This window comes from Ostrea edulis, chromosome 9, assembly GCF_947568905.1.
Source record: "Ostrea edulis chromosome 9, xbOstEdul1.1, whole genome shotgun sequence".
Lineage (NCBI taxonomy): Eukaryota > Metazoa > Mollusca > Bivalvia > Ostreida > Ostreidae > Ostrea > Ostrea edulis.
This window is the reverse complement of record NC_079172.1, coordinates 4,845,088-5,133,445: the sequence shown is the minus strand read 5'-3', so window position 1 is coordinate 5,133,445 and position 288,358 is coordinate 4,845,088. Positions and strand designations below refer to the sequence as shown.

General features: G+C 35.6%; 6 protein-coding genes across 8 annotated transcripts in view; 5 read left to right on the top strand and 1 right to left on the bottom strand.

Moving 5' to 3' along the window:
* LOC125655084 (cell death abnormality protein 1-like) overlaps window positions 1-2,873 on the top strand; it is a 22,294-nt gene extending 19,421 nt beyond the window's left edge. The window contains exon 10 of the mRNA XM_048885249.2: window positions 10-2,873. Coding sequence (XP_048741206.2) covers window positions 10-257 — 248 coding nt within the window. The 3' untranslated portion in view covers window positions 258-2,873. The remainder of the gene's footprint in view (window positions 1-9) is intronic.
* A 4,355-nt stretch (window positions 2,874-7,228) lies between these two features.
* Window positions 7,229-12,455, top strand: LOC130050005 (uncharacterized). Of its 2 annotated transcripts, XM_056148325.1 has the most exons (5): window positions 7,229-7,582; window positions 7,841-7,907; window positions 8,128-8,361; window positions 8,908-9,052; window positions 10,884-12,455. In XM_056148325.1, the coding sequence occupies exons 3-5, from the start codon at window positions 8,165-8,167 to the stop codon at window positions 11,688-11,690; spliced, it is 1,149 nt and encodes a 382-aa protein (XP_056004300.1). In that variant the 5' UTR covers window positions 7,229-7,582; window positions 7,841-7,907; window positions 8,128-8,164; the 3' UTR covers window positions 11,691-12,455. The 2 variants fall into 2 exon arrangements, with proteins under 2 accessions (XP_056004300.1, XP_056004301.1); XM_056148326.1 differs by lacking the exon at window positions 7,229-7,582 and having other exon boundaries at window positions 7,588-8,361; window positions 10,884-11,956.
* A 54,701-nt stretch (window positions 12,456-67,156) lies between these two features.
* Window positions 67,157-67,828, top strand: LOC130049941 (transcription factor 19-like). Its single transcript, XM_056148193.1, has one exon. It carries the CDS (start codon window positions 67,157-67,159, stop codon window positions 67,826-67,828), a length of 672 nt encoding a protein of 223 aa, XP_056004168.1.
* A 2,906-nt stretch (window positions 67,829-70,734) lies between these two features.
* Window positions 70,735-214,934, top strand: LOC125672565 (protein draper-like). Its single transcript, XM_056148324.1, has 9 exons — window positions 70,735-70,906; window positions 193,489-193,544; window positions 195,429-195,560; window positions 197,611-197,641; window positions 199,630-199,685; window positions 199,809-199,937; window positions 210,152-210,266; window positions 211,761-211,798; window positions 211,906-214,934. The coding sequence occupies exons 1-9, from the start codon at window positions 70,806-70,808 to the stop codon at window positions 212,439-212,441; spliced, it is 1,194 nt and encodes a 397-aa protein (XP_056004299.1). The 5' UTR covers window positions 70,735-70,805; the 3' UTR covers window positions 212,442-214,934.
* Window positions 214,935-240,323: 25,389 nt separating this feature from the next.
* Window positions 240,324-244,267, top strand: LOC125663538 (uncharacterized). Of its 2 annotated transcripts, XM_048895789.2 has the most exons (7): window positions 240,324-240,533; window positions 240,646-240,695; window positions 240,810-240,938; window positions 241,134-241,220; window positions 241,426-241,534; window positions 242,666-242,709; window positions 242,820-244,267. In XM_048895789.2, the coding sequence occupies exons 1-7, from the start codon at window positions 240,439-240,441 to the stop codon at window positions 243,254-243,256; spliced, it is 951 nt and encodes a 316-aa protein (XP_048751746.2). In that variant the 5' UTR covers window positions 240,324-240,438; the 3' UTR covers window positions 243,257-244,267. The 2 variants fall into 2 exon arrangements, with proteins under 2 accessions (XP_048751746.2, XP_056004298.1); XM_056148323.1 differs by lacking the exon at window positions 241,134-241,220.
* Window positions 244,268-252,754: 8,487 nt separating this feature from the next.
* The window catches only part of LOC125659477 (tetraspanin-33-like), a 36,066-nt gene continuing 462 nt past the window's right edge, over window positions 252,755-288,358 (bottom strand). The window contains exons 2-7 of the mRNA XM_048891161.2: window positions 277,099-277,287; window positions 275,548-275,751; window positions 268,084-268,218; window positions 253,901-253,957; window positions 253,530-253,646; window positions 252,755-253,395 (exon numbers count right to left, since the gene is read on the bottom strand). Of these exons, the coding sequence (XP_048747118.2) occupies window positions 253,321-253,395; window positions 253,530-253,646; window positions 253,901-253,957; window positions 268,084-268,218; window positions 275,548-275,751; window positions 277,099-277,287 (777 nt within the window). The 3' untranslated portion in view covers window positions 252,755-253,320. The remainder of the gene's footprint in view (window positions 253,396-253,529; window positions 253,647-253,900; window positions 253,958-268,083; window positions 268,219-275,547; window positions 275,752-277,098; window positions 277,288-288,358) is intronic.

Sequence of the window (288,358 nt, the reverse complement as noted above, 5' to 3'; positions counted from 1 at the left end):
TATACCAAGGTGGAGCACGTGGTACATGCGATAAGCAGACGACATCTTCTGTTAGCAACCATCCATTTGACAAAACTGGTGACTCTTTATCGGAACATGGCGATGACGAAACCGATGAGGGGGTGTATAATACGCTTACCCTCCGTGTAACTGGGTATGAAGAACCCGTCAAACGAAACCAGCTGATCCGGTGTTACTCCGACGCCTCCTCCACATATACTAAAGGTTTTGCATGCAAATATATCCTCAACAACTGATGCGCTTCAATCTTTTCCAAACCGCAAAAGGTTTTCATCTCTACGTAGTAGAGATACAGATCGTAATGGCAAATACTCTTATTTTAAACCATCTGAAGCGATAAGACAATGGAGTGAAGAACCAGGATCTTCTAAACCTGATGACGAAACCGATGTCCATTTACAATCTGCTGATACTGATGATGTGATAGTTCTTGAAGACGATGGAAAAGTGGAAAATGTCAATTCTAGGCATTTATTCCTCAAAGAGTTATCTTCTCGGCTACTCAGTGATAGAAATACTGACTGACATTAGAATGCGGTCATGTACAACTTGCATGCATTTGATGATAATGTATGCATAATTTTATCAGGACCGCAAAGTAAAGCAAGATTACCACATGGTCTAATGATTATACTATAAAATTGATGGTCTTCAACTAGACATTTTGATATATCGATTGAGTTTTTCTATCAACAATACTCATTTTCACTCAGATGTCGATTCGATATATCCCAGTGAACTCGAAATAAAAGACACTTCCACATCTGCTACATTTGTAGCATTACATACCTGAACATTTCATTTAACATACATGTTGAGGGGCATGTACACGAGTTTGGTAGACAAATTATGCAGTTATTTGATTAATATGATAGTTTGATTCGTATAAAACATAGCAACAATTTCTAGATTTCAAAACATGACGCAAAAATATATTTGAGACATCTAAACTTTTCATTTTCAAAACTAGGCATAATCTTTGTTTATGTCTACTTGCCACATGACTCAACTATCAGCACGGTTCAAAGGGAGAGCTTCGGTGGAGGAAAAAATTAACAAAATTTTCTACTCGTGTCCATACCCCTTGAACGGCAAACTAACTATTTAACTTTATGACAAACGGGATGACTTCAGCTTCTCCATCGTCAACTTATATTTATGTAGCAATATACCATTGTCATTTGCATATGATGTTTATCTCGCAACTGATTCGATATGCACGAGCATGTTCTGCGTATAGTCAGTTTTTATATCTAGACATGGTACTAAAAATAAGTTGATGTTACTGGTGTTTTAACAGTCTCGTTTAAAGACAGCATTTCGCAAATTCTATGGTCGTTATATCGATCTAACTTACGAATACAGTATGCCATTAGGTGGAATGCTATCTGACATATTAGGCGGTTCTTTACATACTGATTTTTGCAGCAGATTACTCCATTTACCTGATCAATAATATTATGAACAACCACACGAACAATATCAAAATGTCAAACTTTCGGGACAACCTATCTCTTCTTCAATACGATAGAATATTTACATAGAAATGAAAACCTATTGAAAATGCAAAGTAACACTAAAACTAAACCACGTTTATATTATTAGTGCTTTATATATCTTTATTCATTTGACTTCTTATCTGGATGTTGAGTGTTGTTGGTTTTTAGTGATATATATATATATATATATAGAGAGAGAGAGAGAGAGAGAGAGAGAGAGAGAGAGAGAGAGAGAGAGAGAGAGAGAGAGATTCCATACATATGCAGATGCTACATGATATATCATATCTATAGTGCAAAAAGGTCATTATATTCAATATACTACTAACTGGTATTAACTTGTTTTTAATATTTGTATTATGCCCGTGGGGATCCGGGTTAGAATAGGTCCTCATTACCCCTTGCTTGTCGTAAAAGGCGACTAAATGGGGCAGTCGGATAAGACCGCAAATACCGATGTCCCGTGTCACAGCAGGTGTAGCACGATAAAGATCCCTCCCTGCTCAAAGGCCGTAAGCGCCGAGCATAGGCCGAAATTTTCCAGCCCTTCAACGCCAACGTCTACATAGGAGTAATTATTTTTTAAGATTGTCGAGAGGGACATCAAACAATATACAACCAATCAATAGCTGTGTTGTTTATTCTTTCATAGGCACCCTTCCTTGTAGAAATTAAAAATGTATTTTTAAAGAAATAATTGACTGTACAAAAAAACTCGGATGCGAATCTTTAAAGGAAACATTTGAATCATTGCGTGTCCTTTCCAGCAAATAGAAAATTATTCTCCACATTCTGGAATCTTTTTTAGCAATGTTGTGATCTAATTCTTTTGAATTAGAAGGTATGGCATCGCAGTCCAGGAAATTAAACAGATGTTCATGATTGATTGTCTATTGTTTAACGTCCATCTTGACAATAAGATGTTCATGAATTCCATGTATAGCATTACATGTAGCATATGATACTGACAAGTCACGGAGGCTTGAAACTAAGCTAGGAAAAGCAGTTTCGACTTATACGGAACCTTGAAATAGAAACTAAATGATGTGAAATGGCACATTTCAGTTAATTATCTATTTATTTCATAATACGTGTATGTGCCAGCCGGTGTCGAAAATTTGTTTGCTAAACAAAATTGATGTGAAAAACGCATGTATGATGGTGTGTCTATATTTAGCTCCACTTTGTCATCACATTTCCTCAGAATATACAAGTACATAGTAGATATCATTTGAAACCAGGAAGCGATGTGTTCGAATTTGGGAAATTTATCATAACAAATTTTTATGATTGTTTATCATTTCTTTAAATAAAAGTCATGTATCTTAATTAAGGTATATTAATTTTCATCGATATGACTATGTTTTCTTTTGTCTTGTGTCGTATGTCGCCATCAGAGAAGAAGTTGTATTTGGAAATTGTAGATACCTGTGATTAGTTTATTTTCCAGAAATCTACAGTATAGCATAAACACCATCAACAAATTATGTATGCACTACATGTTGTGTCCGTTAAATTCAATATATACTTTCATGAACATGTGATATTAAAGTATGTTTAAGCGTTTTTGACGTCATGATTTTCAGAAAAGAAGGAAACGGGAACAAATTATTCTCTCTTGACAGGGAACAATTTAAAGTTCAACACTTGAAATCCTGCTCAATGGCACGTTTGAAATTAAGCACTTCAATGTTGATATTTATAAAGTACATCATACTATATTCTACTTATTCCAAATACAAGTAGAGTACTAGTGGTTATAAATCAAAGTAGCATCTATAGATAGGAAACACCTGCAAACACGTTGATTGAATAAATGAAGTAGAAATAACAATAATATTCCTTCGAATTTAGCGGGCAATGTATTGATTTATTGGACAGTACGTTATCAGAGGAAAACGGGCGATGGATTGATTAGCAGAACTCTGCGTTATTTATGGATATCAGACAAGGAATCTGTTTACATGGATAACGGGCAAAGGTGAAGGTCGATTTTGGATAACGGACATTGGACTGTCGGGGCGCAGCTATGTTAGACACGACAATAAATATGTAATAATAAATCTATTTAATAAACAGGTTGAATCATTATTATACCCCCGCAACTGGTATACTGAAATCGGACTGTTATTCCGTCCGTCTATAGACGAAATGGTTTCCGGGCTCTAAAGCATTATCCTTTCCACCTAGAGTCACAATATCATACGTACGGACTACCCATGGACAAAGATGTTCCCTGTCGAATTTGGGCTCCAAAGGTCAAGCACACTGGACATCGAAGTAGCAATATGGTTTCCGGGCTATAAAGCGTTTTCCTTTCCACCTATAGTCACCATATTATACATCTGGGCTATCCATGAGACGAAGATGTTCCCTATCGAATTAGGGGTCCAAACGTCAAGCGCACTGGACACCGCAGTAGCAATATGGTTTCATCTCTTATCCATTTATCCCTAGAGAAGAGACTACCCAAGGTTTTGTCATGCTTTTCTTTTTTACACTCAGGAAAGAGGTAATTTATACCTATTAACAACACCCTTTGGAATATTTCACCCAACTCTCCTGTGACATTATTCCATATACTGTGTATTGACATTAACAACTGCTCCCAATCTTATTTTATCGCTCTATTACAATGAATGCTCCCTTGATACGCGTCTTTACATGTTCATTAAAAAGAATGTAGGAGTAGAAACATCTCTATATCAAGTAAGTGGACCATACACAACATGACACATGGTGTCAGAACTGTTAATACATTCTTCATGGTAAATAAAGCGTCATAATCGCCCTTCAAGATTCAAAACCCCTAAAATATCTAGTCAGGTGCTCTACCAACAGAGCAGGAAAGTACCTACCAAACTTGTAAATTTCCTAATCCCCAGAATGAGGTACTACCAAAATTATTATAGTCATTATTGTCTTTATCATTTGAAAGACTTCATTAAGATTGCTGATACGGTATAAAAACTAAAGCATATTTAGGAAGTAATTCGCAACCCCAGGGTTTTGAATCTAGGACTGGTCCAAAGCAGTCATTATAGTGTTAATGTTACATAATATAATGATAATAATAATAAATTTATTTTGTAAAGCGTAAAATCCACATTGCTCCAAATGCTATTTAAATAACAATAAAATAAGTAAAATAAGTTGTGTAAGAACAAATGATTAGTAGGTGAAGATAAGGAGACCGTTATGATTGCACAACATAGTAATCTTGACTTAGATTTCATCTGCACAGGCTAGTTGTGATGAATTGTAAACAGATGAGTCTTTAGTTTAGATTTAAAGATACAGAGACTAGCAACAGTTCTGATATCTTACAGTAGAGCATTCCACAGTTTAGGGCCAGCCACACTAAAAGCTCGAGTTTGAATCACAGATGAGGTGGTAAATGGCACTTGTAGTAGGCTCTGATCACTGGACCGCAGAGTTCTGGAGGGATCATAGGGTGTAATAAGTTACTGCAGATAGGATGGTACCATGATGTTGACTGTTTTGTACACTAACACCAATGTCTTGAAGATGACTTTGCTGAACTGGCAGCAATTGGAGGGAGCGTAGTACTGGTGTAATGCTGTCATATTTGCGGGTGCCTGAGATGATTCTGGCTGCAGCGTTTTGGATGGATTGGAGCAGCTGGATCTCCTTTGATGGTAAGCCGTAATAAAGAGAGTTACAGTAGTCTAGTGTTGTTGTTGTTATGAAGGCATGGACAACACATTCCAGCGATTCCCTGTCCAGATATCTCCTCAGCTGGCTCAGGTTCTTAAGGTGGATGAAGGCACCTCTGCACACTGATGATATATGTGCTTCCATGGTCATGTGAGAGTCAACATGTTATATTATTCATTTATTGCATGAATGTTCGGGAGATATGAAGATGTATTCACTCAAGAAAAATCATATTCCCCGAGGGCAACGCCTGAGGGGAATATGATTTTTCTTGGGTGAATACATCTTCATTTCTCCCGAACATTCATGCAATAAATTGTTTATTATACCGAAACAAAGCAAGACCACAAAATTGTATTTGAGATTGGAGTTTACTCATCTATACATCGTACATGTATGTAGCTGAGATCGCCCTAACAGTAACATCGCGCCGTCAACGTATATATAGAAGGTACAAACAGCGAAACACAGTGATTGAATAACCAGTTTTTGTATTTCCATTCTCCTTGAATGCTGATTTACTTGCATGTTTTTATATCAACCAAAATCAGTCGATTTTAAAACTGTATACCAGAGGCCCGCATATTTTGTGCCTTACGAACTATGAAAGTAAAATGACTTATTGTGACGTCATAATACACTTCGTCTACTTTGACGTTAAATTTATGGAAAATGCACGAAGCTGCCCAAGGGGAAATATGTTAGGGAGATATGATGTTTGAGAGGGAGATATGAAGTTATGTCTTCCCTGGTACATGACAGTCTAGACCAATCAGATTACGCGTTGCATAGAATTCTCATACTGAGGTATAATAAGAAGTTTTGTTATCCCTGGCATGTGACCGTCTAGACCAATCAGATTACGCGTTGCATAGAATTCTCATACTGAGGTATAATAATATGTAAAGTCTTTCATCCGTATGGACACTTTCGTCGGGGACATTCAAGTTTTAAGAACACATCTTGTTGAATATTACAATTTCGCTTAGATATGCAGAATAGGAATTGTTTTGCAGATTTTATAGCCTGTGTTGCTAATGATATTTTTAAGCTAATACACTGGTGATCAATAAGAACTGTGAACTTCCTCTTATATATATTCTCATATAAAATATTTATCCCCAGTGTGGCCCGGGTATTCTACCTAGGAGTCTTGATTTGAAGAGCCTTCAATCTGCCCTACCTAGGGATGCTTGCATATCAATACAAGAATCCATGGCCCTGCTGTAAAATCGTTGAAGATATTTCCTATACATGTATATTCCCACGTAAAACTTTGATTCCCAATTGTGGCTTCACTCTACCCCTGGGGACCACAATTTAAACAAACCTAAATTTGCACTACCTCGGAATGTTTGCATCGTCATATGAGTCACCGTCATATGAGTAATCATCGCCCTGTTGTTCTTGAGAAGATTTTTAAAGATTTAACCTATATATTGCTCCCTTGATATTACTTAATTTTCTGGAACGTCATGACACAAATAAATTCCTTGAAACACTCAAACATTCAACTGAAAATGAAAGAATATTATTTCAATTTTGTGTAGAAATGCAAGTACATGTAGATTGTTCTTACAGACATATAAATGTATATCGTCCATATCGATAACTTAGACCCCGTGGGGATCCGGGTTCGAATAGGTCCTCAGTACCACTGCTTATCGTAAGAGGCGACTAAATGGGGCGGTCCTTCGGATGTGACCGCAAAAGTCCCGTGTCATGATAAAGATCCCTCCCTGCTCAAATGCCGTAAGCGCCGAGCATAGACCAAAATTTTGTAGCCCTTCACCGGCATTGGTAACGTTTCCATATGAGTGAAATATTCTTGAGCGGGACGTTAAAGAATATTCTATTAATCAATAACTTAAAGTGGTATTGTTATAGGTCAGAATAAACCCACGACCAGGAAAACTCAATCACACGATTCAAAGAGTCCACAATTCATTTACAAAAATATATAATTAATTTCACAAAACAGTGTCCGTTATTTGTTCAGCGATTAGCTAAAGTCACACACGAGAATAATTGGCGGATCGCCGATTTTCGTGTAAGCCCCGCCCACCATGACGACGGTAACTAGCCCGACATTAAACGCATAAACAACATGGCGCGGATCATGTCGTTAAAGGACATACCAGACGATTTTTCCGCATCATACATGTTACATACACCGTCCCTTCGGCAAAAACAACAGGCTGCCGCGTTTATGAAGGAATCCTATGTTAAATCAGTCAAATTATATGCACAAGAGCGCGAAAATATGCTAATAAAAGCCGAAGTATATCGGAGTCAGAGGAAAACGGAGGACCCACACAAGATCAACATTGAGGCAACTTTGATGGGAAGAAATTAGACGATGCACATTGCAGTTGCAAAGCTGGGTGTGTATACGGTTATTTTGAGTTATTGAAATAATTTTTACTTGTTTATAATTTCAATTTTACGTTTTTGTTTATTTAAATTATTGTTCTTGAAGCGTATAGATCTACGTACATGCGTGCATCAGCCTCAAGTATAAATAGAGAGCGTTTGTAAACAACCTCACTCGGAAAAGTTTTTTCATATTTCATAAACGTTGCTCAGTGTTATTCTTATTCCTTTTTTTCAAATTTCATTTGTTGTATTTTTGTTCCTTTTAGTAACTCGGTGCATTTTACCAATGTTTGTGTTTCCAGTTACTTGCTAACTAAAGGGTGCACATACCAGGTCAGTGTAACTATGATTCAGTATCTTTACCAAATACAGGTACACACCTTTCCCAAAAGCCTGTTTAGATAATTATACTACACATATACATGTAAAATAATTTTGTATTGTGGTACATGTAGTATTATAATGCTATTGTTAATTTGATAAATGTATATTATGAAAATTTGGTGTGGGGATTGGTTTCTATTTTTTCATGTTGTCACGGTACATATTACAGGGAGGCAGGCCAATGTGCACATGTCTTAGCTGTTATCATGATTCTGGAGCAGTGGAAGATTTCTGGTTTTGTTGAAATTCCCTCAATGCTGTCATCAACTTCCCTACCCCAACAGTGGGATAAGCCAAGAGGTGACAAGATTCAACCAGAACCAGTGTCCCAGATGATCATTTCCAACCCATCAAACCTAAACAGAAAAAGAAAGCCAATTGTGGCTTCCTTTGTGGACACACGGTAAAAAAAAGTGTACATCTTTCAATCAATGTTTTCTCTTAAATTTTTTTTCTAATTGTTTTGCATGACTGATTGTCATTCTACATTTCACTCACATGGAGACAGTCTTTAAATTATGTTTTGGCCAAATTAAGGCTTTTCAGTAGAAAAGACTCACTTAGTTGTAAAGCACCTACAAGGACACCAGGGGTATGTTTTACAAAAGAACTTCAGACTTACGACAAAATTTTCAACTTTATCGTAAATCATTCTCTCCGAATGCAAAATTTTTTAAAAGAAAATATTGAAAATTTAGCCTTAGAAAAGTTTTAATTCATTCATTTAAAGTAATAACTGTATAATACAATTCAAGACTTGCCACAAGTTGTTTTGTAAAACGGGCCCCTGACCTCTAACAAGTTTTTACAGGTGTAATAATTAGGTCTCAGCCAAAAGACTCCAAACCACACAGCTGCCAAGTCACGCCCAAGTGTTTGGCACTGAACACTTGCTACAACATAAAGTTCTTTTAAATGGTCATTCAAAATTATTTTCAACAATTTTCAGGAAAACTGAAATCAGTGAAATGGATATGGAAATCCTGAAAAAGTTTAAACAAGCCCCAATTTCCTATCTGGTATCCACAGCAGCAGGACCAACTGTTGACACTCCATTCGGTGCTCATTACATAGGATTTCCTCTCAGCTATCATGTAAGTTACAAACTTTATTCAGACAAAATATATGAATTAAACTTTATTCAGACAAAATATATGAATTAAACTTTTTAAGGAGGTACTCTACAGTATCACAATGACTGACTTCCTTTTAAAACATGGAATGAAATATAAATATCAGCAATATTTGTCTTTTCATTTAAAAAATCATCGTCTAGCTGAGTAGCTTAGCATATCGACCGCTGAACTGTAGATCAAGGGTTCGAGTCCTGCAGAGGTTTTAAATTTTTGTTGTTGGTCAGATTGTTTTATACTAAAACTGCATATTGTGACTAAATGAAGTAAATTTTAAAGTTTTCAATTTCAAAATATTGTTGCAAATATCCTCACTTTTCATCCATATCAAATTTCTTTGTTGTAGCATTATACAGTAAATATCAATGATTATTACATTTTCCACATGCAATCGATTCATTTAAAAAAATCCATTTGTAGGAAAACCTCGTTGATATTATGAAAATTTACAACAAAACACATTTAGTGAATGAAGTTTAGCAGTTTTCTTTATCTTGAATTAAATATGGCATAAAATTGGTCAATACACAACAAGTTAACCATATCTGATCAACAATACTAAAAAGAGAAAGACTAATTTTGCCCGACAGTATTTTAAACTGTTTTATACGAGCAATAGCCCGTTCAACATGCACACGATGTTTGGCTATTTTGACAGTTTCTGTTACCTCTGAAGCTTTCATCTGTGTTGCACATGACGCAAAAGGTGGAATGTTTAGTCGAAGACCAATAGCTTCGATTTCCTTTTCAATATTAAACCCTTTGTCCACCATAACTCCATCACCATTTTGTAATTTCCCACATTGTTTAAGGTCTGACAATACTTTAAGGAAGCCACTCTCCTTTGTAATAACTTTATCAGATACTGATCCAGAGAATAACATGGAAGAAAATATTACAGACCCCCTTGGATATATGCCCACAAGTCCTTTCAAAGTTGTGCATGACTTATAGTCAGAATAACATTGACTCTGTCGATTGAGAGAACTGGGCTTTTGTACTTTTAACTCCGTACAGTCAATAATGACGAAAGTGTCTGGAAAATCTTTCTTATAATTTTCAGGCATGTTTTCGATTATTACTTCACGATGAGGCCATATATCTACACTACCTAGTCTAAAAAACATCAAATTAATCCAGTGGGTGAATATTGCACTGCAGTCTTGCACAGATATATCAAACAAATATGAAATATGTTTAAAGTCAAAGTTTTGTCTCAGTTTTATCAAAACAAGCAAGAGCTGATCCTTTGTTGACAACGATTTTGCACCTTTAAGAGTTTTACTCCATATAATAGGATCTTCTTCTGTTGGTACTAAAAATGAGTATAAAACATTGAACCGGTCTTTAGAAAACCCTGTATAATACTGATAATCAGTGTCCTTCAGTTTTTTATATCCAAATCGTCCTGAATCTTGTTGTTGCAGTTCAAAATTAATTCGGAGCAGTTTTTCCTTCTCTTCAGTTAATGCAGTATTGTCAGCAATAATGGCCAGTATTTCAAGTGGATTACAACCTGAAATATATTTAGAAAATTTAATATTATTATTTTTTATTTAGTATTCATGGGTAGTACAATAATGTAAAACATATATGATAAAAATAATCGTGAATGGTTTTTCATTAGACATGATTTATAAATTATATACAACTCAACATGGATCCCGATAGAAAACACACTTTTTCCATGAAAGTCAAATCCGATCACAACTCATTGGAGATCCTAAACATAACCCTCAACATTATATGTCATGTCTATCATTACAATGTATTTATTATCGCATAATTTCAGGCACCATTGATTTTACCTATTACAAAACCCCGTGCAGCAGAAAACTGTGGAAGTACTGTGTTCCCAAAAGCCCTTCATACCTGCGTTGACCTTGAATGCATTCAAAACCTTACACATGAATGGACTGAGCTGAATTTGACACAGAGTGATGCAATTAATTTGGAAAAATCAACAAGATCTCAGAGTCTGAACCAAATATGGCATACAGAACGAAGTAAGAGAATAACGGCATCCAATTTCGGACTAATCATAAGAAGAAAAAAAGACGTAAACCAGAAATTTTTAAAGAACACATTTCAAAAGAATGATTTCACATCTTCTGCTACATCATATGGTAAAGTGAATGAACACATTGCCAAGCAAATGTACATTAAGAAAACCGGACACCACCTTCATGATATAGGATTGATTGTAAACACAGAACTACCATTTCTAGGTGCTACTCCTGATGGCATAGTGTGTGATAAGTCTGAAAGTGGCTTGATTGAAATTAAATGTCCTTACTCTGTCAGAAACAAGACCATCAGTGAAGCATGTGAAACAAGAAATGATTTCTTCCTCCAAAGAAATGGCGACACTTTCAGCTTAAAACATGAGCATTCCCACTGGTATCAAGTCCAAGGACAGCTTCTAGTTACTGGAGCTCCATTTTGTGACTTCATTACATATACCAAACAAGACTTATATATAGAAAGAGTTTATCCAAACAAGTCTACTATGGATGTGTTAGTTCAGAAACTAGCTACGTTTTATGTCCAACATTTTAAGCCATTTATCCACAAATGTGATTCTGATCTACATGTATAATGTTGATTTACCACACCAACTATGAAAACAAGAATGTGTTTGTACCTGACATAATATGCCCCCTTCCCTCATAACAACAAGGACACAATAAACACTGACTCAGTGTGACAGAAAGATTTGTTTACAGGTCATTAATATCTTTGTATGGTAGATATATGTAGAGAGTCTTGGAGATAAAATTCTGTTTGCTGTCATACACTTAAATTTGTATATAAATGTACTAGATAATTCAAATTCAGTTGAGTGAAGTTCTCTTTACACTTTCAGTGAAGTATTTACTTTTTTTTTTATTTTGGTGCATAGATATCATGTCATTTGCAAATACTGATCCTTGATACTAATATTCAATCATAGAACATAATTACCAGGAAGAATTGGGTTCACATTTTCTGTTGTTGATGCTTGAGAACTTGTAGTTGCAGTCGTTGAAACATGTTGGATTTCAGAAGATGCCTTTAACACATCACTGCCAGCTTCATTGTGCTGATTCCTTTGATATGGATTACAAAGAGACATTTTTCTTACAAATATTTTTTTAAAGATGAATTTTTTGTCAGACTGGGTAAAGGTTTTGCTTAAATATAGTACACTGTACATGTGTTGTCATTTTTTTTAATGTGAGAATATTTACTTCAAAATGCTTTATCTTGCAGATGTATCATGCAATACTATATATATATATAGTTATAATTCAGGGTGTCAAGTCCCTATTTATTCCTATAAATTCAAAGGTTCTTATATATACCCTACCAGTCATTATAAAAATTCCTATAAAGCCCTATATATCCAAAAAAAAAAAAAAATGACAGTCCTATTTTCAAAAATGATAAAAAAAAAAAGAAAGAAACAAAAAAGAGAGAGCTGATGCTAGATTGATATTTAGTTAGACTGTTATGAAGAGAATAACTATGATCATTGTATAAGAACTGTCTGTTGGATGGAAAACTGTCCACATCTGAAAGGATTTTGTCTTTCTTTATGTTTAATATTATTTCTTCTCCAGAAACATACTATGCAGAAACAATAAACTTTTATACAAATTCTTTAATAAAAACCCTATTTATTCCTATAAATCTGCTGTAAAATCCCTATATTTGCCCTATAAACTGCAAATTGTTTTCCTTATAATCCCATATTTTTTAGACCCAAAGTGGCTTAAATTGACACCCTGTTGTATGTACATGCACTACAACTTACATATCAGTACTAGTGTCCATCAAAATCTGTCGCTTAGATGTAGTTCTCGTTTCTGAACTTGACCCTCTTTTGGTGGGTGGTTTTCGAGCTGGTGTCAATGCATCATAACTGACTGCAGACACTGGATCAGGATGAATCTCAGATGGTTGGCCATTGACAAAATGCTGATAATTGAAAAAAGGAACACATTAAAAAACATCCAATTTATCTTTTAAATATTGTAACAATTAAATCATCCAATTTTATATTAATAAAAATGATGACTAAACAATATGATGAAATCAAGAAAGCAGTGGGACATTATACATTAAATAAAGGGTATGTGCATATGTAGCAGGGTTGGGCGGTTAAAACCGCCCCCCGTTTTAACCGTCCCGATCAATACTCCCTAAGTGGTCAATACTGGTCAATTGAGATTTAAACTGTCCATTTTCCTATTTTTGTACATTTTTTGCAAAGATAAATTAAGTCTTTTCATTATAATATATGGATCAATTGGTTATCAATAATTTTCATTAGATAATTAGATGTAATTTCATAAGTTTAATATATTTGGTTTGCTGAAGCTGTGATCATAATATCTTCAGAACTATAAAAGAGGGTCACATATAGCATAACTAGACAATAGGAGACAGACCTGCTTATACATGTACCTGAACAGATTAAGAATAACAGGTAGCTGGACATTAAATAAACACAGTGATTTAATATGAATTGGGTGACAGGTGCTCTAGATAAACAATGCGTTGCAATGTACAGAGCAGGAGATGTACCAGAGCACAGGAAACAAAGTTGACAGATGTTAATTAGCATACTCTGGGACCAGAGAGGATCAGTGTACATGTTATTGTTATGAAAACATCACCAACACACCCCCTCAAATGTTTATTTAACAGTTAAATGAAGATTTGAAACAATAGGTAGTTCTTGATAAACTAAAGAATTTGAACAGAAATAGAAAACACTTCCCCCTTCATACTATCCCAATCTAACAGAGTCATTTACATTATTTATTTAATATTATGACTTGCAAGTATATTATAAACTGATAGTGCATGTTATGAATTACAGTATTTACCATAATGATGGCCACTGAAACATTTAAAATAACCAACAACACAGACTATAATGACCAAAGAATTTTCAATCAACCAGTATTGACCATTATTGAGCGGTTTTAACCAGTATTGACCACCGGCCCGGTCAATACTCATATTGACCACTTTTTTGCCAACCCTGATATGTAGTGCAATTTGCTAAAACAGAATTCTGGTTGGCATCATTGTAGAATATGTATACATGTTTCAGTATCCGTGTTATATGATTATAGAATACCTGAATCTACTGTCACAGTGATTGTGTACATGTATAGTACTTAAGTCTTAAAGGGACTGATTCAAGATTTTCCTCATAATTTTATTTTTCACAAGTTTTAGTGATCAAATTCTACTGTCTAATATGTTTAAAAGGTTTCACAAAAAATTCAGGTTATACATGACAGAAGCTTAAAATAAAAACAAAATGAATACCAATAGAATGGTTATTTTGCCAAAATTTTGATCCCCCTGTTAAAATCCTGGATCCTTCCATGCTATATTTAGTCATCAGATCAGGTCGTATTTAACTGCATGAGTTTGCATAAATATGTATAACATAATCACTAATATTTTGATATACCTACCTATTCATTTGCAGTTCATATTACCTAGCACTTTACATGTAACTGTGCATGACAAAAAACTTGTATTTACACGAGTCATCATGCACTGATGATGCAGTCGACCTGCACGGGCACCAGATCTGCAGCTAGGCCTATGTCCCCTTTGTACTTTCTATTTACGAGTTTAATAATATTTTAATGAGCGTTACAAGTATCGGTGAGCACATTACCTTTGAACACACATATAAATGTTTCGCTTTCCCTCTTTCTTTGAGTATATCTTCATTTAACTGATAATGGGGACGACCACACAAGCGTATCCACCTCTTCGCTTTTTCCAAGTTTCTTCCAGGTTTTGGAAAAGGAATGAACACTATCCCTCCTTGAAGCCGATCTGGGTATCTGCTATCAGTGTTACAAGTGCCCCAACAGCAACGTTTCACCATAATTGCGTTGTCATAAACCAATGTAAACAATCCGATAAAATGTCGAATTTTCGCTTGTTGTCGGGCAAAATGGCGGCGCGTCCTTAGCTTCAGAAAGCGCGTGTAAATGGAGCTCTCTGATTGGCTAATGCTCCCGTCACTCAAAAATTCGGCGATCCGCCAATTCTGTTTGCTGCGCTGCCGAAGTCGGTCGTGAAGTGATGTAATATTCAATACAAGTCTCCAGAATGATTACTGCCACAAAATGCAGTCCATTTATACTAAATAAACCTCTAGAAAATTCCATTTTAAACCATTTACAGTTCCATTAAACGGGTATTACACCATTTTTCAATTTAATTCTCCCAAACACCGTTCTAAACATTAGTGAAACGAAATGGTGCATCAGATTTTTTGAGCTGGTTTGCTTCTTTCAGAATCAACCGAAAAGGACTGTACAATTGACATAGAAGGCGTCCAATACCATCATAGCATCAATTCTAATCCGTCAGAACTTTACTATCATTCATATTGCCCCATTTTCTAAATTCTCTAGACAGTATGCAATTATCAAAACATGTTACGAGTGCTGTTTTTGTTAATGAAATCTAAATATAGCTTTTAAGTCAAGAGCACTTTGTGTACTGATGAATGCGTTAGGGGTGGGTAGAATGTTTTGAAAATAAGATAAGAACGATCCTTGTATCATCTTTGTATATTTTACAACCAGATAAAATAGTATAAAGTGAAAAATATAAATAGCAATATATAAACGAAAATAATATCATTTCAAGAACTGTTTTTTATATCGTATATGAAACATTGATCCGCTGAAATAACAAAATATTTGGAATTTAATTGTCTACTGTCTTGTCAGTATGAACGACTTTGAGTTTCAAAACTACAAGACGCTAAATTTCGCATTACAAAAATCGTCGCTACATTTTTTGATAAATAGAAATTGGGAAATTACATATTTTTTTTATATAGTATGATTTTGTGTGAGGGAGCAATGGTGAAATCAAGACTAGATGGTTGGTATACAATGTATTTTTAAGCCAAAAAAATCTTGAGGAATCCCGTAAAGCTCAAGATAGTTTTTGAACAAAAAATTATTCAATATACAGTGGTATTGGTACGTTTTGTACTGTAAGAGTTATCGCTCCTTCCCAAACGGTGGCGTTGACTGTCATTGATTGTGATTGTATATTACTTAACGCCCCTCTCGATAATATTCCACACATATGGAGACGTCATCATTGTCAGCGAAGGGCTGCACAAGTTAGGTCTTTGACAGCGCTTACGGTCGTTGAGCAGGTAGGGATCTTTATTGTGCCACACTTGAGATGTGACATGGTGCCTTGAATTTTTCGTTCTCATCCAAAGGACTGCCCATTTATTCGCCTTTTACGACAAGCAAGGGGTACTGAGGATCTATTCTAACCCGAATCCTCATGGGATGTGATGACATTGATTCATGTCTGAAATGTAATGAGAGCAAGACCCCCATGTGATATTAATACTTACTAAGAGATGAGATTGATCATTGTTCGTTATCTTCACCTTGCACTAAGAATACTTAAAGGCTATATAGTACAAGACACCCCTCCATGTGATATCAATACTTACTAGGAGTACTTAGGCTATATAGTGGAGTTTAGGGCCAATCCACACTAATAGACCCATTCCTTCTGTCAATAAAAAAGACGGATGGAACGTTAACGGAATATGAACCAACTTATGTGCTAGGTTACAAATCTAGCATAAATCGATATTCAAAACAGAAGGCGTATGAGTACTCGATCATGAATAACATTCAATTTTGTCAAACACGCGAAGTCTTGAAAGCATGTCATTTGAGAAGGGAAGTAAGCCATTTGCAGATGATGAACTGTCTGAAAATGAATTCAGAATTTTCTATGAAAAAAAAAATATTAGGAACAACACTCCCACCCCTTTCATCTCTCTAGCAAACGCAATATTTACAATTTGTACAAATCAGTTTGGAAAGAGGCCCAGAAAAGAAGTACAGGACTTGACATGGAGGACATTCAAATAAAATATGAATCGGTAGAAAATCTTAAATACATCGTACTCAGTCAAGATAGACAAACAAAAACAAGAACGGGTGTCAATCCATCAGATCTACGAAAAGTTAGGTCAGGGACGTATGCAGCACTAGATCACCCTGAAAAAGACCCAGTTTCACTTCACGAACACTACAGTGAGGTGCGATCCCATGGTGCCAAACAAGACAACTCCCATTTTTCTTGGCTGATGTGGGTTTCAAAAGAAGGATTCTTGTAGTAAAATGAAGTAATTTGAAATTCAATACTTATAGATAATGATTCCGTACGTTGTACCATAGAAAACCAAATAGAAATAAACATTTCAGGAAATCCAAGTTTTTAGTACAAAAGATATGCCTTGGAGATCAGTAAATTATATGGTTTAGTGAAGCAAATGAAGTTCTCTACAAGGATTAAAAGTGACAAGAGACTTAGTTTAGTTTAAACAATATTTGTTCAATGCATTTATGACAATATGTAATTACAAAATACGAGTAACAACAGAGATAGGAAAGCAAGCCATACAATGACTTATGTAAATCCGCTCTCAAAAGACTTACATGTACTATAATAATTTTAGTTAATTTTGTAACATTCATCATAGAATAATATTAGTATATGAATAATTACCAAATGATTTTTTTCAAATCATAGACGTCCTAAAATTTTGGTTTTCTTCATGTTATCATTTTCAAAGTAACACTAGCTCTCATTTTTGGTGTCGAAATTTTTTGTTGCAGAATTGTGATTTACTATTTCAATGACAGAAAAAATAAGGTATACAAATTTTTGTTATCAAATTTGTCTTAGAAAACCTATCCAGAAGCTTTGAATGAAGTAACATTACATCACTGTCTTACAAAAATGTATTTCTATATAATGCTATATACATTGTATTCAATAGAACCGAAATCTTTATTTTGATAAAATCTTGAACTTAATTTTGATTTTATCAATGGCTATGGTACAAAACGATCGTAAAAGCACATTTTTATAACAAATTAATTTTTTTAGATTGATAGTTATTATAACTTTAAAGCATGACAAAGCACTTTGTTCGGATATTATTAGTTATGTGGAGATACTTAGAAGGGTAATACCCCTCAAAGTGTCTACATAACGAATTCATCCTGCCTATGATCTTGCATTAATTCAAGGCATGTTGACATTATTCACTGCTGATGCTTTATTTTAAAATGCACACACACAAACGGTTGCAACATCAAAACCCACAACAACGGGGTTTAAACTACACGTTTTTCAGCAAACTGTAAATTAAGAAATAAAATCATTTGTTGTTAAACTTTATAGTAATGTTCTGTATCTGGCATCCGCTGTGTTGAAGGGACTGTAACTGTCTGTATACTAGGTCTGTTAGTCTCCGGCAAGTCATGGAAATCACATATGATATCGCTGATATAGGGTTGCAATGCCCGGGCATCATCTGAAGTGAAATTTGTAAAATAATTACAACTTTTTAAATTATTGCTGTTGATTAAACTATCATGTTTTCGTAAAACTTAAGATATATGTAAAAACCTTCAGATTTATCCACGACGGGAGCAAGGACAGTGCAGGTATTCGTTGATGGTGGAGCAGGAAGACCTTGTGAAGCTAAACGTGCTGTCTCATTTACATGCATGACAATTTACTGACCCATGGCAAGCTTTTCTGGGAAACAGCCAAAGATCTCACTGACGTATGTCCTGAAATTCATTCCATTTTAATTTTAATAAAATACATTAGAGTTATAGTAATGCATATATAAACGTTTTTCAGTTACTTCCCATTGTAAAATTTCACCCGAGAGGAGTCGTCTCTAACGTAGCCACAATTACATCCGTGACCGAACTCCGTAGCAACCATTCACCGGTAACATAAACAACTGTAATAGTACGCTCACTACCACAGTATACTATATGAAACTATTAGATGAAAGGTGAAGATAACGAACAGTGATCAATCTCATAACTCCTATGAGTAATACAAAGTAGATAGTTGGGCAAACACGGACCCCTGGACACACCAGAGTTGATATCGGGTGCCTAGGAGAAGTAAGCATCCCCTGTCGACCGGTCACACCCGCCGTGAGCCCTATATCCTGATCACGTAAACGGATTTACCCGTAGTCAAAATCAGTGTGACAAGAACGGCTTAACAATCGGTATGAAACACGTCAGACAGCATTTGACCCAAATGATAGGATATATTGACGAACTACAGTAAAATATCTGTATCTCGAATATGGTTTATCTCGAATACCCCGCTTGAGTCGAAGTCGACCGCCGGTCCCGGCCGTGTCCGCTATATAAATGATTAAAAAAAAACTTCTGATTTTTCGAACACGGTAAACTCGAATACCCTGCTTATGTCGAAGTATTTTCAAGGTTCAATACCCTAAATTCACCTGGTTTATCTTGAAGTGCAGTCGATTTTCCGCTCTGCTTACCATACCTGGCGTCATTAAGTCACACATTCACACCCGCGGCTACATCAATTATAACTAATGACCGCTAATCCACACTCGCCTTTTCCGGGCAGACCCAGGTCGCAATAAATGGTTCAACAGCTTGGGTGATTAGTGAAGCTTCCAACATTACGGCTAAAGTTCACCGCCAATTAGGAACTAACACACCCGATTCCAGGGATGGTGTTTTGAATGACACATGTACGCTCTATCATTAACATGTGGGTTAGATAAACTCACAAAATCGTCGAAGTACGCTTGAAGGTAATGCTCTTAATAACGATAATGCATTTGATAACACACGTTTCATCATTAAAACTAGTACTGAGAAAACACCAAAATTTATTTAATAAACATTTAAATTTTTTTTTAATCCCTTCATTTTTGTTTCTTACGTGATAGATTCTTTCATTACAACGCAATAACTACATCCCAGTCGAGCCTGGACATCAGTAAACTTAAAGTAAGCATACAGGCACGATTATCTTAATTTTGAAACACATTGTGAATTCAATTGGGTGTTTATATATATTATATTAAAAAAACCCGAAATGTTTGTCTTTGAAATTCCACAATATTGATTTATCAACTTGTATTAAACTATATGAAACGGCAACGGGGTTGCTGTTTATAATGCAAATCCCATACCATGCATCAAATATCCTCCTTCAAAAAAATATCCAAGATCGATTTTGGATATCTCGAACCCCCGGATATCTCGAAATTTGTTCGAGGTCCCTCGGACTTCGAGATAGAGATATTTTACTGTAGATCGTTATAACGACCATAGAATTTGAGAAATGCTGACTTCAATCGAGACTGTTGAAACCCCTGTACCATCAACTTGTTTGTCAGTAGCTTGCCTTGATTTAAACACTGACTATACGCAGAACAAGCTCTGGCGCATCGAATCAGTTGAGATATATAAACACCATATGCAGGTGATAATGGAATATTCCTACATAAATATGGGAAGTTGATGATGGAGAAGCTGAAATAATCCCGTTTGTCATACAGTTGAGTTGTCAGTTTGCCGTTAATGTCTACTTTCAATAAAATATCTAAGTATGAAGCAGAAGTGGACGACTCTGTGGTGTCCTTTATTACGAGCTCACAGGGATATATCGAATCGACATATGAATGAGAGCTATCATTATTGATAGGCAAAACGTCGTCGATATATCTAAATGTCAAATTGAAGGCCACATCAAGAGATTTCTTCTCGCGTATAAGTTTTTGAATAATTTCTGCTTCATATGAATATAGAAACAGGTCAGCTAACAAAGGAACACAATTCGTGTCCATGGGAATTCCAACAGACTGCTGGAAGACCTGATCACCAAAGACTACGAAAATATTGTCAATGAGGAACTCTAGCATATTTTTGATTTCAACGTCAGCGTACTTGTGCCTGGAATCAGAGTGGTGTTTAACAAAGTAAGTTTTTGAATGACTGATCACTAGATATGAATATTTACTTTTTCCATTTTTGTTGAAGATCTTTTGTTTACGTAAAATATGAAACAACATCAATGTATAAATGACATGGGTCGATTGATTTCGTCCCCAAAAGACGTCAAACACCAAGATGGAAGGATGATATTGACGAATGGCCACAAGTAGAGTACGGCGATATTTACAATTATTTGATTTTGAGTAGAGCTTGTGACGGCAAAGAAATGAAAAATTACAAATCGTTGGACAGTTATAATTATTTTAAGGGCGGCTCCGTTGGGGAAATTCTTCAGTTTGCCATCAAAAATGGGGTTGTTTGAAAATCAGAAGTGCGCCCGTCACAAAAGGTAAACTCAGACTTTCACAATTCATGGGTACTCTGTGACATGGTTGGCACGATTTTAACCGGTAGCTATTCACGTATGGCGGAGAACATTAAAACGTGTAGCAACGTAGATGCACTTCTCTGGAAAATTGAATATGCGGTTAAGTTAGGTCCAACAGGAAAGTCCTGTATTGAGGCAATGGAACAAGGGCTCAACGAGAAACCTGGAGTCGGGTGTACCTGAGTAGATGGATTTTAAAAACCTAAATATGGCAGTGATGTAAGCAACAATGCTGAAAACAACAGAACACAAAATCAGTATTCTCAATGTTTGTGTCTCATCAATCTCTGAAATATTTTGTGGAAAATTCTGAAGTTAAAGAATTATTTTTATTAAAAAATACACATTTAAAGACCAAAAAAAAAAAACACCGTACGGTTGCTCCACGGATCACTGAATGTGGGCGGAGCTTATCCATGGTCAATGTTATTTACCTGGAATTTACCTGGCCAAGAGATCGGTTGTTGTGTATATTTTTATGATATACACAGGAAATTTCTCAGGTTATTACAAATTATGCTTAGTGTCTTGATTTGTGCAAAAAAAAAAAAAAAATTAAAATTTCCACCTACATGCATACCGCATTTCTATTTCCCGTAAACCTTCAAACTTGGTCATATTTATGTATTGCAAATGACAGGTTTAGCCCATTTCTAAACCTTTGCTTTTTAAAACTTCTAATTAAATTGTTATATATCGTATATAAATAATTTCCTAAATATAATATTACCCGGCGTTTCCGGGCACGTCCTGGGAGTTCGCGGTGTCGTGGGTGTAGTAGGTAAAATATCCATGTTTCGAGAGAATGAATAAATCCAAGTAGATCTGTGTACATGTACAACCAAATGAAGAATGATCAAGATACCCCTCAATATGTCTGTAGGGTTTCTGTAGCTGTAGTGTTTGCGTAATGGTGGTATCCGAAACAGAAGCTGACACGAAGTCTACCCCCCCCCCTCCTCTCTCTCTCTCTCTTTAAGGTTTCTGTGGACGTAGTGTTTGTGTAACGATGGCATCCCAAACAGAAGCTGACACGAAGTCTACACCCCCTCCTCTCTCTCTCTTTAGGGTTTCTGTGGACGTAGTGTTTGTGTAACGATGGCATCCCAAACAGAAGCTGACACGAAGTCTACACCCCCTCCTCTCTCTCTCTTTAGGGTTTCTGTGGACGTAGTGTTTGTGTAACGATGGTATCCCAAACAGAAGCTGACACATAGCTAGTCTACCCCCCCCCTTTCTCTCTCTCCCTTACTCTCAATCATTGACTAAATGAGTAATTATTGTCATACACATGCAACACTATTGCCATGCCATATTATTTCATCTATATTATTGCTACAGTTTTACACATTTCTCTCTCTCTCTTCTCTCTCTCTCTCTCTCTCTCTCTCTCTCTCTCTCTCTCTCTCTCTCTATAAATATAAAACCGTGATAAATTATAAATAGCTCAATAACTCTCTCTCTCTCTCTCTCTCTCTCTCTCTCTCTCTCTCTCTCTCTCTCTCTCTCTCTATCTTTATAAATATAAAACCGTGATAAATTATCAATAGAAATATCTCAATAACTCTCTCTCTCTCTATATATATATAAATATAAAGCCGTGATAAATTATAAATAGAAATACCTCAGTAACTCTCTCTCTCTCTCTCTCTCTCTCTCTCTCTCTCTCAATATAAAGCCGTGATAAATTATGAATAGAAATATCTCAACAACTTATTTATGCTTTTTTTTTTTTTTCAATATTGTTTGATTTCTGATTGTGTAATTTATAATCCATGTGGTATCTCAAACAGAAGCATTTTTAACAGTTTTACGCATGGGCAATATAACCATTATACATGTTGATGTGCTGCGCCAATAAAGAATTGTTCATGTTTTTATAAATATAAAGCCACAATAAATCATTAATAGAAAATATTCCAATAACTTATATGTTTGTTTGGTTGTTTTTTGTTGTTGTTTTTTTTTTTTATCATTGTTTGATTTCTGATTGTTTAATCTATAATACATGTATAAAGATGGAGAGAGAAAATACGATGATAAATTGCATTGTATTGGGGACGTTATGAATTAAAATATTCTAGGTGCGAGTCAATGCTATCAAAACTCAGGTATACTGGGGTTTTCCTCGAGATCTGAAGACTGCCGGTCATCATTAGCCATGATTGTTATCAAAACATCTTTCTCGGGTAGCTGTAGACCACGGTCTCTGCAAACGTCAATCAACCTAAGCTCTATTGTTAAAAGTTTGATTGACCAGCGGCTTATCATTGATCGCGACACAGGTAAAATTTGGGGGCGTTAACTTAAAGTTGGGTCTTTAAGTAAATTTGTGCACGTAAAATGAGAGAAAACTCTATCTGAGCCTTCATCTGAACCCCATACAGCATGTTTGTGATTTATCATGTAAAAAGTGTAGTCAATTTTATAATAGGTACATAAAACTCACTGATGTTCAAATTAAATCAATATCAATGGCAACTATTTCACAAAGTGAATCAAAATTGTGGCACAACAGTAGAAAAATTAGAATAACTACAAACAGTGACAACTTCAAAGGAAACAAATTCACCAAGCATGGCGAGGAAGGTGAAAGTTCTTGCCAAACAACAATTGCGTTCATCAGGATTGCATATAGAAGATGCAGGTGCTATAATTTCATTTGAAGAGCCCTGGTTAAGTGTTTCCCTAGATGGAATAATAACTGATAATAAAAAGGCTAAAAGGAGCAGCCTAATGATATTCAAAACAAGGGATAAAACCACATACAATATCTTTAACTTTAATCATACACAAATATCTTGATAATAATGTAAAACTTAAACAGTACCAATTTTGATGCACCAGATGCGCATTTCGACAAATAATGTCTCTTCAAATAGATATGACATTTACTTTAAAGTTATGATAGCTCTCAATCTGAAAGTTTTATTTTGTTGTAAATATGTGCTATTAGGATAGTTTTGTATGTAACTTTAACCATAGTCATTGATAAAATCAAAATTAAGTTAAAGATTTTATCAAAATAAGGATTTTGGTTCTATTGAAGATAAAGCATCATATAGAAATCAATTTTGTTCGGGAAGACAATAATGTAATTTTACTTCATTAAAAGCCTATAATATGGATAGGTTTTCTAACACAAATATTAATTTGAAAAAATATAAACCTTATTTTTTCTGTCATTAAAACAGTAAATGACAATTTTGCAACAACAAAAGTCTGCACCAAAAAATAAGAGCTACAGGTAGTATGACTATAATGTAAGTATATCATATCAATGAAACTGAATTTCCAAATATGGTTGTCATTTACAAAGATTATTCAAATATATGTCCAAAATTCATTGGCATTTAAGACATTTCAAGGCTGTGAAAAAAATATAACATTATGAACTTGTACATAATATCATATTACAATATGTTAATGCATGCATCATTAACATTAGTGAAGCTGACTAGAGTTTATGAACTTGTACATAATATCATATTACAATATGTTAATGCATGCATGATTAACATTATTGAAGCTGACTAGAGTTTAAAAGTTCACCATAACCGTCCGTTACTCATCTTCATCTTTGATCAGGTCAGATCTCAGATTAATCAATGCAGCACAAACAATCAAGTAGTCACTGAGTTTCTTAACAGAGGTAACGGGAGCTACCTGACTAAGTATGCGGAACACTTTTAAACGTCTAATAGCCCGTCCCACATGAATCCGTACAGTGGCAATTCGTCTCGTCTCTGTTACATCCTCTTCCGAAAGTTGGTCTTTACCTTTCGTAAAAGCTGGAATATTAAGTTTCACTTTCAAGGGAAAGAGTATGTCATCAATAGCAAAACCATAATTACAAAGACGGTAATTCTTCTACAATTGCTTTATCACTAGATCTTCCCCCAAAGCCTTTAGATATAAATAGAATATGTCCATGTGGTGCAATACCAACCAACTACTTTCTTGTGTTGTTGGACTTGTAGTGGCTGTATGTTTCTCCTCTTGTCTTCAAGTTTTTTGCTCGTCGGTTGAAAGGTTCAGTGCAATCAATTATGACTGTGGTTTTCGGATAGTTCTCACGAAAAGATTTTGACATGGTGGCTCTAATTGTTTCACGTGGAAACCAAACAATTTAGTTTTTCGGTTTTGAAGCCATAAAAGGAAGTCTTTGATTGAAAATGGTGCATGCATAAGACTCAGATATTCCAAATATGTTGGCAAGATCTGCAAACAGTAGATTTAGCCTTAATTTCATTAGCACCAACAAAACTTGTTCTGACATGGTAAACTTCAATGGGTCGTCCATATTTTGCATTACACTCACAGATGTTCTGAAAGTCTTTAAAGGCAGTCCTATGTATAACAAGGCTAAGGAGTCAGATGATATGTCAACAGTGGTGAGACGTATATGCAGAGTGCTACAGTTTACTCCTTTATCCTCGGTCTCACTGGGTCTCGTTTGTGTTCCTGTATCCCTGGCTCCTTAAATGCACGGCCTAGCATATTCATCCTCATGTAGTGTGGGATCAATCCACTGTGTGCCTGCAGATCTGCTTTCTGTTATTCTCATCTGCGTTGAAAAAGATGTCATCCTTGGTTCAGTTTGAATAATGTTGAGAGTTTCAACATCATCTGCAGCAGCAACCACCATTTGTTGCTTTTCATGTTCACTCCTACAAATAAAGTGTACATTATAACATAACATGACAAAGACAAAAACAAAAAAACCTATCTGTATGTAAATCAATACATGTGGTATTGTAGTGTGTATCAATTTACACTTTCAGAGTTTTTTAAGGTCTTAATTTCAAGGGACTGGGCCTTTCCAATTCGGAGAAATAGTGACAATTGCATGAAATTTGTAAAAATGCTCTATGGATCAAAGAAGTAGGAAGAAAACAAAACCAGTGCATTAAATTTAAGGAATAATTGGACACCCTCTGACTTACATTTAGGTCAAAGCTTACCTCATTTAAATAAACAGAGGCCAAAAAAGTTGGTTTACTTAACAATTTTGAAGCAAAAATTGTAATCTGTGGGCTTTTGATGATTTATGAAGAATTAAGTGAAACCTAGTCTGTTTTTTTAAACTCAGGTGACCTAAAGCCTATCTATATTTCATGATCCCCTGGGTAGGAGTTATGACCCCAGGGTGGGGCCAAACTTGTTATATAGCGTTTATGTGTAAAACACTTAAATAGCATCTTCTTTAGTGCTGTTGATGCTAAATTGAAACTAAATGGATAGAGCAGGTAGTCTTTTACCAAAATTGTAAAGTTGATGATCCCTAGAGTAAGGGTTCTGACACCCAGGGTGGGGCCAAACTTAGTATATAGTATTTATGTGTAAGTTTGCTGATACTGTATAAAATCTAAATGCATACTTAGGAATAGCAGAAAAGGATGTACAAAAATGGTGAATTTCAATCAAAACCCAGGTTTATGACTTTAGGATGAGTCCAAATTAGTCATATGTTTTGATGTTTTAATGTTAATACACCTATTATTTAAAGCATTTCATCAGTGTATGCACTTTTGAATGCAGTGAAGTTTTAAAAACACATCTTGTTTTATACTGTTGCTGAACATTAGAATTTAGTTTAGATATTCAGAACAGGGACTTTTTTCTAGATTTCATAGCCCGTGGAAGTAGTGATACCTTTTCACTAGTATTCAGGTGACCGATAAGGCCAGTGGGCCTCTTATTCTTTCATTGTTTGGAAATTTCAAAACAAAAATTTGGAGAAATACTTGTTTTTAGCATTGGAAAGGGGCCTTGGGGGGGGGGGGCTACAAACCCTAAAAATCCCTGACTTTTCATGAATTGTTTCAGTGTGTTGTATTTATAATTTTGGAATAGTGTATCGTATGTTGCACAAAAATAACACCCCAAAACACTGAAACAGAAAGTGAATTATCCATCCATTAAATCCTTCTGATGAACTGCATGATTCACGAGTGAATTAGGTGTGTTATAGATCCAGTGCATGTACTTATCTTAAAATAATATACAGTGAAACCTCTCCAAACCGGCCTCTCAGAAAACCTGTACTCCCTGAATATCAACCGATTTTCAAAGTCCCGGCAGAAATCTTAACATTTCCTTACAAAGAAAGTCTTACAAAACTGGCCACTCCTGAAAACTGGACATCGGCCACTTTTTAAAGTACATTTGTGAACAAACATGTGTAATTTACCCTTAACATACCGCGCACGTTTTGAGGACATGAACATTTTGGCCTGAGGTTGATCAAGATCGTCCAGGTGTGCAAATTGACTGACCGACTAGCCAGGTGGGAAATCATCGACCGAAGGTGTGAAAAACACCAGTGGCCTCTTTAATTTCTATTTGTTTACCTGTCCTGTCAAGGTTGTTAATTGACACTTAGCTAATCCAAGTGACCCTTCCAAATTCTGTACAAAATATACAAAAACCCATGACTGTTAATGATAATTATTAAAAGATGACTTAATTTTCTTGGTTTCCATAGACTTAAAATTCCTAAGATATATTCAAATAACAATTATTATTGGACTTTTCAAAAACGTCGAAACAAATTTGTTAATTATATAAGCGATGCATGTAAATAAAGTTTTTATAGGTAAGAGGAATTCCAATATGCATCTGTGTTTTCTTTATGTATCAGAATCCTGTTATAGAGTTTGAGTTTGAAATTAGATGATTTCAGTGAGAATATTTCTTGTTAATTACACATGCATAATTACCGGTAGGTACCAACAGACTACTTTGATCTCCACTGATAATTGATCATTAGATCATCAGAAGAAAGGGAACAATACCTACTTTGTGAATATTGAGATAAAATGTATCTAAATGGTAAATTCTCGGTTAACCGGCCACCCCTCAAAACCGGCCGAGGTTTTTTTTTTCGGTTCGAGAGCCGGCCGGTTTAGAGAAGTTTCACTGTATGTATGTATGTATGTATGTCTGTATGTAAGTATGTATAGATAGATAGATAGATAGATAGATAGATAGATATATATATAGATAGATAGATAGATAATTACTTTTCGCAATCATCGGTAAAAGTATAGGTAAAAAATATTAAAAAGATACACGAAGACGTTAAGTAAAGCTTTAGCGCTTTCATTTCAAATCTTCAGAAGCTCAATACAACACGGCAGCACACAGCTCTTCATTTGTCTCACAACCAGGGAAAGTATTTAAGGTGGAATGATTAGTCCGGCTGATTAGTGAAAAAATTGCTCACTTGATGAGGAAAGCACCAAATGTGGCATGGTTGTGCATTTAGGTGTACTAAGCAATATTAGCTATGGACCCACTCTCAAAATTCAATATGGCCGCCAATTTCAAAATGGCCGCCATTTGACATATCTTTTTTCATCTTTCTTTGATAGAATCACTATTTTTGATACTAGGAGGTCAGAATTTTACACAATTGATCTATTGTGGCAGCTTAAGAAGCCCTAATGTTTGAAAGTGGTAATATTTCAATATGGCCGCCACATTCGAAATGACCGCAATATAGAATATCTGTTTGCGTGTTTGTTTAAAACAACACTACTTTTGAGGATAGGAGTTCAAAATTTTACACAATTGATATATTGTTATGAAAGTGAAAGCCTTAATGATTAGAATCGATAATAGTTCAATATGACTGCCATTTCTTTAAATGGTGCTCATTAGTATTACATTTATACATGTTTTCAAATGAGTTCATGGGAAGTGATGATAGATTAAAATTTTTGATATAGATTAATTTATTTACTTAATATATCAAAAAATTATAAATTTCAATTGAGCAGTTAATTCAGAAATTAATCAAGACAATTCCGTATTTTACATGTAACAATGACACACGCGGGCTATCGTACCTGAAATATTTGACATGAAGATGAAGCAGACGATGTAATTTTTACATAGTGTATGTAAGTTTTTATGTGTTTTAATAATTTATTTTCATAATTTCTTGAAGAGGTAATGAATTTTATAATGCAAATGCATATGAAAATCAGAGAAACATGTCATTTTATCTGGTGGTCTTCACATTGAAATTGCAGCATTTAGAAAAATTTGTGATTGGTTAAACAACAGTTGCTGGATCAGTACACGATGTCAAACTGATTTAGCAAGTTTAGGTACCGCCAATTCATTCCTCAAAGCATCCCACATGAAGCAGACAAGACACGCACATAAGGTGACTGCTTGCTCTTTATATGTTTTGTGATAGATGTATAACAGTACTGGGGCCCTGAAAATGATCAGCTAATATTCGAAGAATGGCGTGAACAAAGAGACATTGAAAGTCACCTTTTCAACTATTGGTCATTAACGTTGAGGTTTGAAATTCCAATATTAGTTTTCATCAGATCATTGATAGACGGCAATGTCCAACTGTATAAAGACCCAATTTCACTTCTTATTCCTTGGTTCTTTGTGCTCGATCATCCAAACTATTTTAGATGGTTACATGTACCTATTCACTTACATGACATGATTACGCCACATGATAATGCGCCAAAAGTGTACAAGGAGTTTCAGAATTGGAATTTTGTTATGAAGAAATCTCACAATAGATTTCCATCGATAGCATTAGATCAGGCACATGAGCAGAACAATAAGTTTGTGAAAGGAGATAGTGGAGCAATCGTTCTTACAGGGAATATGGCTCAGCTGCAACGGTGGATGGTATCAGGTCCACAAATAACCAGAGTAATAAATGATTCGGATCTGCTCAGAAACAAATAAAGAAAGATCAAAGCAAAGGACCAGATGTAAGAACAGCTGACAAAACACATTTGCAAAGCATGTCAAAGCTTTCTGTTCAGTTGTAGGATATATGGGCAATCCTTTTTTGGAACAGAGCGAGGATTTACTGATCTTGGACACATCGGATATTGTTGACAAAAAGGTTGCAGAAACAATTAGAAAGGTAGAAGATATTGGAAGACAGCAATTTCACCAGTTTGTGAGAGAACGATTAGAGAGTAACTCGAAGTCTGTTTACGAACCAATAAAACAAAATAAGATTTTTTTGTTTAGTTGTCATCAACCTAGAACAAAAGCTAAGGATAAACAACAAATTGCAACATTGAAGCAAAACTGTTCTAATTTTTTCACAGTTTTTGTTTCATGTTAATTTTGAAATGGCGATCTTGTAGGATTTTTCAAACGAAAATCAAGCTTATCCACCATCCCTATCACAATTTGGTGACTTAAATACGCCATGGATCAAAATCAGATCTTCTTGTACAACTAGAGAAAATTACAGAATCAAGCAGTGAGGCTCCGAAAGTCGATGTCTTGGTTATAGATTGTGTTGCCCTTATTAACATTAACATAAAACCAAGGGGGAGTAAGTGTTTGAAGATTACTTCAGAGATATTGTCGTACCATATATTCAGATTCAGCTTCGCTCTGACAGAAGAGTTGATAAAGTTTGGGACGAGTATTTCACAGATAGCTTAAATACAACGGAAAGGTCTAGAAGAGGAAAGGGAATGAACAGGAGGGTATTGCCAGATTCTAGAATTCCAGGAAATTGGGAAGCTTTTCTGCGAGTAGATGAGAACAAGATGGAATTGTTTGTCTATCTATCACAACAGCTGGTATCAGACGAAAGTGTATGTTGTGCTGAGAAACAGATCATCACTACTAAAGGCAGTTCCGTCAGGCGCTTAAAGCCGAGAGACACTAGTAAATTAGAATCATGCACACAGGAAGAGGCAGATACACGAATGGAGCTTCATGTTAAGGATGCAGTTGCTGAAGTTTTCCCTATATTATAATTAAATTGCACTGAATAGTGTTTTTGTTTCACTTTTATACCTAGTGAACTTTCACGTAAATGTTCATGAAACGTTCTAAAATTGTGACGTTACGTTGCAAAATTGCGACGTCAATAACAATCTGGCCAAAACAATGGGTACTTTGAACGTCAATAACAAAACAATTGCAAAAACATCGGAAAAAGGATAACATTTTTGAAAAATAGATATTCTTGGCTTCTCTCCCCGAGAATAATATCATGTTCTGACTAAGGGCCACTTTTGGCTATTCGTGGCTCTGGTTCTTTCTAGAAGTTGACAAAACAAAACAAAAAACAAAAAATAAACAAAAGGGAACATTTTTGTCTTTAATAATTAATGTCTTGTAAGACTTGTATGCAAAGAACGTGTTATAATAACTGATTATAACAATATTGAGGTATTTATGATTAACTACTTATTGTAATATTTCTTGTTTGTTTGTATTCACTTAGGCCAGTAATTGACTGCTTTGTGAACAAACATTTCTAAAATTCTGTTTCATTGCTCATACCAAATATTTAATTGTACGCATAGTCATAATTTAGGATGTGTCCACGAAGTCGAGTGAGTATTGTTCATTTTATCATTAGACTCTTAGCTTTCTCAAATGTTTTTCGCGCAATATCAACTTTGACGTTTATAATACTTACTAATACCAAATATTTAATTGTATGCATAGTCATATTTTAGGATGTGTTCACGAGGTCGGGTGAGCATTGTTCATTTTATTATTAGACTCTTATCTTTCTCAAATGTTTTTCGCGCAATATCAACTTTGACGTTTATAATACTTACTGTGACGTCATAGTACTTTCGTCTATGTAGTCGTGCGTTACGTTGCTATGAGAGATAAACCCGACTGAAGAAGACCGGTAACACGGTCGAAATATTTCAACAAAGTCTTTTGAGTTTTTTCTGTTTTTACCTCCAAAACAGGGACTTATAATAAAAATAATAAAGCCTTTATTTATCCAGGATTACATATTTAGCGATAACGCTAGTTTTCGATATGGTCCTGAATATAACATACATACAGATATCAGTAAAATAAACACAGATTAAAAGAAGTAGAATACATATAAACTTAAGAAATAATTATGAATGTAAGATAAATAGGAACAAAATGAAGCTTAAAAAGTATGGTGATAATCTCTCTTAAAACACGCAACACTTGTTGAGTTTCTTATATTTTGACTCAAGACATTCCACACTGTGCTCCCTGAAATGCTGAAAGATCTTTTATAATATTCTGTTTTTGCCCTGGGTATATACAATGTATTTGAATAAGAATTTCTAGTTTGCTTCTGACTGACTTCTGATACATATTTAAAAACATTTAAATAATCTGGCATTGAACCATGTAAAACTTTATACATTAAAATGACTTTTCTATAGACAAAGTAATCTGATAGAGGCAACCAGTTCAGTTCTGTAAACATGACATTAGATGGTGTTTCAAAATTTCTGATGTTAAGAATTACACTTACAGCTCGTTTTTGCAATATAAAAAGCTTATTCACATTTTCAGCATTTCTTGGATTGCTCCATATAGTACAACAATATGTAAAATGTGGAAAAATCATAGTATTAAAAATCTTCAGCAGCGCATCGTTTGACATAAAATATCTTATTCTTCTTAAAATGCCAATTCTCTTGGAAATCTTGTTCATAAGTGATTCTATATGACTTTTCCAGGACAAAGTTTCATCAATAATAATACCAAGTAATTTTGACTCCTGAACATATTCTATGACATTGTTATTTATCACTAAATTTAATTGTCGATACTTTGATAATTTGTGTGCCGATCCAATAAGCATACATTGAGTTTTAGACAGGTTTAAGCTCAATTTATTTTCCTTAATTCACATTATACTGCGCTGAAGATCTTCACACATCTTTGACTCAATATTTTCCACCGACTTATCTGTTACATCTTGTGAAGTATCATCTGCATACATATTTACATGAGAATGTTCAGTGCTTGTGGATAGTCATTGATATACAGGATAAAAAACAACGGGCCTAAAATAGAGCCTTGCGGAACTCCAATGGTTACATTTTTTTCATCCGATAAATTGCCTTTCCAAATAACTCTCTGTGTACGATTTGTTAGATATGATTTAAACCATTCAAAAGTATCATTGCATGCCAAATGACTTGAGTTTGTGTAATAAAACCTTGTGATTGACAGTGTCAAATGCTTTCCGTAAGTCTATAAAAAGTACACCAGTAAGTTTACCTTCATCAATATTTTTAAGCCATATATCTACTAGAAAAATAAGAGTACTTTCACATGAGTGTTTTGGCCTAAAACCAGACTGACAATCTGAAATTAGAGAATTTACTGACAAATACTCATAAAATGAATTAAAAACATGCCTTTCTAAAAGTTTGCTAACACAGGGTAAAATGGATACAGGCCGATAATTATTAACTAGACATTCATCCCCTGATTTAAAAAGTGGTACAACTCGTGCCTTTTTCCAGTCATCTGCACAAGTACATGAAGATATAGAATAGTTGAAAATAATTGCAAGAATATCACATACACTGTTTGATGAAATTTTAGAAGTTTGACAGAGATACCATCCAAACCTGTTGCCTTTGATGCAGACATACATTTTATCTCATTTTCAATAAATTCTGCAGTTATACCTGGTATTGTATAAGAATTTTTAGGTATTTGTTCTTCAACTGTAGGTAAAGTGTCATCAAAATCTTTTCCTAGCTCATGACTAATGTTACAAAAGTAATTATTAAAACATTCGGCAATATCCTTTGTATCTTTAAAATTAGATTATTGTCCTTAAGAAATGTACAGTTTGTATTCGTTTTCTTAGATGGTAGGAATTGCCTAAGTTTGTCGCACGTGTCCTTGGGCTTGTTTTCTGCCTGGGAAATTGCTTCCTCAACAAATGCATGTTTTGCCTCCCTGATCTTTTTCGTCACCCTGTTTCTTGATGCTCTGTATAGGTTCCACGCGTCATCATCATTACTGTGTGTCGCCTTTTTAAAGAGGTGTTCACGACAGTGCATTTCTGTAAGTATGTCATCGTTTATCCATTCTTCTGAACGTGAGTTAATTCTTCTTTCTTTTAGAGGAATGTGTTTATCCACCACTTAAAAAAATTAGAATAAAAGAATTACCACATAATATCAATATCCACCATTTCATATATGGGACTCCAGTCAATAGTGTTCAGTTCTTCTTGAAAACTGCTCTCAATTAAAAGTTTTTAAAATTTCTATATTTAATATGAACGTGACTGTTTGCACCGGCTCTAATATTACCATTTACAGAGTAAATCAAGTTGTGGTCACTTAATTCTATTGGGAATACTCCTGATGAAGAACATTTATCCGGACTATTCACATAAATATGATCAATTAAAGTACTGGAGTCTTTAGTCTCACGTGTAGGGTTTTTTATCAGTTACAGAAATCCAATGTTTTTCATGATAGTCTTTAAACGTTTTGTATTGTACTCATCCACATTGAAATCGTCCATAATAGGAATATCTTTGTGTTCTGCTATTAGTTGTTCAATCCGCCCCTCAAACTTCTCTACCCTTATATATATTATACTGAGATATAGAATATATATATATATATATATATATATATATATATATATATGCAAGGTGAAGATAACGAACAGTGATCAATCTCATAACTCCTACAAGCAATACAAAATAGATAGTTGGGCAAACACGGACTCCTGGACACACCAGAGGTGGGATCAGGTGCCTAGGAGGAGTAAGCATCTCCTGTTGAGTGGTCACACCCGCCATGAGCCCTATATCCTGATCAGGTAAACGGAGTTATCCGAAGTCAAAATCAGTGTGCCAAGAACGGCTTAACAATCGGTATCAAACACGTCACACAGCATTTGACCCAATGCGAGGTTGTATTGACGAACTAGATCGTTATATCGACCATAGAATTTGCGAAATGCTGACTTCAATCGAGACTGTTGAAATCCCTGTACCATCAACTTGTTTGTCAGTAGCTTACCTCGATTTAAAAAACTGACTATACCCAGAACAAGCTCTTGCATATCGAATCAGTTGAGATATATAAACACCATATGCAGGTGATAATGTAATATTGCTACACAAATATGGGAAGTTGACGATGGAGAAGCTGAAATCATCCCGTTTGTCATACAGTTGAGTTGTCAGTTTGCCGTTAATGTCTACTTTCAATAAAATATGTAAATATGAAGCAGAAGTGGACGACTCTGTGGTGTCCTTTATTTCGAGTTCACAGGGATATATCAAATCGACATATGGATATAGACTGAACTCTATGATTATGGATGTTGCCTACCACAGGCTCTATAAACCAGCACGGACCATGGATGATACTTTGCAGTGCTTAGATATAGACCATCTGATACGTAATCCACCAACATGTTCTTGTTCTTCGTCTTCTTTCAACTACAGTCCAGCTAGACATGTCCTTACTGGTGATGTTGATATAGTTGAAAATGAGGACCTCAAATCACTTATTCTTAAAGGTCCTAAATACAGAGAACCTCGGTCTTTTAAATGGCGACAGAACTTCATCTCTATTATGAGTTCTGTCGAAGATTATGCCAGACGATGGGTTAAATATGAAAAAGAAGAACTTGATACATTGTCAGAATGGGTTAAAAGCATAAGAGGGATATTGAAATCCCGCATTAGACACATGAAAACAAAAGTACGTACCATCTATCCTTCTGTGTTTAGTAATCCAGAAGTGATAAAAGAATTAGATAGGTTACATGAGGAATATGTTTTGGTTCCAGCTGACAAAGCTAGTAACAACATTGTCTTTGTTTGTAAGGCTCATTATTACAACTGTATTTTAAACGAACTTGGAATTAATTCCACTTTTGGTAATCATACTTATACTCCAACTGCCCTTTCAAAAGACGAAATTCTTCAAAACCATGCTTCAGTTTTAGACACATTTAATATTCCAGTCAATGGGTCGAATGAATATGAGTTACCGTACCTATACTGCATTCCTAAACTACATTAAAACCCTTACAAACAAAGATACATTGCTGGATCCAGTAAGTGCTCTACCAAGCCCCTATCTTTGCTCCTCACGAAAATGTTAACAGCTGTGAAGGAGAAACTTCAAACTTACTGTGCGACTACATATGCCAGAAGTGGTGTTAATCAAATGTGGATTCTAAAAAATTCTAAAGAACTTTTAGTAAACTTGAAATCACAGAATTTTTCCCAAATCGATAGCATTAAAACCTATGACTTTTCAACACTATACACGACCATTCCTCACGCTAAATTAAAGACTAGACTTTTTGACATCATAGACAGTTGCTTCTACAACAAAAACGGAAAACGGAAATATTCATATCTAGTGATCAGTCATTCAAAAACTTACTTTGTTAAACACCACTCTGATTCCACGCACAAGTACTCTGAAGTTGAAATAAAAAATATGCTAGAGTTCCTCATTGACAATATCTTCGTGGTCTTTGGTGATCAGGTCTTCCAACAGTCTGTTAGCTGACCTGTTTTTATATTCATATGAAGCAGAATTTATTCAAAAACTTCTACGTGAGAAGAAAAAATCTCTCGTTGTGACCTTAAAGTTGGCGACAAACTGCCTCAAGAGCCGTAAGGCAAAAGTGTTCGATGGAACCAATAGTTGATATATAATACGAGTAAAACATCAATCATGTTGTTATTGTCTGGTTGGTTGGTTTTGTTTGTTTTGCTGTTTTCGGCCACACTCAACTTCAACAATTTTTCAGTTATCTGGTGGCGCCCAGTTTTTATTGGTGGTAGAGAGAACCCAGATACAATGTACCTGGGAAGAGACCACCAACCTTCCGAAAGTAAACTGGGAAACTTTCTCACAGTTTACCGGTGCAAGCGGGATTCGAACCCGCACCGACCAGAGCGCGATGATCTAACCATTCGGCCATGGCGGCCATCTTGTCGTCCAATATCTTTTTTAAAATAGTTGGGAATAAATTCAAATGTTAACTTGAATCAATATATTGAAGGATCTGCCTTGTCTCCCACCCTTTGTTTCACTGTAAATAATTTTTAGATAATTAGGAAGACAACTTTTCTCCAGCTACCCACCCCTTTGAACAACAATGCTACCTGCCTGGGGAAAAAACTATACACATGCAAATTAAGAACCGGATACAAGAGCATACTATGTTTGATCTGAGCATAGATATATTTATGTTTCCTGGCATTAATTTCGTTTTCCATATTCCCTTATCGAATACTACAATCTCTCTATTTCCTTGAACATCCCTCCCCCCCCCCCCCCCCCCCGTATAAATACTGTGTTCTTTCCCTATATGCTGCCACATCGAAAAGCATGCCATAAAGAAGAAGTTTATCTATTGCTGAAATAAACCTTTTCATTCAGAAAATGGACTACTTCCACTGTCTTGTTTTGCAGGGTGTATTAGGAATAAACAAAATGCTGTTGACTCAACAATCAGGAATCTGCTCAAATACAACAGGGTGTGTATTCAGGTTATTTTTAAGGTGATAATATTTATCTTTAAAATTATCTACAATTGCTGTTATGCATGAAATATAAAATTATGAAGCAGTTATCTTTATTTATTGACAGAGAAGTGGTATGCTGTGAAAATTACTTCTTGACTGGAAATCTTTGTAAGGGTGAGTAAAGTACACCAAGTTAAATCTCTGTCTCTTTCTTTCTTTCTCTCTCTAATATATTAGAACTTGGTGTTATATATATATATATATATATATATATATATATATATATATATATATAAGCACTGAAAAGGCCACGACACTGTTGGTTATTTAAAACCCGAATTTATATAAATTTCTATACTGGCCTTGTATCTTCTCAGATCCGACACTTTAAGAAAGTAGGGTGTTGTTGGGTTTTTGTTCTTATATATATATATATATATATATTACTATCATAATCTTAGTATAAGTAGCCAATCATTGTTGATGAACCTAAGACCAAAGGGTATAAATAGAGCCGTCATGTCATCTTCAGTTAGTTTGTTGGAACTCGAACTCGATTGAGGTCTTTTGACTGGTAGTATTGAGTTGGTATTCAGGACAAGCTTGGGGTTGTGTCGGAAAGCGACAGAATTGTTAGCTAGGCCACTCAGCTCCTACACTTGGTCCTTTGTGTCTTTGTGACTTTAGAATTCTGTCTTGGTGACTTGTTTCAGGGATAGTGTCTCGGTGACTTTCCCAGGTGATAGGACGGTAGAGAGCTTAGGTTAGATGGCTGCAGACTTGTTATACCACTCAGTCTGTAGCTATTTAAGTTATACATGTATTTGTGATTTCTCGTATCGATTAGTCTGATTATTTTTTACTATTAGCTCATGGTTTGTTTAATGATCATCCAAGTAGGACCAAGGAAAATATTATTCCGGGTTTTAGTCAGTTAGCCTATCCTGGTTTATTTATTAACGTTAATGTTATTGTTCCTGTTCGTCTGCAACGAAGATAGATATGTGACAGTAAGTGTATTATAATTGAACTTAATTTCTTAGGAAGGAAACCTCAGCGAACTCATTGATTTTCTGATCATTTATTAGGTAAATACGTTACAATATATATAACTGTATATATATATATATATATATATATATATATATATATATATATATATATATATATTTCAATACTTGTATTCACCTGCGGATGGATGTTAAAATCCAGAAAGCGCTAGTGATTTGAATATATTTTGGAATTGCATATTTTATATGATATATATAATATATATAAATATTAGAACTTGGTGTAAAAATATAAATGTCAGGGTTTTATTGACGTACTCATTTGAAAAAGTTTCAATTTTTATTACACAGTTTAAAATCCGGGAATTATTCGCGCAATTTTCTGTTGGTAAATTGTCGATTTCGTCTACACCATCGCCGTTATCAAATGCTACATTATGTACGTTCGTCAAGTTTGTGTTCTGTTCGTTTAAAATTTGTCTTTCCCAGCTTTCATTGTAAATGTATCGCTTTCAACTGTCTCAATTTGTGAAACGGAAACTAATACAATGCCGAGTGATCGACCGGACATGGCCAGTTGTGTTAACTGCATATCATCACTGTCTGACTCGCCGAAGAGCTCCGAGAAGTCCACGAGGGGAAACCCTGCTTTTGGAAAACATAACGGGATTGTTACCGCTTTTGTTTCATTCCAAGAATGCATCGAATTCATCGATTAATTGAACCTTTTTAATGTCAGTTCTCGTCTCTGTCGTTAGGGGGAGGGCGCCATTACCTCGTGTGTGGTGCTGTCATAATTGAAAATTGCACCCCCTAAAAATCGGGTTTTATTTTAAACGGATCGCGACTCATCGCCAGTTGCACTCTTTTACTTACCTGTGGCTTCCCTTGAGACACCCTTTGTGTACACCGCGTGTGATCGACCGAATACCGACAGGTTGGTCATCGTGGGGTGGCTGGTTTAAATGCGATAATTAGAGTAATTACGAGCAGTTGGGGCCTCGTGTACACCGAATACAATTGAACGTAACAATTAGGGTGGTGTATCATCGAGGGGCCGGTTTACAAAGGATAATTTAAGTTAATTAATAACAGTTGGGACTGTGTAAGCCAGTCGATATACAGAATACGCAGTATCCGGAGTACAGGGAATTATTAATAAAGGATTTGTTAAAGAAATGTTAGGGACTATATTTTGTGGCCGGAATTGGCAGAGCGCCGGAGTACTCAGAGGCCGGTTTGGACAAATTATACTGTATATATATATATATATATATATATATATATATATATGTGTGTGTGTGTGTGTGTGTGTGTGTGTGTGTGTGTGTGTGTGTGTGTGTGTGTGTGTGTGTGTGTGTGTGTGTGTGTGTGTACGTGCGCGTTCGTGCGTGCGTGTAAGTCAAGAACGTCAGGTGAATTGCGGCAAGAGACTCTTTCTGGATGATATCTCAAATACTCTTTGATCTGTAGCAATAATTAATTATGATTTTCGTGTTTTAGGTTGAAAGTCAAGCTCAGATAATTATAGTACATTGTATGAAATGGTGTTCCGATGATGTATGAAATTATGTTTGAGCTTTAGCATTATAACTTGACACGAATAATCTTTCACAAAAGAATGCCCTATTTTGTAACGAAAATGCCATGCCAAGTATTTGTGAACAATTCTATTTTGTGATACCTGTACAGCTTTACACTTTTATAACAGGCACACGTACAAATAAACTTTATCTCGCATTCAATATAAGAAGTCCACGACAATGATGCAAATTATCGCTGGAAAGATGACACTAGGTCATTTATATTGTAAATTGATTTTAAAATGAAAATGAAAAATGTGTCTCTTTGATTTGATGTCCAATTGACATTTCCCTTAAAATCGCTTTTTATTGGCATATTTAAGAACCTGGCCTGGTCCCATTGGCCTGGCCTCAAAATTGGCCTGGCCCCAATTTTGGCCTCTAATGACGCCCCATCACAAATTTTGGCCTGGTCTCAAAAGTTTGCCTGGCCTTAAATTTGGCCTCTAAAATCTTTTTGGCCTCAACCCCAATATTTTCATTGATTTATTTTTGGTCTTAGTTTTTCAAAGTCATGACAGATAAATGATGTTTCTGGTGTTTTAGTTCATCATTATTTCAAAGTGTACATTTACAAAACAACAGAAACATCATATATCTGTTATAACTTTCAAAAACTAGAACTAATAATAAATCAATCAAATTTTATACCAAAACATTGGGGGTTTTTTTGGTTGAGACCAAGAACTTTTTAGAGGCCAAATTTGAGGTCAAGCCAAAATTTGTGATGGAGCATAATTAGAGACCAAAATTCAGGCCAAGCCAGGTCAGTGGGACCAGGCCAAGTTTTATAGCATGTTCTTATCTTTGAAAAAAAACTTCTTACAGTATCTAAATCCCATTCATGCCCGTTTGTAGTTAAGAATGATAGCGTTGTACCTTTGGTGGTGGGTACGAAAAGATTTGTTCTGAAAATAAGTATGGAATGTTTTCGTGGAAGATTGCAATTGTAAATCGGATGAAATATGCAACCGGGCGAAAGGTTATATTAGAGACGAATTATTAACCAGTTCCTTTTCCTTCGACATTCAGTGAGCATGACAACTCATATTATATAATTCAATTACTTATATAAAACATATTTGCTTTAAAGAGGTTCGCACCTGACATTTGGAGTAATGTCAATTTTTTGGGAAGTGTATTTTTGATTTCTACATTGAAGAGAATTAGGAAATTAAAAAGAAAAGCTTGGGTCGCAACGCTTCTTATTGAGCTATAGTGTTCTAAACATGACCTTTTTGCACTTAAAATTTATTCAATTAAACTTGGCATTTCTGTCGGTGTCAACACAACATAACCAACACAAATTAATCATTACACTACAGATAAAAATAATAAATTAATACTAGTAATGGAAATAAATAATGACCTTTTTGCACTTGATATACACAATTTTCAAGGTCTGGTCTTACAAATTAAATTGCAGCTTAAAAAAGTGGGGGTTGGAGATCAAATTTTTTAATTATTGGCGAAAATATAGAATTTTTACAGAAATTTTTCTAGTGAAAATACACGTATAGGAGTATAAGAATAAAAGATACATTGGATGAAACAGAAACTGTAATATCATGCAGAATGAGAACGTTTTGATTAATGAATCCTTCCGTCATAGAATATAGTCCCTCCCAAACCCTTTCAAAATTTGAATTGACAAAAATAATTCAACTGGATAGGGTTCATTAATAAATGTGTAATATGTTTGCACCAATGGGATCAATATCTAACCAGTAAATACTTAGTTGTAGCATCCTGCGCAGTTGTACTCAAAAGCTCAGGTGCTAACTTCCTTAACAAATTTTAATGGGTAGTAATTCTCATATTTTTAAATAAGACACCACTATGACTTTACATCCTCTACGAACAGAATTACAATAACTCAATTACGAATCCTGGACCACGGATGTACACGCGCCATTTTTTCCTCCAAACTATTGACTTCACCAAAAGCGATTTTTCACTACTTTATTTTTAGAATGTGAAATGAAAGAAAACAAAATAATTGCATTTTGTGTTAAAAGATTGATATTGTGCAAAGTGAACAACTGTGTTTTTCTGTTTGATACAGGTGCCGGAACAGATGGCTCGTCTGGTACGTTCATACAAATAGATCCGTGGGTAGTCGGGGTGTCCGTCTTCCTTTTTGCACTTTCTTCTTTTGGAGCCATTGGGTGGTTAAGATATTACAAACTAAGGTTATTTAGTAAAATTACCTATTGCTTCCATTTGAAACTATAATTTTATATGACGTTTAGAAATTTATATTATATTTCTTCCTGTCGAAAATACAGATTGCATACCCTTCATATAAATATCGGTCTAGGCAATTTGTTCGTGAGATAAATCTGAAACTTCTTCAAGATGGAAAACACTTGAATTTCGAAAAAAAGTTGACCAAAAACAGAAAGCTTCATCAACATATTTCCGAAAGGGAACAAGTAATGAAATTTACATCTGTGTTTGAAGAGAATGCATACGAGGGTTGTCTACAATTCACAGTACAAAGATCATCGTTAGTACCTGCTCTAGAGAAACATACTCCTCATTAAGAAATTCATTCATTACAAAAAGATTTAAAGATTTTGTTCTTACAAATATAAAGTTAAATTTTCATCCCCATTTTTTTCAAACAAATGTAATTCCTGTACTAAGTAATTAACACAAAAGTTTACTACTGAAAACTGTAGATAGTGAGGTCTCTAGTCACCATTTTATATATGTGTGAAAGCTCTGATCAAAGTAATTACTCGTAGTTGTGCTTTATTTCGTACTGTGTGTAAAAGATAAGAAATATATGTGGAGACAAACCACTTTAATTTAACGGGGCCAAGTCCAGTTTAAGATGTAACTTACTACTATCATTTCAGGAACCTTACTGAAGTATTTTGTTTTAAATACAATACAAACTTTTATCAATATAATTTATCTTAAAATATGTATGAATAACAATATATGTCGCGGCATGTTAGTGGTTAAGTCACTTTTAGACCAGGAGGTTCTTAGTTCGACTTTTCATTTCAACACATAGTGACTATTTGTTTGCAAACTGCCAGGCCTTATAAGCGAAAGTTATGCGTCTTTCGCAAATGACTTTCTTTTGTGACACTATTGTTTGCATATGGCTGGTCATCATTCCATTTGAGTTGCATGTTATGTCATTGCTCTTTTTGATAGCCTACCAATCTATCCGGTATGAAAATAATAATTTGATGTATCCAACAAATGAACTAAACAAACTACACGCTGCAACTCAAATGGAATGCTATCATTTACCATAATACTACTTACATTTGTATGTGCAGTTCTTTTTGTTTTTCCCTTTAGACAAAGGCGAAGTCATCAAGGCGTTTACTCTCAACCTCTACCGAGTAATTTACAATTGGTATCTATCTCAGAGGAAGAGCGCTATGAACAAATGGTTAAGGATACTCCACATAGAGATAAACAGGATCCACAGCCATCTCAGAAAGATGACGATTACTTAGAACTCCAGTCACCGTATGAATTGTATGTGAATCCAGATGACGGCTTACAGGAAAATTCAACAACTGACATGTATGAAGACCCTAGAGGACAAGAGGATGAAATGTATTTACACCCTGTATCAGACGGGTACACTAGGATATGTGCATAATCTACAAATATACAGGCATACAAGAAATTCATTTAGCCTTCAGGGAGGGAGAGAAATCGACAGAAGGAGGGAGATAGATAGAAGGAAAGAGAGAGAGAGAGAGAGAGAGAGAGAGAGAGAGAGAGAGAGAGAGAGAGAGGTATAAATCAGTAGCCTTATATCTGATTCAATAATTGATCACTGTTCGTTATCTTCACCTTGATAAAGCTCTTGTTGTTAACTGTGAATATCTTATTTGCAAGACTGAGGAACGTGATTGTACGTGAAGCACTTGATTGTAATATATTATCTTTGTACTGTATATTAGAGAATTGTAAAACGTCAATGGGAAATGTCTCTCTGAGAAAAGGTACAACATCCATAACATCACTCTCCATTGACTTGGATTTCAAATTTCACAATGCTTTACGGGATAAATTTCAAAATACGAGGACGAGTCAATAAGTACCAGCATATCCCATTTCCGATTGACCGAGACGGTCACGATTTTCATGCCTTGTTTCGATACTTGTTTTATACCTGGGTACAAAATTGCACGCGTATCGAGACATTCTTTAATAAGATTTTTAATGTCAAACATGGCTACTGATGTAAAAGCATGCTTTTCATCTAAAATTGAGTACCGTGCTATAATTTCACTTTGGTACTTGTATTTAAAAGATAAAACAGGCAAGGAAATACACGACGAGTCAGCCGATATTTATGGGTCTTCTGCACCATCTTATGCTCAGGTTAAATTCTGGTTAGAAGAATAGAAACGCAATAGAACGTCTTTAGGAGTTGAAGCCAGGTCTGGATGCCACCGACGAAGAAATGTGTAAGAAAATTCGGGATCTGGTATACTCTGATAGACGAATTCAGGTGGAAGAAATAGCGCAGGCATTAGGCATTTCACATGTTAGCGTTTCAACAATCTTACATGACTGTTGAGGTATGCGTAAGATTACAGTCCATTGGGTCCCCAAATCCCTTTGTGATGAGCAAATGGCAACCAGAGCATGAGTATGCAGCGCCTTGTTGAAGACTTTTAAGTCCAAAGATAATTTTCTTTTGCGTCTGGTGACTGTAGATGAGACTTGGGTTATTATTAAAACCAGAGAATAAAGCTCAGAGTCGTCAGTGGGTATAGGCTTGAGTCCCCGAGGCCAAAGAAGTTCAAGACGCAACCATCTGCTGGCAAAGTGATGACCACAGTGTATTGGAACGCAAAAGACGTTATTATGTTGGACTTTTTACCCAAAAGAAGTACGATAACTGGATTGTACTATGCAAACTTGCTAGACCAGTTGAGAACCGCCATCTGTGAAAAACACCGAGGTAAACTCTCTAAAGGTGTTTTCCTGCAACAGGACAACGCAAGAGTCCACACTTGCAAAGTTGCATTGGATGCTGTATAGCGGAACGGGTATGAATTAATACAACTTTCTGCCTATTCGCTTGACCTAGCTCTTAGCGACTTCTTCCTATTTCCAAACTTGAAAAGGGATATCCGTGGACGTCAATTCCGGTCTGACGAAGAAGTCGTGACGGCAGTTGAGGAGTGGACCAATGGAAAGGACCCTGCCTTTTTAGTTCTGGGCTGATGGTACTTCAACACCGTTGGTCTAAGTGAGTTCCTCATTGACAATATCTTCGTGGTCTTTGGTAATCAGGTCTTCCAACAGTCTGTTGGAATTCCCATAAGCATGAATTGTGCTCCTTTGTTAGCTGGCCTGTTTCTATATTCATATGAAGCAAAATTTATTCAAAAACTTCTACGTGAGAAGAAAAAATCTCTGGCTGTGGCCTTCAATTCGACATTTAGATATATCGATGACGTTTTGTCTATTAACAACAATAGCTTTCATTCATATGTCGATTTGATATATCCCTGTGAGCTCGAAATAAAGGACACCACAGAGTCGTCCACTTCTGCTTCATACTTAGATATTTTATTGAAAGTAGACTTAACGGGAAACTGACAACTCAACTGTATGACAAACGGGATGATTTCAGCTTCTCCATCGTCAACTTCCCATATCTATGTAGCAATACCCCATCATCACCTGCATATGGTGTTTATATCTCTCAACTGATTCGATATGCAAGAGCTTGTTCTGGGTATAGTCAGTTTCTAAATCGAGGTAATCTACTGACAAACAAGTTGATGGTACAGGGATTTCAACAGTCTCGATTGAAGTCAGCATTTCGCAAATTCTATGGTCGTCATAACGATCTAGTTCGTCAATACAACCTCGCATTGGGTCAAATGCTGTCTGACGTGTTTCATACCGATTGTTAAGCCGTTTTTGGCACACTGATTTTGACTGTGGATAACTCCGTTTACCTGATCAGGATATAGGGCTCACGGCGGGTGTGACCGGTCAACAGGGGGTGTTTACTCCTCCTAGGCACCTGATCCCACCTCTGGTGTGTCCAGGGGTCCGTGTTTGCCCAACTATCTATTTTGTATTGCTTGTAGGAGTTATGAGATTGATCACTGTTCGTTATCTTCACCTTGCACTAGAGGACAATCACATTGAAAAAGAAAAAGTGCATGGATCTCAACCGGAAATAAATTAGGCTGGTTACTTATTGATTCGCCCTCATATAATGAATCTATGAACTCACGAATGGTTAATGTATCTATATCACAAACATACATTTTGTATTTATTTATCTTATGTATATACATCGACATCAGTAATAATTTCCAGCATACATTGTAAATGCATTAATGGTAACCTTTCTCATATACGTCACGCCATATGAACTAAAATTCAATAAATTGTTGTCTCATTTCATTTTCATGTCTGTATACTTTATTTTGAGTTGCCACAAAGACTAAGACCACAAAGGAGAATGGATTTCAACCTAAAGTTTTTCTTATATTTAGATTACTTGAGGAAACTCAGTTGTCTATTGCAATTGGGTGTCGTACGTCGTCGTGCGTCGTCTGTTAACAATTGAACATTTCTGACTTTTTATAATAACTGTTGGTCCAATTCTTTTCAAATTTGGTATGAATCATCTTTTGGACAAGGGGGACATATATTATAAATTTCAGGATTCCTGCACCCATGGGACCTTAGGAACGGGGAAAATTGACCCATTTTCCAAAAATCTTCTCTACAACCGCACGAGTAAGAAAAACTAAATGCATTGTGATGTAGAGCAGGAAGACCTCTACCAAAAGTGTAGTTCTTATGACCCCCAGGGTAGGGGTTCTGACCCCAGGGCGGGACCAACTTAGCATACAGTGTTTATATGTAAAGCTCTTAAATAGCATATGTGTAAAACACTTCAATAGCATCTTCTCTAGTGTTATTGATACTAAATTGAAGCTAAATGGATATTAAAAAAGAGCAGGTCGTCCTTTACCTAAATTGTAAATTTGATGATCCCAGAAGTAGGGGTTTGGTATCAGGGTCGGGTTAAAATGGTCAGTTATTAAATGTGTGAACAATAGAAATTTTTAACTTCTTTTTGATAACTACCATTCCAATTCTTTTTAAATTTGGTATGAAGCATCTTTGAAACAAGTGGAACATAGATTGTAAATTTCAGAACTTTTGCATCCTGGGTGCTTTAGGAGCGGGATAAAACCTGCCAAAAATTGAGCAATTTTCAAATATCTTCGTCTCTACAACCCCGCATGTGTACGAAAAATTAAATTCATAGTGATGTAGAGCAGGGAGGCCTTTACCAAAATTGTAAATTTCATGATCCACGGTGAAAGTGTTCTGACCCCAGGCGGGGCTAAACTTAGTTTATGGTGTTTATGTGTAAAACACTTACAAAACATCTTTTTAGTGCTATTAACACTAAAATGAAACGAAGTGGATATTTAGAAGGAGTTGGTAGTGCTTTACCAAAATTGTAAATTTTATTATCCTTGTGGGTAGGGTTTGGTTTCATAGTGGTGTCAAAATTATTATAATGATTTGAAGGACTTCATTAAGTTTGCTGATACCGTATAAAACGTAAATGCATACTTGTACATCCATTAATAAAAATGGATGTACAAAAAATGGTGAATTTCACAACCTAGGGTTTTGACCCTAGGATGGGTCCAAAATAATCATATCGTTTAATGTTATATGCTAAGTACTTCGTTACTAGCTTGAAAATACGGATATATATTTAATTACTGTTATAAAATTTAGAAATTCATTTCAAAATTAAGGATTATCTCCCTCATGCATAGCTGTTATCCTTGGACGAATTTGGCTCCACTTGTTTGGCACGCTGTTTTTGGCTATATTTAGATCTAAAACTTCATAGTTATTTCGGATTTCAAACATTTCGGTTGAGCATCACTGAAGAGACATTATTTGTCGAAATGCGCATCTGGTGCATCAAAATATGTACCGTATAAGTTTTACATGTAATACATATATCATTTTAAGCCTTTCATCACTATATATACTTTTGAGGGCATTGAAGTTTTAAGAACATATACATAATTGTTTTTATACTGTTGCTGGAACGGGAATTGTTTTTCTTGATTTCATAGGGTATAGTGATACATTTACCTAATAATCTGATGATGGATAAAGCCTTTAGGCCTCTCGTTTTTTTTTTCCTCTCGTTTTTGTTCTAATTTAATTATGATATTACTCTCTATATCAAATACCACAAAGTATTTCGAATTCACTTCCTTTGCTCTACTTTATGTATTTTAAAAGAGTTTAGAATGAACTGCGTTTTATTTTCTTCATTAAGTCTCCCAAACGAAGTTTGGAGACATTGTTTTTGCTCGATTCTTCTTCTTCCTCTTCTTCTTCCGCTTCTTTCTCGCTCCTAAAACTGTCCGTTGCTGTTCTCAATAACCAGTTGATGAAAGTAATACATATTCAAGGATATGATAGGCCAATGTATCTAGATATGCAGAAATGTTTTTGTTTCCAGATTGAAGGGGTTTTTCGGGGAGATCAAATAGGGGTGAGGTTTGACATAGAACTCTATAGGAAAACTTTAATTCCAAAATTCAACAGATATAACTTGAAAAATATCATAGCTGAAGTCTTCAGAAATGAATAGAGAATGACAGAGCCTATAAATTAGTGTCAAGGTCAAATGACTCCAATGACCTTGACATCATACCATGAACATAAAAGCTGGTATAACTTTAAAACCGAGACTAATGGCGGCATGGGATCTTCAGAAATGGCAAGAGAATGACAGGACCTACAAACTAGTATCAAGGTCAAATGACTACAGTGACCTTGACCTCTGAACATAAAATTGGTGGTATTACTTAAGAGCTAAGTATGATAAAGAGATGTAATCTTCAGAATCGATAAAAGGATGATGGGATCTACAAATTGATATCATTGTCAAGTAACTCCAGTAACCTTAGAACTGGGACTAATAGAGACATGGAATGACCTAATAAACTAGTATCCCCAGTGACCTTGATATTTGACCTAGATTATAAATACTTGTATAAATTTAGAATCATGACTGATAGAGACATGGGATCATAAAAAAATGATGAGAGGATGTTGGGACCTGCAAACTAGGAGCAAGGTCAAGTGACACCAGTTTTACTTAATGTAAAAAACTGATTTTTTTTAAATATTTCAAAATTAGAGTCTTCGTGATCTAATTTTTAAAAAAAAAATGAATTCAAAATTGTCATCTGAAAGTAGGAAAATAGTAGTACTCAAAGAAAGCCTCTTTCTATACAGCCAGTACTTCGTTTGGGAGACTTTATGATCGGCAGATTATAATCATATCTTGTTAATTCTATTTATCCATAATTTATATAATCCAATATTTCAGATCTATAGATATCTATTTCCGATTAATTCTAAATCTTGTACAATAGTTTCCAAGAGTACCACACTGATGACTTTGTGACCTTGATATTTAGTTTGTGTTATTCTTGTAACATTAGGGTTCTCCAATGCTGCCACATTTGATGATGTTTTCACTTTGAGCCATCAAGAAAACGATATCTGAACTCTGCATAAATGGGATAGCTTTGATATTGACTCACCATAATCCTTGTGACTAGACCTCTCCGATGTTTTATCACCATGGGTTATCTCTTTGCTAAACACATTTTAAAGTCCATTTTAAAACATACCCCTAATTCGTTTATTGTTTTCTCTTCGTTTTCTCTTTGGTCGCCCACATTTTCTTTCTTGTTGATATTACCGAGTGGTTGGTGGTCGATAACTACCACAAAAGTTCAAATAGCTCATGGAATTTGAATAGCAATTGATCTAAGGTTAATTCTAACTACATGTCGCTTACATTTGTACATACTAATATATACATTACCTGATCGGGATATGGGGCTCACGGCGGGTGTGACCGGTCAACAGGGGATGCTTACTCCTCCTGGGCACCTGATCCCACCTCTGGTGTGTCCAGGGGTCCGTGTTTGCCCAACTATATATTTTGTATTGCTTGTAGGAGTTATGAGATTGATCACTGTTCGTTATCTTCACCTTGCATGCATTAGATAAATCATTCTGTGGAATTATTGACTTTGAAGTTTAGATATATTGAATCTGTGAAAGAAGAATACCAGTAAAACTGATGAATGCTCCCCGAAATGCATCTAACCAATGAACTACTAATATGAGGAACAACTTGTGCAATGATCAATAACTATTGAAATATTGTTGAAATGAAATGTGTTTTTCATATATAAGGTATATGTTGATTGACATTGACCTTTACAAAAAGACATTGAGTGACATTTGTTTCAATGCCATTTCCCTGCTACTTATCTGTGTGAGATATGATTAATAACTGTTTACTTATCTGTGTGAGATATGATTAATAACTGTTTACTTATCTGTGTGAGATATGATTAATAACTGTTTACTTATCTGTGTGAGATATGATTAATAATTGTTTACTTATCTGTGTAAGGTATGATTAATAACTGTTTACTTATCTGTGTGAGGTATGATTAATAACTGTTTACTTATCTGTGTGAGATATGATTAATAACTGTTTACTTATCCGTGTGAGATATGATTAATAACTGTTTACTTATCCGTGTGAGATATGATTAATAACTGTTTACTTATCTGTGTGAGATATGATTAATAACTGTTTACTTATCTGTGTGAGATATGATTAATAACTGTTTACTTATCTGTGTGAGATATGATTAATAACTGTTTACTTATCTGTGTGAGGTACATGTAACTGTTTACTTATCTGTGTGAGGTATGATTAATAACTGTTTACTTATCTGTGTGAGGTTTGATTGATAACTGTTTACTTATCTGTGTGAGATATTATACATTTATTGCATGATAGTGAGGGAGATATGAAGATTTATTCACCCAAGAAAAATCATATTCCCCGAGGGCAACGCCCGAGGGGAATGTGATTTTTCTTGGGTGAATAAATCTTCATGCAATAAATTGTTTATTATACCGAAACAAAGCAAGACTACAAAAGTACGTTTGAAATTGGAGTCCGCTCATCTACATTGTATGTGCTGGGGTCGTCCTAACGGTAACACCGCGACGTCAACGTATTACGGTAGAAGGTACAAACAACGAAATACAGTGATATGATAACCAGTTTTTGTATTTCCATTCTCCTTGAGTGCTGATTTACTTGCTTGTTTTTGTATCATCCAAAACCAAAACCATGCGATTCAACTGTGTATCAGAGACCCGCATATTTTGTGCCTTACGAACTATGAAAGTAGAATGACTCGGACTTATTGTGACGTCATAATACACTTCGTCTACCTTGACGTTAAATTTATGGAAAATGCACGAGGCTGCCCAAGGGGTAAATATGATAGGGAGATATGATGTCTGAGAGGGAGATATGAAGTTTTGTCCTCCCTGGCACGTGACCGTCTAGACCAATCAGATTACGCGTTGCATGGCATTCTCATACTGAGGTATAATAAGATTAATAACTGTTTACTTATCTGTGTGAGGTATGATTAATAACTGTTTACTTTTCTGTGTGAGGTATGATTACTAACTGTTTAAAAACCGTTGAATTATTATAAATCTTCATAAAATGAACAATATGGGCCTTGTCAAAACTATTATTAGTATAACTATCACTGAAAACCTACACAATTTTATGCTGATCATATTGTAAACCAATTGCATCTTCTCGGCTTGCTGGAAAGGTACGAGAATGTGCGATTGGTATGACGTTGCCTCGCTTTGTTCTGGAAATTTCCGTAAGGCTGATTCAAGAATAAAATCACAGATTGAAGAAACTAACAGGAATATCTTATTTATTTAACAATGATCAAAACTTATTTCTTCTGTAAGATCAAAATCAGACATCGATAAACAACGAATTAACTTCATATCGTATTATCTTAAGTTGTCTTTTTTTTTAAATGTCTTAGATCAGCCAATTTACTTTCATTTTTACTATTTCAGGGCAGTTTATTGAAAACGAAAGTAGGTTTTAAATTAATTTTATTCTATTTACCAATGAAGTAAGATTTTATTTTAGCTTATGGACTTCACCTCACATCTGAAACAATATTAAAGGTGCAATTAGTAACTCTGGGATATATGAGAAAAACATTTCAGAAGAGGTCATTGTAGATGAATTAAAAAACGGACAGTATTAATTCCACTATTGGTAATCATACTTATACTCCAACTGCTCTTTCAAGCGATGAAATTCTTCAAAACCATGCTTCAGTTTTTGACACATTTAATATGCCAGTCATTGGGTCGGGTGAATATGAGTTTCCGTTCCTATACTGGATTCCTAAACTTCATAAAAACCCATACAAAGATACTTTGCTGAATCCAGTAAGTGTTCTACGAAGCCTCTATCTTTGCTCATCACGAAAAAGAGACTTCAAACGTAATGTGCCACTACATGAGGAATATGTTTTGGTTCCAGCTGACAAAGCTAGTAACAACATTCTCTTTGTTTGTAAGGCTCATTATTACAACTGTATTTTAAACGAACTTGGAATTAATTCCACTTTTGGCAATCATACTTATACTCCAACTGCCCTTTCAAAAGATGAAAATCTTCAAAACCATGCTTCAGTTTTAGACACATTTAATATTCCAGTCAATGGGTCGAATGAATATGAGTTACCGTACCTATACTGGATTCCTAAACTACATAAAAACCCTTACAAACAAAGATACATTGCTGGATGCAGTAAGTGCTCTACCAAGCCCCCATCTTTGCTCCTCATGAAAATGTTAACAGCTGTGAAGGAGAAACTTCAAACTTACTGTGCGACTACATATGCCAGAAGTGGTGTTAATCAAATGTGGATTCTGAAAAATTCTAAAGAACTTTTAGTAAACTTGAAATCACAGAATTTTTCCCAAATCAATAGCATTAAAACCTATGACTTTTCAATACTATACACGACCATTCCTCACGATAAATTAAAGACTAGACTTTTTGACATCATAGACAGTTGCTTCTTCAACAAAAACGGAAATATTCATATCTAGTGATCAGTCATTCAAAAATTTACTTTGTTAAACACCACTCTGATTCCACGCACAAGTATTCTGAAGTTGAAATAAAAATATGTTAGAGTTCCTCATTGACAAAATCTTTGTGGTCTTTGGTGATCAGGTCTTCCAACAGTCTGTTGGAATTCCCATGTTCCAACAGTCTGTTGGAATTCCCATGGGCACGAATTGTGCTCCTTTGTTAGCTGACCTGTTTCTATATTCATATGAAGCAGAATTTATTCAAAAACTTCTACGTGAGAAGAAAAAATCTCTCGCTGTGACCTTCAATTCGAATTTTCGATATATCGATGACGTTCTGTCTATTAACAATGATAGCTTTCATTCATATGTTCATTTGATATATCCCTCTGAGCTCGAAATAAAGGACACCACAGACTCGTCCAGTTCTCCTTCATACTAAGATATTTTATTGAAAGTAGACATTTACGGCAAACTGACAACTTAACTGTATGACAAACGCGATGATTTCAACTTCTCCATCGTCAACTTCCCATATTTGTGTAGCAATATTCCATTATTACCTGCATATGGTGTTTATATATCTCAACTGATTCGATATGCAAGAGCTTGTTCTGGGTATAGTCAGTTTTTAAATCGAGGTAAGCTACTGACAAACAAGTTGATGGTACAGGGGTTTCAACAGTCTCGATTGAAGTCAGCATTTCGCAAATTCTATGGTCGTCATAACGATCTAGTTCGTCAATACAACCTCGCATTGGGTCAAATGCTGTCTGACGTGTTTCATACCGATTGTTAAGCCGTTTTTGGCACACTGATTTTGACTACGGATAACTCCGTTTACCTGATCAGGATATAGGGCTCACGGTGGATGTGACCGGTCAACAGGGGATGCTTACTCCTCCTAGGCACCTGATCCCACCTGAATTGTGCTCTATTTTTTTGCTGACCTGTTTCAATATTCATATGAAGCAGAATTTATTCCAAAATCTCTACGTGAGAAGAAAAGATCTCTTGCTGTGGCCTTCAATTCGACATTTAGACATATTGACGACGTTTTGTCTATTAACAATAATAACTTTCGTTCAAACGTCGATTCGATATATTCCTGTGAGCTCGAAATAAAAGACACCACAGAATCATCCACTTCTGCTTCATACTTAGATATTTTATTGAAAGTAGACATTCACTGCAAACTGACAACTCAACTATATGACAAACGGGATGATTTCAGCTTCTCCATCGTCAACTTCCCATGTTTATGTAGCAATTATCCATTATCACCTGCATATGGTGTTTATATCTCTCAACTGATTCGATATGCAAGAGCTTGTTCTGCGTATGGTCAGTTTTAAAATCGAGGCAAGCTACTGACAAACAAGTTGATGGTACAGGGGTTTTAACAGTCTCGATTAAAGTCAGCATTTCGAGCTAAAGTCAGCAATTCTATGGTCGTTATTACGATCTAGTTCGTCAATAAAACCTACCGTTGGGTCAAATGCTGTCTGTGTGTTTCATATCGATTGTTAGGCCGTTCTTGGCAGACTGATTTTGACAACGGATAATTTTGTTTACCTGATCAGGATATAGGTCTCACGGCGGGTGTGACCGGTCGACAGGGGATGCTTACTCTTCCTAGGCACCTGATCCACCTCTGGTGTGTCCAGGGGTCCGTGTTTGCAGAATTCTCTATTTTGTATTGCTTATATGAGTCATGAGATTTATCACTGTTCGTTATCTTCACCTTTTGTGTATGTTCCTAACTTTCTGTTAATGTTTATCTTATTTTCTCTCGTATATGATCCTAAATTCTAAATCGTTTGTTATTCTTATCATTAAATAGTTCGCCGTCGTGTAATCGTAAAATTAAATGATCAAGTTTTCAAACAATATCTTAAAGTGTTTAAACTATTTTCATATAACGCGTCATTCAACAATTATCTGAAGTCTTGAAATTCTCAATAACTATTTCTCAAACAAATAGAATGTTGGAGTTATCAAAAAGATATCTAGAGTAGACTCGATCAGAGTATAGGGTTTCGTGGACATCCGGGTTAGAATAGGTCCTCAGTACCCCCTTGCTTGTCGTAAGAGGCGAGTAATATGGGTGGCCCTTAGGATGAGACCACAAAATTCGAGGCACCGTGTCACAGCAGGTATGGCACGATAATTGGTTGATTGAGGTTTTACGCCGCTTTGACAATATTTCAGACGTTTTACGACGGTTAATTAATTGAAATATGTTTGGTTGTGAGCTATCCCTCCCTGCTCAAAAGCCGTAAGCACCGAGATTAGGCCTACATCTGGTAGCCCTTCACTGGCAATGGTGACGTCTCCATATGTGTGAAAAAATCTGGAGTGGGACGTTAAACAATATACAACTAAACAACAGAGTATTGGGAGGATGTATAACTCAAAACGAATATGCAAAATTACATATGTAGCTAGAAGCATTTCAACTAATTGCAGCAAGTTATTTAGAGGAAGAAATTTATTTGGAAACAGGTTGGGTTCAGCTTTAAGTTAGGCGAAAAACAATATGAATAAAATCAATGTATGAAGTGGACCAGAATTTGACTCCAAACTATCATATTTCCTACTAAAGTTACAACACAAGAAATACTCTAAATTGCATTTACCTAAATGTAAATGTGAAATCTATAAAAATTATTTTGTACCAACTGTTGTAAATGATCTTAAAAGACTTCGGCACAATTGTATATTAAACAAACATTTATTCCATTGTAAGATCATCGATAGTCCTCTATTTACTTTTGAAAGATCTGGTCCTTAAAAAACAACAACAAATATTGTCAATTTTAATTGCATACTTTCCGTTTTCGAGCAATTGTGACTAAAATTTAAGGTGTTTGTCTTTGTGCACAAATAATGGAGAAGATTGGTGCTTATAGAAAGTTAGATTGATAAATTGTATACAATGAGTGCTGTAAAATCTGATTTACTTGTCTAGCAGATTATCAATAAAATAAGTATTTTGATAAACTATTTTACAGTTAGAAATTGAATTCCCTGATGAGGCAGCAAAACCGTTTAATCTATCTATTCTGTTAAGGGCATTTTAACTTTTCTCGGGGTTTCTTTTACACACGAGGTCCTCGTGCTCCATTTGACAATCAGATGACGCTCGCTGCTTGAGAACTTGGTCATGATGGGGGAAATCTGTTTTTAAAAACTGAAATTCTACGGCATGTAGTGTACTTTTTCGAACTTTATCACACATTTGCTTGAAAACGTACACAAAGAATTTATCTTTTGTAGCTATTGACAAGTGAGAGTTTTGAAAAAATTCCGCTTGTTTCCACACTGAAATAAAATTAATGTACAATTCTAGATTTTATTAAGTGGACTGTGAATCTGGTGATTTACCCTAATTTCACATCAATTTCTGTGATTTGATGCTAGCACAAAGTAAATGTCGCCGTTATTAACGTTGACCAATTGCTTCCATTTTGATCTGAACTATCCGCGCAACTTAACGTCTCAATGTGAGTGAAAAATTCTCAACAAGACGTTAAAAAAATCAATCAATCCACGCAACTTACATGGAATTATCCTAATTTCTTTATCTTTTGCTGGAGGAAACTCGTCGGTTTGCGTAATGTGTACAATATCAGACACCGAAATTCACGAGGTGAAGGGATAATGATTAAAAATATACCATGTAGAGACCTGATCCGATGGGTTTGGTAAGTTGGAACATTTGTTCAAACATCGTATTTGATAGCCTCAATTAAATAAACCAACCAACAAACAAATTATATTAAACTATGGTACAAAGACCAACAGCAACTAATATTAATATGATTTACTCCACAAATAACAAATGATTTGAAAATTTAAAAAATAGAGTTGAAACAAATCACCTCATTCAAATAATTTACAATTGTTCATGAAAACATCAATTTTTATACTTTAAATAATCAATATCTTATTACCAATTTGCAAGACAAAATGCACTATGCATCATAAAATTAAATTTTACACTGTGTGATTCCGTGAAAACACATCGGGACATTCGGTGGACACGTCGTCTTACATGGAGGGCTAGCAGACAATTGCAACTTCAAAGGCGCCGACTATTGATTACAACGCTGTAATCGTATGCATATTTATGAATCGAGTCAGATAACATACCCGTTTTCGGGGATTATCTTCACGTATATAACACAAAATGTTATTCAAAACACTTTTTAGAAGCATACAAATATAATTTAGATAATAAAAACAACTCCATTTTCTTCATTTTTTGCCTGCAAAATTCTGTCGCTAGGACCCCCGTGTATATACAGTAACGCCCACTGTGGCGATAGCATAAGACAGTGGCTATAAATAGCAACCGTCTAAAAAGTACTTTAAAATGCTTTACAATATACTAAAAATACAAACATCAAATCCTCCAAATAATGAATTCACATGAAAATATCCAATTTCTAAAACAGTCTCGCAAAAATAAACGCTAAAACACTATTGACATCAATGTTCTAGGAAAGAAAGAAAATACACATAAACAACAAAACCACAGATCACACATTAAAACCCTGACGAAAGTGGTTGGTCAAGTTTCTGATTATTCCTTAGTTCGCATGACAGGCCTTTGTTGGATACGACGTAACAGTTCTTTGCGTATCTTCAGAATCCATGCGACACTTTTCCTTAGGGTGCAACATCCGTCGTTCCTTCTAGTATTTCTGGTGGTGTTTTGGCCATTGTTCAGCTGCAGCCCATAAAAAGTCAGGAGCCTTGATTCAGTAGTCATGTTGTATGAGCTCATCTGCAGAGAGTCCTCTTGATGGGTTGAGTTTGGTATTGATGTAGTGCCATTCACATGGTCTTGATTCCTCATGAATCACAGCGAGTCTATTTGCTACGAATGTTTGAAATCTAGACGTCTCATTTCCTATATAACGCAACACGGCCATGCTATATGTCCAGAACATACTTTCGTCTATAGGAATGTCTAATTCTACTTTCAACATTTTGTCTGTGCGCACGAGACTTGCCCATAATAAAAGAGAAATGGATTTCTTTGTTTGTGTTTTCTAAACGCAGGTATGAAACAATCCCATATCCAAATTCACTTGCATCCGCGAAATGATGTAACTGAACAGAACACAACGTTCCGAATCCAACGGGTTTTATACACCTTCCTATCGTGAAGTTAGATATTTTTGCAAGTCACTGAACCAGTTGTTCCACTGTATTACAAGGTTCTCAGGAATTTCGTCATCCCATCCAAGTTGAAGTTTGGAGAAATTTTGGAGTATTTTCTTTGCCCTCAATACAAATGGTGCCAAAAATCCCAAAGGATCAAATACTTGATAGAATATACTGTAAATATCTCCCATCACTGCAATCTCTTCTTGCCTGAATCTCAATAGTGTACCGACAAGTGTATTAGTCAGATTTGGTCCTGGTAGAAGTTGGTCATTCAATGAAGTGCCTTGATATCTAGCTGCACAATCGAACACCACTCTCAACTTCCTTTTCGTTGGGTGATAAACTCCGTGGTGTGGCAAATACCACACTCTTCCGTCATCTAGACCGAGTTCTTCAGCTGGTACCTTGACGGCGTGTCCTTCACTTATGATCTTGTCCATGAAATCACAATACTCTTTGTGAAGGATTTCGTCACGGTTGAATCGTTTGGCAATAAACGACAATCTTTGGACGGTTTGCTTCCTGTTGTTTGGTAAGTTCACATTGTCATACTTGAAAGGAAGTTCAATCGTATAGTGACCATTTTCATAACGAATTGAATTAGATACACGTTCTAAGAATTTTCTGTCATTTTTGGATGGTTCATGAACGTCATCAATTGTTCTCTCACTGAAATCATAGTTGAATTGGTCACGAATCTGTTCTTCCAGTTTCCTTACATCAATGCGATTGACACCGATGTACTGTAGTTGTCATTATTCGTAATCACTTCAAGTGGTCCGTTGATAACCCAACCTAGTAACGCTTTCACAATAAAGGGTCCATTACTAGCACTGGGAATTATTACCCAAGGCCCTAATGCTTTCGGCACATTTACTCCGATCAGAAGTCCAATGTCACAATCGATCACACTCAATTCAACACCATGTAAGTGCGGCCACTTTTTCACATCTTCCAGGGAAATCACATCCTTCTTGGACACTGGTAATGTAGATTGTGTAAAAACAGGTGGTAGCTCAATGGTATTTTCACCATTTAAGTCGCTCACTTCCAAACCACAAATAACGTAACTGTCGTGGACTTTTTCCTGTCCCATAGTAACTAAATTCAATTTGGTTCTCTTTCCTTCTACGTTCAACAAGTCGGTAAGTGATTCTATACAAAATGTAGCATTGCTACCAGAATCTAGGAAAGCATAAGTTGTCAGATATTTAACACTACATTTAGAATTTAGTCTAACAGGTACAATGGGGAGTGCTTGCTTTACGGAGTCTCCAGCCCCCATATGAGCAGCCACTGACAATGCTGTTGCTCCATTGCCACTGTTCGAATGACTTGGTATTCCGTAACCTTCATTTTTCTTCGGAGGGTCAACATGAAGAACGCTAGAGTGAAGTTTCTTACAATGTACACAATACAACTTCCGTTGACAATTACTCTTTAAGTGTCCAGACCTTAAAATCAACCGAAACACAGTCCTTTTGACTTCAAGATTGTATATCTGTCCTTCAGGGACAAAGTTATGTATTTTTTTTTTACACATATCCATGGTATGAGTTTCTTGACAAAATGCACACGGCTTTGTAAATGCGATTCCTGTCCTTGACTTGTTTTGTGTAGTGTTTTCGTTATCGCATACTTCTGAATCCTTAGATGGTTCCTTTGTTGTGATTGCAAAGTTTTTGTGTATTGTAGAAAACTTTGTTATTTTCCCAGTTTGGTTATCCTGTGAATTTTTAACAGCTGGCTTTGAAGTGCTCATGACTTCCCTTCCCTAAATTGGGTCTGTGGCTTTCTTTGCTTCTTTGTGAACGAAGTTGACAAGATGATGGAACTTTACGATTTCTTTCCTTTGCTTCAGTTCGTACACTATATTTCTCCATTTTTCTTGTACGTAATAAGGCAACTTTTTCACCAACTGTTTCAAGTTTTCTGAATATTCTAATATTCTGACAGCTTCCACATTTTGGATTGCGAACTGACACTCTTTGAGGAAAATTCCGTACGTGTTTAATGCCTTTGCACCCTCTGGTTTTATAATAGGCCAATCCAATGCATTTTCACATAAGCTTGGGCTATAGTATCAGGGTCTTCATATCTGTCCTTCTATTTCTCTAGTGCTGCATTGTAGCCACTTTCTGCATTCATGTGAGAAAATCCTAACGCGATTTTGTGTGCTTCGCCTATGGTGAATTGCAACACAAAATTCAGTCGCTCTTCATAAGAATCAGTATTTGCACAAATTCATGTGTTGAATTGTCGTAGAAACCTGTGATATTCCATAGGATTTCCATCAAATTTTTGTATTTCTGCCTTTGGTTTGTTCAGTTCACGTGCTACTGTAAGCATCTCATGATTACCATAGTTTGGCACTGGTAGTGGAAGTGTGGAACACGGTTGCTGATTTGGAGAAATGCTGTATATAGTATTTTCATCCATGCGAGGTGGAGTAGGAATATATGCACTATAATTATCTCCTGCCATATTCCTTGTTATTGTAGTGGTCCTGGAGGTTCTAGGCACGAATTGCCCTGCCACCTCCGATTACGTAGTACACTGATCACATACCTGCTGTGACGTGTAGAGCTCCTCGCGCTCTTGTCTGTTAACTGTCGACTAGGACACACGTGTTTCTGTCAGCTTACTATTGTATTGTATATTGTAATTGCGGGCACTGGAATAAATGGGGATTATTTTACCATAATGTTTCTCTGTTCCGCCATCACCGCACTTGGGTTTAAGTTAATGTAGAGAAACGCTATATTGGCGCTGCGAGCAGGGTCGTTTAGTTTAACAGCGGGGTCACACCTAGCCGGTACGTGGTAGTGCCCGTCGCCATCTTGGATTTCCGAGATGTAAGACAGTATCATTTATTTGTATTTAATTTTGTACATACGTTTAGTACTTGTGTTTGTTGTTAAGCGGACTAGCCGTTGCATGTAAATTTATATTTTGCCGGTTTGTGGTTGCCGGGCTAAATGGACCGAGATTTCAGTTCTTTGGGTTTGGGGAGGGGGACTCTGAGGCCCAGTGGGGACTGGGACGCTCGAGTTGGGGGAAATGACCAAGAGGGTCTGGGGAGTACCCCAGGAGGGCGCAGTCCGCGGGAAGTCCCGCCTTCCGGAAGCGTGAGGTTTGCTCCGGGTGTGTGTAGCACACCGATGCCATAGGGGGAGGGTGCCCCCGATAATGTCACCTGATATGGGGGCGGAGATATGTCGCTTACACGGGGAGCTGATTTTGATGGGTCTGGGGAGAGGCCCGGTTTCCAGCAATTTTATTCCCTGCTCCGGGAACGACAGACTATCCTGGAGGGGGTCGTTGACCGCATTCAAGGGGAAATGGGTCAAATTCGAGGGAATATTACCCAAGTTCAGGGTGACCTTGGTGCGGTAAACAGCAGGGTAGACAGCCTTGGTCAGGATGTTGGAGCTCTGCGTGGATATATAGGCTCATTAGAAGCCAATGTTACATCTCAGATGGAAACTTTGAGAACTGATGTGACCTCTCAAATGGGTTCCATGGAAACTAATATGGGCACTCAGTTAGGCGAGATTACTCAAATGCTTGCACGAATGCTGAGGTCTGACAAGCCTCAGTCAGCTACTAAACCACAACAGGTCAAGGTCACTGTCAGTCAGCCAGTAGGGACTAGTAGCCAGGGGAGTCCCTGGGTCCCTAGTTCAGTACCAGAGCAGAGCCTGCCTTTTGAGCAGCCTGTAGCTAGTGTGCGGAGTCCCAGGTCTGTTTCTGATCATAATCCTGAGGTGACGTCTGTTTTCGCGGCTCAAGGTCAGCCACTTTCTTCGATGGGCTACAGTAGTATGGGTTCGGGTTTACCGAGTACAATTGCACATGGCTCATTCTTATCGGGGAATACACTTAGTGGGGGGTATCCCATACATCCCAGTATGGGACAACCCGTTGCAGGTCATTTTGCTGGGGGTATGGGCATGCCTGTGACAGCGCCCACTGCCTCTGTGTATTCTAGTGTAGCTAACTTGGGTTGTCAGAGCTCTGGCTACCATGGTGGGTTGGTTGAGCAGTCAGCGGCACTAGGAGGTGGACAGTCATTTGCACCCGGAATAGGGGGTTGGTCTTGTGTACCTCAAGGTAACACTTTAATGACTACCGCAGATACATCCCAATTTCCGAGTTTAATTCCCCCTGGTACTCGGAATAGCATGAGCCGGAATATTCCAGCTGAAGTAAAGTGGATGAAGTACAATGGGGATGTAGAATGGGGACCTTTCTATTCAAAATTCTCCACAATCGCTGAATACCATCAGTGGAGTGACCCCGATCGTCTGTTCGCCTTAAGTTTGACATTGGAGGGGGCAGCGCTTAAATACTTCGATATCCTGCGTCGCAGGGGCGCTATGTTAAGTTTCCGGGAAGTCGTTCTGCGGATGGAGGAGAGGTTTGGGAAAAGTTCCTTAAGGGCAGCCTCGCAGCTGGAATTTAGTTCAATTGCCCAAAAGCCAGAAGAAACAATAGAACAGTGGGCGGATAGAGTCATGGACACTGCCCAGAATGCGTTTGGTAGTGGAACATCACCTGAAATATTCCAAGAACAGCTTATTGTGAGATTTGCTCTTGGCTGCAGTGATGGTGAAGCGGGGCAACAGTTAATCAATAACCCCCATGTACTCTGGCAGAGGCCATAAAACGAGTAAAAACTTACCAGTTAAGTCGCCAAGCAGTGGTCCGTCGTCCACGCGCTGTTAGGTCTGTTTCCTCAGAGCGAGACAGTGAAGGGCGGAGAGATTCTCGCTCGCCCCCTGCTCACAGGCGTAAGCTCTCGGACTACGAGTACCGAGACAAGTCAGAGAAGCGGAAAACTAGTTCCCCTCGTGACTCCCGGGAGAGTAGTAGGGGCCGAAGCCCAACGCATAGCCCTATGAGGGGGAAATCTACGAGCTCAGGGCGCTCAAAGAGTTCAGGGTCAGTAGTGTGTTATGACTGTAAGGAACCGGGACACATACGGCGGAATTGTTGGCGAAGGAGCAACCCGGAGTCCCTGTGCTCTTGTCTTAAAAAATCTGATGAGATTACGTCTAGGAGGCGTTCATCTAATTCTGCTAATAGGGTGACCTTTTCTGACACCCCAAATATCAAGGCCACCTATATTATTCCCTCTATAAGGTCGGGGAGCCAGGGTCTTAGCGCAGGTGCGTGGCGTATCCCTTTAACGATAGGAGGCCAACAAGTTAAGGCTACAATCGATACAACAGCCGACATTACTATTATCTCGGGAGAAATTTATAGGTCGCTGAGACCACAGCCCGAGGTTGTTAAAGACACTAATGTTAGGTTAGCTGGCGAGGGAGCAGGAATGACGGCTCAGTACCTCGGAAGTCTTAATTTGAGAATCGGGGATTATGACTTCGTACACCCGACATATGTTGGCCCCTTACAAGATGAAATGTTACTAGGGATAGATTTCCTGCGTGCACATGGTACCGAAGTTTCGTGTGAAGCTGGAACGCTCAAGGTCAAGGGCATAGACAAAGCCTTTGAGCTGAGTACTGAAGCGTCAGTGCCAGTACTCGATGCGGTTTCAGCCCGCAGAGTGCGAGTTCCTCCGCACACTGCGCAAGTGATCGAGTGTGACTTGAGCGCAGATATGCCAGAATTTATACTGGAGCCTACTAGTATTTTTCCGCCTGGCATAGTAGCTTCGCGGACATACAATGCCGCAGGAAATAAAGCCAAGTTATGTATTTTAAACCTGACTGACAGGAGTCATATTATTAAGACAGGTACAAACGTAGGAGAGGCAACCCCTGCTGTTTCGGTTGAAAGTACCGACCCCACAGTGCGCCGTATGTCAGTAGGTGGGGGAAACAGTCATCAGCATATTGCCCCACTCCTAGCGCAGTTAGGTAAGAGCGCGCCTGTGGAGGTCGAGTCCCAGGCTGTAGAGCTAGTTAAGGAATTTGCTGACGTTTTTGCTGTGAATGACCTGGATCTAGGAAATTTTTCCGAGATCAAGCATCGGATAGATACTGGTGATGCACTTCCCGTTAAGCAGCGGATGCGCCGCACTCCTGCTGTGTTTCATGGGGAGGAAGAGGGTCATTTAGACAAGATGCTAGAAGCCGGAGTAATCCAGACATCTTCCTCGGACTGGGCGTCAGCGCCAGTTCTAGTCAGGAAGAAGGATGGCAATGTCCGCTGGTGTGTGGATTACAGGGCTTTAAATAAAGTTACTGTTAAAGATACTTACCCTTTGCCACTCATAGAGGAGTGTATGGACACACTAGCGGGCAACCGCTGGTTCTCTAAGCTAGACGCCAATGCGACCTATTGGCAGATTAAATTAGCTCCGGAAGACCGGAAGAAAACGGCCTTCATTACAAAGTATGGGCTGTTTGAGTTTACTAGAATGGGATTTGGTCTGTGCAATGCCCCCGCTACCTTCGCTAGGGCCATCAACTTGGTGTTGCACAGACTGAACTGGAAAATAGTTCTAGCATTCTTGGATGATGTGTTAGTGCTGGGAGTTTCGGCACAAGCTCATTTAGATAACCTACGACAGGTATTTGAGCGATTCCGAGCGTATGGTCTCAAACTCAAGCCTCCGAAGTGCGAGCTCTTTAAAACTAAAGTTGAGTTCTTACGCAGAACAGTGAGTGAGCAAGGAGTTGAGATGGGGGACCAGTACATAGAGGCAGTACGTGACTGGCCTGTGCCATGTGATGTGAAAGGTGTCGAGCGATTTCTAGGCTTTGCCAATTACCATCGCAGTTTTATTCCCCAGTTTTCTCGGATTGCCGCTCCGCTGTATGCGGTGACCGGAAAGAGTGGTTTCCGGTGGGGAGAAGAGCAACAAGATGCCTTTGAAGAACTCCTTAAGTTAATGACTAAACCCCCAGTGCTAGCTATCCCGAATAGTACAGGACACTTCATCCTGGATACTGATGCCTCGGATTATGCCGTAGGCGGGGAATTAAGCCAAATCCAGAACGGGAAGGAGAGAACAATTGGTTTTGGCAGAGCAGTGTTATCAGCAGAGCAGCGTAGGTACTGTACTACCCGGAAAGAGCTGCTGGCGGTTATTAAGTTCACCAGACAATTCCGCCATTACCTGTTGGGCAAGGAGTTCACAGTAAGGACTGACCATCATAGTCTGGTCTGGCTGATGAATTTTAAGCATCCACAGAATCAGATTGCTCGCTGGTTGGAAGAGCTGAGCCAGTACAATATGCGGATTGTTCACCGCCCAGGGAAGAAGCATTTAAACGCTGATGCGCTATCCCGAGACGTACCTGATGATTGCCATAGTTACTCTACTAAAGTCAGACTACATGATTTGCCATGCGGTGGGTGTAGATACTGCACTCGAGCACATGAACGCTGGCATGACTTTAACACCGAAATTGACGATGTTATACCTTTATCCCAGCTCTTTCAGGAATCGCCTGTGAGCGCGGAGAGCCAGTCCGCTCAGGGGAGTAGCTGTGAAATGTTAGATCCTACTCTTCGTCAGGCCATTGTGACGAGCACTTGGGAAGATGTTCCGTTGACAGCAGGTGTCTCTGATTAACCGAGTTTTGAGATCGTTGTCAATGGAGTGTCGAGTTTGAATCCCGACATTGAGGAAGTTGAGCCTCGGATTTGTAAGGTATCTCAAGGTGACACTGCAGGAATTTCCCTATCATCATACAGTCCTGCAGAAATGGCTAGTAAACAAAAGTCAGATGATGCCATTGTATACCTGAGACAATATCTAGAGTCTGGGATTTTACCTTCTGAAAGTGACATGATTATCTGTAGTCCAGAGGAGAAATGTTATCTTCTGGAAAGAGACTGGAGTTATTTGGCGAGAACCTGAGGACTCGGACATGCCTCGTCGGTTATTAGTACCGAGGAGTCTTAGGTCCGAGGTCATGCACTTATGTCATGACATCCCGTCATCTGGTCACCAAGGTATCCAGAGAACCAAAGAAAAGCTCAAATAACAGTTCTACTGGTGGCGGATGGTCAAGGACATCAAGTTATATGTCAGAACTTGTGATGTGTGCGCCCGGAACAAGAAAGGTTCTTTGCCGAATGGATCGGAATTGAAAAGTTATCATGCCGGAAGCCCGATGGAGAGAGTACACTTAGACTTTCTCGGGCCGTTACCCCGAACTGACAGGGGGAATGAGTATATACTCATGATGGTAGATAACTTTACCAAATGAGTCGAGTGTATTCCACTCCCATCTCAGACAGCGGAAATAACGGCTCAAGCAGCCATTAACGACTTTTTCTCCAGATTTGGCTATCCTTACGAGATCTTTACAGACCAGGGCCGCAACTTCGAAAGTGAGCTATTCTGTAAGATCTGTACCATGTTGAGAATCCATAAGGCTAGAACAACGCCTTACAGGCCTTCAGGAAATGGCCAAGTAGAACGGTACAACCGCACCCTGATGGACGCGGTCCGTTGCTATATAGACGGTCAGCCCAAGACATGGGATAAGTACTTAGGTCCATTATCTGGAGCATTGCAGTCGGCGGTTAATCGCCACACCGAATATACCCCAAATCGGTTAATGCTGGGTAGAGAAGTTAACATACCAGCAACCTTGATGTTTGCCCCACCCCCTTCGGGTTCTTTGCAAAATGGGGGGAGGGTGAGGTAGACAGATACGTGCGAGATCTAGAGCAGAATGTTCAGAGCGCGCATGACATCGCACGCCAGAAGTTAAAATCTGCGCAGAAGGCAATGAAGAGAGCTCATGATCTTAAGGTCCGCATCCGTAAGTTCAAGGTCGGAGATTTGGTGTATTGGCGTCGCAATGCGGGAAAGAAAGTAGAGTCTATCTGGAAGGGCCCAGGTATCATTATTGAAGCCAAATCCGACACAGTATTTGTCGTTAAATCTCGGGGAGAAGTCAAGGTCATGCACCATGACAAGCTTAAAACATGCGAGTCTAGACAACTTCCGAAATGGTTAATCACATCTCATCGTAAGTTGTCTGGAGAACCAGCAGACCGAGACAGTGATAGTACTCCTGTGTGTGTTGTAGCTGAGCCGCTGGGGGCCACGGGTTCAGGGTTAAATCCTGGGGACCCGGGGAGTAAGCAAAAAACTAGAGTAGAACCGAAGCCAGCGGAACGAGTAGGTCCTTACATGGGTATCCGGAAACGAGTGAGGAAAAGGTTAAGTAAACCGAACAAACCTAGTACACCTAAGATACCTAAAGCTACTAAGGGAGGTAAATCTAAACAATACTGTTTATGTTTGCAGACTAAACCCAAGGGGTTAATGGTGCAATGTGATAGCTGCCGGGACTGGTTTCATCCTGGGTGTGTGGGTATAAGTGAGGCTTATGCCAAGTCCGTTCCCCAGTATACATGTCCTGAATGTAGTCCCGTCAGTGTCAGCAGTCACTAGATTACGGGATAGGGTCTCGCAAGGATGCGGAGCCATGTGCGATTGTAAATATTAATTAGTTCTTACTGCTAGGGAAGCAGGTATCTTTATCTATACAGGGATTTTGCCCTGATCATGATGTCCATTCAGAATTGTGATTATCGGTGATCTAGTTCTGTCGATTTACTTACCCGTGATGTCCGCACTTAGATGTTCCCGGGAGGAGAATAGGCAGATCTTACCAGTTCCAGGATGCAGCGTTCGCGACGGAGTCGTGGACGTGATGTCACGTTAGACATCATGTCTGTCCTGGGTTGTGATGTCCATGTCCGGAGGCGAGAATGGTGGATGTTGTCGTGTGACCACTTGGTGAGAGGGAGACGACGATGGACCTAGTGGTGGACCTGAGAGGACTCGAACGAGGGACGCCCAGGACCAAGGACTAATGTGATGTATCATATTGTGAACCATAGTATTGACTGTTAATATTATAAAAATGTATTATGGACATTAATGTATATTTTTTTTTATGTGGTAGGCCCTGCTAGGTTTTAAGTGTATGTATATGTTTGTATATTATAGTTTGTCCTAATGTATTACGGGCTGGGACGCCCTTTCTCAAAATGGGGAGGAGTGTAGTGGTCCTGGAGGTGCTAGGCACGAATTGCCCTGCCACCTCCGATTACGTAGTACACTAATCACATACCTGCTGTGACGTGTAGAGCTCCTCGCGATCTTGTCTGTTAACTGTCGACTAGGATAGACGTGTTTCTGTCAGCTTACTATTGTATTGTATATTGTAATTGCGGGCACTGGAATAAATGGGGATTATTTTACCATAGTGTTTCTCTGTTCCGCCATCACCGCACTTGGGTTAATGTAGAGAAACGCTATATTATGTATGACTGATCCTGAGATCTTCTATGAAAAGCACTGGTAAATTGGGGTACATATGGTGTACTTTGTGGCATTTGACAAGTGTCAACATTGGATGTTGCACATGACTGAAAATAGTTCCTTTGGTCTTCCCACGAAGGAGCGCACGGGTTAAGTGTCACAGTTTCCTTTGTTTCAGATATCTCACTGTAAAAATGTTCATCCTTGTTTAGAAGAGATTCATCTAATTCTTGGTCATTTGTTTCACTTTGTTCCAGTTCTTCTAAAATTTTAGCTTTAGCGTCTCTTATCTCAATTTCTGTTTTAATTTCAAGTTCTTCCTCCTTTCTTTTCAAATGGAGTTTTGCTTGTTCAATTTCCTTTTTTGTGAATAATGCTACGGCTCTGTCTACTAGTTAAGCTTTGCGTTGATGCTCCTTTAGCTTTTCTCTGGAGACATGACTTGAGGAGGTCCTTGAAGTTGTTTTTGTACGTATGGATCTCTTGTCAACAGGTGTTGTGTGCTTCAAAAATCCACTCTTCCACGGATTCCTTCACTGCGATGTGTTTTTATTCTTATGTTGAAATTCTTTATTGTCACTGATTTTTTCAGTTGATGGAGACAAAAGTTTCTGATATTCCTCATGTGAAAGAAGAAATTCTTCATAAACTTGCAACCACTTTGTATATTTACTTCTCACAACATTTTTATCAGGATTGTGTAACAGCAACTGTTCTATATTCTTACTTAAGTTGGAAAGCTCCTTATCAGCTCTCTGCCTGAACTTGAATCGATGTTCGAGATGATATGCCAATCCCTTTTCTGTCATGACTCTCTTTCGTTGTCGTTCTATAACTGGGTGTTCTTCACCATCACTCATGATTGTTCCTGTATACTTATTCGTATATGATGTACTGACCACTGTCCATAATGAATAGAAACAACTCGTCTCTGCGTATGAAGTTGAGGAATTCACATGATGCCAATCATTGACTTGATAATAAAATCCCAGGCATACGCATAGACGAATTGTTTCTATTCATTATGGACAGTGGTCAGTACATCATATACGAATAAGTATACAGGAACAATCATGAGTGATGGTGAAGAACACCCAGTTATAGAACGACAACGTGTACAAATTGGCGCAAAAATTTAAATGTCGAAATTGGCTGCTACACAGTATTGAAAAAAAAATCATCGGGGACGGAGACCAGACTTATAGCTTTCATAACGTACTAGGATTACTTTTCAAAATTTACGTCCAGTATTCGTGTTTATTATATATATATATAAATGAAGACAGAGAGTACGTACTTCATATTGAATAGAATGAATAGATATAAAAAAAAAAAAAAAAACAATCAACGGAATTCGAATTGACTGCTACCTAACATGGCTATATCTACAAACGTAATCAATTAGATATGTGAGTTTTCGGTTTACATGGGGCTTTAATAAATGTTTGGACAGAAATATACTGGGGAAATATATTAGGAATTTTTTTATATCATAATGCAAGAATACAGCGACCTGCGCCGTAAATCAAAGTTTTTTTTATAATGTGTGGATCTGTAGCTCTCTGGTATGACCAAAGATTTTCCCAAAGAGCTACTGATCTCCATTAGTGCATATGCACATGTAATTCCGAATTGTCGGTACGCTTAGCATGCACTGTGTTGTATCTGTGTGTTTGATCGAATAAAGCTGAATAACAACTTCATACATTTTTATGATAAAATAAAACGCAAAACTCCTGCATAATAAACTTACATTCGATTTGTCATGATGTATTGACTTTTTGTAAACTCGATCATTATATAAACGACCACAGGATTTGTGAAATTCTGACTGGAAACTATGTAATCTTTGTCTACTAAACGGGGTACAGTGCATTGAAAATGAACATCATGTTTCGAATATTTGCAGTCTATATAGTGACATTATGTTATGTTGTATTCCATGTTATCACGTGATGAAACTTTCAGGAAGAGAAAAAGCAATCAAATACAAGCATGAAGGATTTTAATGTATTGTATTTCCTTGTTTTGCGTTTGCGTTCTCATTGATATACGAGATAATAACACATTTGTAGACTGGTGTGCAACCATCTGATTTATAATGTGGAAATCTAGTTACATGTATTTCTTATATTTTGTGATTTGTGTGTTGCTCCTGTGTACAGAAAGTCTGAATAAAACAAATGGAGGAAACTGCGGAACGTAAGTTTTTGCATACATGTAGGAGTCCCATGAATGCCTGAATATACATTTTTTTCCATTGGTATGTAAATTAGAATTCAAAATTTGAAGATTTTAAAATAGAGGTTATCAACCACTTCCTAGAATCAAACTACATGAAAAATGTTTTCAGAATTCAATCTGACAAAAATTGAGGATGACATAATTTGCATTTGATAAAACTTCAGCTTGTTGAAAGCCTGTTATTTCACACCTTATTTATGATAAAACAGCAGAAGTATTTTATTACGGAATTTTAATGATTGATTGATTGTATCTTGCTTAACGTCTCTCTCGAGAATTTTTCACTCATATAGAGACGTCACCAAGACCGGCGAAGGGCTTCAAATTTAGGCCTTTGCTCGGCGCATACGGCCTTTGAGCAGTGAGGGTTCTTTGGCGTGCCACACCTACTGCGACATGGGACATCCGTTTTTAAGGTCATCTCCGAGTACCCGTAACATTTACACCTGATGCCAAGTGTTTAGCGATGGAACTGTCACTACCTGTTTTAACGACTTAGGTCTTTTGCGGTCGGGATTCGAAGCCCGGCCTCCCACATGCGGGGGGCGAACGCTCTAACCTCTAGGCCACCGCAGTGGTTTTACGGAAATTCAATATTTTAATACTCACCCTACATAAATATAAGACAATATATATAATCTGGTTTCCAGTGGTTTGCTAAAGCTGGTAAAACTGTTCGACAAAATTTGTATCTCTGCTTGCAAAATATTCAAACGTTAAGCCACATGCATACAATGCAATGTTGCCTGATATCCATTTATTACTAGGAAAACTGAATGCAGACGACACTCTCTATGAATATTGTGTTTTTCATAACCCTGGAACATGGGTTCTGTATAGGGTGAGACTAGCATGGGAATATCTCTAGAATGGGACCAAAATGTAGTGTTAATGACTGTAATGTTTTCATCTGTTGAAGGCACATAATTTTTGCTGACATTGAATATCAGTTTGGTTTATGTCAGTTTCCAGTTCATTGATTTCTTTTCAGGGATTATTTCTTCAACCCACTCCTTAGAGTATGTAAATTAGATTTCGTTATATAGTTGCAAAACTATGTTAACACATTGTCCACACAATTATTAAAGAATCTGGATCCCCCCTTACGTACACTTTTTGTGGTTTTGCTCCTTTTTTAAAAAACAATTTCACCCCCCTTACATAATTCCCTACAGAGCTTTGATAACCACGACAATGTTCATACCATAGACATATTATCTGCAATTTATCCATTTTTAAAGCTTTTCTACATACTTTTTGTGACTTTTTTGTGTCAAAATGTGTAAGTTTAGCATTGCACCTAGCATTGAGTTTCGTATTTGAAATATAACCCCCATATACTTTGGTATTACGAAGAAATAAAAGAAATGACTGTTACAAAATGGATATGCACAGAATGATGTTTTACAAGTTTATTTGTTTTATGTCCATTCAAGACTTTTTCACTCATACTCCAGCTATGAGTGAAGTACCGCAAATACACCACCCTCAGTTCTGTAACAGTATTCTTTATCGTACCAAACCGGTCGCAGTAGCGTGGCGAGGTTAGGGCGTTCGCTTCCCAACTGTGAGTTCCATTCCGGCAACGTGTCACACATAAGACGGTCAACACAGATAATGACCGTTTCTTCACGCTAAGCACCCCGTATTAGAAGAAAAGGAAGTCGCGGTTATTTCGGATATGACCTGAAAACGGAAGTCAGAACAGGTGTTGGCATGATAAAGAATAGCTCCCTCAAAGTTCAAAATGTGTGACATGAGTGACCTTTCTACACGCATCTTGAATGGGACGTGAAACAAATAAGAAAACAATCCTAATCGTCCCCACGCATTACTAATATGTCTGATTTTCTCTGAACTGATTTCTAATTCATACGATTAAGTGTGTATTTTGCAGAGACGGCGAAATCAACTGCTGCAATAATCACTACCAAGTGAAAAACACCTGTCTGGGTAAGATCAAACTCTTTTATAAATTTCATTGAAATTCATTATATTAATCACCACTATGTCTTCATGTCATTTCGTTTCTTGTAACAACATTGTCGTTGTCAGGCTTATTATTACAACTCTGTCTTAAACGAACTTGGTTTTAATTCCATACTCCAAGTTCCCTTCCAAAAGATGAAAGTCTTCAAAGTCACGCTTCAGTTTTAAACGTTAATGTGACGAACGGATATAAGTTACCGTAACTATACTGGATTCCAAAACATCACCAAAGCCCTTACAAATAGAGATATGATGTTGGATCCAGTAAACGTTTAACATCAAAACGTATTACCTTTTCAACACTGTAAACGACCGTTCTTCACAATGAATTAAAGACTAGGGTTTTTGACATCGTAGACAGTTGCTGCTTCGATACAAACACGGGGATATTCATATTTTCATCCAAAAACATTACTTCGTTAAAGACCACTCTTATTCTACGCACATGTACAAGTACTCTGAAGTTGATATTAAAAAGATTCTGGATTTCCACATTGACAATATCTCTGTAGTCTGGGAATCGGGTCTTCCTTCAGTCAGTAGCAATTCCCTTGTCCACGAATCATGCTCCTCTATCAGCTGACCTGTTTTTATATTCTTATAGGGCAGAATTTATTCAAAAGCTTCTACATGAGAAAAATATCTTACTGTGGCCTTCAACTCAATATTTAGATGCCAGGTGAAGATAACGAACAGTGATCAATCTCATAACTCCTATAAGCAATACAAAATAGATAGTTGGGCAAACACGGACCCCTGGACACACCAGAGGTGGGATCAGGTGCCTAGGAGGAGTAAGCATCCCCTGTTGACCGGTCACACCCGCCGTGAGCCCTATATCCTGATCAGGTAAACGGAGTTATCCGCAGTCAAAATCAGTGTGCCAAGAACGGCTTAACAATCGGTATGAAACACGTCAGACAGCATTTACCCAATGCGAGGTTGTATTGGCGAACTAGATCGTTATAACGATCATAGAATTTGCGAAATGCTGACTTCAATCGAGACTGTTGAAACCCCTGTACCATCAACTTGTTTGTCAGTAGCTTGCCTCGATTTAAAAACTGACTATACGCAGAACAAGCTCTTGCATATCGAATCAGTTGAGATATATAATGACGACAGTTTATCAATTGCTAATACTAATTTTCACTCATTTGCCGATTCCAGTGAACTTGAAATTCGTCTACACCTGCTTCATACTTTGAAACTTTATTGAACATAGACAGAGGTAAACTAACAACTCAACTTCATGACAAACACGATGACTTCTGCTTGTATATCGTCAACTTCCCATATTTATGTAGCAATATTGCATTATCACCTGGTGTTTGTCGCTCAACTGATTCGATATGTACGCGCATGTTCTGCGTATGATCACTTTTTAAAATTCTAGGTGTGTTACTGACAAATACGTTGATGCTACAGGAGTTGCAATAGTCTCGATTAAAGTTAGCATTTCCAAATTGTTTGGTCGTTATAATGATCTAATTTACAACGACAATCTGTCATTTGGTCGAATTCTGTCTGACGTGATTCATGAAATTGGAAGAGACATATTGTTAAGCCGTTCTTTACATACCGCTTTTGACAACGGCTGACTCCGTTTACCTGATCAACATATAGAGCTCATGACGGGAGTGGTTGGTCAATAGGGAATGCTTACCCCTGTTAGGCACCTTCTCTCACCTCTGGTCTGCCTAGGGATCCGTGTTTGGCACTGTTTGCCCCATTCTTAACTTTCTATTCTTTAAAGGAATTCTGATACTAATCACTGTTTCTTATCTTCACTTTCTTTCCACTAATTTTCAGAATGCCCAAATGGAACACATGGTTGGAACTGTTCACTGAATTGTCCGGAAAATGCATATGGAAAGAATTGTTTGAAAGCATGTAATTGCAAACCAGATGAAACATGCGATTCAAAAAGTGGAAAATGTTTAGGTACATTTTTATTGTCTAAATGTTTTGTACTAATTATGATAAAATAACTGTAAAATACCTGAGAGCTACCATTCAATCAGATCTTAAATGGTGCACACATATAGATGATTTCACTAAAACGTAAACGATATATTAGGATTCTTAAGAAGAAACTTAAATATTAACTCCGCCTCAGTAAATCAGACTTACTAATCTAAGACCGTCCTTAGAGTATGCCAGTCTAATCTTTAGTACGACCGTCCTTAGAGTATGCCAATCTAATCTTTAGTACGACCGTCCGTAGAGTATGCCAGCTCAGTGTGTGATCTTACTGTATTGAGGACATACGCAAAATGGAAATGATTCAGAAACGAGACGGACTGCTAGGTATATCAACACCTCTAGAAACTAACAGACAGACGCACGGCGTACCATGCCATACAAAATAGTCGTAGAAAGGTGGTCATACATAAAACAGATTCGCTCCCCTCTCAGATTCCACATTACATCTTGTAGAACTCGCGTTAGGCACCGTTGAGTCGGTTAAAGCAGCTGATTCAGTTTCATCTCATCACTACTAATTTATGTTTTACATTGAAAATAGCTTTAAAACATTTCTTTTTAATCTAGGAATCCCTACCCCTTAATAAGTGATAAATTTTTCAACAAGTTAAAGCAATACAACCTGTAACTGACGGTAAATAAATTGAAATATAAAAGAACAAATATTTAACATACTTGTGATTAAATGCATATAACTTAATCTGAAGCAATAAACCCGTCAAATCAGCAGACAATTTCGATTCATGAATCATTGTCATCCTCTGAGTAATTCCTGCTCGTAATCTCCGATGTGCATGACCTCGGAGGTCATCAGTTCGGAAAAAAAGCGAAAGAGAGGCACTGAGCACGTGTCAGATTTGTAAACAATTTAAAATGCCAATTTTATAGAAAATTCACAATCAAAATTTCATTTTAGTTGCACATTTGCTTATTTATTACTTTCTTACACTTATGGTTCTTCTTGTCATTCATGAAACGATGTAATATTTTAAACAAACGAAACTTGTAGTTACTCACGTCAGTTTCCATCTTTGTATATGATGTTGGTCTCAGCAACCCGATTATGTTCGGCAATCATCGTTTCTATGTCCGTGTATACGACACAATGGCGGTTTATACGAAACGCTCATTGTAGGTGTGCTCTCAAACAATGTTTATTTTGTTGAATTTTTCTGCAGATCTCGGGGATTATATCAGTTATACCGATAGGAGTTAATTGATTCATAATTTGATAGTTGAAAATATGCCGTCAGTTACAGCTTGTATTGCTTTAAAGACGATCACTCATCTCATAGTAATAGAAAATAAGAGTGATTATTTCCCATTTTTGATACAAACTCTATATTCATAGAAAACTTTTCACAAGACTTAAAAACAATATATGAATTAAATGAATACACATATTAGATTTAAACAGTTTGACCGCGCTCACATTGTTCATAGAAAAACTTATCAAAAAACTTAATACGATCCCGATCAAAATAAATGAATTAAATGAGAACACATATTAACGTAATACAGTTTGACCGCGCATACGGTAAAAATACAAAGAAATACTGAAACATTGTATTGACGTCAACGTCGATTGTCCGAGCTGATATTTAAGCAAAGCTTTCATGCAATTCCTGGATCCTGCAAACTGAAAAATTCCGTGTTTGATTTTTGTGTTTCCATAGGAATTAGCAGAAAATTAGAATTCATACATGATTTTAATAATTCCCAAAAAATTTGTTAAAACCCCAGAAGAAAATTATTTTTTCTATGATAGGTAATTGTCCTATATAGGTATTTTAATTTTCCTTAGAGATTCTTTTTTAAAATTAAAAGTGAATTTCTTACATGTCAGGTGACAGGCACGTCATATGAAAGGCGGGTACGGGGACAACATTCAAGAATTTATCAAAGTCTGGAAGAATTGCACATTTTATTATTTATTTTATTTTTTCATTTTATTATGCCATCCTTGAAAAAGGGAACATATTGGATTGCAACTGTTGGTACATGTAGGTCGGTCGGTAGACCAAGTTTTATCCACTATATGTCAAAAACTGACATTGAAATTGGTACGCTGCTATCCCCTCAGATGTAGATGTTTCCTATTGAGGTCAAAAGATAAAAGGTCAAGGGTAAAACTGGACATAGCAAGATATTGTCTGCTCAATATTTTTAGAACCCCTTCCATGACAGACGTCAAACTTAGTGTACAGGTTCTCTCTACAAAGGGGGTGTCCTCAAATGAATTGGAGAACCAAAGTTCAAGGACATAGTTAGATATTGTTTGCTCAATATCTTGATAACCATTTGCTAGATATCAATAAAAGTTGGTACACTTGTACATTTACAAGAATGAATGACTCCTATTGATTTTGAGGTCTCAATGTCAAGGGACATAAGAAAATGTTGCCTCTTAAATATCTGGACTAGAAGCCATAAGGACACTCAAAACCCTTTAAAGCCAATTGTATTACATTTAGTTAACCGCCGTAAATTGATTGAAATATTGCCAAAATGGCGTTAAATTAAAAAAAATCAAACAGGAGAACCTATTGCATGACATACATCAAAGGTCAACTGAAACATTTTTTTCAAAGTTCGTTTTTCAAGTAAATTTAGTAAGAAAATACCATTCCTAAAATGTTTTCACATAAGGAGAATTTTTATTTGATCATCCAGTTAGATACGACATCGTTAATTTCAACCCGGTAAATGTAAATATCCTTTGATATTAATTTAAATGTGTGATATATTTGTAATGCATTTCTCATAAGTGATATAAATAAATATAAACATAGTTTGATGTTCAGTTTTTATTTTGTATATAATATGTATTATCAATTTACATATTATATGTAATTTGGGTTAAACCCAAAAGGTTTACAGGCCCCAATCACCTGAGTTTGACACATGTTGGTAGGAATTTATGATCGGGGTAGGAGAATTACCAACAACATCCACTATATTAACCTCCTGGAGTTTCTGTATGAAACAAATTGATCACTTCCTGCATCAATACAATAACTTAATCTGAAATACAAATTCATATGTCTGATGATTTATATTAAAATGATAACAAAACGTTACAATTCAATGAATATGTACTTATTGTCTAGTATTATGAATATCCACTCACATACATACTAATTATATGGGTCAATTAAAAAAATGTACATGTAGATATTTGAGGTGAAGAAAAACAAAAAAATCCAATGTCGCAGAAAATTGATTTTCATATTAATGAAGCACTGTAAAATAAATGTCTATACTATTCAATGCCAATGTTCTTTAATATTTTATTCATTGAAATTGCTAAGTTATTCAAGTATTTCAAATTATTTAATGCAAATTAGTATATAAAAATGAAAATAAGTATGTCAATGGTCAAAATTGACTTACATGCAAAGTGAAGATAACGAACAGTGATCAATCTCATAACTCCTACAAGCAATACAAAATAGATATTTGGGCAAACACGGACCCCTGGACACACCAGAGGTGGGATCAGGTGCCTAGGAGAAGTAAGCATCCCCTGTTGACCGGTCACACCCGCCGTGAGCCCCATATCCTGATCAGGTAAACGGAGTTATCCGCAGTCAAATCAGTGTGCCAAGAATGGCTTAACAATCGGTATGAAACACGTCAGACAGCATTTGACTCAATGCGAGGTTGTATTGACGAACTAGATCGTTATAACGACCATAGAATTTGCGAAACGCTGACTTATATATATATATATATATATATATATATATATATATATATATATATTCCTCCTTTTTAGGTCACCTGAATGATTTCAGGTGACCTATTGCTATCTGTTTTTGTCCGTCGTCGTGCGTTAACATTTGAACATTTTCAGCTTCTTCTCTGAAACCCCTGAACCAATTTCAACCAACTTTGGCATATAACATCTGTGGGTGGAGGGAAACAAAAATTGTGAAATTCGTGGTCCCTGCCTCGCTGGGGCCTGAGGGGTTGGGCAAAAACCACCAAAATGAGTGTAATTTTAAAAAATCTTCTTTACTCCTGGACATTAAGAAGCCAAACTGTGGGCATAATTATAATGAACGTTGAGTCCTCTACCAAAATTGTGAAATTCATGGCCCCTGGGGCAGGGGTTCTTGTGTTAGGGTGGGGCTCTATTGGTCATATAGTGAAAATGTAGAAATTCTTTGAAAATCTTCTTCTCTGTCTCTGGGTATTAAGTAGACAAACTAATAGCATGGTAATGATGAGCAAGGGTGCCTCTTTAAAAATTGTGAAATTCATGGCCCCTGGATCAGGGGTTCTGGTGCTAGGGTGGGGTTCTATAAGTCATATAGTGAAAATGTATTATTTCTTTGAAAATCTTCTTCTCTGTCCTTGGGTATTAAGTAGACAAACCAATAGCATGGCTATGATGAGCAAGGATGCCTCTTTCAAAATTGTGAAATTCATGGCCCCTGGGTCAGGGGTTCTGGTATTAGGGTTGGGCCCTATTGATCATATAGTGAAAATGCATTTTATTTCTTTGAAAATCTTCTCCTCTGCTGCTGGGTATTAAGTAGACAAACTAATAGTATGATAATGATGATCAAGGATGCTTCTTTCAAAACTGAAATTTATGGCCCCTGGGTCAGGGCTTCTGGTGCAAAGGCGGGGCTGATTGATTATATAGTGAAAATGCAATATTTCTTTGAAAATCTTCTGTTTTTGTCCGTCGTCGTTCGTTGTGTGTTAACATTTGAACATTTTCAGCTTCTTCTCTGAAACCCCTGAACCAATTTTGGCATATAGCATCTGTGGGTGGAGGGGAACAAAAATTGTGAAATTCGTTGTCCCTGCCCCCCTGGGGCCTGAGGGGTGGGGCAAAAACCATCAAAATGAGTGTAATTTTAAAAAATCTTCTTCTTTACTCCTGGACATCAAGAAGCCAAACTGTGGGCATAATTATAATGAGCGTTGAGCCCTCTACCAAAATTCTGAAATTCATGGCCCCTGGGGCAGGGGTTCTTGTGTTAGGGTGGGGCTCTATTGGTCATATAGTGAAAATGTAGAAATTCTTTGAAAATCTTCTTATATTGGTTTTATCTAAGGAGTAAATAACCCTTTTCTTTATGATGTCTCAGACCTAGGTTTTTTAAAAAGGATTATTGATTGAACATAAAAATGACACATGTACTTCATGACCACATAGCTATTCAATGTTTCTTCAATCCAAAAGTAAAATTCTTATATTTAAACACAAAACTAATTCAAACATTGGAAGGTTGTTACATGATACTCAGGTGACCTATAAGGCCCCTGGGCCTCTTGTTTATTGATATATTTTGGAACTGTATATTTTCCTCCCTTTATATTGATGTATTTTGGAACTGTATATTTTCCTCCTTTTTATTGATGTATTTTGGAACTGTATATCTTCCTGCTTTTTATACGCCCGTCCTAAGACGGGACGTATTATGGTATGGCGTTCATGTCCGTCCGTCTGTCCGTCCGTCTGTTAGCTTTTTCGTGACCGACCCGTAACTTAAATACTACAAGGCCTAGAATCATCAAACTTTGTCTGTAGATACATCTTGGGTGTCACTGTGACTTTTCATTAAGAAGATATCCGTATGTCCGTCCGTCTGTTAGTTTTTTCGTGTCCGACCCGTAACTTAAATACTACAAGGCCTAGAATCATCAAACTTTGTCTGTAGATACATCTTCGGTAGAAGGTGTGTCGCACATTACAACCAGGTCACTGTGACCTTTCATTAAGAAGATATGGCCATATATGGCAAAAACTTGTCCGGCTCATAACTAGAAAACTATTAGACCTAGAATCACCAAAATTGGTCAACTAATGCATCTTAGGTAGAAAGTGTGTCGCATCCTACTTTAAGGTCACTCTGACATTTAATTAAGTTGATATAAAAAAATGTTTTAATGGGTACAATCAATACTGTTAACAATATGTGACGGGCTTATCATGTGCCGTGGCGGTGCACTTTATTTATTGATATATCTTGGAACTGTATATTTTCCTGCTTTTTTATTGAATTATTTTGACTGTATGATATCAACTCTTTCTATTTGGATTACACACACACACACACACACACACACACACACACACACACACACACACACACACACATATATATATATATATATATATATATATATATATATATATAGTGATACTGCAAAAAAGTCCATGGTGTAGGTAATTTAAAAGTAGAAAAAATATATCCAATGATGACTAAGTACATATGCTCCACATTTAATTAATCAATTGTGGATCATGAAGGGTAAAGATAACGAACAGTGATCAATCTCATAACTCCTACAAGCAATACAACGACACAAAATAGATAGTTGGGCACACATGGACCCCTGGACACATCAGATTTGGGATCAGGTGTACTTAGTCATGTTGTATGTATATATCATAAAGCCGATTATGTATACTCGACTAGTGATATTTTTATTGTACTTAGTCTACATCTTGTGTAGATTTTTCTATACCTATTTCTGGATTTTATATTATAATTATACTTGAGAGAAAACTCGGTACAAATATGTTTTAAAATTGTTTACCTTTATGACATAAAAATAGTATAATTTTTAGAAAAAATTACAATTTTGTCATGTTAGGCCAATAATTGTTGACACTGTATTGAGTTTGTACTCAGACGTAGTAACAGTATCGAGAGTAGCATCATGGACAAGGTGTAAAAAGTCTAAAGACCATGTATGCAGAACACAAGTGAAAAAATATTCAGATTTTATACAAAGTTACTTAACATGCATATTGGCTAAGACTCTAATTCACACATTTACAAAAGTTCACTTCAATCTAGAATAATATTTATAGATATTTGCTTGATATCCTTCACCTAACTTGTATATATGTGTATATAAATGTATACATGTATGTTACATGAACATTCCATTGAAAGTATCCATTAAATTTACATCAATATGTATAGTTTTGAAAACAAATTTGATAATACAATTCATGTCATTATGTGGCTCGAGTACAAATCTTGCAATTATTACATATGTGGTTTGTGTAGTCATTTCAGAAGTCTTTGTCCCATTCATCATTAAATCATTTTGAATGGCAGGATCATCAATGGAATTGGATGATTGTCTTGGAATTAGGGAGGTGGGGGATTAATAATCTGGACATTGGCATCAACTTCTAACTCATATAAACTAATATAAACAAATTAATAAAAGTAAATTCAGTTATGTGTCACTGAGGGGGGGGGGGTGTAATAACAATAAGCTTCAATTTGAAATAAGAATTGTGTGACTGGTGGGGGTTGGGAATATTCGTATAGAGAACAAATAAATCGTGTCATTCTATATTAATGTCAATAAAAAAGCCAAAATGATTTACCTCAAAACTTCCGGTTTTTTTCGCCACAGCTCAGGAAGTTTTGTTTTTGAAGGGGAAACTCCAAATCTGTATTCCGTTTTCGGCCCTTTTAGGCTTTTGTAGCTATGTGTAGCAGTTTGTAATCAAAGACAGTTGGGGTTGCCTTTTACTTTCATTGCATTATTGAGTGTTCCATGCAAAGACCATGCCATGGACGGCTTATTATGTAGGCCTAACAGTCCCCAATAGAGTGCTTCGACGGCCAATAATAAATCCTTTGTTGTCAATTTCCTCAGCCAACCTCCGCAATTTTTTTTGTTTGCGTAGGGAAACTAAACATTGCTAGTCTTTGTCCATATTAAACATTGCAGTTAGGAACCGCACATAACACAATATTTACACGTTGTTTACCGCACGTCACCTGCTGATTAGCGTCTTTAGTTGCAAAATGGCGGGTTCGTGTGAAAGGGCATAACTCTCGCAATATTTTCTGTTCCGACACTGGTGCGCTATCTTTATCCGTGCGTATCGCGCATATATGACCAAAGTTAGAGATCAAGTTTGAGTTTCGTCTCGGTCCATTTATTTTTCACTAAGTTATGGCCTTTGAACTTAGAAAAATAGCATCAATTATTAGTTTTCCTGACGTTTTCTTAACGTGCTTGTAGATATTCATTTTATATTTAATACATTGCTTTGCCATATAACGTTACAGATCAAGTTCGAATTTCGTCTCGGTCTTTTGATTTTTCATTAAGCTGTGGTCCTTGGACTTAGAAAAATAGCATGAATTATCAATTTTCCGGACTTTTTTTGGTTGTGCTTGCAGATATTCAATTGATATTTGGTACATTACCTTGCCATAACAAGTTACAGATCAAGTTTAAATTTTGTCTCGGTCCGTTGATTTTTCATTCAGTTATGGCCCTTGAACTTAGAAAACAAGCATGAATTGTTAGTTTATATCCAAGTTTCTTATCTCTGTAGATAAGAATACTACACTCATTAAAACTTTTAGCATAGTAATACAACAATATAGATAAATTATTCATGATCACTTACATATCACAATTTACTGACTTGGTTATAGACCTAATTATAAATTTCTCTTTTTTCCTAGGTCTAGTCTCTACTCGAATTTCCTATTCTGGTTCCGCAATTTTCCCTTTTACCATAACCTACATAATGAACTTTGAATAATGTTTGTGGTACAGTAATTTTTGCATCAGGTGGGGGACTATGTATTGCCATGCAATACTCTCAGAATGCTTGTTAATTTTGATATTAAGGGTCAAACTATTTGGATATCAGAAAATAATATCTTCGCAATATCTTGTGAAGTTTTGGATGACAGACATTAAACTTGGTACACTGATACCCTCTAAAGAGTAAGGGCCCCCGCCCCATTGGTTTTCAAGTCACAAATTCACTCAAATGACTTCTTTTGGAAATGTCTGTTCATTATCTTGAGAGATTAAACTTGGTATTGTGGTTGTCCCTGACTAGTAGACAATTTTTTTTACTGTCATTAACCTACAGACATTCTGAATTTAACCCTTTTCAATGTTGCCGCACGGGGTCATATATATTCTTAAAACAATTCTTGCTTTCATTATCTGTTTTTGAAATAAAGACCGAGTACGGGACTATTTGAAATATATACAGACACAATAATCGAACTGACTGGCGCAACCTAACATGATTACGTCATCAGATTTTTTTTTAAAGTTGTACACTTTCGGTTCGATTGAATGTTTTCATGGTTTTACACATGTATAGTGGGAATTTGTTGCGAAATTTATAGGTCACCTGAGTTACTTATTACTGATGGTCTGCGTCCGGATACGTGCTTTACAACCATTCCAATTATGTTCAACTTTGGTTTGAAACATCTTTGGGACAACAGGGGAGCATAAATTGTCAATATCAGGATCCCTGTTTACCTGGGGTCTTAGGAGCAACAATAACACTGCCAATAATTGAGCAGTTCTCAAAATCATCTTTTCTATAACCGCATATCTAACAAAAAACTAAACCCATCGTCATGTAAAGCAGGAAGACTTGCAATATATAGTCATTAAACTTGTATATTGGTGAATATTGATACTGGCTGGATATAGAAAAGCGAGTGCTAGCAAGAATTGCAGTGTAACAAGTGTTAAGTCTTATATAACGAAAACATTTGCATAGTTTTTTCTTTTTTTATCAAATCATTATGTTTAGAAACTAAAGAAGTATTGCACTTACATAAATGTATGCAGTATCATAGTAAAACACATTTCAACGTTCACTTAAACGTCATTGATCAATACTACTTAAATGTTATCGTCCTATTATAAAATCAAAATCGATACAATAACCGTCAAAAACGGCAACCAGGATTTATCAAACGATATATTTGTTTACCGGAAATGTTTCACGAAGGTGTTGTTCAAGAATTGGACACTAGATTAAGGAACCATTTTATCACTGAAGAATTATTGCTCACTTTATTGGCTATATGGTATGTATTGATATATTTACATCTCTTTTCAGTTAAACCTGGATATTGCAGAAACGGGACTGGGTATTTATTGTACTTCTTACATTACCTTTCGTGGATCGTATCTGTTTTAAGAGGCATTACAGCTTAAAATTGTATACATGTAGTTATTGTGTGTCATCCTTTTAGCGGGAGAGGAATCTCCGTGGCTGAGTGGTTAGAAAATCGCGCTCAAAATCACACGGCCTCTCACCTCTGTCCCGCTCGCGCCGGTAAGTGAGAAAGTTTCTCAGATTACTTTCGGACGGTCGGTGTTCTCTTCCCAGGTACATTGTATCTGGATTCTCTCTTACATCAATAAAAACTGGGCGCCACCATGTAACTGAAAAATTGTTGAGTGTTGCGGAAAACATCAATCAATCAATTTAGTGGGAGATGATAACGTACATGTATATGCAATTTTTGCAAATTTTGAACGTTAGATAGCATGCACAAGTAAAATCGACGATCAATGGAATTTAAAAGGAAAATAGTCTTCATAAGTATTAGTTACTTCAAATTTTGAGAAATATCATTTGTGCATGTATTATTTACAAGTGTAATGAATTTTACTATACATTACTCGGTTTACTTGATCAAGATATAGGGCTCATGGCAGGTGTAAAATAAAAAATCTTCCGTATGCCTTGATTTATATACAAACACATTGTTCAAAGTCTCATAATTCCGAAAATGTTTGTCATTGTATACTTCCACGTACATGTTCCAAAGAAGATTTCTATTTTTATCAATTATTAGATAACATGTCTTGTAGAAATATTGAAAATCCCTGTTGCAATAATTACTTCTACGTGAACACTACCTGTACAGGTGAGTTATTTTGTGTTGAAAATGGTAACTGTAAATATTTACAGTTTAATGTAAATTTCATCATGCATTAGCATTAAGGTTCATTACGTCACGTGTTGAATATTTCATCAATATCTAACCAAATTTTCAGAATGTCCCATTGGCACGTATGGTTTCAATTGTTCACAGATTTGTTCGAGTGGATATTATGGGAAGCTATGTGTAAAAAAATGTGAATGTCAACCAAATATAACATGTCATCCAAAACACGGATGTAAAGGTATTCTTTTCTTTAGCATAATAATGCAAATGATTTTGATGGTAGTATTGAATGATTGAATATTGTTTAACGTCCCTCTCGAGAATATTTCACTCATGTGGAGACGTCACATAAATATTTCGGCCTATGCTCGGCGCTTATGGTCTTTGAGCAGGGAGGGATCTTTATCGTGTCACGCCAGCTGTGACTCGTGACCTCCATCCGAAAAACCGCCCCATTTAGTCGCCTTCTACAACAAGCAAGCGGTACTGAGGACCTATTCTAACCCGGATCCTCACGGGACTGGTGGTAATACTTATATGTTTATTACTGTCAGTATACAAATGTATATTTGGTTGATCAAATTCTAGACAGCGATAAGAAGCTGAACCGTCTATGAGAATGAACAAACCAATATACATGTAAATCTGTATACAGTCAATATCAAACCTAATAAGTGAGGACCATTATGTGACATGAAGTCAACATACATGTATACACAGGAACTTATAATTAAGATATTGAATGTAATGACATGTATTAATTCTGTTTACCAAACAAAAACAATCCCAGATTTATCAACAGTATTTGTGTCTATAAACACTTCTAAAAACTGATATATCAGTAACAATGGCATTGTCCACGCTGGTATACAATTCTTCCACGTCAGTGTCTGAGATAAAAGGGTGATGAAACACATCCCTTCCCCATTGTTTCAGTTTCAGATAAAATATACCACAGAATCCTCCACATTTATTTCGTACTTGGATTAGCTGCAATAATGTAGCACTCTCTGATTTTTTTTTTTTAGGGAGAGGGCTACAACTCCTTAGGATCTCCTTAATGGTGCAAATGCGGGAATGATTCACTCCCGCAACATTTGCGCTCATTCTAAACATTTCCTGACTTTCTTTACGTAAATAAAATGATATTCCATGTTTCTTAGTCAATATATAAATTTACAACCTGCAACTTTAGATTTATGAGGCTCTATTCTACCGTTTTCAACAATTTCGATAAATTCCAATTTCTCCATTCATATTTGTGCGCCATGTTTGATGTACTGACGTTTCAACTTCCGATTGTCAAGTCGTTTGCATATGCCATATAATGTAGTATTTACATCAATGGACAAGTGTGGAGGCGAAAGCTATTTCGTCGGTATTGAAAAGGTTTGAATTTAATATCAAGTCAAAAACCGAACAGCAAAGTGTAAATTCTTTCTGCAACAATATGGTTTGCCTTTCTTTGTCGAAGTGGCTCGAGTAACTACATTTTCGCGCTGATTGTCAATGTTTAGGTTTTTAATTAGATCCACCTACGAGATCTTGCGATAACAAGCATGGCGGAGCAGACGAAGAATTTTGCATGCTGTACATTATATTTAATGAAAAACACCTTTATTAGACATGCTCGAGCACAAAGTTGGTACTCCTTTTGGTGTAAACAACATTTGGGACTAATACACCGAGTTTATTATCGGTTATTCATAAAATTATTTTGCACCATTACGGAGATCCTATGGAATTGTAGCCTTATCCCGAAAACGTCAGAATAAAAAAAATTGGATAGGGCTACATTATTGCAGCTATACTGAGATATTCTATTGAATATAAAAATTAACGGCAAAATAACAACTAAACTTCATGACAAACGGGTTGATTTCAGCTTCTCCATCGTAAATTTTCCATATTTATGAAGCAATATTCCATTATCACCTGTATATGGTGTTTATATCTCTCAACTGATTCGATACGCAAGAAATTGTTCTGCGTATGATAATTTTTAAAATAGAGGTAGGCTACTGACAAACAAGTTGATGTTACAGGGGTTTCAGCAGCCTTGTTTGAAGTCAGTATTTCGCAAATTCTATGGTCGTTAAAATGATCTAGTTTGCCAATACATTCTATCTTTGGGTCAAATGCTGTCGTCTGACGTATTTGCTATCGGTTTTTAGGCAATTTTTGGCAAGCTTATTTTGACTACGGATTACTCCGTTTACCTGATCAAGATATAGGGCTTACGGCAGGTGTGACCGGTCTACATTGGATGCTTATTCTTCTTAGACACCTGATCTCACCTCTGGTATATCCAGTGGTCCATGTTTGCCCAACTTTTAATTTTTTGTATTTAAGGTCCAACAGATCCTCTATATTTTCTAGTAGATGTTCTCTTTCTGATAAAACATTGAAGCAACTGATCAGGCATGATATAATATGAAACAGGCTTACTGCACAAAGTATGAATAATGTGGTCAACAAATCACGTGGAAGCGTCATTGGCAATATTAGGTTAGCAAGAGGCAACATATAAACAATAATACAACGATCCAATTTAATGTATACGTATAATCATCGACAAGATAAATTAGTTAATATACATAATTTGAGAGGTAATACGGAAATACACGGGGTCCTTGAAAAAAGAAAACATTGCTTACGACTCACTCAATATAATTTTTTTCGATCACCCCATATATTTCCGGATTACCTATTTCAGTGTCTAAATATCGTAGAATATAATATACGTTGTAACCAATGAAATTTCAAGATTTTTGTTAGATGCAGGATAAAAGCTAACACCTGTTTAGAACAAGATGCCAGCCGGCCTTATTGGTCACTTGAGAACTAGTGAAAAAGTATCACTACGCCCAAGGGCTATGAAATCTCGAGAAAAAATTCTGTTCTGAATATCTAAGCTAAATTCTAATGTTCAGCAACAATATAAAACAAGTTGTGTTCTTAAAATTCTACTGTCCTCAAAAGTATATGCATTGATGAAGGGCTTGACATATAATGGGTGTATTAACATTAAAACATAAAAAATATGACTAATTTGGACGCATCCTAAAGTCAAATCCCTGGGTTGTAATTCACAATTTTTTGTACACCCTTTTCTGCTATTCCTAAGTATGCATTTAGATTTTATACAGTATCAGCATACTTACACATAAATAATATATACTATGTTTGGCCCCATCCTTGGGTCAGAACCCTTACTCTGGGGATCATCAAATTTACAATTTTGGTAAAAGACTACCTGCACTTTCTATATATCCATTTAGTTTCAATTTAGTATCAATAACATTAAATAATATGTTCTTTAAGTGTTTTGCACATAGACACTATATAGTAAGTTTGGCCCCGCTTTGGGGTCTCATGAAATTTACCATTTTGGTAGAGGCCTTTAGTTTTACTTAAACATGTGTAGTTCTTGAGAGGAAGAGTTTTCAAAATGGGTCAATTTTGGGCAGTTTTTGCCCTGCTCCTAAGGCCCCGGGGGTGCAGGAATCCTGAAATTAACAATTTATGTTCCCCTTATTCCAAAGATGCTTTATATTAAAATTGAAAAAACATTGGAAAGACAGTTATCAAGAAGAAGTTAAAAATGTCTTTTGTTCACACATTTAATAACTGGCCACTTTGGCCCCACCTTGATACCAAAACTCCTAACCCTTATATGTAATTTAAGTGTTTTACACATAAACACTATATAACAAGTTTGGCCCCGCCTTTGGGTCAGAACCCCTACCCCGGGGATCATGGAATATATCATTTTTGTAGAGACTTTCTTGCTCTACATCACCATGCATTTAGTTTTTCTTAAAGGTGTGTGGTTCTTGAGAAGAAGATTTTTAACATTTGATCAATTTTGTGCAGTTTTTACTCCGCTCCTAAGGCCCCAGGGGTGCTGGAGTCCTGAAACTTACAGTTTATGCCCCCCTTGTCCCCAAGATGCTTCATACCAAATTTGAAAAGAATTGGAATGGTAGTTATCAAGAAGTTAAAAAATGTTCATTTGTTAACGCACAACGGACGACAACCAATTGCATATAGGTACATGTAACCTGAGTTTACTCAGGTGTCATAGTAAGAAGAAAAAGATGCACCAAAACTGTAAAATATGCAACCCTAAGGTTTTGGCTCTCTGCGTGTCCAAAATAGTCATATATTGTTAATAAAACATATTTTATGTAAAGTGTTTCATTAGTAGAGATACTTTCGGGGAATTTGTGTTTCAAGAACACATCTTGTTTTATATTGCTGTTGAATATTAGAATTTCCTTTATTTAGGTATCGCGATGTTCAAAAGATTATGAAGAGGGGTTGTATGAAAGGTGAAGGTAACGAACAGTGATCAATCTGTTAACTCCTATAAGCAATGCAAAATAGAGAGTAGGATCAGGTGTCCAGGAGGAGTAAGTATCTCCTGTCGACCGGTCACTCCCACCGTGAGCCTCATATCTCGATCAGGCGAACGGAGTTATCCGTAGTCAAAATAAGTGTGCCAAGAACGGCCAAACAATTGGTATGAAACACGCAAGAGAGTATTTGCCCCAATGAGAGATTGTATTAGCAAGCTAGATTGTTATATAACGTATGTTACGTTATTGGTAAGAAGTATCGTGTGAACGTTCGCTGATTTGATCAGATAGGTTTTATGATCATCTACACGAAGGAAAGTGTTCCTGTAAAATTGGATTTGAAAAAAGATTTTGGATGAAATACACCAGATACAAATGACCTTTCAAATTTTCAGGGAGTGTGTATTTTTGAATGACTTTTCCGTATCATCCACATAAGATAGCAAACTAGGACCACGTTAAGTAGCACTAATTGAATCTCATAAAAATATTTAAAGATTTGCTTTGATGATGTATGCAAATGAGAGAGAGAGTTAAATGTTCAAAACATTGTATGACCTTGACATTCACGTTCAAAGTGGAATAACCAAAATAAACTAATGACATTTTGTATACAATAGAATTTTTGATAGGGGAAATTGTAACCAACTCATTAATATCAATCGAAGCGTCGCATAATTTACGTAAAATAAAACTGTTTCTCAATCCACATTTTTTATTTTTTACATTTATATAATTTGGTATTACCTCCCTTTAAATAATCATGTAACACTTTGCAATTTCTTAGTAGGCCTGAGTACAAGAAATCTGATACAAGCAAAAACCACCTAAATTAAAGAAATCTAGACCTGTACAATTGCAATTAATACAAATGGTTCAAAAGACCAAAATAAACTCGCTGCTGCTGCAGTAATCACGAATGACGCAACAATTTATACCGCCGAAGCAAAGGCTATTCAACTTACTTTTGGGTATATTAAAATTTCTGATGAAACACACTTTACTATATTCTCAGACTCCTAATCTTTGCAGTCAATAAGCAACTTGACTATCAATCATCCATGCCTTTTAAAAATTCTAACCAGTATTATGTTCTAACCAAGCGACCGGTCAGTGGTAGAGCGTTTGCTTTGTAACTGGAAGGTCACGAATTCGAGCCCCGTCGTGCCATGGCCACGTATTACCTAAGACGTTAAGATAGGTAGTGATTACTCCTACGCCAAACGCTCGGCATTTAGAAGTGAGAATCACGGGTCTTTTGGATATGACCTTAAAAACGGAAGTCCCGTGTCGCGGCAGGTGCCGCCTATCTGTTACGGCCCTAGACCCATATTTACTAAAGTTCGTAGACGTAAACGTAGAGTAAATCTAAACGTAGCAAACATTCACATGTGGGACGGTATTCACTAACAGTCGCAGACGTAAGATTTACGTCAGAAATAAACGGAACTCTACGTGTGCTATACTAGAACACTAAGCTGATCGTAACTTTACAAATAAACTACTTGTTCATAACTCTCAAGAATGGCTCATTAGCTAATGACTGGAGACCTACCATTTAACACTACTGGCAGTGACTTACTGATGGGAATTGAACCCGCGATCTCCTAAGACAGTTAGATACAACTTTCAGGGGAATCAAGGACATAATTACAATTACACAAATCCAAGAACTACTTTGTTCATATATAAATGATGAATTTTTAGTTACTATATGGATACCTTTATATTAACACTACTGGCAGTGAAGTAGTCCCATGGTCTCCTAATTAAGGCAGTTAGATGTAGGTATAACCAATAACGGAACCGAACATACGAACTACTTGTTCATATGAACAGTATACTAGGATTCCTTAGAAGTGACTTAATTAACTCCACTTAAGTAAATTAGGCTTACATGTACTAATCCCAAGTAGAGTATGACTGTTCAGTGGGACTCATACTGTACTGAGGTCATACTTGGAATTGAAACGGAAATGGTTCAGAGACGGACTGCAAGGTATATCAACACCTTTACTGTCATCACTCACACTGGAGAAACCTACCCTTGACAGACGGGAGGGCCTCCGTGGCTGAGTGGTTAGAGCATCTCGCTCAAAATCACACCGCCTCTCGCCTCTGTCGGCGCGGGTTCGAATCCCGCATGCGCCGGTAAGTGAGAAAGTTTCCCAGTTTACTTGCGGAAGGTCGGTGGTCTCTTCCCAGGTACATTGTATCTGGGTTCTCTCTTCCACCAACAAGAACTGGGTGCCATCAGATAACTGAAAAATTGTTGAGTGTGACGAAAAACAGCAAACAATCATACAATCTTAACAGACGGGCGCACGGCGTACCATGCTATACAAAAACAGTCCATGAAAAAGTTACGATACATAAAACAGGAAGACTCACACATCCCTCTCACATTTTCACGCAACATGCATACACTTGTATTCCACATTACATCTTTTAGAACTCGCATTAGGCACAGTTCAGTCTTCCCGTGCATTATAAAATAAAACCCTGAAATTACATGTATTTCCCTCTAGACACAGTAATCTGCGACTCACGTGAGCATTCAAAGCAGCTGTTTCAGCTCATCAAAACTAATTCATGTCTTTCATTGTAAATAGATTTAGCTTTCAAATCATTTTAGACGCCCGTCATTATACGGTACGTATTATGTTATGGCGCTGTCCGTGCGTCTGGCTGTCCGTCCGTCCGTCTGTCCGTCCAGGGTAACATTTTCCGGCTTTTTTTCGTAACGGACGCATGTACAACTTAGAAATTTGGTCACAATTTCCATCTTTGGAACAAGGGGGAGATACATTGTAAAGTTCGGGATCCCTGTACCCCCGGATCCTTCAGGGCGGGGATAAAACTGCCAAACATTTCAAAACTCCTCTTTATAGCTGAACATATGTATGGTATACCTTATCGTCGTGTAGAGCAGGAAAGCTCTACCAAAATTGTAAATTTTACTAGAAATGGTTTTTAAAAAACCAAATAGCTCCTAAATTGGAAGTGCTCCAAATGACACCTCCTCCCCTTAATGAACTGTATGGTATGGAGGAGAAAGCATGAGCAGGAACATAGTCATTATGAAATCCGATATGCCACATCGGAGAAGTGTTCACAAACTATTTTACACCCTCCACCCTTCAGATCCACTATAACTCTAAGGATAACAATTGGATACTCCTGTCCCTATAATATGCACATCTGCGAATGGCATTGAATTATTGTACAAAATGCCAAGTCTATCGGATAAGCCATATAGGAGGAGAGGCGTTCACAAGCTATTTTAACATTCTTCACCCCTCTTGGATCCACTATAACTTTAAGGAGAATAATTGAACTCTCCCATCTCACCAATATGCACATCTACAAATGACAATGAAGCATTGTACAAAGTTTCAAATCTATCAGATAAGCCTTATAGAAGAAGTGTTCACAAGCTATTTTACACCCTCCACCCCACTTAGATTCAATGCAACTTTTAGGAAAATAATTGGACCCCCTGTCTCGACAATATGCACATCTACATGTAAATACTGCAATGAAGCATTGTTCGATAAGCAATATAGGAGGAGTGTTCACAAGCTATTTTACACTCTCCATCTCTCATAGATCCACTATAACTTTTAGGAAAATAATTCGATCCTCCTGTCCTGACAATATGCACATATGCACATCTATAAATGACAATGAAGCATTGTACACAGTTTCAAGTCCATCAATATAGGATGAGAAGCGTTCACAAGATTTTGTGAGACAGGCGGACGGACGGACAGAAGGTACAAAAACAATATGTCTCCCCCTGAAATTATATATTGGGTAGAGGTTGACTTCAACGTGGAACCAAACTTGTAATATAGTATCTATATGTAAAACATCTAAATAACACTTTTAATAGTATTGATACTAAATAAAAATTAAATAGATATTTAGAAATAGGATGCAGCCCTTGATCAACATTGTAAATTTCATCCACTCGGTGAAGTGTTTTGGTACCAGGGTAAGACAGTCATAGTGATTAAATGTCTTTTATCATTTAAAGGGACTGGTTCACGATTTTTTAGAAAAATATTTTTCATTTTTTATGTTTAACATTTAGAATATAGCTGATTTAATGTTGACAGCCAAAACAAAATTTTGACTTTCTGAACGCAAGAATAGAAGTAATATTTTAGCCTTAAATATGTGTTATGTAAATAAAGACTCGGGTCTTCTCATATATACAAACAAACCAGTGAAATGTTAATTTTGTAATATAAAGCATCTTAATTTTGCATACTCACAAATTTTAACTTTTAGATGACACATTTTACCCAAAGAATGCTTGAAATGTGAAAGATATAATAAACTTAGATCGATATCCATTTCTTTTGAAAATTTCGTAAACAATAATATACCGCAATCTTTGTGAGCAATCTTTATTTACAAAACAAATAAAACTCTGTAAAATAAGTTTCTTTGATAATGTATAACTTTAATTTGATGTGAAATCTTTTAAACACATTAAACATTAGATTGTGATCATTAAGAGTGAAAAACTAAATTTTGGAGAAAATCGTAAATCAGTCCCTTTAAGATAATTTTTCTTTAAGTTTACTGACACTGTATCAAACTAAATGAAATGTACCAAAAGTTTGACTGTTAAGTGAGACTAGAATTGTTATATAATATGTACAATATTTGAATGTTTTCGTAGAGAATTGAACTGATATATAATAAATATTGAATGCATTTATAGGTCACTTGAGTAAACTAAGATGAACTATTGCAATTGGTAGTCGTCCGCCGTCGTGCGTTAACAATTGAAGATTTTTAACTTCATTTTAATAACTATTATTCCAATTCTCTTCAAGGTATGAAGCATCATTGAAACAAGGGGGGGGGGGGGCATGAATTGTAGATTTCAGGACTCCACCACTCCTGGGGCCCTAGGGGCGGGACAAAAACTTACCAAAATTGGTCAATTTTCAAAACTCTTCTTCTAAAGAACCACACACGTGTAGGAAAAACTAAATGCATAGTGATGTAGAGGAGGAAGGCCCCGACCAAAATTGTAAATTTCATGATTTCCGGGGCAGGGGTTCTGACCCAAGGATGGGACCAAACTTGGTATATAGTGTTTGTGTGTAAAACACTTAAATTACATCTTCTTTAGTGCTATTGATACTAAATTGAAAGTAAATAGATATTTCCAGGGGTCCGTGTTTGCCCACCGCTCTATTTTGTATTGCTTATAGGAGTTATGAGAGTGATCACTGTTCGTTATCTTCACCTTTCTCAACACAGAATGTGATCATGAGCTTGATTTATATGATTTCTTCTAATCAAAATCCGATCCTCTCTCTTCCTACATCCTGTAGGGATCCGAGTTTGAATTGGTCCTCAATGGGTGTTTCCAAAACACGGAACGGACAAGAATTTAAGAATTGGAACGATTAATGTTGCTAAGATAACACCAAACATCGGAAGAAAATACTTTATGATTAAAATTAAAATTTTGGGAATTTCTTTACAAGCTTACAAGCGGTAAAACAATTTTCCCTTAAAATTCTGCATCATAAATTGATTAAGCGAAGTTGAACATTTTTATAAAAGTTTTACAAGAATTTTGAAATATCGGCACTTACAGCAGCGACACCTATGGGTAGAGAATGGAAAGAACACACGAACTTTAAATCCACCCCCCACCCCCCCCGCGTTGACAAAACGTCATTAACGCACATTTACGTGTATACTCACAACAGGAAGTGTGGTATGTATATAACAACGATAATTCATGATCTTATCAAGTCAGCAAATTAAACATCTTGTGTTTGATATATTATTTTTTAACTGACAGACTTTGTGACCGCAGAACTCCAATCCTAAATAGGGAGGACTTCTAGCAGTTTTTTCTAAACTAAATACTTGTATCTTAATATTTAGATTAATAATGAGATGACCTTTTAATTTCATTCAAGCATAAATTGTCTGTTAGTCTTTTAGCTACTTCATATCTGTTAATTCGTCATACTATGGATCTTAAACTTCACCTTGGTTTTCATTGGTTCTGTTTCAATCTTTCTTTCCCGCTGTATCTCTTCAGGTTCAATACTAATTCGCAGGACGTCGGTAAATGTACGAACTCTCACATAAATTCATCCCAATTTAGGCAAACCTTTTATACAAACCGAACTCTTTCGGTTTATTTGATGTTATATATTAATGCATATATGTATTATACCAGGCGTAGAACTAAGACAAGCTCGTTTTAAGGCTATGTTTGGGGAAAATTGTTGAAAAAATTATTTTATCTTTTACAATGTTCTTTCCGGGGGGGGGGGGGGGGGGGGCTTTTATTCATTGGATATAAAATTTGAAATTTCAAGTTGTTTTAGTGTGATATTTTTTTTATTTCTCTGATTGATATTTTTTATGGTAAGTTATTGATTAGAAAATACATATGCATTGGTATGAGGTATATGGAACGGTGGTTTCTGTGGATGACTCCCCGCTCTCACTGTAATTTATGCTTCCTTTCTTCATGATAAACCTTTGATTTTGCAAAATGCTGACCTTCTCATAACATTATTGCATACAATATTTTCCGTTTCGTTGTCCGCGTTTTAGCAACATCAGTCGTCAGTACCTCTTGCTTGTCATGAGAGGCGACCCCTCGGATGAGACCGCAAAACCGATTTCCCGTGTCACAGCACGTGTGGCACGATAAAGATCCCTCCCTGTTCATTGGCCATTTATAAGCGCCGAGCATAGACCTAAATTTTGCAACCCTTCCCCGGCAATGGTGAGGTCTCCATATGAAAGATTGATTGATTGTGTATTGTTTACATCCCTCTCGAGAACCTTTCACTCCTATGACCCTTGGACTTAGAAAAATAGCTTAAGGTCGATCGATCCTCAAGTGACTTATCAATGGTTAAAAGTGCAAAAACTGTATTAATTTCCATTCAATATAGTTAAATTTAAACAATAACCATAGAAAATGTGTATGTTGCCACATTTTTAAAGATGTCAGACATAAAAAAAACGGAAGTATATGTCAACATCAGAAAATCACACATTTTCGTTGTACAGAATAATTAAAATAGATCAAATCTTATTGAAATAACAAATTTTAAATGTCAACAGTTTAAGAAAACTGTTAATTCATAAATATGCATAAATTAATTGTGGATATTAGGGAAATCATGCATGATAGACATGCAGTCGAAGAAATACCAGCATAGGAGTTATTGCCCTTGACAACATTTTTTTTAATTATAAAGAAATGATTATCTATGGAAAATATACACTTTTTCAATATCAATAGTTTACCAAATTCTTTTTCTATGTAGTAAATAAAATTCCTCTGAAGATATATTTCTTTCATGCGCAAAGTTTAAATTGATAAAGATTTTTGCAAAAACCTATGACATCACACGAGGATCGATTAACCTTAAATTATCAGTTTTCCGGACTTTGTTTGGTTGTGCTTGCAGATATTCATTTGATATTTGGTATATTGCTTTGCCATAACAAGTTACAGATCAGGTTTGAATTTCGTCTCTGTAGATAAGAATACTACACACATCAAAACTTCTAGAATAGTAATGCAACAATATAGTTAAATTATTCATGATCATCTACATGTCACAGTTTATTGACTTGGTTAAAGACCTAAACCCAATTATAAATTTGTCTTTTTTCCTGGTCTAGTCTCTACTCGAATAGTAGTTGATTTCCAACCATTCCTATCCTGGTTCTCCAATTTTCCCTCTTATCATAACCTACATAATGAACTTTGAAAATTGTTGTGGTACAGTAAGTTTTGCAACCGGTAGGGGACTATGTATTGCCATGCAATACTCTCAGAATGCTTGTTTTCACACAAACAGACACATCTAGTATATGTGAATAAATCGGAAGTTAATTTCAATTGCGAAAAGGTTTACCACACCGCAGTACAAGCGATAACCCCCTATTGTTTTTAAATTTCACAAACCTCCTTCCTTTTAGACATTAAAAAAATGTTTTTTTCTCAAAATTGACAGCACGAGAAAACCCGGGTTCGAATCTCTTTTAAGGAAAACATTTGAATCATTGCTTGTGTTTTTCCAGCAAATAAAAAAAAAATTCTATATATTCTAAAAAAAAAAATTAGCAATGTTGTTATGCAAGGTGAAGATAACGAACAGTTATCAATCTCATAACTCCTATAAGCAATACAAAATAGATAGTTGGGCAAACACGGACCCCTGGATACATCAGAGGTGGGATCAGGTGCCTAGGAGGAGTAAGCATCCCCTGTTGACCGGTCACACCCGCCGTGAGCCCTATATCCTGATCAGTTAAACGGATTTATCCGCAGTCAAAATCAGTGTGCCAAGAACGGCTTAACAATCGGTATGAAACACGTCAGACAGCAATTGACCCAATGCGAGGTTGTATTAACGAACTAGATCGTTATAACGACCATATAATTTGCGAAATGCTGACTTCAATTGAGACTGTTGAAACCCCTGTACCATCAACTTGTTTGTGAGTAGCTTACCTCGATTTAAAAACTGACTATACGCAGAACAAGCTCTTGCATATCGAATCGGTTGAGATATATAATGACGACATTTTATCAATTGCTAATACTAATTTTCATTCATTTGCCGATTGCAGTGAACTTGAAATTCGTCTACACCTGCTTCATACTTGGAAACACAAATATGGGAAGTTATTAGGCAATTGACATTATGTTCCGGAAATGCGTGTATAGCATATGGTACTGACAAGTCACGGATTTTGGTATTGGGCTAGGAAAAGCAATTGCACTTAGACGGAACTTTGAAATACAAACTAAATGATACGAAATGGTACATTTGAGTTAAGCCAAATTGATTTCCAAAACACATACATAATGAATGTACATGTGTCTATATTTAACTCCACTTTGTCATCACATTTCCTCATGATACAAGTGCCTGGAATATATTGTCATTTGACAAGGAAGAGATGTGTTCGAAATGAAGAAATTTATAATGACATCCTCTATTGACAGGGGACAATTTTACGTTCAAAACTTCGTCGCAAGCCAGAGCTGAAATGTAGACTCCCCTCCCCTTTCACCCATGAGTCTCTGCGTGACAATTTTATCAATTTTATCATTTCTCGTAAATATACATGACGCGATTCTGCCATTCGCTGAGCTTCCAAGCAAACATTCGTCAGAAATTTAAACTGTTTTTAGAATGCAGGTATATTACTCTTGACAAATCACAACCAAACACAAAATTCGTATGGATACAAAATCATGACAACGGTCAAAGTGTGTTTGACACTGCCAGTTAACGAATGAACAAACCGACGTCTTGGCGCGTTTGATGAGGAATAATGATATGGGAAGTATCCATGCTACCGGGGTCGTTTCCAATAAAATATTCGGAGACTAATGACGACAAGCATTGTGTATTAGTCACGGGCGATTATATCGCTTGGGTTCGAATTTACTATTCAAGAGTAGAGGTATAGAACTCTAAATATAGGATACCCTAGTTAGCTGATGTATAAACAATAAACCAAATGGTATAAAATTCTACTCTGTATTCTAATATATTTATACATAATCAATCTACATTACTTCCAAAGTCAATCCTGAAATTCCGTATACTTCCCAAGATATGCAGAAATGAATTAGGAAAAATGTCTGTTATATTTTTGTCTTTATATTGATCGAGATTGTTTGCTCAACTCTTAATTTTTGTATTCGTAGTTTTTATTTGTTTGTTGTTGTTGTTTTTTGTTTTGTTTTTTGTTTTTTTTGGTTGTTTTTGGGTGGGTTTTTTTTTTGCGTTTTCTTGTTTAAGGGTGCGTGTGTGTGCAAAAGTCAAGAACGTCAGGTTAATTGCGGCAAGAGACTCTTTCCGGATGACATCTCAAATACTCTTTGAACTGTAGCAATAATTAATTATGATTTTAGTGTTTTAGGTTGAAAGTCAAGCTCAGATAATTATAGTACATTGTATGAAATGGTGTTCCGATGATGTATGAAATTATATTTGAGCTTTAGCATTATAACTTGACACGAATAATCTTTTACAAAAGAAAGCCTTATTTTGTAACGAAAATACCATGCCAAGTATTTGTGAACAATTCTATTTTGTGGTACCTGTACAACTTTACACTTTTATAACAGGCAGATATACAAATAGAAATTTATCTCCCATTCAATATAAGAAGTCCACGACATTGATGCAAATTATCGCTGGAAAGGTGACACTAGGTCGTTTAGATTTGTTGTTGTAAATTGATTTTAAAATGACGAATGAAAAATTTGTCTCTTTGATTTGATGTCCAATTGACATTTCCCTTAAAATCGATTTTTAAAAACCTGGCCTGGTCCCATTGGCCTGGCCTCAAAATTGGCCTGGCCCTGATTTCAACCTTTAATTATGCTCCATCACAAATTTTGGCCTGGCCTCAAAAGTTTGATTAGCCTTAAATTTGGCCTCCAAAAATCTGTTGGCATCAACCCCAAAATTTTCATTTGGTCTTAGTTTTTCAAAGTCATGGCAGATAAATGATATGTTTTTGGTGTTTTAGTTCATCATTATTTCAAAGTGCACATTTACAAAACAACAGAAACAGAAATCTGTTATAACTTTCAAAAACTAGAACTAATTATAAATCAATCAAATTTTATACCAAAACATTGTTTTGTTTTGGTTGAGACCAAAAACATTTTAGAGACCAAATTTGAGGTCAAGCCAAAATTTGTGATGGAGCATAATTAGAAACCAAAATTGGAGCCAGGGCAAAATTCAGGTCAGTGGGACTAGGCATGGGGCGCGTTTTACAAAAGAACTTACGACCAACTTTACATACTGGAATTTACCAGTTTATTGTAAGACCATTCACTCCAAATGCAAACATTTTTAACACAAATATTGAAAATTAAGCCTTAGAAAAGTTTTACTTCATTCATTCAAATGAATTTAACACTTGCGACTTTGTCGTGAGTTGTTTTGTAAAACGGGCCTCAGGTTTTATAGCATGCTCTTGTTATCTTTGAAAAGAAACTTCTTACAATATCAAATCCCATGCATGCCCGTTTGTATTTAAGAATGATAGCGTGGTACCTTTGGTGGTGGGTACGAAAAATTTGTCCTGAAAATAAGTATGGAATGTTTCGTGGAAGATTGCAATTGTAAATCGGATGAAATATGCGACCGGGCGAAAGGTTGTATTAGAGACGATATCGATCATATTAACCAGTTCCTTTTCCTTCGACATTCAGTGAGCATGACAATTGATATTATATAATTCAATTACTTATATAAAATATATTGGCTTTAACAAATTTTAATGGGGAATAATTCTCATAATTTTTAGATAAGACACAACAAGGACTTTACATCCTCTATTAACAGAATTACAATAACTCAATTATGAATACTGGACCACGGACTTACATGAAAACGCGCCATTTTCCCCTCCAAACTATTGACTTCACCAAAAGCGATGTTTCACTACTTTATTTTTAGAATGTGAAATGAAGGAAAACAAAGTAATTGCATTTTCTGTTTCGTTAAAAGATTGATATTATGCGAACTGAACGACTGTGTTTTTCTGTTGGATATAGGTGCTGGAACAGATGGCTCGTCTGGTGCGTTCACACAAATAGATCCGTGGGTAGTCGGGATAGTCGTGGTGTCCGCCTTCCTTTTTGCACTTTCTTCAATTGGAGCCATTGGGTGGTTAAGATATTACAAACTAAGGTTATGTAGCAAAATTACCTATTGATTCCATGTGGAACTATAATTCTATATGACGTTTATAATTTGATATTATATTTATTCCTGTCGAAAATACAGATTGCATACCCTTCATATAGATATCGGTAGGCAATTTGTTCGTGAGATAAATGTGAAACTACTTCCAAGATGGAAAATATTTGAATTGCGAAATAAGTTGACCAAAAACAGAAAGCTTCATCAACATATTTCCGAAAGGGAACAAGTAATGAAATTTACATCTGTGTTTGAAGAGAATGCATACGAGGGTTGTCTACAATTCACAGAACAAAGATCATCGTTAGTACCTGCTCTAGAGAAACATACTCCTCATTAAGAAATTCATTCATAACAAAAAGATTTAAAGAGTTTGTTCTTACAAATATAAAGTTTAATTTTCATCCCCATTTTGTTCAAACAAATGTAATTCCTGTACTAGGTAATTAACACAAAGGTTTATTACTGAAAACTGTAGATAGTGAGGTTTCTAGTCACCATTTTATATATATGTGAAAACTCTCATCAAAGTAATTACTCGTAGTTGTGCTTTATTCCGTACTGTGTGTGAAAGATAAGAAATGTATGTGGAGACAAACCACTTTAATATAACAGGGCCAAGTCCAGTTTCAGATGTAACTTACTACAATCATTTCAGGAACCTTACTGAAGTATTTTGTTTTAAATACAATACAAACTTTTTTATATAGTTTATCTTAAAATATGTATGAATAAGAAGATATGTCGCGGTAGGTTAGTCGTCACTCACTTTTAGACCAGGAGGTTCTGGGTTCGATTCTTCCTTTCAGCACGTGGTGACTGTTCGCTAACCGTCCAGCCTTATAAGCGACATGCGTCATTCACAAATGGCCTTGTGAGACACTATTGTTACATATGGCTGGTCATCATTCCATTTGAGTTGTATGTGATGTCATTGCTGTTCTTGATAGCCTACCAATCTATCCGGTATAAAAATAATAAATCGATGTATCTAACAAATCAACTAAACGAACTTCGCACTGTAACTCAAATGGAATGATATCATTTACCATAATACTACTTACATTTTTTTTACCGCCGCGGTGGCCGAGTGTTAGAGCGTTCGCCTCGCATGCGGGAGGCCGGGGTTCGAAACCCGGACGCGACACACCTAAGTCTTTAAAACAGGTAGTGACAGTTCCATCGCCAAACGCTCGGCATCAGGTGTGAATGTCACGGGTCCTCGGAGATGACCTTAAAAACGGATGACCCGTGTCATAGTAGGTGTGGCACGATAAAGAACCCTCACTTTTCAATGGCCATAAGCGCCGAGCATACGCCTAAAGTTGAAGCCCTTCACCGGTTTTGGTGACGTCTCCATATGAGTGAAAAATTCTCGAGTGAGACGTTGATCAAGATACAATCAATCAATCAACTACTTACATTTGTATCTGTTATTTTTTGTTTTTCCTTTCAGACAAAGGCAAAGTCATCAAGGTGTTTACTCTCAACCTCTACCGAGTAATTTACAATTGGTATCTATCCCAGAGGAGGAGCGCTATGAACAAATGGTTAAGGATACTCCACATAATGATAAATGGGATCCACAGCCATCTCAGAAAGACGACGATTACTTAGAACTCCAGTCACCGTATGAATTGTATGTGAATCCAGATGACGACTTACAGGAAAATTCAACAACTGACATGTATGAAGACCCTAGAGAACAAAAGGATGAAATGTATTTACAGCCTGTATCAGACGGGTACACTAGGATATGTGAACAATCTACAAAGAAACAGACATGCAAGAAATCCATTTAGACTTCAGGGAGAGAGAGAAATCGACAGGAGAGAGAGAGAGAGAGAGAGAGAGAGAGAGAGAGAAATCAGTAGCCTTATATCTGATTCAATAATTGATCACTGTTCGTTATCTTCACCTTGTTGTTAACTGTGAATATCTTATTTGCAAAACTGAGGAACGTGATTGTGAAGCACTTGATTGTAATATATTATCTTTGTACTGTATATTATAGAATTGTAAAACGTCAATGGGAAATGTCTCTCTGAGAAATGGTACAACACCCATAACATCACTCCCCATTGACTTGGATTTCAAATTTCCCAATGCTTTACGGGATAAATTTCAAAATACGAGGACGAGCCAATAAGTAACCAGCCTATCCCGTTTCCGATTGACCGCGAGAGTCACGATTTTCATGCCTTGTTTCAATACATGTTTTATACCTGGGTACAATTTCACTTTGGTACTCGTATTTAAAAGGTAAAGCAGGCAAGGAAATACACGGCGAGTCAGCCGATGTTTATGGGTCTTCTGCACCATCTTATGCTCAGGTTAAATTCTGGGTAGAAGAATGGAAACGCAGTAGAACGCCTTTAGGAGATGAAGCCAGGTCTGGATGCCACCGACGAAGAAATGTGTAAGAAAGTTCGGGATCTGGTATACTCTGATAGGCGAATTCAGGTGGAAGAAATAGCGCAGGCATTATGCATTTCACATGGTAGCGTTTCAACAATCTTACATGACTGTTGAGGTATGCACAAGCTAACAGTCCATTGGGTCCCCAAATCCCTTTGTGATGAGCAAATGGCAACCAGAGCATGAGTATGCAGCGCCTTGTTGAAGACTTTTAAGTCCAAAGATAATTTTCTTTTGCGTCTGGTGACTGTAGTCAGTGTTTTCGTTAGGAACCGACCGCCGGCCGAATTGACCGCCTCAGACAACTAAGTTGCCGGTTCAAATCGTGTTTGAAAAAAAAAATATTGCATCTTTTTTTTTAACTTGAAGTTAATTATTATTCTCATCGAAATAGCCAGTACTTATTAGTTAAAAATAGACTGTGTTTACTAGTTAAATATAGACGGTGCATATCACTTCCTCGTTGTTGAAAGCGGTCCGTATCGCGGATTTTCATTGGTTACGAATATCGTGTATAATCTATGAAGGATTTTCATTGGCTGTAAATTCCGAGTCGATGTTGCGTTTTGAATGAACGGGAATCTTCCCAAATGTACCACGCTGACCCACAACACTGATAAAAAACTTAAAAGATGAACGTGAAGAACTGGTGATGAAAAGAACAGTTAAAGACTATTTTCAAATCCAAAGCAGGCAAACGAAGCGATCTAAAGGTTAAAAATAAAACATATTTTAAACCTCAGGATGGGTCAGAATACAGGATTTTGCGTTCCTGATTTTCAAAATTTTCTGAGACTTAATTGATCATGATTCATTTTTATTTGAAAACAAACTTTTTGTTATAGATCTGAATTTAAATGCTGACGACTGAATGTCATATTTTATGCACTTTGCTGAAATACCGGAAAAAAAGATATATAATTTCACATATTTTAAACAACCCCCAGAATGCGCCAGAATGCAGGATTTTGCGTCCAGATTTTCAAAATTTTCTGGGGGGGGGGGGGGGTAGGGGGGGGCAACCCCCCCCCCAAATTTTTTGGGCCTCGTCAAATCCTTTATAGGCCTGTTCAATGAAAAGGAAGTGAAACCCCTGATGACCACAGTGTATTGGGACGCAAAAGGCGTTATTATGGTGGACTTTTTATCCAAAAGAAGTACGATAACTGGATTGCACTATGCAAACTTGCTAGACCAGTTGAGAACCGCCATCTGAGAAAAACGCCGAGGTAGACTCTCTAAAGGTGTTTTCCTGCAACAGGACAACGCGAGAGTCCACACTTGCAAAGTTGCATTGGATGTTGTATAGCGGAACGGGTATTAATTAATACAACTTTCTGCCTATTCGCTTGACCAAGCTCTTAGCGACTTTTTCGTATTTCCAAACTTGAAAAGGGATATCCGTGGACGTCATTTCCGGTCTGACGAAGAAGTCGTGACGGCAGTTGAGGAGTGGACCAATGGAAAGGACCCTGCCTTTTTAGTTCTGGGCTGATGGTACTTCAACACCGTTGGTCTAAGTGAGTTCCTCATTGACAATATCTTCGTGGTCTTTGGTGATCAGGTCTTCCAACAGTCTGTTGGAATTCCCATGAGCACGAATTGTGCTCCTTTGTTAGCTGACCTGTTTCTATATTCATATGAAGCAAAATTTATTCAAACATTTCTACGCGAGAAGAAAAAATATCTGGCTGTGGCCTTCAATTCGACATTTAGATATATCGATGACGTTTTGTCTATTAACAACAATAGCTTTCATTCATATGTCGATTTGATATATCCCTGTGAGCTCGAAATAAAGGACACAACAGAATCGTTCACTTCTGCTTCATACTTAGATATTTTATTGAAAGTACACTTAACGGCAAACTGACAACTCAACTGTATGACAAACGGGATGATTTCAGCTTCTCCATCGTCAACTTCCCATATTTGTGTAGCAATATCCCATTATCACCTACATATGGTGTTTATATCTCTCAACTGATTCGATATGCAAGAGCTTGTTCTGCGTATAGTCAGTTTCTAAATCGAGGTAAGCTACTGACAAACAAGTTGATGGTACAGGGGTTTCAACAGTCTCGATTGAAGTCAGCATTTCGCAAATTATATGGTCGTTATAACGATCTAGTTCGTCAATACAACCTCGCATTGGATCAAATGCTGTCTGACGTGTTTCATACCGATTGTTAAGCCGTTCTTGGCACACTGATTTTGACTGCGGATAACTCCGTTTACCTGATCAGGATATAGGGCTCACGGCGGGTGTGACCGGTCAACAGGGGGTGCTTACTCCTCCTAGGCACCTGATCCCACCTCTGGTGTGGCCAGGGGTCCGTGTTTGTCCAACTATCTATTTTGTATTGCTTGTAGGAATTATGAGATTGATCACTGTTCGTTATCTTCACCTTGCACTAGAGGACAATCACATCGAAAAAGAAAAAGTGCATGGATCTCAACCGGAAATAAATTAGGCTGGTTACTTATTTATTCGCCCTCATATAATGAATCTATGAACTGACGAATGGTTAATGTATCTATATCACAAACATACATTTTGTATATATTTATCTTATGTATATACATCGACATCAGTAATAATTTCCAGCATACATTGTAAATGCATTAATGGTAACTTTTCTAATATACGTCACGCCATATGAACTAAAATTCAATAAATTGTTGTCTCATTTCATTTTCATGTCTGTATACTTTATTTTGAGTTGCCACAAAGACTAAGACCACAAAGGAGAATGGATTTCAACCTAACGTTTTTCTTATATTTAGATTACTTGAGGAAACTCAGTTATCTATTGCGATTGGCTGTCGTACGTCGTCGTGCATCGTCTGTTAACAATTGAACATTTCTGACTTTTTTTAATAACTGTTGGTCCAATTCTTTTCAAATTTGGTATGAATCATCTTTTGGACAAGGGGGACATATATTATAAATTTCAGGATTCCTGCACCCATGGGACCTTAGGAGCGGGGAAAATTGACCCATTTTCCAAAAATCTTCTCTACAACCGCACGAGTAAGAAACACTAAATGCATTGGGATGTAGAGCAGAAAGACCTCTACCAAAAGTGTAGTTCTTATGATCCCCAGGGTAGGGGTTCTGACCCAAGGCGGGGCCAACTTAGCATACAGTGTTTATATGTAAAGCTCTTAAATAGCATTTGTGTAAAACACTTCAATAGCATCTTCTCTAGTGTTATTGATACTAAATTAAAGCTAAATGGATATTAAAAAAGAGCAGGTCGTCCTTTACCTAAATTGTAAATTTGATGATCCCAGAAGTAGGGGTTTGGTATCAGGGTCGGGTCAAAATAGTCAGTTATTAAATGTGTGAACAATAGAAATTTTTAACTTCTTCTCGATAACTACCATTCCAATTCTTTTTAAATTTCGTATGAAGCATCTTTGAAACAAGTGGAACATAAATTGTAAATTTCAGAACTCTTGCATCCTGGGGGCTTTAGGAGCGGGGTAAAACCTGCCAAAAATTAAGCAATTTTCAGATATCTTCTTCTCTACAACCCCGCATTGGTACGAAAAATTAAATTCATAGTGATGTAGAGCAGGGAGACCTTTACCAAAATTGTAAATTTCATGATCCACGGTGTAAGTGTTCTGGCCCCAGGCGGGGCTTAACTTAGTTTATGGTGTGTATGTGTAAAACACTTACAAAACATCTTTTTAGTGCTATTTACACTCAAATGAAAAGAAATGGATATTTAGAATGAGTTGGTAGTGCTTTACCAAAATTGTAAATTTTATGATCCTTGTGGGTGGGGTTTGGTTTCATAGTGGTGTCAAAATTATTATAATGATTTGAAGGACTTCATTAAATTTGCTGATACCGTATAAAACGTAAATGCATACTTGTACATCCATTAATAAAAACGAATGTACAAAAAATGGTGAATTTCACAACCTAGGGTTTTGACCCTAGGATGGGTCCAAAATAGTCATATCGTTTAATCTTATATGTAATACATATATCATTTGAAGCCTTTCATCACTGTATGCACTTTTGAGGGCATTGAAGTTTTAAGAACATATACAGAATTGTTTTTATACTGTTGCTGGAACGGGATTTTTTTTCTAGATTTCATAGGGTATAGTGATACATTTACCTAATACTCTGATGATGGATAAAGCCTTTAGGCCTCTCGTTTTTTTTCTCTCGTTTTTTTTTTAAATTTAATTATGATATTACTCTCTATATCAAATACTACAAAGTCTTTCGAATTCACTTCGTTTGCTCTACTTTATGTATTTTAAAAGAGTTTAGAATGAACTGCGTTTTATTTTCTTCATTAAGTCTCCCAAACGAAGTTTGGAGACTTATTGTTTTTGCTCGATTCTTCTTCTTCGTCTTCTTCTTCCGCTTCTTTCTCGCTCTTAAAACTGTCCGTTGCTGTTCTCAATAACCAGTTGATGAAAGTAATATATATTCAAGGATATGATAGGCCAATGTATCTAGATATGCAGAAATGTTTTTGTTTCCAGATTGAAGGGGTTTTTCGGGGATATCAAATAGGGGTGGAGTTTGACATAGAACTCTATAGGAAAACTTTAATTCCAAAATTCAACAGATATAACTTGACAAATATGATAGCTGAAGTCTTCAGAAATGAATAGATAATGACAGAGCCTATAAATTAGTGTCAAGGTCAAATGACTCCAATGACATTGACCTCATACCATGAACATAAAAACTGGTATAACTTTAAAACCGGGACTAATGGCGGCATGAGATCTTCAGAAATGGCAAGAGAATGACAGGACCTACAAACTAGTATCAAGGTCAAATGACTACAGTGATCTTGACCTCTGAACATAAAATTGGTGGTATTACTTATGAGCTAGGTATGATAAAGAGTTGTAATCTTCAGAATTGATAAAAGGATGCTGGTATCTACAAATTGATATCAAGGTCAAGTAAGTCCAGTGACCTTAGAACTGGGATTACTAGAGACATGGAATCTTCAGAAATTATGAAAGGGTGTAATGACCCAATAAACTAGTATCCCTAGTGACCTTGACATTTGACCTAGATTATAAATACCTGTATAAATTTAGAATCATGACTGATAGAAACATGGGATCATAAAAAAATGATGAGAGGATGTCGGGACCTGCAAACTAGGAGCAAGGTCAAGTGACACCAGTTTTACTGAATGTAAAAAACTGAATTTTTTAAATATTTCAAAATTAGAGTCTTCGTGATCTAATTTAAAAAAATTGAATTCAAAATTGTCATCTGAAAGTAGGAAAATAGTAGTACTCAAAGAAAGCCACTTTCTATACAGCCAGTACTTCGTTTGGGAGACTTTATGATCGGCAGATTATAATAATATCTTGTTAATTCTATTTATCCATAATTTATATAATCCAATATTTCAGATCTATAGATATCTATTTCCGATTAATTCTAAATCTTGTACAATAGCTTCCAAGAGTACCACACTGATGACTTTGTGACCTTGATATTTAGTTTGTGTTATTCTTGTAACATTAGGGTTCTCCAATGCTGCCACATTTGATGATGTTTTCACTTTGAGCCATCTAGCTTTGATCAAATTATCGAAAACGATAGCTGACCTCTGTATAAATGGGATGGCTTTGATATTGACTCACCATAATCCTTGTGACTAGACCTCTCCGATGTTTTATCACCATGGGTTATCTCTTTCCTAAACACATTTTAAAGTCCATTTTAAAACATACCCCTAATTCGTTTATTGTTTTCTCTTCGTTTTCTCTTTGGTCGCCCACATTTTCTTTCTTGTTGATATTACCGAGTGGTTGGTGGTCGATAACTACCACAAAAGTTCAAATAGCTCATGGAATTTGAATAGCAATTGATCTAAGGTTAATTCTAACTACATGTAGCTTACATTTGTACATACTAATATATACATGCATGAGATAAATCATTCTGTGGAATTATTGACGTTGAAGTTTAGATATTTTGAATCTGTGAAACAAGAATACCTGTAAAATTAATGAATGCTCCCCGAAATGCATCTAACCAATGAACTACTAATATGAGGAACAACTTGTGCAATGATCAATAACTATTGAAATATTGTTGAAATGAAATGTGTTTTTCATATATAAGGTATATGTTGATTGATATTGACCTTTACAAAATGATATTGAGTGACGTGTTTCACTACCATTTCCTTACTACTTATCTGTGTGAGATATGATTAATAACTGTTTACTTATATGTGTGAGATATGATTAATAACTGTTTACTTACCTGTGTGATATATGATTAATAAGTGTTTACTTATCTGTGTGAGATATGATTTATAACTGTTTACTTATCTGTGTGAGATATAATTAATAACTGTTTACTTATCTGTGTGAGATATGATTACTAACTGTTTACTTATCTGTGTGAGATATAATTAATAACTGTTTACTTATCTGTATGAGATATGATTAATAACTGTTTACTTATCTGTGTGAGATATGATTAATAACTGTTTACTTATCTGTGTGATGTATGGTTAATACCTGTTTACTTATCTGTGTGAGATATGATTAATAAATGTTTACTTATCTGTGTGAGGCATGGTTAATACCTGTTTACTTATCTGTGTGAGGTATAATTAATAACTGTTTACTTATCTGTGTGAGATATGATTAATAACTGTTTACTTATCTGTGTGAGATATAATTACTAACTGTTTACTTATCTGTGTGAGATATAATTAATAACTGTTTACTTATCTGTGTGAGGTATAATTAATAACTGTTTACTTATCTGTGTGAGATATTGTTAATACCTGTTTACTTATCTGTGTGAGATATGATTACTAACTGTTTACTTATCTGTGTGAGATATAATTAATAACTGTTTAAAACCCGTTGAATTATTATACATCTTCATAAAATGAACAATATGGGCCTAGTCAAAACTATCATAAGTATAACTATCACTGAAAACCTACACAATTTTATGCTGATCATATTGTAAACCAATCGCATCTTCTCGGCTTGCTGGAAAGGTACGAGAGTGTGCGATTGCTATGACGTTGCCTCGCTTTGTACTGGAAATTTCCATAAAACCGATTCAAGACTAAAATCACGGGTTGAAGTAACAAACAGGCATATTTTATTTATTTAACTATCATCAAAACTTATTTCTTCTGTAAGTCAGGCATCGACAACGAATTAACTTCCTATCGTATTATCTTAAGTTGTCATTTTAAAAAATCTGACTTAGATCAGCCACTTTACTTTCATTTTTGCTATTTCAGGGCAGTTTATTGAAAACGAAAGTAGAATTTTAATTAATTTTACTTTAATTTTTGCTATTTCCGGACAGTTTATCGAAAACGAAAGTAGGTTTTAAATTAATTTTATTATATTTACTAAAGCAGTAAGATTTTATTATAGTTCATGGACTTCATCTCTCATCTGAAACAATATTAAAGGTGCAATCAGTAACTCTGGAACAATCGTTTCAGAGTTTATTGACAAAAATTGTTAATTCATAAGTATAGATTTATTCCAAGTGATCTTGACCTTTCAAAAATGGCCTTAATCCAAAAGTCCCTGTCTCAAGAAACATTTATGATTATGTATATCAATTTATGATGAACAGTTTAGGAGATATGAGCACGGAAGGACGGACAGACATGATGGCGACAACAAAAATAGAGGAGTTATTTTTTAAAAAATGTCCAAGAATATTGAAAAGTTCAACAACTATATTTTGTTCTAAATCAGAATCCTGACAATATGTATACGTAGAAATATTTTCAAATGGAAAATTATTTGAAAACTGTAAATGGTGTTCGGCAGACACAAAGGTCTGCTTAAACATATCCGATTTATCGTATCAGAGGTCAACACACGATACAAGGTAATTCAGTCATTAGAACTTCATGATACACGATAAATGTAGGCACTCTATCTTGCTCTTGTTTACTAAGAAAGCATACATACCATCCATAGCGGAGGTCTCATCAAAGTCCATTCAACCTTTGGTCAACCAAACAATGTCACCATTTTACATGTACAAATTATATCACACCGTTTGACTATAATAACTATGAGACTTCGCATGAAGAATTCCTGCAACAGAAGATCGATCCCTTTGTAAGTAAAAAAAAAGGTGAAAGGCCAAAGATGAAATGTACACAATGTGTTCGTAATGAAATCTCATATATACCTTTGGTATATCCAGGGGACCGTGTTTGCCCAACTTTCTATTTTGTATGGGTATTGCTAAAACACGGAACGAAAAACGAAACAGAAGTTAAGAATAAAAATGATTAATGTAGCTAAGATAACACTAAAAATTGGAAGAAAATACTTTATTATGATTAAAATAAAATTCTGGGAATTCACAATTTTTTTTTAAATGTTGGTATTGATAGATGTGTTAGCGAGCAGCGACACCTATGGGTAGAGAATGGAAAGAACACACGAACTTTAAATGCCCCCCCCCCTCCCCCGAGGTGGCAAAACGTCATTAACGCACATTTGCATGTAAATTTACACATAATACCGTGTATGTGTATACTTAAACCAGGGAGTGTGGTATGTATATAACAACAATTCACGATCTTATTAAGTCAGCAAGTTAAACGTCTTGTGAGCTTTTCTGATTAAAACTTTCCGTTATCTGTTTGTGTAATCTTTTCACATATTAATCTTTTCCTTCTAAACCACTTGGCCAATTTCAAACAAACTTGACATGAATTATCCTTCGGTAAAAGGGATTCACGTTTGTTCAACTAAGGAACAACACCTTTCTCCAATGGGAGATAATAGTGAAATTACATTGACAAATTTTATAAATCTTCGCCAGAAACAGCGGGCCAATTTCAATCAAATTTGGTACAAATGATCCTTGGATGAAGGAAATTCAAGTTTGTTTACATGGAATCTTCCTGATATAGTGTAGAATCAAGTTTGTTAATATCATGGCCCGGGGGGTACGATGGTACCATAATGGGAAATAAAGTTTTACATGCGAATATTTAGACAAAATCTTTAAAAATCTTCTCTGATCTTAGGAACCACTGGGACAGACATGTTCAAAGTTACATGACGGCTTCCTGACGTAGTACAGTCATGTTTGTTAAAATCATGGCCCCCTCGGTGTAGGGTGGGACCACAATAGGGAATCAAAGTGTTTCTTGGAAAAAATCTTCTCAAGAACCACTGAACCCGACAAGTTCAAATTTACATGACAGCTTTTTGACATAGTTCAGATTAAAGTTAATTAGTAGCATGACCCCAGGGGTAGAGTGGGGCCCCAATAGGGTATCAAATCTTCACATGGGACTGTATTGGCAAAATCTGTTAATTTTTTTTTTTAATCTTAAAAACCTCTGGGCCAGAAAATTTCACATTTACGTGGAAGCGTTCTGAAATAGTAGAGATTCAGGTTTGTTAAAAAGCATGCCCCCCCCCCCCCCCCGAGGGGTAGGGTAGGGCCACAATAGTGGATCAAAATTTAGATGCAAGTATCTATGGGCTAATATGACTCGAGTGAGCGATGTGGCCAATGGGCCTCTTGTTCCCCTACACTTGTCACATTTGCAAGTACCCCGGAAGTCATGGGTGCAAAAATGATAAATTGGTTCAGAAATTCATTTTAAAGTATAAGGAAAAAATTATGATCGTGCGTGCATTCCATACCGAGATATTCACCGTCAAAGTTAGCTATTTTTGTACCTGCCCGAAATCAATCAATTGAACTTCCTGTTTTACTATACATTTGTATTTAGCCATAATGGCGTGTTACGTCACAACCCATCGGTCTCAAACAAGCCAGTATGGCAAATGCAAACGATAACTCCGTTTCTGTGCACGAAATCGACCTCCACATATCATTTGAAGCGTCTTCCTTTGAAGATTATCGTAACGAGTACGTACAGACATCGTCCCTCACCAATATGAGCCAGCTGCAACGGATTCTGACTATTTTGACGAGTTAAATGGGGAGAATGCTGAACGTGAACAACTTGAATATCGCCTCGGAAGCATTGATACGTTGTGCAATCTACGTTATATAATCTATCCAAATATGATTCAAATCAAGAATTTCAATTGAAACAATTTAATTGGATTTCCAGTTTTCGACAAATTATTCATCTATAAATGATGCCTCAGCCTCGAAATAACATATCTTCCTTTAGTATTTTTCTCGAAACTTGTCACATTTGTTAAAAGATGCATTAATTTATCCAAATATGAAACAAATAAAAAAACACCCAGATTTTAATTGGATTTTGCAATTCTTCATCATTAAATGATGTTTTATTCCCAACATAACTTTTCCTTTAAGGAGGTGCTCTACATCGCCATAATGTCTGACTTCCTTTTAAAACATGGATGAAGATATAAATATCAGCAATATTTGTCTATTCATTTCAAATATCATTGCTTAGCGGAGTAGCTCATTGGGCTGGCACGGCATCTGCTGAACAGTAGATCGCGAGTTCGAGTCTAGCAGGAGTTTTTAATTTTTATCAGATTGCTTTCTACTAAAACTACATTTTTTGACTAAATAAAGTGAATTTGAAAGTTTTCAATATCCAAATATCATTGTACTTATCCTCCACTTTCCATCCACACAAGATTTCTCTGGTGTAGCATTCATCCTTAATTTTTCCCCTAAACTTGTCACATGTGTTAAAAGATGCATTGACTTATGTAAATATGATATAATCAAAGAGTTTCAATTAAAACAAATTATAATTAAATGTTCGAAGAATTTCTATTAATAAATGGTGTTTAACCTCAAACTAACAGATTTCTCTTTTTTTTAATTCTAAACTTGTCGTATGTGTTATAGGATACATGTACATTGATGTATCTAAATATGATACACAATGTACAGTGTATAAAGCAAAGAGCTCAAATTGAAATATATATTTTAATTAGATTTTCCTATTGTAGTTGGTGTTATTTGCATCAGGGAGGAGCGAGGAGGCATAAATAATATTGTCTGTAAGATGATTACATGTATACAAATATTGCATGATCGAAATTAAATACTTAAGTACACTATATACTTACACGAATGTTGATTGATTGACTGATTTAGGTTTTACGCCGTTTTGGCAATACTTCAGCCATTTTACGGCGGTTAACTAATTTTTAATGTTTGGTTATGAGTGTTTGAGTTTCCCTTAACGGATTTTTTGCGTGCCAAGGGGGTTGTGATACTTGATACGGGACACTCCTTAATATCCCATCCGACGGACGTAAAAGTTAAAAAATACATAAACAGGTTAAAAAATTATTTCATCTACATAAACAGTTGTATTGTAAATGTTTTCAAATTTTTTCTGTAAAAATCACATTCTTGTTAATATTGTATAATATAACGATTGTCGATATTTGTAAAAAGTTCTTTCGTTCATTGCACATTATTAAATAGTCATAAAATCATTAGATTAAATGGGTGTAAAATCACTACACTCTAAAAAAAAAAAATGTAATGTATAGTTAATTGACAGTCACAAGATATGCATTCAGGCATCTCTGTTTGATAATTAAAAATGGGTAAAATTTGAATGTCCAATGCGTATTCTTGAAATAATCACTTCGTATTGGCATTTCATTACGATGTTACACTTTTTGGTGTTTTTTTTTTGTTGTTGTTTGTTTTGGTTTTTGAATAAAATAAAGTTTACTTGTGTCACAGAAATCCCAATAGATTTGCCAAAGAGAATTTACTTATAGTTTTATGAAATATTTCAAATCGGCATTGGGAATTTTGAAATGTACAATATCATCTTGAAGTGCATTTTTGCCACGTTGTCTGCTTTGGTGTTGCCATGCATACCAATGTGACTTGGGATCCAGCAGAACTCAACTATTTTACATTGTGTAGTTTACAATATCTAACGAACGTCTCGAGTCACTATAGTTGTGATCATGAATGACACAAAATCTAATTCTTTTATATCGTATATCGTTTAGGAGTCTTTTCTCACCGTTGAAACGGGGTATGAAAGGTGAAGATAACGAACAGTAATCAATCTCATAACTCCTATAAGCAATACAAAATAGAGAGTTTGGCAAACACGGACCCCCTGGATATACCAGAGGTGGGATCAGGTGACTAGGAGGAGTAAGCATATCTGTGGACAGGTCACACCTGCTGTGAACCCTATATTTTGATCAGGTAAACGGAGTTATCCGTAGTCATAATCATTGTAGAAAGACCGACCTAACAATCGGTATTAAACAAGTCAGCCAGCATTTGACGAAATGATATGTTGTATTTGCTAACTAGATTGTCATAACGACCATATAATTTACCAAATCCTGACTTTAAACGAGGCTGTTAAAAACCCTACACAATCAACGTGTTTGTTAGAGCCTGCCTCGATTTAAAAACTGATCATACGCAGAGCAAGCTCTTGCAAATCGAATCAGTTGAGAGATATAAACATCATATCCAGCTGATAATGGAATATTGCTACATAAATATGGGAAGTCGACGATGGAGAAGCTGATATCATCCCGTTCATCATAATGTTGGGTTTTTAATTTGCCGTTTATATCTATTTTTAATAAAATATTTAAGTACGAAGCAGAAGTGGATGACTCTGTGGTGTATTCTATTTCGAGTTCATAGGGATATATTGAATCGACATCACAATGAAAGTAATTATTGTTAATAGATAAAACTAAATGTCGCATTAAAGACCACAGCAAGAGAATTTTTCTTCTCACGTAGACGTTTTCGAATAAATTCTGCTTCATAAGAATATAAAAAGAGGCCAGCTAACAAAGGAGCACAATTCGTGCTCATGAGAATTACAACAGACTGTTGGAAGACCTGATCACCAAAGACCACGAAGATATTGTCAATGATCAGGAAATCCAGCATATTTTTTTATTTCAACTTCAGAGTACTAGTGCGTGGAATCAGAGTGGTGTTTAACAAAGTAATTTTTTGGATGACTGATCACTAGATAGGAATATTTTGTTTTCTATTTTTGTTGAAGAGGCAACTGTCTATGAAGTCATACGTTTTGATGTTGATTTGAGAAAAGCTTTGCGATATTAAGTTTACTAAAAGAGGTTTAGAATCTACATTTGATTTACACCACTTCTGGCATATGTAGTGACACATTACGTTTGAAGTTTCTTTTTCGTGAGGAGCAAAAATAGAGGCTTGGTAGAATACTTACTGGATCCAGCAATGTATCGTTGTAAGGGTTTTTATGAAGTTTAGGAATCCAGTATAGGTACGGTAACTCATATGCACCCGACTTAAATGACTTGTCCCGCGTTCGTAAATTATTTAAAAACTGCTGTGGGTTTTATCACAATACATATCAAAAAATAATTTATCGGTTTTTAAAGCAAAATTCCAGGTTTAATTTGACGTTTCAGTCGACTGAAATCGACATCCTGACTTTGAAATCTCTGCTAATGAGGATAGCGGGTCACGTGATGCCATGACGTCATATGCGACAATCTCATCTCTCGCTGATCATATTATTGTGAAGAAACCAGTTATTATTTAACTTCGTTTGATAAATTGTGGTGCTGGTAGATATGTTGGTTTTTTTTTACATCAATAACATATTTGTTGTTATGAGATGTTTTCCCTTTATTTTGAAAACCCTAACAAGTATTTGTCAACAAGAAAACGACGAATGAAACGAAGAAGGACGCAGCCTAGCCTACTGCATATGGTGCATACTAATGCACACACAACTACATTACGTTTGTTTGTATTATTCATAATTTACAACCATTCAATTAATTAGTCATGTACTTCGTGTATACAGTATATCTAAGATAAACAATTCTATATAAATGAATATTTTCCGTAATAATCCATTGAACAACCGCGGGTCGAGCATATGCTTAGCGAAAAATGAAGTAAACATGGCGAGATAAAAATAAAATCAGTTGCTAAAAATAATACGTGAAATAGACAGAGGTTTTTATAATCTTATATATGATTATTAATTATGAACGCTGTAATAGTTAGAATGGACACAATACCACCACCACCACCACCCCCTCTTTAAAAACTCTGTAAACGACGTTGCTCAATATTTTGTTTTGGTCCGAGGATGCGTTGAATAATGAATACCTGTTTTAAATATTACATTTATATATTGCAGCACAGACGGTTCAATTGAGAGTATACGGATATTTTTCAACAGGAACCGGTAACTTTGTAATAATGATAGTAGGTCTATACCATACCACTCCCTTGTAGAAAAAAAACACCACACACACAAACGAGACACACAGGTCTTATCGGTCACCCAGGTACTATTTAAAAGTATTATTAGTCCCAAGCGCTATAGAATCTAGAAAAAACCCTGTTCTAAATATCTAAGCTAAATTCTAATATTCAGCAACAGTATTTTAAAAAAAAAAAAGATGTTTTCTGAAAACTTCAATGCCCTCAAAAGTGTTGATGAAAGGCTTTGCACAATATAATTTATGCAATAACATTAAACGATATGACTAATTATGTCCCATCCTAGAGTCAAAACCCTGGGGATTGTAAAAATCACAAATTTTTTTGGACATCCTTTTCTGCTATTCCTAAATATCCATTTTTTATGGTATCTGCAAACTTATAGAAGTCCTTCAAGACATTATAATAATTTTAGCACCACCCTGATACCAAACCCTTACCTTACCCCCTAGGAACATTAAATTCAAAATTTTGGTAAAGTACTACCTATTTCTTCCAAATATTCATTTAGTTTCCATAGCACTAAAACAGATATCATTATGTTTATATATATGCACTATAAATACCCAACCCTGGAGTCAGAATCTCTACCCCAGGGATCATGAAATTTACAATTTTGGTAGAGGCCATCCTGCTTTATACCAATAATTATGCATTTAATTTTTCTAAAAGATATGCAGGTGTAGAGAAGATTTGTGAAAATTGGTAAATTTTTGCCCCACCCCTAGGACCCCAGAATTTACAATTTATGTCCCCAAGTCCCAAAGATGCTTCAAACCAAATTTGAAAAAAAATTAGTAGGTATCAAGAAGTTAAAAATGTTCACTTGTTAAAATGCACAACGGCAAACAATTGCAACAGGTCACCTGAGTTTACTCAGGTTATATAAAAATCCACAAACGCACACAGGAACCGGTAATTTTGTCTGCAATTTAAAAGTAGTAGTATCATACCATCTGTTGTTACTTGGGGTTCTTGAGTTTTCTTGTTGACCAAAATACAAACAGCACCAGGCATGCATTGAAAACTGGGTATTTTTATAAGATCACCATTTATTGAGAACTATTAACACCCAGTTTGATCTTGACATAAGCGATGTGAAAACAAACAAAAATAGCACATTGCAATATAGAGAAATATCTTTATCTGTAACAATAAAAATCTCAGAACATGTAAATAATATAGCAAACAACAAAAGAAGATCATCAACAAGTGTTTCCAAGATCTGATGCTTAAAATCATGTTCACGTTCTTGGGCCCTCAACAGCAACCAAATTGCCATGTGCAAACCGTGTCCGTCTTGTGGCAATGAGTTCATCCTTACTGAAACAAGCACAGGAGGAGGTAAGAGGTGGTGGTCTGTAACCTATGTCCTTACTGGCTTCTGTAGTAGCTGCTGGACATGCCGGAAACTGAAGACGGCGTTCCACCAAGTTGATGCACAGAATCTCCACATAGTCTGAAGATGAAAATGATAATTAGCATCAAAAGACATCATATCTATACTATTGAACATTATTCACAGTCAATAATCAAAATCAATAGAAGTACAATATGTATTTCAACAAGTCGAATATAATCATAGTACTCTAAAACTTATACGGTACCAATTTTGATGCACCAGATGCATATTTCGACAAATAATGTCTCTTCAGTGATGATCAACCGAAATGTTTGAAATCCGAAATAACTATGAAGTTTTAGAGCTAAATATAGCCAAAAACAGCGTGCCAAAAAAGTGGAGCCAAATTCGTCCAAGGATAAAAGCTATGCATGAGGGAGATGATCCTTAATTTTGAAATGAATTTCTAAATTTTATAAGAACAATTAAATATACATCTGTATTTTCAAGCTAGTAACGAAGTACTTAGCTACTGGGCTGTAGAGACCCTCGGGGACAAACAGTCCACCAGCAGAGGCCTCGACCCAGAGGTCATAATGTAAAACTTATACGGTACCAATTTTGATGCACCAGATGCGCATTTCGACAAATAATGTCTCTTCAGTGATGCTCAACCGAAATGTTTGAAATCCGAAATAACTATGAAGTAATATAATGGCATCGTTTGACTTGCGTATGATAATGCAAGGTGAAGATAACGAACAGTGATCAATCTCATAACTCCTACAAGCAATACAAAATAGATAGTTGGGTAAACACGGACCCCTGGATACACCAGAGGTGAGATCAGGTGCCTAGGAGGAGTAAGCATCCCCTGTTGACCGGTCACACCCGCCGTGAGCCCCATATCCTGATCAGGTAAACGGAGTTATCCGCAGTCAAAATCAGTGTGCCAAGAACGGCTTAACAATCGGTATGAAACACGTCAGACAGCATTTGACCCAATGATAGGTTGTATTGACGAACTAGATAGTTATAACGACCATAGAATTTGTGAAATGCTGACTTCAATCGAGACTGTTGAAATCCCTATACCATGTAATTGTATAATCACTTACCATAGGTAATTGGAGTCTTGTCAGGTTTCACAACTGCGACCTCCCCTTTACTTCTCTTTGGATAACTCAGATGCCACCGTGCTGCTCCAGTCGTTGTTGTAGCTTGGTGTCGTCTGCCATTTTCATTGAAGTGTAGGATGGCAACACACAATCTGAAAATGATACAGATTGTAAAAGTTTTTGTTTTCATTTTCAAAATACTGGTAACCTTATCTTCCTTGTTATCATTCAGCCGAAGAAAAAACACTCTTTATCTTTCATCAACAAACTTTTTTATGTAATACTGTCAGAATTTTCAGGGGGTGGGGGTGGGTGTTGAGCACTCGTTCCTTTGAAACTCGTCTTAGATTGTCTTCAACTTCAAGATTATAGATGTATTCCTAACATTCCAATCCACTTTTACTATAAAGGGGGGGGGGTGACTACATCTTAATCGGTACAGCTGTAGGTTTAATATATAGTTAATAAAATACGAGATATCAGGGTATCATGACTGATGACGTAATTGTCGTTTATCATTAGGTCTATTATCTTACGAATAAATATTCGCTCCTTATAAACAAATATACTTCATATTCTTAAGATTTAGAAACACTTACATCAGCTCGTTGTCGCTTTAAGAAGGCTCCTCGATGTTGAGACTTTGGGGCATTTTCAACTCCAGGAAGACGAAGAGCTACATCTGGTACTGCCTCACTTCGAAGTCGTATCTTCGCTCCCACGTAACCACTCGCCTTTAACTTCTCAGGATCTCGGTCTACCTGAAGTTTTGAAAAAATGTTCCGAGCACAATCGACTGTTTTTTGTTGTTGCATCAAACTTGTCTCACCGACAATAGATGGTCCATGCTTTCCTCCTAGCTACTTCCTTGGGAAAACTAAAAAAGCTCAATCCACACCCCTTCTTCTGAATATTGGTGCAACCGTATGCCGCACAATGCACCATAGTCCATTAATTAATGAATAAATGCAAAGATAACAATATTGACGCGGTTGTATTGATAAGATAATAGGATTAACACCTAAATGGTCGCCAGCTGCTTACTAACCGTTTGTCGCATATGACGTCACAACAATTTGGAGCGTAAATCTCCGATCGAAATATGCATATTGCTGTTTTACAATTTAAACTTGCAATATCTCTGGAAATATGCTCACAACAATTTTTTTTTGTATTTAGTATCCTTTTCAACTGTAGTATAGATAATATTTTTCATAAAATTATGCAACTTTTAAAATTACGGGACAAGTCCTTTAATGATTGGGATATTAAAATGTGTCTCAAACTGAACCATTCATCGCTTGAAAGTGCAGTTGGAGTATAAGTACGATTACCAATAGTGGAATTAATACCGTCCTTTGTTTAATACATTTACAATGACCTCTTTTGTAGTGGGTTTTTTTTTTTACATCTATCCCAAACGACCGAGCTCGTAAATTTGGAAGCCATGAAGGTACACCTGTAAATCGTGGACAGTGTTAATTACTAGAGTATAGCTTTTGTATATATCATGCATACACGATATTAAATAACATGTGGTGTGTCCAGGGGTCCTTGTTTGCCCAACTATCTACCATATAAGCAGAGTGTTTAGCAAGGATCTAATTTTGGCATTGTTGGCGAGAATAACGAGGTGGCTAAAACCGGATATCGCTAACAATTTACTCCATATCGGAAGCAATAGTTATCTTCCTTGGAGTTATAAAGTCGCTCAAATTTATTCTCGCTTAATACATATGCCCATAATTTATGGAAAATTCGCTAAATTTGCGTCTCGCTAAAAATACCACTTATACGGTATTTTGTATTGCTTATAGGAGAATATACACTGTTCGTTATCTTTCATGTGCGAGTCTAAATATATCATTTATGAAAATCTAAAAATGTACCAAGACGACATCCTCAATATTCTTCAATACTGTCATGTAAACGTCAAATTCCTAAGATGCTTACTCCTCCTAGACACCTGATCCCACCTCTGGAGTATCCAGGGGTCCGTGTTTGCCCAACTATCTATTTTGTATTGCATGTAGGAGTTATGAGATTGACCACTGTTCGTTATTTTCACCTTTCATTCAAAACGAGTTTTCAATATTATAGAATAAGATATTAAGCACTTATTTGTACTTATCCATATATCACTGAAGAGACATTATTTGTTGAAATGCGCATCTGGTGCATCGAAATTGGTACCGTGTAAGTTTTACATATACATGTATATGTATATGACATTTATTTTTGTTTGTTCATGATTGATGAGCGCATCGATGTTAAATTTACCAGGATTTCAAAATAAAATATACCTTTGATATTTGTACTATGCTTTGTTTAAACTGAATGTACTGTACTTGGGACTGTAGAACATACATCTTCCTGATTCCTGTTTATTTTGTTATTGAGTCATCAACCGACAAATTTTAAAGCGTGCATAAACAGTGATTTACAATCAATGATTCAGAATTAAATGAACCTATTCTTGAACAGATCATTGATATAAATATTTTTCTAAAACAATATGAGAGAAACAAAATAATCATAATGAAGCTGCATTCTTGATTTAAAAAACAGAAATTACATAAAAGTATAAAGGTAGTTTTAATTAAAAATGAAATACATTTATATTACGCCTTATCTAAAACGTACTTTAAAATGATTTACGGTATACTAGCAATAGAAAGATCAAATCCTCCAAATGATAAATACGCATGCAAATACCAAATTTCTAAAACAGTGTCACAAATATGAAACTTAAAACACTATTGACATCATGTTCTAGTAAATACACATAAAAAACAAAAACACAGATCACACATTAAAACCTTGACGAAAGAGGTGGGTCTTTACATCTCTTTTAAAACAGTCAAGTTTCTGAACATTTCTTAATTCACATGGCAGACCGTTCCAAAGTGTCGCTGCGGCAATGTCAAACCTCCTCTCTCCATAAGTCTTTGTCCTGGTTACAGGCATTGTGACCAGACAGGCTGATTCTGATCTCGCCGGTATGGATAATGTTATCAGTTTTTACAAATATCCAGGAACCATTTTGTCAGGGCACTTGAAAACAGAACAGAATTTTGTACTGAATAAGGTACTCGATTGGAAGCCAATACCATTAGATCTGAAAAGGTGTAATGTTTGTATTTGCCTGTTCGCATAACCACTCTGGCAGCAGTGTTCTCTACAGGCTAAAGTTTGTTCGTGTATTGTTTGTTCAGTCCATATAATAGGGCATTTCCATAATCTAATTTCGATGTTACCAAATAGTTCACAAGAGTCTTACATTGAGTGACTAGATCGGTACGCCGACTATTTACTATCCATTAAGTTTTTAGCGTTTAGATGATTATCAATTCTAGCTGAAGCTACCTTTTCAACAATTTTAGACACAAAAGGGAGATTTGAAACCGGACGATAGTTTTGTATTCCTGATAGGAGTTGTGAGATTGATCACTGTTCGTTATCTTCACCTTTCTATCTAATCCAGGTTTCTTTAAGACCAGAGGTGAGAGGCCGTGTGATTTTGAGTGCGATGCTCTAACCACTCGGCCACCTACCTGGGAAGAGACCACCGACCTTCCGAAAGTAAACTGCGAAACTTTCTCACTTACCAACGCCAGCGGTATTCGAACCCGCGCAGTCCAGAGGTGAGAGGCCGTGTGATTTTAAGCCTGTTTGATAATGTTTGGAACAGACGAATCACTAAGAGATGTGTTGATTGTTTGTTTGTTTGTTTTGCTGTTTATCCGTCACAGTCAACAACTTTTCAGTTACCTGGTGGTGTCCAGTTTATATTGGTGGAAGAGAAAACCAGATACAATGTACCTGAGAAGATTGATTGTTTTGTTGTTTTTCGCCACACTCAACAATTTTTCAGTTCTCTGGTGGCGCCCAGTTTTTATTGATGGAAGAGAGAACCCAGATACAATGTACTTTGGAAGAGACCACCGACCTTCCAAAAGTAAACTGGGAAAATTTCTCAGCTACCGGCGTGAGCGGGATTCGAACCCGCGCCGACCAGAGGTCAGAGGCCGTGTTATTTTGAGCACGATGCTCTAACCACTCAGGCATGTTGGTATAGGATCAATTTCGCAGGACATAGAAGGCGAACTCATATGCTTTAATGTGCGTGATGTAGGAAAGGGGGTTAAAAGCTTCCTAATTTCATCAGGAGATGTCGAAGAAATAACAATTACCGGATCACCAGTGGATTTTACATAGCTGATAAGACATGACCAGACTTTCTAGTCGTATCGTTTTCAGATCGTAAGGTTTCCCTGGACATACTAGAGGTGGGATCAGGTGCCTAGGAGGAGTAAGCATCCTCTGTCGACACGGTCACACCCGCCGTGAGCCCTATGTCTTGATCAGGTAAACGGAGTACTCCATAGTCAAAAGCAGTGTGTCAAGAACAGCCTACACGTCAGACAGCATTTGATCTAATGATAGGGTATATTGGCAAACTAGACCACTATATAAACGACCCATAGGATTTGTGAAATTCTGACTTCAAACTATGTAATCTTTGTCTATTAAACGGGGTGCAATACATTGAAAATGAACATCATGTTTCGAATGTTTGCATCCCGTGGGGATCCGGGTTAGAATAGGTCTCAGTACCTCTTCCTTGTCGTAGTAGGCGACTAAATGGGGCTGTCCTTCGGATGAGACTGCAAAAACAAGGTTCCCGTGTCACAGCAGGTGTGGCACGATATAGATCCCTCCCTGCTCAAAAGCCATAAGCGCCGAGCATAGGCCAAACTTTTACAGCCCTTCACCGGCAGTGGTGACGTCTCTATATAAGTGAAATATTCTCAAGAGGGACGATAAACAATATAAAATCAATCAATCAATCGAATGTTTGCAGTCTATATAGTGACATTAGGTTATATTGTATTCTATGTTATCACGTGATGACACTTTCAGAAAGATAAAAACCAAGCAATTATATGCATGAAGTATATTAATGTAATGATTGATTGATTGATGTTTTCCGCCACACTCAACATTTTTTCAGTTATATGGTGGTGCCCAGTTTTTATTGGTGGAAGAGAGAACCCAGATACAATGTACCTTCCGAAAGTAAACTGGGAAACTTTCTCACTTATTGGCGCGAGCAGGATTCGAACCCGAGCCGACAGAAGTAAGAGGCCGTGTGATTTTGAGCATGATGCTCTAACCACCCGGCCACGGAGGCTCTTATTATGTTCCCCAAACATAGTTTGGGAACATTGGTTTTACTCTGTTTCTTATTATTATTATGTCTCCGAACACATAGTGTCCGAGACATATTGTTTTTGCTCCGTTTCTTATTATTCTTATTTTTTTCCCCTTCTTATTAAGGTCTTCCGTTCCAGACGGAAGACCTTATAGTGATTCTACTGTTTATTAGGGTCTTCCGTCTTCAGCGGAAGACCCTTCTATTATTCTATTGTTGATTTTTCACTTTTCTTAGGGTCTTCCGTCTTCAGCGGAAGACCCTTCTATTATTCTAATGTTGATTTTTCACTTTTCTTCTTCTTATTATGTCTCCGAACACAAAGTGTCGGAGACATATTGTTTTTGCTCCGTTTCTTATTATTAAGGTCTTCCGTCTCAACGGAAGACCTTATAGTGATTCTTATGTTTCTTTTCCTCTATTATTATTATTATTGTTCTTTTTCTTACCGATTTTGTGCACGGGATTTCTCTAAAACAGCTGGATAGATTTTCCTGAAATTTTCAGGAAAGATGTAAAATAGGATTGTCTAGAAAGGTTTTGTTTGGTTTTGCAAAAATCACTTCCGGTCACAAGTTACGGCTGAATTTCCGTTTTTCAAATGACATTTTGTCCGGGCGTTTTCTCATAAATGGTTAAAGATTGAGACTTCAAACTTTCAGGGATGATAGATGGTGACTTGTAGCTATGCAATAGAGTATTATCATTGCCATCCGTCATTTCCGGCCGTCACCGGAAGTGAACAAAAGAAACGTCAAATTTCAAACTAATGCTTTTGACACAAAACTTGCATATATTAATTAGATATCTTTCGGCGTTTCAGAAAATGTTAGTCTTACTGGAAGTTTAACCAGCAACTTCCGGTTTTTAAAGAAAAACTTCGAAAAAATGGTCTTTGTTTGTCCTCGTATATCTCGTTTATTAATTAAACTTTTAATACGATATTTACAGATTTTAATGAGATTATCAATCTTAAGAGAACACTGTAACACTATTTCAAAAGTCACTTCCGGTCACAAGTTACGGCCGAATTTCCGTTTTTCAAATGATATTTTGTCCGGGCGTTTTCTCATAAACAGTTAAAGATTGAGTCTTCAAACTTTCAGGGATGATAGATTATGAATTGTAGCTGTGCAATAAGGTATTATTTTTGCCATCCGTCACTTCTGGCCGTCACCGGAAGTGAACAAAAGAAACGTCAAATTTCAAAATTATGCTTTTGAAACAAAACTTACATAGATTAGATAGGTCTCTTTCAGGGTTTCAGAAAATATTAGATTTACCGGAAGTTTAACCAGCAACTTCCGGTTTTCAGAGAAAAACTTTAAAACAACGGTCTTTCTTTGTCCTCGTATATCTCGTTTATTTATGAACCATTTAATACGATATTTACAGATATTATTGACATTATCCATCTCAAAAGAACTCTGCACAACTATTTCAAAATTCACTTCCGGTCACAAGTTGCGGCCAAATTTCTGTTTTTCAAATGATAGTTTGTCCGGGCGTTTTCTCATAAACGGTTTAAGATTGAGTCTATAAACTTTCAGGGATGATAGATGGTGACTTGTAGCTCTGTAATAATGGTTTATCATTATCATCCGTCACTTCCAGCCGTTACCGGAAGTGAACAAAAGAAACGCCAAATTTCAAAATTATGCTTTTGAAACAAAACTTGCATAGATTAATTGGGTCTCTTGTGGCGTTTCAGAAAATGTTAGTCTTACCGGAAGTTTAACCAGCAACTTCCGGTTTTTAGAGAAAAACTTTGGAAAAATGGTTTTTCTTTGCTATCATATATCTCGCTTATAAAGCAAGTGTTTTTGTCATTTTCAAATATATAATTGACATTATCCATCTTCAGAGTATAGTGAATTATTGTTGTTTTTTTTCAAAATTCACTTCCGTTCGTTAAATGTGTACGATTTCCGGTTTTTTTTCTCTCCAAGTGTTTTCTCATAAATACTTAAAGATTGAGTCTTGGAGCTTTCAGGAAAGTTAGATAGTGATTTGTAGATGTGACATACGTGTTTCAACTTTCTTCCTGTCACTTCCGTCATCCGCCGGAAGTACCATAAAAACATGTAATATTTCATTTTTTAAATTCTAATCCTCATAAAATTATTTAATAGAGTGTAATAAGTCATATCATTTCCACCGGAATTTGGTTGTTCGAAACCGGAAGTTGTCCAAAAACTCAGTATTTTTTATGGAAATTTTTAGTGTGGGTTCCTACGTGGTTCAATTGGAATTTTTATTCGTTTTATGGACTACCGAGATACTTGAAAGTGAATGTAACAAAACCGAAATTGTTTACAATTGATAAATCACGTCTTACATGTATGTGTTTATTTCTTTCATGTATAGTCGTTCTTCACTAATTCACTAATTGAATTCTTCCAGTCAAGGTCCTATCTCGTCAGCAATTGGACGGAAGACCTATTTGTTGCTCGCAACGAGATCATTTCTAGTTCTTTCTTATTCTTATTCTTTTCTTCTTATTTTTCCTCTTCTTTAGTGAGAAATTTGTCCGACCGATTTTGTGAAAGTGCTTTGACAGATCCACTTCAAACTTTGTGAGCTGATAGGGGGTCACTAGGAGGGGTGCATTCAACTTTTCAAATTTTCAAAATGGCCGCCGTTTCAAGATGGCGGCCAAAAAACGTCAAAAACTCAAGGTTGTCGGATTTCAACCAAATTCGATTTCTAGGGTAATATGGTCACCCCGAGTCCATTTCCACCATCAAATTTTTTTTTGAGCCGCCATTTTCAAAATGGCCGCCATATACCGAAATATTTCAAAGTGTTAAAATCTCTACAACATTTGGGTTCTGGGGTAAATGGAGGGTCCACAATTCATTTCTAGCATCAGTATTTCCTTCCAATCCATTTTCAAATGTTTCAAAATGGCCGCCATTGAGGAAAATGGCGGCCAAAAATCAAGTCCGTCGGATTTCAACCAAATTCAGTTTCTAGGGTTTTTTGAGAATCCTGAGTGCATATCTGGCATCAAAAAGCATTTCTGACATGGGGAGGTGTTCGGAGACATTTGTGTTGGCATCCCAACACAGTTATAGCTCGTTATTATTATTTTTATTCTTTTCTTTTTTCCTTACCGATTTTGTGCAGAGGATTTCTCAGAGATAAATAGATTGATTTACTTCAAATGTTTAGGGTTGATGCATTGCTATTTGAAGTTTATATCTTTATTTGGATTTTTGAAAATTCACTTCCGGTTGGAAGTTATCCCCTTTTATCGATTTTCAGTTAAAATGATTAACTTTTTTCTTATCCCCCTTTTATCGATTTTCAGATGACCATTTTGTCCGGACAAAAACTCAAAAACGACAAAAGCTAGAATGCTGAAATTTTCAGTGATGTTAGACGACATGTTGTAGTTGTGCACATCGGTTTTCAAAATTTCCGGAAGTGCCTAGTATGGAAGCTCGGTAGGGGTCGAAAATGGAGTTTAAAAAAGTGCCCAATTTTTTTCCACGTTTTAAATCAGAACTTTTTATTCGTAAATATTTTGTTTAGACATATATAACAAAAGTTGTACAGTTTATTGAGATCTTTCGTGTCATATCAAGAAATGCGCCCATGGGCCTCATGGCTCGCCTGAACCATTGAATTTCTGTTACAATGATTAACTTTTTTCTCACGAAACTTTTGATAAGACATGTAGAATGAAAGTTGTTCAGTTTTGCAAGATCTATCTAATGATGTCAAAAAATAGGCCTCCGGGCGTCTTTCTCGAGAAACTTTTGACAAGACATGTAGAACGAAAGTTGTTCAGTTTCGCAAGCGTTAACTAACGATGTTAAGAAATAGGCCTGCTGGTCTCATGGCTCACCTGAATAATTGGGTTATTGTTGCAATCTATTACATTTTTGTCAAGAAACTTTTAATAAGACATCTAGAACAAAAGTTGTTCAGTTTTGCAAGATCTTTCGAACAACATCATCAAAAAGGCGAACGGGCCTCATGGCTCGCCTGAACAGTTTGACTAGTGTCATAATTACTAACTTTTTTTCTCGAGAATCTTTTGATTAGACATGTAGAACAAAAGTTGTTCAGTTTTGCAAGATCTTTCGAACAACATCATCAAAAAGGCGAACGGGTCTCATGGCTCGCCTGAACAGTTTGATTAGTGTCATAATTACTAACTTTTTTCTCGAGAATCTTTTGATTAAACATGTAGAACAAAAGTTGTTCCAGTTTTGCAAGATCTTTCATACGATATCAAGAAAAGGCCCACGGGCCTTATGACTCGCCTTCACAGTCTGATAAATGTCGCAATCAATAACTTTTTTCTGAAGAAGATTTAGATAGGACATGTAGAACAAAATTTGTTCAGTTTTGCGAGATATATCTAGAATGATATCAAAAAATAGGCCTTCGGGCGACATGACTCGCCTGATCAGTCGAATTGTTTTCGCAGTAAATAACATTATTAACTTTTTTCTCGAAAAAAGGCTGACCCCTTTAATTAGTGGCCGAGAGGGGCAGAGAGTCTTTAATTTATAACACTTAAATGATCAATATTTATAAAACATTACCAAAGCTAAATTGTACGTTTAGACAATATATTTGTATCATTATTTATGAACGAAAATCTCAGTCAAATTCTTATCTCATCACATCTAAAATTGGACGGAGGACCCACTCGTTGCTCGCAACGAGATCGCATCTAGTTATTATTATGTCTCCGAACACAAAGTGTCGGAGACATATTGTTTTTGCTCCGTTTCTTATTATTATTATTATTTTCTTCTTATTCTTATTATTCCTCTTCTTTAGTGAGAAATTTGTCCGACTGATTTTGTGAAAGTGCTTTGACAGATCCACTTCAAACTTTGTGAGCTGATAGGGGGTCACTAGGAGGGGTGCATTCAACTTTTCAAATTTTCAAAATGGCCGCCGTTTCAAGATGGCGGCCAAAAAACGTCAAAAACTCAAAGTTGTCGGATTTCAACCAAATTCAATTTCTAGGGTAATTTAGTGACCCCAAGTCCATTTCCACCATCAAATTTTTTTTTTGACCCCCATTTTCAAAATGGCCGCCATATACTGAAATATTTCAAAGTGTTAAACTCTCTACAACATTTGGGTTCTGGGGTAAATTGAGGGTCCACAATTCATTTCTAGCATCAGTATTTCCTTCCAATCCATTTTCAAATGTTTCAAAATGGCCGCCATTGAACAAAATGGCGGACAAAAATCAAGTCCGTCGGATTTCAACCAAATTTAGTTTCTAGGGTTTTTTGAGGATCCTGAGTGCATATCTGGCATCAAAAAGCATATCTGACATGGGGAGGTGTTCGGAGACATTTGTGTTGGCATCCCAACACAGTTATAACTCGTTATTAAGGTCTTCCGTTTCCAACGGAAGACCTTCTAGTGATTCTACTGTTTATTATTATTATTATTTTTTTTTTTTCCCTTTCGTCTCCGAGACCGCTTGATGAATTTTCCTGAAACTTTCACAGGTTATAGAGAACGATGGTACCTCGAGGCATTTTTTTCATTTTTTCAAAATTCACTTCCGTTCGTCAGATACGTCCGATTTTCCGGTTTTTGAAAGAAAGTTTGTCCGGGGGTAAACTTGAAAACCACTAAAGATAATCGAATGAAACTTTCAGGGATGATAGATCTATTTTCTCTATGTTGCATGCACGTATTATTTTTTGTCGCCGTCACTTCCGGTCGTCACCGGAAGTGATTAAATAAATCATCAATTTCAAACTTTTTTCTTTCAAATTGAAACCTATATTGGTTTACTAGGTCTCATTCTAATTCTCAAAAAATGTTGACCCCACCGGAAGTTGAATCTTCAACTTCCGGTTATATCAAAGAAAGCCCACTCATTCTCTCATTTTTCAGTGCCATAAATCTCGGTCATGAAACTAGTTAATGAGTTGAGTTTTACATATATTATAGTCACTACAAATGTCTAGGATAAGGTCAAATATTTTTGTAAAATTCACTTCCGGTCGGCAAATACGGATTATTAGCTGTTTTCGTTGTCAAGCGTTTTTCTCAGAAACGGTAAAAGATAGAGTCACCAAATTTTCAGAGTTAATAGATCTCACTTTGTAGGCGTGCAGTAGGGTGTTGAGAATGTCGGCCGTCACTTCCGGTCGTCACCGGAAGTGATTAAAGAATCATAAATTTCAAACTTTTTTCTTTCAAATTGAAACCTATATCGGTTTACTAGGTCTCGTTCTAATTAAAATAAAATGTTAACCCCACCGGAAGTTGAATCTCCAACTTCCGGTTATATCAAAGAAAGACTATGCATTCTCTCATTTTTCAGTGCCATAAATCTCGGTCATAAAAGAAGTTACTGATATGAATTTTACATATGTTATAGACACTATAATTGTCTAGAGTAAATTGAAATATTTTTGTAAATCTCACTTCCGGTCGTGAGATATGGGGTGGACATATTCAAACCTTGTTTTTTCAGTTTCTCAATAATGAAGAAAGATAGACGCTTGAAACTTGTAGAGTTGATCAACTAACATTAGTCCATTGTACACATACATTGAATTTTTTTGTCCGTCACTTCCGGTCTATACCGGAAGCATTTGAAAAATTGTCGATTTTCCGATTTGTTCGAGTGATTTTTCAGAGATGGCTGGACATCTTTTCTTAAAATTTTCAGGAATAATGTCTTATGAAATGACCTTGCTATAATTATTTTGTTTTTACAAAATTCACTTCCGGTCGGATAATATGGCCGATTTTCTGTTTCTCAAAAGGAATTTTCTCGAGCATTTTTCTTGGAAAAGGTAAAATATAGGTTCATCAATTATTCAGGGATGATCAATCTCCCTTTGCAGGCGTGCAGTAGAGGGTTGAACATGTCGACCGTCACTTCCTGTCGTCACCGGAAGTGATGGAAAGAATCGCAAATTTCAAACTTTTTCTTGTAAATTGAAACCTATACTAGTTTATTAAATCTCTTTGAAAGTGTCAAAAGAATATTGACTCCGTCGGTAGTCAAAACAACTACTTCCGGTTTCTTGATAAAATACCTTTTTCTTTTCATCTCTTTGTCCCCCATAAATCTCGCTTATATTTGAAGTCTTTGATATGATTTTCACATGTCATAATAAAAGTATCAACTTCTAAAGTTTTGATAATTTTGTTTTTCAAAATTGACTTCCGGTCGGTAGTAAACTACTACTTTTTCTTTCTTTAGTCTACTTCTTTTTGTTGAGAACTCTTTCAGATAGAGACGTGAAATTTTCAGGAAATATAGATAGTAAAGAGTCGCTGTCATTTATAGGAAAACGCATCTGAATAGTACTTCCGGTCATTACCGGAAGTTACAAGAAATGAGTAAAAAATTCGATAATACACTTCTCATTTATTGTTAAAGTACATTTTCTGATATATTTGAATGGTTTTTGTAGGATCAGAAAACTCTTTACTGGAAGTGGTCTAACGGAAGACCTACTCATTACTAGTAATGAGTTTCTAGTTATTATTTTTTCCCTTTCGTCTCCGAGACAGCTGGATGGATTTTCCTGAAACTTTCACAGGTTATAGAGAACGATGGTACCTCAAGGCATTTTTTTCATTTTTTCAAAATTCACTTCCGGTTGTGAGATACGTCCGATTTTCCGGTTTTTGAAAGAAACTTTGTCCGGGGGTAAACTTGAAAACCACTAAAGATAATCAAATGAAACTTTCAGGGATGATAGATCTATTTTCTCTATGGTGCATGCACGTAATATTTTTTGTCGCCGTCACTTCCGGTCGTCACCGGAAGTGATTAAATAAATCATCAATTTCAAACTTTTTTCTTTCAAATTGAAACCTATATTGGTTTACTAGGTCTCATTCTAATTCTCAAAAAATGTTGACCCCACCGGAAGTTGAATCTCCAACTTCCGGTTATATCAAAGAAAGACTATTCATTCTCTCATTTTTCAGTGCCATCAATCTCGGTCATGAAACTAGTTAATGAGTTGAGTTTTACATATGTCATAGTCACTATAAATGTCTAGAGTAACGTCAAATATTTTTGTAAAATTCACTTCCGGTCGGCAAACACGGCTTCTTAGCTGTTTTCGTTGTCAAGCGTTTTATTCAGAAGCGGTAAAAGATAGAGTCACCAAATTTTCAGAGTTAATAGATCTCACTTTGTAGGCGTGCAGTAGGGGGTTAAAAATGTCGTCCGTCACTTCCGGTCGTCACCGGAAGTGAATAAATAAATCATAAATTTCAAACTTTTTTCTTTCAAATTGAAACCTATATCGGTTTACTAGGTCTCGTTCTAATTCTCAGAAAATGTTGACCCCACCGGAAGTTGAATCTCCAACTTCCGGTTATATCAAAGAAAGACTATTCATTCTCTCATTTTTCAGTGCCATAAATCTCGGTCATAAAACAGGTTAATGATTTTAATTTTACATATGTTATAGACACTATAAATGTCTTCAGTAAATTTAAATATTTTTGTAAAATTCACTTCCGGTCGTGAGATATGGGGTGGACATATTCAAACCTTTTTTTTCCAGTTTCTCATTAATGAATATAGATAGACGCTTGAAACTTGTAGAGTTGATCAACTAACATTAGTCCATTGTACACATACATTCAATTTTTTGTCCGTCACTTCCGGTCTATACCGGAAGTATTTGAAAAATTGTTGATTTTCCGATTTCTTCGAGTGATTTCTCAGAGATGGCTGAAATTTTCAGGAATAATGTCTTATGAAATGACCTTGCTATAATTATTTTTGTTTATACAAAATTCACTTCCGGTCGGAAAATATGGCCGATTTTCTGTTTCTGAAAAGGAATTTTGTCCAGCATTTTTCTTGGAAAAGGTAAAATATAGGTTCATCAAACATTCAGGGATGATCAATCTCCATTTGTAGGCGTGCAGTAGAGGGTTGAACATGTCGACGGTCACTTCCTGTCGTCACCGGAAGTGAGGGAAAGAATCGCAAATTTCAAACTTTTTCCTTTAAATTGAAACTTATACTAGTTTATTAAGTCTCTTTCAAAGTGTCAAAAGAATATTGACTTTGTCGGTAGTCAAAACGACTACTTCCGGTTTCTTGATAAAATACCTTTTTAATTTTCGTATCTTTGTCCCCATAAATCTCGCTTATATTTGAAGTCTTTCATATGATTTTCACATGTCTTAATAAAAGTATCAACTTCTAAAGTTTTGATAATTTTGTTTTTCAAAATTGACTTCCGGTCGGTAGTAACCTACTACTTTTTCTTTCTTAGGTTTACTTCTTTTTTTGAGAACTCTTTCAGATAGAGACGTGAAATTTTCAAGGAATATAGACAGTAAAGAGTGGCTGTCATTTATAGGAAAACGCATCTGAATAGTACTTCCGGTCGTCACCGGAAGTTACGAGAAAGGAGTAAAAAATTCGATAATACATTTCTCATTCATTGTTAAGGCACATTTTCTGATATATTTAAATGGTTTTCGTAGGAACAGAAAGCTCTTTACCGGAAGTGGTCTAACGGAAGACCTACTCATTACTAGTAATGAGTGTCTAGTTATTAAGGTCTTCCGTTTCCAACGGAAGACCTTCTAGTGATTCTACTGTTTATTATTATTATTAAGGTCTTCCGTCTCCTGCGGAAGACCTTACTATTATTGCTCGCGTTCTTCTTCTTCATTAAGGTCTTCCGTCTCCTGCGGAAGACCTTACTATTATTGTTCGCGTTCTTTTTCTTCATTATTATTATTATTATTTTCCTTGGTAGTACACGCGTTTTTCTCAGCCATTTCTCGATCGATTTTCACGAAATTTTCAGGAAAGATGTCTTTTGGTGAAGAGACTTTGCTTGCAAAATTTCGTGCTTGACGTCACTTCCGGTCAGGAGTTATCTCTCTTTTAGTGACTTTTTGAAGGGCCTTGTTGTCCACACATCTCCTCCGTTAGTTTTGAAGCTAGAGTCTTGAAATTTCTACACAAGATAGAGTAAACATTTTAGAAGATTTGTGGGGGATTCGATTTTACCGGAGGCGATTTGCCTAAACGCTCGCCTGGATCTGAAAAAATGGATGCCAAAAGTTGTTCAATGTGTCATAACCTATCGATCAATATCAAAAAATGGGTCTGTGGGCCTCATGGCTCGCCTGTAGAGTCGATTTTTGTCGATATCAGTCGATTTCAAAAACTTGTAACTGGTAAATATTTTGTAAGGACATATTGAACAAAAGTTGTTCAGTTTATCGAGATCTATCGATTGATATCAAGAAATAGGCCTATGGTCCTAATGGCTCGCCTGTAGAGTCGATTTTTTGTCGATATCGGTCGATCTCAATAACTTTTTACAGGTAAATATTTTGTAAAGACATATAGAACTAAAGTTGTTGAGTCTATAGAGGGCTAACAAATGACATCAAGAAATAGGCCCGCGGGCCTTATGGCTCGCCTGGAGAGTCGAATTTCAAACGAATTTCACCGCAACTTTGCTTCAGAAGCTTATGATATGAAAACTTGATTATATCTAAAGTGTCTTAAAGTCGGAAACTAAATTGGGACTCATTTGTCTTTTCTTTTTTTTTTAACTCCGAGTGCATCAACAAATCGGACGGAAGACCTACTCGTTGCTCGCAACGAGATCGTGTCTAGTTATTCTTATTATTATTTTCTTCTTATTATTTTTCCTCTTCTTTAGTGAGAAATTTGTCCGCGCGATTATATGAACGTGCTTCGACTGATCAACTTCAAACTTTCTGAACTGATAGGGGGTCATAAGGAGGGATGCAATTAACTTTTCAAAATGGCCGCCGTTTTCAAATGCCGGCCAAAAACGTCAAAAAATCGAAGTTGTCGGATTTCAACCAAATTTTATTTCTAGGGTAATATTGTGACCCCGAGTCCATTTCCACCATCAAAATTATTTTTTTTGAGCCGCCATTTTCAAAATGGCCGCCATATACCGAAATATTTGAAAAAGTTAAATTCTCTAGAGTATTTGGGTTCTGGGGTCAATTGAGTGTCCACAGTTCGTTTTTAACATCAGTATTTCCTTCCAATCTATTTTCAAATGTTTCAAAATGGCCACCATTGAAGAAAATGGCGGCCAAAAATCAAGTCCGTCAGATTTCAACTAAATTTAGTTTCTAGAGTTCTTTTAGGATCCTGAGTGCATATCTGGCATCAAAAACCATTTCTGACATGGGGAGGTGTTCAGAGACATTTGTGTTGGCATCCCAACACAGTTATAGCTCGTTATTATGTCTCCGAACACAAAGTGTCGTAGACATATTGTTTTTGCTCCGCTTCTTATTATGTCTCCGAACACAAAGTGTCGGAGACATATTGTTTTTGCTCCGTTTCTTATTATGTCTCCGAACACAAAGAGTCGGAGACATATTGTTTTTGCTCCGTTTCTTATTCTTCTTCTTATTATTATTATTATTATTATTTTCTTCTTATTTTTCCTCTTATTATGTCTCCGAACACAAAGTGTCGGAGACATATTGTTTTTGCTCCGTTTCTTATTATTCTTATTATGTCTCCGAACAATATGTGTTAAAATCTGTACAACATTTGGGTTCTGGGGTAAATTGAGGGTCCACAATTCATTTCTAGCATCAGTATTTCCTTCCAATCTATTTTCAGATTTTTCAAAATGGCCGCCATTGAAGAAAATGGCGGCCAAAAAATCAAGTCCCTCGGATTTCAACCAAATTTAGTTTCTAGGTTTTTTTGAGAATCCTGATCTGGCATCAAAAACCATTTCTGACATGGGGAGGTGTTCGGAGACATTTGTGTTGGCATCCCAACACAGTTATAGCTCGTTCTTATTATTCCTCTTCTTTAGTGAGAAATTTGTCCGACCGATTTTGTGAAAGTGCTTCAAGAGATCCACTTCAAACTTTGTGAGCTGATAGGGGGTCATTAGGAGGGGTGCATTCAACTTTTTAAATTTTCAAAATGGCCGCTGTTTCAAGATGGCGGCCAAAAAACGTCAAAAACTTAAGGTTGTCGGATTTCAACCAAATTTTATTTCTAGGGTAATTTAGTGACCCCAAGTCCATTTCCACCATCAAATTTTTTTTGAGCCGCCATTTTCAAAATGGCCGCCATATACCGAAATATTTCAAAGTGTTAAAATCTCTACAGCATTTGGGTTCTGGGGTCAACTGAGGGTCCACAGTTCTTTTTTAGCATCAGTATTTCCTTCCAATCAATTTTCAAATGTTTCAAAATGGCCGCCATTGAAGAAAATGGCGTCCAAAAATCAAGTCCGTCGGATTTCAACCAAATTCCGTCTCTAGAGTTCTTTGAGGATTATTATTGCATATCTGGAATCAAAAACCATTTCTGACATGGGGAGGTGTTCGGAGACATTTGTGTTGGCATCCCAACACAGTTATAGCTCGTTATTATTCCTTTTCTCCGGTACTTTTTTGTCCGGTAGTGTTCTCAGAAACTACAAAAGGGATCAATATGAAACTTTCCAGGATGATAGTATAGCGTTTGTAGATGTGCAGAACGATAGTCATTTTGTCTTCACATGCATGCACGCGCGCACACGTGCATTGCAAATTTGGTACAAAAAATGAAAAATCAGAATATTGAAAGGATCGATATGAAACCTTAATAGCATGATAGCATATCATTTGTACATGTGAAAAATGATATTCATTTTGTCTGCACGCGCGTGCATGCGCATGCACGTGCATCCCAATTTTCGTACACTAACTTTGGAATAAGTCTAACTTTTTGTTGTTCATTGATATGACTTGATATTCATATCATAGGTAGATATTGAGACCCCTAACAGATTTGCATGGTGAAAATTACCAATTTGCACGCGCATGTACGTGCACTTCTTTTTGATTGGATAATACTAAAACGTTTGTAACTATCTTACTTATAAAGCGAATGAGTTGATATTCACAGTATAGGTAGATAACAAGTGTATCTATATATTAGTGTAACAAAAAAATGCCAACACAAACGCGCATGCGCGTGCATTGTTTTTCAAATGTTCATTTTTTAAAGGACGATAACGTTTTTGTTTTCACCAAATTCTATTGATATGAGGGATTTATATGTGTCTTGGTACTCCTTACAAATTGCTGTGGTTAAAACTACTGCTCAGCACGTGCATGCACGTGTGCTGAATTCTGATTGGACGATTTTAAAATCCATATAACATCCTTATATTTGATGGAAACGTTATGAAATTCATACTGTGGGTATATGATACAAATGCCTGTTGAATGACGTGGTACTGAAATGACCATATTAAACGCACTATGTGTAATTAAAGGCTAAAATAAAATGAATTTTTGCTATAGGTTTACAATGACATCAGTTTTTATTTGGGGGAGGTCTGGGGAACATATGTAACGGTCCCCGTTACAATTAGAACTAGTTAATGTAATGTATTTCCTTGTTTTGCGTTTGCGTCCTCATTGATATACGAGATAATAACACATTTGTAGACTGGTGTCCAACCTTCTGATTTATAATGTGGTTATCTACTTACATGTATTCTTTATATTTTGCGATTTGTGTGTTGTTCTTGTCTTCAGAAAGTCTGAATAAGACAAATGGAGAAAAAATCCGGAACGTAAGTTTTTGCATAAGAGTTACATGAATGCCAGAATATGCAATTTTCCCCCCTGACAAGTAAATTAAATCTTCAAAATTTGAAGTTTTGAAAAGAAAGATCATCAACCAGTTCCTAGAATCAAACTACATGAAATATGTTTTCAGAATTCAATCTGACAAAAATTCAGGATGATATCATTTGGATTTGATAAAACTTCTGTTTCTTGAAAGCCTGTTATTTTACAACTTATTTACAATGTAACGGCAGGCGTATTTTATTACGGAATTCTACTATTCATTCTATATGAATAGTAGACAATACATGTACAGTCTGGTTTCCAGTGGTTTGCTAAAGCTTGTATAACTGTTCGACCAAATTTTTTACCCTGCTCGTAAAATATTCAAACTTCCAGTCATATGCATACAATGCAATTTTGCCTGATATCAATTTATTACTAGAAAAACTGAATGCAGAAGACACTCTCTATGAGCATTGTATTTTGCATAATCCTGGAACATGGGTTCTGTATAGGGCAAGACTAGAATGGGAATATCTCTAGGATGGGACCAAAATGTAGTGTTATTGACTGTAATGTTTTCATCTGTTGAAGGCACATAATTTTTGCTGACATTGAATATCAGTTTGGTTTATGTCAGTTTCCAGTTCATTGATTTCTTTTCAGGGATTATTTCTTTAACCCATTCCTTAGAATATGTAAATCAAATTTCGTTATAGTGGCAAAATTATGTTAACACATTGTCCATACAATTTTTAGAGAATCTGGATCCCCTCCATTACGTACAATATTTGAGGTTTTCCTTCCTTTTTTTAACAATTTCACCCCCTTACATAATATCCCGCAGAGCTTTAATAACCACGACATTGTTCATACCATAGACGTATTAGCCTACTATCTGCTATTCATCTATTTTTCAAGCTATTCTACATACTGTTTGTGATTTCTTGTTTCAAAATGTCTACGTTTAGCCTTACAGCTAGTATTGAGTTTTGTATTTGATATCTAACCCCATACACTTTGCTATTACGAAGAAATAAAAGAAATGACTGTTACAAAATAGATATGCAGAGAATGATGTTGCAGTTTATTTCTTTTATGTCCATTCAAGACTTTTTCACTCATACTCCAGCTATGAGTGAAGTGCCGCAAATTTACAACATCGCTCAGTTCTATAACAGTATTCTTTATCGTACCAACGCAAACCGGTCTCGGTAGCGTGGCGAGGTTAGGGCGCTCGCTTCCCATTCCGACAACGTGTAAAACATAAGACGGTGAACATAGATAATAACCGTTCCACGCTAAGCACCCCTATTTAGAAGGAAAGGAAGTCGCGGTTATTTCGGATATGACCTTAAAACGGAGGTCATGGTAGGTGTTGGCATGATAAGGAATAGCTCCCTCATAGTTCAGTATGTATGACATGAGTGACCTTTCTACACGAATTGAAAATTCTCGAATGGGACGTGAAACAAATAAGAAAACAACCCTAATGGTACCAATGCATTACAAATATGTCTGATTTTTTCTGAACTGATTTCTAATTCATACGATTAAGTGTGTATTTTGCAGAGGCAGAGAAATCAACTGCTGCAATAATTACTACCAAGCAAAAAACACCTGTGTGGGTAAGATCAAACCCTTTTATAAATTTTCTTGAAATTCATTGTATTAATTACCACTATGTTTTCATGTTATTTCGTTTCTTGTAACAACATTGTCGTTGACAGGATTATCATTACAATTCTGTCTTAAACGAACTTGGTTTTAACTCCATACTCCAAGTTCCCTTTGAAAAGATAAAAGTCTTCAAAGTCACGCTTCAGTTTTGAATGTAAAACTTATACGGTACCAATTTTGATACACCAGATGCGCATTTCGACAAATAATGTCTCTTCAGTGATGCTCAACCGAAATGTTTGAAATCCGAAATAACTATGAAGTTTTAGAGCTAAATATAGCCAAAAACAGCGTGCCAAAAAAGTGGAGCCAAATTCGTCCAAGGATAAGAGCTATGCATGAGGGAGATAATCCTAAATTTTGAAATGAATTTCTAAATTTTACAACAGCAATTAAATATACATCCGTATTTTCAAGAATACATTTAATGGAACGAACGAATATGAGTTAGAGTACCTATACTGGATTCCAAAACTTCACAAAAGCCCCTACAAATAGAGATATGTTGCTGGATCCAATAAACGTTTAACTACTATAGTAAGCCTCTATCTTTGCTCCTGACTAAAATATTAACTGAGGTGAAGGAGAAACTTTCAATGTATTGTGCCACAACATGTACCAGAACTGGTTAAAATCAAATGTTGGTTCTAAAGAACTTTTAGTAAATTTTAAATCACGAAACTTTTTAGCCGAGTTGCAACGAAGTGTGTTTGTCGCTCAACTAATTCAATATGCACGTGCATGCTCTGCGTTTGATCACTATTTAAAAATCTAGGTGTGTTACTGACAAATAAGTTGATTTTACAAGAGCTCCAATGGTCTCGAGTAACGTTAGCATTTCCAAATTGATTGGTCGTTATAATGATCTAATTTACAACGAGAACCTGTCATTAAGTCAAATTGTTATGCTGTTCTTTACATACCACTTTTGACTACGGATGACTCCGTTTACCTGATCACAATATAGAGCTCCTGACGGGAGTAGCTGGTCAACAGGGAATGCTTACTTCTGTTATGCACCTCATCCACACCATTGGGGTGCCCAGGGGTCCGTTCTTCATAGGAATTCTGATATCATATTGATCACCGTTTGTTATCTTCACTTTTTCTTTCCACTATATTTCAGAATGCCCAAATGGAACGTATGGTAGGAACTGTTCACTGAATTGTCCGGAAAACTCGTATGGAAAGAATTGTTTGAAAGCATGTAATTGCAAACCAAATGAAACATGCGACTCAAAAAGTGGAAAATGTTCAGGTATATTTTTATTGTCTAAATGTGTTGTACTAATTATGATAAAATAACTGTAAATTACTTGAGAGCTACCATTCAATCAGATCTTAAATGGCGCGCACATATAGATGATAATGCTAAAAAGCAAACGATATATTAGGATTCCTTAGAAGAAACTTGAATATTAACTCAGCCTCAGTAAATCAGACTTGCTAATGTTTAGTACGACCGTCCTTAGAGTATGCCAGACTAATCTTTAGTACGACCGTCCTTAAAATATCCCAGCTCAATGTGTGATCGTATTGTACTGGAAATGATTCAGATACGAGAAACTAGCAGACAGACGTACTGCGTACCATGCCATACAAAATAGTGCATAAAACAGATTCGCTCCCCTCTCCTATTTCACATTACATTGGGTCAAATGCTGTCTGACGTGTTTCATACCGATTGTTAAGCCGTTCTTGGCACACTGATTTGACTGTTTTAGAAATTGTAAAATTGCTCTTTTTTTGGTTCTGTAGCTTTGGAAATTTGCATAGTATCAGCAAGCATACACACACACACACACACACACACATATATATATATATATATATATATATATATATATATATATATATATATATATTCCTCCTTTTTTATTGATATATTTTGGAACTGTGTATTTTCCTCCTTTTTTATTGATATATTTTGGAACTGTATATTTTCCTGCTTTTGAATTGATATATTTTGGAACTGTATATTTTCCTGCTTTTTATTAAATTATTTAGACTGTGTGATATCAACTCTTTCTATTTGGATTATATATATATATATATATATATATATATATATATATATATACAATATATATATATACAATATATATATATATATATATATATATATATATATATATAGTGATACTGCAGAAAAAGTCCATGGTGTAGGAAATTTAAAAGTAGAAAAAATATATCCAGTGATGACTAAGTACATATGCTCCACATTTAATTAATCAATTGTGGATCATGAAGGGTGAAGATAACGAACAGTGATCAATCTCATAACTCCTACAAGCAATACAACGACACAAAATAGATAGTTGGGCAAACACGAACCCCTGGACACATCAGATTTGGGATCAGGTGTACTTAGTCATGTTGTATGTATATATCATAAAGCCGATTATGTATACTCGACTAGTGATATTTTTATTGTACTTAGTCTACATCTTGTGTGGATTTTTCTATACCTATTTCTGGATTTTATATTATAATTATACTTGAGAGAAAACTCGGTACAAATCTGTGTACCTATATTTACTTGTTTTAAAATTGTTTACCTTTATGACATAAAAATAATATGATTTTTAGAAAAATTTACAATTTTGTCATGTTAGGCCAATAATTGTTGACACTGTATTGAGTTTGTACTCAGACGTAGTAACAGTATCGAGAGTAGCATCATGGACAAGGTGTAAAAATCTAAAGAGCATGTATGCAGAACAGAAGTGAAAAAAATATTCAGATTTTATACAAAGTTACTTAACATGCATATTGGCTAAGACTCTAATTCACACATTTGCAAAAGTCACTTCAATCTAGAATAATATTCATAGATATTTGCTTGATATCCTTCACCTAACTTGTATACATGTGTATGTATATGTATACATGTATGTTACATGAACATTCCATTGAAAGTATCATTAAATTTACACCAATATGTATAGTTTTGAAAACAAATTTGATAATACAATTCATGTTATTTTGTGGCTCGAGTACAAATCTTGCAATTATTCCATATGTGGTTTGTGTAGTCATTTCAGAAGTGTTTGTCCCATTCATGATTAAATCATTTTGAATGGCAGGATCATCAATGGAATTGGATGATTGTCTTGGAATTGGGGAGGTGGGGGAAGAATGATTCGGACATTGTCATCAACTTCTAACTCATATAAACTAATATAAACATTAATAAAAGTAAACTTCAGTTATGTGTCACTGAGGGGAGGGAGTGTAATAAAAATAAGCTTCAGTTTGAAATAAGAATTGTGTGACTGGTGGGGGTTGAGGATATTCGTATAGAGAACAAATATGTCGTGTCATACTATGTAATGTCAATAAAAAAACCAAAATAATTTACATCAAAACGTACATTATTCTCGCCACAGCTCAGGAAGTTTTGTTTTTGAAGGGGAAACTCCAAATCTGTTTTCCGTTCTCGGCCCTTTTAGGCCTTTGTAGCTATGTGTAGCAGTTTGTAATCAAAGACATTTGGGGTTGCCATTTTCTTTCATTGCATTCTTGAGTGTTCCATGCAAAGACCGTGCCTTGGACGGCTTATTGTGTAGGCCTAACAGTCTCCAATAGAGTGCTTCGACGGCCAATAATTAATCCTTTGTTGTCATTTCCTCACCCAAACTCCGCAGGTTTTTTTTTTTTTTTTTTTTTTGTTTTTTTTGCGTAGGGAAACTAAACATTGCTAGTCTTTGTTCATATTAAACATTGCAGTTAGGAGCCACGCATAACACAATATTTACTCGTTGTTTACCGCACGTCACCTACTGATTAGCGTCTTTAGTTGCAAAATGACGGGTTCGTGTGAAGGGACATACATGTAACTCTCGCAATATTTTCTGCTCTGACACAGGTGGGCTATCTTTATCCGCGCGTATCGCGGATATATGACCAAAGTTAGAGATCAAGTTTGAATTTCGTCTCGGTCCATTGATTTTTTACTAAGTTATGGCCCTTGAACTTAGAAAAATAGCATCAATTATTAGTTTTCCGGACGTTTTTTTAACGTGCTTGCAGATATTCATTTGATATTTGGTACATTACTTTGCCATAACAAGTTAAAGATCAAGTTCGAATTTCGTCTCGGTCTTTTGATTTTTCATTAAGTTGTGGCCCTTGGACTTAGAAAAATAGCATGAATTATAAGTTTTCCAGTTGTGCTTGCAGATATTCAATTGATATTTGATACATTACTTTGCCATAACAAGTTACAGATCAAGTTCAAATTTTGTCACGGTCCGTTGATTTTTCATTAAGTTAAAACTAGCGTGAATTGTTAGTTTACATCCAAGTTTCTTATCTCTGTAATACGAATACTACACTCATTAAAACTTTAAGCATAGCAATACAACAATATAGCTAAATTATTCATGATCACTTACATGTCACAATTTACTGACTTGGTTATTGACCTAATTAAACCTAATTATAAATTTCTCTTTTTTCCCTGGTCGAATAGTACTTGATTTCCTATCCTGGTTCCCCAATTTTCCCTTTTACCATAACCTACATAATGAACTTTGAATAATGTTGTGGTACAGTAGTTTTTGCAACCGGTAGGGGACAATGTATTGCCATACAATACTCTCCGAATACTTGTTGATTTTGAGATCTAGGGTCAAACTATTCGGATATCAGAAAGTAATATCTTTGAAGTTTTGGATGAGAGACATTAAACTTGGTACACTGACACCCTCTAAAGAGTAAGGACCCCCCCCCCCCCCTCCCCATTGGTTTTCAAGTCACAAATTCACTCAAATGACTTCGTTTGGATATGTCTGTTCCTTATCTTGAGAGATCAAACTTGGTATTGTGGTTGTCCCTGACTAGTAGACAATCCATTTTTTTACTGTCATTAGCCCACAGACATTCTGAATTTAATCCTTTTCAATGTTGCCGCACGGGGTCATATATATTCCTAAAACAATTCTTGCTCTCATTACCTGTTTTTGAAATGAAGACCGAAATCGGGAGTATTTGAATTATATACATATACACAATAATCGAACTGACTGGCAACCTAACATGATTACGTCATCAGATAAGTTGTACGCTTTCGGTTCGATTGAATGTTTTCATGGTTTTACACATGTATAGTGGGAATTTGTTACGAATTTTATGGGTCATCTGAGTTACTTATTACTGATGGTCTGCGTCCTGAGTCGTGCTTTACTACCCTTCAAATTACTTTCAAATTTGGTTTGAAAGATCTTTGGGACAAGAGGGGGGCATAAATTTTCAATATCAGGATCCCAGTTTCCCTGGGGTCTTAGGAACAACAATAACACTGCCAAAAATTGAGCAGTTCTCAAAATCATATTTTCTATGACCGCATATTTGTAACAAAAACTAAAACCATCGTCATGTAAAGCAGGAACACTTGCAATATATAGTCATTAAACTTGTACAATGTATTGGTGAATATTGATACTGGCTGGATATAGAAAAGCGAGTGCTAGCAAGAATTGCAATTTAACAGTGTAATAAGTGTTAAGTCTTATATCATATGACGAAAACATTTGCATAGTTTATTTTATTTCTTATCAAATCATTATGTTTAGAAACTTAAAAAGTATTGCACTTAAATGAATGTATGCAGTATCATAGTAAAACACATTTCGACGTTCACTCAATATTACTTAGATGTTATCGTCCTCATATAAAATCAAAATCGATACAATAACCTCAAAAGCGCCAACCAGGATTTATCAAACGATATATTTGCTTACCAGGAATGTTTCACGAAGGTGTCGTTCAAGAATTGGACACTAGATTAAGGAACCATTTTATCACTGAAGAATCATTGCTCAGTTTATTGGCTATATGGTATGTATTGATATATTTATATCTCTTTTCAGTTAAACCCGGATATTTCAGGAAAAGGACTGGGTATTTATTGTACTTCTTACATTACCTTTCGTGGATCGTCTCTGTTTCAAGAGACATTGCAGCTTAAAATCGTATACATGTAGTTATTTTGTATCATCCGTTTAGCGGGAGATGATAGAGTACATGCAGTCTTTGCAAATTTTGAACGTTAGATAGCATACAGAAGTAAAATCGACAATCAATGGAATTTAAAAGGAAAATATTCTTCATAAGTATTAGTTACTTCAAATTTTGAGAAATATCATTTGTGCATGTATTATTTACAAGTATAATGAATTTGAGATAGGGCTCGTGGCGGGTGTAAAATAAACAATATTCCGTATGCATTGAATTATATACAAACATGTTGTTCAAAGTCTCGCAACTTTCCTGAAATTTTTGTCATTGTATACTTACACGTACATATCCCAAAGAAGATTTCTATTTTTATTAATTATTAGATACCATGTCTTGTAGAAATATTGAATATACCTGTTGCACTAATTACTTCTACGTGAATACCACCTGTACAGGTGAGTTATTTCGTGTTGAAAATGGTAACTGTAAATATTTACGGTTTAATGTAAATTTCATCATGCATTAGCATTTAGGTGCATTACGTCACGTGTTGTATATTTCATCAATATTTTACCAACTTTTCAGAATGTCCCATTGGAACGTATGGTATCAATTGTTCACAGATTTGTTCGAGTGGATATTATGGGAAGCTATGCGTAAAAAAAAATGTGAATGTCAACCAAATGAAACATGTGATCCAAAACACGGATGTAAAGGTAGTTTTTTCTTTAGCATAATAAAGCAAATAATTTTGATGGTAGTATTGAATGATTGAATGTTGTTTAACATCCCTCTCAAGAATCTTTCACTCATGTGGAGACGTCACATAAACATTTCGGCCTATGCTCGGCGCTTATGGTCTTTGAGCAGGGAGGGATCTTTATCGTGTCACGCGAGCTGTGACTCGTGACCTCCATCCGAAAATCCACCCATTTAGTCGCCTTCTACGACAAGCAAGCGGTACTGAGGACCTATTCTAACCCGGATCCTCACGGGACTGGTGGTAATACTTATATGTTTATTACTGTCAGTATACAAATGTATATTTGGTTGATCAAATTCTAGACAGCGATAAGAAGCTGAACCGTCTATGAGAATGAACAAACCAATATACATGTAAATCTGTATACAGTCAATATCAAACCTAGTAAGTGAGGACCATTATGTGACATGAAGTCAACATACATGTATACACAAGAACTTATAATTAAGATATTGAATGTAATGACATGTATTAATTCTGTTTACCAAAAAAAACACTCCCAAAAATTATCAACAGTATTTGTGTCTATAAACACTTCTAAAAGCTGATATATCAGTAACAATGGCATTGTCCATACTGGTATACAATTCTTCCACGTCAGTGTCTGAGATAAAAGGGTGATGAAACACATCCCTTCCCCATTTTTCAGTTTCAGATAAAATACACCACAGAATCCTCCACATTTATTTCGTACTTGGATTAGCTGCAATAATGTAGCCCTCTCTGATTTTTTTTTAGGGAGAGGGCTACAACTCCTTAATGGTGCAAATGCGGGAGTGATTCACTCCCGCAACATTTGCGCTCATTCTAAACATTTCCTGACTTTCTTTACGTAAATAAAATGATATTCTATGTTTCTTAGTCAATATATAAATTTACAACCTGCAACTCTAGATTTATGAGGCTCTATTCTACCGTTTTCAACAATTTCGATAAATTCCAATTTCTCCATTCATATTTGTGCGCCATGTTTGATGTACTGAAGTTTCAACTTCCGATTGTCAAGTCATTTGCATATGCCATATAATGTAGTATTTACATCAATGGACAAGTATGGAGGCGAAAGCTATTTGAAAGGTTTGAATTTAATATCAAGTCAAAAACCGAACAGCACAGTGTAAATTCTTTCTGCAACAATATGATTTTCCTTTCTTTGTCGAAATGGCTCGAGTAACTACATTTTCGCGCTGATTGTCAATGTTTAGGTTTTTCATTAGATCCACCTACGAGATCTTGCGATAACAAGCATGGCGGAGCAGACGAAGAATTTTGCATGCTGTACATTATATTTAATGAAAAACACCTTTATTAGACATGCCCGAGCACAAAGTTGGTACTCCTTTTGGTGTAAAAAACATTTGGGACTAATACACAGAGTTTATTATCGGTTATTCATAAAATTATTTTGCACCATTACGGAGATCCTATGGAATTGTAGCCTTATCCCGAAAACGTCAGAATAAAAAAAATTGGATAGGGCTACATTATTGCAGCTATACTGAGATATTCTATTGAATATAAAAATTAACGGCAAAATAACAACTAAACTTCATGACAAACGGGTTGATTTCAGCTTCTCCGTCGTAAATTTTCCATATTTATGAAGCAATATTCCATTATCACCTGTATATGGTGTTTATATCTCTCAACTGATTCGATACGTAAGAGATTGTTCTGCGTATGATAATTTTTAAATTAGGCAGGCTACTGACAAATAAGTTGATGTTACAGGGGTTTCAGCAGCCTTGTTTGAAGTCAGTATTTCGCAAATTCTATGGTCGTTAAAATGATCTAGTTTGCCAATAAATCCTATCTTTGGGTCAAATGCTGTCGTTTGACATATTTCCTACCGGTTTTTAGGCAATTTTTGGCAAGCTTATTTTGACTACGGATTACTCCGTTTACCTGATCAAGATATAGGGCTTACGGCAGGTGTGACCGGTCTACATTGGATGCTTATTCTTCTTAGTCACCTGATCTCACATCTGGTACATCCAGTGGTCCATGTTTGCCCAACTTTTAATTTTTTGTATTTAAGGTCAAACAGATCCTCTATATTTCCTAGTAGATGTTCTCTTTCTGATAAAACATTGAAGCAACTGATCAGGCATGATATAATATGAAACAGGCTTACCGCGCAAAGTATGAATAATGTGGTCAACAAATCACGTGGAAGGGTCATTGGCAATATTAGGCAAGAGGCAACATATAAACAATAATACAACGATCCAATTTAATGTATACGTATAATCATCGACAAGATAAATTAGTTAATATACATAATTTGAGAGGTAATACGGAAATACACGGGGTCCTTGAAAAAAGAAAACATTGCTTACGACTCACTCAATATAATTTTTTTCGATCACCCCATATATTTCCGGATTACCTATTTCAATGTCTAAATATCGTAGAATATAATATACTACAACAACCAATGAAATTTCAATATTTTTGTTAGATGCAGGATAAAAGTTAACACCTGTTTAGAACAAGAGACCAACCGGCCTTATCGGTCACTTGAGAACTAGTGAAAAAGTATCACTACACCCAAGGGTTATGAAATCTAGAGAAAAAAATTCTGTTCTGAATATCTAAGCTAAATTCTAATGTTCAGCAACAATATAAAACAAGTTGTGTTCTTAAAATTCTACTGTCCTCAAAAGTGTATACATTGATGAAGGGCTTGACATATAATGTGTGTATTAACATTAAAACATAAAAAATGACTAATTTGGACTCATCTTAAAGTCAAACCCCTGGGTTGTAATTCACAATTTTTTGTACACCCTTTTCTGCTATTCCTAAGTATGCATTTAGATTTTATACAGTATCAGCATACTTACACATAAATACTATATACTATGTTTGGCCCCACCCTTGGGTCAGAACCCCTACTCTGGGGATCATCAAATTTACAATTTTGGTAAAAGACTACCTGCACTTTCTATATATCCATTTAGTTTCAATTTAGTATCAATAACACTAAATAATATGTTCTTTAAGTGTTTTGCACATAGACACTATATAGTAAGTTTGTCCCCGCTCTGGGGTGAAACCCCCTCTCCCGGGGATCATGAAATTTACCATTTTGGTAGAGGCCTTTAGTTTTACTTCACCATGTGTAGTTCTTGAGAGGAAGATTTTTGAAAATTGGTCAATTTTGGGCAGTTTTTGCCCTGCCCCCAAGGCCCCGGGGGTGCAGGAATCATGAAATTTACAATTTATGTTCTCCTTATTCCAAAGATGCTTCATATTAAAATTGAAAAAAACATTGGAAAGATAGTTATCAAGAAGTTAAAAATGTCTTTTGTTCACACATTTAATAACTGGCCACTTTGGCCCCACCTTGATACCAAAACTCCTACCCCTTACAGCACTAAAGAAGATGTTATTTAAGTGTTTTACACATAAACACTTTATAACAAGTTTGGCCCCGCCTTTGGGTCAGAACCCCTACCCCGGGGATCATGACATTTACCATTTTTGTAGAGACTTTCTTGCTCTACATCACCATGCATTTAGTTTTTCTTAAACGTGTGTGGTTCTTGAGAAGAAGATTTTTGAAATTTGATCAATTTTTGGGCAGTTTTTACCCCGCTCCTAAAGCCCCAGGGGTGCTGGAGTCATGAAACTTACAATTTATGCCCCCCCCTTGTCCCTAAGATGCTTCATACCAAATTTGAAAAGAATTGGAATGGTAGTTATCAAGAAGTTAAAAATGTTCAACTGTTAACGCACAACGGACGACAACCAATTGCATATAGGTACATGTAACCTGAGTTTACTCAGGTGTCCTAGTAAGAAGAAATATATGCACCAAAATTGTAAATTATGCGACCCTAAGGTTTTGGCTCTCTGCGTGTCCAAAATAGTCATATATTGTTAATAAAACATATTTTATGTAAAGTGTTTCATTAGTAGAGATACTTTCGGGGAATTTGTGTTTCAAGAACACATCTTGTTTTATATTGCTGCTGAATATTAGAATTTCCTTTAATTAGATATCGCGATGTTCAAAAGATTATGAAGAGGGGTTGTATGAAAGGTGAAGGTAACGTACAATCAATCTCATAACTCCTATAAGCAATACAAAATAGAGAGTTGGGCAAACACAGACCCTTGGATATACCAAAGGTAGGATCAGGTGTCCAGGAGAAGTAAGTATCTCCTGTCGACCGGTCACTCCCACCGTGAGCCTCATATCTCGATCAGGCGAACGGAGTTATCTGTAGTCAAAATAAGTGTGCCAAGAACGGCCAAAGAATTGGTATGAAACACGCAAGAGAGTATTTGCCCCAATGAGAGATTGTATTAGCAAGCTAGATTGTTATATAACGTATGTTACGTTATTGGTAAGAAGTATTGTGTGAACGTTCGCTGATTTGATCAGATAGGTTTTATGGTCATCTACGCGAAGGAAAGTGTTCCTGTAAAATTGGATTTGAAAAAGATTTTGGATGAAATACACCAGATACACTGATTTGACTGTTGATAACTCCGTTTACCTGATCAGGATATGGGGCTCACGGCGGGTGTGACCGGTCAACAGGGGATGCTTACTCCTCCTAGGTACCTGATCCCACCTCTGGTGTGTCCAGGGGTCCGTGTTTGTCCAACTATCTATTTTGTATTGCTTGTAGGAGTTATGAGATTGATCACTGTTCGTTATCTTCACCTTGCATACAAATAACCTCTCAAATTTTCAGGGAGTGCGTATTTTTGAATGACTTTTCTGTATCATCCACATAAGATAGCAAAAATAGGACTGCGTTGAGTAGAACTAAGTAAATCGCATGAAATATTCAAAGATTTGTTTTAATGATGTAAATGTATACAAAACACTGTATGACCTTTGCATTCACGTTCAAAGTCGGATAACCAAAATAAACTGATGACAGTTGGTATACAATAGAATTTTTGATAGGGAAAATTGTAACCAGCTCATTAATATCAATCGAAGCGTCGCATAATTTACGTAAAATAAAACTATTTCTCAATCCACCATTTTATTTTTACATTTATGTAATTCGGTATTACCTCCCTTTAAATAATCATGTAACAATTTGCAAATTCTTAGTAGGCCTGAGTACAAGAAATCTGAAACAAGCAAAAACGATCTAAATTAAAGAAATCTAAACACTCTACAATTGTTTATACAGATGGTTCAAAAGACCAAAATAAACTCGCTGCTGCTGCAGTAATCACAAATGACGTTTTCAAAGGCCTGGGGATTATAAAACTTTTACCGTACTCATACTCAAACTCAGCCATGTTTATTTTTAGTACAACTCTGAACAAGCTCCAAGCATACTCGAAAAATCGTGAGGATGTACTCCATTTGAGTGTGAGAATAATTTAATAAACGTTTTATAATCTTCACTTTCGATATGAATACGATTCAGAGCACATTTTGAGTATGAAAATGTGCTCAAAAAGTTTTATAACCTCCAGGCCTGAATGAAGCAACAATTTTACCGCCGAAGCAAAGGTTATTCAACTTACTTTTGGGTATATTAAAATTTCTGATGAAAAACACTTTACTATATTCTCTTTTAGTGTCATCACTCACAATGGAGAAACATACCCTTGACAGACGGGGCCTCCGTGGCCGAGCTGTTAGAGCATCGCGCTCAAAATCACGCTGCCGCTCGTCTTTGTCGGCACAGGTTCGAATTCCGCTCGCGCCGGTAAGTGAGAAAGTTTCCCAGTTTACTTACGGAAGGTCGGTGGTCTCTTCCCAGATAACTGAAAAATTATTGAGTGTGACGAAAAACAGCAAACAATCATTCAATCTTAACAGACGGGTGCACGGCGTACCATGCTATACAAAAACAGTCCATGAAAAAGTTACGATACATAAAACAGAAAGACTCGCACACCCCTCTCTCACATTTTCACGCAACATGCATACACTTGTATTCCAAGTTACATCTTTTAGAACTCGCATTAGGCACAATTTCGTCTTCCCGTGCATTATCAAAAATAAAATAAAAATAAAAAAAATAACCCTGGAATTACATGTATATCCCTCTAGACGCAGTAGTGTGCGACTCATGTGAACATTCAAAACAGCTGTTTCAGCTCATGAAAACTAATTTATGTCTTTCATTGTAAATAGATTTAGCTTTCAAATCATTTTAGACACCGTCATTATACGGTACGTATTATGTTATGGCGCTGTCCGTGCGTCTGGCTGGCCGTCCGTCCGTCCAGGGTCACATTTTCCGGCTTTTTTCCGTAACAGATGCATGTACAACTTTGAAATTTGGTCACAATTTCCATCTTTGGAACAAGGGGGAGATAAATTGTATATCTCGGGATCCCTGTACCCCCGGAGCCTTAAGCGCGGGGCTAAAACTGCCAAAAATTTCAAAACTCTTCTTTATAGCTGCACATATGTATGATATACGTTATCGTCGTGTAGGGCAGGAAAACTCTACCAAAATTGTAAATTTTACTAGAAATGGTTTTTAAAAAAACCAAATGTCTCCCCAGCTCCCAAATTGGAAGTGCTCCAAATGACACCTCCTCCCCTTAATGTACTGTATGGTATGGAGGAGAAAGCATGAGCAGGAACATAGTCATTATGAAATCCGATATGCCACATCGGAGAAGTGTTTACAAACTATTTTACACCCTCCACCCTTCAGATCCACTATAACTCTAGGGATAACAATTGGATACTCCTGTCCCTACAATATGCACATCTGCGAATGGCATTGAATTATTGTACAAAATGCCAAGTCTATCGGATAAGCCATATAGGAGGAGAAGTGTTCACAAGCTATTTTAACATCCTCCACCCCTCTTGGATCCACTATAACTTTAAGGAGAATAATTGAACTCTCCCATCTCACCAATATGCACATCTACAAATGACAATGAAGCATTGTACAAAATTTTACACCCTCCACCCCACTTAGATTCACTGCAACTTTTAGGAAAATAATTGGACCCCCCTGTCTCGACAATATGCACATCTACATGTAAATACAGCAATGAAGCATTGTTCGATAAGCAATATAGGAGGAGTGTTCACAAGCTTACCAGCCACGGACACATTAGATATTGATACTGATCCACCAAGTATAGAAGAGGTAAAAAAGGCAATTACCAAACTTAAAAATGGAAAAGCTACAGGCATTGATCAGATACATGCAGAGCTCCTCAAGGCCGAAGAATACTGGACACCTAAAATTTTGACAAATATCCTACAGAAGATCTGGGAATCAGAAGAAACACCATCCTTCTGGAAAACTGGCCTTATAGTTAAATTACCAAAGAAAGGAGACCTCTCAAATTGTAACAACTATAGAGGAATAATGTTGCTTTCTGTTACCATGAAGGTTCTAAGCAGAGTGATACTGGACAGAATTGCAGAAGTAACAGATCCCTTACTGCGTCAAGAACAAGCAGGCTTTAGGAAAGGGAAGTCGTGCGCTGATCAGATATTCGCTCTCAGACAAATTCTAGAACAAACTCCCCATTATACATCAATTTCATTGACTTCACCAAAGCTTTTGATAGTGTTAATCGCCTAGCCCTAGAAAGAATCCTTCATCATTATGGAATCCCAGATAAAATCATCTCCATCATCAAGATGCAATACACTGAACTTAATGCCAGAGTTATCTGCGGATCAAGCCTATCAGAGGAGTTTAAATTGACGACAGGAGTGAAACAGGGATGTCTGCTCTCTTCTCTTCTCTTTACCTTCTGCATCGACTGGATTATGCGAAAAACAACTAGAAGCAAACGAACAGGGATTACTTGGGGTATAACAGAAGTACTTGAAGACCTTGATTTTGCGGACGATATTGCACTGTTATCTCACCGTCATCGAGACATGCAAGAAAAAAACACCCAGCTAGCAAAAAACAGCTGAACCAATTGGCCTTCATATAAACACCTCCAAAACCAAGATCATGAAGGTCAATACCATATCAGAGGAACCAATCTCCTTAAATGGCACAAACATCGAAGATGTCACCAACTTCCCATACCTAGGAAGTAAGATCACCACTGATGGGGATTCTGAGGCAGATGTACAAGCTCGCATTTCTAAAGCCACAGGAGCGTATGCTGCTCTGCGGAACATCTGGAGGTCAACAAAGTTTAGCACCAACACCAAAATTAAGATCTTCAAGAGCAACGTGCTTGGGGTCCTACTATATGGTGCTGAATCTTGGAAAGTAACCAAGTCTATTTCCAACAAGCTGGATGTATTTCAGACCCGATGTCTCCGCAGAATATTGCGCATCTTCTGGCCTAACACCATCTCAAATGACGAACTGTACAAAAGGACAAACACCACTCCTCTATCCCAGACGATCAGAAAGAGAAAATGGCTCTGGATAGGACATGTATGCAGAATGTACCCAAATTCCATCCCAAGGGTTGCTTTGAAATGGTCACCAACTGGCAAGAGAAAGAGAGGAAGACCAAGAGAGACCTGGAGAAGATCGGTGGAGAAAGAAATGAAAGATAACAACTGGAGTTGGGGACAGGTCCAGAAATGGGCGAAAGACAGACCAACATGGAAGTCTCTGTAGACGGCCTTATGTGCTGACAAGCACGAAGAGGACTAAGTAAGTAAGTAAGTTCACAAGCTATTTTACACTCTCCATCCCTCATATATCCACTATAACTTTTAGGAAAATAATTCGATTCTCCTGTCCTGACAATATGCACATCTATAAATGACAATGAAGCACTGTACACAGATGTAATAGTATTGATACTAAATAAAAATTAAATAGATATTTAGAAATAGGATGCAGCCCTTTATCAACATTGTAAATTTCATCCACTCGGTGAAGTGTTTTGGTACCAGGGTAAGACAGTCATAGTGATTAAATGTCTTTATCATTTAAAGGGACTGGTTCACGATTTTTAAGAAAAATATTTTTCATTTTTGATGTTTAACATTTATATAACTGATTTAATGTAGACCTTCTGAACGCAAGAATAAAAGTAATATTTTAGCCTTAAATATGTGTTATGTAAATAAAGACTCGGGTCTTTTCATATATACAAACAAACCAGTGAAATGTTAATTTTGTAATATAAAGCATCTTAATTTTGCAAACTCACAAATTTTAACTTTTAGATGACACATTTTACATAAAGAATGCTTAAAATGTGAAAGATATAATAAACTTAGATCGATATCCACTTATTTTGAAAATTTCGTGAACAATAATATACCACAATCTTTGTTTACAAAACAATTAAAACTCTCTAAAATGGCCTTCTGTGATAATGTATAACCTTAATTTTATGTGAAATCTTTTAAACACATTAAACGTTAGATTCTGATCATTAAAAGTGAAAAACAAAATTTTGGAGAAAATCGTAAGATAATTTTTCCTTAATTTTACTGACACTGTATAAAACTAAATGAAATGTACCAAAAGTTTGACTCTTAAGTGAGACTAGAATTGTTATATAATATGTACAATATTTGAAAGTTTTCATAGAGAATTGAACTGATATATAATAAATATTGAATGCATTTATAGGTCACTTCAGTAAACTAAGATGAACTATTGCAATTGGTAGTCGTCCGCCGTCGTGCGTTAACAATTGAACATTTTTAACTTTTTCTTAATAACTATCTTATCAATTCTTTTCAAATTTGGTATGAAGCATCATTGGGACAAGGTGGACATGAACTGTAGATTTCAGGACTCCTGGGGCCCAAGGGGCGGGACAAAAACTTACCAAAATTGATCAATTTTCAAAACTCTTCTTCTAAAGAACCACACACGTGTAGGAAAAACTAAATGCATAGTGATGTAGAGGAGGAAGGCCCCGACCAAAATTGTAAATTTCATGATCTCCGGGGTAGGGTTTCTGACCCCAGGATGGGACCAAACTTGGTGTATAGTGTTTGTGTGTAAAACACTTAAATTACATCTTCTTTAGTGCTATTGATACTAAATTGAAAGTAAATAGATATTTCCAGGGGTCCGTGTTTGCCCACCGCTCTATTTTGTATTGCTTATAGGAGTTATGAGAGTGATCACTCTTCATTATCTTTACCTTTCTCAACACAGAATGTGATCATGAGCTTGATTTATATGATTTCTTCTAATCAAAATCCGATCCTCTCTTTTCCTACATCATGTAGGGATCCGAGTTTGAATTAGTCCTCAATGGGTGTTTCCAAAACGTGGATAGGAACAGACAAGAATTTAAGAATTGGAATGATTAATGTTGCTAGGATAACACCAAAAATCGGAAGAAAATATTTTATGATTAAAATCAAAATTTTGGGAATTTGCTTACAAGCGCTAAAACAATTTTCTCTTAAAATTCTGCATCATAAATTGATTAAGCAAAGTTGAACATTTTTATAAGAGTTTTACAAGAATTTTGAAATGTCGGCATTTACAGCAGCGACACCTATGGGTAGAAAATGGAAAGAACACACGAACGTTTTAAATCCCCCCTCGTTGACAAAACGTCATTAACGCACAGTTACGTGTATACTCACAACAGGAAGTGTGGTATGCATATAACAACGATAATTCATGATCTTATCAAGCCAGCAAATTAAACATCTTGTGTTTGGTAAATTATTTTTTAACTGACAGACTTTGTGACCGCAGAACTCCAATCCTAAACAGGGAGGACTTCTAGCAGTTTGTTTCTAAACTAAATACTTGTATCTTGATATTTAGATTAATAATGAGATGACCTTTTAATTCCATTCAAGCATAAATTGTCTTATGGTCTTTTAGCCACTTCATATCTATTAATTCGTCATACTATGGATCTTAAACTTCACCTTAGGTTTTATTGGTTCTGTTTCAATCTTTCTTTCCCGCTGTATCTCTTCAGGTTCAACACTAATCCGCAGGACGTCGGTAAATGTACGAACTTTCACATAAATTTATCCCAATTTAGGCAAACCTTTTATACACGCTGAACTCTTTCGCTTTATTTGATGTGATATATAAATACATACATGTATTATACCAGGCGTAGAACTAAATTACGAATAAAGGCAAGTTTGATTTAAAAAGGCTATGTTGGGGAAAATTGTTGAAAAAAATATTTTATCATTTACATTGCTGTTTTCGGGGGGGGGGTATTCATTAGATATAAAATTTGAAATTTCAAGTGTCTTTCAGTGTGATATTTTTTTTTAATTTCTCTAATTCATATTTTTCATGGTAAGTTATTGATTAGAAAATACATATGCATTGGTATGAGGTATATGAAACGGTGTATTTTGTGGATGACGTCCCGCTCTCACTGTAATTTCTGCTTCCCTTCTTCGTGATAAACCTTTTATTTTGCAAAATGCTGACCTTCTCATAACATTATTGCATACAGTATTTTCCGTTTCGTTGTCCATTCCGCGTTTTAGCAACATCAGTCGTCAGTACCTCTTGCTTGTCATAAGTGGCGACCGCAAAAACATAACATAAGAACATAGGAGACCGCAAAAACCGAGGCGTGGCACGATAAAAATCCCTCCCTGTTCATTGGCCATTTATAAGCACCGAGCATAGACCTACATTTTGCAACCGTTCCCCGGCAATGGTGAGGTCTCCATATGAGAGATTGATTGATTGGACTTGGAAAAATAGCATAAATTATTAGTTTTCCGGACTTTTTTTTTTTTTGGTTGTGCTTGCAGAAATGCATTTGATATTTGGTACATTGCTTTGCCATAAAACGTTACAGATCAAGTTTGAATTTCGTCTCGGTCCGTTGATTTTTCCTTAAGTTATGGCCCTTGGACTTAGAAAAATAGCAGGAATTGTACGTTTACATTCAAGTTTCTTATCTCTGTAGATAAGAGTACTACACGCATCAAAACTTCTAGCATAGTAATACAACAATATAGTTAAATTATGCATGATCACTTACATGTCACAGTTTATTGACATGGTTAAAGACCTAAACCCAATTATAAATTTGTCGTTTTTCCTGGTCTAGTCTCTACTCGTATAGTAGTTGACCTATCCTGGTTCCCCAATTTTCCCTCTTACCATATAAACCTACACAATGAACTTTGAATATTGTTGTGGTTCAGTAATTTTTGCAACCGGTAGGGGACTATGTATTGCCATGCAATACTCTCAGAATGCTTGTTTCGACACAAACAGACACAGCTAGTATATGTGAATAAATCGAAAGTTAATTTCAATTGCGAAAAGGTTTAACACACTGCAGATCAATAACAAGCGATGGCCCCCTTATTGTTTTTAAATTTCACAAACCTTCTTCCTTTTAGACATTAAAAAAATATTTTTTCTCAAAATTGACAGCACAACAAAGCCCGGGTTCGAATCTCTTTTAAAGAAAACATTTGAATCATTGCTTGTGTTTTTCCAGCAAACAAAAATAATATTCTATATATTCTTTTAAAAAAAATTAGCAATGTTGTGATATAATTCTCATGAATTGAAAGGTACGGCTTCCTGGTCAATTAGGCAATTGACATTATGTTCCGGAAATGCATGTATAGCATATGGTACTGACAAGTCACGGATTTTGGTATTGGGCCAGGAAAAGCAATTGCACTTAGGTAGAACTTTGAAATACAAACTAAATGATACGCAATGGTACATTTCAGTCAAGCAAAATTGATTTCCAAAGCACATACACAATGAATGTATCTATATTTAACTCCACTTTGTCATCAAATTTCCTCATGATACAAGTGCCTGGAATATATTGTCATTTGAAACAAGGAAGAGATGTGTTCGAAAAGAAGAAATTTATAATGACAAGTTTTATGATTGGTTATCATTTTGTTTAGATAAAAGTCGTGTATTTTAAAGTATATTAGTTTTCATTGATATAGATATAATGCTTTATTTTGTCTTGCACCGTGTCACCCATCATTTAAGTACAGTAGTAATATTTGCAAATTGTAGATACGTGTACATGTGCTTAGCTTATTTTCCAGAAATCTACAGTATAGCATAAACATCGTCAAATGTCCGTACTATATGTTGTGTTCGTTTAAAGCTTGATATTGTATTCAAAATATACGTTCATGAACACGTGGTAAAGTGTCTTTACTGGGGCGTTTTTGATAATATGCTTTTCAGAAAAGACGGAAACGGAGATGGCATATCCTCTATTGACAAGGAACAATTTCACGTTCAAAACTTCATCGTCGCAAGCCACGGCTGAAACGTACGCTCCTCTCCCATTTCATCCATGAGTCTCTGCGTGACAATTTTATCGTTTCTCGTAAATTTGCATGACTCGATTTTACCATTCGCTGAGCTTTCAAGCAAAAAATTAGTCAGAAATTTAAACTGTTTATAGAATGCAGGTATGTTACTCTTGACAAATCAAAACAGAATTCGTATGTATACAAAATCATGACATCGTTCAAAGTGTGTTTGACATTGCCAGTTAACGAATGAACAAACTGACGTCTTGGCGCATTTGATGAGGAATAATGATGGCTTTTTTTCTATCACTGAGAACAGGCGATGGGAAGTCTCTATGCTACCGGGCGTTTCCAATAAAATATTTGGAGACCAATGACAACAAGCGTTGTGTATTAGTCACAGGCGATTATATCGCTTGGGTTCGAATTTACTATTGAAGAGTAGAGGTATAGAACTCTAAATATAGGATACCCAAGTTCGCTGATGTACAAACAATAAACCAAATGATATAAAATCCAACTCTGTATTCTAATATATTTATACATAATCAATCTACATTACTTCCAAAGTTTATCCTGAAAATCCGTATTCTTCCCAAGATATGCAGAAATGAATTAGGAAAAATGCTTATTATATTTTGGTCTTTATATTGATTGAGATTGTTTGCCCAACTCTTAATTTTGTATTCGTAGTTTTTATTTGTTTGTTGGTTTTGGGCTTTTTTGCGTGGGGTTTTTTTTTTTTTTTTTGCGTTTTCTTGTTTAAGGGTGCGTGTGTGTGTGCAAAAGTCAAGAATGTGAGGTTAATTGCGGCAAGAGACTCTTTCCGGACGATATCTCAAATACTCTTTGAACTGTAGCAATAATTAATTATGATTTTAGTGTTTTAGGTTGAAAGTCAAGCTCAGATAATTATAGTACATTGTATGAAATGGTGTTCTCATGATGTATGAAATTATATTTGAGCTTTAGCATTATAACTTGACACGAATAATCTTTTACAAAAGAAAGCCTTATTTTGTAACGAAAATGTCATGCCAAGTATTTGTGAACAATTCTATTTTGTGGTACCTGTACAACTTTACACTTTTATAACAGGCAGATGTACAAATAGAAATTTATCTCCCATTCAATATAAGAAGTCCACGACAATGATGCAAATTATCGCTGGAAAGGTGACACTAGATCGTTTAGATTTGTTGTTGTAAATTGATTTTAAAATGACGAATGAAAAATTTGTCTCTTTGATTTGATGTCCAATTGACATTTCCCTTAAAATCTCTTTTTAAAAACCTGGTCTGGTCCCATTGGCCTGGCCTCAAAATTGATCTGGCCCTAATTTTGGCCTCTAATTATGCCCCATCACAAATTTTGGCCTGGCCTCAAAAGTTTGCTTAGCCTTAAATTTGGCCTCCAAAAATCTTTTTGGCCTCAACCCCAAAATTTTCATTGATTTATTTTTGGTCTTAGTTTTTCAAAGTCATGGTAGATAAATGATATGTTTTTGGTGTTTTAGTTCATCATTATTTCAAAGTGCACATTTACAAAACAACAGGAACAGAAATCTGTTATAACTTTCAAAAACTAGAACTAATAATAAATCAATCAAATTTTATACCAAAACATTGTTTTGTTTTGGTTGAGACCAAAAACTTTTTAGAGGCCAAATTTGAGGTCAAGCCAAAATTTGTGATGGAGCATAATTAGAGACCAAAATTGGAGCCAGGGCAAAATTCAGGTCAGTGGGACCAGGCATGGGCGCGTTTTACAAAAGAACTTACGACTTACGACCAACTTTACATACCGGAATTTACCAGTTTATTTTTAACACAAATCTTGCAAATTAAGCCTTAGAAAAGTTTTACTTCATTCATTCAAAGTAATAACTGTGTAATAGAATTTAAGACTTGCGACTTTCAGGGCCGTAAATTACATGGAGGCGGAGGAGGCAGCTGCCTCCTCCAACTTTTGAGCCAAAAAAAATTAAAATTTAAAGTTCATTAGAATTTATGTTGTTTACAATAACTAAGAACATGATACCTCCCTTAAAAAGCATTCCAAATCTTTCTTTTAGAATGAGTTAGTCAAGTAACATCTTAGAAGGCCCTAGAATCAAGGATTTTGCACGAAACGTGTTCAGTGTGCACAAAATGTGCTCAGCGTCTGGGGGCCTGGGCGGCCCCCAGACCCCCGCCTAATTTCCTGCCTCCTCCAAATTGAAGGTTAATTTACGGCCCTGACTTTGTCGTAAGTTGTTTTGTAAAACGGGCCCCAGGTTTTATAGCATGCTCTTCTGATCTTTGAAAAAAAAACCTTCTTACAATAACAAATCCCATGCATGCCCGTTTGTATTTAAGAATGATAGCGTGGTACCTTTGGTGGTGGGTACGAAAAATTTGTCCTGAAAATAAGTATGGAATGTTTCGTGGAAGATTGCAATTGTAAATCGGATGAAATATGCAACCGGGCGAAAGGTTGTATTAGAGACGATATCGATCATATTAACCAGTTCCTTTTCCTTCGACATTCAGTGAACATGACAATTCATATTATATAATTCAATTACTTATATAAGATATATTGGCTTTAACAAATTTTAATGGGGAATATTTCTCATATTTTTAGATAAGACACAACAAGACTTTACATCCTCTACGGACAGAATTACAATAACTCAATTATGAATACTGGACCACGGACTTACATGTATACGCGCCATTTTCCCCTCCAAACTATTGACTTCACCAGAAGCGATGTTTCACTACTTTATTTTTAGAATGTGAAATGAAGGAAAACAAAGTAATTGCATTTTCTGTTTCGTTAAAAGATTGATATTATGCGAACTGAACGACTGTGTTTTTCTGTTGGATATAGGTACTGTAACAGATGGCTCGTCTGGTGCGTTCACACAAATAGATCCGTGGGTAGTCGGAATAGTCGGGGTGTCCGCCTTCCTTATTGCACTTTCTTCAATTGGAGCCATTGGGTGGTTAAGATATTACAAACTAAGGTTATGTAGCAAAATTACCTATTGATTCCATGTGGAACTATAATTCTATATGACGTTTATAATTTGATATTATATTTATTCCTGTCGAAAATACAGATTGCATACCCTTCATATAGATATTGGTAGGCAATTTGTTCGTGAGATAAATCTGAAACTTCTTCAAGATGGAAAACACTTGAATTTCGAAAAAAGTTGACCAAAAACAGGAAGCTACATCAACATATTTCCGAAAGGGAACAAGTAATGAAATTTACATCTGTGTTTGAAGAGAATGCATACGAGGGTTGTCTACAATTCACAGTACAAAGATCATCGTTAGTACCTGCTCTAAAAGAGAAACATACTCCTCATTAAGAAATTCCTTCATTACAAAAAGATTTAAAGATTTTGTTCTTACAAATATAAAGTTTAAATTTCACCCCCATTTTGTTCAAACAAATGTAATTCCTGTACTAGGTAATTAACACAAAAGTTTACTACTGAAAACTGTAGATAGTGAGGTCTCTAGTCACCATTTTATATATATGTGAAATCTTTGATCAAGTAATTACTCGTAGTTGTGCTTTATTTCGTACTGTGTTTAAAAGATAAGAAAAATATGTGTAGACAAAACACTTCAATTTAACAGGGCCCAGTCCAGTTTACGATGCAACTTACTACAATCATTTCAGGAACTTTACTGAAGTATTTTGTTTCAAATACAATACAAACTTTTATAAATATAATTTATCTTAAAATATGTATGAATAACAATATATGTGACGGTAGGTTAGTGGTTAAGTCACTCACTTTTAGACCAGGAGGTTCTTAGTTCGACTTTTCATTTCAACACGTAATGACTATTTGTTTGCTAACTGCCAAGCTTTATAAGCGAAAGCTATGCGTCTTTTGCAAATGACTTTCTTTTGTGACACTATTGTTGCATATGGCTGGTCATCATTCCATTTGAGTTGCATGTAATGTCATTGCTGTTCTTGATAGTCTACCAATCTATCCGGTATGAAAAATATTAAATCGATGTATCTAACAAGTCAACTAAACAAACTACGCGCTGTAACTCAAATGGAATGATATCATATACCATAATACTACTTACATTTGTATGTGCAGTTTTTTGTTGTTGTTTTTTCCCCTTTAGACAAAGGCGAAGTCATCAAGGCGTTTACTCTCAACCTCTTCCGAGTAATTTACAATTGGTATCTATCCCAGAGGAGGAGCGCTATGAACAAATGGTTAAGGATACTCCACATTAAGATAAACAGGATCCACAGACATCCCACAAAGATGACGATTACTTAGAACTCCAGTGACCGTATGAATTGTATGTGAATGCAGATGACGGCTTACAGGAAAATTCAACAACTGACATGTATGAAGATCCTAGAGGACAAGAGGCTGTAATGTATTTACACCCTGTATCAGACGGGTACACTAGGATATGTGAACAATCTACAAAGAAACAGACATGCACGAAATCCATTTAGACTTCAGGGAGAGAGAGAGAGAGAAATCGACAGGAGAGAGAGAGAGAGAGAGAGAGAGAGAGAGAGAGTCAATAGACTTATATCTGATTCAATAATTGATCACTGTTCGTTATCTTCACCTTGATAAAGCTCTTGTTGTTAACTGTGAATATCTTATTTGCAAGACTGAGGAACGTGATTGTGAAGCACTTGATTGTAATATATTATATTTGTACTGTATAATATAGAATTGTAAAACGTCAATTGGAAAATGTCTCTCTGAGAAATGGTACAACACCCATAACATCACTCCCCATTGACTTGGATTTCAAATTTCACAATGCTTTATGGGATAAATTTCAAAATACGAGGACGAGCCAATAAGTAACCAGCCTATCCCGTTTCCGATTGACCGCGACAGTCACGATTTTCATGCCTTGTTTCAATACATGTTTTATACCTGGGTACAATTTCACTTTGGTACTTGTATTTAAAAGGTAAAGCAGGCAAGGAAATACACGGCGAGTCAGCCGATGTTTATGGGTCTTCTGTGCCATCTTATTCTCAGGTTAAATTCTGGGTAGAAGAATTGAAACGCAGTAGAACGTCTTTAGGAGATGAAGCCAGGTCTGGATGCCACCGACGAAGAAATGTGTAAGAAAGTTCGGGATCTGGTATACTCTGATAGGCGAATTCAGGTGGAAGAAATAGCGCAGGCATTAGGCATTTCACATGCTAGCGTTTCAACAATCTTACATGACTGTTGAGGTATGCACAAGCTAACAGTCCATTGGGTCCCCAAATCCCTTTGTGATGAGCAAATGGCAACCAGAGCATGAGTATGCAGCGCCTTGTTGAAGACTTTTAAGTCCAAAGATAATTTTCTTTTGCGTCTGGTGACTCTAGGTGAGACTTGGGTTCATTATTATGAGCCAGAGAATAAAGTACAGAGTCGTCAATGAGTAGGACCTGGGTCCCCGAAGCCAAAGAAGTTCAAGACGCAACCATCTGCTGGCAAAGTGATGACCACAGTGTATTGGGACGCAAAAGGAGTTATTATGTTGGACTTTTTATCGAAAAGAAGTACGATAACTGGATTGTACTATGCAAACTTGCTAGACCAGTTGAGAACCGCCATCTGTGAAAAACGCCGAGGTAGATTCTCTAAAGGTGTTTTCCTGCAACAGGACAACGCAAGAGTCCACACTTGCAAAGTTGCATTGGATGCTGTATAGCGGAACGGGTATGAATTAATACAACTTTCTGCGTATTCGCTTGACCTAGCTCTTAGCGACTTCTTCATATTTCCAAACTTGAAAAGGGATATCCGTGGACGTCATTTCCGGTCTGACGAAGAAGTCGTGACGGCAGTTGAGGAGTGGACCAATGGAAAGGACCCTGCCTTTTTAGTTCTAGGCTGATGGTACTTCAACACCGTTGGTCTAAGTGAGTTCCTCATTGACAATATCTTCGTGGTCTTTGGTAATCAGGTCTTCCAACAGTCTGTTGGAATTCCCATAAGTATGAATTGTGCTCCTTTGTTAGCTGACATGTTTCTATATTCATATGAAGCAAAATTTATTCAAAAACTTCTACGCGAGAAGAAAAAATCTCTGGCTGTGGTCTTCAATTCGACATTTAGATATATCGATGACGTTTTGTCTATTAACAACAATAGCTTTCATTCATATGTCGATTTGATATATCCCTGTGAGCTCGAAATAAAGGACACCACAGAGTCGTCCACTTCTGCTTCATACTTAGATATTTTATTGAAAGTAGACTTAACGGGAAACTGACAACTCAACTGTATGACAAACGGGATGATTTCAGCTTCTCCATCGTCAACTTCCCATATTTATGTAGCAATATCCCATTATCACCTGCATATGGTGTTTATATCTCTCAACTGATTCGATATGCAAGAGCTTGTTCTGCGTATAGTCAGTTTCTAAATCGAGGTAAGCTACTGACAAACAAGTTGATGATACAGGGATTTCAACAGTCTCAATTGAAGTCAGCATTTCGCAAATTCTAAGGTCGTTATAACGATCTAGTTCGTCAATACAACCTCGCCTTGGGTCAAATGCTGTCTGACGTGTTTCATACCGATTGTTTAGCCGTTCTTGGCACACTGATTTTGACTGCGGATAACTCCGTTTACCTTATCAGGATATAGGGCTCACGGCGGGTGTGACCGGTCGACAGGGGGTGCTTACTTCTCGTAGGCACCTGATTCCACCTCAGGTGTGTCCAGGGGTCCGTGTTTACCCAACTATTTATTTTGTATTGCTTGTAGGAGTTATGAGATTGATCACTGTTCGTTATCTTCACCTTGCACTAGAGGACAATCACATCGAAAAAGAAAAAGTGCATGGATCTCAACCGGAAATAAATTAGGCTGGTTACTTATTGATTCGCCCTCATATAATGAGTCTATGAACTCACGAATGGTTAATGTATCTATATCACAAACATACATTTTGTATTTATTTATCTTATGTATATACATCGACATCAGTAATAATTTCCAGCATACATTGTAAATGCATTAATGGTAACTTTTCTCATATACGTCACGCCATATGAACTAAAATTCAATAAATTGTTGTCTGATTTCATTTTCATGTCTGTATACTTTATTTTGAGTTGCCACAAAGACTAAGACCACAAACGAGAATGGATTTCAACCTAAAGTTTTTCTTATATTTAGATTACTTGAGGAAACTCAGTTATCTATTGCGATTGGCTGTCGTACGTCGTCGTGCGTCGTCTGTTAACAATTGAACATTTCTGACTTTCTTAAATAACTGTTGGTCCAATTCTTTTCAAATTTGGTATGAATCATCTTTTGGACAAGGGGACATATATTATAAATTTCAGGATTCCTGCACCCATGGGACCTTAGGAGCGGGGAAAATTGACCCATTTTCCAAAATTCTTCTCTACAACCGCACGAGTAAGAAAAACTAAATGCATTGTGATGTAGAGCAGAAAGACCTCTACCAAAAGTGTAGTTCTTATGATCCCTAGGGTAGGGGTTCTGACCCCAGGGCGGGGCCAACTTAGCATACAGTGTTTATATGTAAAACTCTTAAATAGCATTTGTGTAAAACACTTCAATAGCATCTTCTCTAGTGTTATTGATACTAAATTGAAGCTAAATGGATATTTAAAAAGAGCAGGTCGTCCTTTACATAAATTGTAAATTTGATGATCCCAGAAGTAGGGGTTTGGTATCAGGGTCGGGTCAAAATGGTCAGTTATTAAATGTGTTAACAATAGAAATTTTTAACATCTTCTCGATAACTACCATTCCAATTCTTTTTAAATTTGGTGTGAAGCATCTTTGAAACAAGTGGAACATAAATTGTAAATTTCAGAACTCTTGCATCCTGGGGGCTTTAGGAGCGGGGTAAACCCTGCCAAAAATTGAGCAATTTTCAAATATCTTCTTCTCTACAACCCCGCATGTGTACGAAAAATTAAATTCATAGTGATGTAGAGCAGGGAGGCCTTTACCAAAATTGTAAATTTCATGATCCACGGTGAAAGTGTTCTGACCCCAGGCGGGGCTAAACTTAGTTTATGGTGTTTATGTGTAAAACATTTACAAAACATCTTTTTAGTGCTATTAACACTAAAATGAAACGAAATGGATATTTTGAAGGAGTTGGTAGTGCTTTACCAAAATTGTAAATTTTATGATCCTTGTGGGTAGGGTTTGGTTTCATTGTGGTGTCAAAATTATTATAATGATTTGAAGGACTGCATTAAGTTTACTGATACCGTATAAAACGTAAATGCATACTTGTACATCCATTAATAAAAATGGATGTACAAAAAATGGTGAATTTCACAACCTAGGGTTTTGACCCTAGGATGGGTCCAAAATAGTCATATCGTTTAATGTTATATGTAATACATATATCATTTGAAGCCTTTCATCATTGTATGCACTTTTGAGGGCATTGAAGTTTTAAGAACATATACAGAATTGTTTTTATACTGTTGCTGGAACGGGAATTTTTTTTTCTAGATTTCATAGGGTATAGTGATACATTTACCTAATACTCTGATGATGGATAAAGCCTTTAGGCCTCTCGTGTTTTTTTTTTTCTCTCGTTTTTTAAAAATTTAATTATGATATTACTCTCTATATCAAATACTACAAAGTCTTTCGAATTCACTTCGTTTGCTCTACTTTGTGTATTTTAAAAGAGTTTAGAATGAACTACGTTTTATTTTCTTCATTATGTCTCCCAAACGAAGTTTGGAGACTTATTGTTTTTGCTCGATTCTTCTTCTTCGTCTTCTTCTTCCGCTTCTTTCTCGCTCCTAAAACTGTCCGTTGCTGTTCTCAATAACCAGTTGATGAAAGTAATATATATTCGAGGATATGATAGGCCAATGTATCTAAATATGCAGAAATGTTTTTGTTTCCAGATTGAAGGGGTTTTTCGGGGAGATCAAATAGGGGTGGGGTTTGACATAGAACTCTATAGGAAAACTTTAATTCCAAAATTCAACAGATATAACTTGACAAATATGATAGCTGAAGTCTTCAGAAATGAATAGAGAATGACAGAGCCTATAAATTAGTGTCAAGGTCAAATGACTCCAATGACCTTGACCTCATACCATGAACATAAAAACTGGTATAACTTTAAAACCGGGACTAATGGCGGCATGAGATCTTCAGAAATGGCAAGAGAATGACAGGACCTACAAACTAGTACCAAGGTCAAATTACTACAGTGACCTTGACCTCTGAACATAAAATTGTTGGTATTACTTAAGAGCTAGGTATGATCAAGAGATGTAATCTTCAGAATTGATAAAAGGATGCTGGTATCTACAAATTGATATCAAGGTCAAGTAAGTCCAGTGACCTTAGAACTGGGACTAATAGAGACATGGAATCTTCAGAAATGATGAAAGGGTGTAATGACCTAATAAACTAGTATCCCCAGTGACCTTGATATTTGACTTAGATTATAAATACCTGTATAAATTTAGAATCATGACTGATAGAAACATGGGATCATAAAAAAATGATGAGAGGATGTTGGGACCTGCAAACTAGGATCAAGGTCAAGTGACACTAGTTTACTGAATGTAAAAAACTGAATTTTTTAAATATTTCAAAATTAGAGTCTTCGTGATCTAATTAAAAGAAATTGAATTCAAAATTGTCATCTGAAAGTAGGAAAATAGTAGTACTCAAAGAAAGCCACTTTCTATACAGCAAGTACTTCGTTTGGGAGACTTTATGATCGGCAGATTATAATCATATCTTGTTAATTCTATTTATCCATAATTTATATAATCCAATATTTGAGATCTATAGATATCTATTTCCGATTAATTCTAAATCTTGTACAATAGTTTCCAAGAGTACCACACTGATGACTTTGTGACCTTGATATTTAGTTTGTGTTATTCTTGTAACATTAGGGTTCTCCAATGCTGCCACATTTGATGATGTTTTCACTTTGAGCCATCTAGCTTTGATCAAATTATCGAAAACGATAGCTGACCTCTGTATAAATGGGATGGCTTTGATATTGACTCACCATAATCCCTGTGACTAGACCTCTCCGATGTTTTATCACCATGGGTTATCTCTTTCCTAAACACATTTTAAAGTCCATTTTAAAACATACCCCTAATTCTTTTATTGTTTTCTCTTCGTTTTCTCTTTGGTCGCCCACATTTTCTTTCTTGTTGATATTACCGAGTGGTTGGTGGTCGATAACTACCACAAAAGTTCAAATAGCTCATGGAATTTGAATAGCAATTGATCTAAGGTTAATTCTAACTACATGTAGCTTACATTTGTACATACTAATATATACATGCATTAGATAAATCATTCTGTGGAATTATTGACGTTGAAGTTTAGATATTTTAAATCTGTGAAACAAGAATACCTGTAAAACTGATGAATGCTCCCCGAAGTGCATCTAACCAATGAAATACTAATATGAGGAACAACTTGTGCAATGATCAATAACTATCGAAATATTGTTGAAATGAAATGTGTTTTTTATATATAAGGTATATGTTGATTGACATTGACCTTTACAAAATGACATTGAGTGACATTTGTTTCAATGCCATTTCCCTGCTACTTATCTGTGTGAGATATGATTAATAACTGTTTACTTATCTGTGTGAGGTATGATTAATAACTGTTTACTTATCTGTGTGAGGTATGATTAATAACTGTTTACTTATCTGTGTGAGGTATGATTAATAACTGTTTACTTATCTGTGTGAGGTGTGATTAATAACTGTTTACTTTTCTGTGTGAGGTATGATTACTAACTGTTTAAAAACCGTTGAATTATTATAAATCTTCATAAAATGAACAATATGGGCCTTGTCAAAGCTATTATCAGTATAACTATCACTGAAAACCTACACAATTTTATGCTGATCATATTGTAAACCAATCACATCTTCTCGGCTTGCTGGAAAGGTACGAGAATGTGCGATTGGTATGACGTTGCCTCGCTTTGTTCTGGAAATTTCCGTAAGGCTGATTCAAGGCTAAACTCACAGATTGAAGAAACTATTAGGAATATCTTATTTATTTAACAATGATCAAAACTTATTTCTTCTGTAAGATCAAAATCAGGCATCGATAAACAACGAATTAACTTCATATCGTATTATCTTAAGATGTCTTTCTTTTAAAATATCTTAGATCAGCCAATTTACTTTCATTTTTACTATTTCAGGACAGTTTATTGAAAACGAAAGTAGGTTTTAAATTAATTTTATTGTATTTACCAATGAAGTAAGATTTTATTTTAGCTTATGGACTTCACCTCACATATGAAACAATATTAAAGGTGCAATCAGTAACTCTGGGATATATGAGAAAAACATTTCAGAAGAGGTCATTGTAGATGAATTAAAAAACGGACAGTATTAGTTCCACTATTGGTAATCGTACTTATAGTCCAATTGCTCTTTCAAGCGATGAAATTCTTCAAAACCATGGTTCAGTTTTTGACACATTTAATATGCCAATCATTGGGTCGGGTGAATATGAGTTTCCGTACCTATACTGGATTCCTAAACTTCATAAAAACCCTTACAAAGATACATTGCTGGATCCAGTAAGTGTTCTACCAAGCCTCTATCTTTGCTCCTCACGAAAAAGAAACTTCAAACGTATTGTGCCACTACATGAGGAATATGTTTTGGTTCCAGCTGACAAAGCTAGTAACAACATTGTCTTTGTTTGTAAGCCTCAGTATTACAACTGTATTTTAAACGAACTCGGCATTAATTCCACTTTTGGTAATCATACTTATACTCCAACTACCCTTTCAAAAGATGACATTCTTCAAAACCATGCTTCAGTTTTAGACACATTTAATATTCCAGTCAATGGGTCGAATGAATATGAGTTACCGTACCTATACTGGATTCCTAAACTACATAAAAACCCTTACAAACAAAGATACATTGCTGGATCCAGTAAGTGCTCTACCAAGCCCCTATCTTTGCTCCTCACGAAAATGTTAACAGCTGTGAAGGAGAAACTTCAAACTTACTGTGCGACTACATATGTCAGAAGTGGTGTTAATCAAATGTGGATTCTAAAAAATTCTAAAGAACTTTTAGTAAACTTGAAATCACAGAATTTTTCCCAAATCAATAGCATTTAAACCTATGACTTTTCAACACTATACACGACCATTCCTCACGATAAATTAAAGACTAGACTTTTTGACATCAGAGACAGTTGCTTCTTCAACAAAAACGGAAATATTCATATCTAGTGATCAGTCACTCAAAAATTTACTTTGTTAAACACCACTCTGATTCCACGCACAAGTACTCTGAAGTTGAAATAAAAATATGCTAGAGTTCCTCATTGACAATATCTTTGTGGTATTTGGTGATCAGGTCTTCCAACAGTTTGTTGGAATTCCCATGGGCACGAATTGTGCTCCTTTATTAGCTGACCTGTTTCTATATTCATATGAAGCAAAATTTATTCAAAAACTTCTACGTGAAAAAATATCTCGCTGTGACCTTCAATTCGAATTTTCGATATATCGATGACGTTTTGTCTATTAACAACAATAGCCTTCATTCATATGTTGATTTGATATATCCCTGTGAGCTCGAAATAAAGGACACCACAGAGTCGTCCACTTCTGCTTCATACTAAGATATTTTATTGAAAGTAGACATTTTCGGCAAACTGACAACTCAACTGTATGACAAACGGGATGATTTCAGCTTCTCCATCGTCAACTTCCCATATTTGTGTAGCAATATTCCATTATCACCTACATATGGTGTTTATATATCTCAATTGATTCGATATGCAAGAGCTTGTTCTGGGTATAATCAGTTTTTAAATCGAGGTAAGCTACTGACAAACAAGTTGATGGTACAGGGATTTCAACAGTCTCGATTGAAGTAAGCATTTCGCAAATTCTATGGTCGTTATAACGATCTAGTTCGTCAATACAACCTCGCATTGAGTCAAATGCTGTCTGACGTGTTTCATACCGATTGTTAAGCCGTTCTTGGCACACTGATTTTGACTGCGGATAACTCCGTTTACCTGATCAGGATATAGGGCTCACGGCGGGTGTGACCGGTCAACAGGGGATGCTTACTCCTCCTAGGCAGCTGATCCCACCTGAATTGTGCTCTATTTTTTTTTTACCTGTTTCAATATTCATATGAAGCAGAATTTATTCAAAAACCTCTACGTGAGAAAAAAAAATATCTTGCTGTGGCCTTCAATTCGACATTTAGACATATCGACGACGTTTTGTCTATTAACAATAATAGCTTTCGTTCTGTAACGTGCAAGGGAGGTCACTGCCTGTGAACCCCCGCGGGCTCGTACCCGTGATAGAAACGGATAGCCCTGAGATGCTGCAATATGTACAATGCGCAGACTTAATCAGTTGTACTGCGCCTATATAGGATCCATTCACTGGTAGCGAACAAGTGCACTGGCAGGGAATTCCACACACCAGCACACTTCCACAAGGACAAGCAGGGATGTCCGCACACCTGCCCTTGCACAGTGATAGGCAGGGATGACCGCACACCTATCACTATATAAATAGCGGTTCTAATCAGAGACACTGGCAGGGATTTCCGCACACCAGAGCTCTACCACAAGACAGGCAGGGATGTCCTCACACCTGATCTTGCGCAGCAACAAGCATGGATGTCCACACACTTGTAGCTATGAGATGCCAAATCCAGAGCAGGGATTGACCACACACTCTGGCAGTAATAAGCAGGGATGACCGCACACTTATTACTAAGACGTACAATATAAGTAGGGAAGTCCGCACACTTATACGTACCTTACAGGGTTTGTCGAGTTTTACCTCTAGAACCGTTCTCCCCCGCACCCATCGTATAGAAGAATCCTATATATCCACAGTACCATAATGATCCGTAGTGTATAATTACTTATCAATAAAAACAAAATACTAATCATACCCAAACTTACTAATCTTTATAGAATCTACTATAGAAACACACAATGATTATAATTGTATGTACTTTAATTTAAAACTAACCATCATGAAATATTTATTTGAGTATGTCTAATAAGCAATTAAAATGACAAGGGAGATAACTCTCATAACAAATACATCTTTCCGCTTCAGTTCAAATGTCGAATCGATATATTTCTGTGAGCTCGAAATAAAAGACACCACAGAATCGTCCACTTCTGCTTCATACTTAGATATTTTATTGAAAGTAGACATTCACTGCAAACTGACAACTCAACTATTTGACAAACGGAATGATTTCAGCTTCTCCATCGTCAACTTCCCATGTTTATGTAACAATTATCCATTATTACCTGCATATGGTGTTTATATCTCTCAACTGATTCGATATGCAAGAGCTTGTTCTGCGTATGGTCAGTTTTTAAATCGAGGCAAGCTACTGACAAACAAGTTGATGGTACAGGGGTTTCAACAATCTCGATTAAAGTCAGCATTTCGAGCTAAAGTCAGCAATTCTATGGTCGTTATGACGATCTAGTTCGTCAATAAAACCTATCGTTGGGTCAAATGCTGTCTGTGTGTTTCATATCGATTGTTAGGGCGTTCTTGGCAGACTGATTTTGACAACGGATAATTTTGTTTACCTGATCAGGATATAGGTATCACGGTGGGTGTGACCAGTCGACAGGGGATGCTTACTCTTCCTAGGCACCTGATCCACCTTTGGTGTGTCCAGGGGTCCGTGTTTGCCGAATTCTCTATTTTGTATTGCTTATATGAGTCATGAGATTTATCACTGTTCATTATCTTCACCTTTTGTATATGTTCCTAACCTTCTGTTAATTTTTATCTTATTTTCTCTCGTATATGATCCTAAATTCTAAATCCTTTGCTATTCTTATCTTTAAATAGTTCGCCGTCGTGTAATCGTAAAATTAAATGATCAAGTTTTCAAACAATATTTTTAAGTGTTTAAACTATTTTCATATAACGCGTCATTCAACAATTGTCTGAAGTCTTGAAATTCTCAATAACTAATTCTCAAGCAAATAGAATGTTGGAGTTATCAAAAAGATATCTAGAGTAGACTCGGTCAGAGTATAGGGTCTCGTGGAGATCCGGGTTAGAATAGGTCCTCAGTACCCCCTTGCTTGTCGTAAGAGGCGAGTAATATGGGTGGCTCTTAGGATGAGACCGCAAAATTCGAGGCAGCGTGTCACAGCAGGTATGGCACGATAATTGGTTGATTGAGGTTTTACGCCGCTTTGACAATATTTCAGACGTTTTACGGCGGTTAATTAATTGAAATATTTTTGGTTGTGAGCTATCCCTCCCTGCTCAAAGGCCGTAAGCACCGAGATTAGGCCTACATCTTGCAGCCCTTCACTGGCAATGGTGACGTCTCCATATGTGTGAAAAAATCTGGAGTGGGACGTTAAACAATATACAACTATACAACAGAGTATTGGGAGGATGTATAACTCAAAACGAATATGCAAAATTACATATGTAGCTAGAAGCATTTCAACTAATTGCAGCAAGTTATTTAGAGGAAGAAATTTATTTGGAAACAGGTTGGGTTCAACTTTAAGTTAGGCGAAAAACAGTATGAATAAAATCAATGTATGAAGTGGACCAGAATTTGACTCCAAACTATCATATTTGACAAGTGAGAGTTTTGAAAAAATTCCGCTTGTTTCCACACTGAAATAAAATGAATGTACAATTCTAAATTTTATTAAGTGGACTGTGAATCTGGTGATTTACCCTAATTTCACATCAATTTCTGTGATTTGATGCTAGCACAAAGTAAATGTCGCCGTTATTAACGTTGACCAATTGATTCCATTTTGATCTGAACTATCCGCGCAACTTAACGTCTCAATTTGAGTGAAAAATTCTCAACAAGACATTCAAAAAATCAATCAATCCACGCAACTTATATGGAATTATACTGATATCATAACTAGCGGTTCTTTATCTTTTGCTGGAGGAAACTCGTCGCTTTGCGTAATGCGTACAATATCAGACACCGAAATTCACGAGGTGAAGGGATAATGGTTAAAACTGTGCCATGTAGAGACCTGATCCGATGGGTTTGGTAAGTTGGAACATTTGTTCAAACATCGTATTTGATATCCTCAATTAAATAAACCAACCAACAAACAAATCATAATTATCCTACAAAGACCAACAGCAATTAATATCAATGTGATTTAGTCCACAAATAACAAATGTTTTGAAAATTTTGAAATAAAGTTGAAACAAGAAATCACATAATTCAGACAATTTACAATTGCGCATGAAAACAATTATCTTTATACTTTAAATAATCAATATTTCCATATTATTTTGCAAGAAAAAATGTACTATATGCAATAGGGCTGGGACGATTCAGGGTTAGCTCGATTCGTTTCGATTTCGATTCAGAACAGCACGGTTCGGTTATTTTCGATTCGGTTCATGTTAGGTCCAATTTCTCTAATGACACCACAAAAATTAACAATTTTAATGAGTAGCATATTTGATTTTATTTTATTTAAGTTATATAACTATAAGTCATCATTTGTAAACAGCATATCTATTCATAATGGCATTTTATAACTTTGATAGAAAAAAGAAAACACTGACAGTCTATCAAAATTTGTTATATTAATGTGCTGCATCAGATATGGATTATTAAACAAATCTATAGTGAATCTAAAATGTATATGATATTGTTTTCATTGATATGCAAAAATTCAACAATTCTATCAATTGGGTCTTTGAAAATATCTCCTTTATTGGTTTACTTCTCTCTCATATTAACTGTCAAATCTGTGTCATTACCTACGATGTTGAAATCACTCCACCACTGACAGAAATGTTATATGTCATGTAAAGATAAATTGCAATGACCTTACGGACCATATTCTGTTGGTATCTGAGTGGTGAAAATGTTCAACACAGTAGTGATTTAAATCTCTGTTGCATAAAAACCCACATGTTTTCAACATCATTCGGACGCCATATTTGTTGTTTTGGTGTAAGTAAAATCTAAACCGAACCGAACCGAAATCCGGAATTTGTAATCGGTGCATCGAATCGAATGTTATGAATCGCGGTGCACCGAAATTTTCGGTGCACCGCACAGCCCTAATATGCAAGGTGAAGATAACGAACAATGATCAATGTCATAACTCCTACAAGCAATACAAAATAGATAGTTGGGCAAACACGGACCCCTGGACACACCAGAGGTGGGATCATATTCATATACTCCGTGTGATGCCGTGAAAACACACCGGGACAATCAGTGGACACGTCGTTTTACATGGTGGGCTAGCAGATTCAATCGCAACTTCGAAGGCGACTAGTGATTACAACACTGTTATCTTATGCATATTTATGAATCGAGTCAGATACTGTAACATACCGGTTTTCGGAGATTATCTTGTAGACTTTTCAAAAAATATTTACAATCATACACACATAATTTTGACAATTAAAACTACTCCATTTTCTTGATGTTTTACATTATAGTAAAAATACAAACATAAAATCCTCCAATTAATGAATTCACATGAGAACAAAAACCAATTTCTAAAACAGCGTCACAAAAATAAAAGCTAAAACACTATTGACATCAATGTTCTAGGAAAGAAAGAAAATGCACATAAAAAACAAAACCACAGATCACAAATTAAAACCCTGACGAAAGAGGTTGGTCTTTAAATCTCTTTTAAAACAGTCAAGTTTCTAAATATCCCTTCGTTTACATGGCAGACCGTTCTAAAGTGTCACTGCCGCCTTGTTAAACGCCCGCTCTCCATGAGTATTTGTCCTTGTTACAGTTACAGGCTGATTCTGATCTCAATCGGTATGTATGATGTTATCAGTTCCTACAAATAGCAAGCAGCCATTTTGTGAAGGCACTTGAAAACATACAGGATGTGTATTTAATTGCTGGGATAAAATTTAGAAATTCATTTCAAAATTAAGGATTATCTCTCTCATGCATACCGCTTATCCTAGGACGAATTTGGCTCCAGTTTTTGGCACTCTAGTGTTCCTTTTAGCTCTTACAAGTTGATTGTTATTTCGAATTTCCAAATTTTCGACTTGAGCATCACCGAAGAGACATTATTTGTCGAAATGCGCATCTGGTGCATCAAAATTGGTACCGTATAAGTTTTACATACAACATAATTTTGTACTGAATAAGGTACTCGACTGGAAGCCAAAACCATTGGATCTGAAAAGGTGTAATGTTTGTATTTGCCTGTTCGCATCACCACTCTGGCAGCAGTATTCTCTGCAGGCTAAAGTTTGTTCGTGTATTGTTTGTTCAGTCCATATAAAAAGGCATTTTCATTATCTAATTTCGATGTTACCAAAGAGTTCACAAGAGTCTTACATTGAGTGACTAGATCGGTACACCGACTATTTACTATCCATTAAGTTTTTAGCGTTTAGATGCTTATCAATTCTTGCCGAAACTACTTTACTTTTTTCAACAATTCGGGACATAAAAGGGAGATTTGAAACCGGACGATAGTTCTATCTAATCCAGGTTTCTTTAAGAAAGGCCCGATAGTTGTCTGTTTGATCATGCTTGGAACAGAAGAATCAATAAGAGATTTGTTGACTAAAGATGTCAACATAATAGGTATGTTGGTATAGGATCAATTTTGCAGGACTTAGAAGGCGAAATCATTAAAAGCTTTTTAATTTCATCATATGTCGGAGAAATTTCAATTCATGGATCACCAGTGAAGTTTACATCTGCTGGTAAGACATGAGCGGACTTTCTAGTGGTATGGTTGTGAGATTGTAAGGTTTCCCTGGACATACCAGAAGTGTGATCAGGTGCCTAGGAGGAGTAAGCATCCTCTGTCGACCGATCACACCCGCCTTGAACCCTATGTCTTAATCAGGTAATCGAAGTAATCCGTAGTCAAAATCAGTGTGTTAAGGACGGCCTACACGTTAGACAGCATTTGACCCAACGATAGGTTATACTGGCAAACTTGATCATTATATAAACGACCAAAACATTTGTGAAATTCTGACTTGAAACTATGTAATCTTTGTCTACTAAACGAGGTACAGTACATTGAAAATGAACATCATGTTTCGAATATTTGCAGTCTATATAGTGACATTAGGTTATATTGTATTCTATGTTATCACGTGATGAAACTTTCAGGAAGAGAAAAAGCAATCAACTACATGCATGGAGGATATCAATGTAATGTATTTCCTTGTTTTGCATTTGCGTCCTCATTGATATACGAGATAATAACACATAATTTGTAGACTGGTGTGCAACCTTCTGACTTATAATGTATAAATCTAGTTACATGTATTTTTTATATTTTGTGATTTGTGTGTTGCTCCTGTCTTCAGAAAGTTTGAGCAACACAAATCGAGGAAACTGCGGAAGGTAAGTTTTTGCACAAGAGGTACATGAATGCCTCAACATGCATTTCTTTTCCTTTGCATGTAAATTAGATACTAGTATTCAAAATTTAAAGTTTTCAAAAGAGAGGTTATTAATCAGTTCTTAAAATCAAACTACATGAAATATGTTTTCAGAATTTAATCTGACAAAAATTCAGGATGACATCATTTGCAGTTGGTAAAATTTCAGCTTGTTGAAAGCCTATTATTTTACACCTTATTTACAATGTAACAGCAAAAGTATTTTATTATGGAATATTGATATTCACCCTAAATGGAATATAAGACAATATGTGTACAGTCTGATTTCCAGAGAAAAAAGCTGCTAAACCTGGTATAACTGTTCGACAAAATTTGTATCTCTGCTTGCAAAATTTTCAAACATCAAGCCACATCCATACAATGCAATGTTGCCTGATATCCATTTATTACTAGGAAAACTGAATGCAGAAGACACTTTCTATGAACATTGTATTTTTCATAACCCTAGGAAATGGGTTCTGTATTGGGCAAGACTAGCATGGGAATATCTCTAGGATGGGACCAAAATGTAACGTTAATGACTGTAATGTTTTCATCTGTTGAAGCCACATAATTTTTGTTGACATAGAATATCAGTTTGGTTTATGTCAGTTTCCAGTTCATGGATTTCTTTTCAGGGATTATTTCTTTAACCCACTCCTTAGAGAACGTAAATCAAATTTCGTTATAGTTGCAAACTTATGTTAACACATTGTCCACACAACTATTTTGTGGTTTTGCTCCCTTTTTTATAACAATTTCACCCCCTTACATAATTCCCTGCAGAGCTTTAATAACCATGACATTGTTCATACCATAGAAATATTAGCTTATTATCTGCCATTCATCTATTTTTCAAGCTATTCTACATACTTTTTGTGACTTTTTTCAATATGTTTAAGTTTAGTCTTACAGCTAGCATTGAGTTTCGTATTTGATATCTAACCACCATACACTTTGGTATTACGAGGAAATAAAAGAAATGACTGTTACAAAACGGATACGCACAGAATGATGTTGCAGAAGTTTATTTGTTTTAAGTCCATTCAAGACTATTTCACTCATACTCCATCTATGAGTGAAGTGCCGCAAATTTACAACACCACTCAGCTCCATAACAGTATTCTTTATTGCACCAACGGATACCGGTCGCGGTAGCGTGGCTAAGTTAGGGCATTCACTTCCCAACTGGAAATTCCATTCCGGCAATGCGTCAAATATAAGACGGTAAAAATAGATAATGACTGTTTCTTCGCCAAGCACCCCTATTTAAAAGAATGAAATCGCGGTTATTTCGGATCTGACCTTAAAACGGAGGTGTTCGCAAAATGTCTGACATGAGTGACATTCCTACACGAATCTCGAATGGGACGTGAAACAAATAAGAAAACAATCCTAATCGTACCCACGCATTACTAATATGTCTGATTTTCTCTGAACTGATTACCAATTCATACGTTGAAGTGTGTATTTTGCAGAGACGGAGAAATCAACTGTTGCAATAATTACTACAAAGCGAGAAACACCTGTGTTGGTAAGATAAACCCTTTTATAATTTTTCTTGAAATTCATTATATTAATTACCACTTTGTTTTCATATTGTTTCGTTTCTTGTAACAACATTGTCGTTGTCAGGCTTATTATTACAACTCTGTCTTAAACGAACTTGGTTTTAATTCCACATTTGGTAATCCTACTTATACTCCAAGTTCCCTTTCAAAAGATGAAAGTCTTCAAAGTCACGCTTCAGTTTTAAACACATGAAAGGCGAATGTAAAACTTATACGGTACCAATTTTGAAGCACCAGATGCGCATTTCGACAAATAATGTCTCTTCAGTGATGCTGAACCGAAATGTTTGAAATCCGAAATAACTATGAAGTTTTGAAGCTAAATATAGCCAAAACCAGCGTGCCAAAAAAGTGGAGCCAAATTCGTCCAAGGACAAGAGCTATGCATGAGGGAGATAATCCTTAATTTTGAAATGAATTTCTAAATTTTATAACAGCAATTAAGTATAACGAACAGTGATCAATCTCATTACTCCTATGCAGCGTTTTCCATCCACAGTTTGAACATTTATATGATTCTAACTTACCATTGGACATCATAAAACCCTCATCACCTTCTGAAATACTACCATGGAAACTACTAAAACCCAAAGTAAACTTTCTGAAAATAAAAAAAATCTTAAACAAATTCCGCCATTTTCAAGCAAAAATTATCCGAAATAAAACAATCCAAACATACTACATTTGATATCCACACAGATGGTTCAAAAGACCAAATTAAAGTCGCTGCTCCTGCAGTAATCACAAACGAAGTTTTCTCTGCACGACTTCCAAATGAAGCAACAATTTATACTATTTTAGCAAAGGCTATTCAGCTTGCGTTCGAAAACATACAAACTAATGACAAACATTTTACTATATTCTCAGACTCCCTATCATGTCTTCAGTCAATGAACAACATGAATATTGATCATCCATATATTTTGGATATCTTACACCGGTACTATCTTTTAACTAAACAAGGTAAAATAGTTGAGTTCTGCTGGATCCCCAGTCACATTGGTATCCTTGGCAACACCAAAGCGGACAAAACGGCCAAAAATGCACTTCAAGGTGATATTGTACACTTCAAAATTCCATACACTGATTTTGAATATTTCATAAAACTATAGGTAAATTCTGTTTGGCAAATTTATTGGAATTTCTGTGATACAAGTAAACTTTATTCTATTCAAAACAAAGTAAACAAATCGTGTAACATCGTAATGAAACGCCAAGACGAAGTGATTATTTTAAGAATACGCATTGGACATTCAAAATTGACACATTCATACCTACTAAACAGAGAACCTCAGCCTGAATGCATATCTTGTAACTGTACATTAACTATACATCTCTGGTGTGTCCAGGGGTCCGTGTTTGCCCAACTATCTATTTTGTATTGCTTATAGGAGTTATGAAATTGATCACTGTTCGTTATCTTCACCTTGCATCACATTTTTTTTTAGAATGTAGTGATTTTACGCCCATACGAAATAGACTTTTTAATAGTGTGCAATCAATAAAAGAATTTTTTTTACAAATATCGACAATCATTATATTATACAAAATTTACAAGAATGCGACTTTTACAGAAAAATTTGAAAATTTTTATAATGCAACTGTTTATATAGAGTCTACACTAATTATTTTTTTGTTTTTAACCTGCTTATATACATGTATTTTTGACTTTTATGTCCGTCGGATGGGACGTTAAAAAATGTCCCGTGTCAAGAATCACAACCCCTTGGCACGCAAAAGATCGTTTCCCTGATGTTCGAAAAAGAGTAGGCTCACTGGGGGCCCTCAGGGAAACTCAAACACTCACAACCAAACATTATTGAATTAGTTAATCGCCGTAAAATGGCTGAAATATTGCCAAAACGGCGTTAAACCCTAATTAATCAATCAATCAATCATTACTCCTATAAGCAATACAAAATAGATGGTTGGGCAAACAAACCCCTGGACACACCAGGGGTGGGAGCAGGTGTCTAGGAGGAGTAAGCATCCTCTGTCGACCGGTCAAACCCTCCGTGAGCCCTATGTCCTGATCAGGTAAACGGAGTTATCCGTAGTCAAAATCAGTGTGCCAAGAACGGCCTAAAAATCGGTATGAAACATGTCAGACAGCATTTGACCCAATGATAGGTTGTATTGACGAACTAGATCGATATAACGACCATAGCATTTGCGGAATGCTGACTTCAATCGAGGCTGTTGAAACCCCTGTACTATCAACTTGTTTGTCATTTAATGGGACGAAGGAATATGAGTTAGCGTACCTATACGGGATTCCAAAACTTCACAAAAACCTTTACAAATAGAGATATGTTGCTGGATCCAGTAAACGTTTAACTACTATAGTAAGCCTCTCTTTGCTCCTCACCAAAATATTAACTGAGATGAAGGAGAAACTTCAAATGTATTGTGCCACAACTTATACCCGAAGTTGTGAAAATCAAATGTTGGTTCTAGAAATGTCTAAAGAGCTTTTAGTAAATTTTAAATCACGGAACTTTTCCAAAATTAAGAACATCAAAACGTATTCATGACCCTATCGACGCTGTAAACGATCATTCTTCAGAGTAATTTAAAGACTAAGGTTTTTTGACATCAAAGACAGTTACCGCTTCAATAAAAATGGAACACGGGAATATTCATATTTTGTGATCAATCATCCAAAACATTACTTCGTTAAACACCACTCTCATTCTACGTACAAGTACTCTGAAGTTGATATTAAAAAGATGCTGTTGTTCCAGATTGACAATATATATGTAATTTGGGGATCGGGTCTTCCAACAGTCAGTAGGAATTCAGTTGTCCACGAATCATGCTCCTTTATCAGCTGACCTGTTTTTATATTCATACGAGGCAGACTTTATTCAAAAGCTTCTACACGAGAAAATATCTTACTGTGGCCTTCAACTCAACATTTAAATATAATGACATTTTATCAATTGGTAATACTCATTTTTCGATTCCAGTGAACTTGAAATTCGTCTACTCCTCCTTCCTATTTGGAAGGTTTATTGAACATATACATTAACGCAAACTAACAACTCAACTTGATGATAAACACGATGACTTCAGCTTGTCTATCGTCAACTTCCCATATTTATGTAGCAATATTCCATTATCACCTGGTGTTTGTCGCTCAACTGATTCGATATACACGCACATGTTCTGCGTATGATCACTTTTTTAAAATCTACGTGCGCTATTGACAAATAAGTTGATGTTACAGGAGTTTCAATAGTCTCGATTAAAGTTAGCATTTCCGAATTGTTTGTCGTTATAATGATCTAATTTACAACGACAACCTGCCATTAGGTTGAACGTTGTCTGACGTGATTCATGAAAGGTGAAGAGACATATTATTAAGCTGTTCTTTACATACCGCTTTTAGACTACGGATGAGTCATTTATCTGATCAAAATATAGAGCTCATGACGGAAATGACTGGTCAATAGGGAATGCTTACCCCTGTTACGGACCTCATCCCACTTCTGGTCTGCCCAGGGGTCCGTGTTTGGCACTGTTTGCCCCATTCTTAACTTTCTATTCTTTAAAGGAATTCTGATATTGATCACTGTTTGTTATCTTCACTTTTCCTTTCCACTAATTTTCAGAATGTCCAAATGGAAGATATGGTTGGAACTGTTCACTGATTTGTCCGGAAAACAGATATGGAAAGAATTGTTTGAAAGCATGTAATTGCAAAGCAGATGAAACATGTGATTCAAAAAGTGGAAACTGTTCAGGTACATTTCTATTGTCTAAATGTTTTGTACTAATTATGATAAAACAAAAGTAAAATACTTGAGAGCTACCATTCAATCAAATCTTAAATGGTGCACACATATAAATGATTTCACTAAAAAGTAAACAATATATTAGGATTCCTTAGAAGAAACTTAAATATTAACTCCACCTCAGTAAATCGGACTAATCTTTAGTAAGACCGTCATTAGAGTATGCCAGTCTAATCTTTAGTTAGACCGTCATTAGAGTATGCCAGTCTAATCTTTTGTAAAACCGTCCTTAGAGTATGCCAGACTAATCTTTAGAACGACCGTCCTTAGAGTATGGTAGCTCAGTGTGCTATCGTATTGTACTGAGGACATACGTAAAATGGAAATGATTGAGATACGAGACGGATTGCTAGGTATATCAACACCTCTAGAAACTAGCAGACAGACGCACGGCGTACCATGCCATACACAATAGTCGTAGAAAGGTGGTCATGCATAAAACAGATTCGCTCCCCTCTCAGATTCCACATTACATCTTGTAGAACTCGCGTTAGGCAGAATTCAGTCTTCGTATGCTCTATATAAAATTGTAATTACATGCATCTCCCTCTCGACACTGTATTACGTGTCTCGGTTGAGTCGTTTAAAGCAGCTGATTCAGTTTCATCTCATCAATACTAATTTATGTCTTACATTGAAAATAGCTTTAAAACATTTCATTTTAATATAGCAATCCGTACCCCTCAATAAGTGATAAATTTTTCAACAAGTTAAAGCAACAAAAGCTGTAACTGACGGTGAATAAATTGAAATATAAAAGAACAAGTATTTAACATATTTGTGATTAAATACATATACCTTAATAGAATCACAGTGAATCTGAAGTAATAAACCCGTCAAATCAGCAGAAAATGTCGATTTATGAATCATTGTCATCCTGTCAGTAATTCTTGCTCGTAATCTCCGATGTGCATTGACCTCGGAGGTCACCAGTTCGGAAAAAAGCGAAAGAGAGGCACTGAACACGTGTCAGATTTGTAAACAATAACATGCCAATTTTATGGAAAATTCACCATCAAAATTTCGTTTGAGTTGCACAATTGCATATATATTACTTTCTTATACTTATAGTACTTCTTGTCATTCATGAAACGATGTAATATTTTAAACAAACAAAACGTGTAGTTACGTCAGTTTCTATCTTTGTATATGACGTAGGTCTTAGTAACCCAATTATATTCGGCAATCATCGTTCCTATGTCCGTGTATACGACACAATGGCGGTTTATACGAAACGCTCATTTTACATGTAGGTATGCTCTCAAACAATGTTTATTTTGTTGAATTTTTCTTCAGATCTTGGAGATTATATCAGTTATACGGATAGGAGTTAATTGATTCATAATTTGATAGTTGAAAATATGCCGTCAGTTACAGCTTGTATTGCTTTAAAGACGATCACTCATTCATAGTAATAGAAATTAAGAGTGATTATTTCCCATTTTTGATACAAACTCTATATTCATAGAACAACTTTTCACAAGACTTAATAACAATATATGAATTAAATGAATACACATATTAAATTTAAACAGCTTGACCGCGCACACATTGTTCATAGAAAAACTTATCAAAAAACTTAATAAGATCACGATCAAAATAAATGAATTAAATGAGGATACATATTAAAGTAATACAGTTTGACCGCGCATATGGTAAAAATACAAAGAAATACTGAAACATTGTATAGACTTCAAAGTCGATTCTCCGAGCTGATATTTAAGCAAACTTTCATGGAATTCCTGGATCCGGCAAATTGAAAAAAAAAGACGATCACTCATTCATAGTCACAGAAATTAAGAGTGATTATTTCCCATTTTTTGATACAAACTCTATATTCATAGAAAAACTTTTCACAAGACTTAATAACAATACATGTATATGAATTAAATGAATACACATATTAAATTTAAACATTTTGACCGCGGATATGGTAAAAATACAAAGAAATACTGAAACATTGTATGGACTTCAAAGTCGATTCTCCGAGCTGATATTTCAGCAAAGCTTTCATGCAATTCCTGGATCCTGCAAACTGATAAATTCCGTGTTAGATTTTTGTGTTTTCCATAGGGATTAGCAGAAAATTAGAATTCATACATGATTTTAATAATTCCCAAGGAATTTGTTAAAACCCGAAAAGTATATTAAGTTTTTCTATGTTAGGTAATTGTCCTATATCGGTATTTTAATTTTTTTTTAACAAAAGTGAATTTCTGACATGTCAGGTGACAGTCACGTCATATGAAAGGCGGGTACGGGGGACAAGACTAAGCTTTCTTATTTACAATGATTACTTTTCAACACTCAAGAATTTATTTAAATCTGGAGGAATTGCACATCTTATTATTTATCTATTTTATTTTATTTTATTATGCCATCCTTGAAAAGGGGAACATATTAGTATGCAAATGTTGGTAGGTTGGTCAGTAGACCGAGTTTTATCCACTCAATATGTCAAAAACTTTCTTTTAGAGACATCAAAATTGGTACGCTGGTTACCCTTTAGAAGTAAATGTTTCCTATTGAGGTCAACAGATAAAAGGTCAAGGGTAAAACTGGACATAGCAAGATATTGTCTGCTCAATATTTTAGAACCCTTTGCATGACAGACGTCAAACTTAGTGTACAGGTTTTCCCTACGAAGAGGGTGTCCTCAAATGAATTTGAAAACTAAAGGTCAATTATCAAATTGGACATAGTAAGATATTGTTTGCTCAATATATTGATAACCATTTGCTTGATACCAATACAAGTTATTACACTTGTACATTTCAAAGAATAGATGACCCCAATTGATTTTGAGGTCTCAATGTCAAGGGACATAAGAAAATATTGCCTCTTAAATATCTGGACTGGAAGCCATAAAAGACATTCAAACCCCTTAAAACCGATTTTATTACCTTTAGTTAACCGCCGTAAAATGTTTGAAACCTTACCAAAACTGCGTTAAATCGAACATAATCAACCTGGAGAACCTACTGCACTACATACATTAAACCTGGTACATCCTAAAGAGGTAATTACCCTAATGATTTTGAGATCAAGGGTCAAACTACTCCCTGGACGAGTGGTTAGAGCATTGCGCTTAAAATCACACGGTCTCTCACCTCTGTCGGCGCGGGCTCGAATCCTGCTCACGCCGGTAAATTAGAAAGTTTCCCAGTTTACTTTCGGAAGGTCGCTGGTCTATTCCCAGGTACATTGTATCTGGGTTCTCTCTTCCACCAATAAAAACTGGACGCCACCATATAACTGAAAAATTGTTGAATGTGGCGGAAAACATCAATCAATTAATCAATCAACTTTGGATATCAGAAAATAATGTCTGCGCAATATCTTTGGATGACAGACATTAAACAGATATACTGATACCCTCTAAAGAGTAAGGACCCCCCAATCGGTTTTCAAGTCACACATTCACTCAAGTGTCTTCTTTGGAAATGTCTGTTCATTATCTTGAGAGATCAAACTCGGTATCGTGGTTGTCCCTGACTAGTAAACAATCCATTTTTTTTTACTGTCATTAGCCTACATACATTCTGAATTTAATCCTTTTCAATGTTGCCGCACATATATATTGCTAAAACATTTCTTGCTTTCATTATCTGTTTTTGAAATGAAGACCGAATACGGGAGTATTTGAATTATATACATAGACACAATAATCGAACTGACTGGCAACCTAACATGATTACGTCATCAGAGAAAATTTTCTGAAGCTGTACTCTCACGGTTCATTTGATTGTTTTCAATGTTTTTACACATGCATAGTGGCAACATTTGTTGCTAATTTTAATAATTGGACACTAGATTAAGGAATCAGTTTATCACTGAAGAATTATAGCTCAATTTATTGGCTATGTGGTATGTATTGATATATTTATCTCTTTTCAGTTAAACCTGGATATTGCAGAAACAGGACTGGGTATGTATTGTACTTCTTACATTACCTTTCGTGGATTGTGTCTGTTTCAAGAGGCATTATAGTTTAAAATCGTATACATATAGTTATTTTGTATCATCCTTTTACCGGGAAATGATAACGTACATGCATTTTTGCAAATTTTGAACGTTAGATCACATACTGAAGTAAAATCGACAATCAATGGAAATTGAAGGGAAAATATTCGACATAAGTCATTGTCACTTGAAATTTTGAGAAATATCATTTGTAGTATTTACAGAGTGCGATGTGGCTTTCTAGTGTCTGTACTTTGCAATAAGAAAGTCCACACACGCAATATATATGCAAGACTCTAAAGTGCGATGGTCGCTCCAAAATGCGATGGTCTGCGGCAAAGTGGGATGGTTTGTTAACGTTACGGACGCCAAAGTGCGATGGTTACGCCAAAGTCCGATGGTGCGGAGTTCAGTAACATTTGTGACGCCACATCATTGTGAAGTAATTCCTAAAGTCTTTCAAAATAACACCGAAGAAATGTTACTTGGGCGATAGCAATGGCAAGGTTTACACTGTTGAGGATAGTGAGAACGGCAAAGTACATCTGTTGTCGAACTATCTTCTTCGCCGTAAACATTCTAAAATTCATGATCATTTATTATTTTGACGTACACGTATTAAATTGATAAATTCCTTGGGATATGTCATAATACAAAACATTCTCTACGATTTCTTATTGGAAAATTTTGTGTTTAATAACACGACAACTAAATGGTAATGAAATAAGTTCTTATTCTTATTTTTTGTTCATGGATTTTGTACTGATATTTTGGTTCAAATTGTACCAAAACACTGTGTCGTTTACAATGGATCATCGCACTTTGGCGTGACACATCATCGGGGTTTGGCGCAAAGCATCGCACTTTGGTGTGATCATCACACTTTGGAGTCCTATATATATATATATATATATATATATATATATATATATATATATATTCAGTATTTGATATAGTAAATAAATACATCTAATAAAAAAAAAGTCAAGAAACACAAAACTCGAGTAAGTAACGTCAACATATCACGACGTAAGTAATTGTCCTTTGTGACATTATAATAAATTACACTGATAGCGATATAATGCACACAATATTTGACAACACTTGGAAATCAATTATAGAGTTTGGTTAAATGTAGTTTCAATTTTAAACAGTTATTTTCTGTTAAGTTTGGGATTAAACAATTTTATAAAGTAGTCTTCCTTTGTAACTCTGGACATTTCGCAGTCATTATACATTATATAAAATTTAAATATGTTGAAATTTCTATGACCACAATTGGCAAAATGTTCGAAACATGGTGAATTTCTGATACTTGGATCGCGAATTTGCTGCTTGTGGACGCACACACTAGCCTTCAGTTTCCTGGTTTGTCCGATTTAGTTTTCATTACAGGTAGGGCAGGTCATGCAATAACTTAAACTAGATATTAATATTATGCATCAAATCACAGCGTTGGACTTGAAGGTATCTTATTTGTAAATAAAGTACCTTTTTATCATTCCAGGATAAATCACAAAACAAATATATAAAATAATTCAGAGCTTGTATCAATATGTGTGTGTATGTGTATACAAGTATATATTTCATGTAAAGCAATCTTATTTTTTATCTTCCCTTTCAAGCAGATTTGTATGAAATGTAGAGAGAAAATTTTCTTTAGGATGACACAAAATAACTACATGCATACGATTAGGCCAAATACTATATCTCGATATACGCATCTGGTGCATCAAATTGGCACCGTATAAGTTTTACATTATGACCCCTGGGTCGAGGCCTCTGCTGGTGGACTGTTAGTCCCCGAGGGTCTCTACAGCCCAGTAGCTAAGTACTTCGTTACTGGCTTGAAAATACGGATGTATATTTAATTGCTGTTATAAAATTTAGAAATTCATTTCAAAATTAAGGATTATCTCCCTCATGCATAGCTCTTATCATTGGACGAATTTGGCTCCACTTGTTTGGCACGCTGTTTTTGGCTATATTTAGATCTAAAACTTCATAGTTATTTTGGATTTCAAACATTTCGGTTGAGCATCATTGAAGAGACATTATTTGTCGAAATGCGCATCTGGTGCATCAAAATTGGTACCGTATAAGTTTTACATTATTATAAAACATATATAGGATAACACGTCTTTTTGGGAGTGATCCCTTTGAACAGTTTACATATATGCAAGATGATAGGTAAATTAATACTATATATAAAACATACAGGGACATGAAAAGAAAAACAATGCCATTAAAGATGATTGTATGGGAGATTTCTTCCTTACTAATAACAGTTGATGGGGTTTAATATCCTATGTAATATGTTAAAGTTGCGATATTTGATCCTTTTGATTTTTTTCTAGGATATTGAATCATAATGCATTTTATATAAGATTCATTATCCTATTGAAACTATTGGGATAATTTTTCCTATTTGGATTTTTAGTCCCATAGGATTTTGATAGGGCAACAAATCCCCATTCTCCTACAGTATTTTTATCTTAAGGAGCTTATATTTCTTATTGTACTAGCTGTAGTAAGTTCACCCTTGATAAGGGAAATATTGCAAAAAAATCACACCAGATACACGTTGTTTGTTTTTATGTATCTGTGTTGTAAATGGTAGCAAAAAATCCAGATTTTTCGTGTACGAAGTTAGATGTCGCACTGTAAGTATGATATGTTAGACCGTTTTTGGCACACTGAATTTGACTGTGGATTATTCCATTTACTTGATATGTTGCCGTTGCATAATTACATGTGGATGTGCCAAAGAAGATTTCTATTTTCAATAATTATTAAATAAAATGTCTTATGTGGAAATATTAAAAAGCATTGTTTCAATAAGCAATAAGCTATTCTACATACTGTTTGTGACTTTCTTGTTTCAAAATGTCTAAGTTTAGCATTACAGCTAGCATTGAGTTTCGTATTTGATACACTTTACTATTACGAAGAAATAAAAGAAATGACTGTTACAAAATAGATATACACAGAATGATGTTGCAGAAGTTTATTTGTTTTATGTCCATTCAAGACTTTTCACTCATACTCCAGCTATGAGTGAAGTGCCGCAAATTTACAACACCGCTCAGTTCTATAACAGTATTCTTTATTGTACCAACACAAACCGGTCGCGGTAGCGTGGCTAGGTTAAAGCGTTCGCTTCCCAACTGGAAATTCCATTCCGTCAACGTGTCAAACATAAGACGGTGAATATAGATAATGACCGTTTCTTCTCGCTAAGTACTCCGTATTAGAAAGAAAGGAAGTCGCGGTTATTTCGGATATGACCTGAAAACGGAAGTCAGAATAGGTGTTGGCATGATAAAGAATAGCTCCCTCATATATGTACTTCAAAATGTGTGACATGAGTGACCTCTCTACACGCATCTTGAATGGGACGTGAAACAAGTAAGAAAACAATCCTAATCGTACCCACGCATTACTAATATGTCTGATTTTCTCTGAACTGATTACCAATTCATACGATTAAGTGTGTATTTTGCAGAGACGGAGAAATCAAATGTTGCAATAATTACTACCAAGCGAAAAACACCTGTGTTGGTAAGATCAAACTCTTTCATAAATTTCCTTGAAATTCATTATATTAATTACCACTATGTTTTCATGTTATTTCGTTTTTTGTAACAACATTGTCGTTGTCAGGCTTATTATTACAACTCTGTCTTAAACTAACTTGGTTTTAATTCCATACTCCAAGTTCCCTTCCAAAAGATGAAAGTCTTCAAAGTCACGCTTCAGTTTTAAACGTTAATGGGACGAACGGATATGAGTTACCGTAACTATACTGGATTCCAAAACTTTACCAAAGCCCATACAAATAGAGATATGATGTTGGATCCAGTAAACGTTTGACATCAAAACGTATTACCTTTTCAACACTGTAAACGACCATTCTTCACAATGAATTAAAGACTAGGGTTTTTGACATCGTATACAGTTGCTGCTTCAATACAAACACGGGGATATTCATATTTTCATCCAAAACAAATTACGTCGTTAAAGACCACTCTTATTCTTCGCACATGTACAAGTTCTCTGAAGTTGATATTAAAAAGATTCTGGATTTCCACATTTACAATATCTATGTAGTCTGGGGATCGGGTCTTCCATCAGTCAGTAGCAATTCCCTTGTCCACGAATCATGCTCCTTTATTAGCTGACCTGTTTTTATATTCTTATGAGGCAGAATTTATTCAAAAGCTTCTACTTGAGAAAAATATCTTACTGTGGCCTTCAACTCAACATTTAGATGCCAGGTGAAGATAACGAACAGTGATCAATCTCATAACTCCTCTAAGCTATACAAAATAGATAGTTGGGCAAACACGGACCCCTGGACACACCAGAGGTGGGATCAGGTGCCTAGGAGAAGCAAGCATCTCTTGTTGACCGGTCACACCCGCCGTGAGCCCTACATCTTGATCAGGTAAATGGAGTTATCCGGAGTCAAAATTAGTGTGCCAAGAACGGTTTAAGAATCGGTATGAAACACGTCAGACAGCATTTGACCCAATGCAAGGTTGTATTGACGAACTAGATTGTTATAACGACCATAGAATTTGCGAAATGCTGACTTCAATCGAGACTGTTGAAACCCCTGTACCATCAACTTGTTTGTCAGTAGCTTACCTTGATTTAAAAACTGTACGCAGAACAAGGTCTTGAATATCGAACCAGTTGAGATATATAATAACGACATTTTATCAATTACTAATACTAATTTTCACTCATTTGCCGATTCTAGTGAACTTGAAATTCGTCTACACCTGCTTCATACTTGGAAACTTTATTGAACATAGACAGAGGTAAACTAATAACTCAACTTTATGACAAACATTAAGGCAAACTAACAACTCAACTTTATGACAAACACGATGACTTCTGCTTGTATATCGTCAACTTCCCAAATTTATGTAGCAATATTCCATTATCACCTGGTGTTTGTCGCTCAACTGATTCGATATGTACGCGCATGTTCTGCGTATGATCACTTTTTTAAAATCTAGGTGTGTTACTGACAAATACGTTGATGCCATAGGAGTTGCAATAGTCTCGATTAAAGTTAGCATTTCCAAATTGTTTGGTCGTTATAATGATCTATTTTACAAAGACAACCTGTCATTTGGTCGAATTCTGTCTGACGTGATTCATGAAATTGGAAGAGACATATTGTTAAGCCGTTCTTTACATACCGCTTTTGACAACGGATGATTCCGTTTACCTGATCAAAATATAGAGCTCATGACGGGAGTGGCTGGTCAATAGGGAATGCTTACCCCTGTTACGCACCTCATCTCACCTCTGGTCTGCCTAGGGGTCCGTGTTTGGCACTGTTTGCCCCATTCTTAACTTTCTATTTTTTAAAGGAATTCTGATATTGATCATTGTTTGTTATCTTCACTTTTTCTTTCCACTAATTTTCAGAATGCCCAAATGGAACACTTGGTTGGAACTGTTCACTGATTTGTCCGGATAACTCGTATGGAAAGAATTGTTTGAAACCATGTAATTGCAAACCAGATGAAGCATGTGATTCAAAAAGTGGAAAATGTTCAGGTATATTTTTATTGTCTAAATGTTTTGTACTAATTATGATAAAATAACTGTAAAATACTTCAGAGCTGCCATTCAATCAGATCTCAAATGGTACACACATATTGATGATAATACTAAAAAGCAAACGATATATTAGGATTCCTTAGAAGAAACTTTAACTCCACCTCAGTAAAGCAGACTTACTAATCTTAAGTACGACCGTCCATAGAGTCTAACAGCTCATTTAATCTAACAATTCCTACTCCTTAATAAGTGATAAATTTTTCAACAAGTTAAAGCAATACAAGCTGCAACTGACGGTAAATAAATTGAAATGTTACAGAACAAATATTTAACATAACACACTGAATCTGAAGCAATAAACCAGTCAAATCAGCAGAAAATGTCGATTCGTGAATCATTGTCATCCTGTCAGTACTTCCTGCTCGTAGTCTCTGATGTGCATTGACCTCGGAGATCACCAGTTCGGAAAAAAACGAAAAAGAGGCACTGAGCACATGTCAGATTGTAAACAATTTAACATGCCGAGTTTATAGAAAATTCACTATCAAACTTTCATTTCAGTGGCACATTTGCGTAATTGTTTCTTTCTTACACTTATAGTACTTCTTGTCATTCATGAAACGATGTAATATTTTAAACAAACGAAACGTGTAGTTACTCACGTCAGTTTCCATCTTTTTATAATATTATTGGGTCAAATGCTGTCTGACGTGTTTCGTACCGATTGTTAAGCCGTTCTTGGTACACTGATTTTGACTGCGGATAACTCCGTTTACCTGATCAGGATATGGGACTCACGGCGGGTGTAACCGGTCAACATGGGATGCTTACTCCTCCTAGGCACCTGATCTCACCTCTGGTGTGTCCAGGGGTCCGTGTTTGCCCAACTATCTGTTTTGTATTGCTTGTAGGAGTTATGAGATTTATCACTGTTCGTTATCTTCACCTTTCATATGACGTCGGTCTCAGCAACCCGATTATGTTCGGCAATAATCGTTCCTATGTCCGTGCATACGGCACATTGGCAGTTTATACGAAATGCTCATTGTAGGTATGCTCTTAAACAATATTCCCTTGTTTAATTTTCCGAATTTTTCTTCAGATCTTGGGGATTATATCAGTTATACCGATAGGAGTTAATTGATGCATAATTTGATAATTGAAAATATGCCATCAGTTACAGCTGGGCCGAGTGGTTAGAGCATCGCACTCAAAATCACACGGCCTCTCACCTCTGTCGGTGTGAATTTGAATCCCGTTCGGGCCGGTTACTGAGAAAGTTTCCCAATTTACTTTCGGAAGGTTGGTGGTCTCTTCCCAGGTACATTGTATCTGGGTTCTCTCTTCCACCAATAAAAAAAAAACTGGGCGCCACCAGATAACTGAAAAATTGTTGAGTGTGGCGGAAAACATCAATCAATGATAATGTATTGCTTTAAAGACGATCACTCATCTCATAGTAATAGAAAATAAAAGTGATTATTTCCCATTTTTGATACAAACTCTATATTCATAGAAAAAACTTTTCACATGACTTAAAAACAATATATGAATTAAATGAATACACATGTTAGATTTAAACTGCTTCATATGAATATAAAAACAGGTCAGCTAACAAAGGAGCACAATTCGTGCCCATGGGAATTCCAACAGACTTAAGTGCTAACTTCTTTATCATATGGTGAAAACATTTTCATAGTTTATTATTTTTCTTATCAAATCATTACGTTTAGAAATTAAAGAAGTATTGCACTTACATGAATGTATGCAGTATCATAGTAAAGCACATTTTAACATTCACTTAAACGGAATCGATCAATACTACTTAAAAATATGTTATCGTCCTCATATAAATTTAAAATCCAAACAATAACCAACAAAAACTGCAACCAGGATTTATCAAACGATATATTTGTTTACCGGGAATGTTTCACGAAGATGTCCTTCAATGATTGGACACTAGATTGGGGAACCATTTCATCACTGAAGAAGTATTGCTCAATTTATTGGCTATATGGTATGTATTGATATATTTATCTCTTTTCAGTTGAACTCGGATATTGCAGAAACAGGACGGGGTATTTATTGTACTTCTTACATATATAGTTTGTAAAAAGAATTCAGTATTTGATACAGTAAATACATCCAATAATAAAAGTCAAGAAACACAAAACTCGAACAACATTTTACTGTTAGCGCTTTCGGCTTTAATGCCTCTTCAGACAGTTATAAAATGAGATAATATTGCTAAGTAACGTCAACATATCACGACGTGAGTAATTGTCCTTTGTGACGTTATAATAAATTACACTGGTAGCGATATAATACACACAATATTAGACAACACTTGGAAATCAATGATATAGTTCGGTTAATTGTAGTTTCAATTTTGAAAAGTTATTTTCTATTAAGTTTGGGATTAAACAATTTTATAAAGTAGTCTTCCTTAGTAACTCTAGAAATTTCGCAGTCATTATAAATTTTATAAAATATGTTGAAATTTCCATGACACAGTTGGCAAAATATTCTAAACATGGTGAATTTCTGATGCTTGGATCGCAAATTTGCTGCTTGTGGACGCGCACACGGGCGTTCAGTGTGCTGCTTTGTCCGATTTATATTATGTTTTCAGATTTGCATACCATGTTAGAATTTGGTGTTAATTTTTGGCCGCATTTAAGAATATTTCCTCTGTCGTCCTCTAGATTATTACATATACCGCAACGTGAATCCCACATTTTTGCACGGATTTGGAATTGTGTGTAATAAATCGGGCGCGAGTTCGAATTCTCTTCATTAAAACCAAAAGCGTTAACAGTGAAATGCTATTCGAGTTTTGTGTTTCTTGACTCTTATTATTGGATAGAATACTTTTATTTGTTTGTGTGTGTGTGTGTGTGTGTGTGTGTGTGTGTGTGTGTGTGTGTGTGTGTGTGTGTGTGTGTGTGTGTGTGTGTGTGTGTGTGTGATGTAAAACTATCTGATTTTTTTTATCTTCCCTTGCAAGCATATTTGTATGAAATGTAGAGAAAATTATTTCTTTAGGAACTTGCTTATGGCCAAATACTATTTCTCGATATAATGATATATAAGGGCCTCCGTGGCCGAGTGGTTAGAGCATTGCGCTCAAAATCATCTCTGTCGGCGCGGGTTCGAATCCCGTTCGCGCCGTTAAGTGAGAAAGTTTACCAGTTTACTTTCAAAAGGTTGGTGGTCTCTTCCCGGGTACATTGTATAATTGAAAAATTGTTGAGTGTGGCGGAAAACATCCATCATTCATTCATTTTATGTATAATACATACATAGGATAACAAGTCTTTTGGGGAGTTGTCCCTTTGAACGGTTTACATATATGCAAGATGATAGATAAATTAATACATTTATAAAACATAAAGGGGCATGAAAAGAAAAACAATGCCATTAAAGATAATTGTATAGAAGAAATGTTCCTAACTAATAACAGTTGATGGGATTTAATATCCTATGTAATATTTTAAAGTTGCGACATTTTATCATTTTGATTTTTATCTGGGATCATATTGAATCCTAATACATTTTAAATAAAATTTATTATCCTATTGAAAATATTGGGATAATTTATCCTATTTGGATTTCTTGTCCCATAGGATTTTGATAGGGCAAACTATTCCCCATTCTCCTAATGGAGTTTTATCGTAAGGAGCTTATATTTCTTATTGTACTACCTGTAGTAAGTTCAGCCTTGATGAGGGAGATGCTGTAAAAAATAACACCAGATACATGTTATTTGTTTTTATGTATCTATGTTGTAAATGGTACATGTAACAAAAAGTCCAGACTTTCTCGTATCCGAAGTTATATGTCGCACTGTCAGTATTGTATGTTAGACCGTTTTTGGCACACTGAATTTGACTACTCCGTTTACTTGATTAAGGTAGAGGGCTCACGGCGGGTGTAGAATAAAAAATCTTCCGTATGCCTTGAATTATATACAAACACATTGTTCAAAGTCTTACAACTTTATTGAAAATGTGCCAAAGAAGAAGATTCCTATTTTATTAATTATTAGAAAAAATGTCTTTTGTAGAAATATTACAAAGCTTTGTTGTAACAATTACTTCTACGTGAACAACACGTGTACAGGTGAGTTATTTCGTGTTGAAAACGGTATCTGTAAATAGTTACAGTTTTATTTATATTTCATCATACATTAGTATTAAGGTTCTTCACGGTGTATACTTTATCAGTATTGTATCAAATTTTCAGAATGTCCCATTGGAACGTATGGGGATAATTGTTCAGAGATATGTTCAAATGGATTTTATGGGAAAATATGTGCAGAAAAGTGTGAATGTCAGCCAAACGAAACATGTGATCCAAAACACGGATGTAAAGGTATTCTTTTCTTTAGTATAATAAAGCAAATGATTTTGATTATTAAGTTTATTACCGACTGTGTACTAATATATATTGGGTTGATAAATTTGATAGACTGCGATCGATGCGAAGCTAAACTGTCTATGAGAATGAACAAGCCAAGATACATTATATATCCGTTGACAGTCAATAAGAAAGCTAATAAGTGATTTATTTGCTCGAGGATCATTATGTGATAAGAAGTGAACATATGCACAAGATCTGATAATCAAGATATTGAATGTAATGACAAGTATTTAATTATATCAACAATTTTGACTTACACAACAAATATAACCCCAACATAACTACCTTATTTGTGTCTATAAACACGGCTAAAAACTGATATTTCAGGTAGCAATGACAATGTCTACACTGGTGTACAATTCTTTCAAGTCAGTTTCTGAGATAAAAAGGTAATAAAACACTTCCCCCTCCCCGTTCTTTTAGTTTCAGATAAAAGATTCCTCCACATTTATTTCGTACTTAGATATTCTATTGAAAATAAATATTAACGGCAAAATAACAACTCAAGTTAGGGAGGGGTTTTAGCAGTCTCGTTTGAAGTCAGCATTTCGCAAATTCTATGGCCTTTACAATGATCTAGTTCGCCAATTCAACCTATCATTGGGTCAAATGCTGTCTGACGTGCTTCATACCGGTTGTTATTCTTGGCACGGTATTTTGATTACGGATTACTCCGTTTACCTGATCAAGATATAGGGCTCACAGCGGGTGTGACCGGTCGACAGGGTATGCTTACTCCACCTAGGCACCAATCCCACCTCTGGTATATCCAAGGGGTCCGTTGAGCCCATGATATCCTAAGACAGTTAGATACAACTTTCGGGGAATCAAGGACACAATTACACAAATCCAAGAACTACTTTTCCCTATATAAATAATGAATGTTTAGTTAGTGTATGGATACCTTCCAATTAACACTACTGGCAGTGAAGTAGTGATGAAAATTGAACCCATGATCTCCTAATTAAGGCAGTTAGATGAAGGCATAACCAATAAGGGAACCAAACATAAGAACTACTTGTTCATATGAACAGTATACTAGGATTCCTTAGAAGTAACTTAATTAACTCCACTTAAGTAAATTAGGCTTATGCAACATTTCGTATGATGAGTGATTTAAAACATGATGCAGACTCATACTTCACATCATGGCATCTAGTTTGTGTATATAGTCTTTTCAACACTATACACGACCATTCCTCACGATAAATTAAAGACTAGACTTTTTTAACATCATAGACAGTTGCTTCTTCAACAAAAACGGAAATATTCATATCTAGTGATCAGTCATTCAAAAACTTACTTTGTTAAACACCACTCTGATTCCACGCACAAGTACTCTGAAGTTGAAATAAAAAATATGCTAGAGTTCCTCATTGACAATATCTTCGTGGTCTTTGGTGATCAGGTCTTCCAACAGTCTGTTGGAATTCCCATGGGCACGAATTGTGCTCCTTTGTTACCTGACTTGTTTTTATATTCATATGAAGCAGAATTTATTCAAAAACTTCTACGTGAGAAGAAAAAATCTCTCGCTGTGACCTTCAATTCGACTTTTAGATATATCGACGACGTTTTGTCTATTAACAATGATTCCTTTCATTCAAATGTCGATTTGATATATCCCTGTGAGCTCGAAATAAAGGACACCACAGAGTCGTCCACTTCTGCTTCATACTTAGATATTTTATTGAAAGTAGACATGAACGGCAAACTAACAACTCAACTGTATGACAAACGGGATGATTTCAGCTTCTCCATCATCAACTTCCCACATTTATGTAGCAATATTCCATTATCACCTGCATATGGTGTTTATATATCTCAAGTGATTCGATATGCAAGAGCTTGTTCTGGGTATAGTCAGTTTTTAAATCGAGGTAAGCTACTGACAAACAAGTTGATGGTACAGGGATTTCAACAGTCTCGATTGAAGTCAGCATTTCGCAAATTCTATGGTCGTTATAACGATCTGGTTCGTCAATACAACCTCGCATTGGGTCAAATGCTGTCTGACGTGTTTCATACGGATTTTTAAGCCGTTCTTGGCACACTGATTTTGACTCCGTTTACATGATCAGGATATGGGGCTCACGGCGGGTGTGACCGGTCAACAGGGGATGCTTACTCCTCCTAGGCACCTGATCCCACCTCTGGTGTGTCCAGGGGTCCGTGTTTGCCCAACTATCTATTTTGTATTGCTTGTAGGAGTTATGAGATTGATCACTGTTCGTGATCTTCACCTTGCATTCATTCGACCCATTGACTGGGATATTAAATGTGTCTAAAACTGAAGCATGATTTTGAAGAATTTCATATATTGAAAGGGCAGTTGGAGTATAAGTATGATTACCAAAAGTGGAATTAATGCCAAGTTCGTTTAAAATACAGTTGTAATAATGAGCCTTACAAACAAAGACAATGTTGTTACTAGCTTTGTCAGCTGAAACCAAAACATATTCCTCATGTAACCTATTTAATTCTTTTATCACTTCTGGTTTACTAAACACCGAAGGATAGATGGTACGTACTTGTGTTTCCATATGTCTAATGCGGATTTTAATATCCCTCTTATGCTTTTGACCCATTCTGACAATGTATCAAGTTTCTTTTAATATTTAGCCCATCGTCTGACATAATCTTCGACAGAATTCATAATAGAGATGAAGTTCTGTCGCCAATTAAAAGACCGATGTTCTCTGTATTTAGGACCTTTTAGAATATGTGATTTGAGGTCCTCATTTTCAACTATATCAACATCACCAGTAATGACATGTCCAACTGGACTATAATTGAAAGAAGATGAAGAACAAGAACATGTTGGTGGATTACGTATAAGATGGTCTATATCTAAGCACTGCAAAGTTTGTTTATAATTAAAAAGTTTGGATGCAATAGTAGAAGTATAGCTGTAGGAAATACAGGGTTTAGACTTGAACTTGAAATAAGTTGGAATACACGACTGAACCCTTTTATGACGAAGAATTTTGCTTATGTTGACGGCATCTATTCCTTTGTTTGTAAATTTGAGCTTAAGGAACTGGCGGTATGATTTGGAAGGAATATCATCCATGGTCTGTGCTCAAAGGCCTTACGCAAGTCAATAAACAGAACCCCTGTAAGCCTTCCATCGTCCATGTTTTTGAACCATTTATCAGTAAGACCATTCAACGCCTTCTCACATGAATGACTTGGCCTAAATCCAGATTGACTATATGTAATTAATTTGTTTGTGGATAAATATTCATAAAAGGAATTGAAGACATGTCATTCAATAATCTTACTGACAACTGGTAAAATAGAAACTGGTCTGTAATTATTTACCAATTGCTCATCACCTGCTTTAAACAATGGGACTACCCTAGCTCTTTTCCAAGCATCCACAAATGTGCATGAGGATATGGATTTGTTAAAAATAAAATGTAAAATATCACCAATATGATTAAATGACAACTTTAAGAGTGTTACAGCACAGCGGGGTTAAGGTGTCCCGGGTAGAATAACAAGTAATAACAGCATATTCATATAAAAGTAAAATTCTTTCAAGCGTCGCATATTTTTAGTAAAAATCGTTTGTCAATACATTAACAAACATCGTATCAACTGGGGAAATCCTTTGCTTACCTATTACGTCGTCATACAAGTGACGTAGAGCTATTTTTATCCGCTAGACGTTTAGTTGTTTATCACCTCGTTCCAGGTGAAAGATGCACTCAAATCATTTGCAGCTTGGGCTTGATATGTCGACATTACTATGGTAAATTTAAAGAGTGATACGGATCGGTACAATATCCTCTCAAATATAGCAATTACCATAATCTCAACTCAAATGTTGGGCATTTTCCACATTCACATCCAAATCGTATCTAAACGAGGCAAAATGTTGTACCTTCCGTATCAAAATCCTAAATCTGCAACTAGTTACCTTTCTGAATATGCCTAGGTCGAAATAAAATATCGTCATCTTTCACCTGTAACGAGTCGATATGTACATGCGTTGGTTTTCTTTATTCTAAATGACTATACACATCGGGGGCGATATCAAGGTCACAAAGTGATGTAAAGATTACTTTACAGTCTTTCGTTCACATATTATATATAAATATATGAGACTTATATATTATTGAAGAAATTTAGGGAGTTGGTCATCTGACAAACAGATTAAAACACATACAGCTTGAACACTAGAAAACGGCAATAAATAGCAAGAAAATATTATGACATTTTCCCCGCGATACAACTATAGACCTGTACGTCGTGACGTACTTTTATATTGTGACGTCATATAGTATGAAGTGCACCGAGGTACATTTTATGATGATTATTTTAACTTTACTCGGGACACCTTAACCCTGCTGCGAGACAAACCATTAATACCTGTGGCTTTCGAAGGTGCCATTTTGATAATTGCATTTGCAATAAATTCAATTGTAATTACTGGAATTTTAAATGAACCTGGCGGTGTTAGATGTTCGTTTCAAACATTTCGGTTGAGCATCACTGAAGAGACATTATTTGTCGAAATGCGCATCTGGTGCATCAAAATTGGTACCGTATAAGTTTTACATGTTCCACATCCGGTAAAGAAGAAAGCTAGTTAGCTAGTTAATGATGATTAATTTGACAATCCAAATGAATAATTCCGCCATTTCCTCTTTGTTTTTATTTTGAGATGTGCTATGTTTTAGTTTATACCACTTTACCTTCCTTGGTCGAGACTCTCCATGAATTTTCATCATTTTTTGAAACATGCTTTTAAAAATCCTACAGGTACATTGATGGATGGTCCAATGGACCACCCCCATTCTGTATCATCTTTTTTACTCCTTTCCCCTTCCTTTTTTTGGTAGCTGACTGCAAGTCCTGCCATTTCTTCTTGACTTTAGCCACATCTCTTGTGCATTGAAGGCTGACTATATTTGCAGAATATACTTATTTAGATACCAAAAATATTATGTGAATATTCAACTGCGGTCGACAGTTGGGGAGGCATTACATTTTTCTACGTTTTGTGATTAACAGACGTAAAAATACAATGTAGCCTATTTGGGACTCCTTGTGGTGGTTTTAAACACTACATATCACATATGCGCGCACGTGCACCGAATATCTCATATGTTTTGGTCTTTAGGTGTAATATAATGATAATTCATACAAATGAAATCCTTCCACCTGCACGTTTAAGTTTTTGGAAATCGGGGCTTATATATGCCCAAACCGTACCTTGTTCGTTGCTTGGCACATGCACAATTTACGTAATCAGAAAATTGTGAACAGGGGTGATAACTGGAGCATTACAAAGTACCAAATTGTTGATGTATATAGTTTACACGCATTATCAGTAAAATCCTACTTGTCAGTGACTTCCTGTCAAGCTGTAGCTTTCCTCGCACTGGTTAACGAACGCTGTGATTGGTGGAAACAGAGTTCACCAACACCCCCATCTCCAGTTCAGAAAAATTTGGTTTCCGCTGTTTCTTGGTCGACAAACTTAGTCAAAATTACAGAACGTCAGACGATATCGTTATAATTACTGTTTCCGACTGAAGCGAAAATATACATTGCCCACGCGAACGTGCAATCGTACATTTAATAATTCGTGAGTTATGTTTGCGGCTACTCACGATTTTGTGAATACCATTTTACGAATACGTATCTTTAATCTTAAGTCAGACGTAAATCCTGAGCGCTAAGTTTAAGGTCTAAATTTGTGGTACTTCACCCATAGCTGGTAACGTCTCAATACGGGTGAAAAATCCTCGACGGGACGTAAATCAGTCAATCTATCTAACTAAACAAGCCGTGCATCTTTGTTTAGAAACGCCAGGACGAAGTATCATTTCAAGAATACGTATCGAATCCATCGATCCAGTGTTATGGGGGGGGGGGGGATATCGACCCCAGTCCCATCTGAAATTTTCCCAAACTCTGATCTTAAAATTCCCAATCGTAAATTCTGAAAATTCTTTGTATGACGTATCTGAACAAAATGTTTATATTATGTAAACTTTATCCATTATGTCACTTCCGGTGATGAAAACCTCGTGATTTCTGGTATAATGGACACTATCACAGTACTGGTATTTATTAGATAAGAAGCATGGTTGTTGTGCATCATTTATACCTTAAAGATTGATGAATATCACAAATTTTCATTAAAAATAAATTTTCCCAAAGTCCTTGTTTTGTCGTTTATTTTCCCAATTGTAAGGGCCAGGGCCCCAGTCCCAAAGTACTGAAAAAACCCACTGCGATCATTCCAAATTCTTACCGCATGAACAGAACATGAACTTCAGCCTGAATGTGGATCGTGTAACTGTCCAATACTCACAAATCACTTCCCTTTAAAATGTAGTGATGTTTCGCCCATTCGAAATAGACTTTTCAATCATGTCAATCAATACAAAACTTTTTACAAATATTGACAATAATATTATTATACAATTTTTACAACAATGCGATTTTTACAGAAAAGTCTTAATAGTTTTATTAAACAATTGCTTAAATATAATATTTTTTACTTGTTTACCGGTAGATATTTTTCTTTGATTGGAACAATTTTTCTTTGATTGGAACAACATTTATTCAGGTATATAGTCATGTGTTTACATAACCCTTACAACCCAACCTGACCAAGGTTACAGGTTTTTAAGAATTTCCACTCTTTCAATCAAACATTCACACGGATAGACATTCATGATGCTTACTCCCCCTAGGCACCTTATCCCACCTCTGGTGTGTCCAGGAGTCCGTGTTTGCCCAACTATCTATTTTGTATAACTTATAGGAGTCATGAGATTGATCACTGTTCGTTGTTTTCACCTTTCATACTAAACAAAGACTAGAAGTAAAAAAAAAAAAAAAAAAAAAAAAAAGTAGGAAAAAATAAACAATGTACACTGGCTGAGTTCATAATTATCATACTAGTTCTATGACATCTCCATATGAGTGAAAATTTCTCGAGAGGGACGTTAAACAATATACAATCAATCATATGCATGATGCAATACCAAGACTGTTATTAAAATATACAGCATTTAAACAAACTATTGATTGAATATACATTTACCTCACTTCTTAAGAAGAAAATAAATTAATAACAAATACATATAATACTAAAAAGGAAGCATGGTGGGATATTCGCTCCCTTCTAAACAATCAAAGTACTGAAAGCACTGATGGGAGTTGATTTTATGTAGATTTGCACCAGGTGCTTCTGGGATTGAGAATTATTCCAAAAACTACATCCTAAAGTCATAAACTTACGCAAAAACGTATATTGTGTTTCATAACAATCAACGCGCAATTATTTGTGTCTACATATACTAGTATATACTGGTAAGTTAACATTTTGTTTGGATTGTATTTTACTATATCAACATATTGTTTACTCTTTTTTGGGTCAAAATATGTCACTACATCAATATTCTAGTACAAGAACATGTTTGACAAACTCCACACATAACTCAGTAATTCATGGGTTTGTGCTGATTTTTTAATATATTTTTTTCTACAACTTCTTTGAACGCTTGACATATTGTTTATAGGAGTTATGAGATTGATCACTGTTTGTTATCTTCGCCTTTCATGATTTACACAACTAAACATTTTTTCATTGCTTAAAGTGCAAGAACTTGTACTTAAACCTCAAACATTTACTTAGCCTTTATTTTTAAAATTGGGTATGATCTTCCTAAAATTTGATATTCGATTCCTAGAGCTCTATGCAAACCATCTAGGAAAAGCTCGACCCACATGACTTCGTAAGAATCAACAAATGATAGTAAAATAGCTACAATTTATTTAATATACAAAAATAGCTATGTGATCTTAATTTTGCACATGTGAAATGGTGATGATAACGAACAGTGATCATAAGAGATGAATAAGGTGTGCAATTCACCTGGCGACATGTTGAAAAAATCTGCACTCGGAAATCCTATCGGAATAGCAACTACCAGCTGAAAAGAATGGTCATTTCAAATTTACTGATGATCTATGGATTTAATGCATCACAAATTGGTGCGCAATAATTTCTTCACGCCGTTAAATTGCATCGATTTAACCTCACTACCAACAAAGAACAGAATGTGTTATGTTGATATATTCCTGTCGCGGCCCACTATTTTTAGAACGAAAAAACAAACCGAGACGAGGTTTCCGAATACCATTAGCTTCAAGAGAGAGTGTGATTAATTCTACACAATGAGTAATGTAAAAGGCCAATTGAATATTAATTAATAAGGTATTATGGAAAGTTATTTCACCATTATGAATCTAGAAAAATCATTTAATCTATCTATTTAGCGACGGAAAACTAAATTGACATTTTATTCACTACATGTATCAATTTTGTTTTTATTTCTATTGTTATGCACGAAGTACACGTGCTCTATCTGTCAATCAGCTGACGCTTGCTGCTTGAGAACATGGTCGCGATTTACAAATGAAAGTTTGGAAAAATTTGAACTGCTTGACTGGTTGTTTCCATACTAAAATGATTAAATGAATTTACTGTCGAGCTGAAAAGGTTTATCATTGAAGTGGACAAGGAATGCAGCAATTCTAACATTGAATGTGTGCTTCGCGTTATTTTTGGTTCACTTCAATTTGACGCTAACACAAATCAATTTACGTTACTTTTATTGCCAATCGTTTAATTTCCCGATTGTGGATACGTGTGTACATGTATATACATCTTTTGAATTTGAAATGTCCACGCAATTTAACTGTTATAGAGACCGCAAAATCAAAGATACCGACTTTTTTCTAGGCCCGCGCTATTCAAAGCGTGGACTTTAAGTCCGCGGGGCCCGTGTTTTAGACCTGTACTGTATTATGATCAGTGATATTCTGTCTGCGTGTAGGAATTTCTGAATTGTGTGAAATATCGCTGTTGACATTAGATTGTATTTCTGGTGATATTTTGGTCGTTTTTCAATTCACATACTCAATTGATGGGCGTTAGAAAAGTAAATTTTACGGAAATTATATATTTAAACGTGTAATACGTAAACGGTTTACGAACTATTTGCTGCTAGTGCTGAACATTACATCTGCTTGTACAGAAGTGCTAAGGTCCACACCACTTGGAGCCGAGTGACTGCATAAAGGAGTTGATAACATCAACTCCCAAAAAGTACATAGATCGTTGTCTGATTTCTCAATCATTTTCAAAAAGGTATTTGTAGATAAAATTCTATGATTCACTCGATATTGTAACTATTGTAATTTAACATCTTTTGTGTACATAAAAACATTCTTATGAATTCTTCTCTATTTTTCATTTGACATTTCAAATTGTTTATCCCATATTTTGTTTTTGTCCAGTTGGTTTATCTTTGTTAAAATTCAATATTCTGTAAATTCATCTACTGTTAGTTTTATGACCTAGTAAAGGTATAATGTGTAAGAGAATAATTGGTTTAAATATTTTTAACTTTTATGTCCGCCAGTTAGAACGTTAAAAGGTGCCCTGTGTCAAGGATTACAACACTCAGCACGCAGAAGATTGTTTTACCGGGGGGGTAGGGTCACTGAAAGCCCCCTTTTTGGTCGTTTTTTATTCATTGATGCTTTGTTTAATTGTTTTTTTGTTGTTTTTTTTGTTGTTGTTGTTGTTGTTTTTTTAAATAAAAGCATGGCAATGAAAATTTGGATTTTTATGTAAATATGTACATGTTAAAACTCGGAATCAAACGGTAAACTGCAATTTGAAACGATGAATTGAAATATTTCCTAGAATAATGAAAACAAACACTATATTCCAGATGTATGTTTATCATGTTCAACTAAACTAACAACAACTACAAACAGTGGTTTAATTGCATTGAATTCTAAAATGTTTCCAGCGCTCTCTATCACACTAGCGTATTCTGTTTAGTAAGACCACAGGGAACCACCAATACGCTTCAAAATCGATCATATTCCATTCGTAAAATGTCGTAAAATTCCAATAAGTTAATCTTATTAGGCTACATATTAAGATACGAAATACCGTTACCCATCCCTTCGGATATTCTAGATTGGGTTTTTATCATACACTGTATGACAAACAAACTTTCACACCACGACAAAATATCTTATTTCTTAGTTATGAGATTGATCACTGTTCGTTATCTTCACCTTTCATATGAAAAATTAATTCCTTGTTCTTTTATCAATAGGCTCACATGACCAGCAGAGTGGGGATCATACTTTGGTGGTTACGCTTGCTCCAATCATTTCGGCATTTCTCCTCTTCTTCTGTATCTACTGTGTTGGTCAATACATTAGACGAAAGTAAGTCAATATTTGTTACACGCCCGTCTTTGAATGGGACGTATTTTCTGGGGGTTTTATTCGTCTTCTTGAGGTTTAGTTTTTTGGGTTTTTTTTGTATTGTTAGAAATAAACTTTGATAAATTGGGTTGAAAATCACTGTATCCATTCTTTGTTGAAATACAAATTACATGTATATTATTACACTCCTTTTGTATTTATATAGGGAGTACATGAGTGGTCCGTCTAACCCCTCTCACAATTTGAAATCTTGTACATTGTAATAATTTTATATCGTATACCAATATGAATTCTAAGACGGCTATTGCAAAGATCAAAGGAATACCGCGGTCATTATTTTACGATATACCTTCAATCGTATTAACTGAATATGAGAAAATTAATACACGTATCTCGCTTGATAATCGAATTTTATAATCATAAAAATCAATCAGTATATGTTGTAAAACGAATTCATAAATGACTGTAGAACATTTGTCATTCAGTATAAATCAATCGCCTGCATTCCGATAATGATACACATGTAAACATGGCGACGCACAGACAAGTTTTTCTTGAACTGTATTCGAAGCAATTGATATAATCCGTTAACTTCAAACTATATATTCCCGCTCGCGCCGGTAAGTGAGAAAGTTTCCCAGTTTACTTTCGGAAGGTCGGCGGTCTCTTCCCAGGTACATTGTATCTGGGTTCTCTCCTCCACCAATAAAAAACTGGGCGCCACCAGATAACTGAAAAATTGTTGAGTGTGGCGGAAAACATCAATCAATCAATCAAACTATATACTTGAATTTTTTTTAAATTAATTTATGACACCCCCACCATCTCACCTTTTTCATCAGCAAAAAACAATGTAGACCGTTTCAGAAACTGCCATGACGTTACATGTTCACCAATACAACCTATCATTGGGTCAAATGTTGTCTGACGTGTTTCATACCGATTGTTAGGCCGTTCTTGGCACACTGATTTCAACTATGGATAACTCCGTTTATCTGATCAGGATATAGGGTTCACGGCGAGTGTGACCGGTCTACAGGGGATGCTTACTCCTCCTAGGCACCTGATCCCACCTCTGGTGTGTCCAGGGGTCCGTGTTTCCCCAACTATCTAAAAATGTTTTTGCTTATAGGAGTTATGAGATTGATCACTGTTCGTTATCTTCACTTTTCATTGATCTAATTCCTAAAACTTATACGGTACATATATACGAAAACGATCGGCGGTATATTTCTGAGCTTTAGCAGAATAGAAACAACGTTCTTGTTTTCGTGTATGTTGCAGGATAACCTACTTAGTCTCGAAATGTTGTTTGAAATATAAAATAAATATAAAGTTTCCTGAAATTTGAAATGGATATATTTTAGATATTAAATTACACTAATGATTATAATTCTTTCGTTTATGTATTATAGGTCAGGCACATAGAACATTTGTTTCCAAATAACTACTGCAAAGTTATATGAATTTAATGCGTCCCATTATATTTTCCAGTTATAGAAGGATGAAGCCCGTGGCACAGAATTTCGCTGGTATTACTTTCAATATTCCATATTTTACCGTATTATTGAAAAGAATAGAGTAGAATATTGATTTCATTTCAGTGCTCTGTTTCATAATGATATTCCTCTATACCAAGGTGGAGCACGTGGTACATGCGATAAGCAGACGACATCTTCTGTTAGCAATCATCCATGTGACAAAACTGGTGATTCTTTATCGGAGCATGGCGATGACGAAACCGATGAGGGGGTGTATAATACGCTAACCCTCCGTGTAACTGGGTATGAAGAACCCGTCAAACGAAACCAGCTGATCCGGTGTTACTCCGACGCCTCCTCCACATATACTAAAGGTTTTGCATGCAATATATCCTCAACAACTGATGTGCTTCAATCTTTTCCAAACCGCAAAAGGTTTTCATCTCTACGTAGTAGAGATACAGATCGTAATAGCAAATACTCTTATTTTAAACCATCTGAAGCGATAAAACAATGGAGTGAAGAACCAGGATCTTCTAAACCTGATGACGAAACCGATGTCCATTTACAATCTGCTGATACTGATGATGTGATAGTTCTTGAAGACGATGGAAAAGTGGAAAATGTCAATTCTAGGCATTTATTCCTCAAAGAGTTATCTTCTCGGCTACTCAGTGATAGAAATACTGACTGACATTAGAATGCGGTCATGTACAACTTGCATGCATTTGATGATAATGTATGCATCATTTTATCAGGACCGCAAAGTAAAGCAAGATTACCACATGGTCTAATGATTATACTATAAAATTGATGGTCTTCAACTAGACATTTTGATATATCGATGGGGGTTTTCTATCAACAATACTCATTTTCACTCAGATGTCGATTCGATATATCCCAGTGAACTCGAAATAAAAGACACTTCCACACCTGCTACATTTGTAGCATTACATACCTGAACATTTCATTTAACATACATGTTGAGGGGCATGTACACGAGTTTGGTAGACAAATTATGCAGTTATTTGATTAATATGATAGTTTGATTCGTATAAAACATAGCAACAATTTCTACATTTCAAAACATGACGCAAAAATATATTTGAGACATCTAAACTTTTCATTTTCAAAACAAGGCATAATCTTTGTTTATGTCTACTTGCCACATGACTCAACTATCAGCACGGTTCAAAGGGAGAGCTTCGGTGGAGGAAAAAATTAACAAAATTTTCTACTCGTGTCCATACCCCTTGAACGGCAAACTAACTATTTAACTTTATGACAAACGGGATGACTTCAGCTTCTCCATTGTCAACTTATATTTATGTAGCAATATACCATTGTCATTTGCATATGATGTTTATCTCGCAACTGATTCGATATGCACGAGCATGTTCTGCGTATAGTCAGTTTTTATATCTAGACATGGTACTGAAAATAAGTTGATGTTACTGGTGTTTTAACAGTCTCGTTTAAAGACAGTATTTCGCAAATTCTATGGTCGTTATATCGATCTAACTTACGAATACAGTATGCCATTAGGTGGAATGCTGTCTGACATATTAGGCGGTTCTTTACATACTGATTTTTTGCAGCAGATTACTCCATTTACCTGATCAATAATATTATGACCAACCACACGAACAATATCAAAATGTCAAACTTTCGGGACAACCTATCTCTTCTTCAATACGATAGAATATTTACATAGAAATGAAAACCTATTGAAAATGCAAAGTAACACTAAAACTAAACCACGTTTATATTATTAGTGCTTTATACATCTTTATTCATTTGACTTCTTATCTGGATGTTGAGTGTTGTTGGTTTTTAGTGATATATATGTAGAGAGAGAGAGAGAGAGATTTCATACATATGCAGATGCTACATGATATCTCATATCTATAGAGCAAAAAGGTCATTATATTCAATATACTACTAACTAGTATTAACTTGTTTTTAATATTTGTATTATGCCCGTGGGGATCCGGGTTAGAATAGGTCCTCATTACCCCTTGCTTGTCGTAAAAGGCGACTAAATGGGGCAATCCTTCGGATAAGACCGCAAATACCGATGTCCCGTGGCACAGCAGGTGTAGCACGATAAAGATCCCTCCCTGCTCAAAGGCCGTAAGCGCCGAGCATAGGCCGAAATGTTCCAGCCCTTCACCGCCAACGTCTACATAGGCGTAATTATTTTTTAAGATTGTCGAGAGGGACATCAAACAATATACAACCAATCAATAGCTGTGTTGTTTATTCTTTCATAGGCACCCTTCCTTGTAGAAATTAAAAATGTATTTTTAAAGAAATAATTGACTGTACAACAAAACTCGGATGCGAATCTTTAAAGGAAATATTTGAATCATTGCGTGTCCTTTCCAGCAAATAGAAAATTATTCTACACATTCTGGAATCCTTTTTAGCAATGTTGTGATCTAATTCTTATGAATTAGAAGGTATGGCATCGCAGTCCAGGCTATTAAACAGATGTTCATGATTGATTGTCTATTGTTTAACGTCCATCTTGACAATAAGATGTTCATGAATTCCATGTATAGCATTACATGTAGCATATGATACTGACAAGTCACGGGGGCTTGAAACTAAGCTAGGAAAAGCAGTTTCGACTTATACGGAACCTTGAAATAGAAACTAAATGATGTGAAATGGCACATTTCAGTTAATTATCTATTTATTTCATAATACGTGTATGTGCCAGCCGGTGTCGAAAATTTGTTTGCTAAACAAAATTGATGTGAAAAGCGCATCTATGATGGTGTGTCTATATTTAGCTCCACTTTGTCATCACATTTCCTCAGAATATACAAGTACATAGTAGATATCATTTGAAACCAGGAAGCGATGTGTTCGAATTTGGGAAATTTATCATAACAAATTTTTATGATTGTTTATCATTTCTTTAAATAAAAGTCATGTATCTTAATTAAGGTATATTAATTTTCATCGATATGACTATGTTTTCTTTTGTCTTGTGTCGTATGTCGCCATCAGAGAAGAAGTTGTATTTGGAAATTGTAGACACCTGTGCTTAGTTTATTTTCCAGAAATCTACAGTATAGCATAAACACCATCAACAAATTATGTATGCACTACATGTTGTGTCCGTTAAATTCAATATACACTTTCATGAACATGTGATATTAAAGTATGTTTAAGCGTTTTTGACGTTATGATTTTCAGAAAAGAAGGAAACGGGAACAAATTATTCTCTATTGACAGGGAACAATTTAAAGTTCAACACTTTTGAAATCCTGCTCAATGGCACGTTTGAAATTAAGCACTTCAATGTTGATATTTATAAAGTAAATCATACTATATTCTACTTATTCCAAATACAAGTAGAGTACTAGTGGTTATAAATCAAAGTAGCATCTATAGATAGGAAACAGCTGCAAACACGATGATTGAATAAATGAAGTAGAAATAACAATAACATTCCTTCGAATTTAGCGGACAATGTATTGATTTATTGGACAGTACGTTATCAGAGGACAACGGACGATGGATTGATTAGCAGAACTCTGCGTTATTTATGGATAACAGACAAGGAATTTGTTTACAGGATTAAATATAATAATTACAAATAACACATTATAAATAAATCTACATATGCATTGTACATAACTAATGAGTTAATTTTAAATAGCATATGAAGAATTCATTTACAGTAGGACAGCAGATTGTTCATGGATAACGGGTAAAACTGAAGGTCGATTTTGGATAACAGACATTGAACTGAATGTTTCTGTCGGGGCGCAGCTATGTTAGACACGACAATAAATATGGAATAATAAATCTATTAAATAACCAGGTTGAATCATTATTATACCCCCTCAACTGGTATACTGGAATAGGACTGTTCTTCCGTCCGTCTGTAGATGAAATGGTTTCCGGGCTCTAAAGCGTTTTCCTTTCCACCAACAGTCACAATATCATACATATGGACTACCCATGGACGAAGATGTTCCCTGTCGAATTTGGCTCCAAAAGTCAAGAGCACTGGACATCGAAGTAGCAATATGGTTTCCAGGCTCTAAAGCGTTATTCTTTCCACCTATAGTCACCATATTATACATATGGCTTGTAGGAGTTATGAGATTGATCACTGTTCGTTATCTTCACCTTACATATGGGCTACCCATGAGACGAAGATGTTCCCTATCGAATTAGGGGTCCAAAGGTCAAGCGCACTGGAGACCGCAGTAGCAATATGGTTTCATCTCTTATCTATTTCTCCCTAGAGAAGAGACTACCCAAGGTTTTGTCATGCTCTTTCTTTTTTACACTCAGGAAAGAGGTAATTTATACCTATTAACAACACCCTTTGGAATATTTCACCCAACTCTCCTGTGACAGTATTCCATATACTGTGTATTGACATTAAGAACTGCTCCCAATCTTATTTTATCGCACTATTACAATGAATGCTCCCTTGATACGCATCTTTACATGTTCATTAAAAAGAATGTAGGAGTAGAAACATCTCCGAGTTCATTTGTCCTCTCGATATCAAGTAAGTGGACCATACACAACATGACACATGGTGTCAGAACTGTTAATACATTCTTCATGGTAAATAAAGCGTCATAATTACCATTCAAGATTTGAAACCCTTAAAATATCTAGTCAGGTGCTCTACCAACAGAGCAGGAAAGTACCTACTAAAATTGTAAATTTCCTAATCCCCAGGATGGGGTTCTACCAAAATTATTATAGTCATTATTGCCTTTAGCATTTGAAAGACTTCTTTAAGATTGCTGATACTGTATAAAAACTAAAGCACATTTAGGAAGTATTTCGCAACCCCAGGGTTTTGAATCTAGGACTGGTCCAAAGTAGTCATTATAGTGTTAATGTTACATAATATAATAATAATAATAATAAATTTATTTTGTAAAGCGTAAAATCCACATTGCTCTAAACGCTATTTAAATAACAATAAAATAAGTAAAATAAGTTGTGTAAGAACAAATGATTAGTAGGTGAAGATAAGGAGTCCGTTATGATTGCACAACATAGTAATCTTGACTTAGATTTCATCTGCACAGGCTAGTTGTGGTGAATTGTAAACAGATGAGTCTTTACTTTAGATTTAAAGATACAGAGACTAGCAGCACTTCTGATATCTTACGGTAGATCATTCCACAGTTTAGGGCCACTAAAAGCTCGAGTTTGAATCACAGATGAGGTGGTAAATGGCACTTGTTGTAGGCTCTGATCACTGGACCGCAGAGTTCTGGAGGGATCATAGGGCATAATGAGTTACTGCAGATAGGATGGAACCATGATGTTGACTGTTTTGTACACTAACACCAATGTCTTGAAGATGACTTTGCTGAACTGGCAGCCATTGGAGGGAGTGTAGTACTGGTGTAATGCTGTCATATTTGCGGGTGCCTGAGATGATTCTGGCTGCAGCGTTTTGGATGGATTGGATCAGCTGGATCTCCTTTGATGGTAAACCGTAATAAAGAGAGTTACAGTAGTCAGGTGTTGTTGTTGTTATGAAGGCATGGACAACACATTCCAGCGACTCCCTGTCCAGATATCTCCTCAGCTGGCTCAGGTTCTTAAGGTGGATGAAGGCACCTTTGCACACTGATGATATATGTGCCTCCATGGTCATGTGAGAGTCAACATGTTATATTATACATTTATTGCATGATAGTGAGGGAGATATGAAAATTTATTCACCCAAGAAAAATCATATTCCCCGAGGGCAACGCCCGAGGGGCATATGATTTTTCTTGGGTGAATAAATTTTCATATCTCTCTCACTATCATGCAATAAATTGTTTATTATACCGAAACAAAGCAAGACCACAAAATTGCATTTGAGATTGAAGTCCGCTCATCTATACATTGTACATGTATGTAGCTGAGATTGCCCTAACGGTAACACCGCGCCTCAACGAATTAGAAGGTACAAACAGCGAAACACAGTGATATGATAACCAGTTTTTGCTTTACCATTCTCCTTGAATGCTGATTTACTTGCTTGTTTTTGTATCAACCCAAACCAGGCGATTTAACTGTGTATCAGAGACCCGCATATTTTGTGCCTTACGAATTATGGAAGTAGAATGACTCGGACTTATTGTGCCGTCACGATACATTTCGTCGTCTTTGACATTAAATTTATGGAAAATGCACGAGGCTGCCCAAGCGGTAAATATGATAGGGATATATGATGTTTGAGAGGGAGATATTATACATTTATTGCATGAATGTTCGGGAGATATGAAGATTTATTCACCCAAGAAAAATCATATTCCCCGAGGGCAACGCCCGGGGGAATATGATTTTTCTTGGGTGAATAAATCTTCATATCTCCCGAACATTCATGCAATAAAGTGTTTATTATACCGAAACAAAGCAAGACCACAAAATTCTGTTTGAGATTGGAGTTTACTCATCTATACATCGTACATGTATGTAGCTGAGATCGCCCTAACAGTAACATCGCGCCGTCAACGTATATATAGAAGGTACAAACAGCGAAACAGTGATATGATAACCAGTTTTTGTATTTCCATTCTCCTTGAATGCTGATTTACTTGCATGTTTTTATATCAACCAAAATCAGTCGATTTTAAAACTGTATATCAGAGATCCGCATATTTTGTGCCTTACGAACTATGAAAGTAGAATGACTTATTGTGACGTTATAATACACTTCGTCTACTTTGACGTTAAATTTATGGAAAATACACGAAGCTGCCCAAGGGGAAATATGTTAGGGAGATATGATGTTTGAGAGGGAGATATGAAGTTCTGTCTTCCCTGTCACATGACTGTCTAGACCAATCAGATTACGCGTTGCATAGAATTCTCATACTGAGGTATAATAAGAAGTTTTGTTATCCCTGGCTTGTGACCGTCTAGACCAATCAGATTACGTGTTCCATAGAATTATCATACTGAGGTATAATAATATGTAAAGTCTTTTATCCGTATGGACACTTTCGTCGGGGACATTTAAGTTTTAAGAACACATCTTGTTGAATATTACAATTTCGCTTAGATATGCAGAACAGGAATTTTTTTGCAGATTTTATAGGCCGTGTTGCTAATGATATTTTTAAGCTAATACACTGGTGATCGATAAGAACTGTGAACTTCCTCTTATATATATTCTCATATAAAATATTTATCCCCAGTGTGGCCCGGGTATTCTACCCCGGGGTCTTGATTTGAAGAGCCTTCAATCTGTCCTACACAGGGATGCTTGCATATCAATACAAGAATCCATGGCCCTGCTGTAAAATCGTTGAAGATATTTCCTATACATGTATATTCCCATGTAAAACTTTGATTCCCAATTGTGGCTTCACCCTACTCCTGGGGACCACAATTTAAACAAACCTAAATTTGCACTACCTCGGAATGCTTGCATCGTCATATGAGTCACCGTCATATGAGTAATCATCGCCCTGTGGTTCTTGAGAAGAGTTTTAAAGATTTAACCTATATATTGCTCCCTTGATATTACTTAATTTTCTGGAACGTCATGACACAAATAAATTCCTTGAAACGCTCAAACATTCAACTGAAAATGAAAGAATATTATTTCAATTTTGTGTAGAAATGCAAGTACATGTAGATTGTTCTTACAGACATATAAATGTATATCGTCCATATCGATAAGTTAGACCCCATGGGGATCCGGGTTCGAATATGTCCTCAGTACCACTGCTTATCGTAAGAGGCGACTAAATGGGGCGGTCCTTCGGATGAGACCGCAAAAGTCCCGTGTCACGATAAAGATCCCTCCCTGCTCAAATGCCGTAAGCGCCGAACATAGACCAAAATTTTGTAGCCCTTCACCGGCATTGGTGACGTTTCCAAATGAGTGAAATATTCTCGACCGGGACGTTAAAGAATATTCTATTAATCAATAACTTAAAGTGGTATTGTTATAGGTCAGAATAAACCCACGACCAGGAAAACTCAATCACACGATTCAAAGAGTCCACAATTCATTTACAAAAATATATAATTAATTTCACAAAACAGTGTCCGTTATTTGTTCAGCGATTAGCTAAAGTCACACACGAGAATAATTCTGTTTGTTGCGCTGCCGAAGTCGGTCGTGAAGTGATGTAATATTCAATACAAGTCTCCTGAATGATTACTGCCACAAAATGCAGTCCATTTATACTAAATAAACCTATAGAAAATTCCATTTTCAAACCATTTACAGTTCCATTAAACGGGTATTACACTATTTTTCAATTTAATTCTCCCAAACACCGTTCTAAACATTAGTGAAACGAAATGGTGCATCAGATTTTTTTAGCTGGTTTGCTTCTTTCAGAATCAACCGACAAGGACTGTACAATTGACATAGAAGGCGTCCAATACCACCATAAACTCAATTCTAATCTGTCAGAACTTTACTATCATTCATATTGCCCCGTTTTCTAAAATCCCTAGACAGTATGCAATTATCAAAACATGTTACGAGTGCTGTTTTTGTTAATGAAATCTAAATATAGCTTTTAAGTCAAGAGCACTTTGTGTACCTATGAATGCGCTAGGGGTGGGTAGAATTTTTTGAAAATAAGATAAGAACGATCTTTGTATCATCTTTGTATATTTTACAACCAGATAAAATAGTATAAAGTGAAAAATATAAATAGCAATATATAAACGAAAGTAATATCATTTCAAGAACTGCTTTTTATATCGTATATGAAACATTCATCTGTTGAAATAACAAAATATTTGGAATTTAATTGTCTACTGTCTTGTCAGTATGAACGACTTTGAGTTTCAAAAACACAAGACGCTCATTTTCGCATTAAAAAAATCGTCGCTACATTTGTTGATAAATAGAAATTGGGAAATTACATAAATTTTCATATATAGTATGATTTTGTGTGAGGGAGCAATGGTGAAATCAAGACTAGATGGTTGGTATACAATGTATTTTTAAGCCAAAAAAATCTTGAGGAATCCAGTAAAGCTCAAGATAGTTTTTGAACAAAAAATTATTCAATATACAGTGGTATTGGGACGTTTTGTACTGTAAGAGTTATCGTTCCTTCCCAAACGGTGGCGTTGACTGTCATTGATTGTGATTGTATACTACTTAACGCCCCTCTCGATAATATTCCACACATATGGAGACGTCATCATTGTCGGCGAAGGGCTGCAAAAGTTAGGTCTTTGACAGCGCTTACGGTCGTTGAGCAGGGAGGGATCTTTATTATGCCACACTTGAGTTGTGACATGGTGGCTTGAATTTTTCGGTCTCATCCAAAGGACCGCCCATTTATTCGCCTTTTACGACAAGCAAGGGGTACTGAGGATCTATTCTAACCCGAATCCCCATGGGATGTGATGACATTGATTCATGTCTGAAATGTAATGAGAACAAGACCCCCATGTGATATTAATACTTACTAAGAGATGAGATTGATCACTGTTCGTTATCTTCACCTTGCACTAAGAATACTTAAAGGCTATATAGTACAAGACACCCCCCATGTGATATCAATACTTACTAGGAGTACTTAGGCTATATAGTGGAGTTTAGGGTCAATCCACACTAATAGACCCATTCCTTCTGTCAATAAAAAAGACGGATGGAACGTTAACGGAATATGAACCAACTTATGTGCTAGGTTTACAAATCTAGCATAGCTTGATATTTAAAACAGAAGCCGTTTGAGTACTCGATCATGAATAACATTCAATTTTGTAAAACACGCGAAGTCTTGAAAACAAGTCATTTGAGAAGGGAAGTAAGCCATTTGCAGATGATGAACTGTCTGAAAATGAATTCAGAATTTTCTATGAAAAAGAAAATATTAGTAACAACACTCCCACCCCTTTCATCTCTCTAGCAAACGCAATATTTACAATTTGTACAAATCAGTTTGGAAAGAGGCCCAGAAAAGAACTACAGGACTTGACATGGAGGACATTTAAATAACATATGAATCGGTAGAAAATCTTAAATACATCGTACTCAGTCAAGAGAGACAAACAAAAACAAGAACAGGTGTCAATCCATCAGATCTACGAAAAGTTAGGTCAGGGATGTATGCAGCACTAGATCACCATGAAAAAGACCCAGTTTCACTTCACGAAAACTACAGTGAGGTGCGATCCCATGGTGCCAAACAAGACAACTCCCATTTTTCTTGGCTGATGTGGGTTTCAAAAGAAGGATTTTTGTAGTAAAATGAAGTAATTTGAAATTCAATACTTATAGATGATGATTCTGTATGTTGTACCATAGGAAACCAAATAGAAATAAACATTTCAGGAAATCCAAGTTTTTAGTACAAAAGATATGCCTTGGAGATCAGTAAATTATATGGTTTAGTGAAGCAAATGAAGTTCTCTGCAAGGATTAAAAGTGACAAGAGAATTAGTTTAGTTTAAACAATATTTATTCAATGCATTTATGACAATATGTAATTACAAAATACGAGTAACAACAGAGATAGGAAAGCAAGCCATACAATGACTTATGTAAATCCGCTCTCAAGAGACTTACATGTAGTATAATAATTTTAGTTAATTTTGTAAATAAAACATTCATCATAGAATAATATTAGTATATGAATAATTACCAAATGAATTTTTTCAAGTTCAAAACATAGACGTCCTAAAATTTTGGTTTTCTTCATGTTATCATTTTCAAAGTAACACTAGCTCTCATTTTTGGTGTCGACATTTTTTGTTGCAGAATTGTGATTTACTATTTCAATGACAGAAAAAATAAGGTATACAAACTTTTGTTATCAAATTTGTGTTAGAAAACCTATCCAGAAGCTTTGAATGAAGTAACATTACATCACTGTCTTACAAAAATGTATTTCTATATAATGCTATATACATTGTATTCAATAGAACCGAAATCTTTATTTTGATAAAATCTTGAACTTAATTTTGATTTTATCAATGGCTATGGTACAAAACGATCGTAATAGCACATTTTTATAACAAATTAATTTTTAGATTGAGAGCTAATATAACTTTAATGCATGACAAAGCACTTTGTTCGGAGATTATTAGTTATGTAGAGATACTTAGAAGGGTAATACCCCCTCAAAGTGTCTACATAACGAATTCATCCTGCCGATGATCTTGCATTAATTCAAGGCATGTTGACATTATTCACTGTTGATGCTTTATTTAAAAATGCACACACACAAACGGTTGCAACATCAAAACCCACAACAATGGGGTTTAAACTACACGTTTTTCAGCAAACTGTAAATCAAGAAATAAAATCATTTGTTGTTAAAATTTATAGTAATGTTCTGTATCTGGCATCTGAAGGGACTGTAACTGTCTGTGTACTAGGTCTATTAGTCTCCTATCGCTGAGATAGGGTTGCAATGCCAGGGCTTCATCTGAAGTGAAATTTGTAAAATAATTACAACTTTTTCAAATTATTGCTGTTGATTAAATTATCATGTTTTCGTCAAACTTAAAGATGTAAATACCTTCAGAGTTATCCACGATGGGAGCAAGAGCAGTGCAGGTATTCGTTGATGGTGGAGCAGGAAGAGTTTTAGAAGCTAAAAGTGATGTCTCTTTTACATGCATGACAATTGACTGACCCATGGCAAGCTTTTCTGGGAAACAGCCAAAGAGCTCACTGACGTATGTCCTGAAATTCATTCCATTTTAATTTTAGCACATGTATTGACTAATTAATAAAATACATTAGGGTAATAGTAATACATATATAAACTTTTTCAGTTACTTCCCTTAGTAAAATTTCACCCGAGAGGTGTTCTCTCTAACGTAGCCGCCATTACATCCGTGACCGAACTCCGTAGCAACCATTCACCGGTAACATATACAACTGTAATAGTACGCTCACTACCACATTATACTATATGAAACTATTAGATGAAAGGTGAAGATAACGAACAGTGATCAATATCATCACTCCTATAAGCAATACAAAGTAGATAGTTGGGCAAACACGGACCCTGGACACACCAGAGGTGGGATCGGGTACCTTGGAGGAGTAAACATCCCCTGTTGACCGGTCACACCCGCCGTGAGCCCTATATCAGGTAAACGGAGTTATCCGTAGTCAAAATCAGTGTGACAAGAACGGCCTAACAATCGGTATGAAATACGTCAGACAGCATTTGACTAAATGATAGGTTGTATTGACAAACTAGATCGTTATAACGACCATAGAATTTGCGAAATGCTGACTTCAATCGAGACTGTTGAAACCCCTGTACCATCAACTTGTTTGTTAGTAGCTTGCCTCGATTTAAAAACTGACCATACGCAGAACAAGCTCTTGTGCATCGAATCAGTTGAGAGATATAAACACCACATGCAGATGATAATGGAATATTCCTACATAAATATGGGAAGTTGACGATGGAGAAGCTGAAATCATCCCGTTTGTCATACAGTTGAGGTGTCAGTTTGCCGTTAATGTCCACTTTCAATCAAATATCTAAGTATGAAGGAGAAGTGGACGACTCGGTAGTGCCTTTTATTTCGAGCTCACAGGGATATATCGAATCGACATATTAATGAGAGTTATCATTGTTAATAGACAAAACGTCGTCGATATATCTAAATGTCGAATTAAGAGATTTCTTCTTCTCGTGTATAAGTTTTTGAATAAATTCTGCTTCATATGAATATAGAAACAGGTCAGCTAACAAAGGAACACAATTTGTGCCCATGGGAATTCCAACAGACTGTTGGAAGACCTGATCACCAAAGACTACGAAGATGTTGTCAATGAGGAACTCTAGCATGTTTTTATTTCAACTTCAGAGTACTTGTGCGTGGAATCAGAGTGCTGTTTAACAAAGTAAGTTTTTGGATGACTGATCACTAGATATGAATATTTCCTTTTTCCATTTTTGTTGAAGATCTTTTATTTACGTAAAATATGAAACAACATCAATGTATAAATGACATGGGTCGATTGATTTCGTCCCCAAAAGACGTCAAACACCAAGAATGGAAGGATGATATTGACGAATGGCCGCAAGTAGATTACGGCGATATTTACAATTATTTGATTTTGAGTATTTAAGCTTGTGACGGCGAAGAAGTGAAAAATTACAAATCTTTAGACAGTTATAATTATTTTAAATAATTTGAATAAAAAATGGGGTTGTTTGAAAATCAGAAGTGCACCCGTCACAAAAAGTAAACTCAGACTTTCACAATTCATGGGTACTCTGTGACATGCCTAGCACGATTTTAACCGGTGGCTGTTCACGCATGGCGGAGAACAGTAAAACGTGTAGCCACGTAGATGCACTTCTATTGAAAATTGAATATGCTGTGAAGTTGGGTCCAACAGGAACGTCCTGTATTGATGAACATATGCAATGAAACAAGGGCTCAACGAGAAACCTGGAGCCTGGTGTACCTGAGGAGATGGATTTTAAAAACCTAAATATGGCAGTGATGCAAGGTCAAGATAACGAACAGTGATCAATCTCATCACTCCTATAAGCAATACAAAATAGATAGTTGGGCAAACACAGACTCCTGGACACACCAGAGGTGGGATCAGGTGCCTAGGAGAAGTAAGCATCCCCTGTTGACCGGTCACACCCGCCGTGAGCCCTATATCCTGATCAGGTAAACGGAGTTATCCGCAGTCAAAATCAGTGTGCCAAGAACGGCTTAACAATCGATATGAAAAACGTCAGACAGCATTTGATCCAATGCGAGGTTGTATTGACGAACTAGATCGTTATAACGACCATAGAATTTGCGAAATGCTGATTCCAATCGTGATGTACACAACAATGCTGAAAACCACAAAACACAAAATCAGTATTCTCAATGTTTGTGTCTCATCAATCTCTGAAATATTTTTTGGAAAATTCTGAAGTTAAAGAATTATTTTAATTAAAAAATACACGTTTAAGTAAATTTGTGCACGGAAAATGAGACTAAGCTTTATGTGAGCCTTCATCTGAACCCCATACAGCATGTTGGTGATTTATCATGTAAAATGTGTAATCAATTTTATAATAGGTACATAAAACTCACTGATGCTCAAATCAAATCAATATCAATGGCAATTATTTCACAAAGTGAATCCGAATTGTGGCACAACAGTTGAAAAATTAGAATAACAGGCAGTAATGCGAACAAAGTTCCCATACGCGACACTACAAACAGTGATAACTTCATTAGAGAACACTTGTACCTTCCTTCAAAGGAAACAAATTCACCAAGCATGGCCAGGAAGGTGAAATTTCTTGCCAAACAACAATTGCGTTCATCAGGATTGCATATAGAAGATGCAGGTGATATAGTTTCATGTGAAGAGCCCTGGTTAAGTGTTTCCCCAGATGGAATAATAACTGATGTTGATGGTTCACAGTGTCTTTTAGAAATAAAATGCCCAATACTTAAGGATGACCAGACACTTGACAGTTTATTTACAGTTGGTAGATATGATGTTGTGAAATACTTGGATAATGGTACAATGTATGTTAAACATAATAGTTCAAGGGGGTATTACCTACAAATACAATTAACTTTGCCTGTAACACATATGCAGTTGTGCAAACGTGTTATATGGACAACTAATGAATACAAGGTCATTCAAGTATAACATGACCAACAGTTTTGTGAATCGGCAATTTCAAGACTACGCTTATTTTACTTCAACAAACTTTTACAGAGAGTAGTTGATGACTTTGAAGCCGGCAGATTGAAGATTAGTAAAAAAAATATCAAATTTTCAAATTGATGCATAAAGATTGTGGTTTTGATAACACGATTGCTGAAATTATACAGTCAAATGACTTCCCAATCTGTGTTGGTTATTCATTACTAAACATGTACATGTATTAAGTTTTTAACTTAAAATGTTGAATAATAAAAAGGCTAAAAGAAGCAGCCTAATGATATTCAAAACAAGAGATAAAACCACACACAATATCTTTAACTTTAATCATACACAAATATCTTGATAATAAATATGACATTTACTTTAAAGTTATAATAGCTCTCAATCTGAAAGTTTTATTTTGTTGTAAACATGTGCTATTAGGATAGTTTTGTATGTAACTTTAACCATACTCATTGATGAAATCAAAATTAAGTTCAAAATTTCATCAAAATAAGGATTTTGGTTCTATTGAATATAAAGCATTATATAGAAATCAATTTTTGTTCGGGAAGACAATAATGTAATTTTACTTCATTAAAAGCCTATGGATAGGTTTTCTAACACAAATATTAATTTGAAAAAATATAAACCTTTTTTTTTTTTTGGTCATTAAAACAGTAAATCACAATTTTGCAACAACAAAATTCTACACCAAAAAATAAGAGCTACAGGTAGTATGACTATAATGTAAGTATATCATATCAATGAAACTGAATTTCCAAATATGGTTGTCATTTACAAATATTAATCAAATATATGTCCAAATACATTGGCATTTAAGACATTTCAAGGCTGTGAACAAATATAACATTATGAACTTGTACATGATATAATATTACAATCTGTTAATGCATGCATCATTAACATTAGTGAAGCTGACTAGAGTTTATGAACTTGTACATAATATCATATTACAATATGTTAATGCATGCATGATTAACATTAGTAAAGCTGACTAGAGTTTAAAAGTTCACCATAACCGTCAGTTACTCATCTTCATCTTTAATAAGGTCAGATCTCAGATTAACCAATGCAGCTCAAACAATCAAGTAGTCACTGAGTTTCTTAACAGAGGTAACGGCAACTACCTGACTAAGTATGCGGAACACTTTTAAACGTCTAATAGCCCGTTCCACATGAATCCGTACAGTGGCAATTCATCTCGTCTCTGTTACATCCTCTTCTGAAAGTTGGTCTTTACCTTTCGTAAAAGCTGGAATATTAAGTTTCACTTTCAAGGGAAAGAGTATGTCATCAATAGCAAAACCATAATTACAAAGACGGTAATTCTTCTACAATTGCTTTATCACTAGATCTTCCCCCAAAGCCTTTAGATATAAATAGAATATGTCCATGTGGTGCAATACCAACCAAATACTTTCTTGTGTTGTTGGACTTGTAGTGGCTGTATGTTTCTCCTCTTGTCTTCAAGTTTTTTGCTCGTCGGGTGAAAGGTTCAGCGCAATCAATCATGACTGTGGTTTTCGGATAGTTCTCACGAAAAGATTTTGACATGGTGGCTCTAATTGTTTCACGTGGAAACCAAACAATTTAGTTTTTCAGTTTTGAAGCCATAAAAGAGAGTCTTTGATTGAAAATGGTGCACACATAAGACTCGGATATTCCAAATCTATTGGCAAGATCTGCAAACAGTAGATTTAGCCTTAATTTCATTAGCACCAACAAAACTTGTTCTGAAACAAACATGGTAAACTTCAATGGGTCGTCCATATTTTGCATTACACTCACAGATGTTCTGAAAGTCTTTAAAGGCAGTCCTATGTATAACAAGGCTGAGGAGTCAGATGATATGTCAGCAGCGGTAAGGCGTAAATGCAGAGTGCTACAGTTTACTCCTTTGTCCTCGGTCTCACTGGGTCTCGTTTGTGTTCCTGTATCCCTGGCTCCTTAAATGCACGGCCTAGCAGATTCATGCTCATGTAGTGTGGGATCAATCCACTGTGTGCCTGCAGATCTGCTTTCTGTTATGCTCATCTGCGTTGAGAAAGATGTCATCCTTGGTTCAGTTTCAATAATGTTGAGAGTTTCAACATCATCTGCAGCAGCAACCACCATTTGTTGCTTTTCATGTTCACTCCTACAAATAAAGTGTACATTATAACATAACATGACAAAGACAAAAACAAAATGTAAATCAATACATGTGGTATTGTAGTGTGTATCAATTTACACTTTCAGAGTTTTTTAAGGTCTTAATTTCAAGGGACTGGGCCTTTCCAATTGGGAGAAATAGTGACAATTGCATGAAATTTGGAAAAATGTTCTATGGATCAAAGAAGTAGGGAGAAAACAAAACCAGTGCATTAAATTTAAGGAATAATTGGACTCCCTCTGACTTACATTTAGGTCAAAGCTTACCTCATTTAAATAAACAGAGGCCAAAAAAGTTGGTTTACTTAACAATTTTGAAGCAAAAATTGTAATATGTGGACTTTTGATGATTTATGAACAATTAAGTGTAACCTAGTCTGTTTTTTTAAACTCAGATGACCTAAAACCTATCTATATTTCATGATCCCTGGGGTAGGAGTTATGACCCCAGGGTGGGGCCAAACTTGTTATATAGCGTTTATGTGTAAAACACTTAAATAACATATTCTTTAGTGCTGTTGATGCTAAATTGAAACTAAATGGATAGAGCAGGTAGTCTTTTACCAAGATTGTAAAGTTGATGATCCCTAGAGTAAGGATTCTGACCCCAGGGTGGGGCCAAACTTAGTATTTAGTATCTATGTGTAAGTTTGCTGATACTGTATAAAATCTAAATGCATACTTAGGAATAGCAGAAAAGGATGTACAAAAATGGTCAATTTCAATCAAAACCCAGGTTTATGACTTTAGGATGAGTCCAAATTAGTCATATCTTTTGATGTTTTAATGTTAATACACCTATTATTTAAAGCATTTCATCAGTGTATGCACTTTTGAATGCAGTGAAGTTTTAAAAACACATCTTGTTTTATACTGTTGCTGAACGTTTTATACTGTTGCTGAACATTAGAATTTAGTTTAGATATTCAGAAAAGGGACTTTTTTCTTGATTTCATAGCCCATGGAAGTAGTGATACCTTTTCACTAGTATTCAGGTGACTGATAAGGCCAGTGGGCCTCTTATTCTTTCATTGTTTGGAAATATCAAAACAAAAATTTGGAAAAATACTTGTTTTTAGCATTGGAAAGGGGCCTTTTGGGGGGAGGGGGCGTACAAACCCTAAAAATCCCTGACTTTTCATGAATTGTTTCAGTGTGATGTATTTATAATTTTGGAATAGTGTATCGTATGTTGCACAAAAATAACACCCCAAAACACTGAAACAGAAAGTGAATTATCCATCCATTAAATCCTTCTGATGAACTGCATGATTCAAGAGTGCATTGGGTGTGTTATAGATCCAGTGCATGTACTTATCTTAAAATAATATACAGTGAAACTTCTCCAAACCGGCCCCTCAGAAAACATGTACTCCCTGAATATCAACCGATTTTCAAAGTCCCGGCAGAAATCTTAACATTTCCTTACAAAGAAAGTCTTACAAAACTGGCCACCCCTGAAAACCGGACATCGGCCACTTTTTAAAGTACATTTGTGAACAAACATGTGTAATTTACCCTTAACATACCGGCCACTTTTTGAGGACATGGACATTTTGGCCTGAGGTTGATCAAGATCGTCCAGGTGTACAAATTGACTGACCGACTAGTCAGGTGGAAAATCATCGACCGGAGGTGTGAAAAACACCAGTGGCCTCTTTAATTTCTATTTGTTTACCTGTCCTGTCAAGGTTGTTAATTGACACTTAGCTAATCCAAGTGACCCTTCCAAATTCTGTACAAAATGTACAAAAACAAACAGGATATGGGGCTCACGGCGGGTGTGACCGGTCAACAAGGGATGCTTACTCCTCCTAGGCACCTGATCCCACCTCTGGTGTGTCCAGGGGTCCGTGTTTGTCCAACTATCTATTTTGTATTGCTTGTAGGAGTTATGAGATTGATCACTGTTCGTTATCTTCACCTTGCATTGAAGAATACAGTATCAAACGCCATATTATTGTACCATTCTATCGTATGAATATAAGCGGTAGTTAATAAAGAAAACAAACCCATGACTGTTAATGATAATTATTAAAAGATGACTTAATTTCCTTGGTTTCCATAGACTTAAAATTCCTAAGATATATTCAAATAACAATTTCACATTTACTATTGGACTTTTCAAAAACGTCGAAACAAATTTGTTAATTATATAAGCGATGCATGTAAATAAAGTTTTTATAGGTAAGAGGAATTCCAATATGCATCTGTGTTTTCTTTATGTATCAGAATCCTGTTATGGATTTTGAGTTTGAAATTAGATGATTTCAGTGAGAATATTTCTTGTTAATTACACATGTATAATTAACGGTAGGTACAAACAGACTACTTTGATCTCCCCTGATAATTGATCATTAGATCATCAGAAGAAAGGGAACAATACCTACTTTGTGAATATTGAGATAAAATGTATCTAAATGGTAAATTCTCGGTTAACCGGCCACCCCTCAAAACCGGCCGTGGTTTTTTTCGGTTCAAGAACCGGCCGGTTTAGAGAAGTTTCACTGTATAGATAGATAGATAGATAGATAGATAGATAGATAGATAGATAGATAGATAGATAGATAGATAACGTTAATGTGATGGAACTCTTTCCCAATACCCAAAGACGAAAACGCAGTCACGGACATCGTTCATATAAAGACCAAGTATAAATGATGTCACGTTTGATTCACTTTTGCCTCACGTCAACAGACAATTGGGTCCACATCATATTCGTACAAAACTTTACTCTATTCCATTGAAGGTTTTACATACGTTATTTGAAGAAGCTATGGCTAGTCTATACTTGGATTTTTCAACACCTGAATATAGACTTAACTCTATGATTATGGATGTTGCCTACCACAGGCTCTATAATCCAGCACGGACCATGCATGATATTCCTTCCAAATCATGCCGTCAGTTCCTTAAGCTCAAATTTACAAACAAAGGAATAGATGCCGTCAACATAAGCAACATTCTTCGTCGTAAAAGGGTTCAGTCATGTATTCCAACTTATTTCAAGTTCAAGTCTACACCCTGTATTTCCTACAGCTATACTTCTACCATTGCATCCAAACTTTTTAATTATAAACAAACGTTGCAGTGCTTAGATATAGACCATCTTATACGTAATCCACCAACATGTTCTTGTTCTTCATCTTCTTTCAACTACAGTCCAGCTGGACATGTCATTACTGGTGATGTTGATATAGTTGAAAATGAGGACCTCAAATCACTTATTCTTAAAGGTCCTAAATACAGAGAACCTCGGTCTTTTAATTGGCGACAGAACTTCATCTCTATTATGAGTTCTGTCGAAGGCTATGCCAGACGATGGGCTAAATATGAAAAAGAAGAACTTGATACATTGTCAGAATGGGTTAAAAGCATAAGAGGGATATTAAAATCCCGCATTAGACACATGAAAACAAAAGTACGTACCATCTATCCTTCTGTGTTTAGTAAACCAGAAGTCATAAAAGAATTAGATAGGTTACATGAGGAATATGTTTTGGTTCCAGCTGACAAAGCTAGTAACAACATTGTCTTTGTTTGTAAGGCTCATTATTACAACTGTATTTTAAACGAACTTGGCATTAATTCCACTTTTGGTAATCATACTTATACTCCAACTGCCCTTTCAAAAGACGAAATTCTTCAAAACCATGCTTCAGTTTTAGACACATTTAATATTCCAGTCAATGGGTCGAATGAATATGAGTTACCGTACCTATACTGGATTCCTAAACTACACAAAAACCCTTACAAATAAAGATACATTGCTGGATCCAGTAAGTGCTCTACCAAGCCCCTATCTTTGCTCCTCACGAATATGTTAACAGCTGTGAAGGAGAAACTTCAAACTTACTGTGCGACTACATATGCCAGAAGTGGTGTTAATCAAATGTGGATTCTAAAAAATTCTAAAGAACTTTTAATAAACTTGAAATCACAGAATTTTTCCCAAATCAATAGCATTAAAACCTATGACTTTTCAACACTATACACAACCATTCCTCACGATAAATTAAAGACTAGACTTTTTGACATCATAGACAGTTGCTTCTTCAACAAAAACGGAAAACGGAAATATTCATATCTAGTGATCAGTCATTCAAAAACTTACTTTGTTAAACACCACTCTGATTCCACGCACAAGTACTCAGAAGTTGAAATAAAAAATATGCTAGAGTTCCTCATTGACAATATCTTCGTGGTCTTTGGTGATCAGGTCTTCCAACAACAGTCTGTTGGAATTCCCATGGGCACAAATTGTGCTCCTTTGTTAGCTGACCTGTTTTTATATTCATATGAAGCAGAATTTATTCAAAAACTTCTACGTGAGAAGAAAAAATCTCTCGCTGTGACCTTCAATTCGACTTTTAGATATATCGATGACGTTCTGTCTATTAACAATGATAGCTTTCATTCATATGTCGATTTGATATATCCCCGTGAGCTCGAAATAAAGGACACCACATAGTCGTCCACTTCTGCTTCATACTTAGATATTTTATTGAAAGTAGACATTAACGGCAAACTAACAACTCAACTGTATGACAAACGGGATGATTTCAGCTTCTCCATCGTCAACTTCCAACATTTATGTAGCAATATTCCATTATCACCTGCATATGGTGTTTATATATCTCAACTGATTCGATATGCAAGAGCTTGTTCTGGGTATAGTCAGTTTTTAAATCGAGGTAAGCTACTGACAAACAAGTTGATGGTAAAGGGATTTCAACAGTCTCGATTGAAGTCAGCATTTCGCAAATTCTATGGTCGTTATAACGATCTAGTTCGTCAATACAACCTCGCATTGGGTCAAATACTGTCTGACGTGTTTCATACCGATTGTTAAGCCGTTCTTGTCACACTGATTTTGACTGCGGATAACTCCGTTTACCTGATCAGGATATGGGGCTCACAGTGGGTGTGACCGGTCAACAGGGGATGCTTACTCCTCCTAGGCACCTGATCCCACCTCTGGTGTGTCCAGGGGTCCGTGTTTGCCCAACTATCTATTTTATATTGCTTGTAGGAGTTATGAGATTGATCACTGTTCGTTATCTTCACCTTGCATAAATAGATAGATAGATAGATAGATAGATAGATAGATAGATAGATAGATAGATAGATAGATAGATTAGATAGATAATTACTTTTCGCAATGATCGGTAAAAGTATAGGTAAAAAAAATTAAAAAGATACACGAAGACGTTCAGTAAAGCTTTAGCGCTTTCGTTTCAAATCTTCAGAAGCTCAATACAACACGGCAGCACATACTCTTCATTTGTCTCACAACCATGGAAAGTATTTAAGGTGGAATGATTAGTCCGGCTGATTAGTGAAAAAATTGCTCACTTGATGAGGAAAGCACCAAATTTGGCATGGTTGTGCATTTAGGTGTACTAAGCAATATTAGCTATGGACCCACTCTCAAAATTCAATATGGCCGCCAATTTCAAAATGGCCGCCATATGACATCTTTTTTCATCTTTCTTTGATAGAATCACTATTTTTGATACTAGGAGGTCAGAATTTTACACAATTGATCTATTGTGGTTGCTTAAGAAGCCCTAATGTTTGAAAGTGGTAATATTTCAATATGGCCGCCACATTCAAAATGACCGCAATATAGAATATCTGTTTGCGTGTTTGTTTAAAACAACACTACTTTTGAGGATAGGAGTTCAAAATTTTACACAATTGATATATTGTTATGAATGTGAAAGCCTTAATGATTAGAATCGATAATAGTTCAATATGACTGCCATTTCTTTAACTGGTGCTCATTAGTATTACATTTATACATGTTTTCAAATGAGTTCATGGGAAGTGATCATAGATTAACATTTTTGATATAGATTAATTTATTTACTTAATATATCAAAAATTTATAAAATTCAATTGAGCAGTTAATTCAGAAATTAATCAAGACAATTCCGTATTTTATATGTAACAATGACTCACGCGGGCTATCGTACCTGAAATATTTGACATGAAGATGAAGCAGACGATGTAATTTTTACATAGTGTATGTAAGTTTTTATGTGTTTTAATAATTTATTTTCATAATTTCTTGAAGAGGTAATGAATTTTAGGATGCAAATGCATATGAAAATCATAGAAACATGTCATTTTATCTGGTTGTCTTCACATTGAAATTGCAGCATTTAGAACAATTTGTGATTGGTTAAACAACAGTTGCTGGATCAGTACACGATGTCAAGCTGATTTAGCAAGTTTAGGTACCGCCAATTCATTCCTCAAATCATCCCACACGAAGCAGACAAGACACGCACAAAAGGTGACTGTTTGCTCTTTATATGTGTTGTGATAGATATATAACAGTAATGGGGCCCTGAAAATGATCAGCTAATATTCGAAGAATGGCGTTAACAAAGAGACATTGAAAGTCACCTTTTCAACTATTGGTAATTAACGTTGAGGTTTGAAATTCCAATATTAGTTTTCATCATATCATTGATAGACGGCAATGTCCAACTGTATAAAGACCCAATTTCACTTCTTATTCCTTGGTTCTTTGCGCTCGATCATCCAAACTATTTTAGATGGTTACATGTACCTATTCACTTACGTGACATGATTACGCTACAGGATAATGCGCCAGAAGTGTACAAGGAGTTTCAGAATTGGAATTTTGTTATGAAGAAATCTCACAATAAATTTTCATCGATAGCATTAGATCAGGCACATGAGCAGAACAATAAGTTTGTGAAAGGAGATAGTGGAGCAATCGTCCTTACAGGGAATATGGCTCAGCTGCAACGGTCCACAAATAACCAGAGTAATAAATGATTCGGATCTGCTCAGAAACAAATAAAGAAAAATCACAGCAAAGGACCAGATGTAAGGCACCACGAACAGTTGACAAAACACATTTGCAAAGCATGTCAAAGCTTTCTGTTCAGTTGTAGGATATATGGGCAATCCTTTTTTGGAACAGAGCGAGGATTTACTGATCTTGGACACATCGGATATTGTTGACAAAAAGGTTGCAGAAACAGTTAGAAAGGTAGAAGATATTGGAAGACAGCAATTTCACCAGTTTGTGAGAGAACGATTAGAGAGTAACTCGAAGTCTATTTACGAACCAATAAAACAAAATAAGATTTTTTTGTTTAGTTGTCATCAACCTAGAACAAAAGCTAAGGAGAAACAACAAATTGCAACATTGAAGCAAAACTGTTCTAATTTTTTCACAGTTTTTGTTTCATGTTAATTTTGAAATGGCGATCTTGTAGGATTTTTCAAACGAAAATCAAGCTTATCCACCATCCCTATCACAATTTGGTGACTTAAATACGCCATGGATCAAAATCAGATCTTCTTGTACAACTAGAGAAAATTACAGAATCAAGCAGTGAGGTCCGAAAGTCGATGTCTTGGTTATAGATTGTGTTGCCCTTATTAAAATTATTAACATTAACATAAAACCAAGGGGGAGTAAAGTGTTTGAAGATTACTTCAGAGATATTGTCGTATCATATATTCGGATTCGGCTTCGCTCTGACAGAAGAGTTGATATAGTTTGGGACGAGTATTTCACACATAGCTTAAATACAACGGAAAGATCTAGAAGAGGAAAGGGAATGAACAGGAGGGTATTGTCAGATTCTAGAATTCCAGGAAATTGGGAAGCTTTTTTGCGAATAGATGAGAACAAGATGGAATTGTTTGTCTATCTATCACAACAGTTGGTATCAGACGAAAGTGTATGTTGTGCTGAGAAACAGATCTTCACTACTAAAGGCAGTTCTGTCATGCGCTTAAAGCTGAGAGACACTAGTAAACTAGAATAATGCACACAGGAAGAGGCAGATACACGAATGGAGCTTCATGTTAAGGATGCAGTTGCTGAAGTTTTCCCTATATTATAATTAAATTGCACTGAATAGTGTTTTTGTTTCACTTTTATACCTAGTGAACTTTCACGTAAATGTGCATGAAACGTTGTAAAATTGTGACGTCAATAACTAAAAAACATCGGGAAAAGGGTAACATTTTTGAAACATAGATATTCTTGGCTTCTCTCCCCGAGAATAATATCATGTTCTGACTAAGGGACACTGTTGGCTATTCGTGGCTCTGGTTCTTTCTAGAAGTTGACAAAACAAAACAAAAGGGAACATTTTTGTCTTTAATAATTAATGTCTTGTAAGACTTGTATGCAAAGAACGTGTTATAATAACTGATTATAACAATATTGAGGTATTTATGATTAACTACTTATTGTAATATTTCTTGTTTGTTTGTATTCACTTACGCCAGTAATTGACTGCTTTGTAAACAAACATTTCTAAAATTCTGTTTCATTGCTCATACCAAATATTTAATTGTACGCATAGTCATAATTTCTAAAAGTTGACAAAACAAAACAAAAAATAAACAAAAGATTAAAAGAAGTAAAATACATATAAACTTAAGAAATAATTATGAATGTAAGATAAATAGGAACAAAATGAAGCTTAAAAAGTATGGTGATAATCTCTCTTGAAACAAGCAACACTTGTTGAGTTTCTTATATTTTGACTCAAGGCATTCCACACTGTGCTCCCTGAAATGCTGAAAGATCTTTTATAATATTCTGTTTTTGCCCTGGGTATATACAATATATTTGAATAAGAATTTCTAGTTTGCTTCTGACTGACTTCTGATACATATTTAAAAACATTTAAATAATCTGGCATTGAACCATGTAAAACTTTATACACTAAAATGACTTTTCTATAGACAAAGTAATCTGATAGAGGCAACCAGTTCAGTTCTGTAAACATGACATTAGATGGTGTTTCAAAATTTCTGATGTTAAGAATTACACTTACAGCTCGTTTTTGCAATATAAAAAGCTTATTCACATTTTCAGCATTTCTTGGATTGCTCCATATAATACAACAATATGTAAAATGTGGAAAAATCATAGTATTAAAAATCTTCAGCAGTGCATCGTTTGACATAAAATATCTTATTCTTCTTAAAATGCCAATTCTCTTGGAAATCTTGTTCATAAGTGATTCTATATGACTTTTCCAGGACAAAGTTTCATCAATAATAATACCAAGTAATTTTGACTCCTGAACACATTCTATGACATTGTTATTTATCACTAAATTTAATTGTCGATACTTTGATAATTTTTGTGCCGATCCAATAAGCATACATTGAGTTTTAGACAGTTTTAAGCTTAATTTATTTTCCTTAATCCACATAATACTGCGCTGAAGATCTTCACACATCTTTGACTCAATATTTTCCACTGACTTATCTGTTACATATTGTGAAGTATCATCTGCATACATATTTACATGAGAATGTTTCAGTGCTTGTGGATAGTCATTGATATACAGGATAAAAAACAACGGGCCTAAAATAGAGCTTTGTGGAACTCCAATGGTTACATTTTTCATCCAATAAATTGACTTTCCAAATAACTCTCTGTGTCCGACTTGTTAGATATGATTTAAACCATTCAAAAGTATCATTGCATATGCCAAATGACTTGAGTTTGTGTAATAAAACCTTGTGATTGAGTGTCAAATGCTTTCCGTAAGTCTATAAAAAGTACACCAGTAAGTTTACCTTCATCAATATTTTTAAGCCATCTATCTACTAGAGAAATAAGAGTACTTTCACATGAGTGTTTTGGCCTAAAACCAGACTGACAATCTGTAATTAGAGAATTTACTGACAAATACTCATAAAATGAATTAAACACATGCCTTTCTAAAATGTTGCTAACACGGGGTAAAATGGATACAGGCCGATAATTATTAACTGGACATTCATCCCCTGATTTAAAAAGTGGTACAACTCGTACCTTTTTCCAGTCATCTGCACAAGTACATGAAGATATAGAATAGTTGAAAATATATGCAATAATATCACATACACTGTTTGATGAAAGTTTTAGAAGTTTGACAGAGATACCATCCAAACCTGTTGCCTTTGATGCAGACATACATTTTATCTCATTTTCAATAAATTCTGCAGTTATACCTGGTATTGTATAAGAATTTTTAGGTATTTGTTCTTCAACTGTAGGTAAAGCGTCATCAAAATCTTTTCCTAGCTCATGACTAATGTTACAGAACTAATTATTGGCAATATCCTTTGTATCTTTAAAAATTACGTTATTGTCCTTAAGAAATGTACAGTTTGTATTCGTTTTCTTAGATGGCAAGAATTACCTAAGTTTGTCTCACATGTCCTTGGGCTTGTTTTCTGCCTGGAAAATTGTTTCCTCAACAAATGCATGTTTTGCCTCCCTGATCTTTTTCGTCACCCTGTTTCTTGATGCACTGTATAGGTTCCACGTGTCATCATCATTACTCTGTGTCGCCTTTTTAAAGAGGTGTTCACGACAGTGCATTTCTGTAAGTATGTCATCGTTTATCCATTCTTCTGAACGTGAGTTAATTCTTCTTTCTTTTAGAGGAATGTGTTTATCCACCACTTCAAAAATTTTAGAATAATAGAATTGCCACATAATATCAATATCCACCATTTCATATATGGGACTCCAGTCAATAGTGTTTAGTTCTTCTTGAAAACTGCTCTCAATTACGTTTTTAAAATTTCTATATTTAATATAAACGTGACTGTTTGCACCGGCTCTAATTTTACCATTTACAGAGTAAATCAAGTTGTGGTCACTTAATCCTATTGGGAATACTCCTGATGAAGAACACTTATCCGGACTATTCACATAAATATGATCAACTAAAGTACTGGAGTCTTTAGTCTCACGTGTAGGGTTTTTTATCAGTTGCTGAAATCCAATGTTTTCATGATAGTCTTTAAACGCTTTGTCTTGTACTCATCCACATTGAAATCGCCCATAATAGGAATATCTTTGTGTTCTGCTCCTCAAACTTCTCTACCCTTATATATATTATACTTAGATATGCAAAGTGAAGATAACGAACAGTGATCAATCTCATAACTCCTACAAGCAATACAAAATAGATAGTTGGGCAAACACGGACCCCTGGACACACCAGAGGTGGGATCAGGTGCCTAGGAGGAGTAAGCATCCCCTGTTGACCGGTCACACCCACCGTGAGCCCTATATCCTGATCAGGTAAACGGAGTTATTCGTAGTCAAAATCAATGTGCCAAGAACGGCTTAACAATCGGTATGAAACACGTCAGACAGCATTTGACCCCATGCAAGGTTGTATTGACGAACTAGATCGTTATAACGACCATAGAACTTGCAAAATGCTTACTTCAATCGAGACTGTTGAAATCCCTCTACCATCAACTTGTTTGTCAGTAGCTTACCTCGATTTAAAAACTGACTATACCCAGAACAAGTTCTTGTATAATGAATCAGTTGAGATATATAAACACCATATGCAGGTGATAATGGAATATTGCTACACAAATATGGGAAGTTGACGATGGAGAAGCTGAAATCATCCCGTTTGTCATACAGTTGAGTTGTCAGTTTGCCGTTAATAGTTCCTGCTAGTACTTTCGCCTTACGGCTCTGCAGGAAGTTTGTCTTAAAGTTGACGACAAACTGCCTCAAGAGCCGGAAGGCAAAAGTGTTCGATGGAACCAATCGTTGATATATATATATATATATATATATATATATATATATATATATATATACAATGCTACATGCCTGGGAAAAAACTATACACATGCAAATTAAGAACCGGATACAAGAGCATACTATGTTTGATCTCGGCGTAGATATATTTATTTTCCTGGCATTAATTTCGTTTTCCATATTCCCTTATCGAATACTACAATCTCTCTATTTCCTTGAACATTCCTCCCGTATAAATGCTGTGTTCTTTCCCTATATGCTGCCACATCGAGAAGCATGCCATAAAGAAGAAGTTATTCTATTTCTGAAATAAAACTTTTCATTTAGAAAATGGACTACTTCCACTGTCTTGTTTTGCAGGGTGTAATAGGAATAAACAAAATGTTGTTGGCTCAACAATCAGGAATCTGCTCAAATACAACAGGGTGTGTATTCAGGTTATTTTTAAGGTGATAAGATTTATCTTTAGAATTATCTACAATTGCTGTTATGCATGAAATATAAAATTATGAAGCAGTTATCTTTATTTATTGACAGAGAAGTGGTATGCTGTGAAAATTACTTCTTGACTGGAAATCTTTGTGAGGGTGAGTAAAGTACACCAAGTGAAATCTCTCTCTCTTTCTCTCTCTCTCTCTCTAATATATTAGAACTTGGTGTTATATATATATATATATATATATATATATACATCATAAAAGTTTGTCCTCTGGGAACATTCGGTAAAAACTGCAGCTTCCCATGCCCAAATGGAACTTATGGAAAACTTTGCACTGGGACCTGCGATTGCTCTCCATGCCACAAAGTTCATGGCTGTCTAAAGAATCAAGGTAAACTAAATTTGACATTTTAAATACACACTTCAAGTCAAATTTCTCTCTATATATATAATGTTTCTTTTTTCGAAGTAAAATCTAAAAAAAAAAAAAACCCTTTCTAGAAATATTTCGACCGTGTTATTAGTCTTCTTTAGTCGTATATATATATATATATATATATATATATATATATATATATCATAACAGTTTGTCCTCCCGGACCATCCGGTGAAAACTGCAGCTTCCCATGCCCAAATGGATCGTATGGAAAACTTTGCAGTCTAAAGAATCAAGGTAAATAGAATTCGACATTCTAAATATACACGTAATGAAATTTAATCATTTAAAAACTTCACCTTTTAATAGTAATTCCAATAAATGAAATGTTTATTCAATATGTTTGAGTGAGTCATTTTTTTGTTGTTGTACAAAATGAATACCAATGTCCATTCAATAGTTTGTGTGACATAAAATAGTCTCTTTTTCACATGACGAATAGACTCCAAACCTAGAACTGTAGATTATGACTGGTGGACAATCGTTTCATCTGTTGCCGGGAGTTTCAGTATCTGTGTTATTGTGGGTATTGTAATATACTGTAGATTGAGGTAAGGGAGATTTTTAATTTTATTGCATTTACCATTATAGAAGGCAAACTAACTTGTATGTCTTGTTTCTTCTAAAATCATGTCGGAGTAATTCTCTCTTCTTCTTTTGGATTGCTTATTACGTCTGTGCTTTCCTGATCGAGGACAAATTATATTTGAATTTGACTTGCGTGTATCATCAAATGGAAGAAAACATGTATACTGCCCTTTTCTCATACTTAATACAAATTCTACAATAATTTACCATTTTCATCAATGTACAAAAAAAAGGTAAAAATAATGAACAGTGAACAATTAATCTCATAAATCCTATAAACAATGCGAAATTCAGAGTAGGAAAAACACGGGACATGGATATACCAGAGGCGGGATCAGGTGCCCAGGTGGAGTACGCACCGTCTGTTAATGAGTCATACCCGTCGTGGGCCTGTTGTTTGTTGAGATAAACGGAGTAATCCGTAGTCAAAATCAGTACGTAAAACACGATCTAGCTATTGGTATGAAAGACTTCAGACAGCATTTGAACTAATGACAGGTTGTATTTGCTAATGCGTTCATTTCAACAGCCATAGAATTTGTGAAATGTACATTTTAAACGAGACTGTTGAAACCCCTGTAACATCACATTATTTGTCAGTAGCCTGCCTCCATTTTAGAATTCATAATACGTATGTCGTTGATGGCCACCATCCCACACATTACCAAGTGTCATTTAAAATAAATCGTAGAATTACGTCCTTAAAGGTACTGACGTGATTTCGGTCATACTCTAATTCCACAAGCATTCTTTGCAAACTTCAAGTCAAAGGTTAACACATTCGGTTATATTTCTTTCTACATATATTTTTTTTAATTCTCATATTTTTCTACTCGTAAATAGTAACACAATGACATTCTAGACATTATTCTGAGCAATGTGATTTCCTTTGCCCGTGAATATTACATGGTTGCATATTTGGAAGGCAGGTGCTCATAATTGTTTTCTAGTCTTTTTTAAAAGCTCTAACTATATATTCTTATTACTCCGACATAACTATGGATACCATAATTGGCTTAAATTACAATTTCAGAGTGATAGTTTAAAAACTAATGCAATGCATTTATTGTACTTTGAGTTTGATTTCACTGCAGACATGTGAACGTTTCCAGCAAATCGTATTATCCAGGAAATAGGGGTGATTATATTTATACCATTACTTATACGATGTGAACTCTTCATAAATCGTATGTACACCACTGTTATTAATTATCAAATAAGGTTAACTTCGGTTATCTTCTTTTACAGAGACGTCGTACAGAAATGGAGCAATTAAAAAACAGAATAACATTCAAAATAGCCATCTCATTGATGACAATTGCAGACTTGAAAACCCCGTAGAGCTGCGAAACTGGAATCAGAGAAACAATTCCTTTTTCAACTGTCGAAGAAATGTTAGCGATTGTACAATCTCGATATCAAATCAGCAATCCAAACCACAGTCATCCGTTTCTAGAACACCAAATGTACCTGACCATGAACTAGAAATCTACGACATACTGTCTCTAAAATGTCAAACAGCTCGTGACCTACGTACAGATTCGTTTTTCATGCCGGTGTACAATAAACTCACGCGATCAGTCAACCATTGTGACGTAGCAGAGACTAAATGCCGTGACAGTTTTCTATATCCGAAACATCCGTTAAGAGAGGATGCAGAATATTACAAACTAACAAAACAATAAGGGGATAGGGAGTTACGAGGACTAACTTTGACTAACACTCCTGTTTCCAACAGCACAGCCCCACACTGTTCTGAGGTCTGCAGAGATAACAAAGACCGATAAACACAGAAACGCGAAAAATTACAGATGACAAACCAACATCGAAATTTTTTGCTGTGTTGTATCATCGGCCACCAGGAGGCGGGCGATTATTTGTTCTGGTTCTAGAAACACGAACGGAGATTTACGGAGAAAGCAGAGCGTCTGGTTGCACGAGACTAGAAAGACGACCGTGATTTACTGCGGGCCTACATTATAAAATAATAAACTTAGTTTCATTTATCCAAAGCCATCATCATCACTTGATTATTCTGTTGAATTGAATTACGGTATTTACAATGTACATGTACATATATCTAATTTCGATTTAACAATCTCTACCCAGAGTTATCGTCCCCGCTACGCTCCACTAATACCTCTGTCAACGTCTAAAAAGTATATCAAAATGTACTAAAACTAACGTAGCTAATTAAATTGTAATGATGATATTTAAGCAAATTAAACATTTGTCTTATTTTTTTTAAATTTAAATCCTTGTGGTGATCTCGCAGCTAGAGCTAGAAAAGCTCACTTTGCCCTGAAATACATGTATAAACTTCACTGTGGCCCAGATCTGTCACCCAACCTGTGGTTAAAACTACATGAATCAATTATTGTTCCAATTTTAACATACTCATCAGAAATATGGATCTCAGATTTTAATACAAATTTCAACAATTTTGATAAAGCACCATTTAAAAAGATTCATAATTTCATATTGAAGAACATTCTAATTGTGCACAATAAAACATCTAACTTGGCTCCAAAACTTGAACTAGGCAAATCCCCTTTACATGTTAAAATATTTCAGCTTGCATTTAATTTTTTTTTTCAGATTGGAAAATCGGACAAAATCTAATGTTAATGAGAACCTTGTTTTAAAAAATGCATTCTTGGAAGATACAAAGTTGGCCAATAAAGATTTAAAATGTTGGTAAAGCTTTATAAAACAATTACAAAAAAAGTTGAATATTAATTGTGATACAGCAAATGAACTTCTCGGTTCTAAGCTTCAAGATTTCTTTGTAATAAAACTTTTGAAGAATTAGAACATATCAATAACACTCAATCTAGTGTAGCGGTCAGCCGGGTTAGATCGCCGGTGGCCAGTTAGCTCAGTTGGTAGAGCACCTGACTAGAGATTCAGGGGGCCCGGGTTCGAATCCCGGTCTGGTCCGTTGCATTTTTTCCCTTTCCTGTTACACTAGAAACCTTTCATTTTATAGTACATATGTACATCATTTAACCATGAGGACAAAAAACTAAAGATACACCCATATTTGTGTCTTCCAATTTACAAGAATCTGCGCTCTTATCCTACAAAACTAAGAAGTGTGCATCAGTTATATATAGAAACAGGTAGGTATCGTAATCCTGTCATTCCTAGAGAAAACGTATTTTGTTACCAATGTAAGATCAGTGTCGAAGATGAGAAATATTTTTTACTTCATTGTCCTTTATACAAACATGTAAGAAAAAAGAAAAGTCAAGAAATACAAAACTCGAATAACATTTCACTGTTAGCGCTTTCGGCTTTAATGCCTCTTCAGACAGTTATAAAATGAAATAATATTGCTAAGTAACGTCAACATATCACGATGTAAGTAATTGTCCTTTGTGACGTCATAATAAATTACACTGGTAGCGGTATAATACACACAATATTAGACAATACTTGGAAATCAATTACAGAGTTCAGTTCAAAGTAGTTTCAATTTTACACAGTTATTTTCTATTAAGTTTGGGATTAAGCAATTTTATAAAGTATTCCTCCTTTGTAACTCTGGAAATTTCGCAGTCATTATACATTTAATAAAATGGAAATATGTTGAAATCTCCATGACCACAATTGGCAAAATGTTCGGAACATGGCGAATTTCTGATACTTGGATCGCGAATTTGCTGCTTGTGGACGCGCACACGGGCGTTCAGTTTGTTGGTTTGTCCGATATAGTTTTCATTACAGGTAGGGCAGGTCATACAATATATTGCATTTTCGAATTTGCATGTCATGTTAGAATTTGGTGTTCATTTTTTGCCGCATTTAAGAATTTTTTCTCTGCCCTCTAGATGATTACATGTACCGCAACGTGAATCACCACATTTTTGCACGGATTTGGAATTTTCTGTAGTAAATCGGGCGCGCGTTAGAATTCTCTTCAGATTAGGAGCCTGTCTTCTGCTGTTTTTTATTTGAGATTCTTTTATCAGGTTTTTGAGATTTTGGGATTGTTCTAATATAGGAAAAAATCTTCTAGTTGTTCCAAAAATATTGTGGTTGCGTGGGTTATTCGTAATTGCAAAAGGAATATCGTTGTTTACATCGTTTTCTTCGTGTCGGGAGTTTCTTAAGATATATATAGGTGTGTTCCGTGCTTGTCGCCGAAGGTATGCTTTCAATTCCTCCAGTCTTTTTTACCGTAATGAAGTATCTGTAATTATTGTACATATCCGTCTAGCCATGTTGTATGGAATGTTACGTTTAGTATGGGAAGGGTGGCATAAATGGAAATCCAAATATTGGTGTGAATCTGTTTCTTTGCAATAAAGATCCCTCGATGATATTTTCATCTTTTGGAATAAAACTACAGATGATTTACAAAAATTCCGTGCTGAAATCAATCAATTACATCAATCAATTCAATTTCCTATGGATGCGAGTGATAAAGAACTGCCATTTTTGGATCTCCGAATCATTAGGGATGATACCAATATAATCACGGATCTTTATTGCAAAGAAACAGATTCCCACGGGCTATGAAATCTATAAACAATTTCCTTTCCTGAATATCTAAGCTAAATTCTAATGCTCAGCTACAGTATAAAACAAGATGTGTTCTTAAAACTTCACTGCCCTCAAAAGTGCATACACTGATGAAAGGCTTTAAATAATAGCTGTATTAACATTAAAACATCAAAAGATATGACGAATTTGGATCCATCCTAAAGTTATAACCCTGGGTTGTGAAATTCTCCACTTTGTACATCCTTTTCTGCTTAATTACGAAGTATGCATTTAGATTTTATAAGTATCAGCAAACTTACACATAAATACTATATACTAAGTTTGGCCCCACCCTGGGGTCAGAACCCCTACTCTGGGGATCATTTTAATTTCAATTTAGTACCAAGAGTACTAAAGAAGATGTTATTTAAGTGTTTACACATAAACACTATATACATGTTACAAGTTTGGTTCCGCCCTGGAGTCAGAACTACTACCCCGGGGATCATGAAATTTACAATTTTGGTAGAGGCCTTCCTGATCTACATCACTATGCATTTAGTTTTTCTTACATGTGTGCGGTTCTTAAAAAGAAGAGATTTGAAAATTGATTTATTTTGGGCAGTTTTTGCGCCGCCCCTAAGGCCCAAGGGATGCTGGAATCCTGAAATTTACAATTTATATTCCCCTTGTTCCAAATATCTTTCATACCGAATTTGAAAAGAATTGGAATGATACATGTAATTATCAAGAAGTTAGAAATATATATTGTTCACACATTTAATAACTGACCATTTTGGCCCCACACAAAAACCCCTGCCCCTGGGATCATCAAATTCACAATTTCAGTAAAGGACTACCTGTTCTTTCTAAATATATATTTACTTTCAATTTAGTATCATTAGCAATAAAGAATATGGTTTTAAGTGTTTTACACATAAACACTATGATAACAAGTTTGGCCCCGCCCTGGGGTCAGAAACCCTACCCCGGGGATCATGAAATTTACAATTTTGGTAGAGGCCTTCCTGCTCTACACCACTAAGCATTTAGATATTTTATACGTGTGTGGTTCTTGAGAAGAAGAATTTTGAAAATTAGTCTAGTTTGGGCAGTTTTTGCCACGCCCCTAAGGCCCCAGGGGTACAGGAATCTTGAAATTTAAGATTTATGTCTCCCTTGTTCCTAATATGTTTCATACCAAATTTGAAAAGAATTGGAATGATAGTTATCAAGAAAAAGTTAAAAATGTCCATTGTTGATACATTTAATAAGTGACCATTTTGGCCCCACTCTGATACGAAAACCCCTACCCCTGGGATCAACAAATTTACAATTTTGGTAAAGGACTACGTATTCTTTATAAATATTAATAGAGCTAAAGAAGTTTTAAAGTGTTTTACACATAAACACCATATTCAAAGTTTGGCCCCGCCCTGGGGTCAGAACCCCTCTCCCGGGGATCATGAAATTTGCAATATTGGTAGAGGCCTCCCTGCTCTATATAACTATGCATTTAGTTTTTCTTACACGTATGTGGTTCTTGAGAGGAAGATTTTTTAAAATAGATCAATTTTGGGCAGTTTTTTTTTTTTGCCCCGCCCCTAGGGCCCCAGAGGTGATGGAGTCCTGAAGTTTACAATTTACGCCCCCCTTGTCCCAATGATGCTTCACACCAAATCTGAAAAGAATTGGAATGGTAGTTATTAAGAAGCAAAAACTGTACAATTGTTAACCCACGACAGACGACAACCAATTGCAATAGGTCACCTGAGTTGACTCAGATGACCTAAAAAGACACGTGTTCAAAACAACTGTACAAAGTTTGCGGAATGTAAAGTTAGAGGTGTGAGAGGAGTTGATTACACAATGTAGGTACCCTATAACAGGCACATCCGACCGTCATTCACCATTTTATAAGCTGGATGCACGTTGAGCAACTCGGCCAAAAATTGAAATTGACTCATGCAACTATTTTTCATACTTAACTAAATATGACTATTTTTATTTCCTTTGAGATTAAAGCTACTTGGGATATTATTTAATACAATGGGATATTATTTAATACAATGGGATGTCATTTAATACAATGGGATATTATTTAAAATACGAATAATGCCAGAATGAACTACATGTATAGCGAAGAACTATTGCATATTTCTAAATGGTTTGCTCTACATAGTTTTCATAGTTAACCATGGGGATCCCAGACACCTGATCCCTCCTGTAATATTTCCATGGGTCCGTGTTTATCCTACTCTCAATTTCGTATTATTTATGGTATTTATGAAATTAATCACTTTTTTTATCTTCAATTTTTCATTTTGCATATAGTTTTAATAGTTACCGAGTACATATGTAGACGGCCGAATTCGACGCTTGCGTCAATAGGATTTCTTGCATTAAGTTGTAAAGGTTTCAAAATACATGCATGAGTATGAAGTATATGAAACGATGGATTCTGGGGATGACTTCCCGTTCTGCTTCCCTTTTGATTTTACAAAATGCTAATCTTCTCATAACATTATTACATACAATCTTTTCCGTTCCACGTTTTAGCAACACACGTTTTTTTAGGTTTCATCATTGGGAGAGTCACATCGTTCAAAGTAGTACAATGCAGCAGGACCCGATCTTCCTCGTCAGTAGAGAAGGTGCGTAGAGTTGTGTTCCTGAAGTATCTGGATTTTGTGACAAGCAGAGAACTGAAGGATATATTTCCTTTACACTGCACTTCCTTCTTGGTTCTGTGTTTAATTTTTCACTCATGAAATACCAAAACGTTAGACATATACTCAGGCTGGCGCAGTGAGGGTTGTTTAACGTTCAACGCCTTCCGCGACATGAGACCACTGTTTTTTTTAGGTCACCTGAGTCACTCAGGTGACCTATTGTCGTAGGTCTTTGTCCGACGACGTGCGTCGTCCGTTAACAATTTTACATTTTTAACTTCTTGAAAACTACAAAGCCAATTGTTATTATTTTTGGTGTGAAGCATCTCTAGGATAAGAGTAATAAAACTGAGAAATGCAATATTTTACCACCCCCGGGACCTTATGGGCGGGGCCAAATATGCTTTAAAAAGGCCATATTTTCACAAATCTTCTCTAGTCCCACATATATGGGAGTATAGAACGCCATAACTGCCTTTTGTGGATGTGTTTCATGATCGATAGTATTATGCTTTTTCGTTACATGTATATGATGTGGTTCTTTCATGATAAGGTGGTGCTTTTTATACACCCGTCATTAGATGGGACGTATTATGTTATGGCGCTGTCCGTGCGTCTGTCCGCTTAGCTGGCTGGCTGGCTGTCCGTCAGGGGTCATGTTTTCCGGACTTTTTCCGTAACGGATGTAACTTTGTTTGGTCACAATATCTCCCTCAAGAATTGCAAGAGTGAGTTTGCATTTCAGCTGGATTGGTCTATCCTTAACCTACTTTAGGGCTACAAGTAGGTCAAACAGTTTTCCGGACTTTTGTTCGTTACAGATACAGATATTGCCCTGAAATTTACACATAAGCTTCCTTTCAGAGGAACACAAGTTTAGTTTGCATTTCAGCTGGATTGGTCCGTCCGTCCATGACCTACATTAGGACTAAAAGTAGGTAAAACAGATTTCCAGGCTTTTTTTATTACAAATACATAATTGCCGTGAAATTTAGTCAAAGGCTTGTTCCTCTTGGAGGATTACAAGTTCAGTTTGCATTTCAGCTGGATTGGTCCATCCCTGATCTACTTTTTGGGGGGCAAATAGGTCAAACAGTTTTCCAAACTCTTTTCATTACGGATACAGATATTGCCCTGATATTTAATCAAGGGCTTCCTCTCAGAGGAATGTAATTTTAGTTTGCATTTCAGCTGGAATGGTCTATCCTTGACCTAATTTTTGGAAAAAATTAGTCAAACAATTTTCCGGGCTTTTTTTTTCATTACGGATACAGATATTGCCCTGATATTTAGTCAAAGGCTTCCTCTCAGCGGAGTAAAAGTTCAGTTTGCATTTCAGCTGAATTGGTATACACTTGACCTACTTTTGGCCTAAAAATAGGTCAGACAGTTTCCCGGGCTTTTTTCATTATGGATATAGATATTGCCTTGATATTTAGTCAAAGGCTTCCTCTCGGAGGAAGACATATGCAGTTAACATTTCAGCTGGATTGACGCACTATGACTTACAGTACTTTAGGGGTTAAAATAGGTCAGAGTTTTCCAGATTTTTTATTTGGTATGGTCACAGATATTGCTCTGAAATTTAGTCACAACCTCCCTTTCAGAGAAATGCATAATCAGTTCACATTTCAGCTTAATTGGTGCACCATGACCTACTTTGGGGCTAAAAGTAGATCAAATGGTTTCCTGTACTTTTTATCATCATAGATAGATATTGCACCGACATTCTGTCACAACCTCAATCTCAGAGTAATAGATACTCAGTTCACATATCAGGTGGATTGGTGCACCATGACTCACTTTAATACTTTTCTATTCAGAATGTGTGTTATATCAATTCAGAGTGCACAATATGCTTCCAGGTTCAATTTCACTGTACGACGGGCGTATATTGTATCGTTTTGCAGTACTCTTGTTATTATATGTTGTGGCTCTTTTATGAAAATATGGTGCCTTTTTATTTTATGCTGTGGTTCTTTCATGATAAGAGGGTTTCAACGGTTTCGTTTAAAGTCAGCATTTCGCAAATTCTATGATCTTTATAGCGATCTAGTTTGCCAATACATTCTATCATTGGGTCAAATGCTGTCTGACGTATTTCATACCGATTGTTAGATCGTTCTTGGCACATTTATTTTGACTACGGATAACTTCGTTTACCTGAACAAGATATACGGCTCACGGCGGGGGTGACCGGTCGACAGGGGATGCTTAATCCTCCTAGGCACCTGATCCCACCTTTGGTGTGTCCAGTTGTCCGTATTTTGTATTGCTTATACGAGTAATGAGATTGATCACAATTGAATCGAAAATCATCTTAACCTTAACTTTTATTTATTAATGATTATTGTTAAAAGTTACATTTTTACAACCAAATAAAATTTTCAGATTTAGAGCTACATTTTGTAATATTGCTTTATAACAACTTCCGGACGCACCGGCTCATTATGTCATGGACATACCTTTTTTCATTATATCAAGTAGATATCATTTCACCATATTTCTAACCGTGAAGGAAGACAATTCATAATTTTTTAATATTCATATGAATTAATCACAAAACACACTATTACAATGATAAAGGAGGGTGTAGATATTTCATATATACACAAACACTATATAAAAAACGAATGTTTATTAATAAAACGGCCATATTTATTCGGTGTGTGAGTGTTCAACCAGTTATTGGGACATGTTGAGATTGGTTAAATCCCATTAGGCGACATGATATACATGTATATCTCCCGATCCCATAGCATCAAAACTTAGATTCAAAGATTATTAAAAAAAAATTAAAAAGCCATGTAATTTATCAAAATATGTACATGTAACTGCCACAATTTAAATTCATAGAATAATCAAACAATGATGATGGTTTTGGATATACAAAAGGCGGAGATAACGAACAGTGATCAATCTCAAAACTCCCACAAAATAAAGAGTTGGGCAAACACGGACCCCTGGACACACCAAAAGTGGGATCAGGTGTCTAAGTAAGCATTCCCTGTCGCCCGGCCACACCCAACGTGATGATCCCTATATATTGATCAGGTAACCGAGTAATCTGCAGTCAAAATCAGTGTGCCAAGAACGGCTTAACAATCGGTATGAAACACGTCAGACAGCATTTGACCCAATGATAGGATGTATTGGCAAACTAGATCATTATAACGACCATAGAATTTGCGAAAGGCTGACTTTAAACGAGACCGTTCTCAGTAGCCTGCCTTGGTTTAAAAACTTATCATACGCAGAACATGATCTTGCATATTGAATCAGTTGAGAGACATAAACACCATATGCAGGTGACAATGAAATATTGTTACATAAATATGGGACGTTGACGATGAAGATGAAATCATCCCGTTTGTCATCAAGTTGAGTTGTTAGTTTGCCATTAATATCCATTTTCAATAAAACAAAAGTACGAAGCAGATGTTGAGGACTTCGTGATGTCTTATCTCGAGTTCACAGGGATATATGGAATCGATACATGAATGAAAATGATTATTGTTAATAGATGAAACGTCGTCGATATATCTAAATGTCGAGTTGAAGGTCACAGCAAGAGATTGATTCTTCTCATGTAGAAGTTTGTGAATAAATTCTGCTTCATTGGAATATTAAAACAGGTCAGTTAACAAAGGAGCAAAATTCGTGTCCATGGGAATTCCAACAGACTGTTGGAAGACCTGATCACCAAAGACTACGAAGATAATGTCAAAGAGGAACTCCAGCGTATTTTTGTTTCAATTTCAAAGTACTTGTGCGTGGAATCAGAGTCGTGTTTAACAAAGCAAGTTTTTGGATGACCGATCACTAGATTCGGATATTTCTTTTTTCCATTTTGTTGCAGAAGCAACTGTCTATGATGTGACACAATTTAGTTTTTGATTTAACGTGAGGAATATATATGATTAAGTTTATTATCATGTACTGAAGACTCGCCATCTTTCTAAGATCTCCCCCTCCTGACGGCCTATAATCAGGACCTACATTGTAAAGAAAACATTCAACAGCTTGTGCGCAAATGATTTTTATTACTTTTTTACAAAAAGAAAAACAAAGATGTATTGTTCAGACATAATCTATAAAAATTAATACCAGCACAATGTAAGACAATTGTCGGAGATGAGATTCCGACTAAACTCCCTCTATATACAACGTAAAAGTTGGTCCGAGGATACCGCGCAGCGTGTCATTTTGTTAAGGCTGTTATTAAATTTTGTCAGAACTGAAAATACAATTGCCATTGAATATGTTTGATATGCAAGAGAAATGCATCTTGTATATGTAACTATTGTTTTGTACATAAAATTATATTAATTGCATATCAAATACTATAATTATGTGTGATATTATTGGTATATATATTTATTGATTTTTAGCAGAGTACTCAACAACATCACAATTAATTAAGAACCACCAAAGATAATGGAACTTGAAATTTTATTTTGCATCGTAATCAAACCTAGGGGTACAATTGGTTTCCAGACTTCCAGACACACACACTGCTATCTTAAGATTAATGCATAAAGTTATATCACCATATCGCTGGGAAATATTTTTATGGTTACATATACAGTTCACAGGGTACTCCATTTGGATTCCTCTGTTCTTATTTGGTTGTAAAGTCTGTCTGCAAAATTAATCGCCATCATCTGTAAAAGAGATAAAAGTATACATTGTTATCTATTCTAAACTGTTACAAAATTCGAATCGTGTTTTAAAGGAAAAAAGATTATAAGACAAAAAATTTCAAAACCTAGTTACACAAATTACAAGCGTATGGTACCTGGGGAACGAAAGCGCCTATGATGCCGCACGTAACAATAAATATATTGCTCCCTATCCATTCTTTGAAAGCCTTCAGACAACCTCTGGTGTTAATCTTACTTGATAATTGTACAGCCTACAATGGATGAAGAACGTTGAATCTCTCTCTCTCTCTCTCTCTCTCTCTCTCTCTCTGCTATTACTAGTAGTTTATACCCGAGTACGAACAGATGAGAAAAGAGTTGAAAAACGTAGAATATACTTATGCTTGAACCACAGTCCGATGGAAATGTATTTATGAATTAGCTGATATAGTCATATTATGAATTGATCCTTTGAACTGGTAATTGAGGCCACTCACATTTATCAGCTTTGTAATATAGTACTCACGCTCACACTGGTGGAATTTAACACTCCATTACCACATTTGGTGTTTTTCGTATCTCCCTATAAAGCAGAACATGGAAAGGAAATACATGATCGGTTGATAGATAGAAAGATGCTGTAAGATCGCTAATTTTTGTAGGGACTACCAAATTTCGTTCTTTTTAATGCATTTTACCGTGGAGAACAACTCTATGACAGTGAATTTTCACATCGTCTGATACGGGATGGTTATACGAAAGTTTAGGATTATTTGAAACAAAAGAAAATCAAACTAACGCAAAAGAAAGGCATATTGAAGCGAAATAAAAGTACATGTATAATATCACGTGAATTCAGAGCGTAATAACGCGGAGATTAACGGCGAAAATATATCGACATCATTTAACTTCTTGATTTGATGCATTTACAGTGAATCTGATTGGAAAATCTGGAATTTATATGCGCCGAAAAGCCGAAACTACATATAGTGACAGGGGGGATGCGACAGAAATTTCGGAAATGCGACACGGACATTTCATATTTCAGAAACCGCGGCGCCATTTTAAATTTCAGTTGTTGGAATCCAAAGAGCCTCGGGGCTTGTTTTACCTGTGTAGAATGTGGATACTCTGTCACATAGGAACAATAGACCTAGGGATGTCTTGTTTATTTTTCAGTTTACACAAGACAAAGGGTTGATCCGCTATGTGCAGGTAGGGTTGAATGAAAGGAACTTTGCACGTGCGAGTTGTACTGGGGAGATATCCCGAGTCATTACTGGGGAGATACATGTTTTGGACTGGGTGGAATAAAAGTATGCGATTATGCAGTCAAGCTAGTCAATGGAAGATACTTCAGTGTCAAACAAAATATAAAATTTAATTTATTGGTTCATCATAGTACAAAAACAATTTCATCATTGAATGTTCAACTACATTTTCTAATCCATTTGAAGGTAGGATAGATTTAATGTATAGATGGAGGAATGTTGGGAAATTGCATCATTCCTTAGGTCTTTGGTTTTCAACAAGATCTATTTGGAAAATGGCCACGAGGAAAGGCAAAATTGTAGGTTTTTCTGAAATTGCTAGTCTGTCATCTTTTGACTTCACGTCATCTCAAGCCATTTAATTTTTTTTCAGACTTCCTGAAGTCCCTTTTCTACTACATGATGATTTTCACTACAGGACCACCTTGTCATTCTGATTTCAAGATGAAAACAGGGGGATTCTTTAGTGAATTCTAATGTGATGTGAAACTATGATGATGTGTTATGTAAATTACAGTAATTAGTCTTCAGTGACTTTTTATAGACTGCTAATTTAATGTTAATGATGAGTATTATATGTTATTTACACTACTAACATAATTAATAAACATAAAGAAACCTATTTCTTGTCTTTTTTCAATATTGCCAGTTATTGGCTATGAAATACACCTAGATTTTTCTGGTATGATATAAAATTAAGTCAGCTTATGGGAGTTATGAGATTGATCACTGTTCGTTATCTTCACTTTTCATTAGTATAAGCACTATCAGGGGCATTTAAGTTTAAGAACACATCTTGTTTTATATTGTTGTTAGATATTTGAATTCAGCTTAGATATGTAGAACAGGATTTGTTTCTCTATATTCCATAGCCCTTGGCACTAGTGATACTTTTAACTCAGGTGACGGATATGGCCTGTCAGTCTCTTGTCTTTGTGACATTATGTGTCGTTCGTCCCCTCGTTTCAGTACCTTGATTTGGTATCCTACACACAACGCTTCAGATATTAGTCATATCGATTACAGATATCTATGTTTGTTTCACTGGTTTGATATCTATATTTGTTTCACTGCTTTGATATCTATATTTGTTTCACTGCTTTGATATCTATGTTTCACTGGTTTGATATCTATGTTTGTTTCACTGCTTTGATATATATGTTTGTTTCACTGCTTTGATATCTATGTTTCACTGCTTTGATATCTATATTTGTTTCACTGCTTTGATATCTATATTTGTTTCACTACTTTGATATCTATGTTTCACTGGTTTGATATCTATATTTGTTTCACTACTTTGATATATATGTTTCACTGGTTTGATATCTATGTTTGTTTCACTGGTGTGATATCTATGTATGTTTCACTGGTTTGATATCTATGTTTGTTTCACTGCTTTGATATTTATGTTTCACTGCTTTGATATGTATGTTTGTTTCACTGCTTTGATATCTATGTTTCACTGGTTTGATATCTATGTTTGTTTCACTGGTTTGATATCTATATTTGTTTCACTACTTTGATATCTATGTTTCACTGGTGTGATATCTATGTTTGTTTCACTGCTTTGATATTTATGTATGTTTGTTTCACTGGTTTGATATCTATGTTTCACTGGTTTGATATCTATGTTTCACTACTTTGATATGTTTGTTTCACTGGAATTATATACTTATATGATAAGAAATGAGGCTAAAAATTTTCTCTTCATGATGAAAATACACATGTATCAAAGGGAAAATGGGACGGAGAATTTTGTTTATCAATATCCTACACGAAATGGTGTTATTGAAGCTGTAGAACTTGACTTGAACTCACGAAAATACCTCTTCCCTATCCCAAACGTAACCATCTAATCGGAGCTAATTTTCTTACACCCATAAAACGTTTAGTATTTATTGCACAATATATCCAATGATGTAAAATATATTCTAAAACTGGCCACTTCTTTCAGAGTTCTATCGGCTAGCTATTGCTGAAGGACATCAATACGCGTGCTTAATTCAAATTTCGTTTCTCTGATTCACGAAAATGTTGTTATAAGTTAGATTTCGTTTATAAAAATGTAATTAAATCACTACCCGTGGGGGCCCGGGTTAGAATAGGTCCTCAATACCTCTTGCTTATCGTAACAGGCGACTAAATGGGACGGTCCTTCGGATGAGACCGCAAAAACCGAGGCACCGTGTCACAGCAGGTGTGGCACGATAAAGATGCCTTCCTGCTCAAATGCCGTAAGCGTCGAGCATAGGCCTAAATTTTGCAAACCTTCAGACCTTCACCGGCAATGCGAGTGAAAAATTCTTGAGAGTAGCAACCACCACCCATTTTTTAAAAATTACCCAAATCAATAAAAATCGGGTGTAATTACCAATTTTGAGTATGCTGATTTCAAATCTGGATTCCTTTTACTCCAATTTCTTATAGAAAATGAGATATAGTGTCTCAAACACCCCTACCGTCAGGTTGTCAAAAACGGAAAATGTTTCATTTCGCATCAAAAAGTGACCCAACTTTATTTCTTGAAACACCATTACCCAAAACAATAAAAAACAGATGTAATTACCAATTTTGAGTATGCTGAATCCAATTCTGGATTCCTTTTACTCCACTTCCTTACAGAAAATGAGGTATAGGGCCTTAAACACCCCTACCGTCAGGTTGTCAAAAATTGAAAATGTTCCATTTCACATTAAAAAGTGACCTGGAAGTTATTTCTTGAAATAAGGCATACAACAGAAAAGGAAAACAATTAATACTAAATTGTTCCATGAACATTCTTAGTTGTTTTGGAAAGAATATATCTCACCTCTGGACTTCACAGATACAGGAAAGGAAGAGGAATACAGAGCGGATCAAAGATCTTAAATTTAATCAGATTGGGCTATAGCCTAATGAACTGATGAACAGGAGCAAAAGTACAATTAATAGGAAAACTGATTTATTAAACAACAGCAAGTCTTTTCCGAGAACTTCTGGTAGAGCTGTCTCTCGGGCGGGGGAGGGGGGGGGGGGCTGAGTTGCATCATTATCAGAATTTACCGATACAGTGGACTCTCTGGCCAGTCTGGGGGCTGAGCTAGTTGCATCAGAACTGACAGAAGCAGAACTATCTGGCCAGTCGGGGGGCTCAGTGGTATCAGAATGTATTATTTATTTATTTTTATTTTTACAAAATTCAGAAATTTAAAAACTGCATGATCAGATTTTTTTGTAACACTAATAATTAATGTCCCTTTATTGCGATGACTCTACAAGTACAAACCATGATATTAAAAAAAAAATGAAATGAAATGATAGCTAAATAAATAAATAAGATATTTGTAAGTTACTTTATTTATCTGTAAGTAAGTCACTTATTAAGTGTAACTTGTGGCAGTGCAACTTGCAAGTGAAAATTGCATCATCTGTAGCTTATAACCCCTTTTGCCTTGCCTTGTAATTAATATTGTTGAAAATTTGGCAAATAGCATTTTTAAACCCCCAGTCCATACCCCACTTTTCTTTAAACGTTAAAAATCCAGCTAATTCAGTGAGGAAGAAATGTCACTACCATATTTCGAATTTCCTCTAGACTATATCAAATTAGATACCGCACTGCTATCAGTCACAGATTGACACTGGTAGGGGAATGGGGACCTGGTCTGCGAGTATGATGGAAAAGATTCTGATGAAAATAAAGATTCACTCATCATTCAGAAATGTATAAACATTGTATTATTGTATACCACCGGTACGTTGTGAGTACGTTAATAATGGGAGTTATCTTTCCTTGGATATCTAAATCAATCAAATACTATATGAACACGGGCAATTATCGTCCATGTTTGACCTCAGTATAATTTATTCATGCATAAAATGTATTAATATGTCACTCTTTGTTGCGTATTTCACCGTTAAGTAAATGTTTACATATACTCGCTCTGCTTAATCGCTTCTATCTCAAAGGGATTTTCTGGAATATGCCTAATCACGTGAGATACGCTAAATATAGCTATTTTAGATCCGAACGATCAACTTCGCATCATTCGTAAGCTCTAGGTTTATCCATACTAGCCCGTAAAAAATAGGGTGGAACCTCGTCCCACTTTTCCTGTAGAAATAAAAATGGAACATGACGCGCCACCTAGCGAGCGTGGTTGTTGCTATTGAGAGGGGCGTTCTTCAGCTAGAGTCTCTTCATGTAAGTACATGGTTTCGTCCGGAGACGACGGTGGTTGTACAGTGTAGTCGTGAACGGCGGATGTCGTTACTGAAGAAGTGACGGACATTCACCTCAAGCTTCTCTGAACGGAGCGGACAGTATAGAGGGAACTTATACTGCCTCGCTAGTGTGCTAGCTTTTCTAGTGATGTGGTAGAGTGGTCTTTCTTGGTCACGTAAGTTAAGCGACGTCGAGCGTGATCAGCTCTTGGGTAGTTGTCCGCTATACACGTTATGTTATCATTTCAATGAATTAAGGCTGTATGCTACACCAGAGAAATTTTGATCTGGATGAAAAGTGGGCATAATCATGTTATTCGCACCGCGCGATAAAGTGTAAGATTTATTTTTCCTTTAGTAAGAGTTATTTGCCCTTTAAATTTGGTTTATTCCGTTAAATTACTGTAGGAATATGCAAATTTTCAAACTTTTCAAATATGGCACAGGTGAAAGAAGTATAAATTAAAACAACCTTGTGGGTGGGGGTCGTAGATGGTGTGGTAATTACGAAATAAACTGCGGTGTGAATAACATGATTATGCCGAAAAGTGGAGGATATGGACAACAATATTTTGAAATTGAAAACTTAAAATGCAGTTTTAGTAGAAAGCCATTTTTTTAGAATAAAAGTCACGTGACTGGGCTAAGGTAAGCTGTGACCTACTCTGCTCCATCAATTTTGACAATAATTGGACTGTTTTCATAGTCAGTTGGTCTCCAGATTCACCATATGATTTCGCGACGTTGTCGCCGATACATGAATTTAATTTTGTGCAGAATTCAACTTTACATATAGTGAAAACTTTGGAGATCGTTTTTGTGAACAGTTCTGCTGTGTGGTGAGTACGTGTTCACCCGTGTTTACCTCAAATTATTCTGTGTTAAACATTGGTAAAAGTCTTTCTGCAATATGGAAACCTTATCTAAGCCAGTTTATTTAAAAAATAGCGAAATCCAAATGAACAGAAACAATCGAATTTCAGATTTTGAACTTGTGCAAAGTGTCATTCACTCAGTCGGGGACACGGTAAGTTGCATCCAGCTTGACCGTGATCTTTGGCGTATATACCTGACCAATAATGAAAGTAAACAAACTCTATTAACTCAAGGGGTTGATATCAACAATCAAAACTTCAATGTATACGAGCAAAATCCCTATGTCACTGGGTCAAAATCACCCGCAGATAGAGTTCTTAAAGTGACTGTGTCTGGAGTGCCCCTGTCTGTCGATGACAAAGAAATTTTGGCGATGCTCACAAAACTAGGTGCTAACCCAAAAAGTGACCTACAATATGAAAAAATAAGAAATCCGATGACAAAATGACTGGTGTGTTAAATGGCAACAGATACATTTATTTAGAACCCTTTCCAGATAACAAATTTCTCCCCCGCACGAGCTACTGCGCAGGGATACAGTGCCGCATTTATCATTACGGTCAACCAAACCCCCCAAACGAAAATGCCGAATTTGTTGGAGTTCTGACCACCCCACCAATGAATGCACGGAAGAAACTAAATGCAAAGTTTGCCTTCAACCGGGGCACCCCCGGGTGATGAACAATGCTCTGCTCATGCTAAAAAAATGCCCCAATAACTATATCCTATTCCAAGGCGAACAAAATGCTCTTTCAAATTTCTACCCATGTGAAATATCTGTATTTGGTGAAAAATTCAATTCTGCAGAACAGGCCTTCCAGTGTGTAAAAGCTATAAGATCCGGCGATCTCATGGCTGCCGATAAAATCCGAGCAGCTAAGTCGTCACTCGAAGCCAAAAGAATTGGCAACTTTGTCACTACATCGGATAGTTGGATTTCATCACGGGTTCAGATCATGGAGGAGATTATTTCGAAAAAATCGGAACAAGTTGAGAATTTCCGAGATGTTCTTGAAAACTCTACGAAAAATGTAATTTTCGCAGAAACCACATACAAAGATTTTTGGGCTACAGGCCTCAACTATGATCAATCCATGCACACAAAAACCTCAACCTGGCCTGGAAAAAATGTACTAGGACAGATACTTGGACGAGTAACCACAGAAGTTAAGAAAAAATCGAAAAACAAATCCAAATCTGGGTTACCTCGCCCGGCTTCAGTCAAATAATTATTATAACAGTCTCTCATGTTTGTTTATACCTGACACGATTTTTTGTCTGCTATTTTCCCTATGGAACATTTGAAGAGTATTACCCTGAATGTAAGGGGTTTAAATGGTTATGAGAAAAGAAATACATTATATCAATGGTTTAATGATAACAATATTGATGTGATTTTTCTACAAGAAACACATTTTTGCGAAAAAAATAATTTTAAGTATGACTCAAGATGGTTTGGTACATCCATACACTCTAATACTGATTCTGCTCATAGCAGAAGAGTATCCATTCTTTTTCATAAAAAGCTTAATTTTGACATCATAAATATACACAGATCTGTTGATGGTCGTAAACTTTTGATTAATATTAAAGTCAATGATCTAATTATCACACTCGTAAATGTTTATGCACCCAATGATGATAAAAGTAGAATAGAATTTTTCAAAAAATTAAAAACGTGGATTTTTAAGCTAGCAATGAGTGAAAACAATACTATACTTGCAGGGGATTTTAATACGATTCTTAATAAACAGGATAGACATCAATCACAATCAACATATAAAGATAAAAGCTCAAAACATTTAGAAGATCTGCTATCATATTTAAACTTAGTCGATACATGGAAAATGAAACATAAAGAAAGAGAAGGATTCATGTGGTGTGACGGAAATGGAATACCTTAAAGTAGAATATACTTTATATTCATGTCTGAAAATTTTGAGTTAGATATGTCAAATGTCTTTCTTAGAAAACCTCCAAATACGCAAGGTAATAGAAACTCGGATCATTTATCAATTAGATTAAACCTTTTAATGAATAAAGAAAACAGGGGTAAAGGTTTTTGGAAATTAAATACCTCGCTATTAACAGAGATAAACTACACTACCGAGTTAAAACAACTGTTAAAAGATAAACAAGAAGATTTAGAAAATATAATTGATAGTCAAACAAGATGGGAAAAGGTGAAATCTATAATCAAAGAATTTTCGGTAAATTTTTCAAAACAAAAAGCCTAAATAGAAAACAAAGAATTACAGTGTTAGAAAAGGAAATAGAAAAAATTGAACTGTCACCACATCATTTAATAAATATGAATAGAAAAAAATCTCTTGAAGTCGAATTAGATGAAATCTATTCGAAAACAACTGAAGGTGCATTTATTAGATCAAAAGCAAATTGGATAGAAAATGGAGAAAGGAACACATCCTACTTTTCAAGACTAGAAAGAAAAAAAACAATCTGCCAATACAATACACGAAATTAAAGAAGATAATAAAATGATAAATAAAACTGAAGATATGAATTCACTTTGCAATTTTTATGAAAACTTGTATTCAACAAATCATGTCCCAGATGAAAATATAAAAAAAATATTTAGAGGATTGTGAATGTCCTTAACTAACCAATCAAGAAAAAGATATATGTGATAATCTTCCAACGGTTTCCGAATGTGCACAAGCTATAAAACAGATTAAAAACAACAAATCCCCCGGATCTGATGGAATACCTATCGAATTCTATAAAATATTTTGGAATGACATTAAAAATTACTTTATAAATCACTAATTACAAGATTTGAAAAAGAGGAAATGACTTTTTCTCAAAAATTATCAATTATTTCTCTGGTACATAAAAAGGGAGAGAAAAATGATCTTCGAAATTATAGACCAATTAGTCTTACAAATTGTGATTATAAAATTTTAGCACAAATTTTCGCTATAAGATTACAAAAAGTTATAGATAAACTAATAAGTAAAGACCAATCCGCATACATTAAAGGTAGATATATCGGTGAAAATGCAAGACTTTTACTTGATATATTTGAATACTGTGAAACAAAACAAAAAGAAGGAGCAATCTTACTTCTAGATTTTCAAAAAGCTTTCGATTCTGTAGAATGGAACTTCATGTCCAACACCCTTAATAAATTTAATTTTGGAGAGCAATTCATAAAATGGATAAAAATTTTATATACAAATCCTGTATATCGCATAAAAAATAATGGATGGATGTCTAGGACTTATAAAATGACCAAAGGCATTCGACAAGGATATCCAATCTCAGCATTGCTTTTTTTATTTATCGTAGAAATATTCACAATTCACCTGAAGTTAAAGGCTTTAGTAATGACCTTATGACTAATGAAATAAAAATACTTCAACATGCAGACGACACATCACTTTTTTACAGGATATCAGATCTATAGAAAAGTCATTAAAATAATTGAACACTTTGGTCAGGTATCAGGAATGCAACTCAATAAAAATAAATCTGAAGGAATATTATTAGGTCCTTTGAAAAACAGATATGATAAATTATATGATATCAATATCACCAATGCACCTGTTAAATGCTTATGGATATATATAGGTCATGATGCTAATCAATGTTACAATAAAAACTGGACGGAAAAAATTAATAAACTAGAAAAAAGACTTACAATGTGGAATACAAGAAAATTAACCTTATATGGAAAATGTACCGTAATAAATACTTTAGCATTAACACAATTATACAAGAGTGCAACTATATTGCAATATCCAAGAAAAAAATCCATAAAAAAAAATAAAGAAAACAATCTTCAATTTCCTATGGGGCAAAAGAGAAAGGATAAAAAGATATACTTTAATTGGAAAACAAGATGAAGGAGGAATAGGTATTGTTGATATTGATTGTAAATTAAAAGCACTCAAGGCTGCTTGGGTAACAAGAATATTCAATGAAAAACTATCATCTTTAAAATCTTTCTTTAATTCGTGTATTCTTAAAAGATTCGTTACACCCGAATATCTCATAATGACAAATACAACCAGTACTGATGAAATAAAGCAAATTTTCAAATCATTACCAATATTTTACTGCGAAGTACTCAGTACATTGAATGAATGCAAACATAAATCACATAAAATAAAAGAGATGACTGACGTTGAAGTATTGTTGCAAACTATATGGTTAAACAATTTGACTCGATTTAATGGTAAACTTATTTTTTACACAGATTGGATAAAAAGTGGAATTTTATACATTAAAGACCTGTTTGATGACAACGGAAATTTTCATGATATCAATTATTTGTTTGCCCAACTATCTATTTTGTATTGCTTGTAGGAGTTACGAGATTGATCACTGTTCGTTATCTTCACCTTGCATTTTTCTAATATTCTTGTCAACAAGTCTAACTGGATTTGCGAATATAACACACTGAAAAAGGTTATTAAACCTGTCCAAAAATATCACGATACTTCAAAAGGAGTCTATATAAATATAAGAAAACAAAGTAACATTTTATTAGAAAACAAGAGAAGAATACCCCTAAACTTGATAAATAGCAAAACAATATATGAAATATTTATCAATAAAATCTTTATTAAACCCTACTGTGAGAGATTTTGGGCAAAAAGCTTCAATTTCAATTTTGAAGAAAACAAAACAAATATTTATCAGTCAAAAATCACTAAAATCAAAGACAAGCAATTAACAGAATTTAATTACAAACTCCTACAAAATCTACTTAATAATAATAAATCTGTTCACAAATGGAATAAGAATGTATCCAATCAATGCCCGTATTGCCAAACACTCGAAGACACAAAACATTTAATCTTTGAGTGTAGAAATTAATATGGAAGAAATTAGAAAATCATTTGAAATTTAATTTAAAATGGAAACATGTTGCATTAGGATTTTTTCATGAAGAAAATAAAACTACCACTTCAATAAATCATTTATTATCATATACAGCTTATTACATATATAAAATAAAGATGAAGTTAAGATATGAAAATAAAGAAGAAAATATTAATGACATTTCCTATTTTGTAAAAACAAACTTAATGTACCAATATGAGACTTATAAAACATTGAATTTCAACTTCAATTATAAATGGATTATGATATTTCTATGACTTTGTGATGATAATAATAAAAAATAGTCAGACTATCTGAAGGAGTCTGTCCTTCAGTGAAGCTGCCTGAAGGGGAAAATATGGACATTGTGTGTTTAAGGCTGTTCCCCTCAGGCATCATGGCTTATTGAATAATATCTCTATCATATTTATATATATTTGTTATAGTATTATAAATATCGAATTTATATATATGAATGTTTATCTATATGTATGTGTCTTATATATTAATTTTCTTAAAAGTAATATAGTGTATGATTTAAATATATATGTGTGTGTATATATATATGTATACGTGTATATATATATATATATATATATATATATATATATATATATATATATATATATATATATATATATGTATGTATGTATGTATGTATATATGTGTGTGTATATGTATGTGTGTGTTTGTGTATATATACGTATGTAATTAAAAAAGAAATACATCCAATCCAATGGGCTCTTGGCACCATAGGTGAGGAATAAGTGGGAATATCCTAGGATATTTTTATCCCAACCAAAATTGTATGCTTCCAAATAAAATATATATATAGTAAAAAAATATATATCTATTTTTTTTTTACCTTGTGTGTAAATACCGCATCAATTTAATGCGATGCAGTGTATTTTTTCACAACCTTGACTTTTTATTTGCAATCTTGGTGTTTTGTATGTTAAACGAACTCCCTGTTCCTGGATACAATTTATGGTTTTTCCAAACAATCAAAAACAAATTGCCTCTGAGAATGGGGCGGGGGGGGGGGGGGGGTGACGACTTTTGATATATTAGACTCAAACTTCAAAGGAATATTTGATTATTAATTGATATATTCAATAATTTAAGTTTTAATTATTTTGATTCAACCCAATACCTATCTATTTTTCAACAAGTACTTAATATAAATGTGCGTGTGTCCTCTGAAAGCTAGCTGCGTTTTAATTTATATGTCGTGTATCGTTAGAAATGAGTAGTTTATAAGATTAGTTTGGAAGTGCTCGTCTTCAGTTCCGTTTTCTCTGTTTTTGTAACCTTCTGTTCTGTGTTGCCGTGTGATTTCGTTTCCTGTTTTCAAGCACCTCCTCCTTAACATACATGTACGTTATATAAAGGCTTCAGAAATTCATAATTATGTGGCTTGTGTAGTTCTGTGTTTCATCTTTTTTTTTATTCTCTTGTTACTTCCGTGTAGTAGTGAAATTTATATTGTATACAATTGCGAATATTTGTCAGTTGTTTCCCCTATTTCAAACATAGGTGGCGCAAGACTCGTTTACGTCCTTGTTGACTTCCGGTGCACATAAGATTTATAAGAGAGTGTAAGGTTTTTGTTGTGCAAACAGGGAGCGGGGGTAGAATTCCCGAGATATGAAGCTTTTAAAAAAATCAATTGGTTCATTGTCATCAAATGTGACAGCGACAACGATCGTTTTAAGTTCCACTCAGCGTCGTGCGCTATAAACTTCAGTCTTCAGTTCAGTCCGACTTCACAGATATCAGATGACGACTTTGTTGCAGATAGTATTTACGGGGGATTAAACATTTGCTCTGTAGATTGTAATATTCTGCATTAATTTTTTTTGCTGAAATTTTATTTATCCTTAGTGATACAGTCATCAATGATCTTATAATTCTATGACACCCCCCCCCCCCCTTTCTAGACTAGATCTATAATCGAACAGGGGAAATTTGAGTCCTCAATATATAAACCAAGTATGGTACAAATATACATTTCAGATGTCATTTGAAAATTAATTTTAGAGTTAACCAAGGTCGTCAAAATATGAATGAACGCGATTGCTAATAGCACCCCCCTACCCCCCTCCGCCGTCACTCGGTACGACGACACGACTGTAATGGAGGGGTGTCTATAATCAGACTGTAACTGTAAGGCAGTGAATATTCTTAGGTCTTGTTTTCGTTTTTGATGACTGGATTGTAAATTAATTTCAACACTTTAAACTTGCAATCCAAATTGTAATATTCAATTAAAATGTAGAAACTCGAAATTTTGAATCATTATTGTACAGCTAGCATATGGGGTAGTAAAATTTATTTGACCTGCCAATTATTATGCTCTCGCTTGCCCTATGGACTAATAAAAAAGTTAATCGTAAACTGTTTACCTATCGTGACGTCATCACGTAAGTGATATAAGTTAAAACATGCAAATAAACTGTTTAATGTGGTATGATATATCATGTGGACTGTATACATGTGCCTTCTCTATCGTGAATTTTATTTCATAAAGAGAAGTTATACATATACATTCACTATTACTACACATTTTAACAGCTTAATAATAGAATTTCAGATATATATGGATATATTTATAATTGATATTCTTAATCCTCGATCGAGGGGGGGGGGGGGGGGGGGCGCATCTTATTGTTTACAACATATGCAATTCAACAACTTATAAAGAATTATGATGTATTGTATATTATATATTCGATCTAAACTACTGTTTAAGTATGTAAACTTCACCACGAAGTAGTTTATAATGAAAAACGTTCAATGTGTATTGAATGTCTTTATTTAATCGATATGACAGAGAAAATTCGGTTACAGCTGAAACTCTCAACGTGCTTTCCTTTTCGCCCAGAGTCTTGCAATGCGTTTTCTAAGTTCGTCTCTAAGCGCAGTGAGGTCCTACGAACCGTAATCCGCCATCGTTACTAAATATTCAACAACTTTCTAATCTAAACATGTTCTCCCGACGCTCTCTTAAACTTGAGGTTAGAAACGCCTTGGACGTTAACGGATCGTGCGCCACCTGTAATCAAGGGCGAGTAATTTGAAGTTTTATTTGCCATTGCCCTTTACGATTATTGTTCAATAAATATATGTATTTTTGTAAAAAAAAAAAAAAAAAAAAAAAAAAAAAAAAAAATTAAAAAAAAAAAAGCCATTTAAAAAAACCAAAACCCCTGCTGGACTCGAATATACGATCTACAGTTTAGCAATCGATGTGCTAACCTACTGAGCTACTCAGCTAGGAGATGATTTTAGAAATGAATAGACAAATATTTCTAATATTTATATTTTCACCCATGTTTTAAAAGGACGTCGGCCATTGTGACGATGTAGAGGACCTTCTTACTCTATATGTTCCCTCTTTCCTCCGTCACGATGTCAACATATCATTGAACGATACGAAAATCATACATTTGCATGCAAAAGAATGAACATAGTGTTTGCTTCTTTCTCAAGGTAATAAGTAATTTCTTACGTCTTTGTAGACACAACAGGACCAGGGAACTGAGCACTTTAGAGGGCTTTTGTTTCCCGCTGTACAGTTGAAATATAAGTTATTTTTCCAAGCTTTGTATCCTTCATCGTCATTGCTGAAACCACAGCACTGCATCTTTAAAACAAAAATAATATTGCGTATTCAGCTTGATTTCAAATGTATTAACCTTATCGACATTTTAGGGGGGGGGGATATATTAGCTTGTTAAAACTCTTTGTATGATTTTACCATCAAAAGAGTGATACAAGCTCCCATTTATTTTACATGTGTATGATTCTTCTTTGTGATTATTTTCCCGGAATTTTAGAGTTTTTAGAGTCCTAATTTCCCTCTGAATTGAATTGAATCTAATAAAGGATGCCAAAATATTCAATAAAAATATCTATGAAAATACGGGATATCGAACTAAACATTTTTGGAACTCTTCAGAAAAAGAAGTTACGAAAATTATGCTTCACTCGGGCAACTCATATATACAAACAAGTATAGTTGGGTTTTTTTTTTTAAAGCTTACTGTCTTTATCAGCAACTTTAAAGAGTAAACTTGAAATATCTCTTTGTTTTCATTATTGAAAGGTGGATATCCTTACAAAGCAATATCCTGGGTCCCATTGTATAAGATTTCCTTCACAAGTATGACTTTGAATATGAATGGTATTTGAAGTAATTAAAACCATTTCCCCTATATCAACATTGATTAAAGCCTCAAAATCAAAACAAAGAAAAGGATATTTTCAGTGCGTTTGATAAAATATTAATTTTTTAAGACTAGTAATGGAAACAAACAGGTTTGAATTCCTCAAATTTTCTTTAAAAATTATTCTCGCACAAGTAGTACTACTGTTTGTAGTGAGAAGCCCCAACCCCTGTCCCAGAGCACAAACAGACAATGCAAAGAATAATGAGTGTTTGTTTTCATGCAAAAAAGTATATACAGAATGTAGTAGAAATGAATGGTAGTGTGAATGCGAGGTTGGAACGAGGAAATGAATTCATGTACTGGGTATACTGAAATTGACTTGAAATTAAACTGTTATTGTGATATGTCTGATGAAGAACTGGAAATGGAATCAGACTGAGTTTGAAATGAGTCACAAGTACAATATAGTACTAAAGAAAAAACACAGAATCCTAATAGTCTTTATGTTACACATATTTCTGATACATCTTTGTACTTTTACATGTGGATCAAACCAGCTGAGGACACAGATATCTTAAGTAGAAATACACAGGTGTAAAACAATGGCCTCGTGAAATTTTACTCTGATTAGCTGCACCACTGGAACTTTTATGTGAAAAAGGTCACTGTTCTGATGCAGTCATGTTCTAGTTAAGAACACTCCGTCAACAGAATCAAGAAGCCTGTGACGTTATGCATGGGATTGTTAGTGCTTTCAATGAACGTAATACGAGTACTTTTGTGGATGTACCAGTTTGCAAACTTTAGTTTTCTCTTATTTGCCTAAAACCAACAACTGAATACTAGTAGTTATCTATATTAGTTATCTAATTATATAGATAATAACAAATACTAGTAGTTATCTATATTAGTTATCTAATTATATAGTTAATAACAAACACTAGTAGTTATCTAATTATATAGTTAATAACAAACACTAGTAGTTATCTATATTAGTTATCTAATTATATAGTTAATAACAAACACTAGTAGTTATCTATATTAGTTATCTAATTATATAGTTAATAACAAATACTAGTAGTTATCTATATTAGTTATCTAATTATATAGATAATAACAAATACTAGTAGTTATCTAATTATATAGTTAATAACAAACACTAGTAGTTATCTATATTAGTTATCTAATTATATAGTTAATAACAAACACTAGTAGTTATCTATATTAGTTATCTAATTATATAGTTAATAACAAATACTAGTAGTTATCTATATTAGTTATCTAATTATATAGTTAATAACAAACACTAGTAGTTATCTATATTAGTTATCTAATTATATAGTTAATAACAAATACTAGTAGTTATCTATATTAGTTATCTAATTATATAGTTAATAACAAATACTAGTAGTTATCTATATTAGTTATCTAATTATATAGTTAATAACAAACACTAGTAGTTATCTATATTAGTTATCTAATTATATAGATAATAACAAATACTAGTAGTTATCTAATTATATAGTTAACAACAAACACTAGTAGTTATCTATATTAGTTATCTAATTATATAGTTAATAACAAACACTAGTAGTTATCTATATTAGTTATCTAATTATATAGTTAATAACAAACACTAGTAGTTATCTATATTAGTTATCTAATTATATAGTTAATAACAAACATTAGTAGTTATCTATATTAGTTATCTAATTATATAGTTAATAACAAACACTAGTAGTTATCTATATTAGTTATCTAATTATATAGTTAATAACAAACATTAGTAGTTATCTATATTAGTTATCTAATTATATAGTTAATAACAAACACTAGTAGTTATCTAATTATATAGTTAATAACAAACACTAGTAGTTATCTAATTATATAGTTAATAACAAATACTAGTAGTTATCTAATTATATAGTTAATAACAAACACTAGTAGTTATCTGTACAACAGCAAAGTGTTTATTATTCAACGGTTTAGTATTGATTAGTTGCCAATTCAACTGATAAGACATGAATTGTCAAACTATTCAATGACTAAACACAATGGATGATTTCAATGGATTTTTTAACTAGCACACTAATTCAAGATAATGATTACTCCTAAACAATGTAAAAAAAAAACAGCTCCTAAAAAGTGCTATAGACCGCTCCTCAACAGTGTTATAGACATTTTCTAGACAATGTTATAAACCGTGTTATAGACAGCTCCCAGACAGTGTTATAGACAGCTCCTAATCAGTGTTATAAACAGTGTTATAAACCGTGTTATACACAGCTCCTAAACAGTGTTATAGACAGCTCATATACAGTGTTATAGACAACCCCTAAACAGTGTTATAGACAACCCCTAAACAGTGTTATATACAGCTCCTAAACAGTGTTATAGACAGCCCCTAAACAGTGTTATATACAGCTCCTAAAGAGTGTTATAGACAGCTCCTAAACAGTGTTATAGACAACCCCTAAACAGTGTTATAGACAGCTCCTAAACAGTGTTATAGACAGCCCCTAAACAGTGTTATAGACAACCCCTAAACAGTGTTATAGACAGCTCCTAAACAGTGTTATAGACAGCTCCTAAACAGTGTTATAGACAGCCCCTAAACAGTGTTATATACAGCTCCTAAAGAGTGTTATAGACAGCTCCTAAACAGTGTTATAGACAGCCCCTAAACAGTGTTATAGACAGCTCCTAAACAGTGTTATAGACAGCTCCTAAACAGTGTTATAGACAGTGTTATAGACAGTCCCTAAACAGTGTTATAGACAGTCCCTAAACAGTGTTATAGACAGCTCCTAAACAGTGTTATAGACAGCCCCTAAACAGTGTTATATACAGCTCCTAAAGAGTGTTATAGACAGCTTCTCAACAGTGTTATATACAGCTCCTAAACAGTGTTATATACAGCCCCTAAACAGTGTTATAGACAGCTCCTAAACAGTGTTATAGACAGCTCCTAAACAGTGTTATAGACAGCCCCTAAAAAGTGTTATAGACAGTGTTATAGACAGTCCCTAATCAGTGTAATAGACAGTCCCTAAACAGTGTTATAGACAGCTCATAAAACAGTGTTATATACAGCTCCTACACAGTGTTATAGACAACCCCTAAACAGTGTTATAGACAATCCCTAAACAGTGTTATAGACAACCCCTAAACAGTCTTATAGACAGCCCCTAAACAGTGTTATAGACAACCCCTAAACAGTGTTATAGACAGTCCCTAAACAGTGTTATAGACAACCCCTAAACAGTGTTATAGACAGCTCCTAAACAGTGTTATATACAGTGTTATAGACAGTCCCTAAACAGTGTTATAGACAGTCCCTAAACAGTGTTATAGACAGTCCCTAAACAGTGTTATAGACAGTCCCTAAACAGTGTTATAGACAACCCCTAAACAGTGTTATAGACAACCCCTAAACAGTGTTATAGACAACCCCTAAACAGTGTTATAGACAGCTCCTAAACAGTGTTATAGACAGCCCCTAAACAGTGTTATAGACAGCTCCTAAACAGTGTTATAGACAGCTCCTAAACAGTGTTATAGACAGTGTTATAGACAGTCCCTAAACAGTGTTATAGACAGTCCCTAAACAGTGTTATAGACAGCTCCTAAACAGTGTTATAGACAGCCCCTTAACAGTGTTATAGACAACTTCTAAACCGTGTTATAGAGAGCTTATTTTGGATGATTTTTTTCAAGTTCTAGATGAACATAGATAGATACACATGTAGTATGGTGTGTGTGTGCGTGTGTGTGTGTTTGCGCGCATGTGTGTGTGTATGTGTGTGTATGCGTGTGTGTGAGCATTTAGAGACAGCCTTGTGTCGAGAACACAAAGATAATGTTTGCATTGTCGAACTAAACGCAAGAACAGCAAAATGACAGGGTTTAAGATAGTTTTGTAATTTCAAAATATGTAACAAATAAATGATGGGGTGTAATGTTAAAGTAGCCCATAAAACTTAGTAAGAAGTGTACAAATAGTCGCCATCTACGTCTTACTCACATAATCTAGTACTTACTCACACATTTAGTACTTACTCACACATCTAGTACTTACTCACACATCTAGTACTAACTCACACATCTAGTACTTACTCACACATCTAGTACTTACTCACACATCTAGTACTTACTCACACATCTAGGTCTTACTCATACATCTAGTACTTACTCACACATCTAGTACTTACTCATATCATCTAGTACTTACTCAAATCATCTAGTACTTACTCACTCATCTAGAACTTACTCACATATTTAGTACTTACTCACACATCTAGTACTTACTCACACATCTAGTACTTACTCACACATCTAGTACTTACTCACACATCTAGTACTTACTCACACATCTAGTACTCACACATCTAGTACTTACTCACACATCTAGTACTTACTCACACATCTAGTACTTACTCACACATCTAGTACTTACTCACACATCTAGTACTTACTCACACATCTAGTACTTACTCACACATCTAGTACTTACTCACATTATCTAGTACTTACTCACACATCTAGTACTTACTCACACATCTAGGTCTTACTCATATCATCTAGTACTTACTCACATATCTAGTACTTACTCACACATCTAGTACTTACACACATATCTAGCACTTACTCACACATCTAGTACTTACTCACACATCTAGTACTCACACATCTAGTACTTACTCACACATCTAGGTCTTACTCACACATCTAGTACTTACTCACACATCTAGTACTTACTCACACACCTAGTACTTACTCACACACCTAGTACTTACACATCTAGTATTTACTCACACATCTAGTACTTACTCACACATCTAGTACTCACACATCTAGTACTTACTCACACGTCTAGTACTTACTCACACATCTAGTACTTACTCACACACCTAGTACTTACTCACACATCTAGTACTTACTCACACATCTAGTACTTACACATCTAGTTCTTACTCACACACCTAGTACTTACTCACACACCTAGTACTTACTCACACGTCTAGTACTTACTCACATCATCTAGTACTTACTCACACATCTAGTACTTACTCACACATCTAGTACTTACTCACACATCTAGTACTTACTCACACATCTAGTACTTACTCACACACCTAGTACTTACTCACACGTCTAGTACTTACTCACATCATCTAGTACTTACTCACACATCTAGTACTTACTCACACATCTAGTACTTACTCACACACCTAGTACTTACTCACACACCTAGTACTTACTCACACACCTAGTACTTACTCACACATCTAGTACTTACTCACACATCTAGTACTCACACATCTAGTACTCACACATCTAGTACTTACTTACACATCTAGTACTTACACATCTAGGTCTTACTCACACATCTAGTACTTACACACACATCTAGTACTTACTCACACATCTAGTACTTACTCACACATCTAGTACTTACTCACACATCTAGTACTTACTCACATTATCTAGTACTCACACATCTAGTACTTACTCACACATCTAGTACTTACTCACATTATCTAGTACTTACTCACACATCTAGTACTTACTCACACATCTAGGTCTTACTCATATCATCTAGTACTTACTCACATATCTAGTACTTACTCACACATCTAGTACTTACTCACACATCTAGTACTCACACATCTAGGTCTTACTCATACATCTAGTACTTACTCACACATCTAGTACTTACTCACACATCTAGTACTTACTCACACATCTAGTACTTACTCACACATCTAGTACTTACTCACACACCTAGTACTTACTCACACACCTAGTACTTACTCACACATCTAGTACTTACTCACACATTTAGTACTTACTCACACATCTAGTACTTACTCACACATCTAGTACTTACTCACACATCTAGTACTTACTCACACATCTAGTACTTACACACACATCTAGTACTTACTCACACATCTAGTACTTACTCACATATCTAGTATTTATTCACACATCTAGTACTTACTCACACATCTAGTACTTACTCACACATCTAGTACTAACTCACACATCTAGTACTTACTCACACATCTAGTACTTACTCACACATCTAGTACTTACACATCTAGTTCTTACTCACACATCTAGGTCTTACTCACACATCTAGTACTTACTCACACATCTAGTACTTACTCACACATCTAGTACTTACTCACACATCTAGGTCTTACTCACACATCTAGTACTTACACATCTAGTATTTACTCACACATCTAGTACTTACTCACACATCTAGTACTCACACATCTAGTACTTACTCACACATCTAGTACTTACTCACACATCTAGTACTAACTCACACATCTAGGTCTTACTCACACATCTAGTACTTACTCACACCATCTTGTCACTAAGTAATGTTGTGTTATGTGTCAGCGGTGTACTTAAAATATGGACTCGTTGCAAAATAATGTTTCTACACTAAATGTACTATTTTATATACACATTTATGAGATTGATCACTGTTCGTTACCTTCACTTTTTCATTGCAATTCATTCATGATATCATGACGTAGCTGAAAAAGCAATTGAGAAAAAAAAAACTTGAAAGTTGGTGGGCTATTACTTTGAATGGAATCCGTAACTTATTAACCAAAACATACACTATCGAATTTTGCATAGATACATGTAATGATAAAGGAAACTGGAATCTAAGCAGCCCAAAGAATCAGTAGTTTAGAAACCGTATCATTATTGCTTGGCTTTTTAGTTGCATGCACAATGTAAGTCATTCTTAAAGAGACTTTAAAATATATATATCTTACGTCTTCTTGCCAGCCATGTATAACATCTCGTATGTCGGCATCTAGGTCATCAGGGTCTTCGCTGTAATTCTTGATGACATTTTCAAAGACGTCTTCAGGGTATATCCCAATTTTCACTAATACGTTGACATCATAGTAAAATATAAACACGAATATAATTCCCACCAGTTGAATGAATAAAAAGAATGTCACCACCAGGGAATACTGAAAAAGATATTAAATGTGCATGTCAAAGGTATTGCGATCTTAGGGCCGGGGGTAAATTAAAAGGGCCTGAACAAGATTTAAGCTGAAAATTTTAAAATTCTATTTGACCATTTTTATTGTTTACAATGCCTAACGAAGGTAGTTCTAATGTTACTAGTTTATTTAACCTATGTAAACAAAAACATGGCACGAGCCTTGTTTACATAACAAGGACTTGTGACCTCTGTATCTCCCATGTACCTTGACTACTGACATTCAAAATTTTGCTGATCGTTAGTAATACCTTAGTTAAGCATTCTAAACATTAAAAATCAAAAAATAGAATTTTCAGCTCAAATCGTGTCCTTGTCATTTTAAGCCACAGAATGAAACAATTAAATTACCTTTCTTTGATAAAACGCTTCATGCCTTGGCAAGTATATGTGTTAGATATATAATCACCCGTATTTTAATGTTGTTATGAAACTCATGCATTTAAAACAGTATTGTGTAAATCATTGAATGGATTCTGATTTTGCATTTGTCCATAAATTACATCATGTTATTACTTCATATTGCAGTAGACTTTACTATATTCATATTACAAGGCAATGTCGACAAAATGTTGTAATAGGAGAAGACAATTTAAATATAAGACTTTGTTTCCAATCCATTTGACTTTTTGTCAATAAAACACGTTCAATTCATTTGAATCAGAACGAATAATAGTATTGCATATTATGTATTGTATATTGATTCCTGTGAACTATGAAAACGAATATCAGCTCAACATCTAGAATATAGTCTGCGCTAAATCCTGCAAAGTAAATGCTAGTTGTGGTCTGACATTTTCACCCATAACACCGGCTTTGGTCGAAGAGGATGGTTGTCAAAATGAAGAGGATGGTTGTCAAAATGAAGAGGAGGGTTGTCAAAATGAAGAGGATGGTTGTCAAAATGAAAAGGATGGTTGTCAAAATGAAGAGGATGGTTGTCAAAATGAAGCGGATGGTTGTCAAAATGAAAAGGATGGTTGTCAAAATGAAGAGGATGGTTGTCAAAATGATAATCAAGTGCAGTAAAGTTAAGGAACTGTGATAAGATCCAGTTTACAGTCCCAGAAAAAGCAGTCCCACCGCAATACTGATTCATCACCAAACGGAATCGTCTTTACAATATCTCGTTCTGCAGCTGTATGTTGACGCCATAGACGCATTCGTCCATCTGTGATATATAGCAAAAGGCGACTCTCGGGGATCCGGGTTAGAATAGGTCCTCAGTATCCCTTGCTTGTCGTAAGAGACGACTAAGTGTAAAGAAAATGGATCCTTTGGGTCTATTTTGGAAGAATTAGACTATACTTACTATTCTTAATATGGTATCAATTTCACGGAGGGACCCCAAGGCTCCTAGAAAAGCGATGATTGTAGCTATACACCCCGCAATCAGAAAAATCAAACTGGGATCAAGCAGAACATCTGAAAACGAACTAATCTTTTTCTCCTTCTCGTAGAGGATCCATGACATCAAGCCGACAACGACTAAAGCACCAGCCTGAAAAATATAGGCCATGTTATTTTGTTTCTTCGCCTGTTTATTTGGCGGCACAAAAATATAAGGCACATACAATGTTTTGATGCGTTTCCTAACTATATTGTACTGACAAATACGTTGATGTTACAGGAGTTTCAACAGTCTTGTTTAAAGTACATCAAGATGTTAGGGGGGGGGGGGGAATCAAATATTCATCTTCAGTGGGAAATTAATCATCATACTTAGGTTTTCCAATATTTTTCCATGTGTATATTTTAATGTTGAATGACATTTTACAATTTCCTGTTGTTGACATAAAATCTTCAGTTTATGTATGTCAGACATCTTAATAAGGTAGGTAACCTACACATGTATAAAAGACTATACAAATTGAACTCATAATAATGCAGTTATAAAGTTACTACATCTTTTTTATCATTAAACAGATGTAGTTCGATGCTTATCATACCGACACTTTCTAGAGAAAAATCGGGTGTATTGATCTTACCCTGGTCCGTCCGTCACACTTTCTTCTTCCTCAAACTTCTCTTTTATTTCAAGCCATTAATCCTTAAGAATATGATAGATGGTGTCCTGTAGATGTGCAATTAGGTTTTGGAATTTTCAATTTTATGATAGGGGCAAAATGGGGGATATGTTTTAAAAAAGAAAAACCAGGTTCCCAGAAGTCCTCATACATGTATATTTTACGCAATTTAGCCACATCATCTTTTGGAAGATGGTTGGTGATGTCCTATAGATGTGCAATAAGGTTTTGAAATTTTCTTTACTACACCATGGGTGGGGGGCAAAAGGGTCGAAAGCGAAGTTTTTCTACAAAAACCGATTCCATGAATAGGTACTCTTACAATTCACGTAGTAACCAAATCATCTTTTGAATGTAGGTGTCTTGTACACGTGTAATATGTTTAAGAATTTTCAATTTCACCCTGGGGGCAAATTGTGTGTTGATTGATTGATTGATTTACGTCGAGAAGTTTGAAGAAGGTGAAGTACGAGAATTTTAGACCTATGCTTAGCGCCATAGCAGTAAGGGTTCTTTATCGTGCCAACGCCTGTCGCGACACGGGATCTGGGGTAGAGAAACGACGGTTTTCTATAGAAATAACCTGGTTCCAAAAACTACTTCTACATTTTATGCAGGAGCCAAATCATCTTTTGGGAAATGATTGGTGGTGTCCTTTAGATGTGCAATAAGTTTTCGGAATTTACTCTTTCACATTGAGGGGAAATTGGGGTAAAAAAAAAAACGACAAACAAAACCCAGTGCCCCAGTACAAATTGCTATCTCAACCATTTTAAAGATATTTGAACAATCAAACAATTAGCGGGGTTGGGATTACCCTGGGGCTTTTGACCATCATAATTGATATGTGCAACAGGAATGTATATGGTTTAGGGTTCAGGACCTCATTTGTTTTAAATATATTCCAACAATTTAATATGACCAATCGTGGTAGCTCAATGATAGAGCGTTCTCTTCGATCCCCGCTCCTGTCATGACCGCGTCAAACCCAAGACGTTAAAATAGGTAGTGTTTGCTCCTTCGCCAAACGCTCGTTATTTGGAAGTGAGAATCACGGCTCTTACGGATATGACCTTAAAACGGAGGTCCCGTGTAGCGACAGGCATTGGCACGATAAAGAACCTCACTGCTACGGCCCTGAGCGTTAAGGAGGTATGCTACACCAGAGAAATTTGCTTTGGTTGAAAAGTGGAGGATATGTACAACAATATTTTAAATTAACTTTATTTAGTCAAAAAATGCAGTTTTAGCAGAAAGCAATCAGAACAAAATTTAAAATCCCTGCTGGACTCGAACCCACGATCTACAGTTCAGCAGTCAACGTGCTAACCTACTGAGCTACCCAGCCAGGCGATGGTTTTTTTAAATGAATAGACACATTGCTGATATAAATATTTTCATCCATATTTTAAAAGGAAGTCAGCCATTATGACGATGTGGAGTATCTAAATTTAGATAGGTCTAAATTTGATGAACTTCACCTACAGCTAGTGACGTCTCAATATGAGTGAAAAATTCACGACGGGACGTAAAAAAAAAATCAACCAATCAACAATTATGAAATAGGGTTTGGAGTGATTCCCAGGGCACTTGCCCAACAGAATAATCAATGCATCTTGACATATAGAACAAGAATATATATGGTAACTATTGTGACTTCATTCCTAGTTACATAATCGCGACGGAGAGGATATTACAATTGTATGAGGGTACTACTGTGTCTTATGACAGCATCTAATTTATTGCGTTGAAACCGGTAATAAAATGTACTTGATCTGCCCTGTTTTGAGCTCACGATGTAAATTCTTATAGACAATGCGGGAAACCGATGTAAGACGTATAACAATATAACTTTTATGTAACTCCTGTGAAGTGATATGTAATAGATGTGACCTTTATGTAACTCTTGTGAAGTGATATGTAATAGATGTAACTTTTATGTAACTCTTGTGAAGTGATATGTAATAGATGTAACTTTTATGTAACTCTTGTGAAGTGATATATAATAGATGTAACCTTTATGTAACTCTTGTGAAGTGATATGTTATAGATGTAACTTTTATGTAACTCTTGTGAAGTGATATGTAATAGATGTGACCTTTATGTAACTCTTGTGAAGTGATATGTAATAGATATGCAACTATTTTTGAGTGAGTCGTTAGATAATCAAAGTTATTCTATTATCAGATTAAATCGTTCTTTTCAAACTGATTTTGACAACGGATTACTCCGTTTACGTTGTCAAGATAAAAGACTTACGGCGGATATCTCCGGTTAACAGGGGATGCTCACTCCTCCTAGACACATGATCCCATCCCTGGGTCTGTGTTTGCCCTGACCTGGATTTTACATTTTATAGGATCTGAGACTGTTTGTTATATTCACCTTTTGTATTGTGTACATAACTGTTCGTGAACGAATTATGAAAAATGAAATTCATCAATTAGAATGTTTACAGACTAGATTTACAATACAAACTCAATAAATAACATTAGTTTGCAGCTTACAAGAAGTGTAAAATTAATATTTACATTTACACGCACTTTATGTTCAACTTTATGGTCAACACAAAAAAGGGGGTTTGCCTTTTAAACCAACAAGATGATTCTCCATACCCTTCTGATCAACCCATCTCAACGTCTACGTTAGATACAAAGGCAGCACAGGAGGGTGATACTGAACAGAGCTACATGTTAGATCACAGATCTTACTGATCTACTACTACTAAGTACGAACCTCGGTTAACGTCCCTACCTCCTTATACACCTCAGAATCTTACATCCGAAGGCTGCAAACATATTATTCAACGAGTTCGTTCCGACTAAATTTTGTTGGAAGGATTTCTAAGCGAAACCTACACAAATAAAGTAATTTATTGTTACTTAAATCTTTCATAACCGTAAAATAACTTATCTAAACGAATGAATCCTAATATGTCTTGGAAATGCTAATAATTTCATTCGAATCGGTACACAAGATTTGTTATGGAATGAGAGTACCAAACCCCCGTATGCGTAACCCGGACTTACCCAAGATTGAGCGGAGGTATAAATGTCTAGGTGTTGCGTGATTGGCTAATATCAAGAGTGAAATTATTTGGAATTAAAAGAAATATTATAGAGGTTCAAATTAATTGTCAGGATGAAAAATTATCGCACAAAATCGCGAAATGACTGAGGAAATTACCATGGTAGGGGTGTGCTTAAAATGAAGTGTGTAATTTACTGCAGATTGCTATGTGTTGTAAAAAAAAAAAAAAAAAAAAAAAAAAAAAAAAAGTACAAATATGGCCTATAAAAGGCACGGGACCCTATATATTTTTTGTCATTTTTTATCAACACTTGGAATGAACTTTGAAATGTTTGCCGTCATTTGTTTAAAATCGATATAGTTAATTAGTGAGAGGGCCAAAGGTTAACATTGAGTTCTATGGGAAATGAATTGGTACTCTTTTCCCTTATGAGTTGACGTATGATTTTTTTTTTTAGGATGGGTTTTCCAAAATACGAAAATACTGTTTATAGTTTTTCAGAAACATTTATTATTTAAATCAGAGATTATTTTCAAATATGTCATGCTGCCAAGAAATTCAGCTATATCTTTATTATCGCCATTTTCCTAAAAATGTCCTTGCTTCTGCTGGGTTCCATTTTCGTTTTGTAACTTGTTCTACATTCCATTCTGTATTGTTAACTTATCCACCTTCACCTTGTCAATCTCTCACCAGAGGGCGCGCTACGCAAGCTTTGTGGAACGTAGCGTAACGCCCTCTGGTGAGAGAATGTCACCTTGTAGGTTGGCTTTCGTTTCGTTTTCAAAATATTGATGATCGAGTGCTAATGTCTTGCGTCACGTATGTGATCTGTGTTAGATTAAGTTTAAATATATGAAACATGAATGAGTGGATTAAGTCGGAAGTGTCATAAAGCAAGCTTTTTCTGAAGGAGTGGTTTCAGCGGCGAGAATGATAGAGGTTATGCTGTAATAAAAATAAATTAGATAGATGAAAGAAAATCCAAAAAAGATGAATATAAAATGTAATGAAAATAAATTAGATAGATGAAAGAAAATCCAAAAAAGATGAATATAAAATGTAATGAAAATAAATTAGATAGATGAAAGAAAATCCAAAAAAGATGAATATAAAATGTAATGAAAATAAAATTAAAAACAAATATAGACATACATTATAAGATAGAATAAGAGAGTTGCCGCTGAACCTCTAGCTGGCAGGAGCACCTACTCGCCCACATAGTACATTGTATATCATAGCCTGCCCTGTTCTTTTTGGAAATATTTTTCTTAGTACACTAGTAAATTACATAAATTGTATAACAGACTTTTATTACATCATAATTTAAAGCTGTCAAAATTAACTGCATACATTTATCTCTTAGATTCGTCAAGTTTTACAAATGTCAAATACATGTACACCCCTACCGTACATTGATATGTACATTTATTCCATCATAAATGTTCATTCCATCGCTATCGTGTTCCCGAGAACCATGTGTGAAGAAAACGGAATCGGGATACTTACTGATCTAATGGTTCAATCTAAAAAGACTTCAAAAGAGTTTTCCAAGTCAACATTTAAATTGTGCCAGTGATAATGAACCAAGGGACATTATTGAAATAATCTAGAGTCTTCGGTCTTAACGATCTAGGTTTTCTCTTCTGTTTTTGTTTTTTTCTGTTGTGTGTGTTTTGTTGGGTTTTTTTTATTTTACTTTTGGACATGTGTACCTTTGTTGTGTTTTATTTGAAATCCCCAAACTATTTACGTACCAGTTGTAATCCACACTTAGGGTCATTCTATCTAAGCAATATAAGTTTCATTATCTACATACAGTTTTTAAGTGAAGGTATTTCTCCCACTGATATATAGCAGTTTCATAGATATTTTAATCCAGGTTGGGTTGCAATTATTCGTGTTTAATTGGTTCAGTGGTTTTAAGAAGTAAATCCTTGACGTGGTCGTGAACATAGTAAATATGCATTAATCATCATGTATGGTAACTTTACGCATGCTCGGAAATCACAGAACTTTTCCAAATTCAATGGCATCAAAACGTACAATTTTTCAACACTTTACAATACCATTCCTCACGATTAATTACAGAATAGGCTTATTGACAACATAGACAACTGAGTCTTCAATAAAAATGGAACTCGGAAATATTCATATATTAGCATCTATTCGTGTCTAAAAGACAGGTGCCTTTATTTTACGAGAAAAATATTTTTCCTTTGTGTATAAGCTGTACCTATATAAGTCGGGCTCGGATGGCTTCGTTAAGATCCTATATAAAGGGTCGGGATTGCTATACGCATTCTTTTGGGCCACGGATCTCAAAAGATGCAGACGCAATGAAAGATTTGCAAAAAATATCGTGTAATTTCGCTTTATGATTTTGATAACCACCCTCCCACCACCTGTATTGTAAAGTGTTAAAACTGTCATAAGTGTTGGTATCTGGTGTTGCTGTTCTCTGTACAACACTCCAGGATCGGGAACATCCGTGCCATTATTGTAATGTATAAAGAAATGTCATGGCGGGTTCTGCTTCCTTGGAATGATGTGTGAAATAAATGGTGTAAGCGCACACCAAGCCAACTGAGAACTCAATATTTGAGGTGAATTTGCACTACACTGAACTGACGCGTTATGCACAATGAGATATACTTTGGAGCTATAATACAAATTTTAAGTTTGAGATATTACAATATGTGAAGTTTGAGAATTGAGATATGTTTGATTTGTGTTTGTCTGTGCGCTGACTATCCTCGGTATATAATACCCGGGGTGATTAGTGTATACACATTTGATTATGAGTTTGTTGGGTTTGCCCCGTTAAAGTAGCATTGCACGTTTGTATTTCCTCTTGTCACGGCCAATCCTTCCCAACAATGAAATAAATAACTAATATTCATTGTTTCCATGTTCTCTGTATAAATAATGTGATCAATAATTTCGAAAACAAAAATGTTAAACACTACTCTGATTCTACCCGCAAGCGCTCAAAAGTTTATATTAAAAATATGGTGGAGTTTCATATTGACAATACATGTATTAATGAAGACCAGGATGTCAAACAATCTTTTGGCATTCCCACACGCACAAATTCTTTTGTACTCTCACGGACCCCTGAATCTATCAGAGGTGGGAGCGAGTGCCTTGGAGTAAGCATCTCCTGTTGACTAGTGACACCCTCCATGAGCCGTATATCTTGATCAGATAAACAGATTCATCCGCAGTCAAACTTAGTATGTAAAGAATGGTCTAACAAATGACATGAAACACGTCAGGCAACTTTCAACCTCGCGATAGTTTGTATTTAGAAATTAGATTGTTATAACGACCTTAGAATTTGCAAAATGCTGACTCTAAACGAGATTGTTGGAACTCCTGTAACATTAACTTGCATATATTTGGCAGTAGCCTGCATCGATTTAAAAAGTGATCATACGCAGAACATGCTCTTGTGTATCGGAAAAACAATACGCATGTGGTATTCCTACTCAAATATGGAATGTTGACGATAGAAAAGCTGAAGTCACCCTGTTTGTCATAACGATGAGTTGTTAGTATACTGTTAACATTTATGTTCAATAAAATATCTAAGTATGAAGCCGATGTGGAAGACTGTATGATGCCTTTTATTTCGAGTTCATTTGTAAATGTCAAACTGAAGGTCACAACAAGATATTTTTTCATCCCATGTAGAAGCTTTTGAATGAAGTCTTATCTCGTAAGATGTGAAGAATGTGCTAAATGTGAAGAAGAAATCTCCTACGACGAATAATCTTTTATCAATATTCATTTTCAACCGTATGTAGATTCGATATATCCTTTTGAACTCAAATTAAAACGTGTTCGTCCCGGTTAATATGGGATTATATCAATACCAGAATTATATTTATTTCATATAGATTTTACTTAACAATTTTATATTTACATTTTTGTGTCTGTTTATAATTCTTATTTGATATTATTGTTTCAAACATTATGTTCCTGGTTATTACTTTGATTATAGATTTATTTATTTTATGGTAGCAATTCAACATTAACATGTTTATTTCTGTTCATGATTCTAATTGCATAATTTTGTTCTAACAATTTTCTAACATCAAATCTATTTCGCTATAATTTTCTAGCTTGCGTCTAACGATCACATTTTTGTATATTCATTATTGTTTGCAATATTAGCTTTGAATGAATTGCTGTAACAAATCTGTTTCCATAAGCATATTTAGAAACTCAAATCTAAAAATGGAGACAAATTTACTTGTGAAAATTATTTTCAACAATATGTGTTTGTAAAATACTGATGCCCCAAGATTACAACATTTTAAGGAATATTTTTCAAAGGTCAATTTCAAGGTCACAAGGTTAACAAAGTTGGTACCAATGGAAAGGTTTTCTCACATGAAATACATATGCTAAACATGAAAGCAGTGTCTCGCGGTTTAAAAAATATGGCTTATATTAAAATTTAAAATTAAAAGTAGGTCAAAGGTCAATGTAAAAGTCATCAGGTCAAAGATTTTGCTAACCATGGAAAGGTTCTGCCACAAGGAATTCACATGCTAAATATTAAAGCTATACTTTTTATCTTGTAAAAGGTACAACCAAGATTAAAGATGTTTTGAAATTTCCAAAAATCAGGTCACAGGGTCAACAAACCTGGTTTCGTAGGAAAGGTCTTCTCACAAAAACTGTACATGTTTGAGATAAAAACAGTACTTCTTACGATTTGAAAGATATGGCTTATATTGTGATTTACTGAAAGTAGGCTCCCGTGGGGATCCGGGTCAGAATAGGTCCTCTGTACCCCTTGCTTGTCGTAAGAGACGACTAAATGGGGTGCTCCTTCGAATGAGACTGCATAAACCGAGGTCCCGTGTCGCAGCAGGTGTGGCACGATAAAGACCCCTCCCTGCTCAATGGTCATAAGCGCCGGGCATAGGCCTAAATTTTGCAGCCCTTCACCGGCAAAGGTGACGTCTCCATATGAGTGAAAGATTTTCAAGAGGGACGTTAAACAATATACAACCAATCTACAAGTAGGTGAATATAAAGGTCAAATATGTTGGTGACAATGAAAAGATCTTGCCACAAGGAATACACATACCAAATATAAAAGGTCTACCTCTTATGGTGTAAAATATATGACCAAGTTTAAAGTTTTTTCACAGACAGACAGGCAAATAGGTCGAAAACTAGATGCCCCCGAATCTTCGATTCCGGACATAAAAATTTATATTGTTGGTAACCCGGATGAAAAATAATATCCCTGTGTGTGGGTGCATGCGTCGGGCCGTATCACTTCGACTTTTATATCTTCTTCATATTTAATAGGATAATATATGTATTCATATTAATTTGTGGCAAGGTTGGGTGTAGTTTCATTTTCAGTTCTACGACTACCGACAACAATTTATAAAGATCCAATCGTACGCCTTGGCGAGGAATTCAGGAAGTAATTATTTTCACATTGTAAAACTCTAGACTACTTTGACATTATGACGATGGCATGGTATTAATCACCTTTAAGTTGGAAACAATTACTAGAAAGGGAGACCAAATCGAAAGAAAGTATAAAGTAAAAAAAAGAAAGTAAAAAAATATAACAAACAAGGCACACATGTGCAAAAATGCTACCCTTTAATACACTTGTACTTCCAATAGTGACGATTTACTCGTCGTTTGGCCGGTTTTATGAACTGGTATAGCATATGTTGCTCTGACTCGTAGTTGCGAGTCCCACTCATGGTGCCTTTGGATAAGACGCCTGCTGCCTATTGTATTTATGTTCCACAGGAGCTAAGCCCGTTTTGGGCCCGAACTCTGTGATACCATAAATATAGAAAGGGGTCTAACTCTGACAAAGATAAAAAAAAAACTAACCACTCGTTTCAAATGCCTAAAAATCTTAAACGACTTAGTTTTCCTCAGCAGCATCAACTGTTGACAAGATCTGCCATTTTAATGAATACACTAAATACCCGAAATGTCTACAACTTTAAAGAAGGGGGAAATGGGTAATAATAATCAAAATGAAATAGAATAAACAAAACCAAAAATTTAAAAAGCCAAGAAATAATGTTCAATTTCCTTCTCTAAGTGCAATATCACAAGAATAATGTTTTGATCAATTTTAAGGTATTTGAGATTTTAAGTCTATCGGGTATTTAGTGCGTTCATTAAAACGGCAGCTCTTGTCAACAGTTGATGCGGCTGAGGAAAAATAAGTCGTGTAACGTCTACATGAAGAACATTATTAAAATATGAGGAAGTAAGTAGCGTATAATTTATGTGAAATTTTAATTGACAGGTCCGAAATCTTCCATACTAGTCTGAATTTCGCTGCTGTCATAGGCGAGAAACGACTCCGTGACCTGGACCGGTAAATGTCCTAGTAAAAATAAACAAGTGAATATCTTTGTTATTTTAAGTACCAGTGACTTGAAATTTGGCATGCAAGTAGTTAAAACATTAATCTATGCGAGGAAAACGACAAATTACGCATAGCTTACCTAGTTTAAGATTTTTTTAGGCATTTGAAGCGAGTGGTTAGTTTTTTATCTGTGTCAGAGTTAGACCCCTTTCTATATTTATGGTATCACAGAGTTCGGGCCCAAAACGGGCTTAGCCCCTGTGTTATGTTCAGCAGCCTTGTGCGACATATCATATCTACATGCCAGTTTACAGCGTCTTCCGTGTGACGCTCGCCTTTTATCGATCGGAAACAGACCACGCGAGTTACCACTTCAAAATAACTTTCTAGAAAATATAGAATTATAAACAGTAACCAAAATTGTGAAAGCAAGGATATAGAAGTAAGATTATAGACAGAAACAAAACAGTTGAAATAAAATTGTTAAAACAAAAATGTTAAGATATAATTGTGGTGCTGATACACCTCCTTAAGTTATATGCGGTACTTCCTTCCGCTGACATTTCAAAGAAAGAAATCAAGAATTATCTAACTCTTTGACATCTAGAAAAATCAAGTGCTTGTGAAGGGAAGATACAAAAATGTTCATCTAAAAGGTTGCAAACTGGACTAGAGAAAATCAAGCCAGTTTGTTTTACTTGGATTATAGTCACGTACAGGACTCGGTGTATACGTTTTAGATTATCGTAGGAATTCGATAGTACCTAGTCTTTATAAAGGTATCATTTTACGTGTGTCACGTGGAAATTTGTCACAATAACAGCGATGAGGCGATGAACATGACTTTGATACGTAGATTGACAAAAATTGGGTTGTTGTTTTCATTTTAAGAATATCACATCGTCAAAATGGCAACCTCGCTTTAGAGACACAAATGGAGAAATAAATTTCATCAATGTATTGTAGGAGTTTCAATTCTTTAAAGCTACGTTCTACTAGATTCGCATATTTTACTAAATATGGTTAATTTCCAAGTTGATTTCAAAAGGTCATCATAGATATCTTCCCATTCCATCAAAGCTGTTAAAAGTGTTAAACATCATTAAGAATATCTGTAAAGTAGCAATATAGCATGGGAACTCCG

What these genes read in the sequence shown, in the direction of transcription:
- LOC130050005 (XM_056148325.1), top strand. Translation starts at nt 8,165, where the DNA reads ATGATTCTGGAGCAGTGGAAGATTTCTGGTTTTGTTGAAATTCCCTCA. An exon ending in GCTTCCTTTGTGGACACACG is followed by an intron (nt 8,362 to 8,907) that starts GTAAAAAAAAGT and finishes AACAATTTTCAG; the next exon opens with GAAAACTGAAATCAGTGAAA. An exon ending in GATTTCCTCTCAGCTATCAT is followed by an intron (nt 9,053 to 10,883) that starts GTAAGTTACAAA and finishes GCATAATTTCAG; the next exon opens with GCACCATTGATTTTACCTAT.
- LOC125672565 (XM_056148324.1), top strand. Translation starts at nt 70,806, where the DNA reads ATGTGGAAATCTAGTTACATGTATTTCTTATATTTTGTGATTTGTGTG. An exon ending in AATGGAGGAAACTGCGGAAC is followed by an intron (nt 70,907 to 193,488) that starts GTAAGTTTTTGC and finishes TGTATTTTGCAG; the next exon opens with AGACGGAGAAATCAAATGTT. An exon ending in TATTGCAGAAACAGGACGGG is followed by an intron (nt 197,642 to 199,629) that starts GTATTTATTGTA and finishes TGTCTTTTGTAG; the next exon opens with AAATATTACAAAGCTTTGTT.
- LOC125663538 (XM_048895789.2), top strand. Translation starts at nt 240,439, where the DNA reads ATGGACTACTTCCACTGTCTTGTTTTGCAGGGTGTAATAGGAATAAAC. An exon ending in GACTGGAAATCTTTGTGAGG is followed by an intron (nt 240,696 to 240,809) that starts GTGAGTAAAGTA and finishes ACATCATAAAAG; the next exon opens with TTTGTCCTCTGGGAACATTC. An exon ending in GTATTATCCAGGAAATAGGG is followed by an intron (nt 242,710 to 242,819) that starts GTGATTATATTT and finishes CTTCTTTTACAG; the next exon opens with AGACGTCGTACAGAAATGGA.
- LOC130049941 (XM_056148193.1), top strand. Translation starts at nt 67,157, where the DNA reads ATGAAGAGAGCTCATGATCTTAAGGTCCGCATCCGTAAGTTCAAGGTC.